Source organism: Leucoraja erinacea, chromosome 7 (assembly GCF_028641065.1).
Source record: "Leucoraja erinacea ecotype New England chromosome 7, Leri_hhj_1, whole genome shotgun sequence".
NCBI lineage: Eukaryota > Metazoa > Chordata > Chondrichthyes > Rajiformes > Rajidae > Leucoraja > Leucoraja erinaceus.
Window position 1 is genome coordinate 29,305,719 of NC_073383.1, and position 207,459 is coordinate 29,513,177.

The 207,459-nt window shown below is 43.8% G+C and overlaps 3 protein-coding genes across 10 annotated transcripts; 1 reads left to right on the forward strand and 2 right to left on the reverse strand.

Moving 5' to 3' along the window:
* Positions 1–16,433: 16,433 nt before the first annotated feature.
* On the reverse strand, positions 16,434–32,964 carry cytip (cytohesin 1 interacting protein). 2 transcript variants are annotated; one of them, XM_055638106.1, is made up of 9 exons: positions 32,264–32,964; positions 31,072–31,215; positions 29,966–30,015; positions 28,999–29,053; positions 27,828–27,930; positions 27,160–27,253; positions 21,790–21,856; positions 21,459–21,525; positions 16,434–18,393 (listed from the first exon to the last, which is right to left on the reverse strand). In XM_055638106.1, the coding sequence occupies exons 1-9, from the start codon at positions 32,381–32,383 to the stop codon at positions 17,927–17,929; spliced, it is 1,167 nt and encodes a 388-aa protein (XP_055494081.1). In that variant the 5' UTR covers positions 32,384–32,964; the 3' UTR covers positions 16,434–17,926. The 2 variants fall into 2 exon arrangements, with proteins under 2 accessions (XP_055494081.1, XP_055494080.1); XM_055638105.1 differs by lacking the exons at positions 28,999–29,053; positions 29,966–30,015; positions 31,072–31,215; positions 32,264–32,964 and having other exon boundaries at positions 27,160–28,498.
* An 18,106-nt stretch (positions 32,965–51,070) lies between these two features.
* Positions 51,071–124,040, reverse strand: LOC129698809 (activin receptor type-1-like). 4 transcript variants are annotated; one of them, XM_055638102.1, is made up of 11 exons: positions 123,999–124,040; positions 121,276–121,384; positions 76,036–76,109; positions 74,125–74,388; positions 68,295–68,497; positions 65,868–65,988; positions 63,907–64,053; positions 62,928–63,203; positions 59,025–59,222; positions 54,147–54,277; positions 51,071–53,287 (listed from the first exon to the last, which is right to left on the reverse strand). In XM_055638102.1, exons 2-11 carry the CDS (start codon positions 121,362–121,364, stop codon positions 53,153–53,155), a joined length of 1,638 nt encoding a protein of 545 aa, XP_055494077.1. In that variant the 5' UTR covers positions 121,365–121,384; positions 123,999–124,040; the 3' UTR covers positions 51,071–53,152. The 4 variants fall into 4 exon arrangements, with proteins under 4 accessions (XP_055494077.1, XP_055494078.1, XP_055494076.1 ...); XM_055638103.1 differs by lacking the exon at positions 123,999–124,040 and adding an exon at positions 123,821–123,912 and having other exon boundaries at positions 65,868–65,967; XM_055638101.1 differs by lacking the exon at positions 123,999–124,040 and adding an exon at positions 123,821–123,912.
* On the forward strand, positions 118,920–202,896 carry c7h7orf57 (chromosome 7 C7orf57 homolog). Of its 4 annotated transcripts, none has more exons than XM_055638108.1 (10): positions 118,920–119,019; positions 146,628–146,693; positions 154,474–154,656; positions 155,014–155,113; positions 165,522–165,672; positions 170,229–170,359; positions 181,691–181,812; positions 182,784–182,822; positions 185,052–185,202; positions 202,536–202,896. In XM_055638108.1, the coding sequence occupies exons 2-10, from the start codon at positions 146,663–146,665 to the stop codon at positions 202,594–202,596; spliced, it is 969 nt and encodes a 322-aa protein (XP_055494083.1). In that variant the 5' UTR covers positions 118,920–119,019; positions 146,628–146,662; the 3' UTR covers positions 202,597–202,896. The 4 variants fall into 4 exon arrangements, with proteins under 4 accessions (XP_055494083.1, XP_055494082.1, XP_055494084.1 ...); XM_055638107.1 differs by lacking the exon at positions 118,920–119,019 and adding an exon at positions 124,092–124,231; XM_055638109.1 differs by lacking the exon at positions 118,920–119,019 and adding an exon at positions 124,092–124,231 and having other exon boundaries at positions 185,055–185,202.
* Positions 202,897–207,459: the final 4,563 nt, after the last annotated feature.

A 207,459-nucleotide genomic window follows, 5' to 3' on the forward strand; every position in this document is an offset into this window, starting at 1 on the left:
AAGAGCAATTTGCAGAGGCCAATTAGCCTACTAGCCGCGTGTCTTTGGGATGTGGGAGGATACCGGAGCACCCGGAGGAAACCCACGTGGTCACAGGAAGAACATGCAAACTCCACGCGAACAGCACCCATAGTCAGGATAGAACCTGGGTCTCTGGCGCTGTGAGATGCAACTCTACCGCTGTGCTACTGTGCCAACCCACAAAATGAAAAAATAGTAATAGCAGCTGATAGTTTATTTTATTGCCACGTGTACCGAGATAGGGTGCAAAGCGTTTTTGTCACATGCTATCCAGTCAACAAAAAGACTATACATGATTACAATCACCGGGTACAGGTAGATATAGGATAACCACATTATAACAATGGAGTACCTTATTCATATTTTATTATAAATTAGCATGTATCAAAAATGGTTAAAATCACATGTCAAATGCTTCTCTGCAAGTTTCATCTTTATTTGAAATTTAGTAGCATATTTAACATTACATTTCTCCATTTTACTCAGAGCATTACCGTGTGCCACCACTTCCTGACCACCACAATGAGTTGCTGAGTTATGCTTCTTTTACAGTTAACTGCAGGGAAGATTTGTGCCACTTAGTGGCGGCACAATGACGCAACTTCAGAGTTGCTGTCTTACAGCACCAGTGACCCGGGTTCGATCCTGACCATGAGTGCTGTACAGAGTGTACATGTCCTCCCTGTGACCGTGTGGATTTTCACCGGGTGCTCCGGTTTCCTCCCATACTCCAAAGGTGTACAGGTTTGTGTGTTAATTGACTTAGGTAAAATTGTCCCTAGTGTGTAGGACAGTGTTAGTGTACGAGGTGATCGCCGGTCGGTGTGGATTTAGTAGGCCAAACGGCCTGTTACTGCTCTGTATCTGGAGGCTTCTGCTGATCACTTTGTGTGCAAATTTCTTCCACCCTAATGCGGAAGGGAAGCTAATCATCATAAAGGTGCACAGTGGCGCCTTCACCAACGAAGAGGACAGGTCTCCTCAAGCCCAGGTTAGCCACTGCTTTGATACTTGGACTAGGTATATACACATACACATATATATATATGTACATACACTTATACATAAATATCCATATATATATATACACACTATGTTACTAAAAGTCTGATCTTGACCACTTCCTGTTGTTCTGTATATTAATTTTAGAAAAAACTCTACCACTTACGGCTGTGATTTTTGGCCATCTTACTCAGTCCCCCTCCGCTGCACAGGACAAGAGGATTTTTACCATCGATGAAAAATAAAAGAGTTATTAGTGTTTACAAAATGTTGAGATTCTCGCTCCTGAAGGCCACGCCCCTACCGGAGGGACTATAAAACCCGGAAGTGTTGAATGCCTCAGTCAGTCTCTGCAAGATGGGGGAAGCGAGAGGGTCACGTCGCTCAGTCTGAGCTGTGAATAACACTGAACACATGTCTACTAAACTGTGAGTGGTTTTACTGACCTGTCAGTGCCCTTAATGTGGTTTGAAAATATAGTTTGGAAATGCTAAAGCTGTGTTGCTTTTGGTTTGGAAATGCCAAAGTTGTGTTGCCTTTGGTTTGGAAATGTTAAGCTGTGTTGCCTTTGGTTTGGAAACGCTAAAGCTGTGTTGCCTTTGGTTTGGAATTGCTGAACCTGTGTTGCCTTTGGTTTGGAAATACTAAAGTTGTGTTGCCTAATTAAAGTTGCCTTCCCTAATTAATGTTGCCTTACCTAATTAAAGTTGCCTTCTATATAATTAAAAGTCTAATCTTGAGTACTTCCTGTTTGTGCTTTATGTTGATTTTAGAAAAAACGCTACCATGTACGGCTGTGATTTTTGGTCATCTTACTCAGAGTCCCCCTCCGCTCATCAGGTGCCGAGCATTTTCCCCATTGATGAAAAATAAAAGAGTTATTAGTGTTTAAAATTCTCTCTCCTGTCAAGCACACCATGAAGGCCATGCCCATTCTGGTGGGAGGGGGGGAGGGACTACAAAACCTAGAAGTGTGGGCGTGGCTCAGTCTCTGCAAGATGGAGGAGGGAGAGGTCACGACTCGCTGTCTTTAGTGGCCTTGCACCCTGCTTGAAATGGTATGAAACTGCACTTGAATTTGGTGGCCTTGCACCCTGCTTGAAATGGAATTTCAAGGAATAGCCGTGAGTCAACTGCCAACACACCAGCCGTGAGTGAGTGAGCTGCCAGCACAACAGGCTTGAGTGACTGAGCCGCCAGCCCAAGAATCCATTTGGCCCACAATGTCCATACGAGCCCTCTGGAAACCAGTCCCTTCAGCCCGCAACACCCATACTAGCGCTCCAGAAAGCGCCCCCCCCGCCCACACTGGCCACCAATATTGGAATTGGTGGAGAGGTGGAATATTGCATTGGGGGACCAGCCCTCCCGTGTGATGCTGGGACCCATTCGGCACTTTGAGCCAGCACTGCCATCCACTGTGATCATGGCTGATCATCCACATTCAGTACCCTGTTCCTGCCTTCCCTCCATATCCCCTGACTCTGCAATCTTTAAGTGCTCTATCTAACTCTCTCTTGAAATTATCCAGAGAATTGGCCTCCACTGCCTTCTGAGGCAGAGAATTCCACAGATTCACAACTCTGGGTGAAAAGGTTTTTCCTCATCTTCATTCTAAATGACCCTTATTCTTAAACTGTGGCCCCTGGTTCTGGGCTCCCCCAACATCGGGAACATGTTTCCTGCCTCTAGCGTGTCCAATCCCTTAATAATCTTGTATGTTTCAATGAGATCCCCACTCATCCTTCTAAATTCCAGAGTCTACAAGCCCAGCCGCTCCATTCTATCAACATATGGGTGAAAAAGGTGAATCTTTCCTCATCTCCATTCTAAATAGGCCTACCCCTTATTCTTATAACAGTGGCTGCTCTACAGGGTCTTGGTGAGACCACACCTGGAGTATTGCGAACAGTTTTGGTCTCCAAATCTGAGGAACATGCATTCCTGCAGAGACGGTTCACCTACTGCTGGGTGTCCAACTGTCCCTTAATAATCTTATTTAGAAGATTGAGAGGGGATCTTTTCAATAAAATTCTCAGGCAGATGCATCCTTCTAAATTCCAGGAGGGGTCACAGCTTAAGGATAAAGGGGAAATCCCCGAGATGAGAAGAAGCCGCACGCATTCTATCATCAGGGTATGACAGTCCCGCTATATTTAAGAGGGAGTTAGATGGCCCCGGGAATTGACGGGATACTTGTGCCATGATCATCTATGCTCCGAATGGCCTCCCTCTAATTTCTAGTTTCAAGAATGTCCTTCCTCAAATTTGGAGACCAAAACTGCACACAATACTCCAGGTGTGATCTCACTAGGGCCTTGTACAACTGCAGAAAGACCTCTTTGCTCCTATTCTCAACTCCTCTTGTTATGAAGGCCAACATGCCATTAGCTTTGTTCACTGCCTGCTGTACCTGCATGCTTACTTTCAGTGAGTGATGAACAGGGACCCCCAGATCTCCTTGAACTTCCCCTATTCACAACTTGACACCATTCAGATAATAATATGCCTTCCTATTTTTGCCACCAAAGTGGATAACCTCATATTTATCCACATTAAACTGCATCTGCCATACATCCGCCCACTCACCCAACCTGTCCAAGTCAACCTGCATCCTCATACCATCCTCCTCACAGTTCACACTGGCTCCCAGCTTTGTGTCATCTGCAAATTTGCTAATGTTACTTTCAATCCATTCATCTAAATCATTAATGTATATTGTAAATAGCTGCTATTCCAGCGCCAAGCCTAGCGGTACCCCACTAGTCACTGCCTGCCAATCTGAAAGGGTCCCGTTAATCCCTACTCTTTGTTTCCTGTCTGCCAACCAATTTTCTATCCATGTCAATACCCTACCACAATACCATGTGCTCTAATTTTGCCCACTAATCTCCTATGTGGGATCTTATCAAATGCTTTCTGAAAGTCCAGGTACACTATATCCACTAGCTCTCCCTTGTCCATTTTCCTAGTTAGATCCTTAAAAAATTCCAGAAGATTAATCAAGCATCATTTCCCCATCGTAAATCCATGCTGACTCTGACCGATTCTGTTACTGCTATCCAAATGTGCCGCTATTTTATCTTTTATAATTGACTCTAGCATCTTCCCCATCACCGATATCAGGCTAACTGGTCTATAATTCTCTCTCCCGCCTTTCTTAAAAAGTGGGATAACATTAGCTACCCTCCAATCCACAGGAACTGATCCAGAATCTATGGAACATTGGAAAATGATCACCAATGCGTCCACGATTTCTAGAGCCACTTCCTTAAATACCCTGGGATGCAGACCATCAGGCCCTGGGGATTTATCAGCCTTCAGTCCCGTCAGTCTACCCAACACCAACTCATCTGCCATTTCCTTGTTCCCCTATAATAAATTCACCTGTTTCGGACTTCAAGGGTCCAATTTTGGTCTTAACTAATTTTTTCCTTTTCACATTCCTAAAGAAGCTTTTACTATCCTCCTTTATATTCTTGGCTAGCTTACCTTCGTACCTCACCATTTCTCCCCGTATTGCCTTTTTAGTTATCTTCTGTTGCTCTTTAAAAGTCTCCCAATCCTCTGGCTTCCCGCTCATCTTTGCTATCTTACACTTCTTCTCTTTTATTTTTATACTGTCCTTGACTTCCTTTGTCAACCACGGTCGCCCCTTACACATATACAAGTATGTTTCTTTGTAAACGGCGCAAAAATATTGTGACTGTGCATTTGTAGGCTATGCAAAAGAATTTCACTGTGCTGTACATATGTGACAATAAAAAAAATAATTGAACCATTGAACATACAGCATACACACACTGGGATGCAAGGATGCCTGGAAAGCATTGCCGGGGATGATGGTGGAGGCAGATATGATAGTGGCATTTAAGAGGGTTTAGGATAGGTTCAAGAACAGCTTCTTCCCACCTTCCATCAGGCACTTGAACCACACTGCACAACACTAATCACAACATCCCAGCAACAAAGTACCATGGATCATGTAGAGTCTGCACTACGTAGATTGGTTTGGGCTGGTTACCTCGTATTATTAATCATTTATTGTATTATTGATCACTGTGTACTTACTTGCTGTGTTAGAGCTTCAGCGTACCTGTAAAGCTGCAGCTAGAATGAATATTGTTGTTCTATTACCGATGCAATATGACAATTAAACACTCTTGACTCTTGAGATGATGGATTTATCTGCTGAATATTTTATCTGCTGAATATAAAAGAAACAAAAAGAGGAAGACTGACTGAACTTTATTGCCTTCCATCGCGATGATCACTGTGGTGGATGTTTATGTTAAGTTCTATCGTTCTTTTAATTGTATTGTGTTCTTTTAATTGTATGGCTGCATGGTAACTCAAATATCACTGTACCTTAATTGGTGCATGTGACAATAAATGTGAACTTGAATTTGAATTTTAGTTGAGTGTATTAAAACCTTGGGATTAGAGAATTCTCACTATTTCTGAAGTGTGTACACACAGGTTTCTTAATCTTAAATGAAATATAGTTTAGTTTAGAGATGCAATTTGGAAACAGGCCCTTCGGCCCACCGAGTCTTTGCTGACAAACGATTACCTGTACACCAGTTCTATGTTATCCCAGTTTCGCATCCAACACACTAGGGACAATTTACCAAAGTCAATTAACCTACAAAACTGCACGTCCTTGGAATGTGGGAGGAAACCCGAGCACCCGGAGTTAACCCATGCGGTCACAGTGAGAATGTACAAACTCCATACAGACAGCGCCAATATTCAGGGGTGAACCAGGATATCTGGCGCTGTAAGGCAGCATCTCCACCTGTGCGCCACTGTGCCACCCTAAATCCATTAGGAGTGTGCAGACATATATATGTATGAAACGAGAAGAGTTCATAATGCACATTGTTTATTCAAGGCAATTTCCCAACACTGCCTCTCTGGAGGCTTCTGCAGATATTTGTGTTTCTTACCTGGATGGCAAGTAGAATAGAAATGCTTAAGGGGATGATGAACGTAAAATTAATAATTATTGTTCACTACTAATAATACACTGATCTTCAGCTAGCCCAAGATGTATTACACTTTAGACTTTAAAGATACAGCGTGGAAACAGGCCCTTCGGCCCACTGAGTCCGTGCCAACAAGTGATCACCCTGCACACAAGCACTATCCTACACACTGGAGACAATTTACAATTTCCAAAAGCCAATTAACCTACGAACCGGTACGCCTTTGGAGTGTAGGAGGAAACCGGAGCACCTAGGGGAAACCCACACTGTCACAAGGGGAATATACAAATTCCGTACAGACAGCAGCCGCAGTCAGGATCGAACCCGGGTCTCTGGCGCTGTGAGGCAGCAACTCTATTGCTGCATCACTATGCCGCGATAGAGTTCATTTGTCCTTGACATTAACTAATGCACTCTATTGAGTGCACGTGATTCAGACATTTAATGCACATTTAGTTAACTTTAATTAAACAAATAACATTAAGTTCTAAAGGATGTTTACAGTAATTCCAAACCTTGCAACACCCTTTGTAAAGGTTAGACCAACAAGGATATCTCTGCGGCATTAACTTCTGCATCAAATTGACCCTTGAAATGTTCACGATTGTTTCTGCCTGCTCCTGCCCCACAGAATTTGTCTCCAAATACCTTCCTATCTCTCCCTTGTCCAGTCCCTTCTGACCAACATCCGAGGCACCTCACATACTCTGCAACAACTTTCAGTTTCCAGGCCCCTATTACTTCATCTTCACCATGGACGCCCAATCCCTCTGCACCTCCTTCCCCCACCAGGAAGGTCTCAAGGCCCTCTGGTTCTTTCTTGAATAAAGATCCAATCAGTTTCGTTCATCCCATCAGTTCCACTTTTTTAAGTCATCTTTTTGTGATATTAAAATATGAAAATGGCTTGATTGTTATCACGCAAAGTCTTTTCGCCAACTGGATAGCACGCAACAAAAAAGCTTTTCACTGTACCTCAGTACATGTGTCAAAAATAAACAAAAAATAACACTGTACAAAAAAAATTTAGCACGGGCTAGAATAATCTCCTGTGTAGTTATTCACTTTATACACAGTAAACAAACTACTGTGCAACATTAAACGGAAATGTGGATGCTTATCACATTGAACAGTTTACTGAAAAGATCAGGTTGCATTGTGGCAATCAAATTGAGAAAGATAGACACAAAATGCTGGAGTTACCAGCGGGTCAGGCAGCATCTCTGGAGAAAATGAGTAGGTTTCGGATCGAGACCCTTCTTCACTCCCACGCTCCACAGACTTACAGGTTTGGGATTAATTTGCTTCGGAAAGATTGTAAATTGTCCCTAGTGTGTAGGATAGTGCTAATGTGCAGGGGTCGCTGGTCAGCACAGACACAGTGGGCCAAAGGGCCTGTTTCAATGCTGATTCTCTAAAGCTGATAAAACTAAACTAAAAATTAGGCTCATTGTTGCTTGCTCTAACCTTTGGACATTTCTCAATTTTGTTGAAAAATGTTCTTGCCCCAAGATCACTATTTACATTGTACCACATTTACCAATTAAGTATGTAGACTTGATAGAAGTACATAAAAGCATATGTGGTATATAGTGCATAAATTTAAGAGAGGCGTAGACAAGATAGACAGTCATATAGGGTATTTCCTGGGTAGAAATGTCATAGACTTGAGGGCATAGCTTTTCGGTGAGGGGGCAAAGTTGAATGGAAATGTGCAAGGTGTGTTTTTTTACACCGAGGACAATGGGTGCCTGGAACAAGCTGCCAGAGGTAGTGGAGGCAGACATGATCGTGGCTTTTAAGAGGCTTTTAGATAGGCGCATGGATATGCAGAGAATGGAGGGATATGGATCATGTGAGATTAGTTTATCCTGGCATCGTGTTCTTCATGGTTATTGTGGGCTGAAGGGCCTGTTCCCGTGTCATGTATTCTATGTTGTATGTCCCATGTTACATGCACCAGTTATAAGGTTCAGTTTTAAAATGGGTTTCTGGTTTTTTCTTCTTTTTCCATGGAAACAAGGTTGATCTAAGTCTTCATATTGCAAATAAAAAAACCTACACTTGAGAAAGAAACCCATGCTCACCACATCCTGTTTTCAATTGAGAATACATACCTCGTCCTAATTCAAACGACAGAACTGCGGTGAGAATTTAAGTACCTTCAAAAATTGTTAATGAAGCCAAACGAAAACTACGTAAATGATAGATATTCGTAAGAAAACACAAAATAATGAAAACTTGCAGTTTTCAGAGAGCATTTGTGACCCGAGGAAGTTTGGGTTCATAGTTTACTGTAGATTAATGACCTTCAAGCAAATCATTTCTGACAAATGTTCATTAGTGGAAAGCACTATTTTATTATTTAGAGTCATAGAGCTATGCAGCATAAACAGAGGCCTCACAGCCCACCTTGTCCATGCCGACCAAGTTGGCATAATGGATAGTCCCTTTTGCCTGTATTTGACCCATGGCCTGTCCATATATCTGTCCAAATCTCTTTCAAGGGTGCATGGATAAGAAAGGTTTAGAGATATGGACCAAACGTGGGCACGTGGGACCAGCATAAATGGAGCATCGTGGTCGGCATGGGCGAGTTGGGCCGAAGGGCCTGTTTCTGTGCCGCATGACTCTAAAAGTCATAGCTGGATCTGCTTTTATAATTTCCCCTGACAGGATACTACCCTCCAAGTGAAAAAGATGCAGAAGGTCCCTATTAAATCTTTCCCCTCTCTCCTTAAGCCAGTGGCCTCTGGTTTTAGAATCCTCATCCCTGTGGAAACGACTGTGAGCGTTCACTTTTTCCATGCCCCTCCTGATCTTGTACACCACAATAAGGTCATCTCTCAGCTTCTTAAGACATCAAACAAAACACTCTCAGTCTCTCCCTATAACTCAAGTTCATAAGCCAGGTGGCAAGATGGCACAATAGTAAAGTTGCTGCCTTACAGCGCCAGAGACCCGAGTTCGATCCTGACTATGGGTGCTGTCTGTATGGAGTTTGCACGTTTTCCCTGTGACCACCTGAGTTATCTCCGGGTGTTCCGGTTTCCTTCCACACTCCAAAGATATACACAGTTGTACCCTAATTGACTTGGTAACATTGTAAAATGATCCCTAGTGTGTGTAGGATAGTGTTAATGTGTGGGGATTGCTGTTCGGTGTGGACTCAGTGGGCTGAAGGGCCTATTTTCACGATGTATCTCTAAACTAAGCTGAAAAGCCCAGGTAACATTCTGGTGAATCTCTTCTGCACCCTTTCTAACTTAATGGCATCCTTCCATTGAACTGATTTGCTATATGGTCCCATTAGAATGAACTCTGAAATAGATCACCACTGTAAATCCAAACATTCTTTGTTAAATTTGCTGTTTAAAATATCATTTGAGATGACAATTAGCTTCTTTATACATCAAGTTGTTATTCCATTTTGATAGATTGGTCTCGGAGCAAGTATTTCTGAATGTGGCGTAAAATATGCTGGCAGGTTATGTAAATGATCTTATCTTTTCGACCAATTTAATGGTGGCTGAAACTATATTTGCTCATGTTTTGCTAACAATGTCATATGACATTAGAATTTCACACTATTTGTTAGAAGCAACAAGAAGTGGCACCGTTTATAAATGAAAATACACTGCTTAAATGCAAACTGAAATAGCAATGATGAACAAGAGTATTTAGTTTAGTTAGTTTACTTTCATGTGTCCCAAGGTACAGTGAAAATCTTTTTGTTGTGTGCTATGCAGTCAGTGGAAAGATTATACATGATTACAATCAAACCGTCCACAGTGTACAGATAGAGGATAACGGAAATAAAATATAGTACAAGATAAAGTTTAGTAAAGTCCGATTAAAGATAATCGAAGGGTCTCCAATGAGATGGATGGGAGGTCAGGACTGCTCTCCAGTTTGGGAAAGGATGGTTCAACTGTCCCTGAATCCGGAGGTGTGCGTTTCCACACTTCTGTGCCTCTTGCCTGATGGGAGAGGGGAGAAGAGGGAGTGACCAGAGTGAAACTTTCCCTTGATTATGCTAGTGGCCTTGTCGAGGCAACATGAACTGTAGATAGTCAATGGAAAGAGAGGTTGGTTTTTGTGATGGTCTGGGCTGCGTCCTGCACACTCCTAGCCCATTGCTACAATAGGTTTCATCGGCCATCTAACTCAGGTTATTAGGAGAGGCAAGTGAGGAGATTGCTGGGGTCTTGATAAGACCATAACTCATCCGAGCAGAATTAGGCCATTCTCCCCAGAGAGTCTACTCCGCCATTTAATCATGGCTGATCTCTTTTCCTCTCTACTCCGTTCTCCTGCCTTCTCCCAATAACCTTTGACAATGTCCAATGTCCCCAATGAGGTAGGTGGGAAGATCGGACAATACTCTAGCTTATGGAAGGACCATTCAGAAACCTGATAACAGAGGGGAACAGTGCTGCAGCGGTAAAGCCACTGCCTTACAGCACCAGAGACCTGGGTTTGATCCTGACTATGGGTGCTGTCTGTACGGAGTTTGTACATTCTCCCTGTGACTGCGTGAGTTTTCTCCCAGTGCTCTGGTTTCTTCCCACATCCCAAAAACATGCAGGTTTGTAGGTTAATTGTCTTCTGCAAAATTGTCCCAAGGATGTAGGATAGAACTAGTGTATGGGTGATCATTGGTCGGTGTGGACTCGGTGGGCCGAAGGGACCCGTTTCCACACTGGTTCTCTAAAGTATGCTAAATTAAAAGAGAAAAATACCATAGTGCAGAATATAGTTTCTCAGCACCGTAGCACTGTTCCAGAGAAAATGTCCAATGTCTGCAATGTGGTAGGTTGGAAGATCAGAGAGTACCGTAGACAATGGAAGGGCCGTTGAGAAGCCTGATAACAGAGGGGAAGAAGCTGTTCCTGAGTCTGGTGACATGCTCGTTCAAGCTTCTGTATCTTCTGGCTGATGGGAGCAGGGAGCAGGATGACCAGGGAGGGAAAGATCCTTGTTCATTGCTTATTCCCTGTTTGCCCCTTGTAATTTGCCCCGATGAAACTCATGCAGGAAGATTGTTCCCGATGTTGGGGAAGTCCATGCCAAGGGGTCACAGCTTAAGGATAAGGGGGAAATCCTTTAAAACCGAGATGAGAAGAACTTTTTTCACACAGAGAGTGGTGAATCTCTGGAGCTCTCTGCCACAGAGGGTAGTTGAGGCCAGTTCATTGGCTATATTTAAGAGGGAGTTAGATGTGGCCCTTCTGGCTAAGGGGATCAGGGGGTATGGAGAGAAGGCAGGTACGGGATACCGAGTTGGATGATCAGCCATGATCATATTGAATGGCGGTGCAGGCTCGAAGGGCCGAATGGCCTACTCCTGCACCTAATTTCTAAGTTTCTATGTTTCACATTTTCAATCTTCAAGAGCAATTATTCTGCATGCTCTCCCAAACATTGAGACCGACAAATATATTAGTTTTGGAATTCCTTTGATTGGCTGTTCATACCCTAAACAGATGAAAAAATTTCAGAATATTGCCAGTGTCTATACTCTTACCATAGTTTGTTAGCCATTTCCTCTGATACATGACTACATTTGACAAAAGTGTGCTTCATGAAAGTCCCTATTCATGTAAAGGTGCCTTTTAGGTTTTCACGTAATACGTACCTTGTCTGTAGGTTTGGTCTGAAGAAGGGTCCTGACCCAAAACATCACCAATCCATTCCCTCTGGCCCACTGAGTTCCTCCAGCACTTTGTGTTTTGCTCAAGATTTCAAATCTGAAGTTCTTTGTGTCTCGTGTGGTTCTGTTACTCTTCTGAGTGCTGCCCACGCCGATCATTGATCATCCGTCCACACTAGTTCTATGTAATCCCACTTCCTCTCTCATTCACTACGTACTAGGGGTAATTTACAGAGGCCAATTAGCCTACAAACCCCCATGTCTGGGATGTGGGAGGAAACCAGAGGAAACCTACGTGGTCACAGGGAGAAGATGTACACTCCACACAGACAGCACCTGAGAAGTCAAAAATGCAGGTTGATGACAATATCTTGAGAATATAATACGAATGAGAAATCACAACAGTGTTGGGGATGAATCCCAGCTGGAAATATCCAGCCCAGCACTCCAATGGCCAGGACTTTTGCTAGGTTTAGGTTTATTATTGTCACGTGTACCGAGGTATTGTGAAAAGCTTTGTTTTGCATGCTAACCAGTCAGATCAAAAATACTATACATAAATACAATCAAGTAAAACATTACAATAGATAGAGCAAAGGAGAAGATACACAATTCTCAGCATCGTAGTGCATCAGTTCCATAGACTGTCCAATGTCCACAATGGGGTAGAGATGAATCAGACAGTGCCCTAGCTTATGGAAGGACCGTTCAGAAACCTGATAACAGAGGGGAGGACGCTGCTCGTAGTCTGATGGTGCGCATTTTCAAGCTTCTGTACCTTCTGCTGTATGGATCAGTGAGACGAAGGAATGACCGGGGTGGGACAAGTCTTTGATTATGTTGGCTGCTTTTTCAAGGCAGGGTGAGGTGTAGATGGAGTCAATAGTGGGAAGTCTGGTCTGAGTGATGGACTGGGCTACGTTCACAACTCTCTGCATTTACATGAACTCTTCAAAAAAAAACTAGCAACGGGCACAGAAACTTTGAGACATGCAGAATGATTATTATGAATACCCGAATATTCACGGATATAACAGCAAGGACTCAAAGAATAAAATTTCACTATACGCTGATGATATCCTTTTATATATTACTAATACACAAACGAGTATACCCACCTTATTAACACTAATTGAGGAATTCGGCTCTTTTTCAGGATATAGAATAAATTGGAATAAAAGCGAAATTATGTCTTTAAAACCACAGGATTCGAGACACTTACTAAAATTCCCCTTCAAAATTGCAACAGAAAAATTCAAGTACCTGGGTATTCAAATTACGAGAAGACACAAATCATTATTTAGTGCCAATTTTATACCACTATTAAATAAACTGAATGATACGATTAAATTTTGGAAAACGCTTCCACTCTCATTGATAGGTAGAATTAACGCTATAAAAATGACTTTCTTACCACAATTAATATATTTGTTTCAAGCGATCCCAATATATATTCCAAAATATTTTTTCAAAAAATTAGATTCCACTATCACTAATTTTATATGGGACTACAGAACACATAGAATTCAACGAAAGCATTTGTGCAAATCTAAAGAAGTTGGGGGTTTATCATTACCTAACTTTATATATTACTACTGGGCAGTGCATATTAAGAACATAATATACTGGCTGGATAGTTCCACTCAGCAGCTGGAGTGGATAAGAATGGAGAAAGAGGAGTGCTATCCGCACGATATAGGAACGATCCTGCTCTCACCGATAAAATTGAATAGTATAATATATAAGAAGAACCCAATTATTCACAATATAATAAGAATTTGGAAACAAATAAAAGTATCCTTGAAATTAAATAATTTATCAGTACTAACCCCACTATTGAACAACCCCGCATTCAAACCTTCTCTCATCGACAACACATATCAACAATGGGATAGACTGGGGATTAGGAAAGTAGGGGACATGTATGAAGTGGGCAAACTGTTATCATTTCAACAATTAAAATTAAAATTTAAATTGAAGGATAATCAATATTTTAAATATATACAGGTATGTGACTTTATGAAGAAATATACACATAGATTTCAAACTATATTTTTAGATCCTTTAGAAGAAGCAATGAATATTAAGGCTGATTCACAAAAATTAATATCATACTTTTATAATAATATATTAAATAGAGAATCACCCTCAACAGAAGCATTAAGGGAAGATTGGGAACAAGAGCTAATGATAAAGATCTCGAAGGATAGATGGGAAAAGTATTTGATGAATACACATAACTGTTCTATTAATGCAAGACATAATTTAATTCAATTCAAATTATTACATAGACTATATTATTCAAAAACGAGGTTGAATAAATTTTATCCAAACGTCTCTCCCAGATGCGATAAATGTTTGTTTCAAAACGCTAATATAACACACTCATTTGTTGGATGTACAAAGTTGAATAAATTTTGGAGTGATATATTTGATATATTTACAAAGATTTTTAAGTCAAGAATAGAACCCAAAACGGAATGGATTATATTTGGAATAATAGGAGAAGCTACCAATTTAAATAAAGATTAAAATGTTTTTTTTAATTATGGGTTAATAATTGGAAAGAAATTGATACTTAAATTTTGGAAAAATACAACCACACCAACTGTTAAAATGTGGATTAGGAATATGATGGACATAGCACGCCTTGAAGAAATGAGACTCCGACTAATAGATAAATATGCCCAATTCTTAAAGAGTGGGTCTCCTTTCATCGACTTTTTGGAATCATGTGATGCAGCGGTGCCGTAAGGATTGCTGATTTCAGTTCATGACGCGGATAGAGCTACATCTCCGAATACAGATTTGAAAAATTCTCTTTTAAGGGGCCTTCTCTTCTATTTCTACTTTCCACTTTCTCTCTTCCTTTTTTTATTTTTTATATACACATTTCACGTTTTTCTACTCTCTACCATCTATTTTTCCACTTTTTCCCCTTTCTATTGTTTTCTTTTTCTTGTTCTGCTTACTTCCTTCTTATAACATAAAACTAGAGGTTGTACATAGAATGGATTACGGTATTACATAGTTGGCACCTAAAATTAGGTGCCACTGTACTGTTTTGTGCTGTATTAACTTCTAATAAAAAAAAAAAAAAAAAAAAAAAAAATGAATGACTTTTTTGTGCAAAGCAGTTCCCAGGTATTTTTTACTCATCTAACTTCTAGATGATCCAGAGCAAAACAGTATATTTACAATGTCGACAACTTTAATGTCATATGCAAGACCTGACTTTGCAATAAGAGCATTTCACTTACGAGCACTCTTAAACTCACACAGTCAAAAAAATGGTCCCCACCTGAAACATCGCATGTCCATTTCCTTCCATAGATGCTACCTGACCTGTTGAATTATTCCAGCACTTTGTGACCAACTTATTTTTTTCCCTCTAAGAGTTTTCTCTCTGAGTGCCTGTAGTTCACAGAATATAGTTCTGAAGACACACGGAATCGCAGATGCTCAAAATTTCAGCATCAGCAATATCCTTGCTGATAGTCAGTGTTTTGTTAGTAATTAAGAATTGGTCATCCTATCCAGATGAGGCAGTGAGCCATCAAAGCATCGATAATGTTTCAAACACCGAATACCTCAAAACAAACTCTTTCCCCATCTTCTGACATTTTGTGCATCGTCTGACCTTATCTCAAACTTATCTCAAACTTTTTGCATCTCTGGCCTTTGTCCAATCATCTGCCAATCAATGCCTCCCCACTCCTCGTCTGTATCCACCTATCATTCGCCAGGCTTTGATGTGACCCCCACCCCTCTTTCAGCTTTCTCCCCCTACCTGTAATCAGTCTGAAGAAAGGTCCTGACCTGAAACATCACCTATCCATGTTCTCCAGAGATGCTGCCTGACACTATGAGTTACTCCAGCACTCCGTCTTTTTTTTGTAAGCAGCTTCTGTAGTTTCTTGGGTCCAGTGATTATACAAATTAAACAATATATTGTTGCTAGAGTACAAATTGACAATGAAGACAAAGACAATTTTAATTGACCTTCTGATATATTTGTGAACTCCTTCAATTCACCCTAACCTATTTAGTTTAATTTAGAAATAACATAGAGTGTGGAAACTGCCCCTATGGCCCACTACGTTAGTGCTGACCAATGATTACCCATACACTAGTTCAATCCTAGGGACAATTTATAGAAGCCAATTAACCTACAAAACCACACACATCTTTGCAATGTGGGAGAAAACCAGAGCACCCAGAGAAACCCCACACAGACACTGAGAGAACGTACAAATACCATATAGACAACACCCATAGTCAGGATCAGACCCAGGTCTCTGGCGCTTGTGAGGCAGCAGCTCTACACCGCACCACTGTGCCACTATCTGGATAATTTACTCATACTTTCATTCTCAGGCACATTGATATAGTCAGGTTATCTAAGTAACCATTCGTCCTTAAGCCCGTGTCCCACTTTCCCGAGTTACACACAAATTCTCCCGAGTTTTCCCCTCGATTCAAACTCGGAGATGCCAGCCGTAGGTACTCGGGGCTATTTTACTCGTGGACATTTTTCAACATGCTGAAAAAACGTCCCGACTTACCTGATGCCCCGAGAACTTACGGCTGGCATTACGAGCCGCTATGAAATATCTACTGACTCCTACGGACTCGCTATGGACATTCTCCGAGTTTGAATCAAGGGGAAAACTCGGGAGAATTCGTGAGTAACTCGGGAAAGTGGGACAGAGGCTTCAGTTTAGCGTAGTTATTCACAAGATCGCTAAATAAAATGTTTTAAGGTTCTGAAAGGAGTGTGGTGAATCGGTGGAATTCATTACCACAGATGGCTGTGGCGGCCAAGTCATTGGGTATTTTTAAGGGGCAATTTGGCAGATTCTTGATTACGGGTATTAGGGGTTATGAGGAGAACGCAGGAAAATGGGGTTGAGAGGGAAGCATAGATCAGCCATGATTGAATGGCAGAGTAGACTTCATGAGCCAAATGTCCTAATTATGCTCCTATAACTTATGAACATAAAACTGATTGTTATTTGAAAAGGGATATTTGCAAATTGCTCATGTTAACCTTGCTCTTTATTGTATACGTTTGACAATGAGACAAAACATTTTAAAGATAATTACATATAAATGATGCTCAACAGTATATTTACGGTAAGGCTTGTTCAGTGCTTATTGTTTGTAGACAAAAGGGTACTGGTACATATAATTAATTAACATCGTGTTATGGAGTCATAAAATGAAATAACAACGTTTTACCTTTATAGAGGGGCAGGTATACCAAACTGTCTTAAAAAAACGCACCAAGGCCATTTCAAGTCAAGCCGAGTTACCTGTCTTATGTACAACTTGGCTTTACAATAAGATTTATTCACATATCACCTCATGGAAACAAATAAAACAAGAGGTGAAGAAATGCTGTTGGGGAAGGGGTCAACACAAGGAACTACAGATGCCGGTTGACAATAAAAAGACACAAAGTGCTGGAGTAACTCCGCGGGTCAGGCAGCATCTCTGGAGAACATGGATAGGTGATGTTTTAGGTCGGGGCCCTTGTTCAGACTGACCTCACCTATTACGCCACTTTTACATCATCTACCCATGTTCTCCAGAAATGCTGCCTGACCCGCTGAGTTCCCCCTGCACTATGTGTCTTTTTTAGTTAATCAGCATCTGCAGTTTCTTATCATTTATATTTCATGGATGACGTTTCGAGTCGTAATGTTTAGATAAAATCTAGTTTGATGTCCAGATGAAATCTAGATCCTATGTGAAATAGTGCAATGATTTAGAGTTTAGAAGGATAAGGGGGGACCTTATTGAAACTTACCAAATAGTGAAAAGCTTGGTAGAGTGGATGGGGAGAGGATGCTTCCACTAGTGGGAGAGTCCAGGACCAGAGGGCATAGCCTCAGAATAAAAGCACATAACTTTAGAAAGGAGATGAGGAGGCTGATATTTAGCCTGATATTCTTTAGGTGGATCTGTGGAATTCATTTCTACAGGTGGCTGTGGAGGCCAAGTCATTGGGTATTTTTAAAGCGGAGATTGATAGGTTCTTGATTAGTAAGGGCGTCATTGCGTTACGGGGAGAAGGCAGGAGAATGAGGTTGAGAGGGAAAGATGGATCAGCCATGAATGAACGATGGAGCAGACTTGATGGGCCAAATGGCCTAATTCTGCTCCTATGACATGAACTTATTTAATGCCATCGTTCCTATTGCTTCTTAATGCTACTTTGAAGCCAACACGATCACTGTTGCACGATTAATGTGCAGGTCTACAAGTGACTCTCATCCTCCTCATCGGCCCTGTTTAAACCTGGAATGAACTTCATGAGGCGCTTCCTGACGCTGGGCCTCCTGCTCTTGCGAGAAATCGTCCCGTAGCCTCCGTTGACGTCCCACGACGGTGAGGCCACGCTGCTGCTGCCGCTGCTGCTCGTCATGCTGATGCTCCGGCTCCGACTCAGCTGGCTCTTGGGCGCAAACATCTCTGCCTCCCTATGGAAGACGCAATCTTCGTCCATGCTGCTGCGCCTGCGGTGGTTCCCAGTGACCAAGTCATCATGCATGCCGGGCTGGAAAACTCGATCCTCACTGTCATCAGTCATGAAGCTCAGCTGACTCCGACAGCTACTGTCACTGGAGAACCTCTCCTTCTTTTGTGCCGTTGACCCAAATAAAACCGTATCATCAAACAGAAAAGAGTTGGAAGACTCTGTGAGATTATTGTTCCTCAGGAATCCTAAAGAATTGAAACAATGTATGGACATATACATTATTGAAAGCAGTCTGTGTTCCTTCACACAATTAATAATCACAATAATCACAATTTAAAGTTCCAAGTGCTTTCAAAATATGCGTTTAGTTTAGAGATGCAGCATGGAAACAGGCCCTTCAGCCCAACGAGTCCACGCCAACCATTGTAAACTTCAACTGCGGAACATACCATGTCAACACTGATATAATGATTGAATTGAAAGATACAGCATGGAAAGAGGCCCTTCTGCCCAATTGTCCAAACTGACCAAGGTGCCCCATCTAAGCTAGTCCCATTTGCCTGGCATATCCTTCCAAGCTCTTTGTGTTTAGTAAACCACATCTGTGGACCATAACGTACTGCTACAACACCGTACATACTTACATCTGCTTTGGGACATGTGTCAATAAAACATTCTCGACTTTTGAATTGGAGGATGCAGCATGGGAGCAGGCCCTTCGGTCCACCGAGGCCACCGTGTGCGGACGTGGCTTCAAAGAACGAGAAGCCAAAGCAAAGAAGTGGAAGCCAAATAACTGAATGGAAACTAAGCCAAAACGTCAAATAACCAAAAATGTATGAAGCCGAAACGCCAGCTAGCCGAAAGAGTTGGACGCCTAAAAGCAAACTCACCGAAAGGCCGTTCTGCCAAAACGCCAACTCACCGAAAGGTTGCGTCGCCTACAAGCCAACTCACCGAATGGCCGCTCTGCTGAAAAGTCAAATAACGGACAATGACGTCGCCGGGGGGGGTGGGACTTGTCAGCGATTGGTTCAGACCCCCCGTCTCCATCACATCACTGGCCGGTGGAGACGGGAGGGTGGGGGTCATTTTCCCCACACAAGCCATAAGTGACTGGGCACTCTGAACCCGAGCACCAAGTTGTAAGCGGCCGAAGGAGCGCATCCCTCGGGACAGCCCCCACTCGCCCAGGGCCACGGCCGCCCTCCGCCTCGTCTCCCCCGTGCGGCCGCACTGTGACGGGTTGTGTGTCGATCGGATGATGGCGACGGACGATTGATTGCTGCCGGAGGTCACACCCCAGGATAGCCGGCGGTCTGGATTAATGCGCCGGATCAGCTGCCGAGCCAGAATCACCCCCGAAACACCTCCAGCAATGAGCTGGATATTCCCGCTGTCAAAGAGCGGTGGTGGTCACCTGCCGCCTCTGACCAACTTGCAGCAGCAATGCCAGCGGCAGATCGTGTTGGTGAAGAGTTCGCACAGTGGGTGAGTGCGGCGCTCTGCTGCTGGGGGGCATCGGCCCCGCTATCTCCCCCCCCCCCCTGGAAGGCATCGCCATCGCCATCGCCATCGCCATCACCGCTATCCATCTTAATTAACCAGGTTCCTGAATGTAAGAACCATTTCCACATGTAACATTTTTGTTTTTAAATCAGTAACTCTTTTTTGAGTTTTAATGCCGACCCCCTCCTGTGGGAAGGGCTTGCGTCAGCTGGTTTCATTGTGCCTTCATTGTTGGTAGGTGCTGATCTTTCACCTCTGCTCCACCCAGCGCTGCCGACACACAGCCCATCACAGTGCGGCTGCATGGGGAAGACGAGGCGGAGGGCGGTCGCGGCCGTGGGAGAGTGGGGGCTGTCCCGAGGGATGCGCTCCTGTGGCCACTTACAACTTGGTGCTCGGGTTCAGAGTGCCCAGTCACCTATGGCTTGTGGGGGAAAATGACCACCCTCCCGTCTCCATCAGCCAGTGATGTGATGGACACGGGGGTCTGGACCAATCGCTGACAAGTCATCCCCCCGGCGACGTCATGTCCGTTATTTGACTTTTCAGCTGAGCGGCTAATCGGTGAGTTGGCTTGTAGGTGACGCAGCCTTTTCAGGTGAGTGGGCATTTTGGCAGAACGGCTTTTCTTTTAGGGGTCCCACTCTTTCAGTGAATTTTCTTTTAGGCGTCCCACCCTTTTGGTTAGTTGGCATTTCGGCTTCATACGCTTTCGGTTATTTGGCGTTTCGGGCTTTGTTTCCGTTCGGTTAATTAGCTTCCACTTCTTTGCTTCGGCTTCTCGTCCTTCGATGCCACATCCAGGTACCGAGTGTTTTCTACACTGACTGTTTTCTCTGGAATGTCGGAGACTGGGGGAAGACCCGATAGAATTGTATAAAATGAAGATATGCATGGGCAGGGTCAGAACCTATTTTCCCCACGGTGGAAATATGAAAGACAAGAATGCACAGTTTTAAGGTGAGAAAGACAAAATTTGAAGGAGATGTGCGGGCAAGTTTTATTTTTACATAGAGAGTGGTGGATGCCTAGAATGCGCTGGCTGGGATGATGATGGTGGAGGTGAACAAGACAGGGGAATTTAAGCAGCTTTTAGGTGGGCACATTTCTAGATTAGTCAAGATGTCAATGGTTACAGGAGAAGTCAGGAGAATAAGGGTGAGAGGGAAAGGTCAATAGCACTCACACATCCCATAGGGGCAGCACAGTGGCACAGCGGTAGAGTTGCTGCCTTACAGAGCCGGAGACCTGCGTTCAATCTTGACTATGGGTGCTGTCTGTATGAGGTTTGTTTGTTCTTCCTGTGACCGCATGGGTTTTCTTCGGGTGCTTCGGTTTCATCCCACATTCCAAAGATGTACAGGTTTGAGGTTAATTGGCTTCAGTAAAATTGTAAGTTGTCCCTAGTGTGTAGGATAGTGTTTGTGTGCGGGGATCACTGGTCGGCACGGGCTCAGTGGGCCGAAGGGGCTGTTTCCGCGCAGTATCTCTAAAGTAAACTAAACCAGTAATTTATAAAAGACTGGAAAGAAAATTACATTGTAAGTGTGGTTTGATGAAGCATTGCTCGACATATTTGTACCTTGTAGACGTTGCGATCTTTAATGCACAAGTTTGCATTCTCAGTACTTCAGGTGAAATCCCAGTACTGAGATCCCCTATCTTGAACACAAACTCATCAGAAACAAAACTACCAAGAATTTTGACCCACATTATTCTCATTTTTTACTTTAAGTATCTCATGATATAAAAAGGTTTCAATGCCCATTTAAAATTTGTGCTGCAGTTAGTAGGAACTCACCATGAACAAGGCGTTGTTCCTGCAATAAAAGCGATTTGTACTCCACCCATTTCTCTTGAAGAGTTTTCTGTGAGACACCGGAAGATGGTGTTAATAAATGCTAAATATATACTGTGAGGATTTCATGCAATATAGTAGAAAGCAAAACAAAAGTGATCCTTCAGTCAAATATATCTACAAATAGATTCACTTGCATTCACTCAACTTTCTCTTTGAGTTTTAAAGGAAAATTAGTTTGCATGGTTTTACATAAAGAATTTGCCGTATTAACTATTTGCACATATTTTGTTTTTATAACTGCTAATATAAGGAAAAACATTGAAAAATATACCTTTAAAAAGTACAGTCTTGTTTCAAGTTCACTTTTTTTTACAGAGTTTTTGTTCATGGTCAGAAGGCTGCAAGGAGATAGAATGTTCAAGTGTGAATACTGAAATCATTATCCTATGCAATCTTGTGCTTAGAGGATATGCACGTTTAACCACCATTGACGTCCATGCCTACCGATGTACATTCTACAGGATGTACTGCGTCAATGAGCCACCATACCTCAAGAGTCCCTTTACCGTGAAGAAAAATTAAGGGCAGAAACTTGAAGTGTACACCATCACATTCAAGAAGCTCAATGCACTCACAAACAGCTTCTTCCCCTCTGTTATCAGCCTTCTGAACAGTCCTTCCATAAGCCAAGGTACTGTCTGATTCACCTCTACCCCATTGGTGTCATTGGACTTTGTCTCTGGAACTGATGCGCCACAATGCTGAGAACTATGAGCAGCACAGTGGGTATGGCTGCTGCCTTGCAGCACCAGAGACCCTGGTTCGATCCTGACCTCGGGTGCTATCTGTACGGAATTTTTTACGTTCTCCCAGTGACCGCGTGGGTTTCCTCTGGGTGCTCCGGTTTCCTCCCACATCCCAAGACGTGCAGGATTGTAGGTTAATTGGCCTTTGTTAATAAACTAAACTCAAACTGTGGCTCCAAGTACAGATTGTTGTAATTGAAATTGTTGTTTCTAGTATTGTTCCAAAACTATTGCACAATTATAACTACTGTAGCAGTACATCAGCATGATTGGTCATAAGCAAAGTTTTCTGTGAACAGTTCATGTAATATATAACCATATAACACTTACAGCATGGAAACAGGCCATCTCGACCCTTCTAGTCCGTGCCGAACACGTATTCTCCCCTAGTCCCATATACCTGCGCTCAGACCATAACCCTCCATTCCTTTCCCGTCCATATAACTATACAATTTATTTTTAAATGATAAAAACGAACCTGCCTCCACCACCTTCACTGGAAGTTCATTCCACACAGCCACCACTCTCTGAGTAAAGAAGTTCCCCCTCATGTTACCCTTAAACTTCTGTCCCTTTATTCTCAAGTCATGTCCCCTTGTTTGAATCTTCCCTACTCTCAGTGGGAAAAGCTTATCCACGTCAACTCTGTCTATCCCTCTCATCATAATATCATGCATTTATACCTATGACAAATGCTCTGCTGCGCTGCCAATTGCAGAATGAGGTGTGAAACTAAATGTGGATGAGACACATCCAGAGAGGGTGGCACGGTGGCAGAGTTGCTTCTTTACAACGCCAGAGACCCAGGTTCAATCCTGACCTCGGGTGCTGTCTGTGCGGAGTTTGTACGTTCTCCCCGTGAACTGCGTGGGATTTCTCTGGGTGCTCTGGTTTCCTCCTACTCTCCAAAGACTTGCGGGTTTGTAGGTTAATTGGCTTGGCAGAATTGTAAATACTCCTTAGTGGGTAGGATAGTGTTAGTGTGCGGGAATGCTGGCCGGTGCAGACTCGGTGGGACGAAGGGCCTGTTTCTGTGCTGTATCTCTAAACTAAATTAATGGGATGTGAAACCAAATGTGGATGAGACTAATCAAGAGAAGGTAACCCATTGGAATTATCACTTATGGAATTATGAAGTGTATTCTTCAGAAAGATTTAAGAAAAACCTGAGGGGTAATTGTTTTACACAAGGGGTGGTGGGTGTTTGCAACGAGGAGGAGGAAGTTGAGACAGGTGCTATCACAACGTTCAAGAAACGTTTAGACAGGTACATGGGTAGGATAGGTTTAGAGGGATATGGGCCAAGCACAGGCAGGTGGGACTAGAGTACATGGGGCATGTTGGTTGGCATGGGCAAGTTGGACCGAAGGGTCTGTTTCCACACTGTATGACTCTATGATTCTAAGACCAGCTTCTTAAACTAATGTGGCAGGGGGATGGGTACAAGAGCAGAGGGGCAGGGGGGTGTAAAATGAAGGTAGAAGCAATAGGTAGCAAGGTGAAAAGTAAAAGTGGCAGGCAGACAAAACCAGGGCAAAAATCAAAAAGGGCCACTTTTCAACATAATTGTATAAGGGGTAAGAGCGTTGTAAAAACAAGCCTGAAGGCTTTGTGTCTCAATGCAAGGAGTATTCGTAATAAGGTGGATGAGTTGAACGTGCAGATAGCCATTAATGATTATGATATAGTTGGGATCACGGAGACATGGCTCCAGGGTGACCAAGGCTGGGAGCTGAACATCCCGGGATATTCAATATTCAGGAGGGATAGAGAGAAAGGAAAAGGGGGTGGGGTAGTGTTGCTGGTTAGAGAGGAGATTAACGCAATGGAAAGGAAGGACATTAGTTTGGAGGATGTGGAATCGGTATGGGTAGAGCTGCGAAACAATAAGGGGCAGAAAACGCTGGTGGGTGTTGTGTACAGGCCACCTAACAGTAGTAGTGAAGTTGGGGATGGCATCAAACAGGAAATTAGAAATGCTTGCGACAAAGGCAAAGCAGTTATAATGGGTGACTTCAATCTACATATAGATTGGGTGAATCAAACTGGCAGGGGTGCTGAGGAAGAGAATTTCTTGGAATGTATACGGGATAGTTATCTAAACAAACATGTAGAGGAACCAACGAGAGAGCTGGCTATTTTAGACTGGGTATTGAGTAATGAGGAAGGGTTAGTTAGTAGTCTTGTTGTGCATGGCCCCTTGGGCAAGAGTGACCATAATATGGTTGAGTTCTTCATTAGGATGGAGAGTGACATTGTTAATTCAGAAACAATGGTTTTGAACTTAAAGAAAGGTAACTTTGAGGGTATGAGACGTGAATTGGCCAAGATGACTGGCAATTAATTCTAAAAGGGTTGACGGTGGATATGCAATGGAAGGCATTTAAAGACTGCATGGATGAACTACAAAAATTGTTCATCCCAGTTTGGCAAAAGAATAAATCAGGGAAGGTAGTGCATCCATGGATAACAAGGGAAATCAGGGATAGTATCAAAGCAAAGGATGATGCGTACAAACTAGCCAGAAAAAGCAGCATACCGGAGGACTGGGAGAAATTCAGAGACCAGCAGAGGAGGACGAAGGGCTTAATTAGAAAAGGAAAAATGGATTATGAAAGAAAACTGGCAGTGAACATAAAATCTGACTGCAAACGTTTTTATAGATATGTGAAAAGAAAGAGATTAGTTAAAACAAATGTAGGTCCCTTGCAGTCAGAAACAGGTGAGTTGATCATGGGGAACCAGGATATGGCGGACCAATTGAATAACTACTTTGGTTCCGTCTTCACTAAGGAAGACATAAATGATCTGCCGGAAATAGCAGGGGCCCGCGGGTCAAAGGAGGTGGAGGAATTGAGTGAAATCCAGGTTAGTCGGGAAGTGGTGTTGGGTAAATTGAATGGATTAAAGGCCGATAAATCCCAGGGCCAGATAGGCTGCATCCCAGAGTACTTAAGGAAGTAGCTCCAGAAATAGTGGATGCATTAGTAATAATCTTTCAAAACTCTTTAGATTCTGGAGTAGTTCCAGAGGATTGGCGGGTAGCAAACGTAACCCCACTTTTTAAGAAGGGAGGGAGGGAGAGAGAAAACGGGGAATTACAGACCAGTTAGCCTAACATCGGTAGTGGGGAAACTGCTAGAGTCAGTTATTAAAGATGGGATAGCAGCACATTTAGAAAGTGGTGAAATCATTGGACAAAGTCAGCATGGATTTACGAAAGGTAAATCATGTCTGACGAATCTTATAGAATTTTTCGAGGATGTAACTAGTAGCGTGGATAGGGGGGAACCAGTGGATGTGGTGTATCTGGACTTCCAGAAGGCTTTCGACAAGGTCCCACATAAGAGATTAGTATACAAACTTAAAGCACACGGCATTGGGGGTTCAGTATTGATGTGGATAGAGAACTGGCTGGCAAACAGGAAGCAAAGAGTAGGAGTAAACGGGTCCTTTTCACAATGGCAGGCAGTGACTAGTGGGGTACCGCAAGGCTCAGTACTGGGACCCCAGCTATTTACAATATATATTAATGATCTGGATGAGGGAATTGAAGGCAATATCTCCAAGTTTGCGGATGACACTAAGCTGGGGGGCAGTGTTAGGTGTGAGGAGGATGCTAGGAGACTGCAAGGTGACTTGGATAGGCTGGGTGAGTGGGCAAATGTTTGGCAGATGCAGTTTAATGTGGATAAATGTGAGGTTATCCATTTTGGTGGCAAAAACGGGAAAGCAGATTATTATCTAAACGGTGGCCGATTGGGAAAGGGGGAGATGCAGCGAGACCTGGGTGTCATGGTACACCAGTCATTGAAGGTAGGCATGCAGGTGCAGCAGGCAGTAAAGAAAGCGAATGGCATGTTGGCTTTCATAGCAAGAGGATTTGAGTATAGGAGCAGGGAGGTTCTACTGCAGTTGTATAGGGTCTTGGTGAGACCACACCTGGAGTATTGCGTGCAGTTTTGGTCTCCAAATCTGAGGAAGGACATTATTGCCATAGAGGGAGTGCAGAGAAGGTTCACCAGACTGATTCCTGGGATGTCAGGACTGTCTTATGAAGAAAGACTGGATAGACTTGTTTTATACTCTCTAGAGTTTAGGAGATTGAGAGGGGATCTTATAGAAACTTACAAAATTCTTAAGGGGTTGGACAGGCTAGATGCAGGAAGATTGTTTCCGATGTTGGGGAAGTCCAGGACAAGGGGTCACAGCTTAAGGATAAGGGGGAAATCCTTTAAAACCGAGATGAGGAGAACTTTTTTCACACAGAGAGTGGTGAATCTCTGGAACTCTCTGCCACAGAGGGTAGTTGAGGCCAGTTCATTGGCTATATTTAAGAGGGAGTTAGATGTGGCCCTTGTGGCCAAGGGGATCAGAGGGTATGGAGAAAAGGCAGGTACGGGATACTGAGTTGGATGATCAGCCATGATCATATTAAATGGCGGTGCAGGCTCGAAGGGCCGAATGGCCTACTCCTGCACCTAATTTCTATGTTTCTATGTTTTCTATGTTTCTTCCCAACAACCATTAAGCTCTTGAACACAACCAACACCAACTAAACTAATAACAAGGAAATGCAAATGGTGAATTACCAAAAGAAAGATAGAAAATGCTGGAGTAACTCAGCGGATCAGGCAGCATCTCCATGTTCTCCAGAGATGTTGCCTGACCCACCTAGTTACTCCGGCATTTTATGAACAGCTTTGGTTGCAATTAGGACTCTGGGGCTTTTAGTTTATTGAATATTGGGGCTTTTAATTTATTGAATATTGTGTTGTTTATTATGTTATCTATGTGCTGTGATTACCAGCCCGTTAAGCTGCTGCAAGTAAGGATGTCATTGTTCAGTTGTCGGTACATATGACATTTAGACACTCTTAACACGTGATCCTTACCTTAAAATATTGCCAGCTGACTTAATTAGGTTAACGATTTCACGATGACTACAGCCTTCGGTGCTTGTTCCATTGATGTTAATCAGTATATCACCTATGATTGAAAAATAAAGTGAGTTGCTGTCCAGTTTGCAGCGGTAGAAGGTCCCCGTGTGCCGCGTGCGGCCTGTTGGCAGGAAGCCGCTGAGCCGGCCCCGGACGACGACAGACGTGATGGACAAGGAGAAGGCTGGTAGATGAGGGACAGGGGACTGGTCTACTGCGCCTTTGAGGTCGGCTGTACGAGGCACCCCCCTGGGGCACAAACACGGGATGGGCGAGGAGAGGGACGTGCGTTTGCTAATCGATCCACAAGTCCAAGGAAGGCGATGGCTGAAGGCCCTGTAGCAGCCTGGAGCTCGCCTGGTTCGGGCACTGCTCATAAGAACTAGAGTGTGGACGGGACTTGGGCTCAGTAGACTATTTTGTGAACACTTTGCTAATCTGGAGATCTGTATGGGAATACTGTACTGGGCTGTATGCAAGAAAAGAACTCCACCGTGCATTTGCACGTGACAATAATGCACCATTGAAGCATTGAGGAAACTGTTTAATGTGCTTCTTGTGATTATTGCGGACATGTGAGAGAGGCAAAACCAAACCAACCAGGAGAGGAAGCGAATACATACCAGGCTTCAACCCTGCACAGCAAGACGGACTGTTCTCATGCACCTTGCAGACACAAGTGTACCTCTCTACCGTATTAACATTCCGCTGGTTCACTCCAAGGGTCTAAATAAGAGCAGAAAAAACATCATAGCACCGTGTCCTGAAAGTGGCAAGACAAGTATTCAGTTTCAGTTTAGTTTCTTGACACGTGTAACGAGGTACAGTGAAAAGCTTTTGTTACATGCTAACCAGTCAGCAGAAAGACAATACATGATTACAATTGATCTATTTACAGTGTATATACACATGATAAGGGAATAACGTTTAGTGCAATGTAAATCCAGCAAAGACCGATCAAGGATAGTTTGAGGGTCACCAAAGAGGTAGATAGTAGTTCAGCACTGCTTTCTGGTTGTGGTAGGATGATTCAGTTGCCTGATAACAGCTGGGAAGAAAGCGGCTCTGAGTATACAGAGCGGTAAAAAGGGCATAAGGTGTGGTTACCTTCATAGGTCGGGGGGCATTGAATATAAGAGTCAGGAAGACAAGTTGCAGCTCTATTTTGGTTAGGCCTCATTTGGAGTATTGCATGTAGTTCTGATTGCCCCATTACAGGAAGGATGTGGAGGCTACAGAAGAGATTTATCAGATTTCGACCTAGATTAGAGGCTATTAACTATAAGGACAGGTAGGACAAAATCAGGTTGTTTTCTCTCGAACGTCAGAGGCTGACAGGAGACGTGATATATATATATATATATATATATATATGAAATTATGAGAGGCAATTATTTGGGTGGACAGCCAGAACCTTTTTCCCAAGGTGGAAATATCAAAGACCAGAGGCAGAGCTTTAAGTGAGAAGAGCAAAGTTTAAAGGAGATATGCTGAGTAGGTTTTATTTACACAGACAATGTGGGTGCCTGTAATGCGTTGCCAAGGGTGGTGGTGGAGGCAGATACAATAATGGTGTCTAAGAGGCTTTTGTATGGGCACATGGATATGCATGGAATGGAGGGGAATGGATCATGTGCAGGCAGAGGAGATTAATTTAACTTGGTAAAATGTTTGGCAAAGACATTGTGGGATGAAGGGCCAGTTACTGTGCTGTACTGGTATTACAGAAACATTGCAAACACTTATCCTTCATTTTTATTAAATTTAATACAGGATGTGCAATAAATTCCTCACCTGAATCTCAAATCCAAAAGTTTCATTATCCTGTTTATTTATAACAATCATCGTTCTATTCGGGAAAAAAAATGTTAATGTTTATTTTCATTTTACTAATTTCATTCTTTCAGAGTAAACTACAGTTGTGCAAATATTATACAAAAAAATTAAAAAGCAGAAAATGCTGGGAACCCTTATTTGTGGAAAGATAAATGGATTAATATTTCAGATTGATTTTCTTTTGACCTGCAAAAAGGGAGCTGTGTCTATTTCCACAGGGTCTGAAGAAGGGCCCCAACCTGAAATGTCACCTATTCCCTTTCTCCAGAGAAGCTGCCTGACCCGCTGTGTTGCTTTAGCACTTCGTGTCTCTTTTTCCACAGAGGCTGCCTGACCTGCAGAGTCTTTCCAGCATCTTTTGTTTTTGTTATTACAATGGCTCTCTGTGAAATATTTAATATTTCCCTTGTATGCAAGGGACCACAGACACCTTAATAACCCATCATCACTTCTACAGCAACAAGTATCCACCCACGCATACACTATTTATAAGAAGTCAGGCACAAAGTGCTGGAGTAACTCAGCAGGTCAGGTCTGAGTGATTTTTTGGGTCCAAACCGTTCTTCTGAAAGTATAGAGTGTGGGGGGGGGGGGGGGGGGGGGAATTGGAGGTTGAAGGGTGGGACCCCATAATGGCCCATTGTTGGCTGGGGAAGAGGTGATAACAAGGGATAGAAGGATGCAAACTGTGAAGCTAGTAGGACGACAAGGGTGGAGAAACGGGGGGGGGGGGGGTGGGGGGGGGGGGGGGGGGGGGGGGGGGGGGGAGAGGGGAATGCAGGGGTTACATACAATTATATTCATATATATTCACACTGACAGTACCAACACTCTTTCCCATACCAAATCAGCTTTTTTTTTTTTAATTCAGATTTTTTTCTATATGATTATTATCACTAAACAATGAATTTAAAGTATATCTTACTTTTGACAATCTGAAGTATCTGCCAAAGGGTTTGATTTGGTCAAAGCAAGCTGTAAAAGAAGTAGTCAAAATTATTGTTATCTCCAATAACTTGAATTTTTATTATAGTGCCTGTGTTTAACTGAATCTATTACACTTCATATCAAAACCAGACCAATGTTCATTTCACCAAAATCCCATTCATTCTGTACGCTGTAAGACTGCAGAAATCTTCCGTTTCGGGAGTTTATATTGATTTGGCAATGAGATAAATATGGAAACAAATGAAAATAATACTGAAAATGGGTAAACGTGAACTGCAGATGCGGGAATCTTGAGCAAAACACAAAGTGATGGAGGAACTCAGTGGGTCAGGTAGCACCTGTGGAGGGAATGGACAGATGTTTCAGGTCGGGAGCCTTCTTCAGACATATATTTCCAGGCTAATGCTTTTCCATACCCTGTTTTAATCTTGTCACCTTTGTATTTCTGCTAACTTATTCTGCAAGGAACTCAATCAAATATTCAGAACTATGCTGTTGTGAAGAAGGGTCCCAACCCGAAAAGTTGCCTATCCATGTCCTCCAGAGATGTTGTCTGACCCACTGAGTTCCTCTAGCTCTTTGTGCTATACTCAAGATTCCAGCATTTGCAGAGCCTTCAGAACTTTATTCGTTGAACCACAATGCACTCATACAGAGACCTCTTGAAAAATAAAAATAATTTGGTCACAAAATTCTGGAGTAACTCAGTGGGTCAGGCAGCACCCATGTTCTCCAGAGATGCTGCCCGATCCACCGAGTTACTCCAGCACTTTGTGTCTTTTTTTTGGTAAACCAGCATCTGCAGTTCCTTGTCTAACTGCATCTTAAGTCAGGACTAGAAACAAGATGGTTTATCTCGTGTGTAGAAAGGGACTGCAGATGTTAGTATATACAGAAGATAGACACAAAGGGCTGAAGGAACTCAGTGGGTCAGGCAAGGAGAGAAAGGATGGATGATGTTTCGGGTCGGGACCCTTCTTCAGTCTGAACCCATCCTTTTCCCCTAGAGATGCTGCCTGACCTGCTGAGTTACTCCAGCACTTTGTGTGTATCTTTGGTTCAGCCGTTGATTGAGTTGTTTACCTGTTTGTGCCTCCGTGGCAGAGTGGCCAAGACCTGGATCTGTCTGTTATCAGTTCCTCCAAGGTGACTGCCGCTGGACCTCTCGGAATCGTAGCTGGGTGACATGGGACTCGTTGCCAAAGGGTTTGATTTAGTCAAAGCAAGCTGTAAAGGAAGTAGTCAAAATTATTGTTATCTCCAAAAACTTGAATTTTTATTAAAGTGCCTGTATTTAACTGAATCTATTACACTTCATATCAAAACCAGACCAATGTTCATTTCACCAAAATCCCATTCATTCTGTATGCTGTAAGACTGCAGAAATTTTCAGTTTCGGGAGTTTATATTAATTTGGCAATTACTTAAATACGGAAACAAACTAAAACAATACTGAAAATGGGTAAACGTGAACTAAAGATGCGGGAATCTTGAGCAAAACACAAAGTGATGGAGGAACTCAGTGGGTCAGGTAGCACCTGTGGAGGGAATGGACAGATGTTTCAGGTCGGGAGCCTTCTTCAGACATATATTTCCAAGCTAATGCTTTTCCATACCCTGTTTTAATCTTGTCACCTTTGCATTTCTGCTAACTTATTCTGCAAGGAACTCAATCAAATATTCAGAACTATGCTGTTGTGAAGAAGGGTCCCGACCCGAAAAGTTGCCTATCCATGTCCTCCAGAGATGTTGTCTGACCCACTGAGTTCCCTTAGCTCTTTGTGCTATACTCAAGATTCCAGCATTTGCAGAGCCTTCAGAACTTTATTCTTTGAACCACAATGCACTCATACAGAGATCTCTTGAAAAATAAAAATAATTTGGTCACAAAATTCTGGAGTAACTCAGTGGGTCAGGCAGCACCCATGTTCTCCAGAGATGCTGCCCGATCCACCGAGTTACTCCAGCACTTTGTGTCTTTTTTTTTTTGTAAACCAGCATCTGCAGTTCTTTGTCTAACTGTATCTTAAGTCAGGACTAGAAACAAGATGGTTTATCTCAGATGTTAGTATATACAGAAGATAGACACAAAGGGCTGAAGGAACTCAGCGGGTCAGGCAGCATCTCTGGAGAGAAAGGATGGATGATGTTTCGGGGTGGGACCCTTCTTCAGTCTGAACCCACCCTTTTCCCCCCCAGAGATGCTGCCTGACCTGCTAAGTTACTCCAGCACTATGTGTGTATCTGTGGTTCAGCCGTTGATTGAATTGTTTACCTGTTTGTGCCTCCGTGGCAGGGTGCCAAAGACCTGGATCTGTCTGTTAGCAGTTCCTCCAAGGTGACTGCCGCTGGAGCTCTCGGAATCGTAGCCGGGTGACATGGGACTCGTTGCCATGTAAGTCCTATTGCCATTCAGTGCAAAGAGCTCTCTCAAAACTGCTGCTTTAGCTTTCAGAACAACTCATTGCTGCAAACTTGTCTCCACCCAGTTGAGCAAAACTGAAATCGACCTCAACATAAGTGTCAGGTCGGAAATCTGAGTCATGTGATGAGTTTTGTGGGCATGTCAGTGCTACACCTCTGTCGTTTCTAGGGTGCACAGTGAAACGTCTGAAGCCTTCTGCTAACTTTCTGCAAACCTCCTAGCTCAGGCACTCGCATAGTCCAAGCATTGGCAATTTAATCAAGGATTTAAGCACGGTTTGAAGCCTATCTTTGCAATCAGCACTCTGCAAAGTGTGCATTGCAGGAACACTCTAACGAAGTGCAGAGAGAAAAAAACTATTTCGAGGTAGTACTAAGAGATCAAAACCTCCTCTCTCTGCACCCGTGTTTCCTGGGGTCTTGGTCAATTAGGTTTATTTTAATTTAGTTCAGTTGCGTGCTATCCAAACAAATCAAATCATACTATACATAGTACAATACATCCTATACATAGCACATACATTGGGGCAGCACAGTGGCGCAGTGGTAACCATATAAACCATATAACAATTACAGCACGGAAACAGGCCATCTCGGCCCTTCAAGTCCGTGCCGAACACTTACTTTCCCCTAGTCCCATCTAACTGCACTCAGACCATAACCCTCCATTCCTTTTCCATCCATATACCTATCCAATTTATTTTTAAATGATAAAATCGAACCTGCCTCCACCACTTCCACTGGAAGCTCATTCCACACAGCTGCCACTCTCTGAGTAAAGAAGTTCCCCCTCAACTTCTGTCCCTTAATTCTCAGCGTTAATTCTTAATGCGGTAGAGTTGCTGCCTTAAGGGCCTGTCCCAGGAGCATGCAACAGCTAACGTGGTCCCTCGAGCCGTACGGCCTCGCGGTGCCGGTCCCACTTCGATCGCCGAAGCCGTATGGAGTTGTGCGGATCTGGTCCCGACATCGCGCGGGGCTCCGAAAAACTGACACTGTCCAAGAATTCCGCGCGGCAACAGCCTGCCGGCCCGCAGCTGCATTGAGGCTGTACGCACCGCCTCGACGGGCGTGCGCAGCGTCTCAACGCTATACGCAGCATCTTGACGGTGTATGCCTAGCGCGAACATCCCGCGGACTTCGCTCGAACTTCACGTCAACTGGTACGGGATCACTCGACCTCCGCGCGTCCCCCGCTTCTGGTTTGGTCACGCTTGCCGCATGCAGTCGCATGCTCGTGGGACAGGCCCTTTACAGTGTCAGAGACCTGCGCTCGATTCTGACTACGGGTGGTGTTTGTATGGAGTTTTTGTACGCTCTCCCTGTGGCCGCGTGGGATTCTCTGGGAGCTCCGATTTCTTACCACAAACCAAAGGCGTACAGATTTGTAGGTTAATTTACTTCAGTAAAATTTTCAAATTTCCCATGTGTGTGGGATAGTGCTGGTGTACGGGTGATCGCTGGTCGGCACAGACTCAGTAGGCTGAAGGGCCAGTTTCCGTTCTTTATCTCTAAACTAAACGAAAATGAGTACAATAAAGCTTATTATACATGGGAACAAACCATAAAGTAGTACAGCTGATGGTACAAAGAGGAAAAAAAGACAGCAAAATGTAGTGTTACAACATTATAGCATTACAGTTACAGAGGAAAAGTCCACGGTCGGCAGTGAGGTAGGTTGGAAGATTGGGACGAAACCCTAGTTTCGATAGTTTGATAGCAGCAGGGAAGAAGTTGTTCCTGAGTTTGGTGATATGTTGATGTTAAGACAATGTCACCTACTGTATTACTCTTGAGACTGTCAGAGTTGTTCAGAAAACGGTCGTTATCATACATCACAGAAACAGGCACTTCAGCTGAAATTGTCCACGTCGACCAAGATACCCCATCTAAGCCAGTCCCATTTGCTCACATTTGGCCCACAACCCCTTAAAATGTTTTTTTAATGCACTAAGACATTTCAAAACAATTAAATCCCATAAATCAACTCAGAATGGTCCCAACCCGAAACGTCACCTATCCACATTCTCCAGATATGCTGCCTGACCTGCTGAGTTACTGCAGCATTTTGTGTATTTTTGTATGTTAAACTGCATCTGCAATTATAAAACCAAGCTTGGTAGGAATGAAAGAAAAGAACCCGAATGCTTCAGATGATCAGGTGTGTTTCTGTTGCTCTGGTTGCAAACCTTTAAAGATTCATGCACTGTTAAACCTGTACAAGCTCATAAGTTGTAGGAAAAAAATTAAGCCCATTAAGTCTACTCCACCATTCAATCATGGCTGCTCTATCTTTCCCTCTCAACCCCATTCTCCTGCCTTCTCCCCATAACCCTGACACCCTTACTAAACAAGAATCTGTCAATCTCTGTTTTAACAATATCCAGTGACGGCCTCCACAGCTGTTTGTGGCAATGAATTCCGCAGATTCACCACCCTCTGACTAAAGATTCACCTCCCCCTCATCTCTTTTCTATAGGTACGTCCTTTTATTCTGAGTCTATGGCCTCTGGTCCTAAACTCTTACACTAGTGGAAATAACCTCTCCACAGTTACTTTATCCTGGCCTATCATTATTCGGTAAGGTTCAATGAGGTCTCCCCTCATCCTGCTAAATTCCAACTAGTCCAGGCCTTGTGCCGTCAAATGCTCAGTTTATGTTAACCCACTCATTCCTGGGATTATTTTCTTTGATCTCTGGTATCTCTGGTTGATTGATGGTCTCTGTACAATGCATTGTAGATCACAGCGATTTTACATTTGACTCAGCAACATGTGTAATGCTACATTGATCTCTATCATGTGATATCTTGCAGATGGGTCGGAATAGAGTTAACTACCGTTGCCTCACATCTCCGGAGACCCGGGTTAGATCCTGACCTCCGATGTTGTCTGTGTGGAGTTTGCATATTCACCCCCATTACTAGGTGGATTTCTGCCAGGTGCTCTGGTTTCTTCCCACACCCCAAAGATGATAGGAAAGGTTAGAGGGATATGGACCAAACATGGGTATATGGGCTAGCTTAGATGGGGCAAGAGTTGGACCAATGGCCCCGTTTCCATGCTGTATGATTCCATGACTTAATCAGCTGAAAAGTTAATGGACCACTGAAAATGTACCCATTGGTGTCTTGATATTGGAATTGGCTTATTGTTGACACATGTATTGAAAGAGTGAAAAGCTTTTATTTGCGTACTATTCAATCAAATCAGAAAGTACTATATACGAGTACAATCAAGCCAACAAAAGTACAACAAGTGGAGGAAATGGAAAAGTATCACAGGGCAGAGTGTAGTTTCTCAGCATTGTAACAGTTCCAGAGAAGTAGTCCAGTGTCCGCAATGAGGTAGGTTAGAAGATCACGACTGTACTCTGAACGGTTATGAAAAGACTGTTCAGACGTCTGATAACAGACGGGAAGAAACTGTTCCCGAGTCTCGTGCTACATGCGTTAGTATCAAATTTAGGGCTTGTAGGTATCAAAATAACTTTTTTTCAAAAACACAGTGCTGGGGTAGCTCAGCAGATCAGGCAGCATCTCTGGAGAACATGGATAGGTGATGTTTTGAGTCGGAATCCTTCTTCAGAATGAGATTATCTATCCACATTCTCCAGAGATACTACCTGACCCTCCGAGTTACTCCTGCACTTTATTTTTTATAAACCAGCATCTGCAGTTCCTTGTTTCATTATATGTTAAAATAATTAAGCAGAAGTTAATGGGCACTGATAGGAAAAAAAAATGGCATGGCTACAGAGTAACAAGGAAGGGGGTATATGAATGATGGGCCTGCTCTTTGGGAACCCAATGGGAAAACAGCTTCTATCCCTGTCGTAATAAGTAGGTTAATTTGCCCCTCCTTTGTGGTTTGGTTTAGTTTAGTTTAGAGTGGAAACAGGCCCTTCGGCCCAGTGAGTCTGTGCTGGCCAGCGATCCGTGCATACTAGCACAGTAGGGACAATTTACAATTCTTACGGAAGCCAATTGACCTGCAAACCTACAAACCTGTATGTCTTTAGAGTGTGGGTGGAAACCGGAGCAACCGGACAAAAACCCACGAGGTCATGGGGAGAACATGCAAACTCCGTACAGACAGCACCTGTAGTCAGGATCGCAGCCAGGTCTTTGGCGGTGTAAGGCACGAACACCAACGCTGCGCCACTGTGCCGCCCGATGTTGAAAAGAAAGTTGCAGATAGGGGATCTGAAATTAAGGAAGAAAATACTTGGGTCAAGGGGTCAAGAGGTCAAGAGGCATCTGTGGAAACGGAAACACGGTTAACGTTTCATGTCAAAGGCTTTTTCCATTTCTGATGTAAGGTCGCTCACCTGAAACTTCGTTCTCACTGAATTCACACCACAAATGTTGCCCGACCTCAGGAATCAGGAGAGTTTATTTGTCAAGAGCATCGGGAATGGAACAGTCAAATTCCTACTTGCTTCAGCTTCAAAGACACATTAAATGCAACACCAACAATAAATATAGTCAACCAACATAGAATCAGGCCCTTCGGCCCAACATTCCCATGGCATCCAAGATGACCCATCGACCACTATTGATATATAATAAAATAATCCGTTATTCTAAGTAAACTGCATTATGATAGTGCAAAGTCCCAGAGTATGGAGAGCAGCCACTGCAGTTCAAGCCCGCAGTGGGTAGGGATGTGGTTAGAGGCGTGCAGGGTGGTTCAACAACCTGATGGTTGATGGCACGAAGCTGTTAGAACCATCGAGTCACACACCATCGAGACAGATCCTTCGGGCCAACTTGCCCATGCTGACCAAGATGCCCCATCCACACTAGCGTCACCTGCCTGCATTTAGCCCAGATCCATCCAAACCTTTCCTATCCATGTACCTGTCCAAACATCTTCCAAATGTTATAATTGTAGCTGCCTCAACTACCTCCTCTGGCAGTTCATCCCATGTACCCACTGTGTGTAAAAGTTGCCCATCAGGTTCTTATTAAAGGGTAGCACAGAGGCACATCTGTAGAGTTGCTGCCTCACAGTGCCAGAGACCCGGGTTTGATCTTGACTATGGGTGCTGTCTGTACATAGTTTGTATGTTCACCCTGTGACCGTGTAGGTTTCCTTACACATTCCAAAGACGTGCAAGTTTGTAGGTTAATTGACTTCTGCAAATTGCCCACAGTGTGTAGGATACAAAAGTGGGGTAGCATAGAACTAGTGGACAGGTGATTGATGGTCAGCATGTCCTTAGGGCTCTGGTTCTATTTCCCTCATGATCTTATGCACCTCTATCAGATCACCATTCAGCCTCCTGCACTCCAAGGAATAAAGCCGTAGCCTGGCAACATTCTCGTAAATCTTCTCTGCTCTTTCTAGCTTAACAGCTTCCTTCCTATAGCACAGTGATCAAAACTGAACACAATATTCCACATGCAGCTTCACCAACGTCTTGTACAACTGCAACATAACATGCAAACCTCTATGCTCAAAATTTCTGAATAATTAAGGCCACTGTACCAAAACCATCCTATCCACTTGTGACGCTACTTTCAATGAACTATGTACCTGCTCTACAACACTCCCCAGGACCCTAGCATTCACTGTAAAGTTGCCACCCTGGTTTGACTTCTGAAAATGTAACACTTTGCATTTATCTGCATTAAACTCCATTAACCTTTCCTCAGCCAACTTTCCCCAACTGAACACGATCCGGCTGTAATTTTTGATAACCATCTTCGTTATCTACAATACCACCCACTTTAGTGCAATCTGCAAACTTACTAATCATGCCTTCTACATTCTTATCCAAATCGTTGATCAATGGGTCCAGCACTGATCCCCGAGGCACACCCCGTCACAGGCCTCCAGTCCAAACAAACAGCTTCCACCAACCCCCTCTGCTTCCTTCGCTGAAGCCAATTCTCCATCTAATTGTCTAGCTCTCCTTTCATCCCATGCAATCTAACCTTCTAGAGCAGACTACCATGTGGAACCTCAACAAATGTCTTGCTGAAATCCACAACTGTTCTTGAACCTGGAGGTCATGTTTCATGGACATCTGTACCACATGCCCAATGGTAGAAGACCAGGGAGCATGGTCGGGATCGAGTGCATCTCTTAGAATATTAGCTGCCCAGTTGAGCTAGATAAAGCTGTGTTTTAAAGCTGGTTTCAGAAATACTTTTGTGAATATCTCATCAATAATTTCGAAACACAAGATGCAGGAATCTTGTGTAAAAAAACAAAAGTGCCGGAAGAACTCAGTGGGTCAGGCAGCATCAATAGAGTGAATGGGCAGATGACGTTTCAGGTCGGGACCCTTCTTCAGACAGCGGTATAACAAAAAAAATTGACTGTCCATTCCCTCCAAACATACTGCCTGATGCCCTGAGTTTTTCCAGCACTTCACTTCCTGCTCTCTTTACAGTATATCCGTAATGAAACTTGTTTGACGGTAATTTCTATTTCCTGTTCAAGGAATTTCACAAGATGCGAACTTCTTCCTTTTGGTCCATTGTATGTGAATTAGCTAGAAAAGCAAAAAACAAATGACAAGAAAGCTGAACACTTCCAGTAACTAAAGCCACAAATAACAATCAGTTAAAATCATTCATTGATGCAGCCGTGACTTAGTAAATCTGAAACCAACAAACCATCTCATCAGCAAAATACTTCAGGTTTAAATTCTGATTTAGATCTTAAATCTAAGGCATCACATCATTGAATTAATTTTATTATTTTCTAATTGAACAATAACCTTTTGCATTTTGGGAGAGGATGGTAAGTCAACCTCTTAATGTGTAACCTTTTTATCTGTTCATAGTTTTAACTTATTTGCATTAAAGTTATTTTATTTTATTTTATTTTAGTTTGACGATACAGCATGGAAACAGGCCCTTCGAGTACGCACCAGTTAATGATCACCCCATATACTAACACTATCCACACACTACGGACAATTTACAATTCTTGCCGAAGCCACAATTAACCCTCAAAAACCTATATGTCTTTGGAGTGTGGGAGGAAACCGAGGCTCCTGGAGAGAACGTATAAACCACGTATAGACAGGATCGAACCCGGGCCTTTGGCGGTCTAAGGAAGCAACTCTACCACTACACCACTATGCCGCCCATATTTTTGATGCTCAGCAGATCTCTCGGATGTGAACGGCCAGCTATTTAATTTTGTCTTTTGCCCAATTTTGATCTATCTATCAATGTGGTGGCACAGTGGCGCAGCAGTAAAGTTGCTGGGGACCCGGGGTCGATCCTGACTACGGGTGCTGTCTGTACGGAGTTTGCATGTCATTCTCCCTGTGACTACGTGGGTTTTCTCTGGGTGCTTCAGATTCCTCCCACATCCCAAAGAAATGCAGGTTTGTAGGCTAACTGGCCCACTGTAAATTACCCCATCACTAATAGGTGAGAGGGGGAATGTTTACCGGAGATGTGAGAGGCATGTTTTTTTACACAGAAAGCGGTGGGGGCCTGGAATACGTTGCCAGGGGTGTTGGTGGAGGCAGATACAACAGTTGCATATAAGAGCCTTATTGAAAGGCACATGGAAGCGCAGGGAATAGAGGGTCATGGATCGTGTACATGCAGATTAGATCAGTTTAACGTGGCATCATATCTGGCACAAACAATGTGGGCCGAAAGGCCCGTTCCTGCCTGTACTGTTTTATGCTCTTTGCTCTATTAAATAGGATTAGTGAAGATAGCGTAGATTAAAAATATATTCCTTGGAGCGCAGGAGCTGGGGGGTGATCTTATAGAGGTGCATAAAATCACGAGGAGAATAGATAGGGTGTTCATATGGACAAGAGGACCCAGAAAGAAATAGTTCAGAAGGATACAGAACAATCATGACTGTAAAGGTATGATGGAGACACAAGGAACTGTAGATGCTGGAATCTTTAAGCAAATCACAAAGTGCAGGAGGACCTCAGCAGGTCAAGCAACACCTGTGGACCTAATCCAGACAATTACTTTTGACTTAACTTTAAACTTTAGTGATACAGTGCAGAGACAGGCCCACCAAGTCTGTGCCGACGAGTGATCTCCTCCTTAACTAACGCTATCTTAGACGCTAGGGACAATTTCAAAATTTTACCAACAAACCTGCACGTCTTTGCAATGTTGAAGGAAACTGGAGCACTCGGAGAAAAACCTGGCGTACTGACAGCGTCCGTGGTTAGGATTGAACCTAGGTCTCTGGTGCTGTAAGGCAGCAACTCTACCACCTGGCCACTGTGTTGCCCTTACAGGTGGAAATTAGGTGACATTTCATGGCAGGTCCCTTCTTCCGACAGTGAATTATGGAATTAAAATTTCAGCAAGGAATCATGTTCAACTCATATTCCACTCGGTTAATCTTTGTATGGTTTTGTTATCCTACTAACTAAATGGAGCCAATCTGCTACAAGACTGCTAAACAGCTTCCTACCACAGGCTGTGAGGCTGCTAAACAGTCACTCATAGAAACATAGAAACATAGAAATTAGGTGCAGGAGTAGGCCATTTGGCCCTTCGAGCCTGCACCGCCATTCAATATGATCATGGCTGATCATCCAACTCAGTATCCCGTACCATACCCCCTGATCCCCTTAGCCACAAGGGCCACATCTAACTCCCTCTTAAATATAGCCAATGAACTGGCCTCAACTACCCTCTGTGGCAGAGAGTTCCAGAGATTCACCACTCTCTGCGTGAAAAAAGTTCTTCTCATCTCGGTTTTAAAGGATTTCCCCTTTATCCTTAAGCTGTGACCCCTTGTCCTGGACTACCCTAACATCGGGAACAATCTTCCTGCATCTAGCCTGTCCAACCCCTTAAGAATTTTGTAAGTTTCTATAAGATCCCCTCTCAATCTTCTAAATTCTAGAGAGTATAAACCAAGTCTATCCAGTCTTTCTTCATAAGACAGTCCTGACATCCCAGGAATCAGTCTGGTGAACCGTCTCTGCACTCCCTCTATGGCAATAATGTCCTTCCTCAGATTTGGAGACCAAAACTGTACGCAATACTCCAGGTGTGGTCTCACCAAGACCCTGTACAACTGCAGTAGAACCTCTCTGCTCCTATACTCAAATCCTTTTGCAATGAAAGCTAACATACCATTCGCTTTCTTTACTGCCTGCTGCACCTGCATGCCTACCTTCAATGACTGGTGTACCATGACATCCAGGTCTCGCTGCATCTCCCCCTTTCCCAATCGGCTACCATTTAGATAATAGTCTGCTGTCCTGTTTTCACTCTGTACTCAGTCACTTGATTCTGCGGCTGGCACGAACACTTTAATAACTGGCACTGGCCACTCAAATCAGCTGCCCCGGACATTTTTATGATTGGTTTATTGTATTTTAACGTTGTGTTTTACCTGCTTTTAACTATTTATACTGTTCCATCAGGGACTGGATTGTTTTTAGTGTTATTATGTGTGAAATGTTTTAAATTTCATGTGCGATGCTCCGCTATTCCCTGGGAAACGTCTTTTCATTTTGCACTGTACAACTGTTGCTTGCAAGATGACAATAAAGGTTGATTGATTGATTGATCAAAACCACTGTTTATAAACAGCAAAGAGGAAGTTAATCTCTTTTTTTGTGAATCATTGAGAGGCCTGTGACCTTCCATTTCTAGATATGCTTCAATTAGCAGTATATTAATAAAGAATTTAAAACCTTTAACTTCAAATTACACGACAATCAAGTGCTAAATTTTAATGAAGGCAGCCTGTATCTTAATGTCAACCCTGCAGGCAATGGGGCAGGGTTTAACGTTTATTTAAATAGAATCTCTTACAGTTTGACAACTTTCTGCTCAGTTCATAGAGGAAGTGTGTGGGCAGCACACGCCCTGTTTCATGGTCACCACCCAATATGCCTTTGCTCTGTTGTGCAAAAGCAGAAACATATAAACGGGGAAAAATGTATCCTGAGGACAAAGGGGAACCCGGCGTGGGGGTCACTGGGAACAAAGGCGGGTACCTGAGTTGGGGCCACCTGCGTCCATGTGCGACGGCGAGCCTATACACCGCTGCAAGAATATAATACAGTTCAATGAACGTTTGTACGTTTGTCACCGCCAGTAACATGGTGACTCATTGTGTACTACCTACGTGAGGTCTGTTGTATGATCTTGCCATGTTGTATGCAGAAATAAAGCATTTTACTGTCCCTAGGTACATGTGACAATAAAGTATCGTTCAAATATTGAATCGTTCAATCACAACTTTAAACTGTTTCGCAGGTAGTCACTATTTGCCTGGCATTTTACTATTGAGGCAATCCAATCTTTAAAAAAATTGCAAATTATGGGAATCCTTTGTAAATAAGGGGAACACATCTTGCTCTAAAAATGCCAAATGAAACTGAGAAGAAGTCTGATGAAATTATCCTGCAGAAAATCAAAAAAACATCTATATGACTAAAAGTCTGATCTTGACCACTTCCTGTTGTTCTGTATATTAATTTTAGGAAAAACGCTGCCACTTACGGCTGTGATTTTTGGCCATCTTACTCAGAGTCCCCCTCTGCTGCGCAGGACAAGAGGATTTTCCCCATCGTTAAAAAAAATAAGAGTTATTAGTGTTTAAAAAATGTTGAGATTCTCTCTCCTGAGGGCGACGCTCCTTCCAGAGGGACTATAAAACCCGGAAATGTGGAGGTGCCTCAGTTCTCTGCAAGATGGGGAACGAGAGGTCGCAATTCTTAGTCTGAGCTGTGAATAACACTGAACACATGTCTACTAAACTGTGAGTGGTTTTACTGATCTGTCAGTGCCCTTAATGTGGTTTGAAAATGCAAAAGTGTGTTTTGGTTTGGTCCGGGGCAGCTGATTTGAGTGGCCAGTGCCAGTTATTACAGAGTGACTGTTTAGCAGCCTCACAGCCTGTGGTAGGAAGCTGTTTAGCAGTCTTGTAGTACGGGCTTTGATGCTTTGATATCTCTTGCCTGATGGCAGGAGATCCAGGTGTATGTGGAGGGAGTGAAGTTTGTCCTTAGCAATTCTCTGAGCTTTTTTCAGACAGCGGCTCTGGAACAGTTCTTGTACCGAGGGTAGGGAGATGCCAATGATCCTCTCTGCTCCCCTCACTACCCTCTGCAGAACCTTCCTGTCCGAGCAGTTGCAGGTGGAGTACCATGTATTTATGCAGTACGCGAGTACAGACTCCACCGTACCCCTGTAGAAAGTCCTGAGGATGTTGGTGGGGAGTGAGGCCTGTTTTAGTTTCCTCAGGAAGTGCAGTCGCTGATGGGCCCGTTTGACGGTCCCAGTGGTGTTCCTGGACCAGGTGAGGCTGTCTGTAATTTGCACACCGAGGAACTTTATGCTCTCCACTGCAGTGCCACTGATGTTGAGGGGTGTATGCTTTGGCTGCGCCCTCCTGAAGTCGACAACCATCTCCTTCGTTTTGTCGACATTTAATTCTATATTATTTTTGCCGCACCAGTACACCAGTTGTTCTACTTCCTCCCTGTACATTGATTCGTCATCGCCGCTGATGAGTCCCACCACTGTAGTGTCATCCGCGAATTTTATGATCTTATTGTCCCTGAATCTGGCAGCACAGTCATGTGTGAGCAATGTGAACAACAGCAGGCTGAGCACACAGCCTTGAGGGGAGCTGGTGCTCAGCGTGATCGAGCCTGAAGTGTTCTTGCCAACACGGACTGACTGCGGTCTCTCTGTCAGAAAATCCAAGATCCAGTGACACAGGGTGGTGTTGAGGCCCAGCAGGGTTAGTTTCTCCACAAGTCTCTGTAGGATGATGGTGTTAAACGCTGAGCTGAAGTCAATGTACAGGATTCTGGCGTATGTGTTTTTGTTTTCCAGATTCGTGAGTACTGTGTGCAGCGTGGTAGTAATGGCATCCTCTGTAGAACGGTTGGGGCGATAGGCAAACTGGAGGGGGTCTAACGATGAGGGGAGGCTGGCAGTAATGTGGGGTTTCACCAGGCGTTCAAAACACTTCATTATTAATGGAGTCAGGGCGACAGTCATTTAGGCAGGCAACCACTGGTTTCTTCGCTATGGGGATTATCGTGGAAGTTTTGAGGCATGTGGGGCCAATGGCTTGACTAAGGGAGATGTTAAAGATGTCTGTTAGCACATCTGCTAACTCCTCAGCACATTCCTTGCCTTTGGTTTTGAAAGTGCTAAAGCCTTGCCTAATTAGAGCTGCCTTGCCTAATTAGAGCTGCCTTGCCTAATTAGAGCTGCCTTGCCTTATATATAATTAAAAGGCTAATCTTAACCACTTCCTGTTTGCGCTTTATATTGATTTTAGAAAAAACACTACCACGTACGGCTGTGATTTTGGCCATCTTACTCGGAGTCCCCCTCCGCTGGAGATTCTCTCTCCTGTCAATCACGCCATGAAGGCCTTCTGGTGGGAGGGGAGGGACTATAAAACCCGGAAGTGTGGGTGTTGCTCAGTCTCTGCAGGATGGGGGAGGGAGAGGTCACGACTCGCTGTCTTTAGTGGCCTTGCACCCTGTTTGAAATGGAATTTCAAGGAATAGCCATGAGTCAACTGCTAGCCCACCAGTTGTGAGTGAGCTGCCAGCACAACAGGCTTTAGTGACTGAGCCACCAGCTCAAGAATCCATTCGGCCCACAACGTCCATACTAGCCCTCTAGAAACCAGTCCCTTCAGCGCACAACACCAATACTAGCGCTCCAGAAAGCCCCCCCACTGGCCACCAATATTGGAATTGGTGGAGAGGTGGAACCCAATGGGTCCCACTTAGACTAGTTTCTATATATAATCCTAGTTAACTGATAGGGCGGCACAGAGGTGCAGCTGGTAGAGCCGCTGCCTCACAGCGCCAGAGACATCTTGAAGGACAGAAGGAACTGCTAACTCAGTGGGGCAGACAATACCTCTGACCTCTGGAGAACATGGATAGGTGACGTTTAATGTCAGGGCTCTTCTTCAGAATGGTTGTGTGGGGGGGGGGGAGCTGGAAGAGCGAGGTGGGGGCAGGTCATATCCTGATGAGTGATAGGCGGGTACAAGTGAGGATGAGGTTTTGATAGGCAGATGGTTGGGCAAAGGTCAGAAATGATTAGATTAAAAAGTGTGAGAATAGGACAGAAGAGGCACAAAACATGAAGCCAGAGGAAGGAATATAGGTGGAATGGGGAGGGGGAAGGGGAGAAATTAGTGCACATGCAGGTGGGGACAGGGAAGGGGGGGGGGGGGGGGGGGGGGGGGGGGGGAATAAGGGGGGGGAAGGTGGGACAGTTGATTGTAGGTCCATTATCTGAAATTGGAGAATTCAATGTTGATACCATTGGGTTGTAAGATACCCAAGCAGAATATTTTAGTTTAGTTTAGTTTAGAGATAGAGCACGGAAACAGGGCCTTCGACTCACCGGGTCTACGCTGACCAACAATCACCCCGTACACTAGTTCTATCCTACACACTAGAGGACAATTTACAGAAGCCAATTACAAAGACAAGACAATTTACAAACCCGCATGTCTTTGGAATGTGCAAGGAAACTGGAGAAAACCCACAAGGTCATGGGGAGAATGTACAAACTCTGTACAGACGGCACCAGTAGTCAGGATCGAACCTAGGTCTCTGGCGCTGTAAGGCAGCAACTCTACCGCTGTGCCAACATGCCGCCCTGAGATGCTTTTTCCTCTTGAAAATGGGATCTTTCCATTTATCACTTTATATTGAAACAGAACATCAACTTCCTCAGTATTTTTAAGCCGTGTGGGTCTTTGATTTCATGTGCAATTTGTACAATTGGTGTAGCAAATTACATGAAGTTCTTATCTGCAAAATAAGTTTCACTTAAACATTACTAGTCTTGCTTAGAGATACACTGCAGAAACAGGCCCTTTCGCCCACTGTGTCCGTGCCGACCAGCGACTCGCGTACCTACACACTATCCTACACACCAGGGACAATTTACAATTTTACAGGTTAATTAACCTACAAACCTGTACGTCTTTGGAGTGTGGGAGGAAACCGGAGTGCTTGGAGAAAACCCTCCCTGGACATGGGGGAACGTACAAACTCTGTACAGACAGCACCCGTAGTCAGGATTGAATCCAGGTATCTGGAGCTGTAAAGCAGCAACTCTACCGTAGTGCCACCGTGCCACTCTAGATTGACTTTGAATAAATGTATTACCTTTATTATCAGCAGCAATGAAACTAAAGATATTTTCATAGCAAGGCGTAGCAAGGCAGTTTGGTAGATTCCCACCTTTCTGTCCATGACTTCTCATAACATGTGAAGACAATTTTAATTGCTTCATCTTCCCCATTCCACATGCCACGGCGAATTTCACCAAATTCTCCTTTTACTGCAGTTTCGCAAAAAAATATTGTCCTGGCTATAGTCTTTGAAAAAGTAGTGGGTAACCTGAAAATAGAAGTATAATAGATTTTGTAGTCATACAGCACGGAAACAGGCCCTTCAGCCCAACTCGCCCATGCGGACCAAGATACTCCATCTAAGCCAGTTCCATTTGCCCGTCTTTGTCCCATCTGCTTCTAAATCTTTCCTGAAGAAGTTTCCTGATAAAGCACCACTTATCCAGGTTCTCCAGAGATGCTGCCTGACCTACTGAGTTACTTCAGCACTATGTATTTTTTTTTTGTAAAGCAGCATCTGCAGTTCCTTGTGCCTCCTATCCATGTACTTGCATGTATTTTAAATGTTGTTATAGTACGTACCTCAACTACCTCATCTGGCAGTTTGTTCCATATACCCACCCCCCTCAAAGTACCTCTCAGGTTCCTATTAAGTCTTGTCCCTCTCACCTTAAACCGATGTCCACTGGTTCTTGAATCCCCTATCCTGGGTTAACAAAACTGTGTGCATTCACCTTGTCTATCTCCAACATGTTGGGGAAGTCCAGAACAAGGGGGTCACAGTTTAAGAATAAAGGGGAAATCTTTTAGGACTGAGATGAGAAATACATTTTTTACACAGAGAGTGGTGAATCTCTGGAATTCTCTGCCACAGAATGTAGTTGAGGCCAGTTCATTGGCTATATTTAAGAGGTAGTTAGATGTGGCCCTTGTGGCTAAAGGGATCAGGGGGTATGGAGAGAAGGCAGGTACAGGATACTGAGTTGGATGATCAGCCATGATCATATTGAATGGCGGTGCAGGCTCGAAGGGCCGAATGGCCACTCCTGCACCTATTTTCTATGTTTCTATGATCTTGCACACCACGATAAGACCATCCCTTAATATCTTGCACTCCAAGGAGTTCTAGCCTGCCCAACCTCTCCCTATAGCTCAGGCCCTCGAGCCCTGAAAACATCCTTGTAAATCTTCTCTGCACCCTGCTTGCCCTTGACTGAATCTTTCTTCTTTTGACATTCACAACACACTGCTCAAAAGTGTAGAGTTTGATTTTTTTCCAGAGAAAAATTCTCAAAATTAAATAACCTAATTTCGTCCTTTGTAAATAATGACGAAATGCAGATATTACTGTAACTAGGTGGAATAGGTCCCATCAGCATCTGGAAAATGAAGTGAAGTGGATTGTGAAAACCACGGGTTCATTAGTACGGGCGCCAGGGGTTATGAGAAAACAGGAGAATGGGGTTGAGAGGGAAAGATAGATCAGCTAAGATTGAATGGCAGAGAAGACTGGATGGGCTGAATAGCCTAACTCTACTCCTGTAACCTATGAACATAAATAGGAGAAACAAACTGTAAACATAATTTTTTAAACCAGTAAAATGGATGATTTTTAAAAATTGAGATGTTTCCATAAATTGAGAGCGAGTTCGACACTACTGAGCTCAGCACATTGATATTTATTTAAAACATAAATTATTTTATTTGTACCTTGAGAAAGTATTCATTTAAAATGTTCTAATTCATTATACACATCGTCAGCTTGTTTTAGTTTATTTTAGAGATAGAGTGTGGAAACAAGTCCTGCGGTATATTCTGTGCCAACCAGTAATCACCCATACACTAGTTCTATCATCCACTCTAGGGACAATTGACAGAAGCCAATTAACCAACAAACCAGTACGTCGTTGGAATGTTGGAGGAAACCGGAGCACCGGGAGAAAACCCATACGCTCACAGGAAGAACGTACAAACTCCATACAGACAGTACTCAGTCAGGATCGATCCCAAGTCTCTGGCGCTGTAAGGCAGTAATTCAACCGCTACACCACTGTGCTGCCCTTCTAAAGGGTCCCAACCCAAAACATTGTCAGTACATCCCCCAAACATGCTGCCTGATCTATTGAGTCCCTTCAGCTTTTAATGCTTAGCAGAAAATAATTATTGCAGCAATTGACTTGAAGGAGCTAAGAAAATACACTGGACATTTTACACAAATGGAGATAACAACACTTGTCAACGTATCCATCATGGTGACCGACCTCCCCACCTTCAAAGGGTTGTGCTAGAGGCGCTGCCTCATAAAGCCAACCAGCATCATCAAGGACCCACATCATCCTGGCCACACTCTCATTTCACTCCTGCCATCGGGAAGGAGGTACACAAGTCTGAAATACGCAAGTTCTCATATGCTAGAAGCTTGCGTAGTGCTGGAATAACTCAGCGGGTCAGGCAGCATCGTTGGAATACATAGACAAGTGACGTTTTGGCATAGGACCCTTCAGACTCTGAAGACATATCCTGCTGCCTTGACCAATCGCTCGGTAAAGCAAAATGTGTAGGGAGTGGATGTGAAGTTGGGATAACATACAACTAGTGCGAATGGGCAATCAATGGTCGGTGTGAACTTGTTGGGCTGAAATGCCCGTTTCCACACAGTATCTCCAAACTAAACCAAACCCGAAGGACCTTGAATTAAAACATTAATTCATTGTCAACTTTTATTCTAAATTTCCAGCATCTGTAATTATTTGTTTTGATTTCATTTTAAAACCGATTCTCTGCTCATTATCACTTTGGCATTTAAGTGTGTTCGTTATGTGCAAATTGGATGAGAGATTTATTTTATTTCAACTTAATTTACTTTAAGATAAAACATGGAAACAGACTCATCAGCCCACGGAGTCCATGCCGACCATCGATCAACTGTTCACACTAGTTCTATGTTATCCCACTTTCTCATCCACACCCTACACACCTGGGGCAATTTTACAGAGGGCCAATTAAACCTACAAACCCGCACATCTTTAGGAAGTGGGAGGAAACCAAAGCACCCGGAGGAAACCCACACGGTCACGGGGAAAACGTGTAAACTCCGTAGACAGCACCCAAGGTCAGGATCGAACCAGAGTCCCTGGCGCTGTGAGGCAACAACCTTACCGCTTAGCCGCTGTTGTAAACTGCATTTGTGCTTGAAAACTAGTCATTGATTTGAAATCACTATGAAAATCGTGAGATGATGGAAGGTGCTATGAAAATGCCTATCCGTTTTCCTTTAAAACCAATTTTGCCAGACAATTTCAGCTAAAGAAAAATTACCAACATTTTCTTACGTTTTGGCATTGTGAGCAAAATATGAAAATGAGAAGCTGCATTGCATTGTGCACAGGAATAATTTGGTTAACACATGATGAGCGTTTGATGGCACTGGGCCTGTACTAGCTGGAGTTTTAGAAGAATGAGGGGGGACCTCATTGAAACGTACCGATTAGTGAAAGGCCTGGATAGAGTGGATGTGGAGAGGATGTTTCTACTAGTGGGAGTCTAGGAAGGAGATGAGGAGCATTGTTTTTTTTGTTTGTTTTTTAGAGAGAAGGTGGTGAATCCATGGAATTGGTTGCCACAGACGGCTATGGAGGCCAAGTCATTGGGTATTTTTAAAACAGAGATTGACAGGCTTTTGATTAGTAAGGGTGTCAAAGGTTATGGGGAGAAGGCAGGAGAATTGGGTTGAGAGCGAAAGATAGATCAGCCATGATTGAATGGCAGAGTTGACCTAATGGGCAGATTGGCCTACTTTGAGTTATGAACCTATAAAAAGGTAAACGCTTGAAACATTAGAAATTAGGCAATTAGAAGGAGTGTGATCCTGTAAAGCAACATGGTATACATGTAGTTTCAGCATAAGTGTTGATAGGGCTGCTCCTACAACTTATCAACTACATTAGGATGTTCCAAGGTATTTAACAATAATCTTATCCACCTTTCTTAATATAATGTCAATGACCAGTAATAAAACTAATTTGAAATAGTTTTACTTTTTGTTTTCAGTGATCGGGTCTGCCCTCCAGTGGTTGTTAATTTAATGTTTTCCCTAAATGTATAATAAGAACAGTGCTGGATGAACTGTGTTACAGGTATCATCTGCGGAGTGAATAGACAGGCAACGCTTGGGGTTGGGACCCTCCTTCAGATGGATAGAGTAGAGGGAGGGAGAATGTTGTTGATGCCTTCTGGAGGTGCCGCAGTGCCAGTCGCCATCCGGAGTTGCTGCTGAGAAGCCGAGGCTGGAGTCTCGTGGGTTGGCTGGCGAGCCCACGGCCGACCCCTTGGTCGAGGTATCTGGAGAGGACCCGGCCACATTAGTGGATGGGCTGGTGTAGCGGACAATGCTGGTGCCGACCAACGGAGCAATGGAGGAGCAATGGAGTACCCGTCCTGGGGGGGGGGGGGGGGGGGGATCGTCGTGAGGGGGGGGGTGACAGGCCGCGGGGGACGGGGAGAATTTGTAACTCTAAGTGCCCTTAATGGCAAGCAAAGAATTTCACTGCGACTTATCACATGTGACAAAGTATTCAATTTAATTTGGCAAACTGTTCAGCACAGACATCGTGGGCAGAAGAGCCTGTGCCCAAACTATCCTGTTTTCTAAATGATGGAAACAGGCCATCGTGAGCTGTAGATATGAGAGTATGAAAGCTGGTGTGATATGGGTGGGGAAGGGATGGATAGAGGGGGAATGCACGGGTTACTTGAGGATAGATAAATCAATATTCATACCCCTGGGTTGTATGCTGCCCAAGCAAAATACAATATGATATAAATGGGGGCTTGTACGCTTTCCCTATGTCTGCATGGGTTTTCTCCGGGTGCTCCGGTTTCCTCCCACACTCCAAAGTCATCCAGGTTTTTAAGGTTAATTGGCTTCAGTAAAAAGATTGTAAATTGTCCCCAGTGAGTAGGATTGTTTCTGCACTGTGTCTCTAAACTAAACAGCACCAAAGTTCAACAAGAGAAAATCTTGACACCCTTTATTTGCAATAAATGTCATTACCCTTCCCAAGAACCCTAGCACAGTACAGGACCAGACCTTTTGGCCCACAATGTCTATGCCAAACATCATGCCAAGTTTAACTAATCTCCTCCATCTGCATGTGATCTACATTCCTCCATTCCTTGTCCTGACAAAAAAGCTTCTTAAACTAGTGCGTTGGGTGTGGATGAGAAAGCGGGATTATATAACTAGTGTGAAAGGATGATCAATGGTCAGCATTGACTGAGTGGGCCTGTTTCCATCTCTAAACTAAAAACCTTTTATAAAGGAAACAAATAAAAGTGCAGAAAGAACTGCAGATGCTGGTTTGTACTGAAGATAAGACACAAAGTGGGTCAGGCAGCATCTCTGGAGAAAAAGGATGGGTGACGTTTCTGATCAGGAACCTTCTTCAGACAGAAAGAGTGGTAATAAAATTGTGGTAAATCACATTATGCAGAGCAAAAATTAATGAGTATCCTCCAACTTCTAATTAGTTATACCACATGAAGTAAGTATAAAATTTAGGTAAAACAAAATACAGTAGTTAATACTCTGGTAAAATGTACAATGTAGATTTTACAGATAACACCTTGTACCACAAAGCTTCCAAAAAATGATATTTCATTGCTATAAAAACTTAAGTTTAGTGCACTTAAATTATTCTCGCTTCTGTGACAGCATTTACAATATGCACAAAGCACAAAATACAGGTTGGTGTAGTTTATGAACTAAATTTCAGGCAGAATATTTTCAAATATAAATATTGTGGAATACATATTATAATCTACCTATACAAGAAAATCAAACTGCTATATCATTTCACAATTTCGGAAAACAAGTTAGTATTGACAGAGCAATAAATAACACACATTTGCAAAGACTGGTGTGATCTATTTGGGCCAGAAAATAGTTGCGTTAATATCAGTGCAAATTGTATGTACTAATAGTCAAAGCAATTAATTATATCTCAAGACTGTAAAAATACATAATTACCATCAATTAGGTGTTAAACTCATAATATTTGGCTTGTTGGATTGTTTTAGGCATTCAAATCTATTATGTATAGTATACATAAAGAAAGCAAAAATTGCTAGTGCAAAATAATGATGGAAGGGAAACAAGTATAACATATAGAATATAAATATTAAGCCACAAAGAATGAAACCATTCTGATTTTATACGAGTACATTTCTCTTCCGATGCACCATAGAATGTTTTTTTCTGCAAGAATTATTTGTAATGCATCTTCAACTTCCTCTTAATGGTTACACATTAAGTAGCTATAGTGATATGCTGGTTTCTCCATAGTTTCACATGCTATATAACCTTGTTAACATTGCATCAGTAACATTTTTCTTGGAAAAGGTTGTCTTAAGAATGCACATAGTTAGAAAAATTAGGTCTGGCAACTACGTGCGACCAAAATATTCATCTTATCTTCAAATGCTTTACGATGCCGATTATTCCGACATTTTCTGTTTCTATTTTACCACACTGATTAGAGTCTTAAAAAGCTTCAACCCAGAAACTGAAACATTCTCTCTCTTTTGTCCGCTGCATCCCTTTACGTGGTAATATGCCTGTTGGGCAGTCATTGGAAAACAATACTCAGCAATCCATTTTAAACTTATCGAATGAGTTGTCGATTTTGGAAAGAGTTTTTCGAATGCGCAGGGCAGTGAGTCTTGCCGATGGATTTTGATACCAGCATTCTCTCATCACCTTCGCAAGGGATGTTAACGTCTGTTGAGAAAGATGTGGTAGAAGATCATCATTAAAACGTTTTCCATTGCTACTCAATAGTCTTAAAGTTCTGTACTTCTTCAGAGCATTCCAGCCATGTGACACATATGTTTATTAATTATGCATCCTGGCACTTTGTGTACAAAAGAAGCACTGCATTTAACTTTACACAGTTGGGCACATGTTTAGCAACAGGATGTTGCCAGGACTCAAGGGCCTGAGCTGTAGGGAGAGGTTGGGCAGGCTAGGATGTTACTCCTTGGTGCGCAGGAGGTTAAGGAGTGATCTTATAGAGGTGTTTAAGATCATGACGGAATAGATAGGGAGAATGCTTTTACCCAGAGTAGGGGAATCAAGAACCAGAGTGCATAGGTTTAAGGTGAGAGGGGAAAGATTTAATAGGGACCCGAGGAGCAATTTTATCCCACTGGTGGGTATATGGAATGAGCTGCCAGGAGGTAGTAATTGAAGCAGGTACATAACAATTTACAATGTAGATTTTACATTACATTTACTCCGGTACATGGATAGGAATGGTTTAGAGGGATATGGGCCAAATGTAGACAAATAGGACTTGCTTAGATGGGGCATCTTGGTCAGCATGGACGTGTTGGACAGAAGCGCCTTTTTCTGTCCTGTGTGACTGTGCTCTAATTTTGTGCAAAATGAAATATTATCAGATTAATAGTAGTTATGCAAGTTATGACTAAAAGGAGGTAACTTCATGTGTGTTCATACTATATATCAAACATGTACAGAATTCCATCCATTGCCATAATGCACAACTCTAAAATGAATTTTGTGTCCCAGGTGGAAACATTTTCAATGTAAAACTAATCGAAACGTTACCGATACTTACTGGGTCGGAAAACCATCTGTTTGGAATATTTGGTCTTTGTTGATCCACACAAATCACCTTTTTCATATCATCAAAACCAGGGTCATTGGGAACAAGATCATAAAACGGGGGCTTGTAATCTTCAATAATTCCTGAACAAAAATAAACATTGCAAGGACATGTCGCAAATGAGGGATATTAATACTGTGCAAGTTAATACTAAATTAATCAGCATTGCATTTGAACAGAGTACTAAAGTTGGATTCTAATATGGAAAACATTCATTTGAGTACTGTAATCCTGGAATATATCAGAAAATTAAACATTAGCACGTCTGAATAAGGATCCCTACCCTAAATGTCCCTAAATGCCCCTTGACTGGGGTTGTATAGAAGTTATTAGAATATTTGTAACATAGTTTGATGAATTTGTAACATGGTGGTGGGTTTGTCACAAACGTTTGTTTTTTTTTGTTTTTGTATTGTGTTGAAATTAAATAAATTATTTTTTGATACAAAAAAATGTCCCTAATTGTCATCTATCTGTCTCTCTACAGATGCTGCCTGACCTGCTGAGTTACTCCAGCACTTTGCGTTTTTGCTCAAGATTCCAGCACCTGCAGTTTCTCTTGTCTTCAACATTAGGTTAGGCAATAGATTCTCAGCCAGGAAAGTAATTTTAATCAATTTCCTTTTCTGCCATGCTCTTTTGATTGCCCAGAGGAAAATTCACCCTTTTCAAAAACTAAATTAATCTAAATAAATTGAAAAAGACATCAGAGTGGTGCAGTGGGTATAGCAGCTACCTCAAAGTGCCAGAGACCCTGGTTCAATCCTGACCTCAGATGCCATCTATGTGTGGAGTTTGCACGTTCTCCCCGTGACTGCATGGGTTTCCTCCCGCATCCCAAAAATTTGCAGTTCTTTTTAGGTTAATTGGCCTCTGTAAAATCGCCCCTGGTGTGTAAGGAGTGGTTGGGAAAGTGTGACCACTTGGAACTAGTATGTGAACAGGGTGAGCGATGATTGCCGTTGACTCGGTGGACCAAAGGGCCTGTTTCCATGCTGTATCTCTATACTAAGTTAATTATGCAATCCCTGACTAATAATTTTATTTTGCACCACAATGTCAAAATCTTGTAATTGTCCATTGTATTCGTCTAGTTTAATGTAGAGATACAGGTGCTTCGGCCCACCGAGTCAGCACTGACCAACAATCACCCTGTACACTAGTTCCATCCCACACACTAGGGACAATTTTTACCAAAGCCAATTAACCTACAAACCTGCACGGTTTTGAAATGTGGGAGGAAACCGGAGCACCCAGAGAAAACCTACACGGTCACAGGGAAAACGTACAGACAGCACCAAAAGTCAGGATTGAACCCACGTCTCCCAGTGCTGTGAGGCAGCAACTCTACCACTGCGCTGCCCCCTTGTGGAGTATATCAACCGCAATAGGTTAAAATGAGGAACTAGTGCCACCTTCTTGTCAGGATATTGGACCAGCAGCAAGTGCTGGAAATGCCAGGGTTGTCATTCAATAATCAACCTGCTTCTTCTAGACCTGCTAATGTCTACAAAACGAGATGCCAATAATTAAAAATAGCTTTTAAAATTACATTTGCAAGAAAAAGGCCTTTTTTAAAAAATGAACAATTTTGACAATGAAGCAAACTAATTCCACAAAACTAAATACAATGCTAAGCATTAAGAAATTATAAACCTAACCAATTTTCCACAATATATCACCTGTTCACCACAAGTCATGCAGCACTGCCCATGGACCCAACTCATCCACATTGACCAAGATGCCCCACTTGCTCGTGATTGGCCCATATCCCACGTGGGAAGAGTGCAGAGAAGATTTACAAGGATGTTGCCAGGATTTGAAGGCTTGAGATACAAGGAGAGGTTGGGCAGGCTGGGACTTTATTCCTTGGGGCATAGTACACAGAGGGGTGATCTCGAAGATGTGCTTAACCTAAGGTGGGGAATAGATGAGTGCAGGGTGAATATAGTATTTTTCTCAGTGGAGGGGGTTCAAGAACTAGAGGACACAGGCTTAAGGTGAGGGGGGAAATTTAATAGAAATCCAAGGGATATGGATTGAGATGCCAGAGGAGGTAGTTGAAGCAAGTTGGAAAAGCATTTAAAAGACATTTAGACAGGTACATGGATATTAAATGTTTAGTGGGATATGGGTCAAAAGCAGGCAAATGGGATGTACTTAGGTAGGGCTAAGGGCCTGTTTCCATGGTGTATTACTTTGTATTTCTCTTTAAAAAAAAAAAGAAGAAAAAAAAAGCTTCCCAAATCATAAAAAAACACTGACAAAGCCATCAAGTGTACATGGAACAGCAGCTCTAAATATTCAATATCAGTCATCTCCATGTAGCCTTGACTGGTCAACTTTCAGATCAAGGCTTACTTATCATTGAGTGGAATGCATTACATAAATGAAGCGCAAGAACACAGACTTCATTGCAAATCAGCAACTCAGTTTCTTTAGAAATTGAAGTTAAAACATTTTTTCTTGTACAGGTCCACCACTGATTTTCCGGCACCCGGGGTTCCAGAGTTGGATCCAACAGAGTTCACGGCCTGCAAGTGGAATCCAACCGTACAGGAATGGTCCGCCTTGGCCACTGGGGAGATACCGGCCCACAAATTCAGTCTTGGAAGTCGGCTATGGTTCTGGAGCCCCAGCCACAGTGGGAATATTCAACCCGCTGATCCTCACGGATGTCCCAATGAGGTCAAGACCAGCCGCAAAGCGTAGACTCCACTTTATCATGGGGGACCTCCTGAGTGGGGGGCATAGGGGGGGGGGGGGGGGGGGGGGGGAAGAGGGGTTTCAAGTGCACTCTCGTAATTTTGTCTGGATTAAAGGAGGCGCCAGAACACAAGTTGCCGGAAAATTGGTGGTGGTCCTGTACTCGAGGGAAAGAAGTCAGAGAAACTCCAGCACTTCAAGTCCTCTAGCTGAGATTAACAGATTCTTGATTAGTAAAGGAGTCAAGGGTTATGGGGAGAAGGCAGGAAAATGCAGTTGAGAGGGAAAGACAGATCAGCCATAATCGAATAGTGGAGCGGACTCGATGGGCCGAATGGCCCAATTCTTTTTCTATGACTTAAGAAGTTAAGAATCAGAGGATATAGGTCTATGGTGAGGGAAAAGATTAGAAACATGAAACACTTGTCACACAGGGCGTTGTGGGTGCATGGGCCAAGCTGCCAGAGGAGGCTGTTGAGGCAGGTACTGTAACCACATTTAACAGACGCTTGGGCAGGTACATGGATCAGAGCTAAATGCAGGCAAATGGGATGAACATAGGTGGAGCCCTTTGGTTGACATGGACGAGTTGTATCGGAACATTATTCTTAGCATGGAGAGGCTGGGTGGCAGAATACGAGCTGGGTGTGAGGAGAGGATTATGCATCAATCCTTTAGAGCAACTCAGTGCCATTACCGGGCATATACCCGGTTAGGCTTGGTTGCCTTGCTATCTTCCCCGAGAGAAAATTTTGACTAAATTTGCTCCATGTACACAGTAGCATGGAGACCACAGCAGATCTTGTGGAGAATACATTCCATCACTACTTTGAATATACCCTCCATGAGGTTGTGAGACACATAGCTGTAGTAAAGGGCAGAGACAGATGGAAGATTCCCCTGTGCTCATTCCCCTCCTCCTTACCTCCTTGTATACTGTTGGGGAAGGATTCAAAGCCAGGATTGGACTCATAAGCCACCGGAGAGTACATAAAAACAACAGAACGTAGACCATCATCCTCGACTTTGAGGGATAGCCACAACGACTGCTGGGGAGGGATGATATTTCAGAGGGCGGCAGAAAAGCAGTGAGGTCTGGCTAGCTCCGATGCTCAGCAAGGTAGGGTGGAGTCAGATAGAGCAATAGAGATAAGAACCTCAATAGTTAGGGGGGGCAGGCAGAAGATCCTGTGGCCACAAACAAGACACCAGGATGGTGCATTGCATCTGGGTCAAAGGTCAGGAGCTCTCAGAGTGTCATAGTCATATAGCGTGGAAACAGGCCCTTAGGCCCAACTTGCCCACACCAACAAACATGTCCCATCTACACTAGTCCCACCTGCCTGCATTTGACCCACATCTCTCTCTAAACCCATCCTATCCATGTACCAGTCTAAATGTTTCTTAAACGTTGCAATACTGGCGGTAGAATTTTCTACAATTTTATATTTATATTTCAGATTTAAGCCAGTGCAGTTCTTTTGATGTATAAATGACCTCAATCACTGTGAAACACATGATTGGTTTGAACAACCTGACCGTGAGATATATGCTATGCAAAGATCTACCGCGTGCCTCACTGTAATCGGCATTTAAAATATAAAGAACACAACTGCATGTTACATATCTAACATAAGGTGGGCACAGTGACACAGAGGTAGAGCTGCTGCCTCAGAGTTAGAGAGCCGGGTTCGATCCAGACCTCTGGGGCTCTCTGTGTGGAGTTTGTACATTCTCCCTGTGACCATGTGGGTTTCCTCACACCTTCCAAAGATGTGAGGATTTGGATACCAATTAAAACACAAGGTACTTGTGCTATAGATGAATTGGCTTCTGTAAATTGTCCCTTATGTGTAGGTTAGAGCTAGTGCATGAGTGAACACTGGTTGACGCGGACTCAGTGGGCCCCAAGGACCCGTTTCCGCGCTGTATCGCTAAACTAAAACTGAAATGTTATAATTAAAACATATCAACACGGTGTTTGTGGATTTTACTAAAGAGAGACCGTGGGATAAAGAAAAAAAAATTCTAAACTTGAAATGAAGTTCGGAAAGAGCCGTTAGTGAAAAAAATGATTTTCTTCAGAAAACAGTTGAAACTCAAAATAGGTTGCAATACACTTACCATTGCTCACTGTCCTCCTCGCAACCTCCCACAGGACAAGACCAAAGGCCCAGATGTCAACTCTCCTGTGGGAGTCAAAGAGGTTCACCTGCATGGATTCATCCAAAACTTCAGGAGCCATATATCGTTTGGTGCCTACCCTAGGATTATTGCCTACATCTAAATGGTTAGTGCATTGGGAATGCATCACCGCAAGACCTAGGAGAAAAGCAAACAACAAATATCACAAGAAAATTTGGGCTTCGTAGCTGGTAGACCTGCTGCCTCACCAAACCTGGGTCCAGGGTCAAGGAGGTCTCGGAGTGGTTGTAGAACGCTCTCAAGGGAGATGGCGAGGAATCAGAGGACGCTGTTAAAAGCGATCGTAGAAGCTCTGTCCCACTATACGAGTTCATTCAATTGCTCTCCCGAGTTTAAAAAAAATCAAACTCGTGTTAACCACGTAGAATGTACGTAGCGGGTACGTCAGAGCTCGGGGGCGTCTCTTAGCGGCTCGTAACGCTAACGGCAGGTATTCTGGAAACGCGGTAAGCTCGGGAAGACTCATGTTGAAAAATGTCCGCGAGAGCCCAGAGTACCTACGAGCAGCCATTACCGTAAATCTCCGAGTTCGAAACAGGGCAAATTCAGGAGAACTCTTTGAATGAACTCGTACAGTGGGACAGGGCTTTAAGTCTCAAATAGGACTGAAATAGGAGGCATCATAAACAATGAAGGTTATTGACAATTAGTGTGGGGTGAGGAATGGCATGGTTAGGAAAGTGAGGATGAGGTCCTTATGGAGTTAGGAAAGGAGATTCAAAAGCCGGAACTCGTGGAATAATCCCTGGATTATTCCCAGTGCCACATGCTAGTGAGGGCAGGAATACAAGCAGCACAATGGCGCAGGTGTAGAGTTGCTGCCTCACCGCACCAGAGACCTGGGTTCAATCCTGACTAGGGGTACTGTCTGTGCAAAGTTTGTATGTTTCCCCTGTGACCACGTGGGTTTTCTCTGGGTGTTCCAGTTTCCTCCCACATCCATAGATGTTCAGGTTTGTACGTTAATTTGCCCATAGTATGTTGGATGGTATAGCATTGAACTAGTGTACGGGTTATCGATGGTCGGTGTGGATTCAGCGGGCCAAAGGCCTGGTTTCACATTGTACCCCTAAACTCCAAAATCCCTAAATATTTCATTGGAGACTGGAATAATAAGTTAATAAGTCTAATCTAATCTAATCTAATCTAATCTAATCTAATTAACTTGAAGTTTCAATTAGCAATTCTGGCTTCATTTGTTTTTTCCTACAATATTCTGTGCAAAACCAGTTCAGCATTTGAACAATGCTATACATAGACAGGGAATATGGTTTTAATAGGACCATTCATAGTCAAGGAATAAAGATAGCAATCAAGAGAGTGTGGCACCACAAGGAGAGGAAAGATTTAATAAAGAAAGACATCAGCCTAGAGCTGAGGGGATAATTAAATCGTAGTGACCACCAAAAAATGTCTTAACAGCATGAAAAACTATTGTCAAGATATACCCCACTCACTAGTTCTTTAATCTGTCAGCAACACTGGAGCACTGTACAAGCATATAAAAGCCTTTTCCATTTACTACTTCATCCTATTTTTACCTGCTATCATTGGATTGAAAATTTGAGTACAGGAATTGTTTTAGTCCAACAGCATCAATTATCAAGAGTGTTTTATTGTCATGCGTCCTGAAACGGAACAATGAAGTTCCTACTTGCCAGCAGCATAAGTTACAGAGATATGTGAATAAGTTAGGTCTTTATTCTCTGGAGCGCAGTAAGGTTGACTTGATAGACCTTTAAAAATGAGAAAGTTGATGTGGACAAGCTTTTCCTTTGAGAAAAATTCAAACAAGAGGACATGACTTCAGAAATAAGGGACAGAATTTAGGGGTAATATGAGGGGGAACTTCAAAGACTGTGTGGAATGTCCAGTGGAAGTCTTTGGTATCATTTCAGAAATAAATTTGGCGGTTGGTGAGAAGGGATTGTTTAATAGTATGATGCATTGACTAAGGGGAAAAAGAATTGCTGCGGACTTGTCCTGAACCTCCGTGATGGTTTATATTTTCATATCCTGTAAGTTCCTACTTGCAGCAGCATAACAGATATGTAAATATAATACTCTGTAATGTCCCCAAGTCTTTGTTTTTCAGAGCTTTATTTGGCGGTTGTAGTGTTTAATAGTCTGATGATTGTAGGAAAGAAGCTGCTCCTGAATTTTCAGACTCCTGTACCTTCTTAGTACAGGATAGCAGGAGTGGAATGAGAGCGTGGCCAGGGTGGTGTGGGTCTCTGATGATGCTGGCTGCCTTTCTGAAGCAGAGACTCCTGTAGATCCCTTAGACGGTGGAGAGGTCAGTACCAGTGAAGGAATGGGCAGTGCTCACTACTTTATAATAATTGTAATAAGAAATCTATGGAAGCTGGGACAAACCAGAAGAATAACACACTGACAAAGAGAACAGGTTGAAAGTCCTTCTCACACAAGAGTCCAGAATAGTTTCTCTGATTATTGGCCAACACCAAAAGCTAATACCCGTTGCCTCAAGGCTTCTGGGACCTTGGTTGGATCCCAACCTTCAGCATTATCAGCGTGACGTTCACACACATCCGTCCTGTGATCATGAGAATTAGGAGGAAAAACGACGATAGGAATTCTTGGAATACTTCATTAGTCGTGTTAGATGAATGTAACAAGAGTGAATAAACATAATTGGAACAATTTCCTTGCCTGGAACAGAACACATGTGGAATTTATTGCCATAGATGGCTGCGGAGGCAAGTCATCGGATATTTTTAAGGCTGAGATTGACGGATTCTTAATTAGTATGGCTATAAGGGGTTATGGGGAAAAGGCAGGAGAACGGGGTTGAGGGAAAGATAGATCAGCCATGATTGAAAGGTGAAGTAGACTTGATGGGCCAAATGGCCTAAGTCTGCTCCTATAACTTAAGAACTATTATCTACTGGTTCCCAAGCCACACATTTTGGGGGTTAAATTCCATTTGTTCCGGCAGAGACAGGCTGCATGACATCTCAGCTTTAGATGCTGGTGTACAGAAAAGGCAGCAAGTTACAGCATGCATGCAAACAACAAGCTGTTCACATTAGGAAGGGACCAGTGAATAGTAGGTATGTGGAACAAGACTGGGATAGTCGATTGTGAGGCATGCTCGAGGCATCAGGGCATGGAGTTTTGAAACCACAGGACCAGAGGTGATCAGATATCAATCTTAGCGTAGCCATTTCGCCAAGTGAAGGAGAAACTGATAGGTTCACAGACCACCAGTGATACGAATAGATAATTCCTGTTGGCAATTCCCTGAACAAACAGTTCAGAATTTACTATTATAGATGTAACAGAATCCTATCTGCCATTGTTGGCAGCTTTAAGAAACTCCGCTATTGCCAAGAATTGAGATTACATGGAGAATGGAATGGAGTGCCTCAGTCAACATCGACTCCACAGCCAATACAACTTGATAAGCAATCTTTCTTAAATTACCAAATTGACATCACCATTCTTTGTTAAAAAAGGTACTCTGTAGGATTAGGCAGCTCAAAGTTCTTTACAACCAATTGAATTAGGGGCGAATACACAGCAGACATTTGTATCATGTTCTTACAGCAAACCCATTAAGTTCAAGAGTGCAATAATGGCAGAAGGTTTGACGATGAATTGGGCAATGGTGGTTTGTGAGTCTGAAATTGCCATTGTACATTTTAAGACATTAAGTGGGTGTTTTCATCACTGATAGAACACAAGATAGACATTTAAAATTACTAAAGTACACTCAGTCATACAGCATGTAAACAGGCCCTTGGAACCTGAATGACTATAAGTCAGTATAAAGTGAAAAACATGGATAAAAGTACCTACCCAAGTCTGCAATGCAGCATTGCCCATTCTCCTTAACAAGGATGTTTTTGCTTTTAAGGTCTCGATGTGCAATTGCAACTTTGCCCTGCGTCCCGATTATTTCCGTGTGCAGATGTGTCAGACCACTGGCAATGGACAGCGATATCCGCAAACAGCCCACAGTGTCCAGTGCGGTGTGTTGCAAGTGGTCATAGAGGGAGCCCAGCTCATGGTAGTGGGTAATTAGCCACAGCTGTGTGCTGGAATTTCTGGATGTCATATCTGAAGCAATAAACCCTGGAGACAGAGACAGATCTTGAGTTTCACAATTACTAAGCAAATCTCAGTAACATCATGGGCGTTGTTCATAAGCCAATAAACCAATCGGGCATAAGCCAGTTGGGGGCGGCGCAATGGTAGAGTTGCTGCCTTACTGCGCCAGAGACCCGGGTTCGATCCTGATTACGGATGCTGTCTGTATAGAGTTTAGAGAGAGACACACAGACAGAGCGAGCGAGCGAGCGAGAGACAGCATGGAAACAGGCCCTTCAGCCCACCGAGTCCACACCGACCAGCGATCACCCCATACACTAGCTCTATTCTAGACACAATGGGACATTTTTACAATTTTTACAATTTTACCAAAGCCAGAGCACCCGGAGAAAATCCACGCGAGCACAGGGAGAACTTACAAACTCTGTACAGATCGCACCCATAGTCAGGATCGAACCCGGATCTCCGGCATTTGTACTTTCTTCTTGTGACCGCGTGGGTTTTCTCTAGGTTCTCCCGTTTCCTCTCACATGGCAAAGGCGTATAGGTTTGTTAGTTAATTGGCATCAGTAAAATTGTAAATTGTCTGCAATATGTTGGAGAGTTCTAGCGTATGGAGATCGCTGGTCGGTGCAAACTCAGTAGGCCGAAGGGCCTATTTCTGCGCTGTATCTCTAAAATAAAAGTAATATATCAGCTGAAGATTACAAGCCAATAACACACTCACCTAAGATGTTCTCATTTCTCAGGAGTACACTGTTGTAGATCTCGGTCTCTCTAAACCAGGATTTTTCATCTCTGGAAGAAAATATTTTGACTGCAACATTTTCTCCTTGCCATTGGCCACGCCAAACCTCTCCAAAGCGCCCTTTGCCTAGGAAATAGAGCATAAGAGATACACCACCATCAATTAAGCAGAACATTTAACATTGCAACACATTAGCAGCTTGACCTGTAATTTCTCTCAAGAGATCATGGTGGCAGTGACCCAGCATTTGAGTTGCTGCCTTACACCGTCACATACCCAGTTATAATCCTGACTACAGGTGCTGTCAGTGCAGAGTTTGCATATTCTCCCTGTGACACGTGGGTTTTCTACGGGTGCTCCGGTTTTTTAATCATATTCCAAAGATGTACAAGTTTGTAGGTTAAATGGCTTCTGCAAAGTTGCCCCTAGTGTGTGGGATGCGAAACTAGTTTAACATAGGACAAGTGTACGGGTTGGTCGACGCAGACTCAATGAGCCGGAGGGCCCGTCTCCACGCTGTATCTCTAAACACAACAAACATTAAAAGTGCTATCCTATCACCAACTAGAGAGCTGTCCTGACCTACCATCTAACCTCACTGAAGACCTTCTCACTATCTTTAATTGGACTTTACTAGACTTTATCTTGCATTAAACGTTACTCTCTTTATCCTGTGGATGACGATTGTAATCATGTATAGTCTTTTTGCTGACTGGATAGCACGCAACAAAAAGTTTTTCACTGTACCTCGTTAAATGTGACTTTAATAAACTGAACCATTGCACCTGCCACCATTACCACTATCCTTGGCACGAAATGCTGAAGTAACTCAGCGGGTTAGGCAGCATCTCTGGAGAACATGGAGGGGCGAAGTTTCGAGTTGGGGATCCTTCTTCAGGAGCCTGAAGAAGACTGCAACGACCAGGTTCAGGAATAGCTACTTCCCCACAGCCATCAGGCTATTAAACTCGGCTCGGACAAAACTCTGAACATTAATAGCCCATAATCTGTTTATTTGCACTTTATCAGTTTATTTATTCATGTGTGTATATATTTATACAATGGTATATAGACACACTGGTCTGTTCTGTATTCATGTCTACTATGTTCTGGTGTGCTAAAGCAAAGCAAGAATTTCATTGTTCTATCAGGGACACAGGACAATAAACTCTTATTGAACTCTCTTCTTCAGACTTAGTCTTCTGCGGTATAAACCAGCATCTGGAGTTCCTTTCTGCGCTACACTTGGCACCCCTTTTCAGGCAGCCACCACACTGAATAAAATAAACCTTTCCCCACACATGCCCCTTAAACTATGCCCCTCTCACCTTATAGCTATGCCCTCTAGTCTTTGACATTTCCACCCTGGCAAAAAAGATTCTGACTGTCTACTGTATCTATGCCTCTCAATTATATGTTAAGTGTTCAGGTGCATCCAAGATTACTTACACTTTGCTGTAAAGCATTAGTTTCTTCTCCTAAACTAGCAGCATTTTGAGCCTGAAATATTAGTCCCGATAGTTTTTAATTTATTGCAGTTCTTTGGTGGCCTAGAACCCGTAACATACATAGGAAGAGACAATAGAACAAGACAAAGCCCAAAGTGAGGAAAGCAGCACATTGCCCAAAATATAAATTTGCTTATTCAGTGTTGCAACAATAGTACACAGGGCGACAGTGGTGCAGCTGGTGCAGGACGACACAGTGGTGCAGCTGGTAGAGCTGCTGTCTCACAGCGCTAGAGTCCCGGGTTTGATCTTGAGCTCAGGTACTATCTGCAGATTAACTGTCCCTTGTAAATTGCCCCTCGTGTATTTTGGGGCTTGTAGAGCAAAGTTGGATAACATAGATTTGGTAGTGGATGGGTGATTGATGGTGGGCGTGGAGTCAGTGAGCTGGTGCCCGTTTCCATGCTGTATCATTAAACTAAAGTAACTCACCCACACATTCCACCAGGGTGATCTGTCGAGCTACTGTTCTCTGTATGAGGAAGGGAAGCCCCGATCCGCTGCCTGAGGTGCAGGAGTGATCCAGCAGATCCTGTGAGAAAAAGAGATGATCCTACAAAATGAACCGCAATTGCTGGTTTTCGTAAGGCAGGCAAGATTGTTCATTCTTGAGACAAGTTACAGCTTAAACAACATTTACCCCACACAATTATTTCCTCTGGCCATCTTTCGATGAAGAAAGTGAAGTTGAAGGCTCCCATTACTGTTTCACCAGATCACATATTGTACAGTGGCAGCACAGTGGTAGAGTTGCTGCCTTACAGTGCCAGAGGCCCGGGTTCGATCCTGACTAGGGATGCTGTCTGTACAGAGTTTGGGCGTTCACCTTGCAAGTTTTCCCCAGGTGCTCCGGTTTCCTCCCACATCCTAAAGACCTGCAGGTTTGTAGATTAAATGGCGCTCTGTAAATTGTCCCTAGTGGGTAGGGTAGAACTAGTGTACGGGTGATCGCTGGTCAGCACGGTCCCTGTGGCCCAAAGGGCCCCATTTCCACGCTTTATCTCTAAACTAACTTAAACAGCTTCAAAGGGAATAAAGCTACAGGGGAAGTATCCTCCTACCATGAGCAGCTCAAGAAATTAGTTTTATATTCCTTAGAGTTTAGAATTAGAATGAGAGATGATCTTAGTGACGCAAGACCCTAAAATGGCATGATTGAGTAGATGTCAAGATAGAAAGTAGAAGAGTACAGTGCACGAACTGACCCTTTGGCTCACAATGTGCCAAACATGATGGCAAGATAAATCCTCAACCTGCTAGTGATCCATATCCCTCCATTCCCTGCAAATCCATGCGCCTGTCTAAAAATCTCTTAAATGCCACTATTGTATCTGCCTCCACCACCACCACTGGCAGTGTATTCCAGGCCTTCGCCACTCTCTGTGTAAGAAAACACCCACACATTCCCTTTAAACTTTCCCCCTCTGACCTTAAAACTACGCTCTCTAGTTGAACTTTCCACCTGGGAAAAAGGTTCTGACTGTCTATATTATATTTGTCTCATAATTTTATATACTTCTATCAGATCTCCTCTAAACTTCAACAATCCAAGGAAGACAATCCAAATCTGGCCAATGTCTCCTTTGGTTAACTTCATCTCTAAAGCTTGCACATTCCTCCTAACCAAAACAAATGCAACCAAACCAAAGTTTTATAAAGATGCAACATGACTTCCTGACTCTTTTACTGCTATACTCAATGCCCTGACTGTTGAAGCAAGCATACCAGACACCTTTTTTACCATTCTATCAACTTGTGTTGCCACTTTCAGGGAGCTATAGATTTGGACACCAAGATCCTTCTCTACATCAATGCTGTTAAAGGTCTTGCCATGAACTGTATACTTTCTCCTTCCATTCAACCTCCCAAAGTGCAGCACTTCACACTTGCTTGAGTTAAACTCCATCTGCTATTTTCCTGTCCACGCTGACCAATGATCACCCTTTCACACTAGATTCACCCTTTCATCCCGCACACTAACATTATCCTAGGCACTGGGGACAATTTACAATGTTTTAATCAAAGCCAATTATCCTACAAACCTCTACATCTATGGAGTGTGGAAGGAAACCGGTGCACTCGGAGAAAAGCCACACCGGGAGAACGTAAAACTCCGTACAGACAGCACCCATAATCAGGATCAAACCTGGGACTCTGGCACTGCACGACAGCAACTCTACTGCTGCACCATTGTGCCGCCCTTGTAGCAGAGATGTGTAGGAACCTCTCACAGAAAATGATTAACCTCTGCAACTCTATCGTGTAAGTCGTAGGGGATTTTAAAAAAATATATAAAGTGGACACTATTTTCAAACATGTATGAGGGCTATCAGGAAGGGGTGTAGAGCACGAGCCCAGGGTAGATCAGCAAGGATTACATTGAATGTGGGGCAGGCCTAAGAGGAAAAATGGCCTGTTCCTGTTTCTTATGTTCTGACATTTGTATGTGCCAAAATTGCAAACTTGCTCAAATATTAATTTAGTGGTTTCAAGGTTGAAAGTAAGAACCAAGTGGGTGGCACAGTCTGGGTGTACATAAAACGCTATCAATAATGAGCTCTCCTCCGTAATTTTATCATTGCAAATTCCAAGCCCCTTAATAACAAATGACGCGTGTATAATTCAGGGGGTTGGAAATACGACTCTATATTTCCCAAAAGAGATTAGAATTTCCTATCACCTCCTCCCACCTCCAAGTTAGCTTGAACGTGTGCCAATGGTTTATAAAGTCTGGCCAGTTTTCAAATTACTGCAACAAAAGCAGAAATGCTGATATTAACAATAGACAAGGGGTAATAGTGCTTTTGACAAGAGGGGGCGGGAAACAAACAAAGTGGAAATTTTAAACGAAATGCTTACAGCTAGCGTGCTGTCACCAACATTGGAGGCAATCAATCCATCAATGGCACCATATTCAGCTTCTCGGGCATTTAGTCTTTGCATCTGATTCTGGTGAAGCTTTCGCAATATGACCACTGTCACCATGGTGACAATGGTTAGCACAATTACTGGAGCAACAACAACCATAGCCAGGGTTCTTGCACTGTAGCCCACCGGTGCTCCTGAGAAGAAAGAAAAGAAACAAGTGAATGCACAAATTGTACAAGTGCATAATGAAAAGATAATGACTCTCACACACTTCCACAGTTGCACTGTCGAAACAATTCTGTCATATTGCATTCTAGCTTGGTCTGGGAACAGCTCTCCCCTAGACCGCAAGAAATTGCAGAGTTGTAGATGTAGCCTAGTCCATCACACAGACCAGACTTCCCACCATTCACTCCACCTATGCTTCACATTGCCTCGGGAAAGATCAACATAATCAAAGAACTTCCCACCCCGGTCATTTCTTCTTCTCCCCGCTCACATCAGACAGGAAATACAGAAGCTTGAAAGCATGCCCCACCAGACTCAGGAACAGCTCCTTCCCCTCTGCTATCATGCTTCCGAACGGTCCTTCCATAAGCCAGGGTACCGTTCGAGTCACCTCTACCTCATTGCTGACGTTGGAACCTACGTCTATCCTACTTCTTTTTATGTTCTCACCAATTTCAATTAGATTCCAATCTTTTTTTCAAGAAACACAATTCAAAGGTAGCAGTTTACATTTTTTCTATTTAGAAAAGTGATTACATACACTAGCTTTGTAGTGCTGCTTGCTAAAAGAATTAAAGGAATTCAACTCTGCATGGACACAAATGATCAATTGAGCTTTGTAAAGGAATAATCACCAGCTATAGATCTTCTGCCGAGCTAATAAACACTAAAATTGGCAGGAACATAACTATTGAATACATGTTTTTCATTTTAACTAAGTAGCTTGATGATATTGCGTTATGAATTGGGTTTAAATAAACTATTAATTTATTCTATTTTATTAATTAATCTATTGTCAGATAATATATATTAATTTATAGCCCTGCTGGTGCATACTTCCATAGTTAGTGAAAAGTATACCCATTACTACCTGGTGGAACAATAGACTGTGCAATTGCAAATATGGGTCAGAGGAAGAATTGTGTGTCGAGAAGGAACTACAGATGCTGGTTTATACCAAAGATTGACACAAAATGCCGGAGTAACTCAGCGGGTCTGGCAGCATCTCTGGAGAAAAAGGCCGGGTAGCATTTCGGGTCGGCACCCTACTTCAGACTGCAGAATCTAAAGGTGTCCCTGGGATTGTGTGCAGCATAGTGCTAGTGTACAGAGCTCAGTTCAGTTTAGTTTATTGTCACGTGTACCGACTGGGCTACAGGTAAAAGCTTTAGTTGCATGCTAACCAGTCAGCAGAAAGACAATACACGATTACAATCGAGCCATCCACAGAGTACAGATACATGATGAAGGGATTAAAGTTTAGCGCAAGATAAAAGCCAATAGTCCGATCAAAGATAGTTTGAGGGTCACCAATGAGATAGATAGTAATTCAGGACCGCTCTCTAGTTGTGGTAGAATTGTGAAGGGCCGATTGCTGGTCAGTGCAGACTCAGTGGGCCAAAGGGCATGTTAATTTATTCTATTTATTTTATTAATTAATCTATTGTCGGATAATATATATTAATTTATAGCCCTGCAAGTCTAAAGTCAAGGCATTGGAAAGGATGCAGAGGGGGTTTGCCAGAATGCAGCCTGGTTTAGAGGCTATTAGCTACAGGAAATGTTTGGACAGACATTGGTTGTATAGATGTTGCAGATAAAGAATATTTATTTTATATTCCTCTCCGATCTGTGGTATTGAGGTATCTTGTTCAACACCAGATGGCCGAGCGCAAGTTTTAGACATGGTGCCAAAATCTCGCGACTCATGCATGTGGTCTCAGAAGAAAAACTTTGCCAAGAACCATTAACCAAGAGATTAACTTATTGCACTAAAAGTTATTCCCTTTATCGCGTAGCTGTACACTGTGGGTGGCTTGATTGCAATTATGTATAGTCTTTCCGCTGACTGGTTAGCACGCAATAAAAAGCTTTTCACTATCTCGGTACACGTGACAAGAAACTAAATTAAAAGACTTTTAACTTGCAAAACCAAAGAGAAAAAAAAAATAATTAAATACAGCTGGTTGCCCCACCCAATTATACTTCAAAACCACAGTAAATGAAGATGCCTGAAGCAGTAGGTTATATGAAATGAACTGCCAGGTGAGCTAGTTATTGCAGGTTCAATAACCAAAAGATCATAGGGCATAGGAGAATTAGGCCATTCAGCCCCTCGCGTCTACTTCACCATTCAAATCATGGCTGATCTACTTTTCTCTCTCAACCCTATTCTCCTGCCTAATCTTTGACACCTGTACTAGCCAATAATCTATGAATCTCTGCTTTAAAAATACCCAGCAACGATCTCCACAGCCAATTGTGGCAATGAATCGACAGATTCACCACACTCTGATTAAAGAACATCTTCATCTCCATTCTGAAAGTGCATCCTTTCATTCTGAGGCTGTGCCCTCTGGTCCGAGACTCTCTCACTAGTGGAATCATGCTCTGAGCACATTATCGCACGCGTCATGCAAGCCGTCTTAAATGACCACCTAAACTGTCATTTGCAGGGCTGCCAACATTGGGTGAGAGTTGGGAGTGAGAAATTGCGAGACCAAGCCTGAGGGAGCATAGCGACCGGGAGGAGGGGGGTGGGGGTGTCCCCCTCCCATTGGTGCGGTACGTTTGCATGTTTTAAGCTTGAAATTGTGCAATATGGTGTATACTGTAGCGAGTCTTTTAACTTACACTTGAATGCAATATATATGCTTTAAATTGGATTGGAGCGTTTTTGAAAGGGGGGAGGCTGAGCGATCACTGATCACTGGCCTTGGGGGTACCCAGTGAAGGAGTGGAGCAACCGAGTGGGGAGAGGGTGTGGAAGAAGGGTGTCCCCCTTCCCACGGTAGGAACTTTTTGAAATTTGATGTATTAATATCATGTTTTAGTGCACTGTAGAAGTATGATTTCAATGTTTCTTGTATGAAGTATTTTTATAGAGGTAACTTTTTAAGGGGTAACTTTATCCACACAAAGGGTGATAGGTGTATGGAACAAGCTGCCAGAGGAGGTAGTTGAGGCACGGACCATCCCAACATTTAAGAAAAAGTTAGACTGATACATGGCTAGGACAGGTTTGGAGGTATGGACCAAAAGCAGGTAGCGTAGCTGGGACATGTTGGCGGGTGTGGGAAAATTGCGCCGAAGGGCCTGTTTTCACACTGTATCACTCTATGACTACATTATACCTCCACCATGCATGAATGCTTCAAAATCAAGTGATCGAGTTTTATTGCCATATACTGAAGCATAGAAACATAGAAAATAGATGCAGGAATAGGCCATCGGCCCTTCGAGCCAGCACTGCCATTCAATTTGATCATGGCTATTCATCTAAAATCAGTACCTCTTTCCTGTTTTTCCCCATATCCCTTGATGTCGTTAGCCCCAAGAACTAAATGTAACTCTCTCTTGAAAACATCCAGTGAATTGGCCTGCACTGCATTCTGTGGCAGAGAATTCCACAGATTCACAACTCTCTGCGTGAAGAAAGTTTGTTCTCATCTCAGTCCTAACTGGCCCCCCCTTTATTCTTAAACTGTGACCCATGGTTCTGAACGCCCCCAACATCGGGAACATTTTTCCTGCAGTTACAGTAAGTGAAAATCTAGCAGGCAAGCAGGATGCTTTCTCCAACCACCCCCATTTGAAGTCCACTATCTTCCACCGTTTCTACCCAGTGCTTGGTACTTACTTCCAGCAGCCACTGGTTGTCCTCCAGGATGCACCGAGCTGCAGCCTGATCCATGCCGGTCACCTGGGCGAATTTGGCACAAAGACTCGCTCTCCCCCCTCTTCCGCTCGCTCTCCTCTCTCAACCCCCTCTATCTCTCCCCCTCTCCTTCCCCTCTCTGTCTCTCGGTCTCTCCTCTCCCCCCTCCCCTCTCTTCTCTCTCCCCCCTCTCTCTTCCCCTCTCTCTCTCGTCCCCTCTCCCTCCCACCTCACTCTCCCCTCCCTCTCTCCCCCCTCTTTCTTCTCCCTCTTGCTTCCCCCTCTCTCCATCTCCCCCTCTCCACACACTCTGTTTCTCCTCACACCTATCTCTCTTCCCCCTCTCTCATCTCTCTCCTCCTCCTCTCTCATTTCTCCCTCACCTCACTCTCCCCCTGGCTCTCTCTCCCCTCCCTCTTTCTCCTGTCTATCTCTTTTCTGTTTGCCCCCCCATCTCTCTCCGCCGTTTCTCTTACCCCTCTCTTTTACCACCCCTCTCCCTTTTACCACCCCTCTCTCCTAACCTCTCCTCCCTCTCGACCCCCTCACCCCTCTCCCCTCTCTCTCTCCCCCCCCCTCCACCCCTCACTCTCACCCCCTCTCTCCCCCCCTCTCCCCCCTCTCTCTCTCCATTCACTCCCGCTCTGTCTCTCCCCTCTCTCTCTCCTCACTGTCTCCCTGTCTCCTTCCCCTCTCTCTCTCTCTCTCCATCTCCCTTTGAGAGTCTGTCCCTTCAGCACAGAGACTCTTGCAGCAGCGGCAGCGGCGCAAAGCTATCGATGCCTCCGACGGCCCGGGGACTCTTGCACTGTCCGGAGTGCTCCATGGCCGGAGCTGCAGCGAACGTCTGACTCGACAGCCCCGCAAACACTCACCAGTCCCGGCTCCCCGCATCTTTTCCCGCGGCTGGTTCTGCTTCCATCCCTCCCTCAGCCCCGGCTCTTCAACACCCGCGGACCATGCAATTTATCAGAGATTTGAAATTTTCAGTGATCACCGAATTACCATAGAGCGTGAGAAATTTCTGATCAGCGTGAGGGCGTGAGAGTTTGCTTGAGGGCGTGATTCTCACGCTCAAAGCGTGAGAGTTGGCAGCCCTGCATTTGGCAACCTAAAAAGCTGCCGAGGTTGCCCGGCTGGCAACAGGGAAAAAAAGTGAGAGCCCTGCTATACCACAGTGCACAATTTAAAATAAATCATTCCAACAGTCTCCTGGGTTCCTTTTCTCCAGAGATGCTGCCTAACACGCTGAGTTACTCCAGCATTTTGCATCCGTCTCCTGTCTCTCCTGAGCTTTATCATTGCATTCTTCAAAACTTTCAGAAGAACAAAAAGTTTGCAAATGGCACGAGAGTACATCCTTTGAGTCCAGTTAATTCAAGACAATGTACTGAGCTAAGTCTATGCCTCATAGATAAAGTCTCCCTGATACGACAGCGTGCCAATTAGGACTTTGTATATTACATGTTGGCCTACCACATGTAAAAGCAGTGTTTTAACAGATAGCAAATATCCAAATATAAAAGTTTAGTTTAGAGATACAGCCTTTCACATGAGTACTGTGTTATCCCACTTTCTCATCCACTCCATACACACTAGAGGCAATTTACAGAGGCCAATTAACCTATAAACCCTCACGACTTTGGGAGTTACTTTCAACCTTTGACTTCAAAGATGGAGTGTGGAAACAGGCCCTTCGTGCCGACCAGCAATCACCCCGAACATTAGCACTATACCACACAGAGAAAACCCACGCGGTCACAGGGAGAACGTACAAACTCCACACACAGACAGCGGCTGAGGTCAGGATTGAACCCCGGTTTCTGACACTGAGTGTCAGCAGCTCTATCATCTACGCCACTGTGCCGTCCCTGCCAATTGTTTTTTGGAAACCATTAATGATCCAAGGAATGAAGGAAAAGAGATAGGTTTTACCTTTTGATGGCAGTTGAGCTGTGATGTTCATATTACACAAATAGCCCCGGCAACACACGACTGTTTGATCTGCTGATGGTGGAGTTTTGCACGTTAGCTTGCCCTGTTCATACACTTCAAAGCAACCTTTCTGATAAACAGGATGTCCGTCATTTATGCTGAGCGATGCAAAGCACTGTTGTCCAACACACTGGTTCTCTCCTCCACAAAACATCCCTTCACACACGCATTTGAAATGATTGGTCTTCAGCTTTTTTTCCTTATCTATGAAGCAAAATTCGAAACATCACTTGATGAGCAGACTTCGGACTCCAGTCAATTAAACACGCAACCAAATTTATAGATGCTTTACCAAGAATGAAGACAAAGATGTATGGAAGCTAAATTTTCCCTAATTGGTCAATGTTAGATAAGAATCTCAAAGAATCACAACTATAATTTTCAAATGCTAAGAGATGCTGCCTGAGCCGCTGAGTTTCTCCAGCATTTTTGTGTACCTTTTCAAATGCTAGTTAGTTTCGGCGAAAATAATGAGCATTTGACATGTTAACTCTTTCGAAGCATAGAGTCACACGGCACAGAAACAGGCCCTCTGGCCCAACCCATCTATGCCAACCAAGATGCCCCATCTAGAATAGACACATTTTCCCATGTTTAGTCCATATCTCTCTAAACTTTAGATGGACACAAGATACTGGAGTAACTCAGCGGGTCAGGCAGCATCTCTGGAGAATAGGGATCTCTACTTTCAGTCTGAAGAAGGGTTCTGAAGTGTCACTTATTTATTTTCTCCAGAGGTGCTGCCTGACCCACAGTTACTCCAGTATTTTGTGTCCATCTTCGATGTAAACCAGCATCTGCAATTCCTTCCTGCACATTCCCTCTAAACCTTTTTTATCCATAATTTGGATGTACACCAATGAACATACACCAACACAGGAACAGGCCCTTCAGAAAGGAAATGAACAAAAGGTAAGAGATGGAAGGAACCCGGAGAGTGAAAAATACAAATAAAGTAATTAACACTGACAGTGCAGAACAGATTGTGCTGATGGAGAGGAGAGAAAAAAAAAGAATCAATCTCACAAATGGATTACACTGCATCAAAAAAGGCCGGTTCTAATTCAGTTAGAAAGAAAGTTATCAAGTTATAGAATTCAATCAAGTCTGGAAGACTGCAATGTGCCCAAAAGGCCTAACAGGTTTACCTTGGGAGGTACACAAAAATGCTGGAGAAACTCAGCGGGTGCAGCAGCATCTTTGGAGCAAAGGAAATAGGTGACGTTTCGGGCCGAAACCCTTCTTCAGACTTCGCTCCATAGATGCTGCTGCACCCGCTGAGTTTTTCCAGCATTTTTGTGTACCTTCGATTTTCTAGCATCTGCAGTTCCTTCTTGGACACGTTTACCTTGGGCATTGTTATAGCAGCACCAAATGCCACATAGGTAGGTCAGAGTGGGGATTGGGAATAGAATTAAAACTAAAGTTCCAACTCATTTCTGTCTGAATGGTCTGAATTCAGGTTCTCCACGAAAATGATCTGGTTCCGGTTTCTCCGGCACCATGGGCGGCCACATGTTGTAAACACCAAATGCATTATGTTAGACTGGAGGCCATGGTTTTGTTTGATGAGCCACCTTGAGATGCTTCACTGTGCACTTGCTATAATGTTAACATGCAACAGTTAATTGTAGCAAACAAGGAATTGCAGATGCTGGTTTATACCAAATAAATACACAAAATGCTAAAGAAACTCAGCGGGTCAGGCAGCATCCCCGGAGAACCACAGATAGTTGATAGTTGTCAGTCTGACCATGAAACGTCACCTATCATGTTCTCTAGAGATGCTATCTGACCTGCTGGGTTACTCCAACACTTTGTGTCTTTCTATAGTTAATTGTTATGCCTTACCTTCACAACGAACACTTAGAAAAGCCAGCGTCGTCATCAGAGGAAGAATCATCGTACCAGTCAGCATTGTAGAACTAAAACAAAAAACAAATTACGAGGTCAATTTAAATAATCTTTACCTCGTCAGGATAGTTTTCTAAAATTCCAAAGGGGATAATGTACCAGCAAATGAAGAAACAATTGCAATCCACAAATACAGACATAGACATTATATTTGTGTCATCCAAACACACCCTAGCCCCGGGATATTTTTGAAACCACAGTCCCAGTTATCCAACCAGCTTGCATGCTTCACAATGTGATTTTTCTCAAAATAGGTTATCTGGCTCCATCCAACTCTGTGTTTAGACAGCTGAAAGCTCGCCACAGATTTGGAAACTGTCAGCATTCAGCTGGTCACCACTTGACTGAGATAATGCTGAAACCCACCAGATTTCACATTCACGGTTACCAAAGATCTTTAAAAATGTTAACATGCCAAATATTTAACCAAGAGATTTTTTTTTAATAACCCTGATGCAAAAGGAAGCAAGTTATATTTCAGTGCTGAACACCCTTGCCCTCTGCTTGCCTTCATTAACAAGGGAAAATGGCAGCCATCCAAAGAGTAGGCTGTGGGAGCAGAAACAGGCTCAGTGGTGCATTCTATTCAAATTGTGTGTCACTTGAGACTTGGTCACCGAAGAACAGCGCAGCCCCACAAAGTAAATGGGAGAACAACCTTCACTACCTGCAAGACTCGTGGCTCCATATGCAGCACCCAGCAGGACACCCAGGGTCCCAGCCTCTACGTCGAGGGCCAGAGGGGGCCCTCCCCCGACTCCACTCAAAACACAGATGGGGTTACCACCCAAGGGGGGCATGTACAAAGCATATGCACTAACTCTACCATTTACAAAAGCCAGCCACGCTATGTAGGGTCCACCACTAAAAATATATACGTTTAAGAAAGAACTGCAGATGCTGGAAAAATCAAAGGTAGACAAAAATGCTGGAGAAACTCAGCGGGTGAGGCAGCATCTATGGAGCGAAGGAATAGGTGACGTTTCGGGTCCCGAAACATCACCTATTCCTTCGCTCCATAGATGCTGCCTCTCCCGCTGAGTTTCTCCAGCATTTATGTCTACTAAAAATAAATAAATAACTTTGCACTGTTTTCTTATGTATATATTGTTGCCACATTATGTACAGACTACCACTAAAAATATATAAAGAGCTTTGCAATATTTTTTTTTGAATATATTTTTCATGAACAACAATATGGAGGCCCTGTGGGCAGTTCTGGTCGCCTCATTACAGGATGTGGAGGCTTTGGAGAGGGTGCAGAGGAAGTTTACCAGAATGATGCTTGGATTAGGGGCTGTAGCTTATAAGAGGAAGGTGGACACAATTTGACATTTTTTCCACAACAGTTTGAGGGGATAATTATGAAAGGCATGGATCGGTTAGACAGTCAGAATCTTTTTACCCGGGGTGGAAAATGTCAAACACCATAGCTTTGTGAGAGGGACAAAGTTTAATGATGTGCGGGGCACAGATATTAGCAATGTTACAAAATTTTGAGATTTAAAAAATCAAGTCTGCAATTTATCCCATCAGATAAAGCATAAAAATAAGTTTAATTTGACACATAATTCACTTTCATATCTCAAGTATTTAAAAGGTTATGGCCATTTTCATACTCAGAAATTAGCATCTTGTTCCCTATTGATTTTCTATGGACATAACAAAAAAACTGTGATCGTGGACAGTCAAAAGCCCATAACTTTCTTAAAAATTAAGAGAACTGAATGAAATTTTCAGTTATCATCGATTGAAGCATTCTGAAACAAATATAAAATAATCTTACTTGGATGACCTGAAATTAAAGCATATAATTAGTTAGTTACCCAATTGTAGCTAATTTCCGACCAATTACTAGATCTAAACATCTATCCATTTCTTAATAAATGATTAACATTTTTAAATAGCCTAAGAGTCCAAATAATATTCACAAATAATTCACAATAAAACATGATTTTTAAGTCTCATTTACATCAATTTATAGGCCAAATGGAAGGAATTTAGTGTTCAATTGCTGTAAATTAAAGTCCATTTAAATCAGCTTTCTAGTGGGTTCCTGTGAACGCGCTGGTTTAGAACGTTCACATTGCGGTAGATTTGTGCCCTCAAATGCCCAGAAAAATACTGCGGGATATAATGGGCCCAAAATTAGCTACTCGCAACTTTAAACTTTGTATAAAGGGATCTTAAGAAGCCCTTTTTAATGTAAAAATAAACAGCCTACCTTCTGTTGTCTGCTGTATGAGATCCGACCCGTTGCCGGCGGTCGGGGGTTTAGAGGTTAATTTTTAACCTACTATAACAAGTATAGAAAGCCCTTAAAACTAAAACTAGCTCCAGCTACGGAATCTTCCAGCGATTTTTCGTTAATAATTAACTAGGCTGAAAAACCTCGATTTGAACAGCCTAGTGAAAAGTCGCGTTTTAAACCCGCCCCCCTCTAAACGGCGCCAAAATCGCGCACACGGGCTGGGACAGATTTTCAGCGACGCTTCAGGTAGGCTTTGCAACATACCTACAGATATTGTAGGCCGAACGGCCTGTTCCTGTGCTATAATTTTCCATGTTCTATGTAAAGTTTATTTTTTTTCATTTAAAAATCACAAACTCTCCACTTCTACAGTAAAAAATGTTTTCTGCTGCAGATAAACTCTAAAAACACAATTGCTCATATGATAATAGTGTCACAAGTCAATGCAATTATGCATGCCTGGGCCAGACTTGCATGACTCAACCTACTGTGCAAACTCTAGAAGCTGTAACCAGCTCTGTATCCAAGACAACTCCCTGTACTAGATATTCAAAGCCAATCAGTCTTTGGTAAATGCTCTCTGGGATTAGAGATGGGGGAATGGTAAACAAGGAGAGAGAGACAACACACACAATTCCCAACACTCCAAAGATGAACCCAAGTTTTGGACTCCGTGGTTCAGAACAAAGTCTGGTGTAGAAATACACACTAGGTATAAAAACCAAACCAACAAAGTCTATAAGAAACACTGCCTCAAAAGGGCAGCCAATATCAAAAGACCCACACCACCCTGGCCACACTCCCATTTCACTCCGGCCATCGGGATGAAGGTACAAGAGCCTGAAAATCGTGACCACTAGGTTCAAGAACAGCTTCTTCCCAACAACCATTAGACTCCAAATACTGTACAATAAACAATACACAAACTCAACAACAATGATCTTATAGACTATATATCTGGTTTAGTTTATTGTCACATATATCAAGGTGCAGTGAAAAGCTTTTTGTTGGGTGCTATCCAGTCAGCTGAAATACACGACTACCATCGAGCCATTCAGTGTACAGATACAGGATAACGGGAATAATGGTTGCACTAAGGACTTTGGTTTTGTAAACTAATATTAGTTGTTAGTTTATTGTATTATGATTATATCTACACCTTATTACATTTACACACTTGTTAAGCTACAGCAAGTTGGAGTTTCATTTTTCTGTTGTCAGTACATATGACAATTAAACACTCTCGATTCTAAGCTATTAACGAGTCCCAATGAAATCAGTAGCCCGAAAGCCTACAGAACATAAAGTTAACAATGCTTGAATAAACATGAAAAATAAAATAGCCTCCAGTTTTTACAGTCAAGGCTGGGGAAGGTGGATGGTACAGCACTTTGGGCTGCCGAAGCTCTTAAAAGATGAAACCACTATCAGAAGCCCAACTACTGCTGAAATCATGTTTCTGAATTTCAGGATGTCTGCTGTTGGATCTGTGCATTAGGCAGCCACATAGAAACATGGAAATTAGGTGCAGGAGTAGGCCATTCGGCCCTTCGAGCCTGCACCGCCATTCAATATGATCATGGCTGATCATCCAACTAAGTATCCTGTACCTGCCTTCTCTCCATACCCTCTGATCCCCTTAGCCACAAGGGCCACATCTAACTCCCTCTTAAATATAGCCAATGAATTGGCCTCGACTACCCTCTGTGGCAGAGAGTTCCAGAGATTCACCATTCTCCGTGTGAAAAAAGTTCTTCTCATCTCGGTTTTAAAAGATTTCCCCCTTATCTTTAAGCTGTGACCCCTTGTCCTGGACTTCCCCAACATCGGGAACAATCTTCCTGCATCTAGCCCGTCCAACCCCTTAAGAATTTTGTAAGTTTCTATAAGATCCCCTCTCAATCTCCTAAATTCTAGAGAGTATAAACCAAGTCTGTCTAGTCTTTCTTCATAAGACAGTCCTGACATCCCAGGAATCAGTCTGGTGAACCTTCTCTGCACTCCCTCTATGGCAATAATGTCCTTCCTCAGATTTGGAGACCAAAACTGTAGGCAAAACTCCAGGTGTGGTCTCACCAAGACCCTGTACAACTGCAGTAGAACCTCCCTGCTCCTATACTCAAATCCTTTTGCTATGAAAGCCAACATACCATTCGCTTTCTTTACTGCCTGCTGCACCTGCATGCCTACCTTCAATGACTGGTGTACCATGACACCCAGGTCTCGCTGCATCTCCCCCTTTCCCAATCGGCCACCATTTAGATAATAGTCTGCTTTCCCGTTTTTGCCACCAAAATGGATAACCTCACATTTATCCACATTATACTGCATCTGCCAAACATTTGCCCACTCACCCAGCCTATCCAAGTCACCTTGCAGTCTCCTAGCATCCTCCTCACAGCTAACACTGCCCCCCAGCTTAGTGTCATCCGCAAACTTGGAGATATTGCCTTCAATTCCCTCATCCAGATCATTAATATATATTGTAAATAGCTGGGGTCCCAGCACTGAGCCTTGCGGTACCCCACTAGTCACTGCCTGCCATTGTGAAAAGGGACCAGTTTACTCCTACTCTTTGCTTCCTGTTTGCCAGCCAGTTCTCTATCCACATCAATACTGAACCCCCAATGCCGTGTGCTTTAAGTTTGTATACTAATCTCTTATGTGGGACCTTGTCGAAAGCCTTCTGGAAGTCCAGATACACCACATCCACTGGTTCTCCCCTATCCACGCTACTAGTTACATCCTCGAAAAATTTTATAAGATTCGTCAGACATGATTTACCTTTCGTAAATCCATGCTGACTTTGTCCAATGATTTCACCACTTTCCAAATGTGCTGCTATCCCATCTTTAATAACTGACTCTAGCAGTTTCCCCACTACCGATGTTAGACTAACTGGTCTGTAATTCCCCATTTTCTCTCTCCCTCCCTTCTTAAAAAGTGGGGTTATGGTTTGCTACCCACCAATCCTCTGGAACTACTCCAGAATCTAAAGAGTTTTGAAAGATTATTACTAATGCATCCACTATTTCTGGAGCTACTTCCTCAAGTACTCTGGGATGCAGCCTATCTGGCCCTGGGGATTTATTGGCCTTTAATCCATTCAATTTACCCAACACCACTTCCCGACTAACCTGGATTTCACTCAATTCCTCCAACTCCTTTGACCCGCAGTCCCCTGCTATTTCTGGCAGATTATTTATGTCTTCCTTAGTGAAGACGGAACCAAAGTAGTTATTCAATTGGTCCGCCATATCCTTGTTCCCCATGATCAACTCACCTGTTTCTGACTGCAAGGGACCTACATTTGTTTTAACTAATCTCTTTCTTTTCACATATCTATAAAAACCTTTGCTGTCAGTTTTTATGTTCCCTGCCAGTTTTCTTTCATAATCCATTTTTCCTTTCCTAATTAAGCCCTTCGTCCTCCTCTGCTGGTCTCTGAATTTCTCCCAGTCCTCCGGTATGCTGTTTTTTCTGGCTAATTTGTACGCATCATCCTTCGCTTTGATACTATCCCTGATTTTCCTTGTTATCCACGGATGCACTACCTTCCCTGATTTATTCTTTTGCCAAACTGGGATGAACAATTTTTGTAGTTCATCCATGCAGTCTTTAAATGTCTTCCATTGCATATCCACCGTCAACCCTTTTAGAATTAATTGCCAGTCAATCTTGGCCAATTCACGTCTCATACCCTCAAAGTTACCTTTCTTTAAGTTCTGGTCACATTTGGTCAAATGTTTGTTTGAGACTATTTTCACATTTCAAAATCAATGTCACGATTTACATTCGGTAAACAAACAAACATTAAACCATCCCATTGGGTTTTTTTTTTAACATCACAAACCAAGCACTGGCGTAGTGGAGTTAGAATATCACCCTGGGATTATGAAAAATAAGCATGGTAGATTCTGAGATCTAGGTATACACATGGTAGTTAAGAGATAGAGCATGGAAACAGGCCTGCAGCCCACAGAGTCAACACGGACCATCGATTACCTGCACACTAGTTCTATGTTATGCTAGTTTTGCATCCCACACTCACACTAGGGGCAATTTACAGAGGGTCAATTAACCTACAAACCTGCACTTCTTTGGAATGCAGGAGGAAACCGGAGCACCCGAGGAAAACCCACACGATCACTTTATCTTTGCACTGTGGACGGCTTGTGGATAGCCTTTTTTTATGGACTAGACAGCACACAAACAAGTTTTTCACCGCATCACAGTACATGTGACAATAATAAACTAAATTAAATAAAATCAAGCCACACACATGTGTAAGGAATATTTAAATGGTTACTTGAATCAGTTTGATCTTTTTTTAATCTATAGAGCAAATATTCTGCAAAATCTGAAAAGACGTAGATAAACCAATGGAGGAAAACAATTCTAGTATTTAATTCAGTGGAATTGAAGCAGGCACTGCAACAGGTTTTACTCCTTATGCAAACCAAATGTAACTGATCTCAACCAAAACCGAAGTATTAAAGATACTTTTGAAGAAGTATAGCAAGTTTGAAGAAGGGCCCCGACTCGAAACGTCACCTATCCATGGTCTACAGAGATGTTACTGGACCCGCTGTGTTATTCCAGCACTTTGTCTTTTTTTGTAAATCAGCATCTGCAATTCCTTGTTTCTACATATGAAATATATAGGTTGCTTCATGTGGACAGTTTGTATGCAAAATGTAACAAATAAATATTCCACCTGACTATACTGCAAAACACAATTAATGCCAGATTTTTGATGTGATTGATTGAGCATTGAAACAGGTCCTTCATCTCACTGTGTCAATGCCGACCACAAATGGGATGAGATACAAAATCTAAAGTAGTGGCCAGCGGGTCCAGAATACTCATCAACAAGATCTCCTACACCAAACTCCGGTGTACTCGCTATCCCGGAATTAACCTGGTGAACCTATACTGCATTCCCTCAATAGCAAGAATGTCCTTCCTCAAATTAGGAGACCAAAAATGCACACAATACTCCAGATGCGGTCTCACCAGGGCCCTGTACAACTGCAGTAGGACCTCCTTGCTCCTAAACTCAAATCCTCTTGCAATGAAGTCCAACATGCCATTAGCTTTCTTCACTGCCTGCTGTACCTGCATGCTTACTTTCAGTTACTTATATTATGTTACATGATGTTAGATTGTGTTATACGAAGTTAGATTCTGATGTTAGAATGTGTTATATGACGTTATGTGTTATATATCAGAGTGTGTTATATGACAGATTGTTAAATGACGCTACATGATGTTAGATTGTGTTATCTGTTAGATTATGTTCTATGATATAGATTGTGTTATATGACATTAGATTGTGTTATATGAAGTTACAAGGTGATAGATTGTGTTAAACAACATTAGATTGTGTTAGACACAAAATGCTGAAGTAACTCAGTGGGCCAGGCAGCATCTCTGGAGAGAAGGAATGGGTGACGTTTCGGGTCGAGACCCTTATTCAGACGGATGTCAGGGGAGTGGGCGGGATAGAGATAGATTGTAGTCGAAGACAGTAAGACTGGTGGGAGAACGGAGATGGGGGAGGGGATGGAGAGAGAGGGAAAGTAAGGGTTACTTGAAGTTAGAGAAGTCAATGTTCATACCGCTGGGGTGCAAGCTGCCCAAGCAAAATACGAGGTGCTGTTCCTCCAATTTGCACTGGACCTCACTCTGACAATGGAGGGGGCCCAGGACAGAAAAGGTGGGAGGGGGAGTTAAAGTGCTGAACAACCGGGAGCTCAGGTAGGTTAAGGCAGACTGAGCGAAGGTGTTCAGCGAAACGACCTGCGCTTGGTCTCGCCGATGTACAGAAGTTGACACCTACAGTAGAGGAGGTTGGAGGAGGTGCAAGTGAACCTCTGCCTCACCTGAAAGCAGATTTAGGACACTCTGCCCATCCAAGTCCACTGCGCCATTAAATCATGCCTGATCTTTCTTTCCCTCTCAACCCCATGTGACCGCATGGGTTTTCTCCCACATTCAAAAAACGTGCAAGTTCGTAGGTTAATTGGCTACTGTATATTGCCCCTGGTGTTTAGGATAAAACTAGCGCATCGGGATCGGGGCGGATCAGTGGGCCGAAGGGCCTTTTTCCCCCCCCACACTGTCTCTCTAAACTAAACAGAACAGAAAAGGCCTGAGCAAAATTAAATATGCATGGGGCTGCTCTGAAGGTTCGTTTCAACTAAATTTTGTACAAGCATTTAATATCTGCAATGAGGTCACTCTCCATAAATAATCATTTGCAAGAAAAACAGCTGCTTTTAAACTACTATAATGGACTGGGTCGTGCACTAAGGTCAAAATGTTTTGTAATCCATCCTTTGCAATGAAAAAATGAGAAGGGCCATTACAAATGATGTGTAAATATAGCACAGAAACAGGCACTTTTGCCCAAATCATCCCTGCCAACCAAGAGGCTCCATCCCAGCTATTCCCATTTGCACATATCTAGACCATATCCCTCTCAACGTTTCCTATATATGCCTTTATAAGTTAAGTACCTGTCCCAGCAACTTCCTCTGGCAGGTCATTCCATAAACCACAATTTTGTGTCGTCCTTCAGGTTGCTATTACATCTTTCCCCTCTCATCGTAAACCTATGCCCTGTAGCTCTCAATTCCACTACCCTGGGAAAAATACTTCATTCACCCTCATGATTTATATACACCTCTGTGTAAGATATCCCCTCTGTCTCCTGCACTCCAAGAAATAAAGTCCTAGCCTGCCGAACCTCTACCTATAGCTCAGGCCCTCGTCCTGGCAACATCCTCATAAATCTTCTCTGCACTCTTTCCAGCTTAATGACATCTTTCCTATAGGAGGGTGACCAAAACTGCTCGCAATACTTCAAATGCAGCCTCACCAATGTCTTGTAAAATTGTAATGCAACCCTCAGCCTCTTTCACAAAAGCAACTGCTAATTATCCATCTCCATTGGTCGTCTGCACAATCAAAAGGGCACTTTTCAAATAACAGACAGAAAATACATTGGTTTGAGCAGGGGCATTGATGACAAAAACTGCCCCGAAACACAAAATGGTTCAAAAAGAGATGCGCTCTAATGAAAAGTCATAGATTCATTGAACAGTTGTTGAACATAGATGGAACAAGCAAGTCCACATTGTTTGTGCCGAACATGACGCCGTTAAGGTTATCCTATCTGCCAGTGTGTGCTCCATAACGATCTATTCCCTACTCTTCCATGTGCTATTCTAAAAGCCTCTTAAATGCCACCATCGTACAGTGCATTCAGAAAGTATTTAAACCCCTTCATTTTTTCCACTTTTCGTTACATTACAGCCTTATTCTAAAATGGATTAATTTTTTTTTTTTAAATCATCAATCTACACACAATACCCCATAATAAAAAAGCGAAAACAGGCGTTTAGAAATTTTTGCAAAGTAATTAAAAATAAATAACGGAAATATCACATTTACATAAGTATTTAGACCCTTTATTCAGTACTTTGTTGAGGTACCTTTGGCAGAGATTACAGCCTCAAGTCTTCTTGGGTATGATGCTACAAGCTTGGCACACCTGTATTTGGGAAATTACTCCCATTCTTCTCTGCAGATCCTCTCAAACTCTGTCAGGTTGGATAGGGAGCAGTCGATGCACAGCTATTTTCAGGTTCCTCCAGAGACGTTCGATTGGATTCGAGTCTGGGATCTAGCTGGGCCACTCAAGGACACGAAACCTTGACACTCAAGGAGACTTGTCACAAAGCCACGCCTGCGTTGTCTTGGCTGTGTGCTTAGGGTCGTTGTCCTGTTGGAAGGTGAACCTCCACCCCAGTCTGAGGTCCAGAACACTCTGGAGCAGGTTTTCATCAAGGATCGCCCTGTACTTTGTTCTGTTCATCTTTCCCTCGATCCTGAATAGTCTCCCAGTTCCTGCCGCTGAAAAACATCCCCACAGCATGATGCTGCCGCCACCATGCTTCACCCTAGTTATGGTATTAGCCAGGTGATGAGCGGTGCCTGGTTTCCTCCAGACATGACGCTTGGCATTCAGGCCAAAGAGTTCAATCTTGGTTTCATCAGACCCGAGAATCTTGTTCCTCATGACTTTTGGCAAACTCCAAGCGGGCTGTCATGTGCCTTTTACTGAGGAGTGGCTTCCGTCCGGCCACTCTACCATAAAGGCCTGATTGGTGGAGCGCTGCAGATATAGTTGTCCTTCTGGAAGGTTCTCCCATCTCCACAGAGAAACTCTGGAGCTCTGTCAGAGTGAGTCACCTCCTTGACCACGGCCCTTCTCCTCCGATTGCTCAGTTTGGCTGGGCAGCCAGCTCTATGTAGAGTCCTGGTGATTCCAAAGTTCTTCCATTTAAGAATAACAGAGGTCACTGTGCTGTTCGGGACCTGCAATGCTGCAGAAATTGTTTTATACCCTTTCCCAGATCTGTGTCCCGGCACAATCCTGTCTCGGAGGTCTACGGACAATTCCTTCGTCTTCATGGCTTTGTTTTTGCTCTGACATGCACCGTCAACTGTGGGACCTTATATAGACAGATTTGTGCCTTTGCAAATCATGTCCAATCAATTTAATTTACCACGGACTCCAATCAAGTTGTAGAAACATCTCAAGGATAATCAATGGAAACAGGATGAACCCAAGTTCAATTTTGAGTATCATAGCAAAGGGTCTGAATACTTACGTTAATGTGATATTTCAGTTATTTCTTTACTACTTCGCAAGAATTTCTAAACTCCTGTTTTCGCTTCTTCATTCTGGGGTACTGTGTGTAGATTGATGATTAAAAAGAATTTAATCCATTCTAAAATAAGGCTGTCAAGTAACAAAATGTGGAAAAAGTGAAGGGATCTGAATACTTTCTGAATGCACTGTATCTGACTTCACCACCACCACTCTGCAACATTTACAATTATTTACAAGGTGTATATCTGGTTTGCAGCCATCCAATCCATTCTATGCATTTTGCACCTAATTGACTGGGTCTGCAGATGTTCTTATTCTTTTCTTGCAACTTGTATCTAAGCTCTAGACACACTGGCACCACTCCGCAGCTTGCCCCAGTTCTGCAGAGCAATTCCAAATTGACCAAATCTGCTAGCAGCCCTGAAGCTTTTACCTCATTTTAAAGTCCTAGCCTCTCCAATTTGGCCAGGATTAACAACTGGATAATGGTTCAGAAAATTTAGTATGGAAATGTGGAGGAATTAAAATGGGAAGCAACCAGGAGATCCAGCAGGCTTTAGAGAAATAGAGTTCGGAAACAGACACTTCGGCCCACTGAGTTCACGTCCACCACCAATCACCCCATACACCAACACTATCCTACACACTAGCGACAATTTTAAATTTTATCAAAGACAATTAACCTACAATCCTGTACGTCTTTGGAGTATGGGAGGAAACCAGAGCACCAGGAGAAACCCCAGGCGATCACAAGGAGAACGTACAAACTCCGTACAGGCAGCACCCAAAATCAATATCGAACCAGAGTCTGTAAGACCGCAGCTCTACCCCTGCACCACTGTGCCTGGGACTAAACACAAGCGTTTCTAGCATTTACCTTGAAATTATAATGCATTGCATTCTAAAAGCCAAGTGAAACTTATAGAAGGAATATGATCACATTATATTTGTGCAAAACTGTGCAAGGAAAACAAAACATCTCTTCCAATCCGTTTACTCCACAGTACCATTCTATTAAAACATTAAGACAGAGCAGAAGGTTAATTTCAAGGCAGACCTCAAAATATTGACAAACTGAATATCTGTGATAACATGATCACACTTTCAATCGACATCATTGCGTTAAGAGATACAATAAGCACAAACTCCAGGCTTAAAGATGCACCACTGCCCGTTAACTACTTTTCTTGTTTGGAAAGCAATATCATCCTGACACTTTCACAAATCAGAGATCGACACAGTTTCAACTTAATTGAATAAGAAACTTCAGCAAATACAGGAAAAAAAACTAAAGGATGCCCGGGTATTAGACCTTGGATAGAACTCGCCATCAAAACAAGCGTAAGCTAAAGATGGCTGCAATACAGGCCTGGCAGAGCATCACCAGAGAAGACACCCAGCAACTGGTGATGTCCATGAATTGCAGACTTCAAGCAGTCATTGCATGCAAAGGACATGCAACAAAATACTAAACATGACTACTTTCATTTACATGACATTGCTGTGTCCCAAACATCATGGTGCCTTGAAATGGGGGGGACTATGTATAAGCAAGGCTGTAATCTCTACATGGTGAAACCAAAATGTATAAAAATGGCATTTATTATCTGACAATGTCCATTTTAACCACATGTGATTTTTTCTATTTCAAATCTCAAATTGTGGAGTACAGAGGCAAATATATAAATGATGGGTCTTTGTCCTAAACATTATGGAGGGCACTGTACAAGTCGCAAACAGCTTAATTCAATACAAAGTTGGCAGAGCTCCTATGGAAAATATGACTAAACTCACGAATTTAAAGAAACATGCGGATACAAGAAACTACTGATGCTGGTTTACAAAAAAAAGGGTTGGAGCAACTCAGCGGTTCTGGGAGCATCTTTGGAGAAAATGAATAGGCAATGGTTCAAGTCGGGACTACTTCAGATTGATTGAGTGGGATGGGGGGGGGGGGGGGGGGGGGGGGGGGGGGGGGGGGGGGGGGGGGGGGGGGGGGGGGGGTGCTGGAAGCGAGAAAAAAAACAGGACGGATGGGAACCAGTTACTGATGACGTCAGGCAAGAGGTCAATTATTGGCTAGAGATGGTGCAAGCCCAAGAGGCATACATCATTGCAAACTGTGCAACTGACTAACTGATTTTTCGAGGGGAGCTGAGGGGGAAGTGAGGTAAGTTGTAGAAGTTACCTAAATGTGGATAATTTAACATTCATACCACTGGGTTGCAAGCTACCCAAGCGAAATACGAGATGCTGTTCTTCCAATTTGCATGTGGCTTCATTCTAGCAATGGAGGACAGAAAGGTCAGCATGGGATTGGGAAGGGGAATTAAAGTGGTTCGCCACGAGGAGTTCCAGCAGGCCTTGGCAGACCGAACACAAGTGTTCGGAAAAACGGTCGGCATGTCTAAGTTTTGTACCGATGTACAGGTGCCCACACCATGTGCTGTAGATGAGGTTAGAGCAGGTGCATGTGAACCTCCATCTCACATGGAAGATTTGATAAATCTTACATTGAAAATATGATGTCGAAGCTTTTAAAATAATCTCCATGAATCTGTCCATTCTGTTGACTGCACAGCTTCAAGTTGTTGTTCAAAAAGGAGGCAAGCACACACTTCAGCAGCACAAGCCGACTCAAGTCGAGTTGTATTATTTCCAAAAGCTTACCCAACAAAAGGAAAACGAATTGTTTGATTCCACTGCTAACCAGGAGCGATTAGTCCAGGTATCAGATAACTTGGCTCAACTCAAATTACTCGCGCTTGGACCTCACAACTCAAAACTTAATTTCTTACCGCAAATCGCATTTGCAGCCACACCAGTTGAAAACTGAAACTCACTTTAAATCCCATTGGATTAGACAACTATTGTAGTAGTTCGAGTGCAAGTAGAATTCAAAACTGCAAATGAATTTCAGATTAGCAATGAGGGCCAGTTTTTAAAAAGGCGTTGTTTAGAAGCTCTTGTGTAAGAGATTTCAGATGGCTGTAAGAATAATAGGATAAGTGGGAGATTTTATGTCGACTGTTTGGGGCGACACTGTGGAGCAGCATTAGAGTTGCTGCTTTACCACGCGTTCGATCCTGACTAAGGGTGCTGTCTGTACAGAGTTAGTCTGATCTCTGTCACCGCGTGGGTTCTTTCCGGGTGCTCCGGATTCCCCCATCATTCCAAATACGAGCATAGGTTAATTGGCTTTGGTAAACTGTCCCTCGTTTGTAGGATAAAGGAATTTTATGGGTGATTTTCCAGCACCCTTGGTTCCAGAGACTTTCAGGATTATCCATGTTGCTAGATCAGAGCACGGCCTCCGAGAGGAGTCCAACGTCACCAAACAGTCCACCAATGGGCCCGCAAAGTCGGCTATGGGAACAGATTCATCGGCCCCACTCATATGTCAGGCTGTTATTCATTGATTACAGCTCTGCATTTAATATAATCATCCCCTCCAAGCTGGTTACCAAGCTCTCAGATCGGGGTCTCTGTGCATCCCTCTGCAATTGGATCCTTGACTTCCTCATTCAAAGACCACAGATTGTTCGTATTGGTGGAAATGTGTCAGACTCGATAACAATCAGCACGGGAGCACCCAGCCCCCTGCTGTACTCACTCTATACTCATGACTGCGTAGCCGGTCATAGTGCGAACTCCACCATCAAGTTCGCTTATGACATCACTGTTCAAGAGTCAAGAGTCAATTTAATTGTCATTTGGACCCCTGGAGGTCCAAACGAAATGCCGTTTCTGCAGCCATACATTACACACAAATAGACCCCAGACACAACATAATTACATTTTACATAAACATCCATCACATAGCTGTGATGGAAGGCCAAAAAAAAACTTATCTCTCCACTGCACTCTCCCCCCCCCCCGATGTCAGAGTCAAAGTCAAAGCCCCCGGCTGGCGATGGCGATTGTCCCGCGGCCATTGAAGCCACGCCGGGTGGTGCGAGGTCGCTCACCGGGTCTTGGTGTTGGAGCCCCCGGTGTGCGCTCGCAAAGTCCCGCGGCCATTCCAGCCGCGCGGGGCAGTGGTGTCAGGCCCCGCTCCAGGAGCTCTTCAACCCCGCAACACGGGCGAGAGAATTCGCCGTTGCAGGAGCCCCGAAAAGCGGTCTCCCTCCAGGGATCCGCGGGCTCCCGGTGCCGCCGTCCGCAGACCCGCAGTAGCAGCCTCCGACTCAGCAGCGGCATCGGCAGCAGCAGCAGCAGCAGCGGCAGCAGCAGCGCTCCTCCACCGCTCTGGACTCGGCCAGCCCCGCGACGGCGACGGTGAGTAGCACCAGAGTCCCCGGCTTCTTCCTGTTGGAGGCCGCTCCTCGTTGCGGCCCCAACGACAACGGAATCCCGACGAGAAAAGGTCGGGTCTCCAGTGCAGGGAGAGATTAAAAAAGTTTCCCCCCCCCCCCCCACCCCACCCCCACCCCCCCACACACACACCCCAACAAAAAATAACAAAAACTACATTGTGGGACGTATCACTGATGGGGATGAGTCAGAGTATAGAAGTGAGATCGACCGACCGACAAAATGGTGCCAGCACAATAACCTGGCACTCAACACCAGCAAAACCAAGGAACTGATTGTGGACTTTGGAAGGTGTAGGGTGGGGACCCACAATCCAGTTTGTACGGTGAAGAGGGTCAAGAGCTTCAAATTCCTGGGTGTGCATATATCTGAAGATCTCTCCTGGTCCAAGAACACTGATGCAATTATTAAGAAAGCACATCAGTGACTCTACTTCCTGAGAAGATTACAGAGAGTCGGTATGTCAAGAAAGACTCTAACTTCTACAGGTGTACAGTAGGGAGCATGCTGACCGGTTGCATCGTGGCTTGGTTCGGCAACTTGAGCGCCCAGGAGCAGAAAAGACTACAAAAGTAGTAAACACTGCCCAGTCCATCATCGGCTCTGACCTCCCTACCATCGAGGGGATCTATCGTAGTCGCTGCCTCAAAAAGGCTGGCAGCATCATCAAGGACCCACACCATCCTGGCCACACACTCATCTCCCAGCTACAAGGTACAGGAGCCTGAAGACTGCAACGTCCATTTGCTCCATTTTCCTCCCACATCCCAAAGGCGTGTGGGTTTGTAGATTAATTGCTCTCTGAAAATTGTCCCTAGTGTGTACAGTTTTGGTCTCCCAATTTGAAGAAGGACATCCGTGTGATTGAGGCAGTGCAGCGTAGGTTCACGAGATTGATCCCTGAGATGGCGGGACTGTCATACGAGGAAAGATTGAAAAGACTAGGCTTGTATTCACAGGAGTTTAGAAGGATGCGGGGGTATCTTATAGAAACATATAAAATTATAAAAGGACTGGACAAGCTAGATGCAGGAAAAATGTGTCCAATGTTGGGCTAGTCCAGAACCAGGGGCCACAGTCTTAGAATAAAGGGGACGTAATTTAAGACTGAGTTGAGAAAAAAAAATTTCACCCAGAGAGTTGTGAATTTATGGAATTCCCTGCCACAGAGGGCAGTGGATGCCGAATCACTGGATGGATTTAAGAGAAAGTTAGATAGAGCTCTAGGGACTAGTGGAGTCAAGGGATATAGGGAGTAGGCAGGCACGGGTTATTGATAGGGGACGATCAGCCATGATCACAATGAATGGCGGTGCTGGCTCGAAGAGCCGAATGGCCTCCTCCTGCACCTATTTTCAAATTTTCTATGTTTCTATGTCCAGGTTCAGAAATAGCTATTTCCCCAGCCATCAGGCTATTAAACTCAACTGAAACAAATCTCCGAATATTAATAGACCATTATCAGTTTATTTTCACTTTATCTGCTTATTTATTGGTGTGTGTATATATTTATATAATGGTATATGGACACACTGATATGTTCTGTATTCATGCCTACTATATTCTGTTGTGCTGAAGCAAAGCAAGATTTTCATTGTCCTATCTGGGACACGTGACAATAAACTCTCGACTTGACTATCGGCCCACAAACTCGGTCTTGGAAGTCAACCATGGGAACGGGTCTGCCGGCTCCAGCTTGTCCGGAGTTCTAGAGCCCTGGCCGCTTACAGCGCCAGAAACCCTGATCCCGACTGTGGGAGATGTCTGTAGGGAGTTTGTATGTTCTCCCTGTGACCCCATGGGTTTTCTCTGGGTGCTCCAGTTTCTTCCCACATTCCAAAGAATGTATAGGTTGTATGTTAATTGGCTTCAGTAAACTTGTAAATTGTCTCTAGTGTAAATTTGCGTTGCGGGTGATCGTTGGTTGGCACGGACTCGGTGGGCCGAAGGGCCTGTTTCCGTGCTGTATCTCAAACGTTGAACAAGTAAGCCAATAGCTCAGCATAACTGCCCTCCATGTTGAAGTGCTCATATTGTAATCTATAACTCTGATCCTGCCCTTAACAAAATATTCATATCCAATTATTTAGGGCAGCAGGAAATAGGAATTGCTGTGGTATCCAATAAGGTAATAAAGTGATCTTCCAAGTGCTTTATTATCTGAACCCCAGACCCTCCATTTTTCAGCATATTTGACTGCACCAACACGAGTGTAGCTCACCAGGGAAGAGGTTCTACAGATTCACAGTTATCATGAAAAACAATTAAACTTGATTGCAGCCTCAGAAATCTGACCCTCTATTCTGACACCACATCCATTATTTTAAATGCTCTGGCCATTTTATGTGTTGGGGTACAGAAAAGAAAGAGTGGTGGTATTTTAATAATCAGCATTAAATGCATTAGTCAAAAAAGTTTAAGGGGTTCCTCAATTTCTCTGTAGCTGGAAAACAACTTTTGCATTTCAAAAAAATCCATCAATTTGAATTATAATTTCCTCATTTAGAAACACTGCATGTTGTAATCTCAAATGTCTTTGATTACCTCAAGTCCAAGGATCATTCCATTGTTCTTCCTTCAACCCTTGCAGTACGTTCTTATCATTTCAAAATCATTAAAAAAAGAAAAGAAAATGGAGACACAAGGATCTGCAGTTGCAAAAGAAAAAGACACACGGTGCTGGAGCAGCTCAGCAAGTCAGGCAGCATCGCTGGAGATCCCCAGTCTGAAGAAGGGTCCAGACCTGAAATGCACCTATGCCTTTTCCTCCAGAGATGCTGCCTGACCCTCTGAGCTACTCCAGCGCTTTGTGCCTTTCTATGGACAGATGTGACGGGTCCGATAAAAAGTAGTTTCCATGAAACATAAAAGCTAGTGGCAAAACCATCATGCATCAACATTTAATGTCTACTGTATCAGCTCTTGGATTTAAATGAAGTTTTGCATTACACAGACGGAAAGAAAGATCCCCATGGTTGTAATTTGTACCGTCTGCAGTAAGTTTTGTGACAAATTGTCAGAACTTGGACAACACCATCCGTTAGCACACCTGACATTCAAGGGGAGGATGTTCTTTGGGACACCATCTCCTGCAGATTTCCCCCACCAAACTTTACACCAGCCTGATTTAGACAGATAATTGCCAACCCCTTGTCACTGAGCCCAAATTCTGGACGTCCCCAATCTGAAATACCTTCAGCATAAAGCATATAGTGATTCAAGGTGAGAATCAACATTCCTTTCATGGGTTATTAGAGATGAGCAGCAACTGCTGACTTTGGCAACATCCATATCCCATTAATGAATTACAGAGATCACAGGGACAGATGCAATACTAGTTGACACTAAAAGCCCTGTCCCGTGGTACGAGTTCATTCCAAGAGCTCTCCTGAGTTTAAAATAAATCCAACTCGTGGTAAGCACGGAGAATGAACGTAGCGGGTACGTCGGAGCTCGGGGACGCCTCTTAGCGGCTCATACCGCTAACAGCAGGTCCTCGGGAAGACTCGCTAACGGCATGTAAGCACGGGAAGACTCCTGACGATTTTTCAACATGTTGAAAAATGTCCACGAGAGCCCCGAGTACCGCCGAGTGGCCATTACCGTAAATTGAGTTCGAATCAGGGCAAACTTGGGAGAGCTCTTGGAATGAACTTGTACCATGGGACAGGGCTTTTAATCATACGAGCAGAACTAGGCCATTCAGCCCAGTTTATTCCACCATTCAATCATGGCTGATCTATCTTTCCCTTTCAATCCCATTCTCCTGCCTTCTCCCCCTAACCTTTGATGCCGTTACAAATCAAGGATCTGTCAAACTCGCCTTAAAAATACCCCAACGACTTGGCCTCCACAACCGTCTGTGGCAATTAATTTCACACATTCGCCACCTTCTGACTAAAGAAATTCCTCCTCATGTTTCTAAACATGTGTCTTTTTATTTTGAGGCTGTGCCCTCTGGTCCTTGACTCTCCCACTAGAGCAAGCATCCTCTCCATATCCACTCTATCCGAGCCTTTCACTATTCAGTAAGTTTCAATGAGCTGTGAAGAAGTCACAGAAAGTCCTGAAAGTGATGTAGGTGGATTACGTGAGCGTGTGAGTAGGTGGCGGACTTATAACTTGGGAAAATGTTAGTTTATTCACTAGTTGAAAGAAGAATTTCAAGAATTAGTTGAAAGAAGAATGAGGAGCTTTCACACAATTACCCAAAATGGTAGTTCTATTTCACTCTCCACAGAACCCACCTAACTTGTCAAGTAACTCCAGAATTTTTAATTCAGATCATAGAAATCAGTTCGCGGGACAACCAGATGGAGCCGACGGCCGAATGGGCCTTTGTGGTCAGCTGCAGCTGCAGCTGGGACTGTAAAATGGACCTTCTTGCACAAAGACTCACTGGGTTGTTCTGTACCAACTGAGATACTGTGCTTGTGTACGGTGATAGTCTTGCTGAGCTGCATGCAAAAAATGTATTTCACTGTACCTGATACATGTGACAATAAAGAAAGTTTAGGAGTTAGAAGACGATAGCAAATGCTTGGTTAAACTTGCCAGTTTAAGATCTTTTTTTCAACCGTGGAAAGAGCAGTTGAAGGGCAGAGGAACCAAATATTGCCGAATAGGCCATATGCCATGAACATTGGGAAAAGCACAAAATTACAAAAAGCAGAGGCCCGGGAACAAGGAGCACGGATGGCCAAGATCCGAAAAAGCAAAGCGACTCCTGTTCAATCTTGATCATTCAGTGGTGTCTGTGGAATTTACAGGCTCTCTCCAGGAATTCCCACCCCTGCAGTGCTCCACATCCCAAAAACATGCTGGATGAGAGGTTATTTGGCCACAGCAAATTAATCCTCGTTTACTAGTCATAACAAATCTAACCACATAGTAGGATGTGAAGGATTTGGGGTGGGTGCAGAAGAGGTTTACCACAATGTTTAGTTTAGTTTGTCATGTGTACCAGGGTACTGTGGGTACTGTGGAAAGCTTTTGTTGTATGCTAACCAGCCAATGGAAGGACAATACATGATTACAATCGAGCCATCCACCGTGTACAGATGCAGGATAAAGGGTGAGTAACTTTTAGTGCAAGATAATGTCCAGTAAAGTATGATCAAATATAGTTCAAGGGTCTCTAATGAGGTAGATAGTAGCTCAAGACTCCTCTCTAGTTGTTGGTAGGATGGTTCAGTTGCATGATAACAATGCTGCCTGGAATAAAGAATACGAGCCTGAAGCGGCGTCTCGCCCTGAAATGTCACCTATGTTCTCCAGAGATGCTGCCGGAGCCGATGAGTTCAGTGACCACTTTGTGTCATTTTGTGTATTAACCAGCATCTGCAGTTCTTTGCTTCCACTGTCTCAGAGGAGAGGTTGGACAAACTTGCATTTGTTTTCTCAGGTACATCAGAGGTTCAGAGGAGACCCAATACAAGTATATACAATTATAAGAGGCTTGGATAGGATAGACAGTCAGAACCTCTTTCCCTAAGGATGGAAATGTCAATGACAGGAGGCATAGCAATAAAGTGAGAGGACCAAAGTTTTAAGGAGATGTGCAGGGCAAGTTTTTTTTTCTACTTGTAGAAAGAGCAGTGGGCGGCGGGTGCTTGGAATACTCTGCCAGGCATGGTGGTAGATGCAGGTATGACGGGGGCATTTAAGAGACTTTTCGATAGGCACATGGGTATGCAAGGAATGGAAGGGTGTGGATCATGTGCAGACAGAGGAGATTAGTTTAAATTGGTATCACTTGTAGTACGGACTTATGAGCCAAAGGGCCTGTGTTTATATTAGAGAAATTGCAGGAAAATAAGTTTTCCTCATCTCGGTCCTAAAAGATTTCCCCCTTATCCTTAAACTGTGACCTTATCCTTAAACGGTTACATATTCCTCCCCGGAGAGGAATAGTCAATATTCCAGATGTGGACTCAGGAGGACCCTATTCAACTGGAACGAGACATCTCCATTCTCTATGTAGAAAGGAACTGCAGATGCTGGTTTATACTGATGATAGACACATAGTGCTAGACACAGTAACTCAGCAGGTCAGGCAGCATCTCTGGAAAAAAAGGATGGGGGAAAATCAGGGTCTGAAGGAGGGTCCCGACTCAAAACATCACCCAACCTTTTTTTTCCAGTCATGCTGCCTGATCCACTGAGTTACTACAGTACTTCATGTCTACCTCCATTTTCTTACTTAAATCATGTTGCAATATTCTGATTGCCTTAATTGCCTGTTATTCAGAGAACACAAGAGCATTACACCACAGGAACAGACCCTTCGGTCACATAGGCTGTGGAGGTCAAGTCAGTGATTATGTTTAAGGCAGAAATAGATAGATTTTTGATTAGTACAGGTATCAGAGGTTATGGGGAGAAGGCAGAAGAATGGGGTCAGGAGGCAGAGATAGATCAGCCATGATTGAATGACGTAGTGGACATGATAGGCCAAATGGCCTAATTCTACTCCTATCACTTATGATCTTATGACAATGTCCATGCTGGACATGATGCCAGGTTAAGCTAAATTCTGCCTCCACATCATCCAAATCCCTCCATACCCATGTGTCTCATACCCATAAATGCCTCAAACACCACTACTTTATGAGAACAGTGCTGAACTACTATCACTATTGGTGACCCTCGGACTATCCTTGATCAGACTTTGCTAGCTTTACCTTGCACTAAACGTTATTGCTTTATCATGTATCTATACACTGCAAATGGCTCGATTGCAATCATGTATTGTCTTTCTGCTGATTGGAAAGCACGCAACAAAAGCATTTCACTGTACCTCGGTACACGTGACAATAAACTAAATTGTATCTGTCTCCACCTCCCCCACCCCTGTCAGCACGTCCCAGGCACCCAGCATGCTGTACAAAATAAAAAACTTTCCCTGTACATCTATATATTTAACCCCTCTCATCTGAAAGCAACGACATCTAGTCCTTGATATTTTCACTCTGGGAAAAGGTTCTGACTGTCCTACCCCAATCTATGTCTCTCAAAATGTTATACAATCTCTGATACTCTAGGGAGCAATCGATTTGCCCAATTAAATTCTGGTAAATTCTGAGCTAGATAGGGCTCTTAAGGATAGTGGAGTCAGGGGATATGGGAAGAAGGCAGGAATGGGGTAATGATTGTGGATGATCAGCCATGATCACATTGAATGGTGGTACTGGCTCGAAGGGCTGAATGGCCTACTCCTGCACCTATTGTCTATACCTCTTCTGCATCATCTCCAGACCTCCAGTAAGCCTTCCTGTATTGTGTGACCAGAACTGCACACAATATTAAAACGTGGCCTACCAAAGTCCTATAAGGTCGCAACACAACTTGCTGACTGTTCTACTCTATGCCCTGACCGATGAAGACAAGCAAACCACACATCTTCTTTACCACTCTATCTACTCATGTTGCCACTTTCTGGGAGCTATGGACTTGGACCACAAGATCCTGCTGTACATCAATGCTGTTGAAGGTCCTGCCATTAACCGCATGTACTTTCACCATACATTCGATCTCCTAAAACGCAACACATCACACTGTCTCAAATAAAACTCAATCTGCCATTTCCCCGGCCACTTCTATATCCCACTATACCCTTTGACGCGACCTTTCTCTCCGTCCACAAATCCACCAATTTTGGTGTTGTCTGCAAACTTACTATCCATATAGAAATGACTTGGACATACATGTAATCGCAAACATCAATATCTTCCATGAGTAAGGCCGTTCTGAATCTGTCTTCTGAGTAAGCTAATTCTGAATCAGACTTCTATGAATAAGGCAGTTCTGGACCTGCATTTTACTTCACTGATATGTATAGTTCACTGATATATGTACAGAGGACATTGGTGTTAATTTTAAACCGATACCTAGCCATTTAAAAAAAGTTTATTATTTTACTAAGCGGATGCCCACATAGAAACATAGAAAATAAATGCAGGAGTAGGCCATTCAGCCCTTCGAGCCTGCACCGCCATTCAATATGATCATGGCTGATCACCCAACTCAGTATCCTGTACCTGCCTTCTCTCCATACCCCCTGATCCCTTTGGCCACATCTAACTCCCTCTTAAATATAGCCAATGAACTGGCCTCAACTACTTTCTGTGGCAGAGAATTCCACAGATTCACCACTCTCTGTGTGAAAAAAAATTCTCATCTCGGTCCTAAAAGACTTCCCCCTTATCCTTAAACTGTGACCCCTTGTTCTGGACTTCCCAACATCAGGAAGAATCTTCTTGCATCTAGCCTGTCCAACCCCTTAAGAATTTTGTAAGTCTATAAGATCCCCCCTCAATCTTCTAAATTCTAGCGAGTACAAGCCAAGTGTCCAGTCTTTCTTCATATGAAAGTCCTGCCATCCCAGGAATCAGTCTGGTGAACCTTCTCTGTACTCCCTCTATCGCAAGAATGTATTTCCTCAGATTAGGAGGAAATACTCTTGAACATTCCATCTGTTCTTGCCCATTGTTCTTGCCCATCTAACCTGATTACAGAGAACATAAAACAGTGTAGCAAAGGAACAGGCCCTTTGGCCCACAATATCCATGCTGAAAATGTTGCCAATTAAACTAATCTCATCGGCATGCATGTGATCCATATCCCTCCATTCTCTGCATATCCATGTTCCTGTCTAAAAGCCTCTTAAACACCACTATCGTATCTGCCTCTACCACCACCCATGGCAGCACATTCCAGGCACTCACCACTCTCAGCACATTTCCTTTAAACCTTGCCCCTCTCGCCTTAAGGCTACACCCTCTAGTCTTTAATATTTCCATGCTGGGGAAAATGTTCTGTCTACCCCATCTATGCCACTCATCATTTTATATACATCCCCAAAGCTCATCTGCATCCTCATAACCCCCCCCCCCCCCCCTTCTTTTTAAAAAACAATCATCAGCTAGGTGACATTTCGGACCAAATATTATAGAGGAGCTCCTCTGGTATCTTTGTTTCCGACATCAGTTTAATACTGGGACTTGTTAGACAGAACGGGTGGGGGGGGAGACAAGCTCTGAGCTGGAAATAAATACTGAACATAGAACAGTGTAGTCAATGTGGGGAAAATCAAGGGCTCCAATGGGCTTTCCTGAAACTTCTGGACAGGAAGCCGAGGACAAAGTCCTGTTTCAGGAATAACAGAATGAAATCCAGGAAACCAAGAGGATTCCCTTCAAAACTGCCAAACAGTAGAATTTGACCCAAACTTGCAATATAACACAAAGTGGTAGCGGAAATCGGTAGGTCGGGCGATATCTGTGGAGGGAATGGCCTGGTGACGTTTGGGGTTGGGACCCTTATTCACCCTTTCCTCAACGTGCAAGTAGAACTAATGTAAATGGACAAGTTGGTGGGTGTGGACAAGTTGGGCCGAAGGGCTTTTTTTTCCTCACTGTATAATTCTGCAGAAAATACTGATAATGCACGCACAGAGTACGAATTGGCTTAACCCTTTGAGGACAGACGCTTTGTTTTAGTTGAGAGAAACAAACTAACACTATCGAGGTTTATGTTATTTGGTCAAATTGTACAGTAACGGCCTGTGATATTGTGCAATAGGAAAGATAACATGTATTCCATGAATACAAGCTATATTCCATGAAACTCATTCACTCATTGAACTCATTCAATAATTAGTGACGACCCATTGAACCCGATCAGACTGGACATTTACTTCAGACCCTGCAACAGAAAGGGCGGGCGAGTGCAATTCGACACACACAACCAGGTTAGTTGAGACTTCAGGCCGCCATTTAAACCAGAAAGAGATACAGGAGGTGAGTTGGGTTAGGGTTTGCATTAACTGCATGGATCCCAGGAGTCTGAATACACTCCCTCATTCACCCCCGTTGTAGAGAAATTTAAAACTTAGCACTGTAATGTGTAACAGCTGTGGCCGCAGTTGTTCGGGGCTGCCAGAAATAAATTGGCATTCCAGCTTTTGCTACGGGATCAAAACTTGAAAAATAACTTGGCCGGGATTTGTTTACCCCCCCACCCCCCAACAACCCGGATACAAAGGGAAACATCGATTCCAAGGTTACCTGGAGATTAAGCGAACAAATGTGTCGTTGTTCGTGATTCCTCCCCGCAAGTCCGATCGTGGAATCAAGTTTATTAGAAGTTTTAACCTACCTCTTGCGAAGTCAAGTTCCCTCCTGGGAAACGAGGCGGATGTCAATGTAAACCTTCCTCCGATCTCCGCCACTGCTCAAAGCAATGTTCACCCATTGAACCGGCCTTGGAAAGACCAACAAGACGCCCGCTTGCAGCAGTGCCGATTCCACTCTCGTCACCCAAATTCAGCCGGCATTGCTATTCCAGGGCTTCAAGTTTGGGAGGGTTTTTTTTTTTCTTATCGCGATCACCGCATTGCTTCTGGACTAAATGAAATGTGAAGCTGACAAGCTAAGCCTACGATGTGGTTTTCACTGCGTTGCTTTTTTTAAAAAAACTCTCTCCCACTCTCCCCTCCGCCTTGTTAAAGCGACAATCTCTCCATTTCTCTCCCTCCCTCCCACTGATCGTTCTCCCAGACTGTAATTAACAAGCCCTCATTACCACATCATTTCCTCTTTGTCCAAAACTCCCCCGAACAGACACCGAAGGCGAGGAAGATGGGGACTCGGGCCAATTAAATCTCAGACACCGTCTCTTCAGACGACGACACATTCCAGCTCGGTTGCAAATTTCAGGAAAGCCAATCCGGTTGCAACTTTTGAACCACAAATATTTATTTCGATAAACTTTATGACGAGATGTGTCCTTTTCAAGGCACCTGTAGATAGGAAGCCTACACTAATTGAGTACTTAAACACCACTGATCTCTTACATTTTAACCAAATTAAGAATCTAATATGCATGACATTTTGCAATAATGTTTGATTTAATGTATAAATTCATCATCATGCAGTACGGAAACGGGCCCTTCAGCCCAACCCGTTCATGCCGACCAAAATGCCCCATCTAAATTAATCCCATTTGCCCGGGTTTGCCCCATATCCCTCTAAACCTTTCCGATCCAAGCGCCTTTTAAAGGACACACAGTGCTGGAGTACCCAGCGGGTCAGGCAGCATCTCTGGAGACAAGGAATAGGTGACGTTTTAGGTTGGAACCCTTCATGGATAGATGATGTTTCCACAGATGCGACCTAACCTGATGAGTTACTCGAGCACTTTGTCCTTTTTTGTAAACCATCGTCTGCAGTTCCGTTTCTAGAACGTACATTTTAAATGCTGTTATCGTACCCGCCTCAACTATCACGTTTAGAGATGCAGCGCCAAAACAGGCCCTTCAGCCCACCGAATCCATGCTGACCAGCAATCACCCCATACACTAGTCTTCGTATACACTAGTCTTCACCACTAACTTCCATCTGGCACTCAAATACACCTGGACCATTTCCGACATTTCCCTATCATTTCGGGACCTCACTATCTCCATCGCAGGTGATAGACTTCTGACCGACATCCACTATAAACCCACTGACTCCCATGGCTATCTGGACTACACTTTGTCCCACCCTGCTTCCTGTGAGGACTCCATCCCCTACTCCCAATTCCTCCGTCTACGCCGCATCTGCTCCCAGGATGAAGTGTTCCACACCAAGGCATCGGAGATGTCCTCATTCTTCAGGGAACGGGTGTTCCCTTCTTTTACCATAGATGAGGCTCTCACCAGGGTTTCTTCAATATCCCGTGACACTGCTCTCTCTCCCCATCCCCCCACTCGGAACAAGAGTCCCCTTAGTCCTCACCTTCCAACCTACCAGCCGTCACGTACAACAAATAATCCTCCGTCATTTTCGCCACCTCCAACTTGCCATATCTTCTCATCTCCTCCCCTGTCTGGTTTCGCAGAGACCGCTCCCTCCGCAACTCCCTGGTCAATTCGTCCCTTCCCATCCAAACCACCCCCTCTCCAGGCACTTTCCCTTGCAACCGCAAGAAATGCTACACTTGTCGCTTTACCTCTCCCCTTAACTCCATTCTAGGACCCTAGCAGTCTTTCCAGGTGCGACAGAGGTTCACTTGTACCTCCGCCAACCTCATCTATTGCATCCCCTGCTCTAGATGTCAGCTGATCTACGTCGGTGAGACCAAGTGTAGGCTTGGCGATCGCTTCGCCGAACACCTCTGCTCAATTCGCAATAACCAACTTGATCTCCCAGTGGCTCAGCACTTCAACTTCCCCATCTATTACGAATCCAACCTTTCTGTCCTGGGCCTCCTCCATGGTCAGAGTGAGGACCACCGTAAATTGGAGGAGCAGCACTTCATATTTCGCTTGGGAAGTTTGTACCCCAGCGATATGAATATTGACTTCTCTAATTTCAGGTAGTCCTTACTTTCTCCTCCCCTTCTCAGCTCTCCCTCTAGCCCTCTGGCTCCTCCTCTTCCTTTCTTCTTCCTGCCCCCCCACCCCTCAGTCTGAAGAAGGGTTTCGGCCCAAACGTTGCCTATTTCCTTCGCTCCATAGATGCTGACTCACCCGCTGAGTTTCTCCGGCATTTTTGTCAACCCCATACACTAGCACTATTCTGCACACTAGGGACAATTTATAATTTGACCAAAGCCAATCAACCTATAAACCTGTACATCTTTGGAGTGTGGGAGGAAACGGGACACCCGGAAAAAACCCAAGCATTCGCAGAGAACATACAAACCAAAGATCTTTGATATAAACTATGTACAGACAGCACCCGTAGTCACGATTTTACCCGGGTCTCTGGGGCTGTTAAGCAGCAACTCTACCACTGTGCCACCCCTCCTCTGCTGATCCTCTGGCAGCTCATTCCATATACCCACCACCCCCGAGTGAAAATGTTGTCCCTCCGGTTTGTATTAAATCTTCCCCCCTCACCTTAAGCATACTTTCTTTAGTCAGAGGGCGGTGAATCTGTGGAATTCATTGCCACAGACGGCTTGGAGGCCAAGTCATTGGGTATTTTTAAGGAAGAGATTGACAGATTTCTTGATTAGTAAGGGTGTCAGGAGTTATGGGGAGAAGGCAGGTGAATAGGGTTTTGGGAAAGATAGATCAGCCATGGTTGAATAATGGAGTAAACCTGATGGGCTGAATGGCCTAATTCTGCCACTATACCTTATGAAGCATATGTCCTCTTGATTTTGATTCTCCTATCCTAGGTAAAATACCCCATGTATTTACCCCATCTACTCCCTTCATGTTTTTATACACCTCTGTAAGATCACCTCTCTGCCTACTGTGCTCAAAGGAATAAAGTCCTAGCTTGCCCAACCCAACCTTACAAATATGTTTGTGGGATTTGTATCATATATTGGCAGACCATCCGGGTTATTGCTTGCCTTGCATTAAAGGTGTGCCGCCTGTTACTATAACAGTGCAAGACATTGATTTATGGTGGCCCATTAAGCCAAATTGTGTTTTTATTAAATGGCATTGTTGGATTTCTGCCAGTTGTACTGATCAATATTCTGCGGTTCTCTGCAAAATCTGTAAATCAGTGACTTTGAATATTGTTAAAACTCAGAATGCAAGGCATATGAAGAAAAAGAGCATGAACTGTTGTAACAAGAGGCACAGCAGCGCAACTGTTAGAGCCACTGCCTCACAGCACCAGAGACCCAGTTTCGATCCTGACCTCAGGTGGAGTTTGCACGTTCTCCCTGTGACTCTGTGGGTTTCCTCCAGGTGCTCCGGTTTCCCCCCACATCCCAATGATGTACACGTTTGTAGGTTAATTGGCCTCTGTAAAATTGCCCTTGGTGTGTAGGGAGTGCATGTGAAATAAGTTCTCCCCACTAGTAGTTAATCAAGTTCTAGAAAATACAAAAAATGATTTTGACATCAATACAATTGCCTTCTAAAAGATAAAAACATTCCTAGAACATTGATCTTGTGCCAAAAAATGATTTCATAAAACACTCAAGTTAACATAATGTTCTGTTTCCATGAAATGCCAGCTGCCAAAAGGGTGATCGTCTCAATGAAATGTTTTAGAAAGAAGTGGCCAAGCCATCTGCCAACAGACAGTGAAAGACACATCTCTGATTGTTCCCTGGATGAAAGGTTCCTGGAAGATATAGATTCTGCTTTGCTCAATAAATGCAGATCTAAATCCTTAATATGTAGCAAAAAAGTAGTGCTCCAATTAATTACTTCCCCCTGTTCATTCTAGCTCCTTAAGTCCCACAAGTAAAGCTCAAAGTGTTTGATGATAGAACAAAGAAATGCATCGACTCACTCCGCAACAACCCAGATTTGGTTATCAAACCCGCTGACAAGGGAGGTGCCGTGGTAGTCTGGCGCACCGATCTCTACAAAGCTGAGGCCACGCGCCAACTATCGGACACCTCCTCCTACTTACCCCTGGACCATGACCCCACTGACGAGCACCAGGCCACCATCTCCAGCACCATCACCAACTTCATCCACTCCAAGGCCCTACCCGACCGAGCCTCCAACCTCATCGTTCCCCAGCCCCGCACAGCCCGATTTTACCTTCTCCCTAAAATCCACAAACCTGACTGTCCCGGAAGACCCATTGTCTCCGCCTGTTCGTGCCCCACAGAACTCATTTCCAAATACCTTGACTCCATCCTATCACCCTTGGTTAAATCCCTCCCTACCTATGTTCAAGACACCTCAGACACTCTCCGTCGTCTCCGCGCATTCAATTCTCTAGGCCCTCACCCCCTCATCTTCACCATGGACGTCCAATCACTCTACACCTCCATCCCCCACCACGATGGTCTCATAGCCCTCCGGTTCTTCCTCGACCAGAGAAGCAACCTATACCCAGCCACTGACACTCTCCTCCGCCTAGCGGAGCTGGTCCTTACCCTCAATAACTTCACGTTCGACTCCTCCCATTTCCTCCAAATACAAGGCGTAGCTATGGGCACACGCATGGGCCCCAGCTATGCCTGCCTATTTGCAGGTTACGTCGAGCAATCCTTGTTCAATACATACCAGGGCCCCATCCCCGACCTCCGCTACATCGACGACTGCTTTGGTGCCACCTCCTGCACCTGCACACAACTGACTGACTTCATCCACTTCACCACTAACTTCCATCCGGCACTCAAATACACCTGGACCATCTCCGACACTTCCCTACCATTCCTTGACCTCACTATCTCCATTGCAGGTGATAGACTTCTGACCGACATACACTATAAACCCACCGACTCCCATGGCTATCTGGACTACACTTCTTCCCACCCTGCTTCCTGTAAGGACTCCATCCCCTACTCCCAATTCCTCCGTCTACGCCGCATCTGCTCCACGGATGAGGCGTTCCACACCAGGACATCTGAAATGTCCTCATTATTCAGGGAACGGGGGTTCCCCTCCTCCACCATAAATGAGGCTCGCACCAGGGTCTCTTCCATACCCCGCAACACTGCCCCTCTCTCCCCATCCCCGCACTCGCAACAAGGGCCGAGTCCCCCTAGTCCTCACCTTTCACCCCACCAGCCGTCACATACAAAAAGTAATCCTCCGTCAGTTTCGCCACCTCCAACGTGACCCCACCACTCGCCACATCTTCCCATCTCCCCCCATATCTGCCTTCCGCAAAGACCGCTCCCTCCATAACTCCCTTGTCAATTCTTCCCTTCCCTCTCGGTCCACCCCCTCCCCGGGCACTTTCCCTTGTGCAACACTTGTCCCTTTACCTCCCCCCTCGACTCCGTTCAAGGACCCAAGCAATCGTTCCAGGTGCGACAGAGGTTTTTACCTGCATCTCTTCCAACCTCATCTATTGCGTCCACTGCTCTAGATGTCAGCAGATCTATATCAGTGAGACCAAGCGGAAGCTTGGGCGATCGTTTCGCCGAACACCTCCGCTCGGTCCGCAATAACCAAGCTGACCTCCCGGTGGCTCAGCACTTCAACTCCCCCTCCCACTCCGTCTCCGACCTCTCTGTCCTGGGTCTCCTCCATGGCCACAGCGAGCAGCACCGGAAATTGGAGGAACAGCACCTCATATTCCGTTTGGGAGTCTGCACCCCGGGGGCATGAACATCGAATTCTCCCAATTTTGTTAGTCCTTGCTGTCTCCTCCCCTTCCTCAGCCCCCCTGCTGTCTCCTCCCATCCCCCAGCCTTCGGGCTCCTCCTCCTTTTCCCTTTCTTGTCCCCACCCACCCCCGCCCCCGATCAGTCTGAAGAAGGGTTTCGGCCCGAAACGTTGCCTATTCCCTTCGCTCCATAGATGCTGCTGCACCCGCTCAGTTCCTCCAGCTTTTTTGTGTAACGTTCGATTCTCCAGCATCTGCAGTTCCCTCTTAAACAAAGAAATGCAGATGCTGGTTTACCAAAATAGGAAACAAAGTGCTGGAGTAACTCAGCAAGTCAGGCAGTATCTCTGGAGAACATGGATAGGTTATTTACAAGATGACACAAAAGGGTCCCGACCTGAAACACCACCCACCAAGTTACTCCAGCATTTTGTGTCCATCAGCGTTCAACGCTGTTCCTCTGAAGCTTTAGATGAATCTTGCTTAAATTTAGAGACACAAGGAACTGCAGATGCTCGAATCTTGTGTAAAACACAAAGTGCTGGAGTGACGAAGCGGGTCAGGCAGCCGTGAAAGGAATGGATAAGCAATGTTACATAGAAACATAGAAAATAGGTGCAGGAGGAGGCCATTTGGCCCGTTGAGCCAGCACCGCCATTCATTGTGATCATGGCTGATCATCCACAATCAGTAACCCATGCCTGCCTTCTCTCCATACCCCTTGATTCCACTCGCCCCAAGAGCTATATTTAACTCTCTTTTAAATTCATCTAGTGAATTGGCCTCCACTGCCTTCTGTGGCAGAGAATTCCATAAATTCCCCAAAAAGTTTTTTCTCATCTCAGTTTTAAATGGCTTCCCCTTTATTCTTAGACTGTGGAATCCTTCCTCAGTCTAACGAAGGATCACAACCGGAAACATTATCTGTCCATTTCCTCCAAAGTACTGCCTGAGCCTCTGAGTTCCTCCCGCACTTTGTCTTTTGCTCGCATTCCAGCTTCTGCAATCCCTTGTATCTCCACACTGCTGGGCATCTCCTGCAGTTTCCTGGGAGAGAACATTCTGATGCAAGATTATTGCCTGAAATGTTAATGCTGTTTCTCTTTATTGCTGCTGCCTGATCTCATAGAGTCAGAGTGTGAAAACAGGCCCTGTTGAAGTGTTTTTAAATGTCCCCACCTTCGAAAGCATTTACATGAGGCGCTGCCTCAAGACAGCAGCATGTATCATCAAGGATCCCTACTAAACAATCACAATCACAATAATACTTTATTAGCCAAGTATGTTTTGCAACATACGAGGAATTTCATTTGCCAAGTCAGTCATACAAATAAAAAGCAACTGAACACACAAAATACATTTTAACATAAACATCCACCACAGTGTCTCCTCCGCATTCCTCACTGTGATGAAAAAAGTTCAAATCTCTTTCCTGAGCTCTCCCGTGGTCAGGGCCTCGAGCCCTCTATTGATGGTGTTAATATTGGCTAAATTAAAGACACCATAAAATGGAGGATCCCTGCACTTGTCAGAATTGCTTAACCCTTGTCAGTTGAACCTTACAGGCTTTGATTGGCACCAGCCAGTCTAGGCTCAGACTGGTATGTAGGATAGTGAGGGGGTCCAGGTGTTCTCCTTGTTTCTCTTAAATTGATAATACGTATAGCAGTTTTGCAGATGAACCTTAAATGAATAATTTATATTGGATCGCTGCAAAAGCATTATAAATAGTATAAATAATGTTGCAAGAAGGTCATCCTGTTAATGGATGATTGGTCGAACTGTTGAGCCTTGGAGAAACTGTTTGAATCTCAGGGCACATGTTTCAATGTTTGTTCTTGTTTGCTACCTTGTAGAACTTTCTATCTTATACAATGTATTAGTCGCTGTATTATTGGATTAGGGAAATGTCTGTTATGTATGGGGTTAATCGATATCTGTAATTGGATTGTAAAGAGACCACCCCCATGTGGTTCGGCCCCTCGAGGTCCAGGGACCTATAAAAGTCCGCTGCCACGAGGTCCTGTGTCGATCTTCTGGCAAAGCGCTTGAGGCTACGTGACCTTCTGGAGTGTCTCATTTTGAGCAAGGCCTAGAGGGCTTGATCAGGCAGATACGAGGATCGAACCTGCGGTGGTTAGGTATAGTAGTTGAATTGTAATTGTGTTTTGTCAAAATAAATATTAGTTGCACAAGTATTTGATTCAGTGGTTTTTGACTGAAACCAGACCCGGATTGGGGAAGCTTAGAACGAGCAATTTACAATGGGACGCTCTCGACTCCCATAGCTGGTGGCGTTTGGGCCCTCCGCATCGAGGCGATCAGCTGCTGCATCGGGGGGATGTCAGCTCCCCCGCACCAGACGATCGGACACCGTGGCGGGGCTGGTATAGCCTCTGCGTCGTTGGAGCACCTCGACTAGCCTCTTTCGAGACTGCGAGCTCTTGATGGTAAGTGCGCAGGTCGCGGTTGAAGCGATCCCAGGCAAGGGATCGGCTCCGATGCAAGTGCACGCCCCGCGATGGGGCCCAGTCAGCCCGAGGAGGCCTCAAGCTCCATCGATGGTAGGCCGCGGAGCACCTGGAGATGCAACCCGAAGATTCGCCATCTCCAGCAAAGTAAGAAACTGACAAAAAAAAAATCCCCCTCCCCCCACATAAATCAAACCTTATTCTCAATTCAACCATTGGGCAGATGACACAGGAGCCTGAAGATCCACATCACCAAGTTGAAGAAAGCTACTCTCCTACAATTATTGGTTTCTTGAACAGACCCTCACGTCCCTAATCCCACCTCAAAAGTGGTCTACCCCTTGCACTATGTAAAAACAAGGAACTGTAGATGCTGGTTTACACAAAAGAACAAAGTGCTGAAGTAACTTAATGGGACAGGCAGCATATGTGGAGAAAATGGATAGGTGACGTTTCAGGTCGAGACCCTTCTTCAGAACTTCAATCTAAAAAAGGGTCCCAACCTGAAACGTCACCTATCCATGTTCTCCAGAGATGCTGCCTGACCCGCTGAGTTACTCCTGCACTTTGTGACCATAGGCTTGTTCTTTTTTCCAACACCTTGTTCTTTAGTGCAATTTTCTTTGTGAACATGGCTGATCATCCACAATCAGTTCCCCGTTCCTGCCATCTCCCCAAATCCCTTGACCCCGCTCTCTTTAGGGGCTCTATCTAACGCGCTCTTGAAAACATCCAGAGAATTGGCCTCCACTGCCTTCTGAGGCAGAGAATTCCACAGATTCACAACTCTCTGGGTGAAAAAGTTTTTTTCATCTCCATTCTAAATGGCCTACCCCTTATTCGTAAACTGTGGCCCCTGGTTCTGGACTTCCCCAACACTTTTTCTGCATCTAGCCAATCCAATCCTTTAAGCATTTTATATGTGTCTATAAGATCCCCTCTCATCCTTTTAAATTCCAGTGTATACAAGCCCAGTCGTTCCATTCTTTCAACATATGACAGTCCCGCCATCCCGGGAACTAACCTCGTGAACCTACTCTACACTCCCTCAATAGCGAGAATATCCATCCTCAGTTTTGCAGACCAAAACTGCACACAATACTCCATGTGTGGTCTCACTAGGGCCCTGCATAACTGCAGAAGGACCTCATTGCTCCTATACTCAACTCCTCTTGTTATGAAAGCCAACATGCCATGTGATGCTGCTTCAAGCAAGGTTTTCATTATACCTGTACTTCACTGCACTTGTATAATAAACTTGACTTGGCTTGAGATGTAATGGGAAGTTGTACTACCCAAGGAATGAGATGAATTACCAAATAGTGAAATGCCTGAATGTAATGGATGTGAAGAGGATGTTTCCACTAGTGGGAGAGTCTAGGACCAGAGGCCATAGCCTCAGAATAAAAGGATGCACCTTTAGAAAGGAGATGAGGAGGTGGTGAATCTGTGGAATTCATTGCCACAGGCAGCTGTGGAGGCCATCAATGGATATTTTTAAGGCAGAGATTAACAGATTCTTGATTAGCAAGGGTGTCAGGGTTTATGGGGAGAAGGCATGAAAATGGGGTTGAGAGGGAAAGATAGATCAGCCATGATTGAATGGTGTAGTAGACGATGGGCCGAATGGCCTAATTCTGCTACTAGAACTTATGAAAAGCTCCGAGTAAACAGATCAGAGGGACATGAGTTCATCTGGCTGTGATCTCTTGAGGTAGAACTTGCATGGAATGGGAACCTCACACAAGCATTGCATCCCAAGATGTGCAGTGTGAAATCTCTCACAGTGCTCTTCTAACCCAAAATGGGAGGCGATCTTCTGACATTGGTCTCCTTTCGATGCCACAAAATTACATGCGGCGGTATTGATTTTACTTGGTTATTATTTGTAATGTCAAGGGAAGACTGGCTTGTGGAAAATCTATCAGAAATCGAGTCTGCCAGACAGGTCAGCCACTAAGTTCAAGACATAAAAGGAATAAAGGCGAAACCCTGCATAGCCAGACAAATCAATATGCCTCACTTTCTTTTGCAGCTCAAATATTCAATGAACCAGTAATTTGACAAATAAATCACTGCTAGCAACTGCTCAGTGCACCCCTGCACAGTCGATCTGTCGGCAGTCACTTCTCTGCTTCCCACTGGGATTCTTTGTTGAAGACTTCTTCATGCAGAAATTCCTCACCTGGTGGCATCTCATGAATTCCTGCCTGTTTACAGGAATTCCTCACCCAAAACAAACAGTTGCGTCAGGAAAGAGGCGGCAGCTGGATGCAGTTTTGATTAGATAACCAAGGGCTGGAGGAAGGAGGATAATGTGGAAGGCCTGGATAGAGTGGATGCGGAGAGGATGTTTCCACTGGTGGGAGGCTCCAGGACCAGAGGGCATAGCCCCAGAATAAAAGGACGCACCATTAGAAAGGAGATGAGGATGAATTTCTTTAGTCAGTGGCGTGTACTGGGCATTATGGTTGGCATGGAAAAGTCGGGCCGTAAGACCCGTTTCTGTGCTACATTACTCTATGACTCCACGGCTCAGTATGTTTTCCTATATGGAGTATTCCAAAATTACCTCATTGAAACTTACCTAATAGTGAAAGGCCTCGATAGTGTGGATGTGGAGATGTTTCCACTAGTGGGAAAGTCTAGGACCAGAGGGCACAGCCTCAGAAGAAAAAGACAGACCTTTAGAAAGGAGATGAGGCGGAATTTCTTTAGCCAGAGCATGGTGAATCTGTGAAATTCATTTTGCCACAGACGGCTGTGAAGGCCAAGTTATTGGGTATAAGGCCGAGATTGGCAGATTATTAATTAGTAAGGGTGTCAACGGTTATGGGGTGAAGGGAGGATAATGGGGTTGAGAGGGAAAGATAGATCAGCCATGATTGAACAACAGAGTAGACTCAATGGGCCGATTGGCCTACTTCTGCTCCTTTGACTTATGAACCTATGAAAAGGTAAAGGTTTGGCCATTAGAACTGCGGCAAGAGTGTGATCCTGTAAAGCAACATGGTATGCATGTAGTTTCAGCATAAGTGTTGATAGGTTTGATCTGTTGGATAGACCCAAACAATTCTTCGTGTTGAAACAGGCAATATACAAACAGACACAAAGTGCTGGAGTAACTTAGCAGGCCAGGCTGCATCTCTGGAGAACATGGATAGTGACTGAGGGGGGGGGGTCCAGTCCCGAAACATCATTTATCCATGTTCTCCACACCTGAGCTGCCGAGTTACTCCAACATTTTACAAATTAAATATTAAGAAATGTTTCGCCACAAAGTCAGAAATACTAAGCTTTAACTAACATGAACAAATTGTAATTTAACCATCAAAACATTGCCAGAACATTGCTTGAAGATCATATTGCCATACCATTATCAACATATAGCTGGCAAGAAAACTAGGAGAAAGTTCACAAATACTACACCGTTCAAATTATTTGCTGATACCTTATTATGCCAATTTGTGGATCTCAGCCAGAGCTAGAATAGAAATACTGCCAAAACACAAAGTGCTGGAGGAACTCAATGAGTCAGACAGCATCTGTGGAGGGATAGGTTACGTTTTGGGTCGGGACCTCTTGCATCATCTGCCCATTTCATTCACAGTAACTGTCTGACTCATTTAGTTCCTCCGAGACTTTGTGTTTTGCTCAAGATTCCAGTCTCTTTTGTCTTCAGAAATACTGTTCAATTAGTTTGCTGAACCAGAGAGAGAGACAGAGACAGATCAGAAATCATTTCCAGTTCCCATGTACGTACTAGGACAATATAGCACCCCATTAGCAATTAGTGACTTTATGTATTTGTACACGGTCAAGTCATTATCTAAACAGCAGAGCATTAATGCTTTAACACACACTTTAATTACTGTCTTCTGGAGGTTCAGCATCAAAGCAAATACAGTCATTCAATCAACATTGTGGGTAAGTAAAAAAAGACACAAGGTGGTGGAGTAACTCAGCAGATCAGGCAGCATCTCGAGAACATGGATAGGTGACTTTTTGGGTTAGAAACATAGAAACATAGAAATTAGGTGCAGGAGTAGGCCATTCGGCCCTTCGGGCCTGCACCGCCATTCAATATGATCATGGCTGATCATCCAACTCAGTATCCCGTACCTGCCTTTTCTCCATACCCTCTGATCCCCTTGGCCACAAGGGCCACATCTAACTCCCTCTTAAATATAGCCAATGAACTGGCCTCAACTACCCTCTGTGGCAGAGAGTTCCAGAGATTCACCACTCTCTGTGTGAAAAAAGTTCTCCTCATCTCAGTTTTAAAGGATTTCCCCCTTATCCTTAAGCTGTGACCCCTTGTCCTGGACTTCCCCAACATCGGAAACAATCTTCCTGCATCTAGCCTGTCCAACCCCTTAAGAATTTTGTAAGTTTCTATAAGATCCCCTCTCAATCTCCTAAACTCTAGAGAGTATAAACCAAGTCTATCCAGTCTTTCTTCATAAGACAGTCCTGACATCCCAGGAATCAGTCTGGTGAACCTTCTCTGCACTCCCTCTATGGCAATAATGTCCTTCCTCAGATTTGGAGACCAAAACTGCACGCAATACTCCAGGTGTGGTCTCACCAAGACCCTATACAACTGCAGTAGAACCTCCCTGCTCCTATACTCAAATCCTCTTGCTATGAAAGCCAACATGCCATTCGCTTTCTTTACTGCCTGCTGCACCTGCATGCCTACCTTCAATGACTGGTGTACCATGACACCCAGGTCTCGCTGCATCTCCCCCTTTCCCAATCGGCCACCGTTTAGATAATAATCTGCTTTCCCGTTTTTGCCACCAAAATGGATAACCTCACATTTATCCACATTAAACTGCATCTGCCAAACATTTGCCCACTCACCCAGCCTATCCAAGTCACCTTGCAGTCTCCTAGCATCCTCCTCACACCTAACACTGCCCCCCAGCTTAGTGTCATCCGCAAACTTGGAGATATTGCCTTCAATTCCCTCATCCAGATCATTAATATATATTGTAAATAGCTGGGGTCCCAGTACTGAGCCTTGCGGTACCCCACTAGTCACTGCCTGCCATTGTGAAAAGGACCCGTTTACTCCTACTCTTTGCTTCCTGTTTGCCAGCCAGTTCTCTATCCACATCAATACTGAACCCCCAATGCCATGTGCTTTAAGTTTGTATACTAATCTTTTATGTGGGACCTTGTCGAAAGCCTTCTGGAAGTCCAGATACACCACATCCACTGGTTCTCCCCTATCCACGCTACTAGTTACATCCTCGAAAAATTCTATAAGATTCGTCAGACATGATTTACCTTTCGTAAATCCATGCTGACTTTGTCCAATGATTTCACCACTTTCTAAATGTGCTGCTATCCCATCTTTAATAACTGACTCTAGCAGTTTCCCCACTACCGATGTTAGGCTAACTGGTCTGTAATTCCCCGTTTTCTCTCTCCCTCCCTTCTTAAAAAGTGGGGTTACGTTTGCTACCCGCCAATCCTCTGGAACTACTCCAGAATCTAAGGAGTTTTGAAAGATTATTACTAATGCATCCACTATTTCTGGAGCTACTTCCTTAAGTACTCTGGGATGCAGCCTATCTGGCCCTGGGGATTTATTGCCCTTTAATCCATTCAATTTACCCAACACCACTTCCCGACTAGCCTGGATTTCACTCAATTCCTCCACCTCCTTTGACCCGCGGGCCCCTGCTATTTCCGGCAGATCATTTATGTCTTCCTTAGTGAAGACGGAACCAAAGTAGTTATTCAATTGGTCCGCCATATCCTGGTTCCCCATGATCAACTCACCTGTTTCTGACTGCAAGGGACCTACATTTGTTTTAACTAATCTCTTTCTTTTCACATATCTATAAAAACTTTTGCAGTCAGATTTTATGTTCACTGACAGTTTTCTTTCATAATCCATTTTTCCTTTTCTAATTAAGCCCTTCGTCCTCCTCTGCTGGTCTCTGAATTTCTCCCAGTCCTCCGGTATGCTGCTTTTTCTGGCTAGTTTGTACGCATCATCCTTTGCTTTGATACTATCCCTGATTTCCCTTGTTATCCATGGATGCACTACCTTCCCTGATTTATTCTTTTGCCAAACTGGGATGAACAATTTTTGTAGTTCATCCATGCAGTCTTTAAATGCCTTCCATTGCATATCCACCGTCAACCCTTTTAGAATTACTTGCCAGTCAATCTTGGCCAATTCACGTCTCATACCCTCAAAGTTACCTTTCTTTAAGTTCAAAACCATTGTTTCTGAATTAACAATGTCACTCTCCATCCTAATGAAGAACTCAACCATATTATGGTCACTCTTGCCCAAGGGGCCACGCACAACAAGACTACTAACTAACCCTTCCTCATTACTCAATACCCAGTCTAAAATAGCCAGCTCTCTCGTTGGTTCCTCTACATGTTGGTTTAGATAACTATCCCGTATACATTCCAAGAAATCCTCTTCCTCAGCACCCCTGCCAGTTTGATTCACCCAATCTATATGTAGATTGAAGTCACCCATTATAACTGCTTTGCCTTTGTCGCAAGCATTTCTAATTTCCTGTTTGATACCATCTCCAACTTCACTACTATTGTTAGGTGGCCTGTACACAACACCCACCAGCGTTTTCTGCCCCTTATTGTTTCGCAGCTCTACCCATACCGATTCCACATCCTCCATACTAATGTCCTTCCTTTCCATTGCGTTAATCTCCTCTCTAACCAGCAACACTACCCCACCTCCTTTTCCTTTCTCTCTATCCCTCCTGAATATTGAATATCCCGGGATGTTCAGCTCCCAGCCTTGGTCACCCTGGAGCCATGTCTCCGTGATCCCAACTTGGGACCCTTCTTCAGACCCATGTAATAACTTACATAGATACAAAATGTTGGAGTAACCCAGCGGGTCAGGTAGCATCTCGAGAAAATAAATAGGTGATGTTTTAGGTCCAGACGCTTCATCAGACTGGCGAGTTGAATCTGATGAAGGGTCTCAACCCAAAACGTCATCTATTCTTTTTTCTCTACAGATGTTGCCTGACCCGCTGTGTTGCTCCAGCATTTTGTGTCTATCTTCGGTGTAAACCAGCATCTGCAGTTCCTTCCTACACATCATACAATGAATTCCTGCCTGACTGGTAAGTGTCCATTTATTGCATTCTATTATCTCAAACAATCCTAATGCAGAAAAATTGAACTTGAATGGAAGATGGTGCAAAGTTATTTCCATTTTGCTCCACTGACTTTCGAGCTCCAATTTATACAGCAGTTTACTTTAAACAAACTGTGGTTATATTGTATAGAAAAGTTATTTGAAAAGGTAGGTTTTAATAGCAATTGAGTCTAGGACTGAGAAGTCAGGAACATAAGCAGATTCAGATTCAACTATAATTGTCATTGTCAGTGTACAGTACAGAGACAACGAAATGCATTTAGCATCTCCCTGGAAGAGCGACAGCATATGATTTGAATAAATATTTACATTAGCATATATACAGACATAGTGTTTTTCCTGTGGGAAGAGTGTCCGGGGGGGGGGGTGATTGGCAGTCACCGAGGTACGTTGTTGAGTAGAGTGACAGCCGCTGGGAAGAAGCTGTTCCTGGACCTGCTGGTCCGGCAACAGAGAGACCTGTAGTGCCTCCCGGATGATAGGAGGGTAAACAGTCCATGGTTGGGGTGAGAGCAGTCCTTGGCGATGCTGAGCGACCTCCGCAGACAACGCTTGCTTTGGACAGGCTCAATGGAGGGGAGCGAGGAACCGGTGATGCATTGGGCAATTTTCACCACCCTCTGCAATGCCTTCCGGTCGGAGACAGAGCAGTTGCCATACCATACTGTGATACAGTTGGTAAGGATGCTCTCGATGGTGCAGCGGTAGAAGTTCACCAGGATCTGAGGAGACAGATGGACCTTCTTCAGTCTCCTCAGGAAGAAGAGACGCTGGTGAGCCTTCTTGATCAGAGTTGAGGTATTGTGGGTCCAAGAGAGGTCATCGGAGATGTTAACACCCAGGAACCTGAAGCTAGAAACACGTTCCACGTTCCACCTCCGTCCCGTTAATGTGAATGGGGGTGTGCGTGCCGCCCCTGGACTTCCTGAAGTCTACAATGAGCTCCTTGGTCTTCTTGGAGTTAAGGGCCAGGTTGTTGTCAGCGCACCATGCTGCTAAGTGCTGGACCTCCTCCCTGTAGGCCGACTCATTGTTGTTGCTGATGAGGCCAATCACCGTTGTATCATCTGCATACTTGATGATGGTGTTAGTACCATGTACAGGTGTGCAGTCATAGGTGAAGAGGGAGTAGAGGAGGGGGCTCAGCACACAGCCCTGTGGAACGCCGGTGTTCAGGGTGAGGGTTGAAGATGTGTGCTTGACTGTGGTCTGTTGGTTAGAAAGTCCAGTATCCAGTTGCAGAGGGAGGGATCGATGCCCAGGTTACCGAGTTTGGTGATCAGTTTAGATGGTATAATGGTGTTGAATGCTGAGCTGTAATCGATGAACAGCATTCTTACGTAAGTGTCTCTGTTGTCGAGGTGGGAGAGGGTGGAGTGAAGTGCCGTTGAGATGGCATCCTCTGTATTCCTGTTCTTGCGGTAGGTAAACTGATAGGGATCCAGTGTGGGGGGTAGGCAGCTTTTGAGGTGTGCCAGGACCAGCCTCTCGAAGCACTTGGTGATGATGGGGGTAAGTGCAACTGGGCGGAAGTCGTAAGTGTCAATGCAGCATAAGTGTCAATGGTAAATAGGATAAATAATGGATTAATGAAAACAAAACAGACAGAGACAATGAATAATTCATTAAAACTAGATGTACAGCTACAAAACGAGACTTAAAGGGTTAAGTGAAATTAGACAATTACACATATTGGAAAGCAGAAATATAAACATAAAAGGCTGGAAATGATCAGAAGATTAATTAGCTTCAGTTCGTAAATGTTAATATTCCAGATTAATGTTATATGAAAAATAAAGTAATAGCCATTTTTTATGTAAATATAATCACCAATGTGCTGATTGTGCTCTGTGTTTACCATTTTCAACCTGTTAAATAAATCTTTTAAAACTTAATGTTAATATTCCCCCAGTTTCCATTTAGACCTGTGCATGGAGGTACATGGAACTGCAGATGCTGGAATCGTGAGGAAAAAAAACAAAGTGATGGAGCATCTCTTTGGAGCGAGTCAGGTAACATGTGTGGAGGGAATGGACAGATGATATTTTGAGTCGGGACCTTTCTTCATACTCGAACATGTTTCAGGTTGGAATTCTTCTTCAGACTTCAATGTGACTGCAGTCTTCAGTCTGAAGAAGGGTTCCGACCTGAAATGGCACCTAGACTTACGTGTGGCTTGAATGTATGCTTTGAAATGATTGGATAGCACACAAACCAAACTTTTTCAACGTACTTCAGGACACATTACAATAATAAACCAATACCAATGGAGATTGTTTGCTTTCTGGACACAAAGATAATGAATATTGAAAGAGCTTGCAGATCATGTCGTAAATATATAAATGAAATGGAAGGTTTAAAAGAGTGTATCTACCTCATTTTCCTTTCTTTGGGAGGTAGATAACCATTTTCAGGTGCACCCAGAACAAAAAACCCATATGCTTCATGAAAGAGGACAAAACAAGAGGCCAAAGAGTCAAGTTTCCACACCTTTCAACTCCTACTCTATGATATGCTGAAGATATTGGATGCAATTGACAACTTTTTCTAACTTTGCCAGCATCCAAAACGAGGTGACTCTTTTCATGAATTAATATGTCATAGGAGCAAAATTAGGCCATTCGGCCCATCAAGTCCCGGGGACACGAGGGATCTGGGAACTGCAGCTAGTCCCAGGGCATGCTGAAAAACACGTGAAAACTAATGCGAAAAAAAACATCAAGTGTCACACTAGTTAGTATGTATTATTAGCATTTATTATTACTAATTATTAATTTAGTTAGTGTGTATTATTATTACTTCAATTTATTAAGCATGGCGAAAGGTGTGGCCCACTATCCGCTCACAGACATGGGTCCTGGCCCCTATGCAGAACAAGGTTGCCGAACCCCGATTTAGAATGATGCATTTCTAATTCATATATACAAACAATGAACCCAACTCAGAAAAGAATAGTGGCAGAATGAGGGAAGGAGAGCGAGAGACATCCTGCATGACCTTCCGTACAGGATATGCAACAAGAAAAAAGTTAGTATTTCGGGTTGAAGACCCTTTATCAGAATTACTTTAGTTTAGTTTAGAGACACAGCATGTAAACAGGCCCTTCGGCCCACCAGGTCCTCGCCAACCAACGATCACCCGTGCACTAGTTCTTTTCCACACATTAAAACAATTTACAGAGGTCAATTAACCTACAAACCTGTACATCTTTGGTATGTGGGAGGCAATCAGAGCACCCGAAGAAAATCTCAGGGTGAAGGTACAAACTTTGTACTGAAAGCACCCTTGGTTGGGATCAAACTTGGGTCACTGGCACTGTAAGACAGCAGCTCTACCGCTGCGTCGACCTGGACTATTAATATTGTTTCTCTTTCCCCAGATGCTGTCTGACCTGCAGAGTGTTTCTCACACTTTTTTAACTTTACTTTAGATTACCAGCATCTGCAATTCTTTGATTGTCTTTTATTATACAGGATGCACACTTATACTGGCCACAGGGGGGAGCTCAATGCTGCCAGCCGGCAAAACAAGCTTTTCACTGCATCTCCATACACGTGACAATAATAATCTGAACTACTTCACTTTCTAGTCTCTTCCAGGTCAACATCCAGCATTAAGGCCCCTCTCAATCAGCCACATCGGCTGGCCAAATTGTTTACATGACTATCACTAGGCGACACTCCCAAGGTTTGTAGGTTAATTGGCTTTAGTATTGGGTCTAGTGGGGACACCCCTCAAACAAGGGAAGGGATACCACCTGATGATGATATGGTGATATGAAAGGCTTGGATAGTGTGGATGTGGAGAGGGTGTTTCCACTAGTGGGAGTCTAGGACCAGAGGCCATAGCCTCAGAATAAAAGGATGAACCTTTAGAAAGGAGATGAGTAATTTATTTAGTCAAAGGGTGGCGAATCTGTGGAATCATTACCATAGACAGCTGTGGAGACAAAGTCAATGGATATTTTTAAGGCAGAGATTGACAGATTCTTGATTAGTAAGGGTGTTAGGGGTTATGGGGAGATAGCAGGAGAATGGGGTTGAGAGGGAATGATAGATCAGCCATAATTGTATGGTGGATCATACTTGATGATCCGCTCCTATAATTTATGAACACTGGGGGGGGGGGGGGGGGGGGGCACACATGAGTGGCAATAGAATGTATAGACACTGTGAAGGTAGGAAGAGGTTTTGCAATTTTTGATTTGTATATATTTGTTAATCTGAATAAAGTTTAATTTTGAATTAGAAATATCACACATCACGCACCTGCTCAGCCACCACCCGCCTCCATCTGTGGAAGTGTCTGCATTTCCTGCATTGGCCTCATTCACCACATCAGAGTGGAAGCAAGTCATCCTCACCCCTGAGGGTCGACCTAAAAGGAAATCATAGATAAACTAATAAATGCACCAGCAATGAACAGAGCCCACGTTACCGAGGTCTAATGTAAGGTCAGCGACAACAGTGAGCCAAACAAGAAGAAACAGCATTTCCCCAAGCTCTCAGTCTGAAGAAGGGTCTCGACCCAAAACATCACCTATTCTTTTTCTCCAGAGCTGCTGTCTGACCCACTGAGTTATTCCAGCTTTTTGTGTCTGTCTTTGGTTTAAAACAGCATCTGCAGTTCCTTCCTACACAAGAAGCAATAGCATTCTCTCTCCTAAATCAATACCATAGAGGCATACAACTCGGAAACAGGCTCTTCGGCCAATCTTGCACATGCCAATGAAGATGCCCCATCTTCACTAATCCAACCTACCCGCATTTGGCACCATATCCCTCTAAATCTTTCCTATCCTTGTACCCATCCAAATGTCGTTTAAATGTTGTCATGGTATCTGCCTTTACTACCTCCTCTAGCAGCTCATTCTTTATATCCTCTGTGTGAAAAAGTTGTCCCTGGGGTTCCTATTGCATTTTAGAATATAAAATTATGAGAGGCATAGATAGGGTAGACAGCTAGAACATTTCTGCAGGGTGGAAATGTCCAACACTAGTGGGGATAGCTTTGTACTATTCAATGTTCTAAATATTTCTCCTCTCATCCCTACTTTGATTCCCCTACTAGAGTAATCTCGCACATTAAGATTTTACTTTCCTTATTTAGAGTTACAGTGCAGAAAAAGGCTATTCGGCTCACCCTGTCCACGCCAGCCAGAGTTCACCCCGTACACTAGCACTATTCCACACACTAGGGACAATTTACAATTTTACTGGTCAATTAACCTACAAACCTTTGGATTGTAGGAGGAAACCAGAGCACCCAGAGAAAATCCACCCATCACAGGGAGAATGTACAAACTCCATACAGACAGCAGCTATAGTTAGGATCAAACCCTTGTCTCTGACACTTTAATGTAACAACTACTGCTGCGCCACTGTGCCGCCCCTGAGGTTTTACTCTCCTTATGTTGAAGTTAAACCAAAGAAACTCAAATGTATGAGTTCAAACGCCTGTGACTATAGTGTTTTGTTTTAGAAATCACCAAGATTTTCAATTAGTTCTTTTGAAACCACTGGTTTATCAGTAACAGTAAATATTAACCAGGTACAGGGAGAGACCATGAACCCAGAATTGATGCTAATTTCCTTCATGCCACAAACCTTTCAAAAATAAAGACCCGATGAGAGAGTGAACGATTGTGCTATTTGTTTTGCTCTGAGAAATTGAAACAATACCCAACTAGCCACATTTCTTTCACAGATTAGTGCAGAAAATGGCAAATCTTATCTAAATCCATTCTTGCTCAATCTGAGATAACAGACAACCAACAGAAGCATTTCCTCCATGGAAGAATTATGCAGTGATCAGGAACCTAAACATTTGTCTAATTGAAAGCTTTATTGAATCCATCTAATCTTGGTCACTTAACCTAAATAAATAAAAAGTTGTGTACTCCCAGTACAAGTCATGATCAGTATGTGAAGGTGAGAGATGGCTTAATATTTCAGATATGGAATTTTCCCACCATGTTTTTTAGAAATATACTAACATACACAAATATATATATTTTTTAATTTTGAAGAGTTGTTGGAAGAATTGACAGGCTGTCCTAATTAGGAAAATATATTTTTCCTTGCCAGAAAACAAATGAGGGCTTTCCAGGTTTAGGGACAATAAAAACCCGGGAAACATTGATAGTTAAAATGCATGACTCATTTAAAAACATGTTATCCTAATTTACACAACATAATATCTCAATATATTTTAATATAGACCATGACACAATACAGCACAGGAACATCCCCTTCAGCCGATAATGTCCGTGCCAAACATGATGTCTGATAAACTGAGCTCCTCTGCTTGCACATGCTTGTAAAAGCTTTTCATTGTACATGACAATAAACTAAACTATACTATAATCTATATCCCTTCATTCCCTTCACATGCCTATTTAAATGCCTCTTAAATGCCACCTTCACATGTGCCTCCACCACCACCCCATCCAGCATTTTTCAGGCACGCACCATTCTCTGTGTAAATGATTTGCCCTGCACATCTTCTTTAAATGTTTCCCCCCTCACCTTAAAACTATTCCCTCCAGTCTGACATTTTCATCATGGGGGAAAGGTTCTCAATGTCTATCCTATATATGCCTCTCATAATTTTGTATACATCTATCAGGTCTCCCCTCAGCCTCAAGCTCCAGAGAAACCAATCCAAGTTTGACTAAACTTTCTTTGTAATTAATATCATCTAATCCAGCCAACATCCCGATGAACCTCGTCTGCACCCTTTCCAAAGCCTCCACGTCAATACCTTTGTCGGGACGACCCAGAACTGCATGCAATGCTCCAGATGTAACCTCACCATAGTCTTATAAAGCTGCAACATGATGATTTCTTGATGCTTGTACATTGTACAGAAAAGTCCAGTAATCAAACTGAAAAGCGAACAGCAACCTTTCCAAAGAGAAGAATTGTTGCAGATGAATACAAATGTGAAAGACAAGTGTGAGAACGAATCAAAACACTGGAAGGCGACTCACCTGTTGCTCCATTGCTCCCTGCCTCACCTGACAGCTTCCTCTCGCGAGGGTTGGTGGGTGGGGGGTTAGGGGTTACGCGCGCGGCTCGGCGCATTCTGGTCGCCAGGGCGACGGTTTGAGGCCGTTGCCATGGCTACGTTCCAGGCAGCGGCCGGTGGAAACATTGGGGCGAAGTCGTTGGCGGAGGCGGCTAGGAGGAGGCGCGACCCCCGATCACAGCAGCTGCAGCTCAGGTACCCCCTCCTCCCCTCCCCTCCCCGTGTATTGTAGCCCGGTGCTTCAGCAGGAGGCCTTAGAAATGCAGGACGTTTACCCACCCTTTCCTAGACTCCCTATTCATATAAACTTCATAGGAAGGGCACCTCACTCTCATTAGCAGTGTCAACTTTCAACTGATTGTACCGTAGATCATCTTTACAATGGGATTTGACAAGAATAAATCTCTAAAGTCTGATGTACGGGAATCTTTCCTCAAAACCTGGCAAAAAAAATCCAAGTGTGTTTTTGAAATAATGTGTTCCTGATCTTATTCCTAACCATAGTAAAGTAATTCTTGACTTTACTCCAACATTTTTTTATTTAGTACAACCAAATGTCCAAGTTGCCGAGTCATACGACACGGAAGCAGGATCTTCAGCCCAACTTATCCATGCTGACCATGGTGTCCTCTTCTAAGGCAGTTCCACCAGCCTGTGTTTGGCCCATATATCTCTCCAAACCGTTCCTATTCATGGAAGTATAAAAACATGCAGGAATAGACCATTTGACCCTTTGAGCCAGCAACGCCATTCAATATGATCATGGATGATCATACAAAATCAGTACCCCGTTCCTGTTTTTTCTCCATATCTCTTAATTTAGCCCTAAGAGCTAAATCTAACTCTCATGAAAACATTCAGTAAATTAGTCTCCATTGCCTTCTGTGGCAGAGAATTCCACAGATTCACAACTGGGTGAAAAAGTTTTTTCTCATCTCAGTCCTAATTGGCCTACCCCTTATTCTTAACCTGCTTCTGGACTCCCCCAACACCAGGAACATTTTTCCTGCATCTATCCTGTCCAATCCTTTAAGAAATGTATATGTTTCTAAGATACCCCCAATACTGGTTCCTCATTCCCCTACCCTGGGTAAAAGACTGCAAATTCACCCTATCTATTTCCCTCATGATTTTATTCACCTGTATAAGATGAGCTTCCTGCGCTCTAAGGAATAAAGCCTTAGTCTTTAGACCTTTCCCTATCTTCTTAAATCTTCTCTGCGTTCTTTCCAATTTAATGACTGCAACTCATCTGTGGTTGATCAACAGCCTAACATAGTAAACACTAGAAGTATCCTCTGCTGGCTTCAGAGCATGTCCTGTGGAGCAGGATGTGTGTGAGTTATAGGTTGGCTACTTGATACCAAGAATTTGGATTGGGTGAATGGAGAAAGCAGTTAGATGGGCAGAGAAAGTGGAAGAGCGAGAAAATGAGGTAGATTAAGCAGGTTCTATGACAGCATTAAAGGACACTCAGACAGGAACATGGATAGGAAAAGGTTCGAGGGATATGGGCCAAATGCAGATAAATAGGACTAGCTTGGATTGGGCATCTTGGTCTGCTGGGGCAAATTGGTCCGAAGTGCTTGTTTCTGTGCTATACAACTTTATTACTAAATTTAAAAGGAAATGGTTATAAAATAGTTGCAAACTGAGTTGTTGAATGTCAAAAAGCCAGACAAGATTGTTTTATAGAGACACAATAGACAGCAGATGCTGGAATCTTTGCAAAACATAAAGTGTTGGAAGAGCTCAATGAGTCATCTGTGGAGGGAATGGAAAAGCAAAAATGCTGCAAAGGCGAAAAATTAAAATAAAACAGAAAATGCTTGGGGTACTAGGTAGGTCAGGCAACATCTATGGAGAGGAAAGCACCATAATATTTCAATCCCAAGGACCTTTCATCAGAAATGGAAAAAGAGTAAATAAGGATGTTTAAAGTCACACAGCGAGGGAGGGATGGAGAGACAGAGGAGACCAGGGTTGTGTAGAGAACATAAATGCTAGTATTGCTGACTTAAGGGAAGATGGTGAATACTCATGCTGGGACTGGAACAGCAGTTGTTGGAAATCTGAAATAAATGAGTACGCAAGTATTTTTAGCATATCTTTTAATATTCGTGGGGAGAGGGGAAAAACTCAGGTAATGTTGCAGAGTATGAAGAAGGGTCCTGTGCCAAAACGTTGACTATCCATGTCATCCAGCAATGCCGCCTGACCCTCTAAGTTACTCCAGCACTTTGTGTTTTTTCCAAAGTAATAAGTTAACGACTTTGCGTCATAATTAGTCAGTTCAGGCACAAATTTGTTGAATTCCGTATAAAGTCCCTAGGGTTGCAACATGCCCAGGCCGAAGATGGGATGCTTTCCTTCAAGCTTACATTGGGTTTCTTTGGAGGTCAAGGACGCAGAGGTGTGAGGAGGAGTGGTGTGGAGAATTAAAATGGCAGGCAACTGGATCTTCAGGGTCAAAGTATGCAAAGGTAACAGAGGTCCTGCAAAGTGGTCAGCCAGCTCCTGGTGGTGGGAAAGGAGTAGATAAGAGAGTTTTTAAAATATCTATAAATCATCTCTGAGTTTCTCTCAGTCAAATATTGTCATTACCATACTATGGACAAATACAGAAAATATTTTTTACACCACAAGTCTGCACAAATTAGACGAGACACTGTTGTTATTTGGCTGCTGTAACTCCTATGTTGTTCTAAATGTGCCAAGTCGGCGGGTTTAATAACGATGTTAGGATTATTGCTGAATGCGCGGATGGCAGTGCATTCAGAGGGAGTGAGATTGGAGTGGGTGAGGGAAGGGGAGGGAAGGTGGTTGATTCTCCAAGTTCGTCAATTTTATGTAACCTCTAACTCCCTCCTCTCCTTCCCGCCCCACTTTCTTCCCCATACTCCTGCTTTCCGCCCTCCCCTCCCCTCCCCTCTCCTGTGTGCTACCTGGACTCACACCTATTTATCCCCTCCCCTTACATTCCTTTCTCTGGCTTCATAACTTGTAACTCTTCAATCCATCTGTCTCACACCTTCTGCTTTAATCTCTGGCTACCAAAATACCCTTCTCTCTCGCTTGTGCCCACGTATTAACTGCCATGCTTTGGACCTCCCCACTCCCACCATTACATCGGTCTGATGACGGATCCCGACCCGAAACGTCACCTATCCATATTCACCAGAGATGCTGTCTGGTCTGCTGTGTGACTCCAGCACTTTGCGCCCTCAAGACAGTTTCTGTCGCATCAGCAGTTGGAAATAAAAAGGTCCAGAGAGGGTAGAAGGCCAGCAGGGGGAGACCATGAGTAACCACCCATTGTGCTGCTATCTGTAAAGAAAATTGACAGTCTACCAAGAGAGGCGGTATAAGGAATGTCTGCATCTGTCCTAATGAAATAAAAGCATTTTCTACTGAGTGTAAGAGAGTGCTTTGACTACGACCTTCATGCCTAACCTTACCTATCATCTTTAGGAATAGCAGCCAAATGGAAAGAAATTATGAAGAGTTTAATGGCTGTTGAAGAGAATTAATATGTTTGGGGTAATATGGATTGTAATCTGCCTTGACAGATACATTGCATTAAAAGGTACATTCAATAGATGGCGCCAATCTCTTCAAAACACTTCTGATTACATTTACAGGCTACATTTAAATACCGGAGGGACTAAATAGACTAGAAAAAAAGGAATAAATGTAAATACTTTTTAAAAAATCAGAAAAATAATAAAACGAGCCCCCTTAAATGTAAGAATTCAACAAAGTTCATGCATTTATTGGTTAAGACCTTGCTATAGCATACTTGCAATTATACATTGCAAACCCATTTTGTGGTTTGAAGTCAGTGAAGAAAAAATCCTGAATTGTAAATGGTTGATGTATTATGCAAAATACATTATGCAAAATTTATCAATTGGAATTTCTGGACTCTAAACTTTTATTGGAGTCAGGAGCAGTACACAAAGCACTTGTATTGAAGATGTTATATCTTTGCCTTCCGTGAAATGTTTTGATGTAGATTAGATTTCAATTATATGACGTTCACTTTTCTCATACCATTCTGTTACTTTTATCTTCCCATGGGATTCATTAGTCTATTTTAAAGAGGCATTCTTGCCCTATATTTCTTGCTAACAATAGCGTCTAAAGAATAAAATGTACCAAAGCAGCCTCAGTAACTGATCTGATTCAGAGCAATCATGATAATCTAATGCGACTGTTGTCTACTTTGAACCTTTTTGCTTTTTCCCCTCCATACTCCCTGCCTCTCAAATCGTCCTTTATTTATCTTCATAGTCTTTCTTTGTTGCCAACATTTTAGTGTAGACGTTACAAAAACAAGGTCACCTTGCCATGCTGAAAGAAATAACTGCTTTTGGCTGGCTGAGAATAAACATAAAGGCCTAGTGTCATGATATAATCTGCATCATATAAAGTGTACCAGAAGTGATAGAGGAATGGTTGGTAGGAGCAGCCATCAGCAGGAGTTGATGTTATGAAACATGCATAGAATAAAGATAGACGCAAAGTGCTGGAATAACTCAGCAGGTCAGGCAGTATCTCTGGAGAAAATTGATGTTTCGGGTCGGGACCCTTCTTCAGACTGAAAGTAGGAATGGGGGGGGGGGGGTGTGGAAGAACTGGAAACAAAAAAAGACCAGGAAAAATCAGGGCCAGCAACAGATGACCTCAAGTAAGGTAGTTTCCCGTTAGGCCAATTGTTGGTCTCCCTCTTGCCTTCCCTCCTTCCCTCCTTCCCTCCTTGCCCCCTTCCTCCACCCTAGTCATTTAACCAGTTCCACAGTTTGCAAAACTGTATCCCTCTTGAGATCACACCTTCCCTTGCCAACAATTGGCCTACCAGGGAACCAGCTGAGGTCATTTGTTGCTAGCACTGATTTGTTCTGGTCTTTTCTCGCCTTCAGTTCCTTCCCCTGACGCCCACTTTCAATCTGAAGAAGGGTCCTAAATTGAAATGTCACATCCTTTTTCTCTCGAGATGCTGCCTGACCTGCTGAGTTACACTGCACTTATTGTCTATCTTTGGTGTAAACCAGCATCTGCAGTTCTTTGCTTTTCTACAAAGAATAAAACGTATTGGATAATTGCAGACATTCCCTCCGTCTTGCAACACTAACTTGGGTAAATCTGTTCTGCTGGGACGGTTGTTTGGGACATTGCAGGAAAGTAAGAAAATTGTGTCAGACATCCTCAGTGCTCGCTACAGATTTGACATTATATATTTAATATTTTCCATAAGTGACTGGATTTGGTGTGTCTTTGTTGTATCCAAATTCAATGCAAGGGTGATTTCTGATAGCTATTTATCCTCATAGTCTTTCTTTGCTGCCAAAAATATGCTGTTCTAGACTTCAACCCACTCCCTCCCCAGTCCCCAACTTCAATCAGGTTCAAAACTCCCCTCTAATTCTATTTAAAAAATAACTCAGGCCTATGCCTCCTGGATGCTGAGCACTCTGCTCAAAGAAATGAAGCCTTTCTGTTTTACCTTGCCCTGCACATTAAACATCATGTAGAAAAAGCACTGAGGGGCAACTAGGACATATAATTTACTTTTGATGCAGCTTCAATATTAATCACCTCGAAGGGCCTGATAGCAACACCATCATGACATTCTGACTGTGTTGTTTAAATCCTAAGAGACACAGCTTCCAGATTGGGCCTGCAGCAAATAAATAGGAGGAAATCCCACATGAATGTAAATCCTTGACTCCACCAATTTGCCTATCACAAATGCATCAGTCCTGTCTTTACACTGAGAATGCACCATGTTGTGAGACATTGCCTTGTTCTAAATGAGAGAGAAACAGGAAAGGAATTAACTGTTCAAATCTGGGCATGCACAAGACAGCAGCAGACAAATTTCCCCAGGGCTTCTGACTTTATTTATTTAAATCACAATGATCTAAATATCAATCATATTGTCACAGCAAAGAAACAATTCAACATGTCAGTAGAAACAAAGAACTGCAAAAGCTGGTTTATAGCAAAGATGGACAGAAAGTGCTGAAGTAACACACCGAGTCAAGCAGGATTTCTGGAGAAAAAGGATGGGTGACACTTTGGGTCAGGATCCTTCTTCAGACTGCAGGTGTCACCCATCCTTTTTCTCCATAGATGCTGCTTGACCCACTGAGTTACTCCAGCACTTTGTGTCCAATTCAACATATCATATTGATTAAACTGTTCTGCAGGAAGAAAGCTGAATGAGTCAATAACAATAATTGGCGCAGCTGGTAGAGTTGCTACCTCACAGCATCAGAGACCTGGGTTTGTTCGATCCTGACCTCGGGTCCTGTCTATGTGGAGTTTGCATATTTTCCTGGTGGATTTCCTCCCGGTGCTCTGGTTTCCTTCCATATCCCAAAGACATGTGGGTTTGTAGGTTAATTAGCCTCTGTACATTGCCCCTAGTATATAGGTAGTGGATGAGAAAATGGGATAACATAGAACTAGTGTGAACGGGTGATCGATGGTCAGCGTGGACTCGGTGGGCTGAACGGCCTGTTTCCATGCCATATCTATAAACTAAACTAGAGGAATGAGAATATCATGTTACATTTCTGTTACAATTGTTAAGCCATCAAAATGACTAACATATATTTAGGCTCATCAGATGCCACATTCTTTTGTATTTATAGCTTGCAAATCTTGTGGTATTGTTGTGAAGACTGTCCACAGTAGTGTCTGTTAAAGGTATAAAAAGTCAGCACATTCCACGTGTCAAATGTTTGTCTGCTCTATATTAGGGTGATATCTGTAATTTATGCTTACTAATGATTATATGTATGTTATTTCTTTTTATTCATGAATATCGTCGGTTGTTTGCCTACTGATAAATAATTCCTCTGAAATCATATACGAAAATTCTAATGAACATATCTAACTGATTTGTTTGATGAAACCCCTGTGAACTACTGGTTTTAATATGCTGCATATTTTGCTTAATTCTCTAAATAAACCCACTTGCGAAGCTAATCTATTCAATGGATTTGTTTTTAATGGAAAGTCTATGATGTGGCTAATAGCTGAAGTGAAATGATGCAGCCACAAACCCTCTGCACTTATTAATTAAATTTATGGTCAATGCAAAGATTATTTTCCACGTCCAAGATAAAAACCTTTAATGTTTTTAATCATACAAACAGCAGACCTATTCACGAATGCCAAGTGAGAACAAGAAAAGGTTTGAGATTGCTTGGGAGGTACTGCATGGAAACAGGCCCTTCGGCCTACTGTGTCCATAATGATTATTCACACTAGTTCTATGTTATCTCACAATCTCATCCACTCCATACACACTTAGGGAAATATTACAGAGGCTAATTAACCTACAAACCCGCGCATTTCCAGAATGTGGCAGGAAACCGGAGAACCCGGAGGAAACCTGTGCGGTCACAGGAAGAATGTGCAAACTCCAGACTGTCAGCACCTGAGGTCTCTGGTGCTGCGAGACGGCAGCTCTACCAGTTTCACCAATGTGCCATCCTAAACAAATTGTAGAATTTTACTTCGGAGTCACGTGAGTGATTCCATGAAGAAGTCCCGCCAGTCCGCATGCACGTCATTACGTCTGACGCATGGCGCACCGACGGGCTGGCAGGTGTGGAGCTCCACCAGCGGTAAGTTAAAAACCCTGAGGTAAGTTTTAAACTTAGCTGAGGTCGTTTTCTGCGGTCGGTAAATCTTGTTGCAGGAACAAGTCGGCCATGGAGACGATGATTAAGGGAAGGTCGAAGCAGTCCGCTGGGAGAGCAGCTACAGAAGACCGCGGGAGTGCGGGTAGCGTGCGGCCGTCCATCTCACCTTCAGAGTAACTGGCAGCACGGCCAGTGGCTTCTGACGGTGCCGGTGGAAAGCACTATGGCTACTCTGGTGGGCCGGAAAGCCACCAAAAAGTCGATAAGGCCCGTTGACTCTGATGAGTCGGGTCAGGAGGATTCTCCTCCCATGATGGATGCCGTCTTTGGGCGGCTGTCCAGGATGGAGCTCCTGATGGAGAGGATGCTCCATCACGATGTGCTCGAGGAAGACGAGCCTTATATCCGCGGGTCTCCTCGGAGGTTCGTGGCAGCAGCACCTGTTGAAGGGCTGCATAATGTCTCCCTCTCGGAGGAGGAGAGCATACAGGGGCAGTGTTGTTCTGACTCCGAGGTTGGAGGAATAGCCAGTGAGCATACTCCAAGGCATGAAGGCTGCGAACCAGGGGTGCCAAGCATGGCATCTAGATTTGCCATACCGATCGGAACTGGGGAACCGCTGGATGATGACTTGGCCATGACTATAAACTACATGACCTCACACCAGCTGCAAGACCTCACAATGGAAGAAACTTCCAAAAAATACGACACCCGCCAACTGTGACTCGATCAAAGTGCCAACTGTGAACCATGCTATCTGGGGTCACATGGGTGTGGGTATCATAGCAGCGGAAGTGAGGCTCCAAAAGATACTAAAGCTGCTCCTTCTGGCATTACAACTTTCGCTAGGTCGGTCGATGGGGGGCCCCTGTCTGAGATGCAGCAGGATGCTCTGGCCCTAATATGCAATACACATTTTAAAATAAACTGCCTCGTGTCGGTGATGATCTATCAAAACGGGTCAGAGTATTGGACGACAAGGAGAAAACGGTGGACCTCATAAAAGCCCAGCCGACTAGCAAAATTCCATTTCGGCGGCAACACCCCTACAAACGGTTCGCTGAAGCTGGTTCAGGACAAGCACCAAGCCGGGCTTTGCCATCCATGCGCTATTGGCGCACTCCAACAATCTTCCCCTCCAGATCTCGGAGGCAGAAGTTTCCACCAACATCCATGGAGGTAAGTGGGTCTGGTTCTTTCCAGAACATGTCATGTATGGATCAATTACAAGTTGGTGGGAGATTACATTTGTTTTTCAATTAATGTTGCTGCTTAACATAAGATTTGTTTGTACTGGACAAGTATACAAGGGTTCCGAATAGAATTCCTTTTAAATTGTATCCACCTACACAGCATAGACCAAGCCGGACATTGTTTTTTTCACTACAAGAGTCTTTAGAGGTACAACCTGAAATTGAAACGTTATTTAAAAAAGGAGTAATTGAGAAGTCGTTTAATCAATCTCACCAATTTGTGTCTAATATATTTACTAGACAAAAGAAGGATGGTGGGTGTCGAATCATTCTTGATCTAACACGGCTTAACTCCTATGTCCAGTATAAACATTTCAAAATGGAAACTTTTGTTACTGCTAAACAACTGTTTTCCAAAGGATGCTATATGGCATGCATAGATCTTAAAGATGCATTCTATTCAGTACCCATTCATTACAATCACTGGAGATATTTGAAATTTAGCTGGATGAGGCAACTATGGCAGTTTAATGCATTGCCTAATGGGTTAACTTTGTCTCCTAGACCATTTACAAAGTTGTTAAAACCGGTGTTGGGTCTACTTCGGGCTCAGAATCATATTGTAATGGCCTATTTGGATGATGTCCTAATCATAGGCAAGATTCAGGAATCAGCTGAATTATCGGTTTCAGCTACCAAACTCATGTTTGGGAGATTGGGGTTTCTCATCCATCCAGTTAAATCCAAATTGATACCATCTAGAATCATTGATTATTTGGGATTCACCATTAATTCAATTCACATGTCTTTGACTCTGCCTCGAGGCAAGAGATTAGAGTTAATAGAAGCTTGTAACAATCTCGTTGAGGAGCAACAATCTTCCATTCGACAGGTAGCTAGTATAATTGGCAAATTAGTGGCTGCTTTCCCAGGTGCACAGTTTGGGATTTTACATTATCAAAATTTGCAACGTGCAAAGGAGCAGGCAGGTCATTTTAATAGACCCATGCGGTTACCAGCTGAAGCCATTGCTGAGTTACAGTGATGGATAGCAAATATTTCCCATTGCTCCAGTAAAATTCTGATTGATCAACATTCAATTATCTTACAAACTGATGTTAGTGCTCTGGGATGGGGAGCCACTGATACCATCTCTAGTTGCGGTGGCAGATGGAATATGCATGAGGCATTAATCCTTCAATGACATGCCATTAACTATTTAGAGTTGTTGGCAGCATTCTATGGCTTAAAGGCGTATTGTACTAGTATGCATGACTTGCATGTTCAACTTCAAATTGACAACACTACAGTGGAACCAGATCCAGAGGCAGTAGCGGTAGATGCATTCTCGCTACACTGTGGTGGAATGTTTTTGTATATGCATTTTCCCCATTTTGCCTCATCAGTCAGTGCTTGCATAGATCGAGCAGGACTCCGCCTCAGGCGTTTTGGTAGTCCCCGACTGGCCTACACAGCCATGGTTCCCAGTCATTCTGAGGCTAATAACACAGCCTTTTATGGCTGTCCCCGAATGCAGTAACCTGCTGGTTCACCCTGGGACTGGGGAGAACCATCCACTACATGATCGTATTCATCTGTTGATTTGCAGATTCTGACAAGACCGCTCCTGGTGCTCGGACTATCAGGTCGTACGGTGGATGTGATTACTGCGGCCTGGAGGGATAGTAATAAAAAACAATACATTTCTCATATCAAGAAATGGGAGGTGTTCTGCTTGCAGTCAAACATATCATATTACAAGGCAAGCATACCGGATGTGTTGGAATTCCTTTCCACTCTATATTTTGATGAGCAACTTAGCTACAGTGCCATCAACAGTGCTAAGAGTGCATTATCGTCCTACCTGTGACAGGGATCGGGACAACACTCTGCTGGGTCTCACCTTTTAATATCACGGTTCATGAAAGGTATTTTTAACTGCAATTCCCCTAGGCTCAGGTACACGGAGATCTGGGATGTGAGTATGGTTCTCATGCTGCTTCGCCAATGGGCTCCAGCAACATCCCTGTCTTTGCCCAGACTCACTCTTAAAGTGGTCATGCTCATGGCGCTGGTTTCAGCACAACGCGTCCAGACATTGCAGAAGCTGCGACTGGACAGGATGGTTTCATCGGTAAGTAACATAACATTTTATGTTTATGATTTAATTAAGCAGAGCAGGCCAGGGACGTCAGGGAATAAACTTAATTTTATGGCATACGCCATAGACCTTCGCCTATGTGTATCTACGCACTTGCAGCAGTGTATCAAGCTCACCGAGTGTCTCAGAGGCTCGGAATTAACGATATTCATCAGTCGCAAAAAGCCTCATAAGAAGGTGTCGGTATAGACCATTTCAAGGTGGCTGAAACAAGTTCTGGCTTGTGCCGGAGTGGACAGTGACGTTTTTAAATCTCACTCCACCAAGGCGGCATCAACGTCAGCAGCGAGGGCACTGGACATCCCTCTCGACCAAATCCTCGCGGCCGCAACGTGATCCAATGAACTGATATTTCAAAAGTTTTATAACAAACCGGGGGTGTTTGCCCACTCCATTTTAAATCTCTGTTTTATAGCTTCCCTCTGGGAGAGAGGGGTCGTTATTGTTTTCCTTTGTTAATTAAAGCATCAACGTGTTTAAGTCTGTATCATGTTTGAATGCATTATTTGTTATTACTCATCCTGTGTCAACCGAGGAGTGTGTCGCATGGACTCGTATCCATGGCATGAAATCACAGAGCTTTGAAATCCTCACGGAATCACTCACGTGACTCCGAAGTAAAATAGTAAGATTAAAGGAGAACTTACCAGTTTGAAGTTTGATCTTTATTTTATGAGGAGTTACGATGAGCGATTACGTGCCCTCTGCTCCCAACCCTCGCATCATAAAGGTCCTATGGAAGCTCTGATCTTCTCTAATCTTACTATGTCACTTCAACTACTGATATCTGTGATTTCACATCGCTGCTTTGAAGATTGACGCGCATGCGGACTGGCGAGACTTCTTCACGTAATCGCTCATCGTAACTCCTCATAAAATAAAGATCAAACTTCAAACTGGTAAGTTCTCGTTTAATCTTAAGTGCAGGTTTAACTAAAAGATTTATGAGTTTACCTTGCTAAATTATCGTTGCAAAAAACGTGAAATATAAACTGTAAACGTTGGAAATACTTTGCAGAACACACAGCATCTGTGAAGAGAGAAATATTAAACATTTCAGGTGAAAGGACACAACTTGATTTCAACAAGAATTTCAGTCACATTACACATGATTTAAAAAAAAGACAAAAGTGGGAATAGTTCAAAATAAAATCCACAGGTATGGAGGAAAGATCAATAGCAAAGGTCTTGAGATTATATACAAGAGATGAGTGTGTAAAGACAGTAAAGAAATAAGCAAAATGTGAAGTGAAGGCTGGAAATCTGAAATTCAAAACATCTGAAATGCTGACATTGTCGAATTCAGTGAGCACGGAAAGACTTTATTATCCCCTGTCCTGCTTGAAGAATTGTTCAAGAATGACCAAGTTCATGACAATGCTGCAAAGACAAGCCAATAGATCTTTCCCACTTTGTAAATTACTGCAGCTCTCTTCACTACAACTGTATTGTTTCACACCATCGTCACAAATCAATGTGTCGAAAGAAACTGCCGATGCAGATTTATACCGAAGATAGACGCAAAATGCTGGAGTAACTCAGCGGGTCAGGGCAGCATCTCTGGAGAAAAATAATAGGTGACATTTTGGGTTAGAGCCCTTCTTCACAAATTAATGCCTGTCCCCATGCACAAACACTGCTATCTTGTTCCGCAGAATGCATCATTGTCTTTAGTTGCATGATTTTGTTAAGGAGAGAATCTTACCACCTGCCCTTGACATTCAATGACATTACCATTGCAGCATTCACCATCTACACTTATTCCTGTGGCATCAGCACTCAACCCACTTTTAGGCAAACAACTCAGTATTTGTGTAGATCAAAAACAAACTAATTTAAAATGTAATCATAAAAAGAGAAAAAAAAGTAAAGGATAAACATGAGATTTGAGAAATATTGAATAAAACCAGTGAACATAATAGTCAAAATAACCAAGACATTTCTTTGAAATTTTATAAGAAACTAGACTAAGTGGGACCTGTTGGGTTCCATTCACACGGGAGGCCTGGTCCCTCAACACAACCCATTCCCCAACGCAATAGTCCACCACTCACCCGTTCCCCCAACGCAACCCGTTCCCCCAATGCATTATTCCACCACTCACCCATAGCCCCTATGCACAGCCGCGGCTGACGGGTTACCGTAGTGACGCCCCTGATCCCCCCTCCTCCTCTCACCACCCCCCCCCCCCCCACTCCACCTCTAACCCTCCCCTCCATGCACTCACTCCATCCCCCATCAACCCCCCCATCCACTGTTAATGGCTCTCTGGCGGCGCAGCCATTCCCGCCCATTGGGTTCTCATTGTGACATAGAACACGCAGGTATTACTGCGCAGGCGCAGCTTACGGGTGTGGGGGAAGGGGGGTGTGGGGGGAGTGGTGTGTGTGTGGGGGAGGGTGTGTGTGTGTGGGGGGGGGGGGTGTGTCTGTGTGGGGGGGGTGTGTGTGGGGGGAGGGGGTGCGTGTGGAGGAGGCGGTGTGTGTGTGGGGGTGGGGGGAGTGTGGAGGAGGCGGTGTGTGTGGGGGTGGGGGGAGTGTGTTGGGTTGGGGAGGGGGGGGAGTGTGTTGGGGAGGGGGGGGGTGTGGGGGAGGGGGAAGTTTTTGGGCGGGGGGGGGTGCGCGGTGGAGGGTGTGTGTGGGGGACGGGTGTGGCCTGGGGGGGGGGGGGGGGTGGGCAGGGGGAGGGGGATGTGTGGGCGGGGGGGGGAGAGAGCTTGGAGAAAAAATACGGGGGTTGTGGGGGGGTATCACGGGGAAGGGGGCCAGGAGCCAGCGAGGGGGACCAGAGGGGAAGGGGCTAGAGCGGACTCACAGCGGTCGCTGGACTGCTGGGTCGCTGGTCGTTCTCCACCGAGATCAGATTCTCCGCTTTCTGTTTGGCAACATTTCCGGGCCGGGCTGGGCCATTCCCAGTCCCTCCGAAAATTGTGTCCGGTTGTAAACCTCCGTCGGCCATCCACCGCTCCAGTAAAGACGCGATGGCGCAGGAAGGGGCGGACCGTCCCGTGGAGTGACAGGACAAAAGGCTAATCCACGCGGCGCTGAACGGCAGGAGAGGAGATCGATCTGCGCACGCGCGGTTTTTAAGACATTTAAACCTCGCTAAAGTTTACATTGGGCCACTGATCGAAACGAAACTTGGTGCAATCGCAGCGCAGGAGAACAGTGAGTAAGCTGGCGAAAAATCGTAGCGCTATTGCGTAATGGTTTTGCACAAATAGAATGACCACGCTACCAGAAGATGACAAGATCAGAGCTTTAGTTATGTACTAGACCAAGTGCAGACCCGTTGGGTCTGTTTCCCCAACAGCGTTTTGGGGGGGGGGGGGGGGGGGGGGGGGGGGCAGGGGGGGGTGAGGTGTGAAGAGGAAGAGGGGAGGCAGGAGGAGGAAACGGGATAGATTTGGGAGGGAAAGGAGAGAGCGTAGGGGTGGGGGTGAGAGATGGGGAGAGAGATGTACGGGAGGGGGGATGGGGAGGAGGGAGGGATGGGGAGAGGTGTGGGGGGAAAGAGGGGAAAGAGTCGGGAGGGAGAGTGGAGGGGAAGGGGGAGAGAGAAGTGGAAGAGTGGGGAGGGAGGTGGAGAGGGGTAGCCGGAGTGATGGAAGAGGGACAGAGGGATAGGGGGAAGGTGGGGGGGGGAGAGAGAGAGAAGGGGGTGGGGGTAGACAGGGAAGGGGGGGGGGGGGGGAGAGAGGGATGGGAGGAGAGGGGTGAGGAGAGGGGGAGGAGAGAGTGGGAGAGAAGTGAAAGAGTGGGGAGGGAGGATGGGGTAGAGGGGAGGGGTAGCGGGAGTGGTAGAAGAGGGAGGGGGGGGAGTGGTGGAAGAGGGACAGAGGGGTAGGGGATGGGGTGGGGAGAGAGGGGAAGGGAGGGGAAAGAGAGAGGGGTGGGGTGGGAGAGGCGTGGGGTAAGGGGATAGAAGTGGAAGAGTGGGGAAGGAGGGGTAGGGGGAGTGGTGAAAGAGGGACAGAGGGGTAGGGAGAAGGGGGTGGCGGTAGCGAGGGAAGAGGGAAGGGGTGGGGGAGAGAGAGATGGGTGGGAGAGGGAGAGGGGTGGGGAGAGGGAAACATAGAAATTAAGTGCAGGAGTAGGCCATTCGGACCTTTGAGCCTGCACCACCATTCAATATGATCATGGCTGATCATCCAACTCAGTATCCTGTACCTGCCTTCTCTCCATACCCCCTGATCCCTTTAGCCACATGGGCCACATCTAACTCCCTCTTAAATATAGCCAATGAACTGGCCTCAACTACCTTCTGTGGCAGAGAGTTCCCGAGACTCACCCTATCTGTGTGAAAAATGTTTTCCTCATCTCAGTACTAAAGGATTTCACCTTTATCCTTAAACTGTGTCCCGCTTGTCCTGGACTTCCCCAACATCGGGAACAATCTTCCTGCATCAGACAAATGCAATTCAGGACTTTTCTCTTCACAAGCAAAGTCAGAATGACGGTTAGTGAAGAATTCGAACAATCGCTGAACGTTCAGATGCTGCGCGCGCGCCTCCTGCACCAAAGGGGGGGGGGGGGGGGGGGGAGAGCGTGTGTCGTCACGCACAAAGATCTTGTAGCGGTGAGCTCTGCTATAAGATCTTTGGTCACACACTAAGCTCGCACCTCCACAAACAGATGAGCGTCTTCTTGAATGGAGAGCGCGTGGCTGCCTCCACAAACAGTCACACGCACTGTGGACCCGCCCCCACAAAAAATATTGTGTGAGGAAGGGGAGGAGGAGGGTGGAGAGGGGGAGGGGGGGGGGGAGGAGAAGAAGAGGGGGAGGAGGGGAGGGGGAAGGAGAGAGAGGGGGGGGGGGGAGGGGTTGGAGCGGGTGTGCTTGAGTCGAGAGAAGAGAGAAGGGCAGAGAGAGAGAGAGAGGCTGGAACAACAACAAAAAAGCTGGATAAACTCAGCCGGTGCAGCAGCATCTATGGACCGAAGGAAAAGGGCAACGTTTTTGGCCGAAACCCAGAAGAAGGGTTTCGGCCAAAAACGTTGACCATTCAATTCGCTCCATAGATGCTGCCGCACCCGCTGTGTTTATCCAGCTTTTTTTATGTCGACCATCGATTTTCCAGCATATATAGTTCCTTCTTAAAGGCAGAGACTGTGCACGGTAAAGGAATGAGGAGGGAGAGGGGGGGAAGAGTGTGGGAGGGAGGGGGGAGTGGGATGGGTGGGGGAGAGGGGGGGGGGGAGAGAGGGGAAAGAGTGTGGGGGGGGGGAGAGAAGTGGAAGAGTGGGGGAGGGGGGAGGGAGGGAGGGAGGGGGGGAGGGGTAGCAGGAATGGTGGAAGAGGGACAGGGGGAGTGGTGGAAGAGGGACAGAGGGGTAGGGGAAGGGTGGGGGGGGGAGAGGGGAAGGGAGGGGGGAGACGGGTGGAGGAGGGGGGGGAGGGGTGGGGTAAGGGGAGAGAAGTGGGAGAGGGAGGGGAAGGGGGTGGTGGAAGAGGGACAGAGGGGAAGGGTGAAGGGGTGAGGGGGGGAGAGGGAAGGGGTGGGGTAGAGAGGGAAGGGGTGGGAGAGGGGTGAGGAGAGGGGGAGGAGAGAAGGAGGAGAGAAGTGGAAGAGTGGGCAGGGAGGGAGGGGAAGCGGGAGTGGTGGAAGAGGGACGGGGGAGTGGTGGAAGAGGGACAGGGGTAGGGGAAGGGGTGTGACAGGGAAGGGTAGAAAGAGGGGTGAGGGAGGGAGAGGGGTGGGGTAAGAGGAGAGAAGTGGGAGAGTGGGGAGGAAGGGGTAGAGAGACTGGTGGAAGAGGGACAGAGTGGTAGGGGAAGGGGGTGGGGTAGAGAGGGAAGGGGGTGGGGGAGAGAGAGAGATGGGTGGCAGAGGGAGAGGGGTGAGGAGAGGGACACATAGAAACATAGAAAATAGGTGCAGGAGTAGGCCATTCGGCCCTTCGAGTCTGCACCGCCATTCAATATCATCACGGCTGATCATCCAACTCAGTATCCTGTACCTGCCTTCTCTCCATACCCCCTGATCCCTTTAGCCACAAGGGCCACATCTAACTCCCTCTTAAATATAGCCAATGAACTGGCCTCAACTACCTTCTGTGGCAGAGAGTTCCAGAGACTCACCACTATGTGTGTGAAAAATGTTTTCCTCATCTCAGTACTAAAGGATTTCCCCTTTATCCTTAAACCGTGTCCCGCTTGTCCTGGACTTCCCCAACATCGGGAACAATCTTCCTGCATCAGACAAATGCAATTCAGGACTTTTCACTTCACAAGCAAAGACAGAATGACAGTTAGTGAAGAATTTGAATAATCGCTGAGCATTCTCTATGGCAACAATGTATTTGAGCATTGGGCATTGTGACATCACACGATGGAACATTCACCAGGGGGCTGGGGCTGGGGCTGCTTCTATGGGTGAGAAGCCTGTTTATTTTTGAAATATTGTGGTGGGGGGGGGGGTGAAGGATTTGATAAAAAAAAGTGTACTTAAACACGACCAAATGTAATGAGGAGCGGATACTTAGAAAGAAAAGCGAAATCTCTACCGAAATGGAAAAGACGTCGGCGATTCTGCGTCCGGTTTTGGAGTTGCGGTGAATCAAAGGAAGAAACGCGGCCGGAAGTCATACATGCAAATGGATCCATTCCGATTGGACGTCTGCGAGCGTCGGGCATCGCGATTGGACGTCCGCGAGCATCGGGCATTGTGACATCGCACGGCGGGAACGAATCGAAAGGCAGGAAGGGATCCGTACGGCAGGCGGTCGGATGGGGCGAGAGTTTATATATTATAAACTAGACCAAGTGCCGACCCGTTGGGTCTGTTTCCCCAACGGCGTTTGCGGGGGGGGGGGGGGGGGGGGGGGGGCTGCGGCTTCACACTAACCTTAACCACCCCGCAAACACACAGGGGGGGGAAGGGGGGGTGGGAGGAGGGGAGGGAGGGGAGAGGAGGAGGAAACGGGACAGATTTGGGAGAGAAAGGAGAGCAGGGTAGGGGGTGAGAGAGGGGGATGGGGAGAGAGATGTGTGGGAGGGGGGGATGGGAAGGGAGGGGAAGAGGGAGGGGGGGAGGGAGGGAGGGGGGAGGGGAAGAGGGAGGGGAGGGGAAGAGGGAGGGAGGGGGGGAGGAGGAGGGGGGGGGGAGAGGGGGAAGAGAGGGAGGGAGAGTGGAGGAGGGAAGGGGGAAGGGGGAAGAGAAGTGGAAGAGTGGGGAGGGAGGAGGAGAGGGGTAGGGTGAGTGATGGAAGAGGGACAGAGGGATAGGGGGAAGGGGCGGGGGGGAGAGAGGGAAGGGGCAGGGGCAGGGTAGAGAGGGAAGGGGGTGGGAGAGAGGGATGGGAGAGGGAGAGAGTTTTGAAATATTGGGGGGGGGGGGGGGGGGAGAAGGATATGATTAGAAACGTGTACTAAAAACACGACGAAATGTAATGAGGAGCGGATACTTAGAAAGAAAAGTGAAATCTCTACCGAAATGGAAAAGATGTCGGCAATTCTGCGTCTGGTTTCGGAGTTGCAGGGAATCAAAGGAAGAAAGGCGGCCGGCAGCCGTCCATGTAAATGGATCCATTCCGATTGGACATCTGCGAGTATTGGGCATTGTGACATCACACGATGGAACGAATCAAAAGGCAGAAAGGCAGCCGGACGGTGGACGGCAGGCGGCAGCCACAGACTTTTAATATATAATAGATAGATAGATAGATAGATAGATAGATAGATAGATAGATAGATAGATAGATAGATAGATAGATAGATAGATAGATAGATAGATAGATAGAAGATACAGAAAGTAGGAATTTAAATTGCAAACATTAACTTGTCTTTTAAGAAGTAGTAACAGGGCACTTGGCAAATAATAATGATATTCAGTGGAGTTAACCGAATATTAAGAAACAAATTATTTTTGACAAATTTGTTTTTTGACATTACGAGGAGCAGAATGAATGAAAGTGGAATGAATGAATGAGGTGAACCTGTCTGTCTACTCATTCTGCTCTCAATCAGACTACTTTATATTAGTTTAGTTTAGTTTATTATTGTCACGTGTACCGAGGTACAATGAAAAGCTTTTTTGTTATGTGCTATCCAGTCAAAGAAAAGATTATACATGATTACAATAAAGCCATCCACAGTGTACAGATAAAGGGTAGCATAGTTAAGAGTAAGAAATTCTGATGTTGGAGTAGAGATTTAGAAGAGTGGTGCAATTGTAATGAATGTTTGCAGGATCCACATCTGGGACCAACACGCAGAGTCGCCTGGATTCAGCGCCATTATCAGCAAAATGATGGAAGCTCTCGTGGACAGTGCTTTATTTACCATAATCTACTCACTGGTGCCCTGTATAGATGTCTTCAGGCACACTCTGCTCCAGTATTCACCACAGCTGCGGTCCAAATGTAGATCAAAAAATTGAATTCTAGAGTTGAGGTGACTGTCTTCTTGCGTATGGCGTGCACAGCCTTAAGTTGCAAGTTCTATTTCTATTTGATCTATTTGTTTGTGCACGTCGGGTTGATTGCATTAGTCGAAACAGGGTGGACCACGTGAAGGTTGCAATCTCCCACCCCCGAGGTGACCGTGAATGGCCTCAATATCAAGGCATCATTTTGATCGGGTGAGGCATCATGGCACTTCAGTAAAGTAAACTTGAAGGCAATGGGAGTCAAAGGGAAAACATACCAAAGGTCTGTCATATCTTGCACAAACAAAGATAGATGTTGGAGGTCAATCATCCCAGCTCTGGAATTCACTGCAAATTATTTTTAGGCAATGTCCTTGGCCCAACCATCTTCAACTGATTTATCAGCAATCTTCCATTAGAATGTCATATTGGGAAATGTTTGATGATGATTGCACAATGTCCAATTCTATTCACAACCCCTCAGTGAATGAAACAGCCTTTGCTTGCAAGTAGCAAGACCTAGACAGCATGATAAGTGGCAAGTAACTTTCATCACACACAAGTGCCTTACAACAACCATTTCAATCAGGAAGGAGTCTTACCACCTGCCCTTGACATTCAATGACATTACCATTGCAACATTCCCCACCATCAATATCAATAGTGGCAGAATCGCAAATGAACCAGGCACATAAATGCCCTGGTGCAAAAAGCACCTCAGAGACTGAATATCCCATGGAACATGACTACAAGGCATTTAAACTGTCTACATGTTGGGAGTGTGATGAAATAAACTCCACACTGCTTGTCAAGTGCAGCTCCATCAACTCTCAGGATGCTTGACACCAACCTGGATACAGCAGCTTCGTTAATTGTAATTTCATCCACTATCTAGCACTTTAATTCACTCTATTACCTTCACCTGGTGGCTGCGGTGCATGACACAGCTGTAAGATGCACTGAGCTATTCAGAAAGATCCCTCGACCTCTACATCTAAGAAGGCCAATAGCAACAGATGCACGAGAACACATGCAGATTACTTTAAGTTGCACATTCTTCATTGTCACAGAGTGAAGCCCAATAACGCTATGAAAGTACCTGCACCAGAAAGACTGCAGCTGTTCAGGGAGTTGTGGAAAATGGTGGTTCAAGGACAATTACGGATGGACAATAAATGTTCGCCATGGCAGTGCGATTCAGATCCTGCAAATGAATAAAATATATAGTTAATTTGGACCATCGGAATGCCTTCAATAAGGTGCCACACAAGAGATTATTAAACAAAGTGAGACCTCATAGGATTGGAGATTTAATACCAGTGTGTTTTGTAGAATGCTTAGATAGAAAACATAAAGGAGATTTAAAGGGGCCATTTTCAGGTTTGGAAACATAGTAGATCCTGCTTGTTTAGATGCTATATCCATGATCTTGATGAAGTGGTCAAATGTAATACGTGAAGGGTTGCAGATAATGCAAAGCTGCGTGGCAGTATTGGCTGTGAATGAGACACAGAGATGCTTTAGAAAAGGTTGACAGATTAAACAAATGGATGAACACATGGACAATGGAATATGGAACAAAGTAAAGTGAAAAACAGAAAACTGGAGTATTTTTCTTAAATGGTGAGAGATTAAAGGGTGCAAGTGTTCAGAGGGACCTGCATGTCCCTGTGCATGGATCTCCCTAATCTCTCTAACGAACACATGATGAACATGCAACTGAGGGAACAGTGTATAGAGATTCGTGAGATGGTGCATTTAACATATGAAGAGAGACTGGACTAGCCTCCCCAGAATTTAGAAGAATGAGAGGTAATCTCATTGAAATAAAGAAAATGTTCATGTGGTTTGAAATATAGATATATCCTCTGATTAGTAGACACAAAGAACTGCAGGTGCTGGTTTAAAGAAAAAGATACAATGTGCTGGAGTAATTCAGCAGGTCAGGCAGCACTCTGGAAAACATGGTTAGGTGACATTTAGGGTTGGCACCCTTCCCGATGACCCATTTGAAGAAGTGCCCTGAAGGGTTTTCTCACTAGGGTCTGAGAAGCCAGACTCTCTTGCTAACAGGCGACATTATGGGTCGTGACTCTTCAGACTGATTGTGTGGAAAGTAAAGAACAAACAACACTTAGCTGAGCCAGACACCTTGTGTGTCGTTTATTCCAGAAGCCCCTTTTTACCTTAATTCTCACTGATCATAACCAGTATGCAGATAAGGCCAATTAGTGCGTCTGATCTTGGAGTTGTTATTGAGCTCTTGTGGCTGGACCTTCTTGTGAGGCTACTGGCGAGTCGCCAGAGGTAACTGGCTGTACGCAAAACCAACGTGGGCGTGAAAGCGCCACAATTGTGTGGGGGGGGGGGGGGGGGGGGGGAATTTAAGGCTGGAAGAGAGGTGGGAGCAGGACAAAGCCCTGCATGTGATGTGGATACAGCTGAGATGGATGGGAGTTGACTGGGAGATGGATGGATAAAGGCCAGATACGAAAAGATAAACAATCGAGATAAGAAGACCAGTTTCGAAGAAACATGAAATATGAATACAGTGGACGGGATGAAGGTGGAAAGGAGGAAGGCAACGTTGAGGGATGAAAGGGAGAAATGGGTGTGATCCAGGTTGGGCACAGGGAAGAGAGGGGGGAAATAGTGTGTGTGTGGGGGGGGAAGGTTGTTTGTAGGTTACTTAATTAATTTTGGAGAATTCAGTGTTCATATCATTTGGTTGTAAGCTATCCAAATGGAATATGCGGTGCTATTCCTCCAGTTTGCAAGCAACCTCACGCTGGCAATGAAGGAGGCCCAGGACAGAGAGTTCAGTATGGGGATGGGAAGGATAGTTTTTTTTTTTAAATATTCAGACAACCAGTAGATATTGGATTAATACAAATAAGTGGTACTGATGTGGAGGATCAGCCATGGCTTTATTGAATGACAGAGCAGGGCTGAATTTCTTACTCCTGCATCTGCTTCTTATGAATACATTTGTATATGTATGAAAAAGAGAATACATGAATTCAGTCTTAAGTAAATGCCCTGATCTCTCATTGCAAAGGGAGCCTCTGTTTGCATGTGCAATGTATATGAAACCTAAATAAATAATTTAATGTTATAGGTAAACCTGCGTAAGGATTGTTTCTTGGGGATCTAGAATTAAAATGCAAATAAACTAAGAATTGTATGATTAACAAAACATTAATTTGTATAGTTTCAGATTAATCTATCATCAATTGAAGGAGAATAATGAATGACAGTAAAATCATTGACCAATCTGGTAAGTAGTTTCAGAATGCATTGGTCCATATATCTATTTCAATCCCATTAACACAGTGGTGAAATTAAATTTTGTTAGAATAAGTAAATCTTTAATGTATCATAATGTGATCTAAAATATAACATCTCACTTCAGTTGTGAGCATTATTAATAGTGTCATTACCAAAGAATGTTCCAATTATCATATTTTGCCAATTAACTTTTAATTATATATTCATTGTATATCGTAATGGATTAGCACTAACAGAGGGAATTTAATAATATTGAAACCTCCAGCAGTGTTGAAGAGAAACCATTATAGTTGACTGTTTAAGGAAAAAAGATGATTTGCCTTTGTTTTTAACCATACAGTTTTTGGACTGCAATTTCTTTATTATTTCAAAAAATAAACTTTATTCAAAATAATAAAAATATATATACATATACAAAACAAGAACAGAGCAAAAAGTGTCCATACATTCATTAGTCTTATATTTGGTAGTGTGCACAACTATCCCTAAAACAAGCACCATTCCCACTCTTGTGGCCCCCTGGGGTGATATCCCCTCCCTTGTTTGAGGGCTGTCTCCACCAACTCTACCCCTCAATGCCCCACGGTGAATGGTCCCTAGAATGAGGTCCTCCCCCACAGAGCCTTGACATTGGCTGCATCAAGCTTCAGCGAATCCCTCAGCATGTACTCATGTTTTTAAATCAAAATAAATTTTATTCAGAAAAATATATACAAAACTAGAACTGTGCAAAAATTATTCTGACCTTCTCAACCGCTATACATACATTGGGTTACATTTGGTAGTGTTCACAGAAATATCATTATACATGATACCCTTGCCACTCAAAGTAATTAAAATAAATAACTGAAATATCACATTTACATTAGTATTCAGACTCTTTGCTATGACACTCAAAATTGAGCTTAGGTTCATCCTATTTCCATTGATTATCCTTGAGATGTTTCTACAACTTGATTGGAGTCCATCAGTGGTAAATTAAATTGACTGTACATGATTTGGAAAGGCACACCTGTCTATATAAGGTCCCACAGTTGACAATGCGTGTCAGAGCAAAAAACAAGCCATGAAAACGAAGGAATTGTCCTCCGAGACAGGATTGTGTCGAGACACAGATCTGGAAAAGGGTATAAAACAATTTCTGCAGCATTGCAGGTCCCGAAGAGCACAGTGGCCTCCGTCATTCTTAAATGGAAGAACTTTGGAACCGCCAGGACACTTCATAGAGCTGGCCACTCAGCCAAACTGGGCAATCGGGGGAGAAGGGCCTTGGTCAGGGAGGTGACCAAGAACCCGGTGGTCACTCTGACAGAGCTCCAGAGTGCCTTTGTGGAGATGGACAGCTATATCTGCAGCACTCCACCAATCAGGTCTTCATGGTAGAGAGGCCAGACGGAAGCCACACCTCAGTAAAAGGCACATGACAGCCAGCTTGGAGTTTGCCAAAGGACACCTAAAGGACTCTCAGACCATGAGAAACAAGATTCTCTGGTCTGATGAAACCAAGATTGAACTCTTTGGCCTGAATGCCAAGCGTCACATCTGGAGGAATCCAGGCACCGCTCATCACCTGGCTAATACCATACCTACGGTGAACCATGGTGGTGGCAGCATTATGCTGTGGGGATGTTTTTATGCGGCAGGAACTGAGAGACTAGTCAGGATCGAGGGAAAGATGAACGGAGCAAAGTACAGAGAGATCCTTGATCAAAACCTGCTCCAGAGCATTCTGGACCTCAGACTGGGTGGAGGTTCATCTTCCAACAGGGCAATGACCCTAAGCACACAGCTAAGACAACACAGGAGTGGCTTCATGACAAGTCTGTGAATGACCTTGAGTGGCCCAGCCAGAGCCCAGACGTGAACCCGATCGAACGTCTCTGGAGGGGCATGAAAATAGCTGTGTATCGACGCTCCCCGTCCAACCTGACAGAGCTTGAGAGGATCTGCAGAGAAGAATGGGAGAAATTACATAATACAGGGGTGCCAAGCTTGTAGCATCATACCCAAGAAGACTTGAGGCTGTAATCGCTGCCAAAGGTGCCTCAACAAAGTATTGAGTAAAGGGTCTGAATACTTATGTAAATCTGATATTTCAGTTATTTCTTCTTAATTACTTTGCAAAAATTTCCAAACACCTTTTTTCGCTTTTTTTATTATGGGGTATTGTGTGTAGATTAATGATAAAAAAGAGAATTTAATTAATTTTTGAATAAGGCTGTAAAGTAACAAAATGTGGAAAAAGTGAAGGGGTCTCAATACTTTTTGGATGTATATAATTAATAATTTCTTCCTATTATATCAGTTTTATATCCAGAAATTTGATCAGGCAACTCTATTTTTATGTTTAAATGCCCAAAACACTATAATTCTACTTGATATACTAGTTTTCAAAAATTACACTGGTACTTTGGTTGTGTCTTGGGAAGCAAGCATTGGGAAATTGCTACATAACACAGTATGCATAGAATTGCATCAATGATAGTGAAATGCTCCTTTTGGAGTATGAGAAGCTGAAATAGGCACATGCATCAGAAAATTCCTGTCAGGAAACAATGTTTTAATTATGAGTCACAGTGCGATTCAATGAACTGCTCAGCTATTTGATGCAAAGCTTTCTCAATTTGTCACACACTGAGGCATACTGGAAGAACAGTACCTAATTTCCATACAAACCCAACAGCATTACCATTGAATTTTCCAGTTTCCAGTAAAACCTCCTGACCCCACCCTTCTTATATCCCATCTCCCCCCTATCCCAGTGTGGACCTTTCTCCCAACATCCCTGTCACCCTCCTACCACTCGTCTCCCACCTCTCCCTATTTGGAAACTCACTTTCCCCATTATCCTCCCCTCCCTTTCCCCTTTCCCTCTTATCCCCTGTCACCTATATCCCTCCCTCCAGCTTTACATTTCGTTCTACTTCCTTATCTGACACCCTTTTGGCTCAATTTCACCTCCAGCCCATGTCACCATCTCCACCCATCTGCCAATCTCACATCCTTCCCTGTATCCACCTATCACTTGCCAAGCTTTGCCCCTCCCCTGCCTCTCTTTTACAGCTTTCTACCCTCTGTCCCATCAATCTGAAGGGTCCCATCCAAAACATCGTCTGTTCCTCCAGTATTTTGTTTTTTTTGGTCTGCACAAGAATAAGAAATGTATACTGAGAAGAATTTTCCTGGTGTGTGCTCAGCATGCTCTGAGCAACCACACTGTGCACTATCATTCTAATTGCTTTGACTCTCTGTAATATTTATGGGTGATTGGCAAACCATCACAATTACTTAATCTTTTCAATTTCATTCCAACACGGTATGCATCTGACTTTTCAAGAAAATCTCAATAACATTTTAATTTCAGTTGGACGCCTGTGGAATGGGTTTTATACAACTATCAATAATTCTGCCCCAAAAGAATAAAAGACCAGTAATAAATTATGTCGACTAAAATAACGAGGCAATTTAAGTAAATGACATACTGATTGCTTTACGCACAAGTGCCATAAAACTCACTTCGCTCTTGCAGTTCCCTAACCTTGTTTCTTTTTACCAAAAATAATTTAATCAATTATTTACAATAATATGTACAGTACAAAAAAAATTAAAACAAAACCCACCACCATAATACAAGTCAAACAAATATACTAAATAAACTATTATACAACTATATCACCATCCTTATTAAGGATGCATTTCACCCCCCGCGGTGCCCAGCAGTCCCGCAAATTCCCCAGGGCGCCCATGGACAGCGTGTAGTCACTTTCTAAAACCACCCAGGCACGAACGTAACTCTGGAAAAAGGGCAGGCAGCCCTCTTCCGCCTGACGCCGTGACTCACGGATGGTCGGCTTGGCCAGGCCCAGGAGCAACCAATCCAGGAAATCTTCAGCCCTACCCTCTCCCCTACTCACAGGGTGTCCAAAGATGAAGATGGTGGGTGTGAAGTGCAGCCAGAAGGCAAGGAGCTGCCCCTTCAGGTATTGGAACAGGGGCTGCAACCTCACACACTCCATGTACACGTGGAACACATGCCAAAGTCCCTTCATAATGAAAACAAATGCTAAAACAATGGTGACCCTCTATATAAGACTACAAAAAAATAGAAAAATATTGAAGGCTTAGGGACGCCTGGAGAAAGGTTGGTATTCCATGCATCTTGCGCCAGGGATGAGGGATGAGTGGATGAGTCAAGCTGAAGGATCTGTTTCCATGCTGTATGACTCTATAACATTACCAGGAATGGTAGATAGAGTCAGGGGTGATATTGGTTGTGCAGATCAGCGCATTATTGATTTCTTCCTCCAAAACCTCACCCACTCCCTGCACCAACCCAACTCCTCAACAAGGCACACTAATCTTCGAGGTCCATCAATCACATCACCATTGATAGGGACTCGAACTACCAGCACTCCATAACATACCATTCCTTCCACGACACCTGGTCTGAGCTGATACATAGAGACATTTCAAAGTTTTTAAATTTGCTTCATATAATTAAAAAAGAATTGTCAAAAGTTGAAAATAAAAGTTAAATTACGTAACTTCAAACACATTGATGCTACAACAGGATTAAAATAAATTAAAGTAGGCAATAAAAGTGAACTTACTTTTTTACACTGTCATAACTATTCCCCAGGGCAGGAAGTCCACAGGCCTGGTCAGTGAACTAACTGAGAGACAGATTCCTCAGTGTAATGTTATACAGCACGGAAACAGGCCAAACTTATCCATGCCAACCAAGGTGCCTGATCTAAACAAGTCTCATTTGTCCACTTTTGGCCCATATCCTTCTACACCTTTCCTATCCATGTCCTTCCATTGAGGCACAATGTAAACCAACCTCCAGTCTTCTCTCATCTCACCCGTCTAATGATGTTGGGGAATCCTTGAACTATTGGCTCCTGTATTTGCATACGTCCAGGACTTACTTACCTAGCAGCGGATGCAAGCGATTTTTGCCTTCACAATTCCAACCAGAGACAGCTTTGTTTGGCCTACTAAATAACAATGTAGACTAAAGGAGAATTTGGCTTATTCCTGTGCCTATTTTATATACTTTCATCTGTGTTTAGAGAGTCACAGAGTCACACAGCGTGAAAACAGGCCCTTTGTCCCAACTTGCCCACACTGACCAACATCCCATATATACTAGTCTCACCTGCCTGCATTTGGCCCATATCCTTCTAAACCTATCCTATCCATGTATCTGTCTAAATGTTTCTTAAACATTGTGGTAGTACCTACCTCAACTGCCTTCTCCAGCAGCTCGTTCCATACACCCACCACCCTTTGTATAAAATAAAGTTTTCTGTTCTGATATCATGAAAAGTGGGACAGGCACACAACAATTCTTTTATATTTTTATGTTTTGAAGAATTTAGTTAATTGTGAAGGGTCTGTGACGGTTTCCCATAAACAACGTGATCTACTCACAGCGCTGACAGTGTACTTGTATTTTATTGTGTTGGTGCCTGGACTGGGCTATTCAAATCCAGGCATAAAAAAATTACTGTGTTCACATTATTTGAGAGAGAATGCACCATTGTTTTCTAATAGTGTTGACTAGTGTTTGAAACAATCAATTGGATTACAAACAGAGCTTCAGAATTTCATGAATACTAGGAATTTACAATATCTAAACCCAGACCCTCATCCTATAAGTCGCAAGTAATCCATCCATGTCCGATTGATTTAAAAGCATTCCAAATTCTGCAATAAGTCAGCAGAAAAAGCTATATTTAGTAACACTCTTAGAATAGATTGCATGTAATGTATTATGTTGCTGTCAAGTGATCGTATCAATCTCATTTATGCTGCGACTCAGTAATAGAATAAGCAGGTTGTGAATTAACAAAAAAATTATTTTATTGCCTTCAGTCCTGATTTTTTTCCCACAAGATGATTGAAAGCATGCTGAGTCAATATTTGAGAGTCAGCATATTCCTTTTCTGCACATATACATGCTGCACATACCCAGTGAAAGAAAGAGATTTTTCTAACACAACAATCCAAGCCAACAGCTAACATAATGAGAAAACAACGGAGAATAATTAAAAGTGGAATTAGATCAAATTATAGGTTTTTCTTAATTCCGCTACACATTTAAATAATTTCAGCCATAAAATCTACTGTTGAAGTGAATCTGGATGAGTCAGCTGTAGTTTGGAGTAATTAATGTTCTTTTCCTCTCTTTCATTAATTTCCCCATATATAGCAATCCCTACAGAAAGTGAATAATTAATGTAGGGGTTGGAAGCACTTTGTGTTTCAACTCTAAGGCCATTCTATATGTGTAAGCTTTGAAAATAATGTTCCTCTTCCCATGTTCAGCTTTAGGTTTATTATTGTCACATGTACCAAGGTGCAGTGAAAAGCTTTGTTTTGCATGCTATCGAAACAGATCAGATAACACTATACATAAATATATTCAAGCCAAACTCAAGTACAATAGATAGAACAAAGGAGAAGATAGCGTTGTAGCGCACCAGTTCCATAGACAAAGTCCAATGTCTGCAATGGGGTAGAGGAGAATTGGTCAGCACAATAGTTTATAGAAGGACCTTATAGAAACATATACAATTATAAAAGGACTAAGCTAGATGCAGGAAAAATGTTCCCAATGTTGGGCGAGTCCAGAACCAAGGGGCACAGTCTTAGAATAAAGAGGAGGCCATTTAAGACTGAGGTGAGAAAAAACTTTCATTCAGATAGTTGTGAATTTGTGGAATTCCCTGCCACAGAGGGAGTTGGAAGCCAAATCACTGGATGGATTTAAGAGAGAGTTAAATAGAGCTCTAGGGGCTAGTGGAATCAAGGGATATGGGAAGAAGGCAGGCTATTGGGTTATTGATTGGGGATGATCAGCTATGATCACAATGAATGGCGGTGCTGGCTCGAAGGGCCGAATGGCCTCCTCCTGTACCTATTTTCTATGTTTCTATGTTTCTATGACCATTCAGAAGCCTAATAACAGAGGGGAAGAAGCTGTTCTTGAGTCTGGTGTTATGCACTTTCAAGCTTCTATACCGTTAGGGAGCAGGGAAAAGAAGTAGTAACCTTTTGGCATCTTCTAAAAATTATTGAATTTCCTAAATCTTACTACTAATCTTATTTAAATCATTTCACTGAAGAGTTTAGTTAAATACAATTCTGAGAGGTTGAATATATGTTGAATGGTGTTGTACTATCTTGCCTTTGACATGTTCTGGCTATTTCAATAGAATATGTCAATCAGCTCTGAGTTGCCTTATACCTCACCTGTGTCATTGTAACCCTGGTACCCACAAACCCTGCAACCTCCTAACATCCAGCTTTACCATGACATGCTTAATGATTCAAGTCAGCCCACCACCCCATTTAAACAAAAATACTGATTTTGCAAAGAACAGGAGAAGGAGATTCATGTACTCTGTGGCTATGCAGTTCCAAATGCCAGAAATCTACTTTTAAACATTTATTCCCTTGAGTAGAATATATTTCCTAGTGCACACAATTATTTAAATAGACACACAAGATAATTGGTCATAAACAGGGGTGGATCATTTTCTGGACTTCCCAACCAGCCAGAGGTGAAGCAAAGTTTCCCTTGGGTTTCAAATCCCAACAAAAGTGTCAACAGAAAAGTTGGCAACCATTAAAGTTGGCAACCAGTTATTAAGGCAGATTGTAAATGTAATTTGCTACTTCTAACCAAACAAACCTGGAAGGAAAATGTCATGTGAAGAACATTTAACATTTTTTGAAAAAATGCTTAATTTTTTATACAGAACAATTGAAAACCATGTCACAATTAAAAGATGAAAATTCCAATAATAAACAACGTGAAACGTCACTGATGCCTGGTCTTGGATACATGACAACTGGCGAGGAACGATTCCGAGGTCGCCGTAATGTTGTATTTGACTCTGATTCTGAGTATGTGAAGTTGGCAAAGAGAGGGGGTCTGCCAGGTAATGCTCCTGTAGCTAAAAATATAATACTTCCACAATGGCTCAATGTTTTTCACATTGCCGCAAGGCTTGTAACATCCAGACACCAATCATATGTACTAAGGTACAGTGAAAAGCCTCTACACATTGGCCTCTGTAAATTGCCCCTAGTGTGTAGAGAGTGGATGCAAAAATGTGATATTCTTAATGTGTTCCAATATGAGAGGACCTATTCCAATTCACAATGATGGAATCCACCTGCTTCATTGCTAAATTGCCAAAGGAAGAGGAATTGAATCATTTTTCACATATTGTTATAGATTAATTTAACAATAACAATAGCACTGTTAAATGCTTTTTTTTCCATTTTGCTGACAGATTTATTGACTTTTGGTGACATGTCCCTGAAACCTACTTTGGCTTCCTTCAGGAAACCTGAGTGGTTGACTTCTGAATCTTCACTCCAAGGAAACGATCAGTAAGTAACTGGAGAATTTGTTCATCTGTGACACCAATTCATTTAATCGTGATGAAAATGGAAGCTTTTTTGTACCATAAATGTAACACTGACCATAAAAACATACCAATATTGCTAGAAAATTCACAGGAATGTTAAAAATGATTGTGCTTCTTATTTGGTCCAAATATTATGATTCCTTTGAAAACTGCACTGATATTACCATCTAAATTATGTTTTTATATATTTTTATCGATTATCAAAGTACCTAAGGATTTGGGCTTCAATCTTAGCACTTCATGAAAACTACCCAGTTAAAATTGACCGGATGACTTCCATTTCTGCAAACCATAGATTGAGTGTCATAGAGTCAGATTCGTAGAGCACAAACTAACTAATTTTCTACTTTAACTTCGTCTTTTAAACATCCAGCTGATGGGACATAAGCCTGAAGGTAAATTCTCAAATTAGATCATACAGAATCTTGAGCCCCATAAGAAATTTTAACAGGCAATGTGAGCAAGGATGTTATTACGGCTTTCCTTTTGGAAAGAAAGTCAGCAATTGAGGCAGAAGGGAGAGAAAGTCCAAAGCTTGGAAAGGGAAAAATGATCATCCTTCAGGATTGTAGGGAAAATCAAATCAAGTCAAGAGAGTTTATTGTCATGTGTCCTAGATAGGACAATGAAAATCCTGCTTGCTGCAGCACAACAGAATATTGTAGGCATAAATGCAGATCAGATCAGTGTGTCCATATACCATAGAATATATATATATATATATGTATACACATAAATAAACTGATAAAGTGCACTAGGCTGTTATAGGTCTGAGTTTGTTTGAAGTGTCTGATGGCTGTGGGGAAGAAGATGTTCCTGAAACTGCAAATGTAGCAGATTTCAGGCTCCTGTACCTTCTACCTGATGGCAGCAGAGAGCAGAGTGTGTGGCCAGGATGGTGTGGGTCCTTGGTGACGCTGGCAGCCTTTTTGAGGCAGCGACTGCGATAGATCCCCTCGATGTTAGGGAGGTCAGAGCCGATGATGGACTGGGCAGTGTTTACAACTTTTTGCAGCCTCTTCCGCTCCTGGACGCTCAGGTTGCAGTACCAAGCCATGATGCAACCGGTCAGCATGCTCTCTAGTGTGCAACTGTAAAAGTTAGAGAGAGTCCGCCTTGACATTCCGACTTTCCGTAATCGTCTCAGGAAGTAGAGGCGCTGATGTGCTTTCTTTATGATTGCATCAGTGATCTGGGATCAGGAGAGATCTTTGGAAATATGCACGCCCAGAAATTTGAAGTTTTTGACCCTTTCCACCATTGACCCGTTGATATAAACGGGACTGGGGGTCCCCACCCTACCCCTTCCAAAGTCCACAATCAGTTCCTCGGTTTTGCTGGTGTTGAGAGTTAGGTTATTGTGCTGGCACCATTTTGTCAATCGGTCGGTCTCACTTCTATACTCTGACTCGTTCCCATCAGTGATACGTCCCACAACAGTGGTGTCGTCGGCGGACTTGATGATGAAGTTCACACTATGTCCGGCTACGCAGTCATGAGTATAGAGTGAGTACTGCAGGGGGCTGAGCACGCAGCCTTGAGCTGCACCCGTGCTGATTGTTATCGAGGATGACACATTTCCACCAATACGAACAGACTGTGGTCTGTGAATGAGGAAGTCAAGAATCCAATTGCAGAGGGATGCGCAGACCCAGATCTGAGAGCTTGGTAACCAGCTTGGAGGGGATGATTGGATTAAATGCCGAGCTGTAATCAGCCTGACATATGAGTTTTTCTTGTCCAAGTGGTCCAGAGCGGAGTGGAGAGCCAATGAGATCGCATCCATCGTTGATCTGTTGTGGCGGTATGAGATCAGCCTCTCAAAGCGCTTCATCACCACAGACGTTAGTGCCACTGGTCGATAGTCATTGAGGCATGTCACCTTGCTCTTCTTGGGCCCTTTTATTGATGCCCTTTTAAAGCAGGTGGGAACCTCAGACCTCAGAAGTGAGAGGTTGAAAATGTCCGTAAAAACTCCAGCCAGTTGGTCTGCACAGGTTTTTAAAACACGACCGGGTATACCATCAGGTCCAGGCTCTTTTCGAGGGTCACCCCTCTGAAGGATCTTCTGACGTCGGCCTCTGTGACTGTGACCGAAATACCATCATGGCGAATGGGGGCTCTGGAAGGCACATCAGTGTTCTTCCTATCAAAGCATGCGTAAAACGCATTGAGCTCGTCAGGGAGTGATGCTTCGCTGACATTTGAGCTGCCTACTGACTTTGCCTTATGGGAGGTGATTGCATACCAAGGTCATATCTGGACTTCTTGTAGACCTCTGTATCTCCAGACCCCCTCCCCCCGACAAGCTCTGTACATTCCTCACCTCTGGGGGTGCGCTCTGCAATTACTGCCTGTAGGCAGGAAGAAGCAGCACCGCAGTGTGGTCGGATTTACCAAAGTGAGGGCGAGGGATAGCGCGATAGGCATCCTTGATGGTCGTGTAGCAGTGGTCGAGGGTGTTTGGTCCTCTGGTGCTGCAGGAGACATATTAGTGGAAGTTAGGGAGCGATTTCTTAATGTTGGCTTTGTTGAAATCCCCGGCTATGGTGGTAAATGCCCCAGGGTAAGCCGTCTGGTGCTTATTGACCACGCCGTGCAGCTCACCCAGTGCCAGATGGACATCTGCCTGGGGAGGGATGTAGACCACGGTCAGGATGATGGAGGTGAATTCCCTCGGTAGGTAGAAGGGACGGTCGTTCACAGCCAGGTGTTCCAGGTGTGGAGAGCAGGAGTTGGACAGGACTGCCATGTCTGAGCACCACGCAGTGTTGACCATGAGGCAGACGCCCCCTCCTCTCCCTTTCCCAGATGCCAGTGTACGGTCGATGCGGTGGATGGAGAAACCTTCAGGCTGGACTGGTTAGTCTGGGGAGCTGGGGGTGAGCCATGTCTCTGTGAAACAGAACACAGAGCATTCCCTCAGCTCCCTTTGATAAAGCAGCCTTGCTCTTAAGTCCTCCACTTTATTTTCAAGGGACTGTACATTGGCCAGGAGGATGGTAGGGAGAGGGGGACCGAAGTTCCCTGCGCTTCAGTCTGACCTGAAGTCCTGCCCGTTGTCCACGTTTCTGGACACAATGGAGGCCTCCCAGTAGTTTCCAGGTACTGTACTAACTGTATCTGCAATTTCTGTGAACCTCTGCTGGAACGGGATTCCCTCACAGTCAGCAGCTCCAGCTCCGTTACGAACGGGGCTCCGAAGGTCTTCCTGGTGTTTCCAGGTACAGTACCTGTGATCCTCCGTCGGGTTGGGTGTTCTCCAGCGATCGAGGGAATGCTTGCAGTCGGGGGCTCCCTCAGCTGCGGGAGATCACGATATCGCTAGTGCATTCAAGTGCAGCAGCAGCTTGTCTGTTACGGCGTCAATTTCTGCCGTTTTTCTGATCCAGATGAGTTTATTGAAGCTGTAAATAATCCTCTTCCGTTGAGCTGCTGGCAAAAAGTCGCCACAGGCAGGCGTCATTTTTTGGACCAATATCAGGAGTTTTGGCAGGGGAAAGAGGGAGACCATTCCAGCAAAGACTGAGGGCATAATTAGCAGAATTAATAGAAAGATGAGGGATTACTTGCCCTCCACTCCCAACCCTATTCTCATAAAGATCGTGCGGTAGTTCTAGTTTTCTTCAAATCTTCCTATAATTAGGTCAGCAATTCTTCTGTGATTTCACACCACTGTTTTAAAGGTTGACGCGCATGCGGGCTGGCGGGCTTCTTCACGTAATCCCTCATCGCAACTTCTCATAAAATAAAGATCAAACTTCAAACGGTAAGTTCTCGTTTAATCTTTCTATTTTATTTCGAAGTCACGTGAGTGACTACGTGAAGATTTTAAAGCTCTGTGATTTCATGCCGCAAACTCGAATCCATGCAAACGCACTGCATCAGTTGACCAGAAATGATTGAAAAGATAGTGCATTCAGACATGACATAGATTTAAAACATGCTGATGCTTTTAATAAACAAATTATAAATTATAATAATAATAATAATGATCCCTTACATCCTGGAAAAGAAAATTATTCAACAGAACTCAAAATTGTGTCGGCAAACGAACCTGGCCTGGCAATCGGCTTATTATAAAAGGTTTGGAAAGTCCGCTCATTTGACCATCCTGCTGTCGCTAGGATGCGGTCCAGTGGAACCTCCATGAACCTCGCTGCTGATGTTGTTGCAGCCCTGGTGGAGTGAGATTTAAAAACCAGCACAAGCCAATACATGTCTTAACCACCTGGAGATGGTCTGCACTGATACCTTCATGTGTGTGTTTTTCATGACTAATGAACATATCCAGCTCCGTGCCTCTAAGGTTCTTCGTAGCCTTAAAATATTGTTGAATATGTGTGACAACACACAATCTATGGTCCATAGGATATACCAAAAATTACAGCTTTAGACCTAACACCCCCAGTCTGCTTTGCTTAATTAGCTCATTTATATAGACCGTTATTTTGTTGGTAGTCATAACCATTCTGTCCAGCCGTAGCTTATGCAACGATTGGACGCGTTGCGCTGAAACTAGCTCATGAGCATAATTACCTTATAAGGATGTAGCTGGAGCCCACCCGCGAAGCAGTGTTAACACAACGTTAACGTCCCATACTTCCGTGTACCTGGGCCTGGGAGGATTTATGTTAAAGATACCCTTCATAAATTTGGATATCAAAGGGTGAGACCCAACAGAGTGGTGCCCCGATCCCAGCAGCAAGTATGATGACAAAGCACTTTTGGCAGAGTTAATGGCACTATAACTTAATCTTTCGTCAAAAAACAATTTTGAAAGAAACTCTAAGACATCAGCTATCCGTGCCGTATTATACGTTATATTAGAATTTAAACAAAACACTTCCCATCTCTTGATGTAGGAAATGTACTGCTTCTTGGTGCTATCCCGCCAAGCTGCAGTGATCACGTCCATGGTTCGGTCTGATAATCCGAGCCCCAGAAAAAGTCTTCTTAAACTTTGCAAATCAATAAGTTGATTCTATATTGCAGAGGGTGAGATTCCCGAGTCACGGGATGAATAAGCAAATCTTTGTGTTTACTAATAACCATATAAGGTTCTATTATCATTCCCAACATCAGCGGGAACCATGACTGCGTAGGCCAGTCAGACACTACCAAAATGCCTGAAGCGGTATCTTGCTTGATTTTTTGCAAGCACCGGCTGATGAGGCAAAATGGAGGAAAGGCATAAAAGAACATTCCTTCCCAGTGTAACGAGAATGCACCTATCGCCACTGCCCCTGGGTCTGGCTCCCATGCAACATATTTTGGCAACTGGTGATTAAGCCTAGATGCAAACAAATCAATATCCGGTGTTCCATACCGAGCAACAATGTCGTTAAATACTTTGTGATCCAACATCCATTCTGTGTTGTCATTAAATTTACGTGACCTAGTGTCCGCCACCGTGTTAAACCTACCTGGCAGGTAGCTGAAATCCAAATCCTTCTTTCAATACACCAGCGCCAAATAAGGTTAGCTAAACTATCACAGGATACTGACTTGATTCCACCCATGTGATTAATATATGCCACCGCTATAGTGTTATCAATTTGCAGTTGAACATGCAGATTATGCATATTCCCACAATAAGCCTCCAACCCATAAAATGCCCCCAGCATCTCCAGGTAGTTGATACCATATAAATGAAGAATTGGTAACTCGTGAACATCCCATCTGCCACCGCAACTAGAGATGGTATAAGTAGCTCCCCATCCTTGAGAACTAGCATCAGTTTGTAGTATAACTGAAGGTTTACTGACCAAAATGTCACTGGAGCAATGCTGAATATTGGTCATCCACTATTGTAATTCTGATATAGCTTCAGCCTGTAATAGCATAGGTCTGTTAAAATTACCTAAATGGTACTTGAGTGCTTGTTCCTTTGCACGCTGCAAATTTTGATAATGCAAAAGCCCAAATTGTGCAGCTGGAAAAACAGCCACTATTTTGCCAATTACACTAGCCACCTGGCGAATAGATGGCTGCTCCATAACAACAAGGTTCTTACAGGTTTCTATTAATTCTAATCTCTTGCCCCAGGGCAGAGTCACAGACATTTTAATAGAGTTAATGGTAAATCCTAAATAATTAATAACCCTAGTTGGTATCAACCTGGATTTAACTGGATGGATGAGAAACCCCCAATTTCTCAAATGTGAGTTTCGTGGCTGAAACAGCTAATTTAGCCAAATACAGCGTTTTCCCTATAATTAGAATATCATCCAGATAGGCCATAACAATGTGTTTTTGAGCCTGAGTACAGGCTTTAGTAATTTGGTAAATAACTGGGAGCTGAAGTTAAACCATTAGGCAACGCTTTAAATTGCCATAGCTGACCCATCCAGCTAAATTTCAAATATCTCCGGTGATCTCTGTGAATGGGAACTGAATAGTATGCATCTTTGAGATCGATGCATGCCATAAAGCATCCTTTGGAAATCAGTTCTTTAGCAGTAACAATGTTTTCCATTTAAAAATGTCTATACTGCACATGTGAGTTAAGTTGTGTTAAATCAAGGATGATCCGGCATCCTCCATCTTTCTTTTGCCTAGAGAATATATTGGAGACAAATTGATGATGTTCATGACTTGACTTCTCGATTACCGCTTTTTTTGTGTAATGTATGAATTTCTGCTTGTATATCCAAACCTTCTTGTTTGGAATGAATATATACCCGGCTTGGTGTATGTTGTGTGGGTGGCAATGAGTTAGGAAAAAATTCAATTTTGAACCCTTGTATACTGTGCAGTATAAACGGATCTGAGGTTATCCACCGCCATTCGTGCAAAAACGAGTGCAATCTACCACCAACTTGTAACTGGTCCACACACCCCAAAAAAGAGCTCTGCCCAGAAAAATCAACTTTCGAGTTGCCACTAGCTTTAGCCAACCGCTTATTGCTAATGGAGGCGTAGGGGTGTTGTCGCCGAAGCAGTGAAGCTTTGCTCGTCGTAGGTGCTATGATTAACCCGACAGCTTTGGCTTCATCATCCAGGTCTTTCACTTGTTTAGGCAGGTCTTTCCCGAACAGAAGATTAGGCGGCTGGATATTACTGGACTTACACAGACCTGAAAACTTCGAATTTAATGCAGGCCTGATGGCGCTCTTTCGGAAGCAGTTCATTTCGAAATGTGCATTGGACATTAACGCCAAGGCATCCTGCTGGACGTCCGATAGTGGTCCGCCATCTACAGATCTGGCAAAAGCCGTGATGCCTGAAGCCAGTAATTTAAAAATCCGTTGGAGCTTCATTTCCTGGGCCTTAAGGCCCCCTCCAATGTAACCCCAGATGGAACTGTTGACTGCCGGCACTTTTAGGGATGCACAATTCACAGGCGTATGGTATTTCGCAGCCTTCAACCATTACCTGTTCTTGTAATTGATGTGACGTGAGATAGTTGATGCAAGAAGCCAGTTTTTCTTGAAGAGGCTCCCCTGTTTGCGAAGGTATCGCAAATCTCGACGCCAGGACAGCCAACTCTTGTGGGTGAGCCTCACGCACCTCATGCATCCCAGTATGTCCTTCTGACATACCTCCGAATTCGGAGTCAGTCATGTACTGAACCCTGACACTCCCCTCATCAGAGTGGGAGGCATTAAGCAGCCCTGGACCAGGCGCTGCCGCGGGCATGAAAGGAGACCTGCGTTGATTTGTCTCCGTTTGACGGAGCATATTATGATGGAGCATCCTCTCCATGACGTGCTACATTCGGGATAAACGCGCAAAGACGAATCCATAGTTGTAGGAGGGGAATCCTCCTGGCCTGACTCGTCTGAGTACACAGGCCTCTCAGGCTTGTGTTTAGCTTTGCCTCCTTTCGGGGTTGCCAAAGTGCTTTGAGCAAGCACCAAGTCTGAAGTCGCCGACCGCACTGTCAGCAACTCTGAAGGCGAAACAGACAACCGCCGGCTACCCGCACTCCCGCGGTCCTGCGTAGCCGGTTTCCCCGCGGCTCGTCTGGTTTTGTTCGCCTTGGACTTATCCATCATCCGTCAGCGACCACTGTGAAGAGAAGATTTCCAACAATAAACGACCTCAGAATAAGTTTAAAACTTACCTGTGAGGTTTTTAAACTTACCGCTGGAGGAGCGACGGTCCTCCCAGCCAGTCGTGCGCCATGCGTTAGACGTATTGACGCGCATGCGGGCTGTCGGGCTTCTTCACGTAGTTACTCACGTGACTTCGAAATAAAATAAGGTGAATTTCCCCTTTGGGCTGAGACTTCTGCTACTCCAGGCCTTCAAGGAAAACTGAAAAAGCGATTTACGTGGAATTGGTAGCTCCTGCTATCTTTCCACTGTAAAATTTGCCATGAGGTCATTTGTATTAGCATGAATTGTACCCTACTTCTCAGCTAAACCATGTTTTAAATGTGTTAATGAACTACCAACTATCTCAAAGCAGAACACAATAAATGGTGCTGTAGAGGAGGAACACACATAAGCAGTATGTAGGGCAGATGCAGAGTGACTCAGCAGGTCAGGCAGCACTTCTGGGGAACATTTCGGTTCAAAACCATTTTTCAGACGGAAAAGTCACCTATCCATGTTCTCCAGAGATTCTGCCGACCTGCTGAGTTACTCCAACAACTTTTGTGTCCTTTTGTGGTATTAACCAACATCAGCAGTTAATTTGTTTTTCGTGACCGTGTGGGATTTCTCCGGGTATTCTGGTTTCCTCCCACACTCTAAAGACGTGCAGATTTGTGTGTTCATTGGCTTCGGTAAAAAAATTGTAAATTGGCCCCAGTGCGAAGGATAGTGCTAGTGTACGAGGATTGCTGGTCGGTGCAGACTCAGTGAGCTGAAGAGCCTATTTTCGTGCTGTATCTCTAAACTAAAGTAAACTAAACAAGTCACAGAGCTTTGAGGCATCTGTATTTGACATGGCACTACAGGTGCACAACCTTTTATCCGAAAGCCTTGGGACCAGACACTTTTCGTAATTCAGAATTTGTCGGTCTTCGGAATGGAAATTTTTTAGCGTAGATTTTAATGGCTGGCTCAGTGGTAGAGTGCTCGGCTCATATCCGCAAGGTCGCGAATTTGCGCCTTGATCCCGGCAGTTACTCGGTCGCGAGTTTGAGTCTTCAATGTAGTTTTTTCTTGCAGAATAAATGTTTGTATGAAATGCAGTGTAGGAGAGGTGTACTGACTGTGTGGGCAGAACTTTGGAAGTGATTGCCCATCAGTCTAAAAAACCGCTGTGTCTCCCTGTCCCTGGGATAGCAGGGGGCGATCAAACAGCACAATACCCCCCTCCCCCTCCAACTCCGGAGGAATCCTCTCCCCGATGGGCCGCTACGGCGACAAGTGGCTGTTTGCCCACAGCCCGAGCTGCGCCACCCCAACAAGACGTACCTTGTACACCAACAGCTTCTGCCCCTACGTGTTCCTCTGGAGTTGGAGCGGGGCTGGGCTGGAGTTGCTGCAGGCTGTGGGTCTCTGGGATCTCCGTGCTTGCAGTGGGCCTGGGGGTCGCTGTCCCGTTGGTCCTGACGTCTCCGGCCACCCCCCTGGATTGGAGCTGAGACTGGGAACTGCACCGCCCTTGCCCCCTCCCTCTGCAACTGCAAACAACCCCACTCTCCTGCAAGGGCGGTACAGTTCCCGGAGGATAGCAGGTGGCCGGAGACGTCAGGACCAACAGGAACCCGCTCCCCGATGGGCCCCTACGACGCCCCGAGCTGCGCCCCGTCATCCGCAACCCAGGTTCCTCTGTAGTTGGAGCGGGGCTGGGCTGGGCTGCTGTTGGCTGTGGGTCTCTGGGTTCTCCGTGCTTGCGGTGGGCCTGGTGGTCGACGTCCAATTGGTCCTGACGTCTCCAGTGACTGCACTGACCTGCTGTCATCGCCGACGTGAAGACAGTACAAAGCCCCCGCGCCGGTGCAATGAGCGGGGAACTGGAGAGGGGAGGGAAGGGATCACACACATGGCCGGGAAGCAGAGGGGTGTTGGTGGGGTGAAACTGAAGGGAGCGACAATCTGCTGCTGCCTGCACGCTGAGTTAAAACGTTTCCACGCAAAACTCACGATACACTGTGTATCGTGAGTCTACCGTGGGAACTTTTTAACTCAACGGGCAGGTAGCAGCATATTGTCAATTATTAACCCTCCCGCGCAATATACCCTCACCTTCTCTTTTATGAATGGGGATTTAGTTCCCCTTTCTTCGAGGACCAACCGGAGGTTCCGCTGTCACCTCTGCGGGCCGCCCTCGGTGAACGTTTTCAAGGACCAAAAAAAATGTCCGCTATTCGGAGGTTTTCGTTATTTGGATCTTCGGATAAAAGGTTGTGCACCTGTATCCTGTCCATTCAAGTGGGAATGCAAGTGGGAAATCATTCTATTTTCTTACAGGACATTCCAGAAAAACTTTTCACATTCCATGCCTCAAGACACAGTCCAAGATGAATACGAGACCAGAAACAACAACCCTTCACCCATTGAGGCAGCTGACCGATATTTACATGAGAAGCAAGAAAATCAAGAAGAGTCAGAATACCTTAAGGTAAAATTGCAAATTATAAATACAGAGAAATTCATAAATATCATTGTGAGTATGACTCAGATTTATTTGGTTATTACTCATTTGGCATTGAGCCCATCTGTCATGGCTTTGCTTCCAATGCCAAAACAATATTAAATGTCTGAGGTAGACAAAATTCTGAAGGGTTTCGGCCCGAAACGTTGCCTATTTCCTTCGCTCCATAGATGCTGCCGTACCCGCTGAGTTTCTCCAGCAATTTTGTCTACCTTCGATTTTCCAGCATCTGCAGTTCTTTCTTGAACATTTTATCTACTCAAGGTATGCCTACTGAAGAGGTTCTCCTCCTCCCTCCGAAGAGAGTTTAACAACCTCCTCTCTGATTGCCCCCCCTCTGTGATTCCCCCTTCCCTCCAACTCTACGACCAGATATAAACCCAGACTTGATACCACAGTCACATTTGCTTCCTCGGGACTTGCCTGCGCCTCCATCTCGTACCTCATAGGTCTGAAGAAGGGTTTCGGCCGAAACGTTGCCTATTTTGCTTCGCTCCATAGATGCTGCCGTACCCGCTGGATTCCTCCAGCAATTTTGTCTACATTCGATTTTCCAGCATCTGCAGTTCCTTCTTGAACAATATTAAATGTCTGTTCAGAGGCTGAGAAGATTTAACATCATATAACATTCAACACATAAGCAGATTTTATAGCCGCAAGCTTGGGCAGATATGGAGTGTTGTGAGTCTGTGGAATTTCACACAGAGAGTTGTGAGTCTGTGGAATTCTCTGCCCCAGAGGGCGGTGGAGACCGGTTCTCTGGATACTTTCAAGAGAGAGCTAGATAGGGTTCTTAAAGATAGCGGAGTCGGGATATGACGAGAAGGCAGGAACGGAGTACTGATTGTGGATGATCAGCCATGATCACATTGAATCAGGCACGGAAATCGCTATCAAAACATGGAGGGGACCGGGGGACAGGGGACAGTTTCTTGGTGGCTGTGCACACTCTCACACACACTCACACACACTCTCACACACTCTCACACACACGAAGCTTCGGAGTCTTCAGCCGTGGGCCCTATTGACGGTAATTAGTGACAGGTGCTGGCAGTCGCCGAAAAAATCGTGTAAGGCCCACAGCCAGCGCGGAGAAGCAGCGCTAAATTCAGCTCAACTCTGCCTGTCTCGCCGGGTTAACCTACAGCCCTGCCTGAACTGACGGGACACCAGTCAGGAGCCCTGGGGCTAGCGCTGCTTCTCCGCGCTGGCTGTAAACCTGCGCTGTCGTTGACAGGTGGAGTTGAGCTGGGTTTAGCAATGCTACTCTGCGCTGGCTGTGGGCACTGCTCCCATCTGACTCCCAATGTCTCTGGCCATCCCCGGGCATGGGGGGGAGGAACGGGGGCACTCGGGTGGGGACAGGGATGGTCCAGTGGCGGTGCGGCAGCGATTGCGGCGTCTGAGACCTGGGATCGATCCTGGCCGCGGATGAGACGCAGGTCTGTGTACAGGGCTGCCGAGAGTTTTTTGCTTAACCTGGGCATGCAAATCAAGTTCTGCTCTGATCTTTGCCCCACAGACGTCTCCCTCCTTCAATCACCGCGCTCTATCCTCAGTCCCACCCCCCTACTTCCGCCTCTGACCGACACTTCCCTTCTCCAATCATCACGCTGAATGATCATGGTCCCGCCACATTACCTGCTGACCGACGTCTCTCTCGTCCAATCGGCGCCCTCGATCAGCAGTCCCACCCCCCACTGTGGGGTGGGACTGCGGAGATTTCACAGAGTTTTAAAATCCGGATTACAAACAATGGGGGGGGATCGTCCCCCACCTCTGAACACATGGGGGGGGACGTGTGTCCCCTGGCCCCCCGGGATTTCCGCCCCTGCATTGAATGGCGTTGCTGGCTCGAAGGGCCGAATGTCCTACTCATGCACCTATTGTCTAATGGAGGGGGAAAAAAATGTTTTTATTCAAAAATAGTTGGGGTACTATGATACTTGAATTCTCTAATTTTACGTAACATCTACAAGCAGAATGGGTTTCCAAGATGCTATTAAATAAAATACTTAAAATAATCCAATATCAATCTCTCTTCCACTTAACACCCAGAATGGGTCTTTACCCAAAACATCTCCTCTCCCCATTCTCTCCCCAGATGTTGGATGACCCACTGACTTCCTCCAGCATTTTGTGTTTTGCTCAGGATTACAATATCTACTGTTCCTTGTGTTTCTATCTTTCTTTCTTGTATGTGTATCTGCTGCACAATACATCCTGCAATGGCAACGATATCTATGGGCCAAGAATTTCAAGGCTCAGCAATTTTTATTGACTTTTGGAAATAGGAGTGAATTGTAAATGACTTTTAAGATTATCTTCAGTTTATGGTTAATCTTTCGGGCTAACTCATCTCAGTTTAAAACAGTTCATACCAAATTCTCATACCAAATTCCCAATCATTATTACCAATTACTAAGTCCACTTTCATACTAATGTCCAAAAGCAAAAGGAACGCTATTGCCAAAAGTCAAAGTAAAACAGAAAAAGTAAGACACAGAAAATCTGAAGAAAGATCCCAACCCAAAGCGTCACCTATCCATGTTCTCCGGAGATGCTGCCTGACCTGCTGAGTTACTCCAGTATTTTGTGCCTTCTTTTGCAAACCAGCATCTGCAGTTCTTTACATCTACTGTACATAATACTGGAGTAGCTCAGCGGGTCAGGCAGCGTCTCTGGATGGAATGGAATGTAGAGGCGGTGTGTTTGATTGGGACCCTTCTTCAGACCCTTCTTCAGAATACTATTGCCATTGTTAATATAGTTGTCCGCTGCCTGAATGTCAGATGAATAAAGTGATAACCTCTTATTCCTGGTCTACAGACGACAATGGGAATTGAATTTCTAACTATAGGAAAATCTGAAAACATTTCGCTTCAGAAACCTGAAAGGCAGGGATTAAGAAATCAATCAATCAATCAATCAATCAACCTTTATTGTCATCTTGCAAGCAAAAGTTGTACAGTGCAAAATGAAAAGACGTTTCCCAGTGAATAGCGGAGCATCGCACATGAAATTTAAAACATTTCACACATAATAACACTAAAAACAATCCAGTCCCTGATGGAACAGTATAAATAGTTAAAAGCAGGTAAAAACACAATGTTAAAATACAAGAAACCAATCATAAAAAATGTCCGGGGCAGCTGATTTAAGTGGTCAGTGCCAGTTATTAAAGTGTCCGTGCCAGCCACAGAATCAAGTGACTGTGAGTACAGAGTGACTGTTTAGCAGCCTCACAGCCTGTGGTAGGAAGCTGTTTAGCAGTCTTGTAGTCTGGGCTTTGATGCTTCGATATCTCTTGCCTGATGGCAGGAGATCCAGGTGTATGTGGAGGGGGTGCAGTTTGTCCTTAGCAATTCTCTGAGCTTTTTTCATACAGCGGCTCTGGAACAGTTCTTGTACCGAGGGTAGGGAGACGCCAATGATCCTCTCTGCTCCCCTCACTACCCTCTGCAGAGCCTTCCTGTCCGAGCAGTTGCAGGTGCAGTACCACGTATTTATGCAGTACGTGAGTACAATCAGAGGAAGGTGCTTTGTCCTCAAGTTATATTCAGTTTAAATTGATTATTCCCACTAGAAATTGTAAGGAGTGTTCTGACTGCTGAATTTTTCCTGCATTTTTTCTTTTTATTGCGTATTTTCAGTATCCAGAGTTTTATTGATTTACAGTTAAATTCATTAATCTTGGATGCCTCTGAGACTTCTGTAAATTCAACTACAACTGTCGATTACAGACTCTTCACACCAGCATATCACTAACTCCCTCCAAGTAGTTTTGTCAGCACATTTAGTACAAACTACTACGTTTTAATTTGAATCATTCAGCTGAAATAGTGAACCTACACCAAAAAAGAAATTTAAAGTGTACACTTACTGAGCATGTTCTGTTGAATTGGAGATTTTTTGACAATTTTGCTTCACTTTTTAAGCACACCACACGGGTAGTGAATGAATTATTCATGTTCTAGCAATTATCATTGAGCGGTTTAGTTTAAAGAAACAGCCTCTCAACCCACTGAGTCCACGCTGACCATTGACCACCCATTCACACTAGTTCTATGTTATCGCACTTTCGCATCAACTCCCTACACACTAGCGGATATTTTCATTTTACCAACAAACCCGTATGTCTTTGAGATGTGGGAGTAAACCAGAGCACTCGGAGGAAACCCATGGAGAACATGCAAACTCCACAGCAGAACACATCCCAGGTCAGGATCGAACCCGGATCTGTGGTGCCATGAAGCGGCGGCTCTACCAGCTGCACCATTGGGCCGCCCCAAACTCATCTACGTGTACATAGGAGTAATGTCCTCTGCCTATCCTTTACACTGAAAGCAATACATGGAATAGAAAGATTAAAAATTAAAGAGACAGGTACAATTGTAAAGGTGTTCAAGATGAGATTCTCTGTTTCTAATATGAAAGAGGTTAATATTTACAGATATATTAAGAACATTAAAGTTATTTCCAAGAACATTCATGTACTTTTTTCTCTGGTGTAACGTGTTCAGTCAGGGACTCCTGATAGCAGAAGGCAGCGGGATGGAAATACACCATCACAGCTTCAGACAGAGACCATGATGTTAGGTACTGAAACAAATCCGCAAATGATGCTGTCTGCCATGTCAGTAAACCGAGCAACGTAAGTGTTTCTTGATCTACACTAAACTAAACTTTAGAGATACAGCAAGGCAACAAGCCCTTCAGCACACTGAGTCCATGACAACCACTGATCAGAAAAATATGACAACCTCATTTTTTTACTGTAGTCAATCATGTCAGCCTGGATGACGTACAATCTTGACTAACAACTTCATTGATGCCTTTAACTTGGTTCTATTTCTTGCATTGCTGAATACTTGCATCTTACAGTGCCCTCCATAATGTTTGGGCCAAAACTCATCATTTATTTATTTGCCTCTGTACTCCACAATTTGAGATTTGTAATAGAAAAAATCACATGTGGTTAAAGTGTACATTGTCAGATTTTAATAAAGGCCATTTTTACATAGTTTGGTTTCACCGTGTAGAAATTACAGCAGTGTTTATACATAGTCCCCCCATTTCAGGGCACCATAATGTTTGGGAAGTCCTGAACAAGGGGTCACAGTTTAAGGATAAGGGGCAAATCTTTTAGGACCGAGATGAGAAAAACATTTTTCACACAGAGAGTGATGAATCTCTGGAATTTTCTGCCACAGAAGGTAGTTGAGGCCAGTCCATTGGCTATATTTAAATGGGAGTTAGATGTGGCCCTTGTGGCTAAAGAGATCAGGGGGTATGGAGAGAAGGCAGGTACAGGATACTGAGTTGGATGATCAGCCATGATCATATTGAATGGCCGTGCAGGCTTGAAGGGCCGAATGGCCTACTCCTGCACCTAATTTCTATGTTTCTATATAAGATGCAAACCACTGGTTAGCCACAAAAATAGGATGGCCAGGTTACAGTTTCCCAAGAAGTACTTAAAAGAGCAATCACTGCTCTGGAAAATGGTCTTGTGGAAAGATGAGACGAAGATTAACATATCAGAGTGATAGCAAGTGCGAACTATGGAGGAGAGAAAGAACTGCCCAAGATCCAAAGGATACCCCTCTTCTGTGAAACACGGGGGTGGGGGTGTTATGTCCTGGGCAAGTATGGCTGCTGAATGTACTGGCTCACTTATCTTCATTGATGATACAACTGCTGATGGTAGTAACATAATGAATTCTGAAATGTATAGACACATTCTATTTGCTTGTTCAAACAAATGCCTCAAAACTCATTGGTCGGCTGTTCATTCTACAGCAAGACAATGATCCCAAACATACTGCTAAAGCAACAAAGGAGTTTTTCCAAAGCTATAGAATTGTCAATTCTTGAGTGGCTAAGTCAATCACGTGATCTGAACCCAATTGAGCATGCCTTTTATATGCTGAAGAGAAAAATGAAGGGCACTAGCCCCCAAAACAAGCATAAGTTAAAGATGGCTGCAATACAGGCCTGGCAGAGCATCACCCAAGAAGACACCCAGCAACTGGTGAAGTCCATGATTTGCAGAATTCAAGTAGGTCATTGCATGCAAAGGATATGCAACAAAATACTAAACATGACTATTTTCATTTACATGACATTGCTGTGTCCCAAACATTATGGTGCCCTGAAATGGGGGGGACTGTGTATGCTGTAATTTCTACATGGTGAAACCAAAATGTATAAAAATGGCCTTTATTTAAATCTGAGAATGTGCACTTTAACCACGTGTTATTTTTTCTATTACAAATCTCAAATTGTGGAGTACAGAGGCAAATAAATAAATGATGGGTCTTTGTCCCAAACATTATGGAGGGCACTGTATTACTGCTCCTCAATACACAACTCGAGATGAGGAGGAATTTCCTTATCCAGCCGATGGTGAATCTGTGGAATTAATTGCCACAGACAGCTGTGGAAGCCAATGCATTGGGTATTATTAAAGCGGAGATTAACTGTACATCATCCAGGCTAATATGGTTAACAAATTGGTGGAAATCAAATCTCTGATCTGCAGCAGAGCTGAAAAAACAAGAAGCATGAGCAACAACAGCGAGTGAAACTTGGACAGCAATAAAAATGTTGTTAATAAATTTGTATCAACCAAACAATGTACCGATTCATCACTGACCAAATGACTTCAGTCAACAAAATGAGGATGTAATCTTTTTCTGTTTTAATATTGGGTGTAGTTTTTTTTGCCGCAAGAATAATCTTATAATAAAAGATAAAGTTTAAAACATTCCATTCAATTTTAAAAGAAAAAGGAATGTTCTATTTTGTAAGAACAAAAAGTGATATTGTTAGATATCTACTTTATAGTTACAGAGCACATATTGTGAAGAATAAAAGTGTAGTGAGCCATAGGTCTGAATATAGAAATCTAATGAACAAATATTACTCTGGAAAAGAAAATTTTGACCCGGGTTAGGATGGAGGAAGCAGAGTACCAGAGGCTTGGATGGCTTTAGATTCACAGAGGATAGGATTCAAGTGAAAGGGTGTAATGGGTGGTTAGGCAAGTGGTGCTTCAGGGCTTGGAATGAACCAGGAATTTGGTGACATGGTCAAGTCTTTAGATATACAACATGACGGGTCCAAAGGTGGAGAGTGATGATAATAACTCAGGAAGATAATCTAAACCTCTCTTAACCAGCATTGCAACTGGATAGATAAGAATGGTGCCAGGCAAGTGTTGAGCATTATGATGGTGGAGAGGCATAGAAGGAAGAATAGGACAATGTGGTAATCTATGTCAAAGGTTAAGATAGGTGGAGAAGGCCACTTAACCTTGACATGAATTATATCAAATTGAACGATTTCAAGACTGAGGCAGGGGCAGAAAAGTGAAGGATTCAGATAAGTTGCATCTGCAATAAAATAAGTTGTCAAATTATTTGCAATGCGCCAACAAATATATGATCAGCGCCACAACATGAGATGGTGCTGGGTTGGCGATTCCACTGGACGAGGTCGACCAATGGATAACTTTGGAGACACAGCGTGGAAACAGGCCCTTCAGCCCATCAAGTCCGCGCTGACCAGCAAATACCCAGTACTCTACACACTAGGAACAATTTACAATTTACAGCAGCTAATTAACCTACAAACCTTTATGTCCACGGAGAGTGGGAGGAAACCGGAGCACCCGGAGAAAACCCATGCAGTCACAGGTAGAATGTACAAACTCCATAGACAGCACCGAACAGGATCGAACCTGGGTCTCTGACGCAGTAAGGTAGTGACTCTACCGCTGCCCCTCTGTACCGCCCCATAAACTTATTTTAGGTAAAAAGAAACAAAGTGCTGGAGTAACTCAGTGGGTCAGGCAGCATCTCTGGGGCACATGGATAGGTGAAGTTTTAGGCTGAGACCCTTCTATTTTATGTAGATGGAAACCACTTTCCTTTAAAAGCAATGTGTAAGAAAGAACTGCAGATGCTGGAAAAATCGAAGGTAGACAAAAATGCTGGAGAAACTCAGCGGATGAGGCAGCATCTATGGAGAGAAGGAATAGACGACATTTCGGGTCGAGACCTGTCTGAAGAAGCGTCTCGACACGAAACGTCGCCTATTCCTTCTCTCCATAGATGCTGCCTTAATCGCTGAGTTTCTCCAGCATTTTTGTCTACCTTCCATTAAAAGCAAGATGGGTAGCAAGGAGGGGCAGCCAGATTCTCAAGTTTGTTGGAGCAGTGTTTTCTGACTCTCCAAAGATATGCTTTTTATCATCAATAGTTGCTGAACATATACTTTGACACTCTGTAATGAAATTCACACATGGGCTTCTTATGTTCGTGCCATCCTTAGAGCATTGAGACATGTTTTTTGAGTGCGGCAGATTCACGTTTCAGGAAAACAGACATTGCAATATATCATCTGAAAAGTTACATAACCATGTTTATTTGTATTAATAGTTCATGCCCCAGTGGGTGCTTTTTCTTAATGCAACAGTATACATGACAAAAAGTCCTGAGCAAATATTTCAGTTGCATAATTTTGGCACATGTAATTGTTGATCAGCTTTACCTTTTTACAGTTTTCCTATTAATCCACTCTTTACCTGCATGAATTGAAGTAGGGATACGTGTGTTTGTGGATTGAGATTAGCAGAGGAAAAAAATGTTTCGATTATGTTTGAAATAAAAAGTATTATGTGAATGTAAAGTGTTTTTTTTCTAGAGAGAATGTGATAAAGCAAAAATGAGGAAAAATGCAGGGGCTTGAAAGTGTTGGCCTTAGCCCAGAGTTGGCATTCTCACCAACGAGTCAAATGGTCATAGATTTCCAATCATAATTCACTCGAGCATATATCCATACAAATAAGGGAATATATGCCATCAAAAATGTTAGCACTAAAAGTGGGCAGCCAAGAAAATTGATGTGAGAACCACGATGCATGATTAACCTCCTCCAATTCCACCCAGTGTAAACAGCACAACACATTTGTGCTGCCGGCATACTACCATGATTTCAATATTTGGTCTTGCTGTTGAAGCTTTATATCCCAACAGATGTCTAATTAGTTAAATGTCAAGCATCTGATCAAATTGGCATGCTTTGCTTAAAGGTGCCCAGCTTGAAATTTGAGTCAGTGTGGAAGTGTTTGCAATGTGCAACAGGAACTGGGCTCTGACATACTATTAGAGGTTTTGATGTAGGAAGTAGAAAAAAGCAGGGCAAGAAGCCAGTTAGACACGTAGTCTTAAGGTAATGAAAGGGTTCAGTGATGGTGCAGAGAGAATGTTGTTGAACTGGTATCTAATGGCCTGAACTGACATTCCAGACAGCTGAATTAAAATCCTGCTGCCACAGTTATGGAATTTAAATTCAGTTAATTATCTGGTTTCTGGAACAGTATAAACTTGTCAGAGTAAATGGGGTGACATCGTGGAGCCCCTGTCTCTCAGCGCCAGAGACCCAGGTTCAATCCTGACCTTGGGTGCTGTCTGTGTGGAGTTTGCACGTGACCGCGTGGGTGTCCTCAGGGTACTCCGGTTTCCTCCCACATCCCAAAGACGCGTAGTTTTGTAGGTTAATTGGCCTCTTTAAATTGCCCCTAGTATATTGGGAGTGGATGAGAAAGTGGGATAAAATAGTGTGAACAGGTGATCGATGGTCGGCGTGGACTCAGTGGGCCGGAGCCCGTTTCCATGCTGTATCTCTAAACTAAACCAATTATGATGACAATAAAAAATGATAGAATTGTTGCAATTACCCTTGCAGTTTACTAATGCAATTCAAGATAGTAAATATGCCTGCTTTACCTGGTCTGGCCTATTTGTGACTGCAGTCTCATTCTATGTGGTTGAGTCTTAACTACCCTTGGACATTGCCAAGCAAGCAACTCAGTTGTAGGTCACTTGCATTTTCAAGGGGCAATTTGCCATTTATTTTGGTCTCTAAGTGCATGTGGTCAGTGAAACACATTTGCCATCCAGTAACTTCACAATGGAAATTGATTTGAATGTTTTAATGTGCATGAACGTGCACACTCTGTACAGACAGCACCCGCAGTTAGGATCGAACCCGGGTGTCTGACACTGAAAGGCAGCAACTCTACTGCTGTGCCACTCTGCCTCCCCTGGAGCTAGAGAAGCAAAATCCCTACTAGTTGTGGTTCCTCTCCGAACTTGCATGCAATGCCCTGGAGTGTACATGTAACCAGTAGCATCCCATTTTATGGGAAGCTCATCATCCTTGCAACACTGAACACTTGCTCCACCAAGAGTGAAATCAATTCATTCATATCCATCAAAATGAAGTGCATAAGCGAATGCAACAATGATGAGCAAACTACAAATTGTAGGAGATATCTCCAGCTCTTCCCTGCATGTAAAATTCATTGTCATAGCAACCTTAACAGTCACTGACAATCAGGTCTCTCCTCAGTTTTCTCTTACTGCTTTGGAAATATGGTCAAATTATGTTGAATATTCCAGTGAAGATGACTTTATTGAATTGCAGATGCCTCATCTTATAGAGGCATACAGCATGGAAACAGGCCCTTCGTCCCGATTTGCCCACAACGACCAACATGCCTCATCCATACTAATCCCACCTGCCTACATTCAGCCCATATTCCTCCTAACCTATCCTATCCATGTACCTGTCTAAATGCTTCTTAAACGTTGTGATAGTACCTGCCTCAACTACCTGCTCCGGCAGCTCATTCCATACACCGACCACCTTTTATGTAAAGCAGTTACCCCTCAGGTTCCTATTAAATCATTCCCCCCTCACCTTAAACTTATGTTCTCTGGTTCTTGATTCCCCTTCTCAGGGCAAAAGAGTGCACGTATACTCGATCTATTCCTCTCATGATTTTGTACACCTCTATAAGATCACCCTTCATCTGCCTGCGCTCCAAGGAATAGTCCTAGCCTGCTCAATCTCTCCCTATACCTCAGGCCCTCATGCTCTGGCAACATCCTTGTAAATCTTCTCTGCACCCTTTTAAGTTTGCCAGCGTCTTTCCTCTAACATGGTGATCAAAACTGACCACAATACCCTAAATGTAGCCTCACCAGCGTTGTAAATAACTGCAGCATGACCTAACAACTTCTATACTCAATACTCTGATTGATGAAGGCCAATGTGCCAAAAGCATTTTTGACTACCCTATCTACTTGCAACAAATATGTGACATATATGTTTCTTTTTCCTCACAGAGATTCTCGTGGAAGAGTTGCTTCCCATGGACCCTGGGTAGCTCAGTCATAGATTCATAGTCATACAACACAGAAATAGTTCCTTCAGCCCACCATCCCCATGGTGATCATCAAGTACTGATCTACACCAATCCCATTCAATAGCACTTAGTCTGTAGCCTCTGTGTCTTGGTGACTCAAATGTTTGTCCAGATTCTATCTAAATGTTGTGAGAGAACTGGCAGTGCATTCCAGATTGCAGCCATTCTCGAGGTGAAAAAAGATTTCCTCATATCCCTTCCAACCCTCCTCCTCCTCACCTTAAAACTCCACCTTCTGGCTTTAGATATCTTTGTTATGGGGCGAGGTCTCTCATCATCCGTCCAATGTGGATGATCAGCCATGATCACATTGAATGGCGGTGCTAGCTCAAAGGGCCGAATGGCCTACTCCTGCACCTGTTGTCTATTGTCTATCTATGCCCTCCATCATTTTGTAGATCTCAATCAGGTCTCTCCTCGGCTTCCTCTGCTCCAAAGAAAATAAACCCGTCCTATCCAGTCTCTCCTCATAATGGAAATGTTCCATCCCAGTAAAATCCTTGTAAATCTCCACTGCACCATCACTATTGTGATCATGTCTTTCCTATAGTGTGACCAGATCGGCACGATATTCCAGCTATGGCCTAGCCATAATTTTATAAAGTTGTACCGTGACCTCCATGCTTGTATTTTCTGTCCCAACTAATGTACGCAGCATCTTGCATGACACTGTTAGGAATCTATGGACTTATACACTAAGTCTCCTCAATACGTTCTAGGCCTTCATCAATTTATTTTGTTACCTCTTCAAAAACCTTGTCAGACGGGATCTCCAATCAACAAATTGGTGTTGACTATCCCTGATCTATTCCTGCCTTTTCTCACTGCAAATTAATCTTATCCATCAGAATTTTCTCCCTACTACTGACATTAGACTCGTCGGTCTGTGAATTCATAATCTAGCTTATCCCTGCTGACCTTCTTCAATAAAAAACTCACATTTGTTCTTCTCAATCATCTGGCAGTGAATATATAAAAATCTCTGTCAGGGCCCCAGCATTCTCCTCCCTTGCCTCCCATAGTAGCCTGGTATACATCTCAGCAAGCCCTGGGGATTTATCGATTTTTATGCCTTCAAGACATTCATACATACATTCTAACATTCTAATGTCAACACAATCTAAAATATCCCCATCTTCCTTCCTGTCTCCTACTGCGAGCCCTTGCCCCACCATTCACTTCCAATGCCGCTTTGATTTGCACACCCCTTGCTTGTTTTTGCAGTCATGTCACACACCAGGAGATTGCCAGCTCATGCATTCATGCTGGGAACAAATAGAAAAGAGACGAGGAGGAATTTATTCAGCCAGAAGGTGGTGAAACTGCGGAATTCATTGCCACTGATTGCTGTGGAGGCCATGTCATTGGGTTTTTTTTTAAACAGAGATTGACACATTCTTAATTAGTAAGGGTGCCAAAGTTTGCGGGCAGAATGCAGGAGAAAGAAAGATAGATCAGCCATGATCGATTGACCGAATGGCCTAATTCTGCTCCTATGTCTTATGGATTTATGAGGTAATAAATATATAGAAGCAAAAGGAGTAAAAATAAATTAAAAATCAGACCATATGCTGGTTACATGTGAGAGGTTTGAGGTGGAGACTGGATGGAGAGCTCTTTCCTGATGAGTACTTAATCTTCCATATGTCCTTTACACAAGGCTCTAGTTTGCTCATTGTGCTTTAATTTTTTCAACTTTAAGATCAAGTTAGCATTGTACAAATGTCAGAACGTACCTTCTCTGCATATGTTGGATGGCCATTGATGTGCATGTGCTAATCCCCTTCCCATTGTAGTGGTATGTATAACCCAGGCGATTAATGTCCATTTAGAACACATTTGATGCCTGTTCTGCACAACAACAAGTAGCAGTAACAAAGCTACCAAATATTGTGAGAAATTAAACCAAAGTTCTCAGATCCTGAGGTCACCTTAGATAAAAAATAAATTAAGACATGCTGAGTTACTGCAGTTCTATGTGTCTTTCATAATCTAACATCGTGTTTGAAGAATAACAGACGATATATCAAAGATAATATCTGCCCAGGCCATGACACCACTGCAGAAAAATACCTACTTATTCATCAGTATGCTTAATTTAGAGATACAACGCAAAACCAGACCCTTCGGCCCACCGAGTCCGCGCCGACCAGCGATCCCCGGACAGTAACACTATCTACACACACTAGAGATAATTTACATTTATACCAAGCCAATTAACCTACAAACCTGTACATCTTTGGAGTGTGGGAGGAAACCGAAGATCTCGGAGAAAACCCACGGGGTCACGGGAAGAGCGTACAAACTCCGTACAGACAGCACCCGTCAGGATCGAACCCGGTTCTCTCTGGTGCTGCAAGCACTGAAAGGCAGCAACTCTACTGCTGCGCCACCATGCCGCCCTTGTTGAGAAACATTGGTATGCACACATAGGCTTTGTCCTACGGTTACAACAGAGAGTACACTTCATGTGTGTTTCATTGACTATCTAATTCTTTAGGACCTCCTGAGCTTGTGATAGCTGTTATATAGCAGCATTAGAAGAGGAATAGACCATTAAGACCCTTCAGCCTTTGCTGCCATTCAATTCGATTATGGGTAAGTTAACTGAGAGCCCCCACATTTCATTTCCTGATACGTCTATCGAACAAAAATCCATCACTTTCAGAGTTGAAAAGTTCCCTTTTGAAGGAGTGAAATCCATATTTCAACTAATGTTTATAATCAGTGGTGTTCCTTGGTTTTGCTTCTAAACAGACTGAACTCGCATGACAGGGATGCAAGGAACTGCAGATGCTGGTTTATAAAATAAGGCACAAAGTGCTAGAGGGTCAGCCGCATCTCTGGAGGACATGGGTGGGTGATATTTTAGATCGGGACCCTTCTTCAGACTGACGTTTCGGGTTGGGTCCCTTTTTAAGATGTCTGAAGAAATTTCCTGACCTGAAACATAACCAATCCATGTTCTCTAGAAATGCTGCCTAACCTGCTGAGTTCCTCCAACACCATGTGGCTTTTCTTTCCTTCCACGAGATAATTTTGTTTTATCTACATTAGATCATATTATTATTTTAAACATCATTCTATATACTTTCAAACTCAAATGAATATAAACTTAATTAATGATATTTTTCCTTGTGATGTTGTCCCTTAAGGACTGGCATAAAATGTATTTCTATCTTTATCTCCTTAGGATATCCTGTAAAACTTCTTTTGAAGGGATTGCAAGTTAGACATATATGGCAATAGATCTGCATGAGCATCCACATACAGAAAATAATGTGCAGATCCATTCATTATATATGATGAGTGAAGCAGATCACTCACCTGTGTTTTTTAAGTCAAAGAGTCATATAGCACGGAAACAGACCCCTTGGTTCAGCTTGCCCATGCCAACCAAGCTGCCCCATCTACACGAGTCCCTCCTGCCCACGTTTGGCCCAAATCCTCTAAATCTTTCTTATCCATGTACCTGTCCAAAATGTCTTTTGAATGTTATTATAGTTTCTGTCTCAACTACCTCCTCCGACAGCTCGCTCCATTTACGCACCTTAGTTGCCCCTCAGTTCCTATTAAATCTTTCCCCATCACCTTAAACGTATGTCCCCACATTCTTGATTTTAGAAGGTGCTGGGAACTATTCCTCCTAAAATGGACAGGATCAGGTTTAATGGAAGGTCCTGAAAACAACACCACACAACAACATGATCCTGTACAGTACATGAATCTTAGCCTTGTTCATATTATCAAGACCTTGGAGAAGAGCCGGAAAACTTCTATATGCTGGTTCAGAGATGAGCGTGTTAACACTGAAGAGTTTAGGAATAAGTGCATGGACCATGCATGCCAGAAGGATGGTCAGTTGTGTTTAGCCCCAACAAATTATGGTGAGCTGTTTATTTATGGTTATACAAAGTCAACAATACTCTTCATGATCTACACAGATGTGGTGAAGAACCTGCACATTTATGAAACCCTTCAACAACAATGGCCCAACAACTGAAAATGTATTGCATAGATCAGGGATCGAAGAGGTACTGGCTAATTGTACTAAGGACTTTGGGCCTTTGGCGCTAGTATTGGGGTTTCTTAATTTATTGACTAAGGTTTTGTTTGTTATGTTATCTATGAGGACTGTGCTTATAGGCCTGTTATGCTGTTGCAATTAAGAATGTCATTCTTCCATTGTCAATGCATATAATTAAATACTCTTGACCATTGACTCTTGACTAATGGATTATTTTGGTGAAGGAGTCACTTCCTTTAGAAAATAGTTACCAGCAGTAAATAGATGACAAAATAGTTATCTAACAATTAGTAAGTAGAAAAAAAAGTAGTAGACAAATAATTAGTTACGTGATACTCAAATCATTCTACATGTACATCTTTGTACATCAGAGATCAAGTTCAGAAATTATGCAAAAACATTTATGCAAGAATTGTGCAAGAAATAATACTTCAGTTATTCCAAATGAATCTGCAGTTATAGTAATTGAATCTGCAGTTAAGTAAATTGAACTTGATATAATGTAACAATGTGGGATTGTAAAATCGATTTGTGTGTCAATTGGTGATATAATTTATCGATGCAGAAATTCCACTTACGAAAGGATTTATGAAAATCATGCAAATTAATTTAATTTTAATAAGACATCATCTGCAGTGAAATCTTCTGTATTATAATATACTGTTTTTGATGTTCCTAAGCAATAGATTTACACGTAGAAAGGAACCTCCGGTTAGCATGCAGAAGCTACTTAGTTTTGGCTATGCCGATGATTGGTTTTCTGGACGCAAGGATGTCAAAACCACCAAAGAACAAAATATAGGTATAGTATCAGAGTTGATGATTCTTACCAAAATGATGGCCATGGGCAATCATATTTTTGTAATTAGGAACTTCATGGTGAATGTGCAAGAACTGCCATAACATATGCCTTCAGGTTCTAAATGCTAATAGCTCATGCCTTGATCTATTTGCCAATTGGGAGTGCTTGAACAATTATGCGGCACTGTGGCACAGCGGTAGAATTGCTGCCTTACAGCGCCAGAGACCCGGATTTGATCCTGACTACAGGTGATGTCTGTACGGAGTTTGTATGTTCTCCCTGTGAACACGTGCGTTTTCTCCAGGTGCTCCAGTTTCCTCCCACATTCCAAAGACGTATAGGTTTGTAGGTTAATTCGCTTCTGTAAATTGTCCCTAGTGTGTAGTCTAGAACTAGTGTACAGGTGATCGTTGGTTGGCACAGACTCGGTGGGCCGAAAGGCCTATTTTCATGCTGTATCTCTAACCTAATGTAACTGTGGTGTTCATATCTAGACTAGCTGCATCAGTGTCACTGCCAATAGAGCTACATTTGTCTGGTTTCTAAGCAACAATGATGGCTTAGCAATCTAATCCTGCACATAATAAGTTTTTTTTGCAAGGAAACCAATGATGCCACGCTGAATGCTCACAAAACTGCACAGTAGATCAGTCACTTAAGAACAGTTTCTGATTCCTGGTCCCTGTGGTATTAGAACCATGATTTGGTCAAAGCATCTGAATACAGCATCCATTTCAAATGACACTGTGCACAAGATATGAAAGCTATTGTAGCTCCTGTCTCTCTTATTTTGGTAACTAGTGCTCTGTTTGCTTTCTAATACAATACACCTTTCATGTTCGATGTGTTTCCAAAGCTGAATTTATTTGAAGATTCTTAAACGGTATTTAATTTCCTTTATGTGATTCTTTTCTTGATTGTGCTGACATGTAATAACCAGTTTCTCTCTGCTTCTCTCTCTTCATTTGAAGGTTCTGGAGGAGGTGATGCAGAGCAGACTTCAAATATAGGTTTGTATCCTGTATTTTACTGGTACCTTCTGTTTGTACCTCAGAATCAAGTAGAACTCTCCTTTTGCCAACAAGACAGTTTCTTCCCAGGCAACTGAACCATCCTACCAACAACTAGAGAGCAGCCCTGAGATTCTATCAACCTCATTGGAGACCATCTTTAATTGGACTTTACTGGACTTTATCTTGCACTAAAATTAATTCCCTTTATCATGTATCTGTACACTGTGGATGGCTCGATTGTTATCATGTATTGTCTTTCTGCTGACTGGTTAACATGCAAAACAAAAGCTTTTTCACTGTACCTCGGTACAGGTAACAATAAACTAAACTAACTAATCAACTAATAACTAACTGTGTGTTGGAAGAAATTGCAGATGCTGGTTTACAACAAAGATAGACATAAAATGCTGGAGTAGCTCAGCGGATCAAGCAGCATCTCTGGAGAAAAGGAAAAGGTGGAGATGCTGCCTGACCCGCTGAGTTACTCCAGCATTCTGTGTTTATATAACTAACTACTAACTAACTAACTAACTAACTCGATTCTGTTCACCTACAGATCACTGGACAGCTTGATATAATAGGTTTAGGAAGGAACTGCAGATGATGGTTTAAATCAAAGATAGACACAAAAAACTGGAGTAACTCAGCAGTACAGGCAGCATTTCTGGAGAGAAGGAATGGGTGACGATTCTTTAGACTGAAGAAGGGTCTCAACCCAAAACATCACCCATTCCTTCTCTCCAGAAATGCTGCCTGTCCCTGAGTTACTCCAGCTTTTTGTGTCTATCTTTGATATGTGTGATTGCTGCTTTCTCTTATAATGGCCGGTCTTAAACAGCATTCCATACATAGAAATTAGGTGCAGGAGTAGGCCATTCGGCCCTTCGAGCCTGCACCGCCATTCAATATGATCATGGCTGATCATCCAACTCAGTATCCCGTACCTGCCTTCTCTCCATACCCCCTGATCCCCTTAGCCACAAGGGCCACATCTAACTCCCTCTTAAATATAGCCAATGAACTGGCCTCAACTACCCTCTGTGGAGAGAGTTCCAGAGATTCACCACTCTCTGTGTGAAAAAAGTTCTTCTCATCTCGGTTTTAAAGGATTTTCCCCTTATCCTTAAGCTGTGACCCCTTGTCCTGGAGTCAGGACAGGGGTCCTGACTCCAGGACAAGTCCAATAATACACCATCCCAGTGGTCAGAAAATGAACATGATTATGTTGCCCACTGGTTCTGAAGTAACAGCGTTTTAAAATATCAGATCGGGATACCACACTCCCAATAGGAGAGTCCCACCTGAATTTCAGGAATCAATCCCGGAGATACAGGTGTAAGCATTTCCATTTGGCTTTACAGCTGGAATGCATTGGGGAGTAGGGGAAGCACCACTGTGATGGACATCAGGCTCAAATGCGGACACTGTTATTCATAAAGAAGGAATTTCTTCAGTCAAAATGTGGTGAAACAGTAGAATTATTTGCCACAGACGGCTGTAAAGGCCAAGTCATTTTTAAAGTGGAGACTGGCAGATGCTTGATTAGTAAAGGTGTCGATGGTTAATGGAGAGAAAGCAGGAGAATGGCATTGAGAGGGAAAAAATAGATCAGCCGTAATTGAATGGCAGAGTAGACGTGACCTAATTCTGCTCCTTTGACTTGGGAACTTATAAACTTATCACAGTATAAACTTGAAGAATTGGACAAGAGTTATGGATCAGGAACCTGTAGAACAAAAAGTAGGCAGGTTCATTGGTCTTCACTGCGATGTCTCGGGATACAGATTATCTTCTTGAAATCATGGACACGACTAAATGTAATCAGTGATATTTTATTTCAGAATTAGTATGGAAAAATTGATAGGGATACACCAACAACATTGAAACAAATAGAAGTGCTGGTTATCTCCAAGGCTCCAAATAATCTGGTCTTTACCCTTGAGCAATAGAGTCTCAGTCACTAAACACTAACAAACTAATAAGGTGCACCAGGCTTTTATGAGGGTGGCTCTTGTGACTAATGAAGAGGTTAAATGACAGGTCCAATAATGAGTTCTTTTTTATCTGCCTTGTTATAGAAACAAAAATGTCACATTTCTAAAATCATCCCCTAACAACTTGTAATAGCATTAAAGATTCTGTCCAGCAATAACTTTTAATGAATATAGTGAAATATTTGAGCAGCAAATTAATTTTTTTTCCAATTCTTGGTTCTGGTTTCTTAAGAAGAGCATTCAGTTGCTGCGAAAGATGACTCTTTGCTGGAGGGAAATCTGCCCACGTACCGAGGGAAAAGGACGACTGGTATTAGAGGAAGTGGGAAGAACAAAGCCACTCCTGAAAATGATTCCTTCTTCAAAATCTTTGGCGAGCACAGGCAAGTTATGGTTATCATTATCTAAAGACCTTACAAGTGTAAAGATACTGTATAGTTTTTCTAACTTTCAAATCAATTCAATATTTATGCTTGTACCAACTCATTCTATATATATAGTCACTGAATTGAAGCAACTGTAAAAATATTTCCTCCCATTTACTTTCTCCCAGCGCCACAAAGCTACTAAATATTCAAAATGAGTTTAATAGTTGGTGACACACTTACTGGTTTAAGCACCTGCTCTTTGTTTGATACTGTTCATTTTTGTGAGACACCTTCAGTTATAGAACTGTGGGTTTTGGTTTTTAGTAATGTTTTGTAATTATGTATACAGACAAAAGGAGCAGTGATCTCTCTGTCATAATAGATGAACTGACTGATGATGCAAGTTATGATGTATGAATGGCAATATTGGACCTGGATGTATTGTATGAGTGTGTAAACAGTCATATAAATATTAGTGTAGGAAGGAACTGCAGATACTGGTTTACACCAAAGATGGACACAAAATGCTGATTAATCTCCGATTAGGAAAAAGTGTATAGAAATAGTCCACTGAGATCGCATGCAAGAATTGCCAGGTTATAGCACCATTTTCACAGTTCAGTCTGGTCCACATACTTGGTCTTCTGAAGCAGCGCCCAATCCATAGAAACAAAGAAACATAGAAACGCAGGCAAGTCCTAGGCCGCTGCAGGGTCTCCAACTGTCGCCTCCGTCTAGATAGGCCAGCGAACTGTCATTCCTCCCCCGGCCCTGGCCACCTTCAGTACTTGTGCCCTGGAGACGCACCCCATAGCCGACCTTCAGGGCGCGGAAGCTAAGACCACGGTACTCTTACTGGCATTTTGCTCTTGCGCCTGCTGTCGTTTCCCTGAACCCTCCACTCCGGAGCACTTACTGCAAAATCTGACCTAATATTCATAACATTCAGCTCTCCCCTGACCCTCAGTCTGAAGAAAGGTCTCCACCCGAAATGTCACCTATTCCTTTTTTCTCCAGAGATGCTGCCTGACCCACTGAGTACTCCAGCATTTTGTGTCTTTCGTTGTAGGTTCTACAACTGCACTTCAAAATTGGATCCACATGAAGTTCAGTGGCTGAGCACAACATTGTGCAAATCCCTACCATTTTCAATATGGAAATCACTCCCACAAGTTGTGTGTGTTAAGTCCTAGTACAGTGAGTTTTGATCCATTAATGTTATTAGATAAGGACTGCTGAATGGAATTAAGGTAAGTTTTAGCATTTTTATATTTTATTTTAATTCCTTACGTTTATTGCAATGTTTTAGATTTTAAATGTTTTGAAATGTTACATGTATTAAACTGTTTCCTTTTATTATTGTTTCTTAAAATTTTAAATAGGTTTAAACATGTATTCAATATTTAATGTTTCATGGATCTACCTGCCGTGGTTTTGACAGTGGTTATGACTGTGCCTCAGCCACTTCTCAAATTGTCGCTCTGCTATGTAGTGGGCTGCACTTGCACCGTTGCACCCCCAATGGTGGGATTCATGAGAAGGCCCTGCTGTCTCATTGATGCCACCACCAAAGAGTTGACTCTTTTCATCCAGAGGGTCCCTGCGAAGGAAATAAAATGTTCAACTTAAGTCAGAATTTGGCTTTCGACAGAGGCAGTTCACTGTCGATGGTAAAGTCTCAGCCATTCTGTCTAAACCTACTCAATAGAAGTTGATAAGGTACATGGACAAGTATGTTGATAGGAAAGGTTCAGAGCGATGGAAATGGTTTGGGATGAGAGGGAGAGATAAATCAGCCATGATTGGCTGGCGGAGTAGACTCGATGGGCCAAATGGCCTAATTCCTGGAACTTATGAACATGAATTGGGCCAAACACAGGTAAGTGGTTCTAGCTTAGATGGGGCAACTTAGACGAGTTGGGCTGAAGGGCTTGTTTCTGTGCTGTATAACTATGACTCTAAGCAAGTTTGTGGCTGCACTGTACAGAGCAGCTATTGGGCACTTGAGGATAAAAGAGGTGAAAATGTTTTCATTTACCTTGACTATGCACATGAAGTCAGTAATGTTCTTCCTGTGTTGGATCCAACTCCTTTGAGGTAGACTCTGATCCACAGTGGCAGCCTTATATTGGAGCTTGATGCTTTGCCTGAAGGATTATGCTCAGCACTTGTGGTCAGAGAACATTTCTTCCCATCTACCAGGGCCGTTAGGGTGGCTTCTAGCAACTGTGGCATTCACTTTCTTCTTTGCTTTTCCTTTGATAGCTGTGCCATGTCTTTGAGTATAATTTGGAGGTGCTCTTCAGTGGTGCACCCCTGAATTTAATCATTGATGGCCAGCCTGACTGGTATGAGCTATTAGAGTGCAAACAGCAATGTGAAGCAGCAATCGTTCTTTTGCATTTATTATTAATGGGAATTAAATCCGAACTATGCGTACAAGCTTCATCTCAAACAGCCGTGGGGAATCGTACGTTGCACATACTCTCTTCCATTTTTCTCATCGACTTTTAGAAATCCAATATTGCTTGTCCTTGATTTACTCAGTACTTTACTAAGTTTACTAATGTTATCATGAGCTAAAGATTAACGTGCAAGGCTACTTTAGTGAGTAAACAATGATTTATTTCTTGCATAACTTTTAATGTTTTCCAATCTTTGAATATAAATACATTATTTACACAAATATATATTGCCCTCCTCTCCACCTTCCTCAGTTTAGTTTAATGTAGGTTAGTTTATTGTTACATGTACCGAGGTACAGTGAAAAGCTTTTGTTGCATGCTATCCAGTTAGTGGAAAGACTATACATGACTATACAGCGGAAAGACTATACATGACTAGACATTTTGTTGCATGCTATCCAGTCAGCAGAAAGACTATACATGAACAGATGCAGGATAAAGGGAATAACATTTAGTGGAAGAAAAATTCCAGTAAAGTCTGATTAAAGACAGTCCGAGGTTATCCAGTGACGTAAATAGTAGCTCAGGACCACTCTCTATTTGTTGATAGGAAGGTTCAGTTGCCTGCAAACAGCTGGGAAAAAGTTACTGAACTGCGTGCAAACAAATAATTTCACTGTGCATTTGCACATGGGACAATAAAGCACGATTGACTATTGATCTTTTTCTGATATAGCCTATTGAAATATTTCAGAATCGTAGTAAAGTAAAGTCGAGTTTATTGTCGGATGAAGTGACAGGGTGAGGTGCAGGTACAATGAAAATCTTGCTTGCTGTAGCTTCACAGGCACATGGACTCGAACAGTACATAAAAACATAATTTATACAAAGATTATGAATTAATTCTATAAGACAGTCTAAAGAAAAGACTGTAGTTGATAATAATAATAATAATAATAATAATAATAATAAATTTTATTTATGGGCGCCTTTCAAGAGTCTCAAGGACACCTTACAAAAATTTAGCAGGTAGAGGAAAAACATGTAAGGGGAATGAAATAAATAGTAGAGACATGACTACTACACAAAGTAAAGACATAATACAATTCAAAACACATTATGAGGCAATTAATGCACAGATGAAAAGGGAGGGGGACGTGGGGCTAAGGATAGGCAGAGGTGAAGAGATGGGTCTTGAGGCGGGACTGGAAGATGGTGAGGGACACGGAATTGCGGATCAGTTGGGGGAGGGAGTTCCAGAGCCTGGGAGCTGCCCTGGAGAAGGCTCTGTCCCCAAAACTGCGGAGGTTGGACTTGTGGATGGAGAGGAGACAGGCTGATGTGGATCTGAGGGACCGTGAGGGTTGGTAGGGGGAGAGGAGGTCAGTGAGATATGGGGGGGGCAGATGGTGGAGGGCTTTGTAGGTGAGGATCAGGATTTTGTAGGTGATCCAGTGGGAGATGGGAAGCCAGTGAAGTTGTTTGAGGACTGGAGTGATGTGATGCCGGGATTTGGTGTGGGTGATGAGTCGGGCGGCTGCGTTCTGGGCCAGTTGGAGTCGGTTGATGTAGGTGGAGCTGATGCCAAGGAGAAGTGAGTTGCAATAGTCCAGTCGGGAGGAGATGAAGGCATGGATGAGTCTTTCAGCAGCGGGAGGTGTGAGAGAGGGTCTGAGTTTGGCGATGTTGCGGAGATGAAAGAAGGAGGTTTTAATGACATGGCGGATGTGAGGCTCAAGGGAGAGGGTGGAATCAAAGATCACGCCAAGGTTGTGGGCCTTGGGAGATGGGGAGACAGTGGTGCCGTCGATGGTGAGAGTGGGGTTATTGATTGATGAACTGTAGCTTGGCTTAGGTGTTACAGTTATCCAGATTGTCCAGAGCAGAGTGGAGAGTCAGTGAGATGGTATCTGCTGTTGACTTGTTGTAGCATTAGCCAAACTGAAGCAGATCCGGGTCATTTCTGAGGCAGGAGTGCATATTCCATCTCAATATCAACACTAAAGGCAGAATTACTCAGATATGTCCCTTGTAGTGTCCTCTGGGGTACCATGATCTTCTGCAGGTATCCCGGCTCCTGTGATAGGAAAGAACTGTAGATGTTGGTTTATACCAAAGGTAAACACAAAGTGCTGAAGTAACTCAGTGGGTTAGGCAATATCACTGGAGAAAAAAGATAGGTGACATTTCGGGTCAGCACCCTGATGAAGGGTCTCGACACGAAACGTCACCTACATTTTTTCTCCAGAGATGCTGCCTGACCCGCTGAGTTACTCCACTGTGCCTGTGTCGATCTCCCTGCTCGTTCCTAGGCTGGGAAATCTCCCGGCTAAGCCTCTAGTATTTAAACCTGGCACAAGAAAATCAGCCCTCTTAAAATGAACAAGAAGCATTCCCTCTTGGGAGGAAGGAATTTGGCTATGTCTTTATCATTTATTTATTATTCAACTATTTTTAGCATGTGAGTGTCACTTAAAATCTTTTTTAAACTTATCTTGTGTGCCCCAAATGATTCTGAATGTCAGAATGATTCACAGACGTTCACAGTGACAGCTTTGACAGGCCGTGAGTCAGACGTTGATGCCAGACTGCTGTCCAGGGGCTGCTGTAAGTCCAGCCAGCTGCCAGTGCTGACACATACCCACTCTGTGCTGGGCTGGGTATCGTGCTGGATCTGGCAGATGACAGCGCAGGAGAATGAGGGGAGATCTTATTGTGGTATACAAAATCATTGGAGGAATTCGCACAGAGACTCTTGCCCAGAGTAGTGGAATCAAGAACCAGAGGACATGGGTTTAAAGTGAGCGGAGAAATATTTAAGAGGAACCTGATGGGTAACTTTTTTACACAAAGGCTGATGGGTGTATGGAACGAGCTATCTGACGAGGTAGTTGAGGCAGGTACTATCACTACATTTAAGAAACATTTAGACAGGTATATGGATAGGATAGGTTTAGATGGACATATTGCTAGGAGTGGGCAAGTTGGGCTGAAGAGCCTGTTTGTATGACTCTAATATGCATGCAGAGACAAAAAAATCAAATTCAAAATGTGAATATTACAACATGCATGTTGGACTGTTTACCATTTAAAAAATAATCAGTGTAATTTTGGCATATCTACCAGAACGGAACAATGAAATTCTTACTTGCAGCAGCACAACAGGTTTGTAAACACAGTGCTCAATAGATAATATAAAAAACAAACAAAAAAAATTTAATAACCAAAAAACCCAATATAGTGCAAAAATAAACAATGCCCAGTCCCTCATGCAACCCAAGCAGTTCGTAGTTCAGAGTTTAGTTGGGGTTCGTAGTTGGGGTTGGGGTTCAACAGCCTGATGGTTTTATGAAGAAGCTTTTCCAGAACCTGGACGTTAGTTTACAGACTATTATACCTTCTTCCCGATGGCAGGAATGCCTTTTTGAGACAGCACTTCCTATAGATCCCTACGATGGTGGGGTTGTCAGTCACATTGATGAACTGGGCAATCTTCATCATTTTTTGTAATCTCCTTCATTCCTGTGTGTTCGAGTTGCCAAACCTGGCCAGATGTCATTTGCATCGACAGTCAAAGAACCCCCTGTTATAATGCAAGACATGGGATCAGGGCATGGCCTGGAGGTGTGGTGCTGGCTATGTCTTGAGCCAAGAACCTCAGTTCCTGCAACAATTTTGAGTGAAGTTCCAGGTTGAGACTAAAGGGCCTGTCCCACTTTCATGACCTAATTCACGACCTTTTTAACTAGTGGACACTTCATCATGTTGAAAAAATGCCCCGACCTATTTGATGCCACGAGTACCTACGACTAGCATCACGACCTACCTACGACCTACCTATACGACCTCCTACGACCTCGTGATGACCATGCTGCGAGTATGAGTCAAGGGCAAACTCGGCTGAGGTCGTGAATTAGGTCATGAAAATGGGACAGGCTCTTTATAGTAGCGATTGGAGTTTAAAATGGATTCAAAAATTCCTTTGCTTTGATTGAAGAACCTTTTTTAAGTCAATGTATAGTTTTCCAGATTGTGCATATTTCTGCAAGGATTTCCTCATTCCAGAAGTGAATGAACGGATGGTTGCCACATGTTGGCAGTATTAGCAGGGCATGGCACTTTGAGGCGTCTCCAGTTAAAATGTTGCAGACACTTATAGGACTTGATTTTTATATTCTTCAACTGCAGTAGACTTTGGTGTCTGAGCGGTACTTCCCTAGTATGTAGGATGGTGTTAGTGTTCGGGGTGATCAATGGTCGGCAAGGACTCAATGGACCGAAGGGCCTGTTTCTGCACTGTATCTCTAAAGTCTGAAGTATAAAACAAGAACAAATGGAAAGACCATTTATTCAGCTTTCATTACATATCTTGCCCTATGCATTTTTGATTTCTCAATACCTCAACTGCTTAATGGCAGTTTTCATTCCACTAAAGGCATTTAACCTCAATTTAGATATTCATGGAATTATTTTTATGCAAATTCAAAAATTGCAGTGCAACTTCTAATCACACTCACAATATAATTATATCCCAGCCAAATAGTCATAAAATCATAGTCAGAGAGTAATAGAGTCATACAGCATGGGGCCCTAACTCAACCATGCCAATCAAGATGCCCCATCTATGCTAGTCCCACCTGCCCACACTTGGCCCATATCTTTATAAACCTTTCCTATCCATGTACCTGTCCAAATGTATTTTAAATGTTGTTATATTACCTGCCTCAACTACCTCCTCTAGCAGCACGTTCTATATATTGTGTGAAAAAGTTGTGTGAAATACTGTGTGAACGCTATACCTGGCGTTCTGTGTGAAAAAGTTGCTCCTCCTGTACCTAATAAATCATTGCCCTCTGGCTTTAAACCTCTGTCCTCTGGTTCTTCATTCCCCTACCCTGGGTAAAAGAGTCTGTGCATTCATCTATCAATTCCCCTCATGGTTTTATATACCTCTTATAAAATTACTCCTCAGCCTCCAGTGCGCCAACGAATAAAGTCCTAGACTTTTATCACAAAAGCTAGATCTCGGGAATTACCTCACTTTCCAATTCCCAGTGGCATATCCCAAATTACCAATTCCCAGAAAGAGTCGTAAACACAACCACATCCCCCTTCTCCATTTAGCTGTCCCTTTGCCCCATGCTATCAAATAATGCTTTCATGACAAAACCTTGCATACATTACCCATTTTGGATACATTTGCCACCTAGTCTTTCAGTGGTGTCACTTTTATTTTAAGATGAGACAAATTTAAATTCAAAACCAAAGGAATATGTCTAAACTAAGAATGCTCATACATTGCAGATGTAAAATTTGGTCCCTCAAACAGCAAGAACCTATTTATAGTAATGCAACATTTAAGAAACATTTAGACAAGTACATGGATAGGATAGGTTTAGAGGGATATGGGCCAAACGCAGGCAGGTGGGACATGTGTAGATGGGACATGTTGGTCAGTGTGGCCAAGATGTGCCGAAGAGCCTGTTTTCCACGCAGTATGACTATGAATCTACGACTATAAACCATGGAAAGAGATATTTTTAAGGTGGAGATTGACAGATTTGAAAGGTGTCAGGGGTTATGGGGCAAGGCAGGAAAACGGGGTGAGAGGGAAAGATAGATCAGCCAGGATTGAATGGCAGAGTACACTTGATGGGCCGAATTGCCTAATTCTAATGTAGACAAAAATGCTGGAGAAACTCAGCGGGTTAGGCAGCATCTATGGAGCGAAGGAAATAGAAAGGGTCGAAATCTACTCCTTATGATCTTCTGAATTTATGACCTTTCATTGCTTATATCTTGCACTGTGCATTTTTAGAGCATGATTAGATTTTGCATTAACCCAATATCTCAACTGCCTATTGGTAATTTCCACTCCACTAACTTTAAACCTCAATTTAGATTTTCATGTAATTATTTTTATGCAAATTCAAAAATTCTTAACGAATCTAAGAAACAAATGATTTTTTTTGATACATTTTTTTTATCAGCACCAAGCCCTCTAACACCGAAATGGGTAGGAAGGAACTGCAAATGCTGGTTCATACCAAAGATAGACACAAAATGCTGGAGTAACTCAGTAAATCAGGCAGCATCACTGGAGAAAAATAATTGGTGACGTTTCAAGTCGGAACCCTTCTTCAGACTGGACTTCAGATTGGCTGTCATGAATGCATCTAATATCCACCAACGGTGAAAGAAAATTTCTGTGCAGTGACAGGTGTTTGCGCTGATTGTGTACCCTAACCTAGACCCGGTGTTCCAGGCAGTGCTTGTTCCACAGTGACTCAGGTTGGAGAATTCATTGTCACTCAGCCATCTTGGATACTGAGCATTGGAAATTAAGAATGATAGAAATATGATTGGGTGGCACAGTGGTGCATCGGTGGTGTTGCTGCCTTACAGGACCAGACACCTGTGTTCGATCCTGCCTATGGGTGCTGTCTGTGAGGAGTTTGTACGTTCTCCCCACGTGGGATTTCTCCGGGTGCTCCGGTTTCCTCCCTATTTCAAAGATGTGGGTTTTGTAGGTTAATTGGCTTCTGTAAATTGTCTCTGGCGCGCAGGATAGAACAAGTGTACAGGTGGTTGGTGGTTGGCGCAGACGTGGTGGGTCAAAGGGCCTCTTTCCACGCTTTATCTCTAAACTCTGAACAGATAAACCTAGAAGCACCACAGAACTAATAGATCAACCAGTTTAATGGTAATTTGCTCAGATTGCAATTACATTTTGCAACGGTTGATGTGAGAACGTTTGCATCTGAATATAGATGCCTAAACATCTCTTGGAATTAATATCGCCTGTAATTGACTCTGCAATGCAGCTGGAGTCAGCATAACATGAAGAAAGCATTTGTTCCCCATCTCAGTACTAGTAATCCTGAGGCAAATTGTGGGGTTGGAGGTGTTGGTAGTGAGGGTGAGAGGTGTAGTTGATCATGGTCATCTTTGTTCCAGAAAAAGATTTTTCAAGAGATTTTAAAAAGCATTAAACCTGCCCTGAGCATTGGCTACATGGACGGGTGAGGAATCCTGATGAAGCTGACCTACTGAGTTACTCCAGCACTTTTTGTTTGTAAACCAGCATCTGCAGTATCTTGTGTCTACAAAGGAGCAAGTTTTGTTCGGTTTTTGTCTCAGCGCTGCTGTATTTTGTTGCTTTTAAAAAAAAATTCAAAACAAAGGTTGTCAATTGTGCTGGTGCCTTTGAAAATCCAAGAAAATGTATTTGGCTTTATCTTGTCGAAGGTAACAAATAGCTAGCTCAAATGATACATGGTCGCCTATTAGCACAGTGCTTGCTCTCCCTCCAGGCTCTGCTAAGTGCTCGCACCGATCCTTTGATGTCCAAGCAGTTGGGAGAGGAGCTGATAGTTTGGCAGTTGTCCTGTCATTTGTGTAGGGGATGTGCCTCAGCAAATTATATGCCTTTATCTTATCTGCACTGGGACGTTAACATGCTGCCAGACCCGCTGTTACTCCAGCACTTTATGTCTATCTTTAGCAAGGTGAGGAGCTAGTTTTGGTATGCAGGCCTCTTCAGTCAATCATACAGCATATAGTCAGAGCCTTGATCTTTGTTATGTGTTTAGTTTAGTTTAGTTTATTTTAAAGACACAGTGAGGAAACAGGCCCAATGGCTCACCGAGTCCGCACCAGGCAGTGATCCCCCCTTACACTAGCACAATCCTACACACTAGGGACAATTTACAATTTTACCGAATCCAATTAACTCACAAATCTGTACATCTTTGGAGTGTGGGAGGAAACTGGAGCACCCAGAGAAAACCCACATGGTCACAGGGAGAATGTACAAGCTCCGTACAGTCAGCACCGGCAGTCAGGATTGAACCCAGATCTCTGGTGCCGTAAGGCAGCAACTCTACCGCTGCTCCACTGTGCCGCCCCATGAGAGGTGAATTGAAAATGGACAACAATTGTCAAGGGCAGTGTGAAGGGTTATTGTACTCGAATAGCAACCTAGAATATTGTCTTAATGCGAGTGACATTGAATACTGTGAAGCTGCTGGTTTATTGAGAACACAGAACACATGGAGGAAACCCAGACAGTCACAAGGAGCACGTACAAACGTTGTATTTGACAGCATTGGAGGTCGCGATTGAACCACGTTGCTAGGCAATAGCTCTACTAACCATAGCGCCTCCAAGATCCACATAGTATATGGCATCCTGCCTGAGCACTACATAGATCCTCCCTTCTACTGTATATACCTGAAAGATGTGTTTGCAGTACTTCAACAGCACTCTACTACAGATTCATGGGCAAATTCAACCCGCCGATCGGTGCGGAAGTCCCGATGGGGTCAAGATCGGCCACCTCACTTGGCATTGGCGCCACATTTTTGGGTGGATTTCAAGTGCGCCTTCGTAATTTTGGCCGGATTAAAGGAGGTGCTGGACCATCAGTTTCTGGAAAGTCGATGGTGACAGTACTTTGATACACAGCATCAAGTCAGGGGACCAAGCATTGTTCAATGAGAAGTGGCATACCAAGAGCAGCATCCTGCTCTCTCAAACACCAGGTACCGGTCTAATGACGCTACAACATCTGACCATGTGCAGGTTAACGGCAAGAGCAACTGGCAATAGACACGGCTGAGAAAGCCACAATCAACAGATCATAAGTTCATAAGCAGAATTAGGCCATTCAACTCATCGAGTCTGCTCCGCCATTCGATCATGGCTGATCTATCGTTTCCTCTAAAACACCAATCTCCTGCCTTCAGCATGGATTTACGAAGGGGAAATCATGCTTGGCTAATCTTCTGGAATTTTCTGAGGATGTAACTAGGAAAATGGACAAGGGAGAGCCAGTGGATGTAGTGTTCCTGGACTTTCAGAAAGCATCTGATAAGGTCCCAAATAGGAGGCAAAATTAGAGCGCATGGAATTAGGGGTGGGGTACTGACATGGATAGAAAATTGGTTGGCAGACAGGAAACAAAGAGGCAGGGATTAATGGGTCCCTTTCAGAATGACAGGCAGTGACTAGCGGGGTACTGCAGGGCTTGGTGCTGGATCCGCAGCTATTTACAATATGCATTAATGATTTAGATTAAGAGATTAAAAGTAACATTAGCACATTTGCAGATGACACAAAGTTGGGTGGCAGTGTGAACTGTGAGGACGATGTGAGGAGGATGCTATGAGGATGCAAGGTGACTTGGACAGGTTGGGTGAGTGAGCAGATGCATGGCAGATGCAGTTTATTGTGGATCAATGTGAGGTTATCCACTTTGGTGGCAAAAATAGGTAGGCAGATTATTATCTGAATGGTGTCAAGTTGGGAAAAGGGGAAGTACAAGATCTGGGGGTCCTTGTTCATCAGTCACTGAAAGTAAGCATGCAGGTACAGCAGGCAGTGAAGAACGCTAATGGCATGTTGGCCCTCATAACAAGAGTATAGGAGCAAAGAGGCCCTTCTGCAGTTGTACAGGCCCCTAGTGAGACCACACCTGGAGTACTGTGTGCAGTTTTGGTCTCCAAATTTGTCATGGGAGTCATGGGATATGGTGAGAAGGCAGGAACATGGTACTGATTGTGGATGGTCAGCCATGATCACAGTGAATGGGCCGAATGGCCTACTCCTGCACCTATTGTCTATTGTCTAGCATGAACCTTTCAATCTCTCGTTTAAAAATACGCAAAGACTTGGCCTCCACCGCCGTCTGTGGCAATTCGCCCCCCTCTGGTTAAAGAAATTCATCCTCATCTCTATCTAAAGGATCGTTCTTTTATTCTGAGGCATTGTCCTCTGGTCTTAGACTCTCCCACTACTAGAAACTCAAGTTCTGCAAAATTCTGTCACATGTATGCAGTCGACATTTAAACAGCTAAACAGGAGAAAGCTCCGCAAAACTGTAGTATGCTACACCAACTTAATCAAGTCAAGTCAAGTCAAGTTTATTTGTCACATACACATACGAGATGTGCAGTGAAATGAAAGTGGCAATGCTCGCGGACTTTTGTGCAAAAGACAAACAACCAAACAACCAAACAAATATAAACACAATCATAACACACATATTATTTTACATAATAAATAATGGAAGGAAAAACGTTCAGTAGAGTTAGTCCCTGGTGAGATAGGCGTTTACATACTGAATGGCCTCTGGGAAGAAACTCCTTCTCAACCTCTCCGTTCTCACCGTATGGCAACGGAGGCGTTTGCCTGACTTTAGCAGCTGGAACAGTCCGTTGCAGGGGTGGAAGGGGGTCTCTCATGATATTTTTGGCTCTGGAGTTGCACCTCCTGATGTATAGTTCCTGCAGGGGGGGGCAAGTGAAGTTCCCATAGTACGTTTGGCCGAACGCACTACTCTCTGCAGAGCCTTCTTGTCCTTGGCAGAGCAATTCGCAAACCAGATGGTAATGTTCCCAGATAAGATGCTTTCCACCGCCACTGCGTAGAAGCACTGGAGGATCCTCGGAGACACTCTGAATTTCCTCAATTGCCTGAGGTGGTAAAGGCGCTGCCTTGCCTTACTCACGAGTGCTGAGGCATGTGATGCCCATGTCATATCCTCGGAGATGTGGACTCCCAGATATTTAAAACAGTTCACCCTATCCACAGGATCCCCATTTATCCTCAATGGAGTGTACGTCCTCGGATGATGTGCCCTCCTAAAGTCCATGATCAGCTCCTTCGTTTTTTTGATGTTCAAGAGGAGGCTGTTATCCTGGCACCGGAGTTCTTACAATATTAGAACCAAATGTATTGCATACTGTATAATGTCTGTGTAACTAAACTTGCCCCACTAATCTTTAAACTTTGAACCTCTCACCTTAAAGCTCTGCCCTCTAGGCTTTGACATTTCCGCCCTGGGGAGAAAGGTCCTAATCGTCTACCCTATCTATGCCTCACATAATTTTATATACTTTCCTCAGGATATCTATACTATTACTAAAACTCTCATCTTGACCACTTCGGGTCGGCGTTGTTTTTAAATTTGCACAAAAACTGTACCATACATCGCTAGGATGTTTTCATCACCTTACTCACCGTTATCTGCTCCAAGTGCACCAAGTTTTGTTCCAATCGGTGGAATATTAGAAAAGTTATCAAAGTTAAAAAAATTGTGAGTTCAGCAGATTGGTCTTCTCTCCTATTATTCACCATGAAGGTAACACCCCTTCCAGGGGCGAGGAGAATAAATCCCCGGAGGCATGAATCAGTCAGCCCGGAAACCGTGAGAGAGAGTTGAGTCCGGAACTGTGAGTCCACAAGCCGTGAGTGAGTGAACTGTGAGTCCCCAAGACGTGAGTAGTGAACTGCGAGTCCACAAGCCGTGAGTGAGTGAACTGTGAGTCCACAAGCCGCGAGTGACTGAACTGTGAGTCCACAAGCGGTGAGTGACTGAACTGTGAGTCCACATGCGGTGAGTGAGTGAACTGTGAGTCCACAAGACGTGAGTGAGTGAACTGTGAGTCCACAAGCCGTGGCTGAGTGAACTGTGAATCCGCAAGCCGTAAGTGAGTGAACTGTGATTCCGCAAGCCGTGGCTGAGCGAACTGTGAGTCTATAATCCGTGAGTGAGTGAACTGTGAGTCCACAAGCCGTGGCTGAGTGAACTGTGAGTCCACAAGCCGTGAGTGACTGAACTGTGAGTCCACGAGCCGCGATGGAGTGAACTGTGAGTCCACAAGCCCTGAGTGAGTGAAGTGTGAGTCCACAAGCCGTGAGTGACTGAACTGCGAGTCCACAAGCCGTGAGTGAGGGAACTGCAAGTCCACAAGCCGTGAGTGAGTGAACTGCGAGTCCACAAGCCGTGAGTGAGTGAACTGCGAGTCCACAAGCTGTGAGTGAGGGAACTGCAAGTCCACAAGCCGTGAGTGACTGAACTGTGAGTCCACAAGCCGTGGCTGAGTGAACTGTGAGTCCACAAGCCGTGAGTGAGTGAACTGTGAGTCCACAAGCCGTGAGTGAGTGAACTGTGAGTCCACAAGCCACGAGTGAGTGAACTGTGAGTCCACAAGTCGCGTGTGAGTGAATTGTGAGTCCACAAGTCGCGAGTGACTGATCTGTGAGTCCACAAGTCGCGAAGGAGTGATTGTGAGACCACAAACCATGAGTGAGTGAACAGTGAGTCTACAAGCCGCGAGTGAGTGAGTGAACTGTGAGTCCACAAGTTATGAGTGACTGATCTGTGAGTCCACAAGCCGCAAAGGAGTGATTGTGAGACCACAAGCCGCGAGTGAGTGAACTGTGAGTGAAGCCGTGAGTGACTGAACTGTGAGTCCACAAGATGTGAATGACTGAACTGCGAGTCCGCAAGCCGTGAGTGAGTGAACTGCGAGTCCACAAGCCGTGAGTGAGTGAACTGTGAGTCCACAAGCCGTGAGTAAGTGAACTGCGAGTCCACAAGCCGTGAGTGCGTGAACTGTGAGTCCACTAGCTGTGAGTGACTGAACTGCGAGTTCACAAGCCTTGAGTGACTGAACTGTGGGTCCACAAGAATCCATTCGGCCAACATTGTCCATACTAGCCCTCTGCAAACTGAAAGTCCACCCTTTTGGACCACTGTGGGTCCACAAGAACCAACATGTCCATACTAGCCCTCTCCAGAAAGTCCCTTTGGCCCCCCCCCCCCCCCCCCCCCCCCCCCCACTGGCCACCGCTTGAAGCAGAGTCCCTCCCCAGCTGCAGGACACCGCCCCCTCTCCCACCGGCCCCGGACAGCCCCCGCCTGAAGCTGATCCCCTCCCCTGGCTGCAGAATGCAATAAGAGACGCAACAAGAAAGAATGGACTGAATACATTTCCTCTTTAACATTCAAATTGTTGTTATATTTTAAGAGTTATTCACATTTTAAGCTTTAATAAATCAATTTTCCACTTGCCAGGCCGTTCAGTTGCAACGGCGCAGTGATAGCCGCATGTTCTACCTCACAATGGGCGGTGGCGGGGGTGGCGGGGCCACCGGAGAGCGGGTAGGAGGGGAGGGGGGGGCGTTGAGGGGGGATGGAGTGAGTGCGTGGGGGGGGGGGGGGGGGGGAAGGGAAAGGGCATGGTGGGGGGGTGGGGGGGATCAGGGGCATCACAACGGGAATCCATTAGCCGCGCTTGCGCAGTTGGGGGCTATGTGTGAGTGGTGGAATATTGGAATTGGTGCAGAGGTGGAATATTGCGTTGGGGGACCAGGCCTTCCCGTGTGAGAATGGGATCCCACTTAGTCTAGTCTTCTATAAGATCAAGACAGTTCATAAGGCTTAGGAACAGAATCTGGCCATTCAGGCCATCGCGCCTGCTCTGCCATATGACCATAGCTGATCAATTTTTCCCTCTCAATCCCATTCTCCTGCCTTCTCCCCCATAACCTTTGACGTCCTTACTAATCAAGAACCTAGCAATCTCTGTTTCAAAAATACCCAATGATATGGTCTCCACTGGTATCTGTGCAATTTGAATATGTTCATGAGGTGCCTTGGCCTCCTTGCAAACTATGCATCCATAAGTGAGCAATAGGAAAAGGCAATGATTAGCTACATCGAAACATAGTAAATAGGTGAAGAGCTAGGCCATTCAGCCCTTCGAGCCAGCATCGACATGCAATATGATCATGGCTGATCATCCAGAATCAGTACCCCGTTCCTACTTTCTCCCCATATCCCTTGATTCCATTAGCCCTAAGAGCTATATCTAACTCTCTCTTGAATACATCCCGTGAATTGGCCTCCACTGCCTTCTGAGGCAGAGAATTCCACAGATTCACAACTCTCTGGGTGAAAATGTTTTTCCTCTTCTCAGTCCTACCCCTTATTCTTAAATGTCCTGCCCCTTATTCTTAAACTGTGACACCTGGTTCTGGACTCCCCCAACATCGGGATAATTTTTTCTGCATCTAGCCTGTCCAAACTCTTAATAATTTTCGATGTCTCTATAAGATACCCTCTCATCCTTCTAAATTCCAGTGAATATAATCCCAGTCAATCATATGTCAGTCCCACCATCCTGAGAATTAACCTGGTGCACCTATGCTTCACTCCCACAATGGCAAGAATGTTCTTCCTCAAAATAGGAGACCAAAACTGCACACAATGCTCCAGGTGTGGTCTCACCAGGGCACTGCACAACTGCAGTAGGACCTCCTTGCCCCAATACTCAAATCTTCTCACTACGAAGGCCAGCATGCCATTTGCTTTCTTCACTGCCTGCTGTACCTGCATGCATACTTTCAGTGACTGATTTACAAGGACACCCAGATCCAGTTACACCTCCCCTTTTCCTAATCTGACACCATTCAGATAATAATCTTCCTTCTTGTTCTTACCATCAAAGTGGATAACCTCACATTTATTCATATTATACTGCATCTGCCATTCATCTACCCACTCACCCAACCTATCTAAATCACCCTGCAGCCTCATAGCATTCTCATCGCAGCTCACACTGCCAACCAGCTTTGTGTCATCCCCAAACTTGGGGATGTTACATTTAATTCATTTGTCTAAATCGTTAATATATATTGCAAATAACTGGGATTCCAGCACTGAGCCTTGCGGCACCCCACTAGTCATTGCTTGCCATTCTGAAAAGGACCCATTAATTCTTACTCTTTGCTCCTGTCTGCCAACCAGTTCTCCATCCATGTCAATACCCTACCCCGAATACCATGTACTCTAATTTTGCACACTAATCTCTTGTGTGGGACCTTGTAAAAAGTGTTTTGAAAGTCCAGATACACTAAATCCACTGGCTCTCGCTTATCCATTTTACTTGTTACATTTTGCACACTAATCTCTAGTGTGTGAAATCGACTAATTTTGGTTTTTGTTGGGGAAGGTGGGCAGAGGGAGTAAAATGGAATCCAAGCCTAATGGGCTTGGGAGCACCGGAGATTAAACTAGCTTGCAGAAATATTAAATTATGGTAAACCATTCACTGTCAACATTCAGTCTAATAATATTTTGTTCTTGCATCCTAGGCTTAAAGATCTTCCGGGGAATGTGGAGAACCGTTTGCAGTCAGAAATTGCTCTTGCCTGAAAAGTGGCAGACTGATGGAATATAATCAGAAAATTAATATAAAAGTATTGCACGTTTTTGAAACATCGTTGTCATCTGATGGATACCCCAAACAACTGAATATTACACAAACATAAATAATTAATTCAAGTTCAAGTCGCTGATTTAATATCAGCTACATTTTATAGTTGAATATATTAATTCAAATAAATACAACATTTTTATTGCATTGTTTAACATTTAATTAAAGTATGATTATTTTGTGGAGATTGTTCAAACATTGATGTTTAATTCAGTAATAAAACAAAATAAATACACAAAATGAAATATGGATTTTGATCTTGAATTTGACTTGCGTTAAAAGGCAGTAAGTTTCGGTCAATATTTTGTCATCGGGGTTCTTTGCGTAACAGGACTATTGGCATAAAGTTTAACATATGGAAGAAATGGTATTGAAAATGTCATACAACAAAGAACAGTACAGCACCGGACAGGCCCTTCAGCCCATAATATCCCCGCTGAACATGGTGGCATGTTAAACTAATCTCCTCTTCCTGCACATGATCCATGTTCCTCCATTCCCTGATTTTCCACGTATCTACCAAAAAGCCTCTAAAACGCTATTCTCATATCTGCCTCCACCACCACCCCCTGGCAACACATTCCACGCCCCCACCACCCTGTGTCTCCTTAATAAACAAGGCTTAATATAAATGGAAGAACATTTTAAACTCTGACATTCTTGTAATAATTAAGGGAACATTTAATTAATAAGGTGTATTCTCCAAAAGATTAAATTACCTCAATGTTCTTTAGACATTAGAGGTACAGCACAGAAATAGGCCCTTTTGCCCACCGCACTGAGCAGCAATCACAACTACATAACGCTATCCTACACGCTAGGGACAATTTACAATTTTTTACCAAAGCCAATTAACCTACAAACCTGTATGTCTTTGGAGTGTAGGAGGAAACCGGAGCACCCCGAGAAAACACACCAGGGAGGACGTACAATCTCTGTACAGACAGCTCCCGTAGTCGGGATCGAACCCGGGTCATTGGTGCTATAAGGCAACAACACTACTGCTGCACCACTGTACCACTTCTATTTTGCAGTCGTCCAGTTTTTAGTAAGATATCCTACTACCCTCCCATCATTGACTCACCCAATCTTCTATGTTGGAGGTCATTGAATTTCTAGCAAGATTTGTACTATTGAAGGGGCCCCAGGAATCTATCTGCAAAATACAATTCCTCAGGAATAGGAACGCTTCAGGAATAAACTATTACCCCCTCCCAAATCTCAAGGCCATTGGAGTCATCATTGTTTTCTCCAGTCACCCTGTGCATCTACCAAAGGAATATCCCCAGGCAGCAGAGGCATTGGGTTTAGGTTTATTATTGCCACATGTACCAAGGTACAGTGAAAATCTTTGTTTTGCATGCTATCCAATCAAATCAGATAATACAGTACGCGAGTACAATCAAGCCAAACAAGTACAATATGTAGAGTGAAGAAAAAGGTATAGGGTGCAGAATATAGCTCTCAACATTATTGCACACCATTTCCAGAGACAAAGTCAAATGGCAGTGGTGGGAGGGGAATTGTTGGCAGAGCATTGGGTTTAACGTTGTCTTTTGTACAATGAGCCCGCACAGCCGTAAGCTGCTTGGTATTTGAACCATGGCAGCACAGTGGTGCAGCGGGTAGTGCCGCTGCCTCGCAGTGCGAGAGATCCGGGTTCGATCCTGACTATGGGTGCTGTCCGTGTGGAGTTTGCACGTTCTCCCTTTGACCACGTGGGTTTCCTCCGGGTACTCTGGTTTCCTCCAACATGTCGAAGATAGACCGGCTTGCAGGTTAACTGGTCCTCCGTAAAATTGCCCCTATTGTGTAGGGAGTGGATGAAAAAGTGGGATAACACAAAACGAGTGTAAACGAGTAATCGCTGGACAGTGTGAACTCGATGGGCTGAAGTGACTGTTTCTGTGCTGTATCTTTCACTCATTCACAACCTTGTTTCCCTCTTACATTTCCTTGCTTTTCCCCTGTGCTAATTTAACAACAATATTGGCCCAAGAATAACCTTTGCGTCAATGATTTTTGAATGATTCATACTTCTAAGTTATCATCATTCTGCAAATACCTCTAGTGCTGCTCAACTGCTGGTGAGGAATAGTTCAAGTCTAATTAGATTTCTCACCGCTAATAGGCCCCTCAACTATTCAATGCACATAAACAATGAGAGAATGTTCTAACTAAGTAATCATGTCAATATATATTATTTTTAATTATAATTATAATCACATCACCTTCAAAAGAAAAATATGCTGCTTTTTATATGCATAATTTATTGTGAGAATAACAATTCCCAACAGATCTTGATTTACCTTCCAACTATCTTGTGAAAGGTTAATGATAATCAGGAGAGGATAATTACCGTTCAGAAATTACTCTCGCTGAGCTTACTAAATTATTCATCTTATTGATGATGACTCCAAACTCAACTTGCATTGAATGTGAGAATGGAATGCTTAAATATTCAGAAACGTACAGTAGGACACCAATTAATTAGATCAACCCAAGTAATAAAGGGCTGAATAGATTCAAGTCAAGAGTGTTTTATTGTCATATGTCCCAGATAGAACAATTAAATTCTTACTTGCTGCAGCACAACAGAATATGAAATCATAATAAATAATTTAACAAAAACTCAGGAAATAAAACAAAAATAAAATAAAAAAAAAACAATAGTGCAGTAATAATATTATTAATAATAATAATAATAATAATAATAATAATAATAATAATAATAATAATAGTCTATTGTAGTTCATAGCTTATGAGGATGCGGTGTTTAATAGACTGATGGCTGTAGGGAAGAAGTTGTGCCTGAACCTGGACGTTACAGTTTTCAGGCTCCTGTACCTTCTTCCTGATGGCAGTGGTGAGATGAGTGTGTGGCCAGGACGGTGTGGGTCTTTGATGATGTGGCTGCCTTTTTGAGGCAGCGACTATGATAGATCCCTTCGATGGTGCGGAGGTCAGAGCCGGTGATGGACTGGGCAGTGTTTACAACTTTTTGCAGTCTTTTCCGCTCCTGGACGTTCAAGTTGCCAAATCAGGCCACGATGCAACCAGTCAATATGCTCTCTACTGTGCACCTGTAGAGGTTCAAGAGAATCCTCTTTGACATACCGAATCTCCGTAATCTTCTCAGGAAGTAGAGGCACTGATGTGCTTTCTTTATGATTGCAGCAGTGTGCTGGGTCCAGGAAAGATCATCGGAAATATGCACGCCCATGAATTTGAAGCTTTTGACTCTCTCCACCATCGTCCCATTGTCCCACCTCGTTTCAATTACTGATGAAACAACGTGTTCAAAATTAGGTTTTCCCAGCAGTCAGGTGGGGGAGAAAGCTGGAAAAAGAGAGGTTCTCTCTCACACTTTTGTCTTCTTTACATCTCTAGCCTTTGTCACTCCACCCATTTGCCAATCACCGTCCCCCCACCCACCTCCCCCCATCTATCGTGCCGGACTTTATCCCACCCCACCTCTCTTTTCTAGCTTTCTTTTTACATGTCTGAAGGAGGGTCCCGACCAAAAACATCATCTATTCATGTTCTCCAGAGTTGTAGACACATGGAACCGCAGATGCTTATTACAAAAAAAGACACCGAATGCTGAAGTAACTCAGCGGGTCAGACAGCATCTCTGAAGAACACGAATAGGTGATGTTTCGGGTTGAGACTCTTCGTCACCTATCCATGTTCTCCAGAGATGCTGCCTGACCCGTTGAGTTACTCTAGTCCCTGTGTTCTGATTAAGATTTCAGCGTCTTCAGTTCTTTGGCTTTCTTCCACCTCTTTGTGTTTGTCTTGAATACAAATTTGAAACATTGTACCACATCGCCTATCTGAAGCGTATATCAACTTTGATTTATATACTGTCTTTAATATCCAGTGCCATAAGGAATATAAAAAATGGCATCAAGGTCGATTAATCTTACCACTCTACAAAGATGCTACGAACAGGGAAGAATATTGCAGGTACATCAGTTACGCTTTTATCAAGATTCTTCACACCAAGAGTCATATTGCACTTGCAGAGATTACATTTTATAGCACTTGATAGACAAGCTGTTCTATTAGAAAGAACTGTGTGGAATTTTTACTTGTCGTGAGATAAGTGTATCTAATTTGCAGCGTCCACACTTTGCCTAGTTTACTTTTGAAGAGTTGAAGACCAAAACAGTGTTTTGAGCTGAGACACAAGGAACTGCAGATGCTGGAGTCTAGAGCAAGTGCTGGAGAAACTCAGCGGGTCAGGCAGCATCTGTGGAGGGAATATCCTTGCACAGTGTTTTGAGCATAACATCCAAGAAGGCCCTTCAAGTGTGAAGGAGGGATGTCATGTTGAAAGTATCAAAGTTAAATTGGACTGCCTTTGAAAATGGGTGTAGTATAGGTTTAGTTTAGAGATGCAGCATCCAAACAGGCGGTTCACGCTGACCATCAATCACCCGTTCAAACTAGTTCTATGTTATCCCACTTTCTTATCCACTCCCTAAAGATTAGAGGCAATTTACAGAGGGCCAATCAACCTACAAACCTGCACGTCTTTGGGATGTGGAAGGATATCGGAGTACTCTGAAGAAACCCACGTGATCACAGGGACAAGGTGCAAACTCCACGCACAGACAGCACCCAAGGTCAGGAACGAACCTGGGTCCCTGTCAGCTGTCTTGGTTCTTGGTTCTTGGTTTCTTGGTCCTCCAAAATATTCCAAATGGAATTTAAACTGGAGGTGGTGAAGGGAGGGCTTAAGCCAGAAAGGGTTATTGGGAAGAAAGAGCTACTTTAAATTTAGTTGCATCTGGTTG

Coding starts and splice junctions, on each gene's coding strand:
- c7h7orf57 (XM_055638108.1), top strand. CDS start 146,663: ATGAATGACAGTAAAATCATTGACCAATCTG. Junction 165,673..170,228: donor AAGAGTCAGAATACCTTAAG/GTAAAATTGCAA, acceptor TAACGTGTTCAG/TCAGGGACTCCTGATAGCAG. Junction 182,823..185,051: donor AGAGCAGACTTCAAATATAG/GTTTGTATCCTG, acceptor TGGTTTCTTAAG/AAGAGCATTCAGTTGCTGCG.
- LOC129698809 (XM_055638102.1), bottom strand. CDS start 121,364: ATGACTTGCTTCCACTCTGATGTGGTGAATGAGGCCAATGCAGGAAAT. Junction 65,989..68,294: donor TTGGTGACAGCACGCTAGCT/GTAAGCATTTCG, acceptor TTCATTTTGTAG/GATCATCTCTTTTTCTCACA. Junction 64,054..65,867: donor CACCCTGGTGGAATGTGTGG/GTGAGTTACTTT, acceptor TCTATTTCCTAG/GCAAAGGGCGCTTTGGAGAG.
- cytip (XM_055638105.1), bottom strand. CDS start 27,779: ATGTCCGCAATAATCACAAGAAGCACATTAAACAGTTTCCTCAATGCT. Junction 21,857..27,159: donor TCAGCTGGCAATATTTTAAG/GTAAGGATCACG, acceptor ATCTCCTTGCAG/CCTTCTGACCATGAACAAAA. Junction 21,526..21,789: donor CAAGACTGTACTTTTTAAAG/GTATATTTTTCA, acceptor GGTGTCTCACAG/AAAACTCTTCAAGAGAAATG.